Genomic DNA, 282852 nt, shown 5'->3' with positions numbered 1-282852 from the left:
TTTTTAGCCATTGTAATACCATAAATTAATTATTCACACATAGAGAAAGAAACACGTATACAATTATGCCAACATGAACGCTTGTGGTTTATATTTCGTATAAATTACAAATTTGGCTTTATAATATAATGAAACATAACTGGAATTTATATTATTAGACATAATATATAATATTACATTGTACAAAATTATTTGAACATGGAATGTTTCTGTGCACCTTGTTCTAATTAGTTAGTATGTAAAGTTTTAGTCATTGTTATTTTAAATAGAGAAAAACTATATATTAGTGAATAAATCATGCTGCCCTCGTAGGTTTGTCCAATTAGGAGTTTGTATTCTGCACTGTTTTTAACTGAAGTTTTTCTTCTGGTAGTTTTTTATACTTTAGTTCTAGATCCATAATAGTATGTAATGTTCTGTTATATAAAATTATTTGATCAAGGAATACTTTTCATATACATTATTCTAATTGGTATGTGAAATTCAAATAGATTTTATTTTATTCTTGTCATTATATTATTTAAAATAAGAAAAATGACATAGTAAATAACCCATGCAGCTCTCGAAGTAAATAAACCATGCTTCTCATTTTTGTCCAATTAAGAGTTTATATTTTGTATTGTCTATAACTGAAGTTTCTTCCAAGAAATGCAGTTTCTTACTCCAGTCTTTAGATGATTTTATTTTTCTTTCTTATAAATCATCAATTATTAGCTATTTGCTTAATATGCTAATAACTAGTGGCGAATGGCATTGTCTCTTAAGGTGAATTGATCGCAGTTTTCGAACCGGAATCTAAACTGTTCAAAAACTTTATATTATTTTGAATATTTAAATTTTTTCATCAATAAGTTAAAAATCTGGGTACTAAACCCATAGAAATGTAAACAAAATTTGTACTTATTATTAAAATCTCTATAAATATCTTATAATCTGATGTCTATATGTCTAATGATCATTTTTGACCCCAAATGCCATTTTTTTTCAACTTTTCTATTGGTTCTTTAAAACTTGCCATACCCAAAATTTTTCCATTTCTTTACTCCATTAACTCTAGTGAAATATTTTTTGAATTATTCAAATTGGACGCTCCCTTTTTTCAAAAACTGTATTGCTCCATTTTGCATTTAATGCCCCAACCTTCAAAGCGGATGGGCCTGCCTTTGCCAAAAACTAATCAGCACGTCTCCCCATCAATAGAAATTGAAGGCACTTTGAATCATTCAAATCGGTTCATCCGTGCTCCCAAAATCGTGGACAAAAATTTGTATCCGAACATACATACATACATACATACATACATACATACATACATACATACATACATACATACGTACTACACACACAGACATACATCCGTTCTTTCCATAGTAAAAAAATATTTTCGATTTTTTGCGATTACTATAACTTACACTACGGGAAGCTAATATATTACCATGCAGATACATATTATACATGATGTACATGACACGTATATAGACTTAGACTTACCTATCATATAATTAATATGTATACATTGTATAACAAGACAAATGCAAATATCATATCAAAATTAAACTATATATTGGTTTATATCTCAAAGCGTCTTAACCTTTAGAATAATTATCTAATGGCTTGACATTTGAATAGTCTGTTTGATTGTATGAATAGAGCCAATATTACATTTGTTTTTGTGATTATATTAAAATTAGTTCTGTATTTATGACATTGGTAATATTCATTACTGATATTTTGAACTAACAAATATTTACAAGTAGTCGATTATAATGAAGCGTATGCTCATTATGCTTCATGATTTTTCATATGAAAAGGATTTTTTAGAATAAATTGACATCTTAGCATTTCATTTTTTTCATTGTAGTACTTGTATAGAACTTTTTTATTGCTTATTATATATCTAATTTTTAGATATTGTATTACTTCTAGAAAATAAATAAAATTTGTGTAGTCTTGAAATTCAATACTGCTACAAAGTGGCTTGTACATGAATGCATGAGAAAATACATTAGCACTATTTTTCATTTAATTTTATATTACGAAAGGAGGTAATGAACATTAGTTTAATTTTCTGCTTTTTAATCAAAGTACATTGCATTAAATCCACTTCATCTTTCTTTTGAATTACATACATTCGTAATAAAATTTAACTCATGAAATTACTGTAATGTGTAATTAAAAACGTGTTAAAAACTTTATTGTGTTCTACACTTTTATCTTAATTTTTTACATAATTCAGGGACCGATTATGCCGCATAACAGAAAAATGTTATGGCAAGACCATGTTATGAAGAACTTTCCATACAAAATATTGACAAAAGCTATAGGGTTAGTGTGCAGTCGGGCATATTTCTCAGATTGTCACATAGAAAACCTAATCTGGAAACCGCACAAATGTCAAAAAAAAAAAGATCTTATACAAAGGGTGTTTCTGACACAGCTCATAACATACGAGTGACGTTGCAGTTTATGTGTAAAATGCCTGAATACATAGCAAATACATGACATTTTGACAGTATTCAGTATGATTCAGTAGCATTATGTATGGTAGTTGGAGCGTAACATGGTTTTGCCATAACATTTTGCTGTTATGCGGTTGAATGGTCCCTCAATATTACTAGTTTTGTTATTAGTATTTTCCATCGTCAAAGTATACGAGTACACTTAAATAAAAATATTACCATTATCTTGTTACAATATACATTTTTGTGAATTAGAGTAGAAATTTGTTTCCATAAACAACGATACCCTGTATTTATAATTTACCTTGACCCTCAAAAGTATTTCTGCGTTCGTTCTTTCTCTTCGCAACCGTCGAATATCTTTGTCATTGCGCGCCGAACCATAGTACAACAAATAAGGAATTAAGCCCTATACATATCTATTATTAGATGTCATGTAATCGATTCAACGTGTGGCATGTCCCATCATTGCCGCACAAAATAATATTTCGGTTATTGGATATAGATCAATATTATTCATGTATCGAAAAACTCGCGTTCCGAAGCTCCGAGGCTTTGGAGCTCTCAAGTGCGTGAGGCACAACACGTCATTCGGCCTAATTGAGTGGACACAACGCGTACAATTTACCGATACGCCAGAATAATGCCACATGAATTACTGTCATTTATCTGATAACCGATCTATTATAGGTAGACGGGTATTTTTAGAAGTTTGTCCAATGCCTTTAACTAATCACTACTGCGTTCTATTGTTTCAACTGGTAGAAAATGCTACGATCGTAAATATTAAATCTGTGCAATTATTATGTTTTTAAATTTTGTTGCGTAATTTTTTTGAGAAAGTGTTATTTCTTTCTTTCTTTTTGTCACATTTATGGACCGATTCTGCCGCATAACAGACCAATGTTACGGCAAGGTTATGTTATGAAGAACTTTTCATACAAAAAATCGACAAAACCATGTGGTTGATGTGGAATCAGGCGTATTTCTCAGTTTGTCAGATAGAAAATCTAACTTAGAAACCGCACAAATGTCGAAAAAACGATAGTAGATAACAGGGTCTCTCTGACTGAGGTTCATAACATACGGGTGACGTTACAGTTTATGTATGAAACGCCTGAATGCACAACAAATACATGACATTTTGACAGAATTCAGTAGCATATTGTATGAAAGTTGGAGCGTAACATGGCTTTGCCATAATATTTTTCTGTTACGCGGCAGATTCGGTCTCTTAAATTGTATACTATATATTTTAAATACTTGTATTACTTGTATTTTTTGTAAGGTTTGAAATGAAATACTCAAGCCAGCTCAAATATTTAATTTTATTACAAATTATTGTGATATATAAAACATACAAAGCCAGCCTATACAGATTATTCTGATGATGAAAATAAACTTAGTGCAAGAGACATATAGCCTTAAAGCAAATTGTATGAACTTTTCAATATTACACAACTCATCCATAATCGACCAATACGAATTGAGATTTAGCTACTTTTAAAATGAGGATTTTTAATTTTGACTTTGAGAATAATGGAGAATGAACTGATAAATTTTTTTAATAACTTGGTATTGAATACTAATATTTCAGAATGTTTTTATCAACATTGTCAAAACATGTATTAATAATCAATTAGAATCTTTTATTGATTTTTAAAATACGCTAATTAAAACCATTCACAGTTTGAACATGTTTTGAATGTTTAAATTCGGTTCAGGATTTTTGCCTAAACGTGAAACATTTTCTTATTCCTCATCTGCTAATTTTGAAGAAACAGCTCGGCCAATCATAGCAAAAAGCAAGAGTATTTTTATCAATTGACTTTTAAATTTTTGTAATCGCTTAAGCTGTTTTTGAGGAAATGTGGACGAAAGATCAAACTTTATCCTACAAACCCAAGCACACTCGTACTTTTTCAAATGTTGGTTTCAAACGATTCAGAATAACTTGAGTCCTCGCAAAATTAGCAAGTACCATTTCTCAATTAAGTTAAATTTCTCATTCAGAAATTTAGAAAAATACCATCGAAAATTTTAAGACAATTCTCTAAATATTCTTAATTAATCAGTACGACTTTATCTGTAATAAGAAATAGTGTACGCAAGAGATTTTAATTTCATTATTAAAACAAAAATATGCAATATTATTCGACTAAAAGAATAAAAACTATAAATTGCTTTATAAATCTGTTGCGTAGGTTTAACGCTTAATAGGTTTTCAACATTCACTGTCGAGACTTCCGCAAAAAAGTACACGGCGTCTCCACCGTAAACGTTTTTGTAGAGAAACCAATCTTAGAGAATTACAGAAGCTCGTTGTAGATAAAAACATTCTTCTAATAATAATAATTGCTTAAAAATATGTAAAATACTGATGATTTCAAATATAAAATAATAAATACAGGAATTCAATTATCAAACTTTCGATTTCAATATAGCAATAAAAGATTTTCTGAATACTTACGGATTCTTGATTCACTCATTCATAATGATTTTCACCGACCTTAAAATCATCACACTTTGTGCACACAAAACACCGCGTAATACATACAATATAATTTGTGTGAACACAAAATGTGGAGCATTTTATCGTCACGAAGGGTAGATCGGTTGATTGGGTCGCGCTAAATTCGCTTCTCTCATCTTCGGGCTCACGTTTATAGACAAAGAGCGAGATAATAGATAAATTTTGGCGGTCCAGTTGAATTAGTTATAAAATAATAGATAGATAGAGTTGTAAATAAATTTGATAATGTTCTCTGAGGGTTATTGGATGTACATTGGATTCTATCAAAATCTGATTTGAAGCCTTTGTACGAATAGTAACTTCTACGATTTCAAAACGTGTAACTTCCAAACTACAAGAATAAATTTATTATTACTAAGTATTGTTAACACCGCCAATACAATTTATTCTTCATTTACGATCCTTTTTCAAAGGATATATTTTTTAAGGACTTGTCATCTCTCAGCCTATTAATTCACGTCATTGTGAATGGATCTTGCGGAATATGCGTTGCTTTCATTCATAATTTACGTCATTATTTATATGTAGGAGCGGTCTTAGGCGCACGCTATAGAATAAATCATTATATTTTGATATTTATTCAAGATAATGTTATTTAATTGATTTATCAAATGGTTATAACTGAATATATTTGAAAATATATTTGTGTAGAAAATATATCTATATATGTTCTAAAAACAGCATTCTGTAGAATGAAATCTAATTCTATTTCCATCTTATTTATTTTTGTCTTTCACCTTCATGTTTTTATTTGAAGTTCCGATGTCATTTTCAAACCACGTAAAAGTCGAACTGGAATATCCTAGAACTTCAGCTTATATTTTCTATCTTATTTGTCTAGCTTATTACAATTGTCATTTTTTCAAATTAATTTATTATTTCATATTTTAATACAAGAAGCATCATCAAAATTATCAGATTTCAATCAATATTCTCTATTATCAATATTGAATGATTTTTATACTGATTTTCGATAAATCAGTATTTTGAATAATAAGTATCATATAAGGTTTTTAATGAACACTATAAGTTTTATCAAAATTTTGAATAATTTTTGTGCAATTTCAGTAAATACTATCAGATTTTGAACATGTTTGAATTTTTTTTTTGCGGTTTTCAATAAATACTATAAGATGTTCAAAATTTTGAATAATTTTTGTGCATATTCAGTAAATTCTACAAAACATTTGAAATTTTTTTTCATATATGAATTGATACTTGTGAAATTGCCCTAATCACATTGTATAAAATTAATATATATCTTTTTTATATACACAATACTTATTAACGGCAAAACGGAATCAGCTAGGTAACAACAACATAATTATAACGGAATAATCTAAGTATGCTTATTTAATCAGTATTTCTTAGAATTAATGAGTTGTGAAAGGCACGGATATTTTTGTATGATAATAATAAAATGTGTAGTAAAATATAAAGAGTCGATCAATATCACACAATTTTAATTAGAGGTGAATTGATTTTAGGAGAATGCTCTAGAACTGAAAAAAATGAAATATAATAAGACTGGCAAGTAATATTCTTGGCTATAATATTATATTGTTACGTCTAGCATTATTGAAAGAATAATATGGTATAGTATGAGAATTTGTCTGCTCTCCCTCAATAAGTTTGTAATGTAAATATTTTTCGATTCAAACATTATGAAGTTTTTATGGAGTCGTAGATTGTCAACATGCTTTCAGTAGTTTTAATATACTTGAACAGAAAATTCTTATTGTTTTTATGAGATATTTTTAAATTATCTATTTCTGTTCTCTGTGGATCATTTTAGAACTTCAGTCGGGAATTAAATTAAACTTTGCAACATATTTTATTATCTTACCGTAGAGCCAATTACAGTAATCATAAAAAATCTGAAATGATTTTTTCTACATATCTTTACCTCTCAAGGTCTTCTGAACATTTCGACATACCTTAGAAAAAATGTATTGACGATTTCGGGAACACGGCGAACACAGCATCAACCGATTTTAATAAAAGCTTTCGATTCCTATTAATGAGGAGACGTGCTGATTAGATTTTGGTCAAGGCTGGTCCAGCCGTTTTGAAGATATGGGGCAAAAAGCGCCAAAAATGGTAATTCAGTTTTTGACAGACCGGATAGTCCGATTTGAATGATTCATAAAATATTTTGAATAAATAGAAATAAAAATCTAGCAGTTTCGTAAATCCTATGGAAAAAGTTGAAAGAATGTAATTTGCATCAAATTATCATATATTTCATAGAGATTTTTATTTAGTACCAGTTTTGTTTTTCACCAAGATTTATGATGTTTAGACTAAGAAGCGACGCTTACGCGTTCCTGCATTTCGTTTCTAAAACAACTACGCGTCGCGACTGCTTTGATAAATAATTCAAAATTTTGAAAATAACATCAGAATATAGCTAGTAGTGTATGGCATCGTACCTTACGGCAAATTGCTGGAACTTCCCGTACCAAAAATTAATTTTTATAAATAAGTATGAATTTGATTAAGACTTTGAATTAAACTAAGAATTAGATTTTTGGGGACTAAAGATGTTTGAAAAAAAAAAGATTTTTTTTTATATTGTAAAATATTTTAGAAATTTTTAACTTTTTTTTTAAGCAATCGTGCTGCTTTAGCTGCATGGAGATGAAATATGGAAGCGCGTAAGCGCCGCGTCGCAGTCTAACAGAGAAACGATGTTACGGAACCCATAGAAATTTCAACAAAATTTTTACTCATCATTAAAATTACTATAAAATATCTGATAGCTTGATGTGCATATATATAATGATCATTTTTGATCGCCATATACTACTTTTTTTTTCTTACTCGATTTCTAAAACCGCTAGACCTGCCTAAAAATTTGAACGGTACTTTTTTGTCATTACAAATAAAATGTTTTTTGAATTATTCGAATTGAGCGCTCCGTTCTTCCGAAAACTGATTTATCATTTTTGGCTCTTTTTGCCCCGTATCTTTGTAACGGTTGGACATATTTTTTCCAAAAACTAATTAGCACGTTTCCTTATCAGTTTGAATCGAAAGTGTTTTGAATTATTAAAATCGGTTGATCCGTGTTCCCGAAATCGTAAAGATATATAAAAATTTTCATTTTTCATTTTTTGTGATTACTATAACTTATTCTACAGGAAGTTAAAAATCTAATTAATTTAAAATTTTTGAAGCTTTTAGAAATTCCAAATTTTGTTATGAAATATTTTAGCAATTTGCTTTAAGGTATGATGCGTAGCACCGCTCAATAACCACTCAATAACTAATGTGACAAGAATTTAGACAAATGCACTAAAATTAGAACAAAAATAAAAATTTTTCGCAACGAATATGAGAGAGTGTCAAGAAATACTCTTGGCCGCCTTTGAAAATAGAGTCGCGTCGTACGGGGCGCAGAGTAGACACCAAATCGACCTGCGGCCGTGCGGCCGTGCACCGTTCGTGGGTTCCTATGTAATGTCGCCTACCTACTTATGAATAAAGCCGTCGAGCGCAAGAAAAGCGCTTATTGATCGTGTACGTACGGTTTAGTTTTGATGTCGTAATTGACTTTTAATGGTACTATTTATACACCAAATACAATAACATTAGTTGTCGCACGCCCTGAATCCGTCCTTTGATAAAACGAACTTCGACACGTTCTCATACGTATTCACTTCTTGCTAAATGAATCGCTAATGCCATTCTCGATGTTTCATTCATGAAACACTTCAACGAATACATGGAAATTATAGTAATTAAATACGATTTTCTGATTTGTATAATGCCCAGTGGAGTGTGTGCGATTAATGACAATTTGTATGCACGTGTATTTATTTCGATACAGCAATTTGGTTGCAATAAAATATACATATGTAGATTTAATGATTAAAAGAGGAATTGTATAAGGAGTATGAATGTGGAGCTTTGGATTGAGAATTTTCATTATATGATCATATTGATATCTGGTCGTATTGTAACTCGAGCTTCAGATTATAGTATTGAAAAGAAATTCATAAGTGAAAATATTTAAAACAATTTTTTTATTAAATTTATATGTAACAATCAGAATAAAGAAAGTAATTTCATGAGCTACAGTGAGAACAAAATCTAAACAAATTTATAATGTAAAGTAAAGATAAAAACTAACTATAATAATAACAAATAGAAATAATAATTATAAAAATTATAAAAAAAGAAAAACAATGATACCTAATTAGTTAACTAATTAGTTAATTACATAAATTAATATAAATGAAATGGAAATTTCCTGTTAAGTGTTCTTGAACTAGGGATCTCGAGTAGTTTTGTACACAAAACAATTTTAAAGGCATAGCAGTTCTACGAATATCGTTACGTTTGTATCACAAAAATAACAACTATTTTATTTAAATATTGCGAGCACAATTATTGTAATTTTTGTGAAAATTGTGGAGTTGTTATAAAATAATACAAAATTATTAATTCTAATTTCTCTAAATAAAAATTGGTGAAAAATTAAATTTTATGTATATAGTGTAAAATAAACGTTAAACCTTATTATCTAGTGGGCTAATATCTTTTATTTCATTTTCTTATAATTTGTGATTATAAAACACATACTGCCCTAAATTTTCACCATGCTACCATAAACTCTTATTATCTAATAGTCATTTTAGCAATCGAATAAATTTACATCCCTCTTTCTATCAACAAATTCTTTTTTACTGAATTTTGATTAAGTTTACGCAAAAGCTCAAATATAACATTAACGAAACTTACTTTTAATCAAGGGGTGTTCACTCCTAACATTTATTTTTTATTTTTCGAACCAATTTTCTTTATTTTAATTTTTTACGATATATTAACAATCAATTAGCTGTTTTTTATACAATTTTTTTTTCTAGAAGTGTATATGGCTAAACAACGTTTGCGGGGTCAGCTAGTATATATATAATATACTATAATGTAGTTTATATATATATATATATATATATATATATATAAAACAAAAATGTTTGAAAATCGCCTAAGACTTAAAATAAAAACAAACGGTTTGATAAGTAAAAATAAATTAAAACTTACGTCATTCTACAGAACCTACCCTCGGGTAAATTTATAAATATCATATAAATATTTCATTACAAAATAGTCGAGTTTGTGCACAGCAAAATGCTAAATGCAAATGTAAGTTAAAACAGAAACAAATAATAATATTCAGTATAAAGTTTCATTGCTCCATTTTGTGGTAATTTAATTAAAAAATGCAAGACTGAAGAAAAATTTAATTAACTTTATAAAAAGCTGAAGTTCGAAATGAATGATAAAATATATGTCTGTGATAAAAAGGGATTTTTACTTTAATTTAGAATCTATTTGTAAGTTTAATATTATTTCAAGGTTCGCAGATAAATTTAAGTGTATACTTTCTAGGAGAAAATTCAATTAATTACTTCTGCGTGTAACATTTATTTTAGCAGAATTCTTTTCACGTCATAAAAGTGCTTTTCATTTTTTGAAAAATTGGTAAAATTTTAAAATTAAAAGTCATGTTGTAAGTCTGTAATAATTTAGTATGTTTTTTAAGACAATGATATCTTTCGTTACAAAAAGTTTCATTAAAATTGTTCGAAAAAAATGTTAGCAGTTAATAACGGAGAAACGACCTGGCCGATATTCACCAAAAACTAATACGCACGATTTCCATATATTATGATTTAAAATCCATTCAGGATTTTTAGCTTAACCGAAAACAAACAATTTTGCACTTTTTTGCTAATTTAAAAAAAACGGCTTAGCCGATCATGGTCAGAAACCAATTCACGCAAGTTTTTATCGCGGTTTAACTATTTTGCATAACGTTCAAGGTCCAAAAATTCAATTTTTAAACTTTGAAAAAATTTAATTCTTGAGAATTTTGAAATTTAAAAAAGGACATTCTCGAAAAATATGATTTTTTTTGTATTTTCAAATATTTTGAAGATTATGAATTTTTTTCAAAGCTGCTTTAGCTACGTAGAGACGAACTATCGAAGCACGTAAGCGCCGCGTTTAGTCTAACGGATAAACAATGTTAATGAACTCATAGAAATGTAAATCAAATTTATACTTATTATTAAAATGTCTATAAAATATCTGATCATTTGATGTGCATATGTCTAATTATTTTTTTTTACATTTTTACTGGATCTCCGAAACCAGTAGACCTGCCTTTGCGCAAATTTAATCATTTTTTTTATTTTGTCAATAAAAGCAAAATATGTTTTCAACGATTAAAATCGGACTCTACGGAAATACCATTTTTGGCACTTTTTGCCACGCATCTTCGAAACGGCTAGACCTGCCAAAAACTAATCAGCACGTCTCCTTATCAATAGGAATCAAATGTTTTTTAAATTATTTAAATCGGTTGATCCGTGTTCTAAAAATCGTCGACGAAAATTTGTATCCGCACACGCATACACATACTCACACACACATACATCAATTTTTTCTAGAGTATGCCAAAATGTTCAGCATTCTTTGAAACGTAAAGATATATAAGAATTTTCATTTTCGTTTTTTTGGGATTTCTATAACTTACCCTACGGTTAGTTGAATATAAATATAAAATATAAATAATTAATGTAATTTTTTGTATTAAATTTGGTAATATTGGTATTATATTTTTATAATATGCGCAAATAATTTGTTTTTACTGAAGCTTTGTGAATGATCCTAAAATTAACTAAACTCTATCAATTCTGTTCAGTACCAAGTAAACAAGCCTTAGTTTATTTGGCTTTTTAGCATTTTTTTAATTAGAAATTTGGTAATTGATTCAATTCTCGATCACATTTCCACAATAATCAGATCATGAGATCTGAAATGATTAATTTGGAAATATTTTATAAATCTAAGAATTACTAGATGGAAATTTTGTCGTTTCTTCTAAATTTTTTCAATCATTTGCCTTTTGACCCCCAATTTTGACATTAAATTCATGTTCAGCGGTAGGAACTATAATGGAAAACATATGCCGCACACCCAATACAGACAACTTTTTTATTTTGCGGACCTGTGTAAAATAAACAAAAATCTTTGAATACTTCAATATACGAAAATTTGGACTTACATCACTACCACCAAACAACCAGCTCATATCTTAATCGCCTTTCTTAGAAGCTTTTCTTCTTATTCCCGACAACCGTCTCATATCATCTAAATCTTACGTATGAACATAATATATCCTGACATGAACCCTGTTATGTAAATAAAATATCGTGATCAAATGCTTGACATCGCGGCGCTTGTCAAAAAACGCGAACAACGTTTCGGTCGTAATGAGCCCCGCTTGCGGTCGGCCGCAATCTTGTGTTATTACATGGCGCTGCTTGCGAGGAACGACTGTAATTAAATGTCAATTCCATTACGCGTTTCGCGAACGTCTGTCTGAAAAATTCGCCACGAACGGTGGAGCGTTGCATCGGCTCTTTTTGGATCATGGTGAGGGTATTCGACATCAGTCATCGTTTATATTTGAGAGTTTATTGCAGAAACGGATTTATGATAACGTATCAAATTTTTTTTGATACACCTACATAAACGTAAAAAACTGTCTGTACTGAAAACTTATTAGCAGACGTATTATTTTTGAATCTCTGCCAGTCTGCTATTTTTATTCAAGCGTGTTTGATTTGAATATTTATCAGCAAACAAGTGAAATGATCAAATATTTAGCTTTATAAAAAAATGTTTCAATATATATATATATATATATATATATATATATGTATATGTATATATATTATTATATAGGGTAGGTCACAAAAGTCCAATTTGACTTTGAGCAATTATTTTTTCACCACACCAATCATGTCGCAACAAAAAACACATATCAAACAAACAACTATCTGACTATGTTCAGTAAAAATCCCAGCTAATTTATCAATCTAGAAGTGTTTTTTTGTGTTTTCCAAAATGACTGGCTACCAGGTCTTTTTTACCCCATAGGCGGGGTAAATTGGGATGGCCAGGGGCTAACAGTTCTAATGTCCCATTTAATTTTAAACAGATTTTACTTACTAATAGCTACATTGTTTAACCGAAACAAATATAAATTCAGTGGGTGCATTTTTTCTGGGATAATACTGTAAATAACCTTGATCTGATATTTCTTCAAAAATATTTATCAGCAGAGTGTGACTAACTATTTATGTAATTTATCCCTTGTAAAATAGCTTTTACTTAACTTAATTTACGATTTAGCAATGCTTCTTTCAAATAGACTGCATATTTTATTATGTAGGGATTATTGAAATCAAAATTATGGTTCAGGCGTGGTCTACAAGAGTGTTTTTATAATTGCCTATTGCCATTCTACTATGTTGTCGTAATTTTTTTCTAAATTTTGCCAGGTATGACCAATATACGACGATTCACAATTTAAGCAATTAATTTTGTGAACAGTATTTTCCTTTTTATGTTATGAGTGTTTTATCTTTAGAATTAGTGAATAAATTTTGCAAAAGTGTGTAATAAAGACTTTTATTAAATAATTTAGTTTAGTTCATAGCAACATTTTTTGGAATTATAGCGGACCAAATCTCATAAGTGTCCCAGACCTCATATCTTTCGTCGATGATTTCGGGAACACGAGTCAACCGATTTGAATAATTTAAACAAAATGGATTCTTATTGATAAGGGGACGTGCTGTTTAGTTTTTGGTGAAGGCAGGTTGAGCCAATTTGAAGATACGAGGCAAAAAGTGCCAAAAATGGTAATTGATATTGAGAGAACGGGGCATCCCATTTGTATGATTATGAAGAACTGATGAAATGGAAAGGCTGGTGTAGCGGTTTTGGAAATCAAATAAAAATGTGAATAAACCTATTTGGCGGACAAAAATGATCATTAAACATATGCACATCAAATTATCACATATTTTACGAATATTTTAAAAATGATAACAATTTTTGTTCACTTTTTTATGGGTTATATTTATCCGTTATTCTGCGAAGCGGCTTCCACGCGCTTTGATATTTTATTTCTACGCAGCTAACGTATCGCGATTGCTTTGAAAAAAAGTTGAAAATTTCCAAAAAAATTCAAAGTATAAAAAAAATCAAATTTTTCAAAAAGGTTTTTTTACGGATTCCTAAGAGAAAATTGAATGTTTTTCTAAAAAAATTAATTTTGGTATGGAAAGTTCCAGCAATTTGCTTTAAGGCACGATGCCATGCACCACCAGTTTGTATTAATATGAAGCTGAGACTTTTCTTTTAAACTAATGGAGCAAAAATAAACACACATTTTGTTTTAACATGTTTGAATTACAACGGAAGCATCAATTGTTTGTGACTTACCTGTATCATGCGCATTGCAGTTTCATAACTCACAGTGCACAAATGCAGAAGATCAGAGTGTTTTTGTCATCTAAATACGATGTCATCTAAACACGATGCATTTATTATTTAGTATTTTTTGTGGAAAACTGTGTCTGGAACCCTCGGTGTACGATCCTGTGTCTGTGTGTATCCGTAAATCCGTAATTTTCCACGTAGTCCCATCTCCCATATCGTCCCCATATCGTCCGGCCGAAAGTCGTCGCGCTCGGGAACCGCACCTGGGCGAAAGAATCGTATGGCGCTGAGTCGCCGTTTCGGAGTCGCGTTACGACCCCATTAGTAGATTAAACATTGTGTACGTTAACACTGTGCTGACTATGGCCAACGACATTTTTGTATTTAAATTAAAACACATGCAAAAATAAAACACAAATACATAATTATTTATATGAGCTTTCTCATTTCATTACTTCCTCTCTAATCTGGTTTTATCGCTTTTTTCATTACAACCCTTTGCTATGTCACGTTGCTGATTCTTGAAAGCGCTTTGTAATTATCATGCAAGTTTTTCTGGTTAACGTTTTAATGCATAAAAAACGTGATCTCAAAGTGAATTAAATTCATGCGATTGCTTTTTTACTTACAAAGGGTTTGCTACTATTTTTAGTACATCGACGAGCGGTATTGTTGAGCTTGAATTCATGTTAATTGTAGTAGAACTATGACTTATTTTATAGGTAATTCAAATGACACTGTATATTATAATATTTTTACAACTAATAGTATATAGAGGTAGCTAGGAGCTATTTGTAACAGAGGTAACAGACGTTTTTTTAAAAAAAATTAAACGATATTGAAATGTTTTGTCTCGACATGTAAACCGAAAATTTTTGCATGTGGTTTACATTTTGAAGATTTCTGAACATTTTGCAGACCTTAGAAAAAATGGGTATATGTGTATGTATATATGGATACAATTTTTCGTTCACGTTTTTGGGCGCAAGGATTAACCGATTTGAATGGTTTAAAAAACATTCGATTCCTATTGATAGAGAAATGTGCTGATTAGTTTTTAACAAAAGCAGGTCCAGCCGTTTCATAGATACGGAGCAAAGAGTGCAGAAAATAGAAATCGTGTTTTTGAGAGAGCGGAGCATCCAATTTGAAGTGGTGATAAGTTTTTGGCAAAGGCAGGTCGAGCCGTTTCGGAGATATGGAGCTAAATGTGCAAAAATTGACAGTTATTGAGAGAACTGAGCATCAGATTGAATGATTCAAAAAGCTTCCTGATTGTGTAGACAAAACAATTATTTTTGATGGAAAAAAAATTCTTAAAAAAAAATCATAAATTTTTTTTGTATATCGAAAATAATTCGGATTTGAAGTTTAATTCTGGCTAATTCAAAAGCTCACTTATATACTTTATATAAATAATTTTAACTTTGCAATTCAGTTTATATTATTCTTATAATTGTTAGACAATGTTACAGTATTTATAATAATCTATCTGAAAACATTTAGTATTACTCGAATATTTTGTTACGGTGCGGGAAGTTCCAGCAATTTGTCTTAAGGTACGATGCCATACACCACTAGTTTCGTTTCAAATTTATAAATCTTTGATATGTGTAACAATTTTTGTGATTGCTAAATTGTATATATAGTTATATTGATTTATGTGAAAAAACAATCAAACCTGAGGTTGAAACAAAACTTTGGAGCTTGTTGTAACATACAAGAATTATATACAAATTCAAGTAAAAAATATTAGATGGAGTGTATTTTTTGTAAAATGTGGGTATGTGTAAATTGTATTACAGGAGACATACATTACAGAAGATATCTTTTATATGTACTATAATACTTATTGTAGTTTACGTTGATTTATGATAAAATTTAATATTCCAGACGACATTATATATTTTATTCGTATTAATTATAGTTTGCGTTGGTGTATGAAAATAATTTTTTAGCAACAAGTCAATTTTCTTAAAAAACTAGCTAAGAATAAATTGTTTTCTTGTCGTTACTACTTGCTCCGGTAGATATTACAACTAGCCCCAATATTGGGGTAAGTTGTAACGTCGCACTTTTCTAAAAATTGATTAGTTGTGAAGTAATTATCAGTTGTGTAATTATTTTTACTTGGTTCAGGAGAGGAATAGTTGCAGCAACTATCCATCTTTATTTCGTAGAGATATAATCAACGGATCTCAGTATACTTTAATTTAAAAAAAAACTGTTACAAGTATATATATATATATATATATATATATATATATATATACATATTTCAAAAGCGACGTTCCTGTTACTTATTCTTTACCTCATCTCGAAATAATTCCATCAGAATCGATTCTGAATACAAGGATATGCAAACACCCAACTTTTAATTAACTTGCAAAGTAACCTAATTAAAAATGATTTATCCTATTTCTGATATTTCTGTAATTATCGCCGCGTGGCAAGACGAGAAGAATTTTTTTCAAATATTTTCACTCCAATTACAAAGTATCAAAGTGCAAATATGATTGTTAGTCTGCGTTGATTAAAATAGAAATACTTATTGTTGTTACTCGTTATAAATTTTATTTTAGTATGATAAATTTTATTTCAGTTCACCTGTCGGCGTTTGTTATTGCCAATAATAATTTTGCTCTGTTGAGTTGTCCAATTAGCGGAAAATGAATTTATTGTATGCGAACTGATTGAAATATTATTGATTTCATATATTCACGCTTTTGTTGAATTCACGGTTGATGTGTTTTCACTATAAAAGACAATTTTAATAATAACTAATTGATGTGAACTGAAATTATAACAAACTCACCGTATAGAGACTTAATAAAATATATTTTTTTATTTTAATTTTTTTTTTGAATCCGAACTTTATAGCCTTATAACCTGTTGGGCTAATTTGACTAACTATCCAAATGTATCTGAAAATAGGACCGTAATATAGCGTTGCTATAATAACGCTATGTTACATTTTTATTTTATTGAAAAATTTTCCACTTAAATTCTGAACCTTTTCATTTCGTTAATAATTTACAGACGTAGTTATGCATTGAAAAATTGCGTATAAGTTTTATCATTAAATTTTATTTATAAAAGACATGACATATCAGATTTCTATTTATGTTTATAATATATTATTAGATGAATTAGATATCAGGTTACACAGACGAATAAAAAATACCGTCTAGATAAGATTTGGCGTAGGAAGCCCTACTACAGTATTCAGCGCAGTTTTTCAATTTGTACTTAATTTTACGTTTAAATTCGTGATAGCTTTTTGAATGTCTACCTTTTCCAAGAATTACAGGTATGATTTAGGTATATAATATATTAAACTAATGGTTGAAGCGTGTTTCTTTGGAGCCAACAGAGCGAGTCTTCTACGTAAAATAATAATTCCTTCATCTATATGTCGCGCTGCTATGAAAACTTATACGATTATAATCCATTTAATGTAGGTTTATTTATGCTTGAATAATATACAGATATTATAGACAGAGGGATAGTGTATATACGTGACTTTATTTCACCTGAGTATTTAGAAAATGATATACATTCCTTTTTTTCTTAATATAAAACCGCGATCAATACTATTATTGACGATGATAAATACTATTATTAGTCGTTTTTGTCATTCATAAAGTTCACTTAAAGTGTTTTTAATTGTTTTTAGTGAAAAAAGTAAAAAAAAAACATCTGGCGGTCAAAAATGATTATTGGACATATGCACAGCAAATTATCAGATATTTTATAGAAATTTTAACAATAAGTATAAATTTTGTTTACATTCCTATGGGTTCCGTACAAATGCTTATCCGTTAGATGGCGGCGCGGCGCTTACGCGCTTCGATATTTCGTCTCTATGCAGTTAAAGCAGTACGATTGCTTTGAAAAAAAGTTCAGAATTTTCAAAATATTTCAAAATACACTTTTCTTCAAAAAGTGTTTTTTTCAAAAAAGTAAATTTTTGTCAAAAATTTATAGTTTCTCAAAAATCTAATTTTTCAGAGTAATTTATTTCAAAAATGGTAATCTTTAAAAAAAAATCTTTGGTACGGAAAGTTCCAGTAATTTGCCTTAAGTCACGATGCCATGCGCCCCACTAGTTTATTTAAAAATTATGCCTTTATTCGAAGCTAGAACCGCTATATAATAAACATATTGCTGAGATGATTTTCGTGTTTTTTTTATTAAATTGAATTAAATGATTTGATAAATATTTTTACACCGCAAAAAAGCATTTCACGAATATATATATATATATATATATATATATATATCAGCCAGAAATATATTATGAGAGTTATTTATATATTAGTTCACAAACAAACCATTACCAACTATAGTAAATATTTTAAATTTTGCACTATATCATATTATTGACATTTGAAAATCAAATATGCAAGACTTATGTAAATATTAAATATTTATATTACGGCTTGTCGATGACGGTTTATATTTGTTAGTAAATAAAAACAAATCTATTAATGGATGCGAAAATTAATTATGAAGTATTATATGAAACAATAAACATTATCAAATTAATGTTTCTCTTGAATAAATTATTTATACATTTTATTTTAAGTTTTTATCAAATATTTCAATATTTTTACATGATTATTAATTAAATGGTTTTTATGATTTTTCTGACCATTTTGGTATACCTTAAAAAAATTGATGTATGTATGCGTTTAGATACTATTTTTCGTTATCGATTTGCAGAGCACGGATCAACCGATTTGATTGATTCTAAAAACCATTAGCATGGTTTTTTACAGGGAGACTTACTGCTTAGTTTCTAGTAAAGGCAGGTTTAGCGGATTCGGAGATCCTAGACAAAAAGTGCAAAATATGGCAATGTTTGAGAGAACTGAGCGTCCGATTAGAATGGTTCAAAAGAAATATGGCTTGTGTTAAAAAATGATTACCTTTTTCAAGTTTCACATATCTCTACATTTTAAAGAATCCTGATCATTTTGGCGTACCTTAAAAAATAGGTATGTGTGTGTGTGCGTGCGTGTGTGTGTTTGGATACAAATTTTTTCGACGACGATTTTTGTGAACACGAATCAACTGATTTGGATGATTCAAAACACATTCGATTCGTATTGATAAGGAGACGTGCCGATTAGCTTTTAGCAAAGGCAGGACTAACCGTATTGAAGATACGGGGCGAAAAGTGCCAATATTTAGATAATTCAGTTTTTGAGCGAACGGAGCGTCCAATTAGAATAGTTCAAAAAACATGTTATTTGTATTGACTAAACGTAGAACTGTTTGGAAAGGCAGGTCCAGCGGTTATGAACTCTCAATGAAAAAAAAGTTTTAAAAAATGCCAATTGGCGGTCAAAAATAATCATTGGACATATGCACATGAAATTATAGAGATTTTAATAGCAAGTATAAATTTTGTTTACATTTCTATGGGTTTCGTACCAATGTTTATCCGTTGACTGCGATGCGGCGCGTACGCGCTTCGATATTTCTTTTCTAAAATTTTTCTAAAACAGCCACGCAGCACGATTGCTTTGGAAAAAATCAAAATTTTTTAGAAAAATACAAATTCTACAATTTTTTGGAATTATTAAAAAACTAATTTTTTTTTAAAAGGTCAATTTTTTTCAAAAATTTCAAAGTTCTCAAAAATCTCATTATTTTTTAAGTTTTCAAAAAATTTTAAGGCTTTTTTAAGAAATTTAATTTTTGCTAGGGGAAGTTCCAACAATTTGCCTTAAGGCAAAATGCCATGCACAACTAGTTATATGTTTATATACCTATTTATAGAGTTCGATCCTTTACCATGACGCCTAGAAACTTGCTAAAACGTTTTGTCAGTGCGATTGTCTTCGGAGCCAAGAACCGGCCCCATCTCGCGTGTATAGCCAGAGATCCCAAAGGCGTTCGCAATTTGATTTTGCCATGAATATTAACAATACTCCCTACACAAAAGTGAATTATTATCCAACGTCATGTATATTTATAACAGGGCCGATTGTAATCAAAACTTTATAATGGGCATTATTTTGAATGTAATGCGGTGACAGAACTAACTAAATATTCTCCATAGTAATACACAGTTCAGAAATATGATTGGTCGCTGAAACGTGTATTCTGTTCCGTTGCTATTTGTCTTCACGTTTTACCTCAATGTTGAGGAAAGTTAAATGTAGTCTAGTTGATTCAAAATATATATCATTCTGAAACCAGAAATTTAAATTGAATTTGTATAACTGGTGCAATTGCTTTTATTTGTGCAGAACTATTTTGTTTTTATTTAAAATGTGCTTTTTAATTCTTCACAAGTCTCCACATTTTATGAAAGCATTTATTTGAGGTTCCAATTAGGAATATCACAATTAGTGCATTAATTGTATATATTAATTACAATAATTACAACTTACATTCCTTTCTCAATAAATTATACACTGCCTTGTAAAATAGAGGAAATACGGACAAAATGATATATATGGATAAAACTATACATTGCCCTCATTGAAAATTGGCTAGTTTTAATGTTTCCACATTTTTATTTGTGGAAGAAATCCATAATCACAATCCTCTCAGATGTTGAGGGTCTTTGCCACAATATTGTCGCAGCAATTAGTTCAAACTTGTTTTGCTTCTTTAAAAGTTTATTTTGAGGATATTTTTCTCATGCTTTTTGGGCCTTTTTATTGCTATTTACAATTATTTCTATTGAAATTGAGGAACTTATGCCAGTACTAGTTATTTCCATAAAGACATAATCGTAATCCTGTCAGATGTTGAGCGTCATTGCCGTAATATTGTCGCAGTAATCAGTTCAATTTTTTTTCCTTCTCAAAAGTTTATTTTGAGGGATTTGTAATTATTTCTATTAAAGTTATTGATCTTATGTTAGTGCTAGTGATTTCGAACAATTTTACTGCAATCATGTGGTGTTTACTGCAATTATTTGTCGAATATAAACATGATGCAAAAAATTTATATAATAGTTTCATAATCAGGTTTGCATGTTTAATGTTAAATCTTACTCTGATATAAAAAATTATCTACTCGATCATAAAATTGTATAATCAGAAGTTTATGAAAAATATGAATGCAAATGAGAACTTATCTAAAGTCAAATTGCTGGAACTTTTTTTATCTGACTTAAATATTCGAAGAAAAAAAATCAACGATTAATAATAATTGTTTCAAATATTTTCAAAGAGATAATTATAATTCATTCATCACGATGTTATTGCTCAAAGCACTTAAAAATGTTCACATTAAGAAGAGATGCCGAATGAATCCATCTGAGGATATATTTCTCACGATTATAATAACGCATATAAAATATGTATATTTTCTAATAGAATTTTGATTTTAAAAATTTTATTTATACTATACAACTTTGTATATTTTTGAAAAACTTGAAATTTGTTTGATCTGTATAAGTGAACTTTAAAAATTAAAAATCTTGGTACGTAACTCAAAAAAATGTAATAAAATTAGTAGTCGTATTTAAAATTGCTATGAAAGATCTGATAATTTGATGTGCATATGTCTAATGATCATTTTAGACTTTTTAGAAATTTCAGACCAAATATCTTTATTTTTACATTTTGCTCCTCGAAAAGTTAATCACTTCTTCATTTTGTCAATACAAGTAAAATATTATTTGAATCAACAAATCGGGCGCTCCGTTATTTCAAAAATTGAATTACTATGTTTGGCACTTTTTGCTTCATACCTTCGAAACGGCTGGACCTATCTGCGTCAAAAACTAATCAGCATGTATCCTCATCAGTAGGAATCAAATTTTTTTTGAATCGTGATATTCAAAACATACATACATAACGAAAAATTGTATCTGAAGACACGTACACACATATACACATAAATACATCCATTTTTTCTAAGGTATGCCAAACTGTTCAGAAACCGTTGAAATGTAAAAATATGCAAAAATTTTCATTTTAGATTTTTTTGCGATTACTATAACATACTCTACTGGAAGTTGATAAACAATTTTGCCAATATATAATCATGTTAATAAAATTAATTACTACTCTTTCTACTATAATATCTCTATGTGGGTAACCGTGGCATAGCATAGCATTTTGGTAACTATATATATCTCATATTATGAGTGAATATAATCATATGATATTATATATCTATAACTTTATCCGTATCCAGATTTAAAATTTCCCTTACCAACTCATCAGATTGTTCCGTTTAGCGTGGAAAGTCTCGTATGCTTAATGATTTTTGCAAGCGTGTTTTTATATTTGAGGTTAAGGTTATAGTCGTTGGCAGCGAGTCAAAAGAGCGGCACCGCTCGCCAACACAGAGGCGGCGACAGATTCGGGGTCGAGGGCACTCGATCAAATGACCATCCCCGCACACGAGAGCATCCAATGACGATGGATTCAGATGCTTATATCAATACTCAAAAACCTATTGACACATGATATCGACTTGCTCATCCAGCAATCGTACTAAGGTTTTTGTTTCTGACAATATTTTACATACTTCACCTAACGCATTGGTAAAAAAATTACCTAATTGGCGGATTATAATATTGGATTTTGATCCAATATGCGTTATCTTGAATGATATTTAAAAACAAATTTTTTTCAACGTTTGGCGAAATTGGTTATAAAAATGTTCTGTTGTTCATTTCGTACACAATCTCAGAATTAAGGTGACTATACGTCCCAGTTTGGCAGGGAACATTTGTCCCGAATTTAGATGTTTTGCTCCAAACTGTCCCGGGTTTCCAAAAAGTATAGGTATAAATTGAATATTATCAATTACTTCATAATAAAATTACAACAATCCATCAAATACTTGGTATACAATGAGTTCGATCCAATCTTGAATGATATTTAAAAAAAAAAGAAACGTTCGGCAAAATTGTTTATAACATAGTTCTAGATTTCGTATACAACCCCAGAATTAAGGTGACCATGCATCCCAGTTTTGCAGGGACAGTCCCGGGTTTTCACTTGTGTCTAGGGTTTGTATGAAAGCAATATTTGTTTCGGATTTAGAGGTTTGTCCCGGGTTTCCAAAAAGTATAGGTATAATTTGAATATTTACAATTACTTGATAAATAAAATTACAACAATCTATGAAATACTTGGTAATAATATATACAACGAATATGATTATATGAAACAACACGTTATGAATGAGGAAAGTGTTAAATTACCCCGGAATTAAGGTGAGAATACGTTCCAGTTTGGCAGGGACAGTACCGGATTTGCACCTTATGTCCCGGGTTTTTATGAAAGCAGTATTTGTCCGAAATTTAGATGTTTTTAGATGTTTTAGATTGCTTGGGTTTCCAACAAGTATAGGTATAAATTGAATATTACCAATTCCTTCATAATAAAATTACAACAACCCATCAAATACTTGGTAATGATATATACAACGAGTATGGTTATATTAAACAACATGTTATGAATGAGAAAAATGGCAAATTACCCCAGAATTAAGGTGACCAAACGTCCCAGTTTGGCAGAGACAGTCCCGGATTTTCACTCTGTGTTCCGGGTTTTTCCAAAAGCAATACTCGTCCCAGATTTAGATATTTTGCCCCGGTTTGTTTCGGATTTCCAAAAAGTGTAGGTATAAATTAAATATTTCCAATTACTTGATAAAAAAAAATACAACAATCTATCAAATACTTGATAATGATATATACAATAAGTATGCTTATATGAAACAATACGTCATGAATGAGAAAATTGAAGAATGCAAAATTTCAAAACTCGATTAAAATAGCCCCTCACAATAATAATTTTAATAAAGTAATCTATCTGTATACAAATAACAATTATTTAAACAATCGAAAAATAAACTCACTTTGGACGCAATGCGCTTTACAAATAATGTTAATGTAAGGCGCTGACAAAATGCAATAATGGAAACTTGTTCGAACAAACGTACTTCATCTTTCTCCCTTTGAAACTTTCTCAAAATCAGTATTTACTGTATCCTGGCACAACCGTAATCAGTGTTTCCTATGTTATATAAATTTTAATTGATTATAAATAATATCTATACATCTATCAAATTTTAATATTTTTATTACATTTCTTATATATCTATTAAATTTTGCAGTTGTTTATTCTGTCTTTATTTCAATTAGTTGCAAATGAAAACAGTTTGGCATTTTATATCTTATTTCTCCAATACTGTATCCATTTAGTATAGATTTTTTCCATTTACATTTCCACCCACTTGCAGGACATACTCTTGTATTGATAGATGCATGCCCTTTCTAGAAAATCTGCAACATTGTATCAGATAATTGCCATTTAAAAATGTTTACTTAAATTGCAAGTTACGAGGAAACGGAGTTGAATGCAACACATTTTATGGCTCTCGAGTTAATTCCGATTATTTTCTTTTTAATTTGCTTAATTTACTCAATTTGAATTGAAATTGCTTAGAGAAGTATCATGGATACATTTCAGTTATTGGATCAATTATGCAACTCGTATGATAATTTTTATAATTTGATAATTTCTAAAGTTGCGTATTAATATATTTTTGTGCTGATTCTAAAATTTTGATAATTGATCTGTAAAATACGAAAAAAAAAACTGGTTGCATCTAGTTTATTTCTATTTTACTATAATAATTACCACTATCCTAAAATAGTCATGTTGACTCAAAAATTTTGGAAATTTATATATAAAATAAAAAAAAAAAGATTTTGTTTTTGTTTGTTATTTTTTAATTTTTTTTACAATTTACTTAAAAATTACAACATTAACATTTTGGGATTAAAAATACGAACTTTAGGATAAAAAATACCTAAAAAAATATGAAATCATCTGACCATTGACAGTATTCATCATTACAAATGCTAATTTATTCGATAATTGAATAGAAAATAGTTAATGGAGAATAAAAAGTTGTTCAACTATTTAGCAGAAAATAAACTTAAAAACTAACTAGGCGTAAGAGACATTTTGTCTGAAGGCAAGATGCTGAACCTTTCCAATATGTGTAAATAATTGACTTTATTAATTTGAATTGAAATTTAGCAAACTTTTGAAATTGTGATGATATATTGTTGACACAGGTCATTATTCTAAATTTTACTAAACATTTAATAAATATTTCATATTAAAAAATAGTTAATTATTGTTTGTTTGTAAATAATTGTTGAAAAAATTGAACGACTTTGATCAAGTATGGGAGTGCATCTAAATTATTAAAGTTTTTAGGCTTTATTGATTGAATTATAAATAATATTTATAACTCAACTACTTGTAGCCTGTAATCTTTCATGTTGTTTGTCAAGACCGTGACTTTAACTAACATGCACACTTTCATCAAAATCGTCTATTTTCTTCAACAATTAATTACGATCAAACAGTAGGGTTGATCTTTACCAAAAAATAATCAGTACGATTACCAACTGATAGATTCTGAGTTTTGTCAAAATTGGTTGAAAAAATATGACAAAAATGTTTTGCGAAATTCTTGCAACTTTCTGCATGTTTTGAAAAAAAAAAACGGCTCGGAGGACCATCATCATGCATATCTAATAAACGATAGTCCTTAGGGGGGGTCCTTTAATCACGTGATCAGGTTTTTAGGGATTTTTGGACCTCCTTTTGAAGATACGTTGTGATATTTAAAGTTACCCTGCTGCCCCACCAAAAATTACGTGTATTTTTGTTACGTACAATTTTTCGAACAAATTTTTCGAATTTGTAAAAAAATCGTAAAATTTTGGGACTTTTTTTTAAATTATAAAATAAATACACGTTATATCTAACTGGACTCTTTTCTTTCCCACGTAATTTTTTGTGATTTTTTTACCCCCCCTCTTCCTGAAAGTTTCACGTGATTAATGGACGCCCCCATCATCAAGATTCAGAAAATGGTCTCTAAAATATTGAACTGTTTTTGAGAAAACGTCGACAAAAAGGTAAATTTTACCATTTTTAGTGTCAACCGATTCAGAATGACTTAAAACATCATAGAAAAAACATGAAATTAGCAAATCGGATTTTCTGGCGAAAACAATAACATCTCTCTTCTTTGCAAAATAAAAAGACTCTTGAGTAAGTCGATCAATGGGAAAATATGACTTTGCATTATTTGCCTATATGCGCGACGTACGTTCCCGCTTCGTGTGATGAATATGTAATCGGCTGAATCAAAAGTTGCAGACGAAAGTTTGAATATAAATTGCTCCGATTAGGTAACAAGGAAAATTCACCTCAATTTAAATGGTTAGTGCTTTAGTCAAAGACTGACAAATTATGTGCAACTTTAACGAATTTCTGCATAGCTCGGGATCGTTACAATATTAACGCTGGTTATTAGAATAACATACTTGGAGACAATATAAATGATAATAGTAACATTGGTATGAGGTAGATACAGAAGGAAAGATTTGTTAAAATGTATTTCAAAAATAAATTCAACTAAGTGTGTGCTGATGCTGAAACTTTGTGTACCGTAATTTAAATTTTAGAAAACCCTAAATTTAATTAAAAATCTTGAATGAAAATAAAACTTTTTTGAAAGTTTTGGCTTTCTTTCAATCGTTTTGATAATTATGTAATTTTTCTTTTTTTTTAATTTTTTTCAAAACTATTGAGCTGTGTAGCTTTTTTAGAGACGAAACAGTGAAGAGCGTAACATTTTAAATTTTGATGATAATATCTTGCACCGTTTCGAAATTTTTCGAAAAAAATCTATAAAATGGCATCAAAATTACCAGGGTGGGGCCTATTCTGTATGGAAACATGATCAGACCGTTTTGCACATGTTAATATGATTTTTATAAAATATCGGATGTGCATATGTCTTATTTTTGACTACCAAATTGCAGTTTTTCAACATTTGTTTTGAATTTCGGAAACCGCTGGACCTGTCTCACCAAACAATTAAACAGTTCTTCATTCCGTTTATACAAGCAAAATGTTTTTTGAACCATTCAAATCGTACTTTCCCTTCTCTCAAAAACTGATTTGTCATTTTTTTTACTTTTTGCCCCATATCTTGGTTGAGGTTGGACCTGCCTTCGCTAAAAACTAATCAGCATGTCTCCCTATCAATAGGAATCGAATATTTTTTAAATCAATCAAATCGATTGATCCGTGCTCTCGAAATCGCCAAGGACAAATTATATTCGCACACACATATGCACAAACATTCTACAAAATATATGGGCAAATAATATTTGTGATAAAACTGTGATAATGAAATTTAGATAGAAGCGCAAAAAAAAACATTTAAAAAAGCTCAAAATTAACTGAATTTCTCGGTAAAAAACTGAAATGTTTTATTAAATATCATCAGTTATGTTACATGTTTTAAAATGAATATAAAATAAAAATGTATGTTACTTTTATTCAAAAGATATCACCAGAGAAAAGTTTTTTTGTTTTTTTTTAGGTTTACAGTTAACATGATGGTGATTTTATTTTAATGTTTTCAATAGCTAATTTTGTTTTAATTTTTTAATATACGTATAAAATATATTTTTTCTAAAAAAAAGTTCGATTTTTTTTCTATATTACTAATAAAAATAAATCATTAATGAACCAGCAAGTTGCACATGATATAAAATCGATCTTTGCAGTATTTTTAAAAATTTTGTCATTAACTGTTTTCTGAACATATATGTCGTATTGCTTATATTTATTTTTATTCACTTCTCTTTATTTAAAAATGACAATTTATCATTGAAGATATTGATATTATAAAAATTAAGATTTAATTAGCCGGAGCTATTAGGTGCAAATAACGAGTTGTTTGTGAATTTTAGATTTGAGTCTCATAATATTCTCTATTCAGAGCAAAAAATATGGTAAAAAGTATATTTTGCTGGATATGGGCGTAGAAAGTATATAATTGAGTAACAAGTTACATTGTTACAAAATTGGCTAGAAACCGCAGAAAATTTGTTGTTTTATTAATATAAAGGCATTACGGTACAAAATAAAATAATAGCTTTCTCTTTACAAATAAAAAAAACATAAACTAGAAATGAGTTCCTACTTTGTAAACATACACGAGTTTCCATTTTTAAAAAAACTTTTACTATGAAACTATACAAACATTGAGGTTTTGCAAAAAATATGGAACAAGTTGTTTGGAACTGGGTCGTCTATATATACATAGTGGAATTATATGCAATAAATAGATACATCGGATGGAAAGTTGCGAGCGTATTATTCCGAGATTATATCTAATTTTAACTATATAATTATTATTAGCATTAATTATACTACAAAATAATTATCTTATATTCCATGTAGGAGACACCGCAAAACGCGATTCAGATGGCAGAAAATAGTAATGTAAACAAACGTTCATAGATTACGGGATAATTGAGACATTGTGAAATTTCTTTGTAAATTTTAAGTAAAATATTATTAATACGACTTTTTTAAACATTTGTTAACATCAACAATCCATTATAATCAATATACTTCTACTCTCTGGTATAACTATTTGTAAGATTTAGATGCAACTAGCAAAGTATGTCAAGTTTCCTTTAAGTAAATTGCTGGAATTTTCCGTTTATTTTAATTAAATTGATCAATGACTGATTAAATTAAAATCTGATACCACTTCAGAATAAGATAGACCAATCAGAATAAATAATACTTATCTATAACAAAGAAAAAAATATGTGTACTGTTTTAATCTATTTTGTTTAATAATTGATTTTAGTTAGTTATTGTGTTAGTTAATTATTGACAATTTTTTATTTTTTCCAATATTTTTAATAATTTTAAAATGTTTATTAGATTTTCGTATATTATTTCACTTGATAATTATATTTTCTTATGATAATTATATTTTCTTATGAACCAACTTTTCATCTTCATCAGTCTTCATCAATATTTTTAGAATATGCCAAGAACTAAATTTTGATTCTGAAATATCTACTTTTGCATTTTTTTCACCAACTTGAATAAAAAAATTAGTACCCAGTTCAGATATATTATGAAATTTAATTAGAAACACACACACACACACACACACATATATATATATATATATATATATATATATATATATATATATACTAAATGACCCGACAGACGTTGTCCTGTACTCACGTCTACAATTCAAAAGTTCCCAATTTTTTAATATCCTATCCTATACTTTTTATTATCCTATTTAATGTCCTGCCTTTGTACTTCATTTATGGTCTTAGAATAAATGCAGTATAAGAAATTCAGAAAAAAATTAGTATCCGCGGTAAAAGAACAAAATCACACTTGATTTTACCACACAACATAATTGCTTCAATAATTTAGTCTATAATTTTCATGATCTCGTACGATATATTAGTTGTTTTTTGGCAATTATAATTTCTAAAGTACATTTTTTTACTAATAATTTAATAAACATATTGTTTATGTTTAAATCTTTGGTGAATTAATTTGAAAATTCCAGTTAATATGAGCACTCTTCAATCTAGGATCAACTTGCTAAACTTTCCATATCCAACGCAAAACAAATGAATTTTTGACACATGAAACAAAATTCTAAATCATTTTTTTAATAAGTAGAAATATTATTGTATTGTTGAATAATTTAGTAAAGTAAACCAAAATGCGATAAGCATAAGTTTAAAAAAATAATGTATATGCAATTTTGGACTTATTGCGTTACTTATTAAACTGAATTATATAATTTCATTTGCCAAACATATACTGTTGACTGTATGTTATATTATTTTAACTTTTGGCACATCTCAAGTGCTTTTTGGCAATATTAATGTAGACATTATATTTTTCTTGTATATTATATTCTAATATTATCTAGGCTCATGATTTCAGCTAAATTCAAATTTCAAGGGAATTGACATTTTTAGAAGATGACAGTTCAAATGTTATCAATGTCAAACAATGATAAGTGTTTTATTTTGTAATTTTTGCCATTTATTTCTACAATATCACCATAGTTTTATCGTTTATTACATCTCAAATATTTCCTTTGACAAACTCTAAAAAGAATTATCAAAATCTGAAAAACCGTTCAGGAGAAGTATCAAAACATACACCGGTACAGAAGAATTTTATATATAAGATACATAAATATATTAAAAGCAGAAATTGATGTCACTAAGCATTTTTCATAACTTTTTCATCACTCCTTACTCTCGTGTTTTCAATATTGTTGAAAATAAAAAAAATGTCTCTGAAAACTCTTCACCAGCTCCCTGTCTATCCGATCGATGGTTGACATTTATTAATGTCGTTCCTCGGCAGTGTCAATAATACCTATCACCGTTTATATATCAGGTGGCCTAGAGCCTACTTTGTCCAAACTCTTGATACTCGGACGTCGTCTGTTCCTAATACGGTCAGTCTATATATAGAGTGCTTACTTATGACGATTATGGGACGACACGACGAAGAAAAACTTTCTGTTTTATACTTATAAGATATTCTTTGCTGTAACCGTTTTGTAAAGAATTTATTGATATGAATTTATACTTAGTTTTGCTATATATACTATACATATATTTTTGCTATGTACTATGTATTATTTTAGTACTATTTGGCACTACTTAGTACTATATAGTTACTACTAAATTTTACTAAGTCCAGTTCCAGATATCTACTAGTACGTCGTAGATATCAGGAGCTTCAAATTAATTGCTAACATTTATATATTAGTGATTTGATAAATATTAATAAAACTAACGATTTAAAACTATGTTTATAGAATATGTTCACACATCTAAGCATAATACAGATCGTTTAAAATCTAATTCTAGAATTTGATGAATATTGTTTAAAAGACGCTTTACGGAAGCTTGTTTTATACAAGTACATACTGACAAGGCATAATTAAAAGCAAAAGCATTTCATCTTTTTGTGATACAAATAGTTGATTTCCTGTATATATATATATATATATATATATATATTTATATATTTATTAGGGTTGTCCTTAATATGGACATTCCTTGCTCCCAAGGGCTCAAATGGTTCCAAATTGATAAAAAACAATTCTCTGAAAGTTTTAGCTCTTAATATTAACTTTCAGATAGTGCGCATATTTAATATATATATATATATATATATATATATATATATATATATATATATATATATATATATATATATATATATATATATATATATATATTAGGGTGGTCCTTAATATGGACATTTTCAAATTTCCTTGCTTCCCAGGGCTCAAGTGGTTCCAAATTGATAAAAAACAATTCTCTCAATGTTTTAGCTCTTAATATTGTCATTGTTATATATATATTATAGATATATATATATATATATATATATATAACTACATATGTTTGCGTGCCATAAATTTAGCCTGTTAAAGTAGCTAAAAAATATCTTTACTTTAAGAGCCATACTTTTGTGACCATTAATTTTATATGATATTATTTATTACATTTATTAGACAGATAAAAGCTATAAATCGAGCTTGAGTGTCGATCAATAGATCTTCCCTACAAAGTATAACACGCTATGTTTTTATGTACATAAATGATAGATCAGATACATTTTAGTGCAAATTTTAGTAAAAGAAAAGCATCAAAACAAGAATTTTGTTTTGGATATATAATATGAAGAGTGATTAACAATAAACTTATAGATAAATCCATTTTTTAAATAAATAAAATAAATAATAACAAAAAAGTATTGGCAAATTAAGTGTGATTTGAAGCAGTTTTTGTCAGAATTTATTTATTATTCAGTTTTATGGATAGTAAACAAATTTATTTTAATTTTTTTTAGTAAAACAAAAAAATAAAAGTTTATCTGGATTCAATAACTTTGAAAATATTTTTTTGTTAGTCATGGATTTTCACATAAGAGAATGTAAATATTTTTATGATAGTGAAAACAAAGAGTTCGAAAAAATAAAAATGATACATTATTAAATACTAAACTTATCTAATTAAATAAAAAAAATTAAATTAAACACATACACAATCGAACCGATATAATTCCAAGTATCAAAACGCTTGCTTCAATCTGGTATTTTTGTCATTTTCCATTTCTACAATAAAAACCTATTTTTCGATGAAAATTGTTTTTTGAATTTCACAATTATTGTCAGAAAGTCGGTTTTTAAAACTGGTTTTTGAAAACCGACAAGCCCTAGTAAAAACTCAAACCCCAATTTTTTTAGAGAAAATTTTTGGCATAATATTGAATTTTATTAAAAAAATTATCAACACGAAATAAACAGCAGTTCTGTTGCGTCATTTCAAATTTATCATATGCGTCCAATTTATGCCAGAAATAGTTAAAAATAAATTAAAAGTATAACGCCTATCTATTTCAAAATTATTATTTGTCTTGTATACTTAGCACACTTATTTTTAATAAATTTAAAATTATTATTATTATTAAGTAAATTACTACAAATATTTTGTGATAATTGCATAATTATACTATCAAAATTATAAAATAGCTTAAATAAATAAACATTTTAAAAGTACATAAGAATAAGGAATTTTTTGGATGAACGATGAGAATATGATCAAATAATGCTCCGTTATTATAAATTTAGTGACAACATATAAATTACTATTACCTATTTTGCTGATATATCTTAATATAATTGCTATTGGAATTGAAATTTGGTTACATGATATCATGATATATATTTCGACATCAGTCAATGTGACACCTGACGCGCGTGTCAAGTTGAAGTAGTGGTGACAATCTGCACTTCAATTGAGAAATAAACTTATCTAATCGATTATTATTATAACATAGTGCTTTTGGTATATTACTAACTTTTATATATTAGATACAAACGAAAGTACATGAACAATTTTAATAAAAATTGTGAATCAGTAATAAAACATCTGGTGTATGACCAGATGAAGAAATATTTTTGTAGTAGTCTGTCTTGCGAATAAATATCAATATAATATTATATTGATAATTAATATTGATTTTGGTAATAATTTTATAGATTGAAATATTTTTTATACATTATGCGGAATATTACTTCATCAAAATTAAAAGTCGTAGCTTGATACCTTGATTCACAATTTTGTGTAAAAATTATTCAATGTTTATAATAATTAGAAACATTCGTGTTTCTCAGCCCAGTATTGTTGTGGAAAGTATTATTGAGTAATACTTTTAACAATATTATACATTTTTTGTTGTCCTAAAAAATGAATTTAAGACCTAAATCAATAACGAATTGAATTTTATATTGAAATATCTAGAAACTTGTTTTAGCATTTGGGATTTCAAGTTATTAGTCTATAATGACTTAAGAATTATTCAGCTATTATAATACTTTAACTTGATTAAGTATTTAAACGGTTTTTCAAATTTGTTGACTTTCAATTACATTTGTTCAGTTTTAAATTTTATTTCTTTGAGCAATGCAATATTTTTAATATGCACGGCATTTCTAATATAACGATTATGTTATAAGGAAGTTTTAATAGTTATGTTTTTAATACAGAAAAACTCATATATGTACTAAAATATGTAGCTTATATATATATATATATATATATATATATATATATATATATATATATATATATATATATATACATATGAGGGTATATAAATAAATATGTTGAGGGTATAACCCAAAACTTGTTAACGAGTTTTAGTGAAAACTTTCTGAACGAATTAATACACCTCGAGAGTTTTCCTTATCAACTAGGTAATAAAAATAAATTTCGTAGAATATGGGGCTATATATAGTAATTATTAAATACGTACACACCTTTTTATATATACAAATATTACATATGAAATTTTATTATGAGATGGATATATTTATTTACTAAAAGTTTCAAGAGGATTTATAAATATATTTATTCAATATTCAATCAGTTTTTATATGCAACATTTTTTATTTTAGTTCTGTTTATTATACAACAAATGGTAAATATTTTAAATTTGTGATAAAGTTTAATTATTTGCAATATAATGAATCATGAGTAATACTGCCTTAGGGCAGGTCCATGAGCTGAGTTAAACTTCAACTTGATTCAGAGATTAATAGTGCAATAGATTTTCCATTGCCATTTTACACCGCAGTACCCGAAATCGGTTATTTTCAATTGGAAACATATTTTTTATCTATATTTACAAGTTAAAATTGATATCACTACTGCACGATATCAGGTTGTTCAAACAAAGGGATTATTGAACTCGTGACCCTGTCCACACAAGACAGTGCGCTTAACCATTACGCTATGGAACACCCTAAGTTCATGTAATAACGCTTAATAAATTTTTGCTCAAAAAATCGTCATTTGCAATACTTTTATAAGTATAAATAGTGAACAAAATTTTATTAAATTAAATTTATCAAATTCAAGGTGGTTGTTATCTAATACTTCATTTTTGATTACACTATTGACACGGGCAAGCTCACACTAGTCCCAGTTTAGATTCTTACTTCGGCCAGTTCGATATCAAGTAGTATAATATTAAATTGACACTATATAACTAATATAGAAGATCTACATTTTTTAAACACAAATTAGATTAAAATGTGTTATATAAATACAATCAAATTAATAAAAATTCATGCTCTATAAGTTAAAAATATATGAACTGGAAATGTTTTTTTTTAGTGGAAAACAAAAATTGTATTTGCGGAATCAGCAGGTAAAATAATTTCTAAATAGCTAAATCTCATTTTTTTGGTTACGTATGTTATAAACAAATATCAGGAAGTTTAAGCAACTTATATCACTTAAAACTAATTATTTTATACCTCCATAGACTCAAAATATTTCAAGTATTTAAAAATTTGTGTATATATTTTGCTTTACTTAAAATTTGTCAACGTCTACTAAATTATACGCATGACCAGTATACACGTCAATATCACGGACTGCTAGTCGAGCTCAAAATAAGTGTCAAAAGACAGAAAGGGACTGTGACGTCATTTAGTGAACGAGCGTTGCCGACAATCGTGGAACACTTCCGAATGATTAAACGTCATATGCATAATCCTTGTAATATATAAACCAATCTTAACAATAATATCAGAATTCTTACAAAATTATCAGTCCACACAATTGCCATTATATTATTGATATAGAACTATCACAGATAATACTTGAATTACATTAAATATTATGATAAATATTTGAAATATTAATAATATCATTTCTTACAAAAAGGCATATGGCATATGACAGTCGCGAGTGCTCCACGATTGTCGGCCAACGCTCGTTCACTAAGTGACGTCACAGTCTTCTTCTATCTTTAGACACTTTATAAAATGGAAAACGTATAAGAACTAGCAGTTCATGTAGTGTAAGGTTTATAGTTAATACACAAATTTTCTGCTTCTTCTCCATGACGAGTATACTCGTCAACCACAGTTAACTGGTTAATAAAAACACCTACTAATTGGTTCTATTTATTTTATTTTCAATGTACTCATAACTCTTATCATTTCATTATTATTCAGTGAGTTTTCCGCAACCGCGGAGCTCGAAAAATTTCCCCGATACAAATTTCTTTGTCGTCTGCTTGAAAAAACATGCATGACATAATGGATAATAATAGAATCGTAATTCTTATTTAACCGAGAAAAAATGCCAAGCGGCATAATTCAGTCGTGGGGAACTTCTAATCAACATATAAAGTCTATCTAAATTCTTCAACTTTGTAAAACATCTCGGTTCCAGCACGTTAATTTCGCATTTGCATACTTCAAAAATGTTACCTGGAAAACTTCTGAAAGACGTCACTCGCTTACTGCCAACAGATGACTGTAATTCGTGAGTGATTTGCATCTCAAAGATTAATTGCACAAATCAACAGAACTAATTATTATATCATATTTTGTTAAAAGTATTCCTCGCCAATTTTGACTTTAAGAGACTACGTGCTGAAGACCAAGTTTTAAATTATGAAATCTTGGGAATTTTTTGCGTCATGAAATTTATAATAAAAGTTTTGCCATTTAGACGCGGCTTCTTATCTAGAGATGCACTAGGAGTTTATTATAAAAATAAACTCTCATTAATAGTTTTTGTAGTTATATATCACGTGTGATATTTTTATTAACTTGGTATTTAATTGTACAATACGCGAAAAATTATTTTATTTATTTTTACAAAAATCCAATGAAATTATTTGTATTTACTAATACGTGTCACGAAATATCATTGAAATTTATTTAAAAAAATATTGTTATTTCTATACAATTTTAATATATTTTACTTTATATAATCTTACTAATGATATCGCGGTTTGAAATAATATTTTTATAAGTAAGAATATAAATATTTTAAATTTGCTAGTTTATACTTTTTTAAATTTAATCACTTATAACGACTCAAATAACTATCTTCATAATTTATTTTATATAATATAATACATGATTATATTAACTAACAAAATAAATATTTATTTATAATAATGAGTAAGACTTAGACTTACTTAGTTTTTACTCGTAGATCTTGTATCCTACATGTCAGATATTAAAAACAATAATTAGTATTTAAAATATTTTCGAAAAATATTTAAGACATTTTCTCAAAAAAATACTCGAAACATATTTTTAATAATACTGTGCTCCAATTGCTATGGGGTTGATCAGGTATAGTTTGGCATGGCGCGTTTGCCATAGAAAACTATTTATTTATTATCAAAATAATTAATTATTCTTAATAATGAAGAAGAGTTTTAGACTTTTCACCAGTTGGTAATGTGTATCTGTGATAAGTATCTAAAATATGCAGTATATGATATACATATGACAAAAAAAAGTTTGTCATTTTCCCAAAAAAAATTACTTAAAACAATTTTTTAATAATAGTGTGTTCCAATTTTCACTATGGGTTGATCATGATGTAGTTTGGCATGGCTTGTTTAGCATACTAAACTATTTCTTTATTAACAAAATAAATACTTGTTCATAATAATGAATAAGGAAAATATACAGTATATGATATACATGTGACCAAACAAGGTTTGATATTTTTTCAAAAAAATCACTTAAAATAAATTTTCTATGATAGTGTGATCCAATTTTCACTATTTCACAATTTGCACTAAATATGATAAACATATGATAAAAAAAAGATTGACATTTTCTCAAAAAAAAAACACTTAAAGCTAAATTTTAATAATAGTGTGTTTCAATTTTTGTTATGAGTTGGTCAGGATATAGTTTGGCTGAGCGTGATTGCCTTACCAAACTATTTTTCTTGTAAATTGGCTTAGTGTCTGCATGTTAATTTTGTCGTGATCTCTACATTTTAGGTGAAAATTCTCAGTTTGCTTCCATATATTGACATATACTGTCGGTACATCAGTATGTTTGTGAATGTATTATGTAGAATAGTAGTGCCTAGACAGTTGGTCTCTCGATTTGTTTAGTGCTAGTCTTAGTGCCTTGTTTTGTGTTGTCTGTATTATCCGTGAGTTTGTCTTTGTTGTCGCATTCCATATAGGAGCAGCTTATAATAATACTGGTGATAATGTAATTATATAAAATAGATTAATATTTATATAGAATTAGCCTTTGTTGCTGAAACAAAAGAATTACTTCACAAAAATAATGTGGTAAAATTAAAAAAAACTAACATTAAAAAAACAATAGTACAAGAACATATTGATTATAAATATTACATTTATGATTATATTTAGTTATTTAGTGTTTATATATAACCGTTTTATTTTTACTTCATCAATCATCTGTCCACAGTCTCCAATTCAAAACCATGTCCATGTCAAAATGGATAATTGCATGACTACTGAAATAAATTTCTGGTTTCGAAATTGGAATTAAAGTTTGTCACTTCAGCTACATTTAGAATGTACTGAGTTAGTATTTATCTATATATGGATGTGAGGTAAATATGTACTTTGTTCGCGGCCAATTCCCTGACGTCGATCCGAAAACTCCGTGCACGGATAATATTATCTTATTGTAAAATATCGTGAACTTCTGGCACAATAGATATCTATTATCCGTACGTCGGAGTTCGTCGTTGCTAAGTCGTAACAATACGCGTTCTTGACATTATTCGCCTTGTGACTCTGAACTAACGTATGTTTCTCCCTGTTGTCAATAAATGACGTGGATCTAATAATATGTTTACTCAATTCAGTTTCTAGAATTGAAAATGCACTATTTTACTAAGTTTATTTATCTGGATGCGTAATGTGAATATAACATAGACCTTATGATATATGCTAGTCGAGCGCAAAATAAGGGTCAAAAGATAAAAGGGGACTGTGACATCACTGAGAGAACGAGAGTTGCCGACAATCGTGGAACACTCCCGAATGATTGAATGTCATATGCAAAGACCTTATAATAAATATACCGATTTTAACAGGTGCATTCGATTTTATGTACGTTTATTCTACAGAGAGGCAATATTATTAATATCAATAATCTAAAGAAAATATCAGCCGATACAATTTCCATTATAATATTGAAATAAAACTATCACATATATCATTTGAATTACATTAACTATTATGATAACTATTTTTAAATAATATATTATTACTTACAATATAGTATATGACATATGACATTAGATCAATCTGGAGGGCTCCACGATTGTCGGCAACGCTCGTTCACTCAGTGACCTTACAGTCTCTTTCTATCTTTTGACACTTTGTGAAATGGAAAACATATGAGGACTATCAGGTCATGTAGTATAAGGTCTATGAGGTATAAGCACATCTTCAAAGACCTTATATCCAATCTGAATAATTTTTTTGATGTTATTTTCTGCGGCAGATTTTTCCACATGCAGGTTTTTATCACCATCAGTGTATATTAAATATTGAATAGATTTATTATTGATATATATGTGCCACAAAGAGATCTAAAACATCTCCTTTTGTTCTTTAGAATTTCTTAAAGAGAAACTTATGTACATTAGGGTGGTTCTTAATATGGATATTTTCGAATTTTTTTGCTCTTCGAATTTAGTTAAAATTGATGATCCATGATAATGCCAACTATTGAAAAAAAAACTTATTGGAAAAGTACAAAACTCTGACCGTTTTACAAATTCGAAAATGCCATGACACGTATCTTATTTAGTTTTTCTACTCATAGCCAACTTGTGTTGCCACATCACTCTCCCAGTAATTGGCCATGATTAATTAGTTAATTTTTGATAAATGGATTTTTCAACCCAACTAAGATTAAGGGTTATACTTGTAATAGTCCAAATCTACTAATAATGGCATGAAATTTCTGTCGAAATGATTCTCAAAAATTTGTTTATTAAATAAAAATTGTGTTCGATGTATGGCCTATAAATATTTGATTTTCTTACATTCATAAGGGTTTCTATAAATGTTTGATTAGTTTTTATTTTGTATTTTTTTGTAGCTTTTAGGCTAGACTATATGATTTTTTAATTTTTAGATCCTTTGATAAAGATTTAAATTATTGTCGTAACGTTTGCAATATTAAGAATCATTATATTAATTTTTGACATATTTTTAATTTATTGTCTTAAAAGAATTTATTCTTAATACATAATGATAAATATTACTTTCGCAGTAACATAAAACTTTATTTCGAAATAATTTTTTTTTTTTTAATTAATATTGATAGGTTTATTGGAATTTAGAGAAGAGTCTTCAGAAGTTTTCTTCAGTATAAACATTATATAAAGTTGTATCAATATTTAGGCAGATTTCTGAAAATAAATTTTGAAAAACTGAAGTTTATGACCTTTACAATAATTATTAATTTGCTGTGGCTGTTGTTTTCATTACAAATTGCTCTTTATAAATTAATATTCATATGATATGGATGTATAGAAGTATAGAGAGTCTATTTCTCTTTTCTTCGCATTAACAAATTACTAAGTTGTTTTTTAAAAAATATGCAAAATTTTGAAACTAAACTAAAATGAAATAATAAAATTCAAAATTACTGTGCAAAATTCTAATTATAAACGATGTAAAACAGAAATTTCTGATGAAATTTACGTTATGCTATTTACGTATGCTCCATAAATTTATTTCTACTACCTCATTTATTTGTTTATAATCATGAATGCAAAATTACGTGAAAGTTTATTAATATAGATGATTGTGTGACTTTTGAAATGGAATTCCATTGTTCTGAATTTTGCAATAAAGTTTGTCAGTTCTGTCAGTTTTGTCACATCACAGTTGAAATTTATACATTGCGGTAATTTTAGAACTTTACTATATATTTTATTTCATGAATTATTAATATTAATGAATTATGAATTACTTTTGATGCTATTCTCAAACTTGTCAGACAAAAGTTTAATAAATCATGGTGTATTACTAATTAATATAATATTTCACAATTCACTTTAAAACTCTCAGATTTTATGTGGTTATTATAGATATTATTTAGTTTAATAATTTTTATAATTTAATTTAATTATTCGATAAAATTGCATTGAGGTTCTCGTTAGTTTATGTGTGAGCAAAATAATGGATCTCAAGAGACTTTGTAGTAGCTTTTTTGAAATAATTTATTACACACAGATATAAAGTTGACATGGATGAATTTCTAACCCAAATTTACCCAAAAAATACACATATGTTATGAAATTTCAATTCAAAATTTTTATATATATGCAAAAAAGTAGGATTGATTAATTTGCATGAATATATGAATTTAAACATTATTCAAGATTATAAACTTACAAAAATTTAACTAACTAGATAATTACATATAATTTTTTACTGTCAAAAATATATTTTATTAGTAATGATAAGTATTCACAAAAATCTGTTTGCAACCATTTATTCAAAGACCTTAAAAGACCTTTACCCCACCATTACAGTCGACTTTGATTTCAAATATTGACTTTAAAAAAATCAATCAGAAATATATTTGATCAGTTCACAATGTAATACTATACCTTTTTATTCAAATCTGAGTGCAAGATTATATTCAAAGATTTTTCGATTATAATTGATTTTTATTGTAAATATGATTGTATGAATTTATTATGAACAATAAAATTAATACAATTAAATTCAATGAAAAAATGCATTCTAAATCAAAGAATGCCGATATTGAACATTTTTGAATTTTGTAAGATTCATTCAAATCATACACTTCTTTTTCTTTTTGAAACTGCAATATTGTGTTCGCAATAAAAACTGTAATACTGTAATTTTATCAACATCAATATTATTACATATTGTTTTATCTATTATATCATCTATCAATGTGATTTTTCTCAAGTTCAATAAAATCGTTCATTAAATCGACTTTGGAATATAAAATAAATTTTATTTGAATAATGCGTGCAATGAGCTATCACCAATTAATTAAAAAGCTTGCACAAGAGCTTTTTCCGCTTTAAGTTAATTACTTAGCGTTCAACTCGTTCGGAAAATATTGACCTACTATTTTATAGAAAATTATTTATTTATTTAACCTCATTTTGTTCTTCATTTACTCCTGACCCTTGGAGGTCTTTGGATCACATTGACCCGAATAAAAGGAAATAAAAAAATTATAAAAAATATCAAGAACCATAAAATATATTTATTATGGGTGATATATTATTATTTGCAACAAATTTCAGGTCTTGCTTAATATGCTTTTAATTTTTTTTTTAATTACTTTATAACAGTTACCACTGTTATACACAGTCTAATTATTTTAGTTTTAATATTATTGTCTAAACTTTTATCATATTTTCTAAATTCATAAATATTGAGTTAAATGTATTACGTTTTATTAAATAATTGTGAGAATTGTTGAATATTTACATAAAATAAAAAAAAAAATAAATAAATATTAAAGTCTTAGGATCTTTTAAAACTGTTGTGTTAATTTTTGTTACACAGCGTAAAAATATGATAGCGAACTGTATAAGAATTTGAAAAAATCTCGAAAATATAAATAAAGAAAGAAAATATATTGGATATAGTTCGATGTTAAATATTTACTATATTTATTATTAATACCTTAGTAAATAAATATTACATCTTGCATATCTATTCATAAAATATTTTGTCAATTCTAAATCGATGTGTACCGGTATTCAAATATTACCCAAATTATTTGATACACCTCAAATTCCTCTTATGACATTTTCAAGAAATTCTTCAAAGTGTTACTTGAACAAAACTAGATATTTCTGTTATAAATTCAAAAATATTTGTCGCCAAATTCTTACAGTTCAGAATAAAATACAATTTCCAGAATGTCACGTACTTTTCATATTTTCGTCGTATTCTGGTAAAAAAATGTAATGTCAAAAGTTACCATAATTTTATTATAAATAAAATTGTCATCTGTATTTATATAATAATTATTTCTTTTGAGAAATCGATGCTAATTTGATTTTAACAACGAATGATTCAGTAAATATCGTTTATTTTATTCATTTATGCCCAGATTTTTATTCAATCAAATGATATTTTAAATTAAAATGAAAACTAATTATTTTTATTTAATGTCCTATTGCTTGTAACTTTATGATACTGTAATGAGATCGTCATGACATTTATTATTTTTATTAAATGCGTAATGTAGAAAAATGAATGCTATAAATGTAAATAAATTGTGATTTGAATTAATTATTAATATCGTTATAACGAATATATTTATAATTATACAAGTTTTTTGATAGAATGAAAGAATTTTCCATGATTTTCAAATAAATTATACAAGTTCATACCTATAATAATTCCAAACAATTATTAGTTATTTATATATATATATATATATATATATTCGTTCTATTAATTAAATTTCCTGAGTATCTGAATTGCAAGAAGAAATGTATAAGAAACATTTTTCATAAGTTTATCTCATATATGCCTCATTTTTGGCCAAATCTTTACTTTTATTAGAGTGGAATCAGTTTTATTACACTGCAATATTATTTATTTTCTTCCTTATTGCCGAACTTAGAACTGTTTGGCAAAATAATTGCATTTATATTTTATGTCATATTTTTGATTAATAGTAGTCAATCTTTTGTAACACATAAAAATATTTTATTTTAAATTTACTTATATTTTTTATTAATAGTAGTCAATCTTTTATAAATCATATTATAATTTTTTTTTTTAATTATATATTGTATATACAGGGTGTCCCAGATCAAACAAAAAATTAGGACAAAAAATATACCACTTTCTTTGGAAATTATTAGTTTTTAGGTGTCTAGAGCTTTGGTTATTGTGATTAATAGTTGACTAGATATTACGTTCATTTTTTTGGTATTGTGGTTAATTTTTAAGAATTTTGTTAAGTACATTCTCAAAGTAGATAGATTTTGAACTTGGAGCAATTATGTTAATATTTTTTACTGTAATCCTAAGAACATTTATCAAACCGAAAAGTAGTTATAATTCTATAAAAGCTCTAGGTTGCACTTAATTTTTAATAATTTTCAAACAAGTGTGATTTTTTTTTTCTAAATTTTTTTGGGCGGTTTAAGGTCAGTAGTATCACGTCGTTGCTGTTTGACGTTAAATTCTGTACTCCCTGTATATTTTTAACAATATTCAATCTTTAATTTTGACTCTCAATACCCAGTTCTCTTTAATTCTGTTTGTGTGTAAAAGATATGGTGGTTATATAGTACTTTACATTAATGAGATTGAAACTGTATAAAGTTAAGGTTAGTTATTTCTGGAGTTAAATTATATGATACACCACTTTTACGTATTCTAAAAATAGTATATTTCCATCTATCACTTACGGCAGTTGTATACCTCATGTCATTATAAGCTTTGATTGCGCTCTTCTTTGGTCGAGCTAGAAATCTACATAGTGAAACTTCGGCATGATTGTGACGCAAATAATCACTGCGGAAGTTGATAACATAACGCTTTATATATTATATATTTGTAAAATATTTTCTAGAATAATAAAATATTTTAAAAATTAAATAAAAAAAGTTAATAGGATATGTTTGAGTATTAGAAACGTGGCACTTTACATATATGCACAAAGTACAAGATCGCTCCACCGCATTTGATTTATTTTATTGGGTGATCAAAGAAAAATTTATAGGTTCTTGAAAGTTAGTAATTAAGAAGGGCGATACATGTAATCGCCTTAATTTTTACCATTTTTTGAGGACTTTTTAAACTGGGAAGGAATGACTGAATCTTTTTGAACTTTTTTAGGGTTATTTATTATATATTAAAATACACAAAAAAAATTTTTTTTTTTTTTTTTTTTTTAAATGGCTGCCGTAAAAATAAATCTGCCAAGACCCTCTCGGAAAACGCCATCAATTTGCGGGCGTTCTCACTTTTCGTGCGGTGATTTGAAATCAAAAAAATTAGTTTGTACGTGTTCATAAAACATATATCTTCTAGTTAAACCAAGAAAAATTTAAAAAAGTCACAAAATCGCAAATTGGCACACCTCAGAAAAAAAAGTTCGATTTTTCACCTTTTTTTCAATGGTTTTTTTTTGGTAAAAGGGTTAATTTTTGAAAATTTTTTTGGAATGTTTGAGGTTTAACTAGAAGCTATTACTGTAAAGTAGATGTGTGCAAAATTTCATTGGAATCGGTTGAGAACTTTTTGAGTTATCCCGCCCGCAAATTTCAAAAATGTCGTTTTGAGAAAAACGCGTTTAAAGTTTTGACACATAGAACAGATAAGAGTTGAGGCGTGGCACTTAAATGAGTTTTTATTGTATAAATAATGATAATTTTGTTTTGAATATTTACAGGCATATTTTTGAGATGTTATTGTAACGATTTATGAAAAAAAAAAATTCGATTTTTTTTTTCGTGTTACATGTATCGCCCCCCTTAAAAACTAATTTAAAACATAGTGTTGCCAGAATCATTGATTTGCAATATATAATTTATAATAAAAAACACTTCAGATTTTTTTCAATGAAAAATAATTACTGCTAATGTACCAACATGTACTGAATACATTCAACAAGCAATTTTATTTCATGAATATTGAATTCTTTACGCGATATCATCGGAGCTATATATTCATTGTTATCGTATTACAATATAGATGTGTATCCTTTGTCATTGAGTTCAAATTTTTCTAGGCTGTACACGAGCCAATTGTAGTTTGATCTATCAGAACGGCAACAAACAACAGTCAATTCTGTATATTATTTATGATTCAATTCACTTCGTACTTGACTACTCTGACATTTGCTTTTCTCTTGAAAATGATGCCGCTTACCTGTGTATAGACTGCGAATAATAAATGAAATAATCCATAGGTGTCCGCGATAACAGGAAAAGATCAATGTATTTAATGGAAACAAATAAATGTTAAATGTAAATCACAGATTGAAAAACATCAAAATGTTCTCTTTATTCTATTATGTGGATGTATTTTTTGTTTTTTGAAGACTTATTGGTCCTTTTGATCAAAACATTATATTAATTGAAACAACACAAGTTTTTTTTTAATTATTTCCAACTTTATTCTTAATTTTTTCGACTCTCATATTTTATAGTAGCATGCTTTAGTATGTAAGAGAAATCAACTAATATAAAGTTGATTTTTAATTTTGAAGTAATATAAATATATTACAATATTTGCTAAATATTGAATTCGTGATGCTATTGATAAACTACCTTATGTTTTTTATTCTACAAATAAACTACAATACAGAACTTTCATATCATACTGCCATTTGACAAATACAAGTTCAGTATTGCATATTGATGTCACCTGATGATTTAGTTATTCTAATGTCTTAACTATATTATATTGATACCAAATTGTTTGGTATTGCACTGGTCTCGAGCTCTATATCTACCTTATTTAGCTTGATATCAAGCAGTAGTGATATCAGATTTTAAATTAAAGATCTCAAATATATCAAGTGAAACTAGTCTTTTGGTTCTTTTTACTGCGATATATTTTTATATTGTTGTCATATATTTAGTATAGCATGTACTAGATAACATATAACTATAATACATAGCTCTGATTGCTGTACAAACATAAAAAATATCGTGAAATGGAAATAACGAAAAGTGGTAAATCTTTTTACAGGATTAAATGGCAAGTTAGTTCTGTGTCAAGTTAAATAACAAACTAAGGTAATAGAACAACAAAAGAATGTAGTTCCGAAATACGAACAAAGCCAAAGCCCGCAGAAACGTATATCGTTTGTACTTGCGTCAGAGAAGGAATCGAATTATATAATTGGTTTAGCTGGAACTCGCTGGGTGGGCATTATTAGGTATAGAATGTGTTTCCTAGAATTTCCTACATGTACGACCTATAGAAAAGTGTATGCTTTGGAATGCTGAGAGCTTCTATGTACTTCGACTAAAAATAAGCGCATTTTCTCTACGTGTGAATAAAATAGTTCTGTCCGGAATGCAGCTCGTTTGTGCTAAAGTACTGGTTTTATTTTGATATATACAAGTGAACATGATCGTTGTTTTATCGTTTTAGATTTATAGATATTTATTGTTCTAAAATTTTTGTTTACAAATACAATTTATTTTCAGCAGCTTCTAATACTACTGTCTCAGTCAATCTGTTGTTCATTATTTTTATATATTTTTAATTCAAAAAATGATATGAGTAGCAGACTGTGAATATGCTAGGTAATATTGAATTGGCTCTTAGAAGAATTTCGCGTAACTGTAATTTTTATACTCCTTCTTCATTTATTCCTTTGCATACATTTTTTATGATAATCAGATGGTGAATATACTAGGTAATCTTGAGTTGTTTATAAGGAAAATCAAATTCCATTTTCCTTATAATATTTTTCACTAATTGTTCCACTTTGAAACTTATTTTGCTCTCCAGTAGCATTTACTTTTATGTGAATATTACTATGGTTACTCTGACTACTTCATCTCTAAAACTGATTTAGTTTTGCTTTTGTGAAAATCTGTGTATGTTAGTTATACACTGACGTATGTATATATTTCCCTTTTGAAAAGCCGTTTTGTGTTCCTGACCGTAATTTCTGCTTGTGTTCATATCGTCTATTGTATTTGATATTAACTACGATATTAGGTTCCATAATTTCTCGTCGTTCGATAGAGGTAAATTTTCATCTGTTGTTTCTATACAATGGTATAGAATTATATTGAATTTCTATAGGGAAACTTGCATTACGTCTTACGATTTCATGACTTCTTTCTGTAGTTATATATAATATCTCCATTCCTACGTCGAATAATTTTTTTCATATTATTTACTTTTATTAAGATTCTACGCAAAAACTGTATGTCAAGATTTCTTAAATAGACATCTCTACAAGTCATTTACGCATACTAAATGTGAAATTCGTAATATGAGGATTTGTACACAAAAATTTGTATTGGATGTAACAATGAAACACTTTGCAAAAATTGTGATATTATTTAGATTTTTCACAAATTATTTCGTAATTTACTTATAAAAGTATTGTACATTTTTTAGAACTGCCTGGTCAGTGTAAAGTTATGGAGTTACTTCTTATTCAAATGAAATGTAAGCTATTTTAGAAGTTCTATAAAAAACTGTTAAATCTAACTTAAAAAATAAAACATCTTATAAAAATAATTAAATAAAATTTACATAAACTAGTGGTGTATGGCATTGTGCCATGCGGCAAATTGCTGGAACTTTCCATACCAAAAACTAAAATAAAAAAAAAAACGAAATTTTTTGAAAGCTTTGAAAAAATTGTGTTCACGCCAAATTAGACGTGACAACGCTGCACTCATATTTTCTAAGAAAATATTACATTTGCAACGACGCATAGGCAATTCGCATCTCAAGATTTACCTAAAAGGGGTCCTGCGAGATACCTGAAGGCGGCACTAACAATATAGTCTTAACCCGGTCGCCAAGCTATCCACATTCAAATATTCCAATATTATATCAATATTAAAACTTTATCATACAAACAGTGTAAATTATATTCTACAAATAAATAAGTGTAAATCTATTTGTTATTAATCAATATTTACATTTTAAAACGGTTGATAGAGCCACTAATTCTATCTGGTCCTTCAGCTTATACTTCAACAAAAAACATTGGTCCAAAACGAACCGGATGCGTCACCAGTGCGAAGAAAATAATTAAAATCTTAAATCTAAATCAAAAATTAAATAAAGTGAAAGTTCTAAACAAGACAGGAAGTTCTAACTTTGGCGCTACACCTACGAGCGAGCACAGCAAGCAGCGAGTATATCAGGTTAGTCAAGCATTCCTTCCTATCAATCTTTCCTTATTCTAATATTTAGAGTTTTAATTCAATCTGTGTCAAAATGGAATCATTAAATAAACTCAAAATGAAACAGCGAGTTACTAAAACACGTTTAACAAAATACGAAAAAGTGTGCAGGCAAATGTCGGAACTACCTGCTTGCGACTTAAATATTGCAGACATAAAACGCCTTATCGATGATGTGAAGCCTTTGTTTGAAATCTTTGAAAATACCGTAATTAGTATAACAGCATTACTAGAAGACGAAAGTCAAATTAATAATTTAATAGAAATAGAATTAGATGAATTTTTTGAAAAACATAATAATTGTTTATCAACTTTACTTAAACTTAGTCAGGCAGCATCAAGTAAGTCAGATACTAGTTCGAATAGTAATTCCAATGACACCACTATAACAAATAATTCGAACAACATAAAACTACCTCAAATCAATTTACCTCAGTTTGACGGCTCTTACTTAAATTGGCTACAATTTTATGATTCGTTTTCTTCTTTAATTCATAATGATTGTAACATCGGTAATTCTCAAAAATTTTATTATTTAAAATCATGCGTAAAAGGAGAGGCGGCAAGCCTTATAGAGTCTCTACCGGCAACTTCCGATAATTATATAATTGCGTGGGATTTACTAAAAACGCGTTTCGAAAATAAGAAAATAATCGTAAACAATCACATTAAAAAATTATTTGATCACCCGCCAATGCATAAGGAATCAGGTAAAGACCTTCGTCATCTAATAGACGCGTTTAATAAACATTTAAGATGCTTAAAAATGTTACAACAACCCGTCGATCAATGGGACGCGTTATTAAATTATCTTGTAATTTCTAAAATTGATAAGAAAACTCATCAAGAGTGGGAGATGTTAATGAATAAAGGATCTGAACTAGTTACATTTTCCGAACTTAGCAATTTTTTAAATCAACGCTGCACAATATTAGAAGCAATTAATCCGACTGAAACAAGAATCGGAAACTCTAGTAAATTTAAAGATATAAAACCTAATTACGCAAAACATACAAAGTCTTACGCTTCATCCACTAATCACAAAAATATTTGCTTAATTTGCAAAGAGTCATTTCATTCACCGTTCAAATGTCAAGGTTTTCGGACACTATCTCCAGAAGATAGAGTAAGCAAAGTAAATCAATTAAAACTATGCACGAATTGCTTACGTTACAATCACAACAGTGATCAATGTACTTCTTTAAATCGTTGTGCCTTTTGTAATTCAAATCATCACAGTCTTCTGCATATAGACTCAAGCCAATTACCAGCTGTTAATAATGCACCACAAAATGTTTCGTGCCATACCGAAAATGATTCAAGTCAAATCATCTTATCTACCGCAGTAATTAACGTATTAGATAGCAATAATAGATATAGAGCATGTAGAGTATTATTAGATTCGGGATCACAATCCAATTTCATCACGGAGAAATTTGCTAATGAGCTCGGTTTACATAAACAATCAATAAATATGTCAGTCCGGGGAATAAATCAAAATTCAACGGAAATTAAGTCAAAAACAACAATTACTTTAAAATCGTGCATTAATAACTTTTCATTAGATCTATCCTGCTTTATCTTAAATAATATAACAAACTAGTGGGGTGGGTGGCATCGTGCCTTAAGGCAAATTGCTGGAACTTCCCGTACCGTAACGAAATGTTCGAGGAATACTGAATGTTTTCAAATAGATTATTATAAATATTGTAACATTGTCTAATATTTATAAGAATTATATAAACTGAATTGCAAAGTTGAAATTATTTGTATCAACAAAAAACTAAAAAAAAAAAAAAAAAAAAAAAAAAAAAAAAATGGAACAAAATTTTTTTTCCAAAATCAATTATTTTGTTAGGACAAGCACAAAGTTTTTTGAATCATTCAAATCGGACGCTTAGTTCTCTCAAAAACTGCCATTTTTTACATATTCAGCTCCGTATCTTCGAAATGGCTGGGCCTGCCTTTGCCAAAAACTAATAAACACTTCTCCCAATCATTACTAATTGAATGTTTTTTAGATCATTCAAATCGGATACTCCGTTCACTCAAAAATTCGATTTCTATTTTCCGCACTCTTTGCTCCGTATCTCCGAAACGGCTGGACCTGCCTTTGCCAAAAAACTAATCAGCTCTTTTCCCTATCAATAGGAATCGAATGTTTTTTGAACCATTCAAATCGGTTGATCCGTGCGCCCTAAAACGTGACTGGAAATTTGTATCCACACATACATACACACACACACACACATACACACACACACACACACACACACATCCATTTTTTCTGAGGTATGCCAAAATGTTCAGAAACCTTCAAAACGTCGAGAAATGTAAAAATTTTCAATTCCGATTTTCGGCCCATTACATTAACTTACCCTACGGGAAGTTAATAATTTGCCGATGGTGTCATTCAATAAAAATATTTTAAATATCCCAAATTATATAAAGTTAGCGGATCCCACATTTAATAAAAGCAATAAAATCGATATTTTAATAGGTTCGGAAATATTTTGGAATATATTTTGTAAAGGATATATTCATCTAGGAAAAAATAGACCTATTTTGCAAAATACACAGTTCGGGTGGGTTATTGCTGGCAGCGTACCTCTCACAATTCCAGTTCTTTTACGATATGTCATCATACGGCTAATTTAGAAACTCAAGTTCAAAAATTCTGGGAACTGAAAGCGTGTAGCGATATACAATATTTTACCGAATCAGAAAAACAATGCGAACAGCATTTTGTTGCCAATACAACGCGGGCAAACGACGGGAGATTTATAGTTAAAATTCCGTTTACAGACAATATAAAAAAAATAGGGAATAGTAAGCAAATCGCGTTTAAACGTTTTATTTCACTTGAAAACCGTTTACGAACAAACAAAAATCTATTTAACGAATACAAAAATTTCATGAATACTTATATAACACTAGGGCACATGAGCGAAGTCAACGAATCTTCCGAACCCGCGACGTGTTTCTATTTGCCTCACCACGGGGTGATAAAACCAGACAGTTTAACAACGAAATTGCGTGTAGTGTTCGATGCATCTTGCAAAACCGATGCAAGCCTGTCGTTGAATGAACTACAACTTGTTGGACCCACAATTCAAAACAATATTTTCTCTATTATACTAAGATTCAGAAGACATGCGTTTGTACTTACAGCTGATATAGAAAAAATGTACAGACAAGTTTTGGTTCACGAAAACGACAGAAAAATGCAAAGAATATCTGGAGGGACAATCCTAGCAGCAAATTAAAAATTTATCAATTAAATACAGTAACATACGGGACAGCATCTGCGCCGTTTTTAGCCATACGCTGTTTGGAGCAGTTAGCCAAAGAAAACATAACTAACTATACAAAGGAATGCGAAATTCTCAGAAATGATTTCTACGTTGATGATTTATTAACTGGAACTGATAACATATCCGAATTATTCACTATTAGAAATAACCTTTGTAATATTTTACAACAAGCTAAATTCAATCTATATAAATTTAATTCTAATTATTCAAAACTTTTAAATGCAGATAATCCAACTTTAAACATCGGTGAACAAACTATTAAAACTTTAGGTATATCTTGGAATTCGGTAACAGACAGTTTTGAATTTGACTACAAAAATATAAAAATAAATCAAATAGTTAGTAAAAGATCAATTTTATCGGCAACAGCGCAAATGTATGATCCTATGGCTTTTTATCTCCAATTATCGTCATACCAAAACTAATAATTCAAAGCCTATGGCGATTAAACTTATCATGGGACGAGCCCATTCCTTCGGAACTAGAAAATAAATGGAAACAGTTTTGTTTCGAAATAAAATCTATTAAAAACTTGAAAATTGAAAGACATATATTTTGTAATAATCGTATAAACACAGAATTACATGGCTTTGCTGACGCATCAGAGCAAGCTTACGGCGCGTGTATATATGTACGGTCTATTAACAAATATTCTGAAATCAAAATCAAACTAATAGCGGCAAGATCTCGAGTAGCACCATTAAAAAGTATTACGCTCCCCCGTCTCGAGCTTTGTGCGGCACAACTGCTAGCAAATCTTGCGCAAATAACTAAACGTGCATTAAATATCGCGTTTGATAAAGAATTCTATTGGAGCGATTCCACAATCACTCTTTCGTGGATAAGATCTCCATCTTATAAATGGAAAACCTTCGTTGCCAATAGAGTTTCTGATATTCAAACAAAAACCGACGCAAATAACTGGTTACATGTCCGATCGGAAGACAATCCAGCGGACCTCATATCACGCGGGTGCTATACACATGATTTATTGAATTCATCCTTGTGGTGGGCAGGCCCATCTTGGCTACAAAATCCAACTGAAACACAGCGACGTGCAACTGACAATAATTCAATTCCTGAAACTGATGTCGAAAGTCGAATCACAAGTTTGACTTGTACAAAAATTAACAATAATGAACATTTTTTCTTATACTCTTCCCTTATTAAACTCGTGCGCGTAACTGCTTTTTGTTATCGATTTTTACAAAATTTAAAACTAAAGAAGAAAGAAAAGGAACTACTGTATGGCCCACTCACGGTCGATGAATTCAATAATTCACTAAACAAAAGTAAAAAATATCACAATATGAAATATTCAAACAAGACATAGATATAGTCGCGCGTGGGGAAGCATTACACAAATCGTCGAAATTAAAATCCATTAAACACCGTTTTTTAGACAGAAATGGAATATTGCGCGTCGGCGGTAGGATAAAGAATTCAAAATTTACCGTATGATAAATGCCATCCGATAATACTACCAAAAAAATCATCAATTGACTATTCTGATAACTAGGCATGAGCATTTAAAACTGTATCATTGCGGAGCACAGATGTTATTAAATGCGTTGCGCGTAACTTATTGGCCTATCGGAGGCAGAAACCTGACAAGATCGATCGTGAAAAATGCGTAACATGTTTTAAGGTAAAACCTACATTTATTAATCCAATAATGGGCAATTTGCCTAAATATCGCGTTACACCGCAGTCACCTTTCTTTATATGCGGAGTAGATTACGGAGGTCCTATCTTATTAAGAGATCGTCAAACAAGAGGATACAAAAAATTTAAGGCTTACATATGTTTGTTCGTGTGCCTTGTTACAAAAGCAATACATATCGAATTAGTATCTGATTTAACTACGAATAGTTTTTTAGCCACTTTTAAACGATTTATGGCGCGACGCGGAAAACCTCGCGAAATCTATTCCGATAATGGAACAAATTTTATAGGCGCAGCATCAGGATTAAAGGAGCTTTATAAATTTTTACAACAAAAATCAAATCAAAATAAGATTGTTAATGATATGACCAACGAAGGCGTGTCATGGAAGCACATTCCACCAAACTCTCCTCATTTTGGAGGAATTTGGGAGGCGGGCATAAAGTCGTGCAAGGCTCATTTAAAGCGAGTATTGGGTAATGCTATTTTAACTTTTGAAGATTTTTATACGGTTTTGACACAGATCGAAGCAATATTAAACTCGAGACCAATCTCTCCCTTAAGTTCCGATCCCAATGACTATGATCCCTTAACTCCTGGTCACTTTCTTATTGGAAAATCCTTAACATCTACTCCCGATCCATCAGTGCTTGAAACCCTTGATAACAGGCTTTCTCGGTATCAACGACTACAGAAACTTGTGCAACATTTTTGGAAGCGTTGGCACAAAGAATACATATCGGAGCTGCAGACAAGAACAAAATGGCAAGTTCAACCATCGCAACCAGCTGAGGTAGGCGATATGGTAGTGGTCAAAGAAGACAATTTACCTCCACTACACTGGCGATTGGGGCGTATTCTTGACACACATCCAGGAGATGATGGACTTGTGCGTGTTGTGACAATCAAGACACAAAATGGTGTACTCAAACGTGCAATTAATCGAATTTGTGTATTACCAAAATCATAGACAATATAAATCAAACCAATAGACTGTTATTAACTCAAAGTGTTGAACTATAATTTTAATTTTGAAATCATATACCCTATATTATTTCAAGAGGGGGAGAATGTTCACGCCAAATTAGACGTGACAACGCTGCACTCATATTTTCTAAGAAAATATTACATTTGCAACGACGCATAGGCAATTCGCATCTCAAGATTTACCTAAAAGGGGTCCTGCGAGATACCTGAAGGCGGCACTAACAATATAGTCTTAACCCGGTCGCCAAGCTATCCACATTCAAATATTCCAATATTATATCAATATTAAAACTTTATCATACAAACAGTGTAAATTATATTCTACAAATAAATAAGTGTAAATCTATTTGTTATTAATCAATATTTACATTTTAAAACGGTTGATAGAGCCACTAATTCTATCTGGTCCTTCAGCTTATACTTCAACAAAAAACAAATTGTATTATTGAGAATTTTGAAATTTTTGAAAGAAATTGATTTTTTTGGAAAATTAGAATTTTTTTAAAGCAATCGCTATGCAAAGCTGTTTTAGAATCGAAACGTGTAAACATTGGTACCGAACCCATATAAATATATATACAAAAATTGAACTTATTATAATCTTTAGAAAATATCTGATAATATAATGTACATATGTCTAATGATTATTTTACCTTATTTTTCTTTTTTTATTGAATCTCCGGTAACACTAGACTTGCCTTCTCAAAAATTTTCCCAGATATTTATTTTGTTAACACAAGTATAAAATGTTTTTTGAATCATTCAAATCGGACGCTCCGTTTTCTCGAAAACTGAAATACCATTTTTTGCACATTTTGACTCTTATCTTCAAAACAGCTAGACCAGTCATTGGCAAAAGCTAATCAGCGCATCTCCTTATCAATAGGAATCGAATATTTTCTCGAAATCGTCGACGAAAAACTGTATCCGCACATACATACTCACAAACACACACACGCATACACAAGTCATCCATTTTTTAAGGTATGCCAAAATGTTCAGAAACCTCTGGAACGTAAAGTTATGTAAAAATTTTCATCGTTCTCTACTTCAAAATAGTACTGTTAAAAAAAATCCGTTTCTAACTGTTTTTTAGTCATGGTCTTGAACCTTTTCACCCGCGGACCTTTAGGCACCGCTCCGCTTTAAATCAATTAGTTCATCAAATATATTAATTAACTAATTATATGTATGTACGCATATAAACTGTTTGCTAATTTAATAGAACTGATTAAACATTATATTGCCAATCAGGCAATAATTCTCTTCCTCGTCCTCGTCCTCGTCCATTTCGGTAGCGTCTTTCTTGCCCGAGGCGATGCGATGCGCTCGTGTGATCTTGCTCGGAGGTAACAAAATACAACCTGATCGTAATTAGTTGATTAGGATTTTAATTGACAAGTTGTACGTGATATCGGATTGAATTGAATTTTCGACAGAACAGAACGAGCTTTGCATTCATATCAATATAGATTGATTAAATACGAACATGAGTGGGTAAGATCCTTTGGGCACGCCTGAAATTACGAACTAAATATAACGATCAAATTACGCCAACTATTGACAGGGATATTGAGGATGGTGTCACATTGGCTATGGTTTTTTTGCTTTGATAATGGAATATTTGTAAGATCTCGAAGACATTTGGTATAATCTATTATACAAAATATTTAAGGGAGTTGTTCGGTTTTTTTTTTCGATTTTGAGATTTTTTGATATTATGAGAGCTAAAAACCTTAGAATTATTTATTAAAAAAAAATCATCTCAATATCTATTTTTTGACGAAGTTATAGATGTATATATCTCTATATGTATGATCCTCTGAAACCGTTTTTTTCATTATAATACCTCATGCACGTGACCTTTTTAATGTGTCAGCATCTTTGAACACCGTGGTGTATTTAGTACATTGAATTAAATGGTGTATTTAGTACATTGAATTAAATGGTGTATTTAGTACATTATATTAAAAACTGTAAATACGTTTTTCTCAAATTGACTTTTTTCAATGCGGTGCCACAAATTAAAGAAAAACTACAAGTCGGATCGACTTGCATTTTTTTAATTTGTTCACCACTGCAATACCTAGTCTCCCTACCTCAAACAACTTGATAACACTACGCAAAAAAAATTTGCGAAGCTTCTCGCCCCAGAAAAGGCCTTTTTTAACAGTTTTTTTTTAAATAGCTGCAATTTTTTTTCTTCTTGCTTTTTTTCTTTCATTTTGGTGGGGGGACTGGATTTAAACTTCTTCTTCAAAGTGGTTTCTTTTTTTTTGTTTCGGGCGATGCGCAACGGATTTATCTGTGGCACCGCAAAAGAGATCGATTTTGCAAGGCCGACTTTGGCGCCCCCTAGTTAAAAAATGACGGCGAAAAAAAATAGAAGAAAATTTCGTAATATTCTATGATTTTGTAATATTTGTTTTAAAAAAACCTCATGTCTCTATGATAAATACATTTCGAGAAAAACAAAAACATATTCCTTGCATTTTTTGTAAAAAAAAAGAACAACCCCCTTAAGATTTATGTGCTCTTATTAGTGGTATCATAAACTAGTGGGGCGCATGGCATCGTGCTTTAAGGCAATTTGCTGAAACTTCCCGTACCGTAATTAAACATTCGAAGAATAAAAATAATTAGTCAACAAAAATGTCTATGAAATAATATTACAATTTTTTCTGCCTTTTCAAAATCGCCTGCCACCATGTTAATCGCACGATAATCGTCTGCCAATGGTATTTTCCGTTAGTAATAATAATATGTTTTCAAATTTTCAAAACAGCAAGTATTAAAAAAAATATTACAGATGTGGTATTCAAACCCGATTAGTTTTGACTTTCTTATCTACTAACGCAAACAAAAATTGAGGTGACGCGCCAACCAACTGAGCTATAACAACATGCTCACGCACAACGCTATGACCGGATTTCTAGGATCTAATCGGAATTTTAGCATTTTTGCTTTGTATCTTTGAAACGGCTGGACCTGAATATACCAAAAACTAATCAGTACGTTTCCACAACAATACGAATCGAATGTTGTTTTTTGAATCATTCAAATCGGCCGATTTGTACTCTCAGAACCTGCCATTTTTGCACTTTTTGCTCCATATCTTTGACTAGACCTGCCTTTGCAAAAAACTAATCGGTACGTCTACTTATCAATACAAATCAAATGTTTTTTCGAATTATTCAAATCGGTTGATCGGTGTTCCGCACACACACACACACAATATTATTATAACTATTATTATTGTTATTATTTTGGCTGTTTCTGAACAAAGTTTGCTTTCGATGGTGCGTGGTGAATACCTCATTGTTGTGGCAAACTATGAATATTTGGTTTATGAAATCAAGCATCATCGAAGTCAATCACACATTATAATCGAATTGTTGAATATGAACAACATTTCAACCTATTGTAGCATAATAATGGCAAACTGGATTTACAATATTTGGCGATTGGATTGATTTATAATATAAAAGCTCTTTATTGTCATATGCGATGCTATGCCGCAAACCTCATCAAAACAATTTAGGTAAAAAGACGCATTTTGTGAATTCAAAAAATAATTTTGATTATAATAAGGAAGGTATTTCAGTAATAAATTTAAAATATTTCTAATTAGATTATATAAAAAAAGTTCTTAAAACTTACTTATATTTTTGAAAAATTTTGGGCTGTAAACATTTATCAGATACGTTTTTTCTTAAATATGATGTATTATATATATATATATATATATATATATATATATATATATATACAATTAGTAGTTTGGTTATCATTTTTTTTTAATAATTATTATTTATTTTTTTCACAAATAGGACTATTAATCGAGACTTCATTGAGATTTTTGTGTTCTTAAAATGATTTGTGTATTTTATCAACTACAGAAGAGTCAAACTGGGACTCCAAACTTGTGGAAACTTTTTAAACATGTTTTTAAAGGTAATTTATATTTATTTTATTATTTTATTTACACTATCTAATATATATATATATATATATATATATATATATATATGTTATGAAAATGCTGTTAAAAATATTTGAACTATTTCTCTTTACGTGTAATTCTTATGATCACAGTTTTTTGCAACGTTTTATCAAATTATAGGGTGAACCATAGTATGGAATTTTTAATTTCTTTGCTTGCAAGGGCTCAAATGCTTCCAAATTGATAAAAAAAAATCTAAAAGTTTTAGTTCTTAATATTAACTTTTAGATAGTGCGCAATTCAATCAAAGCTTCATATGGAAATAGCATGGAAAAAATTTCTAAAAATTTTAAAAAGATTTTTAAGTATAACTTAGCGCCAAATGAATTAAAAATGACAATTTGTGTCATTTTTTATTAAATATTCGACGCTTTACAAAACAGGTTTTTTAGAATTTGTTTTTTAGAGCGTCGAATTTTGAATAAAACTCATTAATTTGTTCGCTAAGTTATACCTAAAAAAACATTTTAAAAAATTTTGAAAAATTTCCCATGCTATTCCATACAAAACTTTGATTGAATTGCACACTATCTAAAAGACAATATTAAGAGCTAAAACTTATCGAGGTTTTTTATTTATCAATTTGGAAGCATTTGAGCCCCTGGGAGCAAGGAAATACGAAAATGTCCATATTAAGAACCACCTTATTATATATATATATATATATATATATATATATATATATATATATATATATATATATATATATATATATATATATATATTAACTATAAATATCAAAAACCAAATCCAGTATTATCGTCAGATTTCTGATCATATTTGAATTGCTTTCCACGCATTTGATTTGCATTAAAATCAAAACTGAATTTAAACTATAACGTCGAGAAATTAATCGGCTGATTCAGTAAATAAATTGTGATTTTAACATACATTATAATTTAACTGCTGCAAAATACATTTTCTATTAATTCCAATTCGTATATTGATGAAATTAATTGTTAACCTATTATAACCGTTATTTCTCGGTAATTGCATATTAGCTTCCAGCTTTTGATGTGTAAAATGTGTAAATGATTTGAAATTGAATTTGAAAATTTTCGTTGACGGGATTATATTTATAGTAAAATTTTGTTAAAATTTAATCTTATTATTTTCATATCTTATCAATTAATTGCTGAAAAAATATCTTATATTTTTGCTTAGCTAATATTTTTAGATTACTTTGTTCGGACAAACTTTTACCTTATTTTTGAAGAATAAAATTATCTTAAAATCAGATGGCAATTTGAACGTTTTTATGCACAACTTTTCGAAAGAATTTACTGTTTTGTTAGTGATGGACATTCTTTACACTTTCATATTATGTATTTATTCATTTATTCTTGAAAATGTAGAAAAAAATATTATTTGTTTGATTTGCTTTTTATTGGGGATGTATAACAGTATCTCTGCGGTTGTATTGATAGTAAAAATAAAAGTAAGTAGAAGGGTGATATTTTTCCAACCGGATTCATATTTCAATATATTGTAATATTTTTTTACACTTAAATATATTTAACTAAAGTGAAATACATATTATGGGAACATTTTATACAATGTTTTTATTGTATATAACCTTGATCTGGTATTTCGAAAAAAATATCACAGAGGTCGAATAAGTATCAGTTTAATTTATCTTTTGTAAAATTCCGTTTAACTCAATTTACTTTTTTAGTTACTGTTGCTGATTAATTACACTTTTGCCAATATAATGGTTTAGTTGGTCCTTTTTACACCATATTCAGGCTTTCATCGAGTTTATAAAATAATGGTTGAATCTAACATAAAAATAACAATACATCATAAAAAACAATTAAATGACGTATTCTTAAAAACTATATTTAAGTATCATAAACTAAATACAAGAGCTCAAAACCAAAAGAATTACGTACAAAAAAAATATTTTGGTATGTTTATTGTGATGGCTGGTTACATATTTTTTACCTTAATCTTCAAAATAGTATCACTAAAAAAATGTTTACTTGCTTGTTTTTGAGTTAATGATGGTGGACCTTTCTTCCCGCGGATCTTTAAGCCTTGCTTTACTCTATTCAGCGTAAAAGAATTTTCAGAGTTTCACCAACACAATCCATGCTATGTACTTTTTAATATTGATGCTCATAAAACAAGGAAAAATATATTTGAAATTTAGTTAAAAATACGAAAGTAATATCCAAAGTACCTAAAATTTTATCAGTTTATTTTCTAACATCAGTCAAACACAAAAAATATTTTATCCTAGTCGTTCTACCAAAATACGCGAAAGCATAAATATATAAACCTACGCTCTTTGACTATCAAAGTTCTAATGAAGTTTAATTTATTCTTTTAGATTAATTTATTTTATTTCACATTTCGTATGTCCAATGTGCCGTGTACAAAACCCACGTACAACTCGAATTAAAATCATATAAATTATATCGACAAGAATAGCACGTCGTAAAAGTTTCTCCAACGCAGGTAGATGGGACATATGGAAACAGTTGCAAAATGTCACAGAATTTGCATATATGCACTGAATAAATTATATTTGTTCTATGTTATCATAAAACTTTTTATGGGAGTAATTTTAATATTATAAACTATAGAAATATTTTTATATTAGGTACTTCAAATTATTTTTTTAAATAAAAATGTTAAATTAATTTGAACATTTTTCAACGTGGAAATACTAAAATACATTTGAAAACAAATCTGCATTATGACTGAGATAAATTATCTACGCAAAAACTAATTGCTGGTAATATTTCTGATGTGATAATGATGTGTAACCGCGTTATAGGAAGACTATCATAATTTCAACTACTCGTATGGAAAATCATTTGTTGTTGAAGGGTTGACTGTATCCATATTTATGTATGTATTCACATTACAATATAAGATTTTCCAGTCTTTCTGTCAGACTGGTAGAAGCTCATCGCCCGACGTCGGAACTATTTTGGCGGAATCATTTTTTTGTAATCCTTCGACCATAAAGGATTCGATTCGAAAGCGCAAGTTAAATTCATCTCGTCTTTATTCTCTGGATACAAATAAAATATTCAGTTTTGTTGTTAATACCATCGAACTTTATTACGGATGAGTAAATTCAATATTCTTTCTTCTCTCATTCATATATTTTTGGGAAAGTTGTATCTTTCGTTAAATCTATTATTATGTGGTTGAGTAAATTCCTTGATATACGATAAAGACATAACGAGATATTCCGATATATCCATTTCTTGGATTTAGTAATGCGATTTGTTTATGTATTACATATGAAATGAAATCATTTTGTAACTATACGTACATACGCATATATATATATATATATATATATATATATATATATATATATATATGACAAATCTATTCTGAGTGGATAGATAGATATTAATTTAGAAATATAAACAAACAATACTCTTTTTTGCACTTATTTATTAAATAATAATTTCACAAACGTTTCGAGACTAGGTTTGTCTCATCATCAGTGCGTTATAATTTAAAATTTAAAATATGGAAACCTAAATTAGCATTATGTGTTGTTCGAAATACTGTCTTCTGCCCCACCAACGATCGTCGGAGTCCGAATTCTCTATTCAATCTCAAGTGGTCAGTCACGCAATATCAAATAAGACAGGAAGGACATTATATGTACATATATTTTTAATTATAATAATTTAAAACAAATTTTATAAACGACCCGTCTCATTTCATAGAATATTTTTTCTCCTAACGACATCTGTTTTTCAACTGGGCCCTAATTCTTCCTGTCTTAATTGATATATATATATATATATATATATATATATATATATATATATATATATATATATATATTATAGATCGTATATGATAACAGTAAATATTCGAAATTTGAGTCTATAATACTAATACTTTCAGAATTATAAAAAATTACTTAAAATTAGTAAATTAATGCAAAATAGTTTCTCTTATTAACGTAATTAAATATTTTATATCTTGTATCTGATAAAGAAACATTATTAAATTAAAAAATGTGTAAAAAAAATACTTGAAAAATTTACGAATAAGAATAACGTCTTGTTACTATAATCATTAATTGAAATTTCATTATATTTTTATTGTATTTTAATAAAATACAATAAAATAATATTTGTACGAAGAATGTAGCAAAAAAATTTATTAGCAAATGTAGGTGAAGTTTATCATATAACAATGCAGAAAATGTTTAATGTTGTTCATTATAAAAATATCTTTATTCTGAATCGTACTTCTACTTTAACATCTGGTTTATTAATTTTAATGAGATGAGTACTAAACCGAGGAATTGCTACATATATTTTCTGTGTAATAGAAAGTTTACAGGACAACTATATTCAGATAATTTGTTGAAACTTTAGATATATAGCGGTTAGGTAAAATGTTTCAAACAATTTAATACAAACAAGCTTTATATACTAAAAAAACAAGATATTATTGAGTCAATGTTGTGCAAATTAAATGTTCTATCGGATATATATTTTATTTCTAGTCAGAAAAGATCTTTGATCATTTTTTTAATTTCCTGCAATATGAAAAAACTAAATTACGATATGTAAGTTAAGGTGTATTCAAAATGAAATTTCTAAATATATTTACATGCGTCGGCGTCGTAGGAAGGGCTGCATATGAGTTTATCAGAATCTGGTCGATTTTTTCGTAAAGGAAAAACTTTTTTGTCTTTTCGTCAAGATAAACGATTGATACCGACTGAAGTTCTAAAAATATACGCAAAAACAATCATCGCGTGTATGTAAAAAAAATACAAGACTCACAACCTGATCGGGATTGCAAAATGTTTCATGTGGGTTGCTATTTAAAACTTTGACGATATTACATTTTTTTGTCATTTTGTGTAGATTGATCCAAATACTTATTTGAGGTTCAAGTTTAATACATGAAATGATGTGAGATGTGTAATGCATATATGAACGTAGATATTTCAGAATGCGGATAAAGAGTTTGAGATTAAAATAGAATTATTTTTGTAGTATATTTCTCTCGAATTATTTATAAAATTGGATTAAAAAAAGGTAAATCTAATCTTCTTAAATCATTCTAGATTAAATATCCTATGACCTATGAACATCCTATCCTTGATAAAATGAACAGCTGACTTGATTGAGAAGACAGGTATAGCGGTTTTGTAGATCCAATCAAGAAAGTAAGAAAAATATCATTTGGCGGTTAAAAATGATCATTAGACATCATTGCACATTAAATTATCAGATACAATACAAAGATTTTATTAAGTATAGTACATTTTGTTTACACTTGTATAAATTCCGTATAATGTTTAAACATTAGAGTGCAACGCGGCGCGTACGCGCTTCAAAATTTTAGTTTCTAAAACAGCTACGCAGCGCTATTGTTTTGAAAAACCGAACAAAAATACAAACATAAATCAATTTTTTTAAAAAAGTTCAATTTTTCACAAAAATTACAAAAAATCTCAAAAGTTGTTTTCTCTTAAATTTTCAGAAAGTTTATAAACATTTTAAATTATGGTACGGGTTCTAGCAATTTGTTTTTAGGCACGCTGCTATGCACCACTAATTTCATTTAATCATCACAAATACATATTAGTATCCTATATGTTTTAGTGGGGTTTCGCTCTAGACAACCTGACATCGGGCAGCAGCGATGTCCATTTTCGTTTGTAAATATAGATTAAAATATGTTTCCATTTGAAAATAAGCACATCCCGGGCAATGCGGTGTGAAATGGTAATGGAAAATCTCTCACACTATTCTTTGCCAGGTCAATTTAAACCTAAAATCAGGGTAAAGGTTACTATAATTCATAATGGGCTGTAACTTGGCAAAATAGTTTAAAATACAATAATGAAAGAAATCTCAAAAGTCCTCGTCAATCCGATGCGAGCTAAAAAATGGCACAAGGTCAAAGGAAAAATGATCCGTTGGCGATTTTTAGCTAAATGATCAGTTTCACCGCAAAATTACCTGAGACAATATTGTAGGGCATACAATTATCTACAAAAAATGCATCAATACACTTTTTGCTCAGCGACACCCTTTTAAAGATATCACTTTGAAAAGTACGTGGCGTTAAAACACCTACGAGGTTGTGTGCTTAGCTCGTTTTTTACGTGGTTTCCCCAGTAGGCCCTTTTCACGGTTCTGTTGTGATTTTGTTTGATTTGGAACACTTGCAAGCTAATATTTGTGAATTTGGGTTGGTAAAAATAAAGGCGGTAATTATAAAAAAGCAACTAAATTTATTCACTGGAATCATAATTTTCAAATGTTTCGACATCTTTTTCGTATCGGTTTTCTTGATCTTCTTCTTCTTTTTCTTTTTTTTTTCGTCTTCTTCTTCTTCTTTACTTTGAGTATAAATTTGTCCGGGTTTGAAAAAATACATAATTTGTTCAGCTACGGCCCATTATGAATTATAGTAACCTTGAATGCGTAAATTAACCGGGCTATCTTCCATGAATCGAGTTGGGGTTTAACTCAGCTCACGATCTTGCCTTAGGGTAGTACGACGACTCATTATTTTTGTTACTGTAATGTTGTGATGCTGATGATTTGTATGTAGTGTTAAAACGATAGTATCGATTCTGAGTAAGTATCGATACTTTGACTTCGATACTGAGTACTTTTGGAATCGATTCTTCAGTACGATTCTTTTGGCGGTATCGATACTTTGGGCCGATTCTACTCAAAAAGAATCGGCTGTATTTTTTGACCCCACCAAAAGTTCGACCGCATTTTATGAACACCGATCATTCTTTTTTGTCGCGGCAACACCTCTCTTCATAGATATCGAACGAAACAAGCGATAAGTCGAGTGCGATATGGTTTTTGTTAAAGAAAATGTTTATGAATGCCCCTAGTTCGAAGCCAATGATTAACAATAAATAAAAGAATTAGAGTTTAAGATTACGTACGTCGATCATATAATTTCTGTTACCTCCAAGAACATATGTTTATCAACGATAATAAATTTTGTATATTGTATGCAAAAATCTTGTTATCTGCGAAATTGTCACGCAACCAATTTTGGTTAAATAATTTTTTAAGACATTCGATTTGCGATTCTACTTTTTAAAGCCGATACTTTTTTTCTAAAATAAATACTACTTTATAATCACTAAGTATTTCCATTAAAGTTATTATAATTCCGATTCTAATATTTAAAGCCGATACTTGTTTTTTCTAAAATAAATACTACTTTATAATCGTCACAAAACAATACATTTTTTTAATTAATGAGTATTTTTCTTTATGATATAAATTAGCCGATACTTAATTCATAAAAGAATACTTTCGTCACAAAACGATACTATTTTTTAATTTATGAGCATTTTTCTTTTTGATATAAATCGAATTTGAAATTAGTATCGAAAAATTATTGTTTTAAACTTCTCAAAATATTGAAAATGATGCTGATTTAACAGCATAAAATATAGGCGATAGAATTTATCATAATATTGTAATTCGACCTGTAGAGAGTTTTAGATCTTTCTTGCACTTATATTTGATTTTGATTAAAAGTACTCAATATTCGATACTGAGTAGTATCGATACTTTTGCCACGATTCTTTTTTGGTATCGATATTTTGCCTCGATTCTTTTTTCAGTACTCGGTATCGATACTTTGCCTCGATACTTCTAACACTATTTGTATGTGCCGCATTCGAAATTTAACGTTGTCCATCCCTGTTCGGCATTAAATTTTTGTCAATGACGCAATAAAAATGATTCGCGAATATTTCCTGTATGAGCATTGTCGCTGTCGATGTCGATGTCGATGTCGCTGACGTCACAGTTCGCGCGTGGTCCAGCGCCGGAGACGCATAGTCTCATGACTGCGTGACCTTTCGGTCTACAGCGCTCGTTTCGTCGCCCGATACGATTTGCTTTTTATGTCGTACGGAACCAACTCGACTCTCCGCTATTATGGCCTCGCTCGATGGGATTATCATTTCATTGGCGAATTGCAATCGTTCAAAGTGCCAACTGGATGATTTCGACACGATTTTTTCGATGTATGGCCTACAAGGGGATAAATGATTTATGTAGTTGTATAGGGTAGGGCGGGGCACAAATGTCCAATTTGACTTTGAGCAATTATATTGTGAAAACCATACCGATTATGTCACAATAAATAACACATATCAAACAAACTACTATCTGACTATGTTCAGAAGCTCACTGGAAACTTTTACCAAAAATGTAGTGATCACCCCAATAATATCTAAATTTTCAAATAATATACACCAGAAATGATTTGGTATGGCAAACACGCCATGCCAAACTATTGCCTGATCGATCCTTAGCAGCAATTGATACTTGGTTCGTCACACTGATTTTCCTTCAGAGAGAATAAATCTCTCGTATACTTTTTGTGTTTTGTCTAATTATTCATTGTTATAAATATTGTTGCGTGATTTTTGGAAATGTTTATTTGCCACAATTACGCCATAACTTTTATATTCCGAATACATATTATTGTTTTTCGACAACAGATACGATTCTTACGGGTAAATATCCAAACGAACCTGACAAAATCTTATGTACTCATTGAAATGAAATGACCATGTTTAGTAAAACTTCAAACTAATTTATTATTGTAAAAACATGTTTTTTGCTGTTTTTGTTTAATTTATCACCTGATTCTTTTTACCACATATGCAGGATAAAGTGAGTCGAGCAGGTGACAAACAGATCCAATGCCTTCTTTTAATTTTGAAGGGATTTTACATAATTATAATTACATTATTCAACCACTGCAAAAAATAAATTTTTGTATGCATTTTTACAGAAATATTTATTTGGAATAACTATTCATTTAACTTGTTTCAGAAATCATTTTTTTACTTAATTTACTTTTTTATTTTTTATTTTTTATTGTTTAACCTTTGCCAGGGTAAAATCTTAGATGATTCTCAGATGTTCAACCCCAACCAAATGTAAGCTGTTATATAGGTTATATAAAAAAAACTGTTTAATCTAACTGAAAAATAACACATTTAAATAACGTAGATTTAAAAATTATATTAAGGTCTAGTAAATTAAACAACAATGTCAACAAACAAAAATCTGACAACGAAAGAAAATACTTTTGCTATGGATTTTCAAATATTTTCGTTTATCTCCCAATTGCAACGTCGTAATAACTGAATGGTTATACATCTTTTTCACTCTACTTTCTAATATTTTTGCTAAAAAACTTAACTTTACTTGTTTTTGAAATATCGGTGTTAGACTTATTTACTTCCGGACCTTTAAGCCCCGCTCTACCCTATATATAGTGTCTATGTAGAAGACAAGATGTTTCTTATTCACTACAAATTTAGAAGACAACCAATTAAACCAAATTTATATTGTTATAAATTGTCGTTTTTAATTTTTTAATATAACAAATAGGTATATTTGAGAAATTCAATGAAATTAATTAATTTAATCAATTTTTGTTTTTATCATAACAAGTTGCTCTTAGAATCATTCAAGTCGACGCTCCGTTCTCCCAAAAACTGAAAAGCCATTTTTTGCTCTTTGAAATGTGTGAGTCTGCCTTTACCAAAAACTAATCAGCACGTCTCTCCATCAATGTGAATTGAATGTTCTTTGAATCATTCCAATCGGTTGATCTGTGCTCTCGAAATTTGCTCAACAAAATTTTGTATCCGCACATGCATACATACATAATGAACACTTATTATTCAATTTGCTATAATATATGCCAAAAGATTCAGAAGGATTTGGAACGTAAAAATACGCAAATATTTTTTATTTGCAGTTACTACAACTTACCCTATAGGAAGCTAGTTTTTTGTTTTGTGACACAAACTGAATAAGGCAGCTGTGATATAATTTAATATTGTCTCAATTAGTCTCAATAAGTACTCAATTTATCAAAACTATATATGTATTCATTTATATATATATATATATATATATATATATATATATATATATATATATATATATATATATATATGTGTGTGTGTGTGTGTGTGTGTGAGTATCTTTATACAAATGAAACATGTATATGACATTTCTATATATATAGAAAATTTACAATCGCGTGAAGACTTTTATGACCAAGTTGTAAAGCAATAAAAAGTAAAAATTTAAATGTAAAATGCATAGAATAGTTTATTTTTTTTCATGCGAATCTACAATACAAAAGCATTTATTACATTTCCAGAGTAATTGAAATAAATTGAATTATTCATTCAAAAGATTAAAATTTTAATTAAAAATATAAACTTACTCTACCTACATGCTCAGTTGTAATCATGCTGTGATTTGAAATGTAGAAATGTGTGTTGCGGTTTTTATACCGCGGAAAATTCTTGCAAAATTTATTTATATATATACATACATAAATATATATATATATATATATATATATATATATATACAATGTGAAAATACGTGCTTTAGACAAAACTAACTGCAAAAATTTATTTGCATATCTGACTACATCACGAAAGCTTAACACGCTCTGAAAATCTAGAAACCGCATTGTTACGACTTTAAAGTTTTTGTCTAGAAAATTTTGTAACTGTATAGCTCTCATTGAAAAAGAATTGTTTACTCACCTGAGATAAATAGGTTACATATTGTGCTGCTTTATATTCTTATAAGCAGATCTAAAACTAATTTGATGATGTTTTAGGCCACCTAAAATAATTTTTATTGGTATTTTAAATAGCAAACAAAAAATATAGTTAAGCTAATATTAGTTTTTAGAAACATGTAAAGAAATTTTTTCTGTTATTAATTAATTGAGATTTCTTATAGCTGGTACATTAAGAACTGGTCTTATTAACTCTGTAACAACTTCATCTACATAAGGTCTTTTTGAATCATGTTGGCTGGTAAAATCAAGTTGCGTCTGTAATATTTCGTAAAATCTTTGATTGTAATAATATATTGAATTAATATAAATTTGAATATGGTTACACTCAATGGTAATCGAGTATGGTTATACTCAATAGCTAAAACTTTTTCATATAATAACATGAGTTTCATATATTATATGCATATACAGATTTGTTCACATAAGGGCTAACTCTCTGATGTGATGCTACAACTAACCATGTTTTTAGGTAGAAATCAAGCTGACAATGGAAAATGAATTCGATCGTTCTAATTACTGAGAAATTTTGGCGTGTTTGGCGTCTGTTTGAAGAAAGTACGTTCGCTTCAGAGAGAACGTTTGTGTAATCTGCGTTAGTCACTTTGCTCGTGCAGTCATGCACATTAATTACAAATCTCATCATCCATGAATTTGCCCTAACAATAACACATTAACAATCTTGGTTTTGGAACGTCAGAAACAACACATATTCAGATAATTGAAAATTATTGCGGGGGAAAATAGTTACTTGTTGTAATTTTTTGGCGACAAATTCTGGCGGCACTCAATGGCTACTTTTTAACCCTTTCCACTCGCGAATTGCAAGATTAGTATGTATTTGCCGCAGCGGCGCATACGAATGGAAAGGGTTAATTAACTTCCCATAGCGTAAGTTATAGTAATCGCAAGAGAAAATCAAAAATGGTAATTCTTATATATATTTACGTTTCAGAGGTTTCTGAACATTTTGCAATACCTTAAAAAAATGGATGTATCTGTGTGTGTATGTGTGTATCTGTGTGTGTGTGCGGATACAAATTTTTATCGACGATTTCGGGAACACAAATTTACCGAATTGAATAATTTGTAATAAAAATACTGCTTTTTCTTTATTTAACTTCATGTAACACAGACTAGAATTCATATAAAATTAATTTGTATTAAGATGTCTTCACACTCAACTAAATCAAAGTTTGATGATAAAATTTGAAAATTATATCTAAATAGCAAATTCTCAGTTTTTAAGTCGGTTTACATATATTATGCAACTTTCGTTGAAGCAAAATACCACTTACAGCTAGTTAACATCATCATTTCTGGTACTACTTAAATGAATTTTATGTACGATTTACATATTGTACAATTATTTCCACAACTTTCCAGAAGTATAAATTTCAACTGAATTGAGAAATGAGCGTCAGATATTCAACAACTAGCAGCAGATTCATATCGGCGAGAACAGACTTTGAGCGTGTAATTAGGGCCGCGCTCTGTCGCTAATTTTAGACGCATAATTTCAGTAATTATCGTCCGGGCGAGCTTTAAAATTTGTAAAAATAGTATTTGCACGATTACTGTATTTACGTCACTTTGGCCTAATGATAATCATCGACAATTAGTTTCTGTCGAGAGCGAGGCTCGGGCAGAGACATATATTTGAACAGAATAATTTGATATAATAGAAAATAGACAGAGTGTGATGCAGTTTTTTATATCATATTTATTACATAAGATATCAGTAACTGAAACAGGTCTATTTTATATTCAAGTACTACTTGCGATGAAATCTAACAATCCATGTACTATAAATCTATAGTGCGACCTGTTTAAGTAATTTGAATATAATGGATAGTACTGCCCTAGGGTAGGCTTGTGAGCTGAGTTAAATTCCATTTCGATCCAGGGATGAATAGTGTGAGGGATTTGGTTTGCTATTTTACACCCCTGGACTACATTTAATTGGAAACATATTTTTAACTTCCCGTAGTGTAATTTATAGTAATCGCAAAAAAATCGAAAATGGAAATTTTTAAATATCTTTATGTTTCAGACGTTTCTGAACATTTTGGCTTATCTTAAATAAAGTGGATATTTGTGTCTATGTACGTGTGTGTGTATGTATGTGCGGATACAATTTTTCGTCAACCAATCAACCAATTTGGATGATTTAACATTCGATTTCTATTGATAAGGAGATGTGCTGATTACTTTTGGCAAAGGCAAGTCCAGCTGTTGCAAAGATACGGAGCAAAAAGTGCCAAAAATGGTAATTCAATTTTTGAGAGAAAGGAGCGTCCGATTTGAATGATTCAAAGAACATTTTATTTGTTTTGATGCAATGAAGAACTGATTTTTGGGAAGACAGGTTTAGAGGTTTTAGAGATCCAAAAGAAGTAAAAATATGTCATTTTGCAGACAAAAAAGATCATTAGATATACGCACATCATAATTATCACCTATTTTGTAGAGATTTTAATAATAAGATCAAATTTTGTTTACATTTCTATGGGTTCCGTACCAATTTTCATCCGTCATAAAAGCTAAAGTATCGCGATCGCTTTGAAAAATATTCAAAATTTCCAAAATATTTCAAAGTATAAATCATTTTTTTCAAAAACTTCAATTTTATTCAAAAATTTAAAAAATCTCAAATCTTATTTTTTCAAAATTCTAAAAAAAAAAATAATAGGCCAAATCTGCCGCATAACAGACCAATGTTATGGCAAGGCTTTGTCATTAAGACCTTTCCATACAAATTCGTTCCATATATAGACAAAAGCCACGTGGTTGCTGTGCAGTCAGGCGTTTTTCTCAGGTTGTCAGATAGAAAATCTAATTTCAAAACCGCACAAATGTCAAAAAAAATGTGATAGCAGGGTCTTTCTGACACAGCTTCATAACATACAAAAGACGTTGCAGTTTATGTGTAAAACGCCTGAATGCACATCAAATACATGATATTTTGACAGTATTTAGTATGATTGAGTAGCATGATGTATGGAAGTTAGAGTTACATGGCCTTGCCATAACATTTTTTAAAAAAAAAAAATTTTGAACAAAAGTTTCAGCAATTTGCCTTAAGGCACGATGCTATGCACTGGTTGATCTATTCAAGTAAAAATTAATATCACTACTGCATCATAACCTGATATGACGCAGAGCGAGGATTCTAACTTACGAGGCATTGCGCTCAACTGTTACGTCTTAGAACACCTAATTTGAGTATATATGTATACATTTATTTACATGTGCATCGATTCGATTGAAGTTTGTTTTCAGTAATTATTGACAGAATTTCTAATTACTTTTGAAATGATCCTATTAATTATTCACGAGAGCATATCATATCTTAACCGCTAAGATGACAACGCGATTCACCCACTTGTGCTTCATCTCTCTCGATTCTGATATCTTTTGTAGGTATATATTTCCATAAACAGATTCAAGAAATTTGTCTATCTGTACATATACATATGTAGGGGAGGCTGGGTACGATTGTGCCAGGGTACGATAGCCATGACAGCTAAACTATACTAATTTTGACATGGGTCCAAAAAGAGATAGATGAAGTATGTTTGTTCGAACAAGTTTCCATCATTGCATTGAGTCAGCACCTTATATTAATATGATCTGTAGACCGCATAACGACAATGAAAGTTGTTATAAACTATTTGTTTTAATATATTTTTATGAATGTCACAACCGTCCGTGAGGTGTGGACTATCATATTTTTTGCTCTTTTTTGTATGATTTTTTTTATGAATTCATCGTTTTTAGGAACAGTATTTTATTATTTTCACATAGAAAAATGTTCAAATTATTATTTAGTTTTTTTTTATTTTATCAAACTATAAATTTACAAAATAGTTGTTGATAGAAAAAACGTGGCACAACCGTACACAGTCTCCCATACTAATACTTAAAATCAATTTAAATTAAAATATTTATAAGTATTTGTTTGTATATGTTTCGAATTCAAATCCTACGTGAAAAGCAACCCGATATCAAGTAGTTTAATTTTCTACTTCACTTGAAAACATAGAGTATTTGTGAACATGTATATACAATATTGTAAAAACTATAAAGGCTGATGTTCACTGAAACTACATACAACCTTTGTTATGAAATTTGGTCAGAAGAATTTGTTATCAGAATTGGAATAACTATTAACGGAATTACTAAATCTTCTAAAATTATTTTTTTTTAATTATTTTACTTTTTTATTTACAATTTTCTCATTGATTACATACATCTTGCCAGTGTGAAATTTTAGGTTGTCGTTTTTATTCCAACCACATGTTCTTAGCATTCTAGAAGTTATACAAAAACTGTTGAATGTAACTTAAATATAACAAAGCATCCTAAAAATAATTAAATATCATATTATATTCAGGTATCGTAAACTAAACAACAGTGCTCAAAATCTAGAAAACTACTAACCAAAAACATTGATTATTTATCTCGTAAAAGGCTGGTTACACATTTCTTTCTCTACTTTGAAATAGTTTTGTCAAAGAAAACCCTGCTTTAATTGTTTTTGAGACAATAGTGGAACATTTTTTAAGCCCGACTTAACCCTATCTATATTATCTTTTACCATTGCATAAATATTTATCAAGAGTAAAATATTATGTTTCACCATCTTAGTTACGTACTAATATCTAAAATTCAATTTACGTCGTACTAAATTATTTTACAAGATATAAATCTTGATTTATTTTCATTTTAAACATATCTCAGATATTTCAAACATCGTCTGCAAATATCAAGTTTATATTTGATAGAAATACAGGATCAAACGAATTCGTTTCGTTCATATTTATTTATTTGTACATTAATTCACATGATAAGTGATGCATGATTTTTATTTGGAAAAGTTAAATACGTATTTCTAATGACAAGACAGCCCAGAGGAAATGTACTAGCCATAGAGAAAATGATTTTTCAATTAATTAGGTAGTTTTTGATAATGTATTTTATAATACATGGCAAGAGTCTGAAATAATATTTCAGTTTTCAATTAATTACGGCTTATGAATAAATAAAAAAATTAATAGAATAGAGCGGGGTTTAAACATCCGCGGGTAAAAGGATCTACCGCCGATATATTTCAATTACAAGTGAAGTTAAGAATTCTTTAATAACAATATTTGAAAGTAGAGGGAAAAATGTTTAACTAGCCACCACCTTAATTTTTACGCCGTTGCTATCGGGAAATAAACGGCAGTGTTTGAAAATCCATGAAAAAATATTTATTTTATAAAAATAAGTATTTTATTTTCTTGTTATTTTTTTTGTTTGTGAGCAGTGTTGATTAGTTTACTAGGCTTTACTATAATTTTTAAGTGTAAGTTATTCAATTGTTTTATAAGTTGAATTGTTAATTTAAAGTTAGATGCAACAGTTTTTTTTTATATATCCTCTATAAAAGCGATAATGCGGGTGGTGCGAAAAGGACCAACTGAACCTTTACTTTGACAAAGGTAAATAAAAAAGTATGAAGTTAAATAAAAAGCATTTTTGCAAGAGATGAATTAATTTAATAGTTATTCCAACTTTGCTGATAAATATTTGTGAATGAATATCAGATCATGGTCATATACAGTGTTATATCTGTAAAAATGTTCCCATAAAATTTATATTTTATATTGGTTGTTAGTTTTAGCTATTATTTTATAAAATCTCTCTTATATAACTAGGAATAACACTAATTCTGTGGCAATAGTCAATAATTCTAATTGGAAACAGAAATAGATTCACAATTAAATTATAAAAAAATTAACTGTAATAAAATTTTATAAATAGTAATAAAATATTGCAAAACACTGATTATGAGCTTTTTTGTACTAAGTCCACCAAAAGGGTCAACTTGGCTTCTGTGGTATTTTTGAGAACTGATGTCAGTTCTCTGGGCCTCACATGTAAGGTGAGTGAGCCCATTAATATGCCTTTCGAGAAGCGGTGGACACATACGGCCGATCGATTCTATGAAGACCAGCAATTTAGGTCCCCATCAATCAAGAGAATCGCACCGGTCGGCATCTCCTACTTCTTCCCCAAGAAGCTCCAGACCCTTAACCAATTAAATAAAATAATCGGTATATATACTTATAAAAAGACGCTGTACCACGAAACGCGAGGTTAGCCTCCACGATTTGAAGCCATCTATGAAGCCTTCTCAGCTCATAGAGGAGACGCGTTGGTTCTGATCTCTGATAACTTTAGTTGGAAGTATGACAATTTTGTCCTATGACAATTAGCACGAACTTTCTAGAAAATGCCACCTAAGTTTTATAGAAATAAACATTTGAGCATTTAATCTAAATATCTGAATTGCAATTCTTGTTCGTTGTTTATTGTTCGCATAGATAAAAATGAGTAAGGGTGTTTGATTCGTATAGACTTGTATTTTCTCAAAGTATTTGGCTTCGGATTTTTGTTTCCATGACAATGTTTTTTTTAGTAAATATTTCAATTTTTCTACATTAATGTTTTATCATTGTTAATTTGAACACATTTCTAGAACGTTCTACAAGTCTTTCTATATTACATAACTTTATTTAAATCCTTTTTAGTTTATAACATTCTATTTACTTTTTTTCTTTATACATTTTAGCGCTGAATTCCATGTTTTACAATGATGGCATTAACTTTTTATTATTTCTAAAATATCTTGACATTTATTATTTATTAATTCTTGTATTATTTTAATTGTTATATGGAATATTATATTACATATTCTTCAAGTTCTTTGGTGTTTCGTGGTTTGATTACCGCTGACGTCCACGCTTACATAAAATACATTTTAGAAGCAGAAATTGATAAATTGAAATGTGTTAAACAAATTAATTTAAATTATATAATTACATATATCATAAGTATGTTTCAAAGACATCAATTGGAAATCGGATTGATTATTTTTCGGTAAAAGCGAAACATATTTTTTTAGAACGGATGATTATTTTATCTAAATAGTATAGAATCTTAATTGATATTGACTAAGGCGATTATGTATACGTATCAGAAAGAAATGCAACTTGCCTTAAGAAAAAATGCTATCACAACTAGACAATTTAGAGACAAAATATCGAAGCGCGTAAGCGCTGCGTTGTAGTTTAACATCTTATATTTTTGGTACGGAGCCCGTAAAAATGCAAACATGTACTTATTATTAAAATCTTTATATTGCCCTATCCTATATTGTAGAGATGAATTTTGAAATACATGAAGAAAGCAAAATATTGAAATAAATAATAAAGATTTGAAATAAAGTTTCGATCAATAAGAAATAATCGTAAATTTATTATTACCTTACCATCATTCAAGTTCGAAAAAAAGTATCGTTATAATTGACACGCAATTAAAAATGATTCAGCTTCATAATCCTTAGAACTTTGTATCAAATAACGACCTAATGTACAATATAACTTCTCATAGCTTCCTTTTTGCTCTAAATGTTTTATAATAATTATGTAACACATAATAATATTTATAGCAAAGCAGTAAACATGTTATGCCGTCGTAAACCTGAATATAAAATAAGTCTGATCTCGCCTCCTAGTCGTTCTGATATAACGAAACGGCTCTGATGTTGCATTTGGTAATAAGATTGCATGGAATAAAATTTGAGATTATGTAATATTGGCTTTATTGTATTAAAATTCTCATAACCTTAGCATTATACGTATTTTCTGATATTATTTAATTTTAACGCCATTGATCTTTCTCTATACAATTTTTACTCATTATCCGCATTATGTGGGAAAATTTATTTACTTATTCTTTTATTACCTTTCCGTAGGGTAAGTTATTGAAATCGTCCAAAAATCTGAATTGAATTTTTTTGCATATCTTTTTGGGACGATTTTGGGCTTATAAAACAAACGATTTGCATGAATTAAAAAACAATCGATTCCTATTGATGAAAAAACGTGCTGATTAGTTTTTGTCAAAAGTTGGTCCAGCCGTTGCGGAGATACAAAGCAAAGAGTGCAAAAAATAGAAATCGAGTTTTTGAGAGAATGGTGCATCTGATTCGAATGATCCAAAAATATTCAATTTGTAATAGTGGGAAGAAGTAAATAATTTTGCGTAGGTTAAGTTGTTGTAATCGTCCAAAAATCTAAATTAAAAATTTTTACATTTCTTTACGTTTTGAAGGCTTCTGAACATTTAGGCATACCTTTTAGAAAAAATGGATGTGTCTGCATGCATGTGTGGGTACAATTTTTCGTCGATGATTTTGGGCATACGAAACAATCGATTCGCATGAATTAAAAAAACAATCGATTCTAGTTGATAAGGAGATATGCTGATTAGTTTTTGTCAAAAGTTGGTTCAGCCATTTTGGAGATACGAAGCAAAGAGCGCAGAAAATAGAAATCAAGTTTTTGAGAGGGAAGAACATTCGATTTGAATGATCCAAAAAACATTCAATTTCTAATGTTAGGGAGAAGTGGTAATTAGTTTTTGGCAAAGGCAGGTTCAGACGTTTTGTAGATACTGAGCAAAATATGCAAAATATGGCAGTTCTTGAGAAAACTAAGCATCCGATTTGAATGATTCAAACAACTTTCTGCTTGTTTTGACAAAATAGTTGCTTTGAAAAAAAAAATTGTTTCACTTTTTTTCCATTTTTTTTTCAAAAAAAAATTTTATTTTCAGATAATTCAGATAATTCAGATTTTATTTTTAATTCTGGCTAAAGTTCTAAAGCTCACTTATATACTTGAAATGAATAATTGTAACTTTGTAATTCAGTTTATATAATTCTTATAAATATTAGACAATATTACAGTATTTATAATAATCTATTTAAAAACATTGAATATTCCTCGAACATTTCGTAACGCTGCGGAATGTTCCAGCAATTTGCTTTAAGGCACGATGTCATACACCACTAGTTTTTATTTCATTTAAAATTTTAGATATTATAAATAACAATATATACAGATGTGAAAGTATATAAATAATATCGATAAAAAACTGAAAAAATATCTTTATAATATATTAATAATTTTACTAGAAACTATTAGAGGCAGTTACAGTTTTATTCAAAACCATATACATTTGGCACTAGTTCTTGTTTGTGAGTTTATATACAGAAATGCGTAAATTCGTCGCCCTTATTGAACATTTATTATTCATACTGTCTTCGTTTCCCTCAATCAAAATTTATTGTGTATGCAAATTTATTTACATATGTAAAAGATCTTTTCTCATAGCATCGTATTTATCACGTCGTAGGTAATCTATCGAATTATTAATAGGAACTAGAAAGCTCTACGAGATTAATGTTAAAATTTTGTTATTTTTCGTTTAAGGAAAACACTTGTATAAGATCTGATTCTATTGTGAAATAATTCCATAGAAACGAACAATTTTCATGTCTAGAAAAATTCACTGGTGTATTTGAAATGAAAAATTATATAATGAACAATGAAAATACAAAATAATATATTAAACTATTAAAATAAGTTAAATATAAATAAATATATAAATAATAAAAAAAACATTTTATGATGCATTATTTGTAATTATGTATATAATTAAATTATATATTTGTGTTGTTCATTTAATAGGATAACTCAAAACTCATCGTTTTCCTTATTTGTTAATATCGAAATAAGTGGAATATAATTTCACTATTATGTGCTGATGATTTAAATATATAGTTAATTAAATAAAATAATTAAAAAGGTAATTTTTGAATTAAATTTATAATTAATTAAATTAAGGCATGTAATACTATAATCAATCAATGGATAAATAAATAAGTAAATATATAAACTAATAATAAATTAAATAATGAAATGAAAACATACAATTTAGTAAATTAATAATTAAACTCATATCTAAATAATTTCATAATTAAACATAGGTAGTGAGATAATAACATTTATTGTTTTGAAATTTGCTACGGTTACTATTTTTATGAATATTGGTGAACTAAATACGCCAGCAACAAATACAAAAAAATTATGTGTACTCTGAACTATTCTATCAAACTTAAATATTATTATATTTTAAGCGAATAATATACACGTAGATACATATTGTAGATATTTTTTTATTTTATATTTCTAATGATGGAACAAAAAATTCTCATACTTTGCCTTTTTTAGCGACCTTTTTTATTGTTTTGTGAAAAATTTGGAAATGCTACCTAAATAAAAGAGATGTGAGTCGCGTGTTGAGTCCATTTCTTTTATTTATTGTTTTATTGTTATAAATAGTTAAAAAAGATCCTTGTATAATTCTTCGTTTAAATAAATTTTGTTCTAATTATAGTACAGTCGGGTTAGAAAAGTCTATATTGTGTTTTAAAGCATTAATGTGGGTCGCAAGCATAGTTTTAAATTGTCTGGGACTTTTTTAATACATATATATATAATATGGATATTTTTGGATTTCTTTTCTCCCAGAGGCTCAAATGGTTTCAAATTGATAGCAAAAAAAATCCTGAAAGTTTTAAGTTTTAATATTAACTGTAAGATAGTCTGCACTTCGAACCAAAGTTTCTTAAATCTTCTTTCTAAGTAAATACTTATTTTATAAAATATATCAAATTTTTAACTTCCCGAAGGAGAAGTTTGTTTTCATCAAAAAATCCGATTCTCTAATTTCATGTTTTCTCGACGTTTCAAGCCATTCTGAATCGAATGAGACCAAATTTGAAAAAAGTATGTGTGTGTGTATGTGTGTGTGTGTGTGCGTGTGTGCGTGTGTGTGAACATTTTTTTTGATTTCAAAAATTTAAAAGCCATTCGATGTATCTCGACGAGAACTATTGTTTGTCTGTTTTGTGCGACGATCGGCCAAGCCGTTTCTTTGCAATTTGAGAAAAAGTGTTAAACTTTTCGTGCACATTTAAGCTCATCCTACCGAACCCATTTCAAAAAATCAAAAACTGTTCAAAAGATATTAGTTGGGAATGACACTGATTAGTTTTAGGTGAAAATCTACCGAGCCGTTTTCTTGTAATTAACTGTTGAAAAAAAAAATTAAGCCGATTTTCATGGAACTTTTTTTTGGCGATATACATCATGGTCTTATAGAACTTACTGTAATATTACGGCCTTACGACAAGTAGTTTAATTTTGAAAATTCGTCAAACTTTGCTAAAATTATTATCGTTTTTTTAAAAGTAGGATTTATGAAGTATATTATTTACACATTTTTTTTTGATTAAGTCGATTATTTACACATATCGGGAAGTTCATGTAACTTGCCTCAAGGCTAAATACCAAACCAACTAGTTGTTGTAATTTTTTTATTCATGGTAAAAATAAGCAAATACCATGTTATTTTAAGAATTTTGATTCACTTTTTGCTAAGTTATGAAACAAATGGTATTTAACCCATGTTATTTTCATAAGAAACTTTGGTTGGAGTGCGGACTATCTTGAAGTTAATATTAAGAGCTAAAACTTACAAAGATGTTTTTTCTACTAATTTGGAAGCATTTGAGCTCCTGGAAACAATTTTTTTTAAAAATATCCATATTAAGGTGGTCCTCAACATATACATATATCATAAATATATCTATATGAAATTAATGAAAACCTTACATATCTTACAAATTATGTTTAATGGATTTTTCTCTGTTGCTCGGAGTAATGTCGAATTTTCCATTCGACATTGAATGAAAAGCACTTAAATCACCGTTTTATGTTTAATCATTTGTGATGGGATTCATTAATTTCGTGCTGCGCTTTTGATGCGGTTTAGGAGTCTGTAGAGTATACGCAATTTGTGCGTAATGTACCGTCGTCTTCAAATCTTCTTATAGTCGGGAGACAGGATTACGGTGTATTATTTTAATAGAAATTTATATATATATATATATATATATATATATATATTAATTCAGAAATATGAACAAACACTCTTTTTTGCACTAATTTATTAAATAATAATTTTACAAACGTTTTGAGACTAGGTTTGTCCCATCATCAGTGTGTTATAATTTACAATCTAAAATATGGAAATTTAAATTAGCATTCTGTGTTATCCGTTACAAGTCGTTCTTTTTACTGCCATATCAAAGATCGTCGGAGTCTGAATTCTCTATCCAAGGTCAAGTAGGTGAGTCACGAAATATCAAGAAAATAACCTTAAAATTAAACTAAAAATTTTCTTTTGAAAAGAAAATAATTGATTTTTTGGATTAATTTTATATAAAACAAATGTAGTGAATTTTGTAATAAAAGCATCCTATTTTATTTTTTATCATAAAATATTTACCCTAAATAATAATACTTCTGCTTTCTAAATTTTTATTATTCCCCGGTATGAATTATCTCAATTTGCGTGGTTTTGTTGTTATAATAGTTAGTTTCTTCTTTATGAAGTTTTTCAAGACAAAAACGTCGGGTCTAATGATGCGACTAAAATCAGAAAAAACAACCTTGGCGTTCACAGGCCGAAAGTAAATAGAGACACGACTCGCTTTATTAGACCGTTGTCGTGGCGGACACGAATCGTATACGAATAGACTGAACGCCAGTCAACATGTCAAGGAAATACTATTATGTATATATATATATATATATATATATATATATACTAGATGACCCGACAGACTTTGTCCTGTACCCATGTCTACAATTCAAAAGTTCAAAATTTTTTAATATTCTATCTTATACTTTTTAATATCCTATTTGATGTCCTGCCCTTGTGATTCATTCATGGTCTTAGCATAAGCAGTATAAGAAATTCAAAAAAAAATAGTATAGTATCTGCGGTAAAAGAACAATATCACACCTGATTTTACCACACAACATAGTTGCTTCAATAATTTAGTCTATAATTTTCATAATCTTGTATGCTACATTAATTGCTTCCTGGCAATTATAATTTCTAGAGACAATTTTATTACTAATAATTTAATGAAAAATATTGTTTAAGTTCAAATCTTAGGTGGATTAATTTGTAAAATTTAGTTTATATGAGCACTTTTTAATCTAATTGTAAGATCAACTTGCTAAATATTCCATATTCAATGCCAAACAAATGAATTTTTGACACATGAAACAAAATTCTAAATCTTTTTTTTTTAATAAGTAAAAATATTTTTTTGGATTGTTATATAATTTATTAAAGTAAATCAAAATGCAACATGCATAAGTTTAAAAAAATAATATTTGCAATTGTGGACTTATTGCATTATTTATTAAACTGAATTATATAACTTCATCTGCCAAACATATACTGTTGACAATATCTTATAGTATTTTAATTTCTGGCACATCTCAACTGCTTTTCGGCAATAGTAATGTAGACATTACATTATTCTTGTATATTATATTCTAGTATTATCTAGGCTCATAATTTTAGCTAAATTCAAATTTCAATTGAATTGACATTTCTAGCAGATGACAGTTCAAATGTTTTCAATGTCAAACAATGATTAGTGGTTTTCTGTAATTTTTGCCATTTATTTCTACTATAATATTGCTATAGTTTTATCGTTCATCATATCCTAAAAATTTCCTTTGACAAACTCTAAAAATCCGAGTAACCGTTTAGGAGAAGTATCAAACCATACACCCGTACAGAAGAATTTTATATATAAGATATGTATGGAATGTTCCATGGCGTAACGGTTTAGCACGCTGCTTCGTGTGAACATATTTTATTTTGATAAATTGTTTTTTTCGTGTTGGTTCTCAATATGTTTTTAGTCACGAAACTGTCAAAAAGCTACATCTAGGTGCTATATATATTATTAGGTATAATATATAATAAATTGATTATTATAAATACTGTAACTTTCATTCTTCCTATTTTATAGACACAATGTAAGAGCTTATAAATGAATGCAACATTGATCAATGAAGGACATTGTCTAATATTCAAAAGAATTATATAAACTGAATTGCAAAGTTAACATTATTTATTTGAAGGATTTATTCAGAACTTTAGCTATCTTTGATATTAAAAAAAAATGAAAACTAAACAAAAAAATAATAAATCTTCAAAGTCAATCGTTTTGTAACACAAGCAAAAAGGTTTTTGATTTATTCAATTCGGATGCTTAGTTCTCTCAAAAGCTGCCATTTTTTGCACATTTAGTTCCGTATTTCCAAAACGACTCGACCTGCTTTTGCGAAAAACTAATCAACACTTCTCATCATTCCAAATTGAATGTTTTTTCAGATCATTCAAATCAGATGCTCCGTACTCTCAAAAACTAGATTTATATTTTCTGCACTCTTTGCTCCGTATCTCTGAAACGGCTGGACCTGACTTTGCCAGAAACTGATCAGCACATCTCCATATCAATGAAAATCGAATGTTTTTTAACCGTTCAAGTTGATCTGTGCGCTCGAAAATTTGTATCCATGTATGCATACACATACACCCACACACATTCATTTTTTCAAGGTAGCCACAATTTTCAGAAAACTTTAAAACTAAAAATATGCAAAATCATTCAATTTTTATTTATGGACGATTACAATAAGTTATTCTACGGAAAGTTAATGAGTGTGACCTTACTCTAAGATGTGTCTCAACAAAGTGACGGTGAAGTATCAACATTTATCTTCTCCATAATTCTTCGACTTGCTCCAACTAACACTTGAAATTCTAGATGCATCGAATGAATATCGTCTCTAATGTTCGTTCTGTTCCTTGATCTTTCTATTTTATTTTTCCATCTCTGGCTATATCATAATGCCGCGACGGGCTATATAAAAGTGAGCCGCCGTGTGCGTCATGTATTGATTTCCCGCGGGATGTTTCGCGATTAACTAAGAACATGTTTGCATAATATAATATAGGTGCGCCGGTAATATCGGAGTACAAAAACGGTGAAATTTTGGAGGTGAGATGAACACCGAAGATTTTTACGAACCTTATGAACGAACAGTCATTCTGCTGCTTATTGATTATTTTGTTTATGGATTTTGATAAATTATATACAAATTTTAATTACAAACATTTAGTACCTTTATTTTGCTTTACTATAGAATTTGTGTCAAAATTATATTTATAACGATTTTTATATAATTTTTAATTATGTTGACTGATTACATAAAACTATCGTTTTCAAAAAAAAAAAAAAAAATGAAGTAAAATTCCAAAATTTTATTATAGTACTACTTAATTTTCTCACTTTTAGTCTAATATTAATGTTAATAAGTAGTTTATAGATTTTGATAAATGAAATTAAATTTATGATATATTAGAAGACATAGGTTTTATTCTCAGATGGCATATTAAATCATAAGGTGTTTCTTGAGAGCAATGGTGTCTGTATATCATATTTTTCTCTTTCCCTATAGGGTACGTCGGAGCACAAAGGCCTAATTTGACTTTCAGTATTTATTCTGTCTAAAACAAATGAACATATCACAGTATATCACTAATATTCAGTAAATTCGTCAAACGTAATGTTTAGTGAAATTCCCAATTCATTCCTAATTATAGAAATGTGTTTGTTTACTATTTCTTAAAAATTCGTCATCTATTTCTTTGTATCCCATAGGCGTGGTAAAAACTGACAGCCATTAAAAAATCTCTGATCACAAAATGTTGTTCATTCTCTGTGGGCCGAATTATTGTTTTACATAAAAAATTAGGGGAACAAAAAATCAGTGGCTAGCAAATGTCTTTGATTTTAATTTTAAAGAGATTTTACGAAAAATAACTTTGCTCTGGTACTTTAGGAAAAAAAATATTTGTCAGCAGAGTTGGAATAACTATTTATTTATTTTGCCTTTTGTAAAGTTTTATGCGGAACACAAAGGACCAATTTGACTTTAAGTAATTATACTGTCTAAACCAAATGAACTACATGACAACACATAACGCGTATCAGACAAGCAACTATCGAAATGAATTCAGTAAAATTTTCAGTTCACTCATAATTATAGAAATGTGTTTTTTTTACTATTTTTATAAAATGGTCATCTGTCTCTTTTTGTTCCATTGGCAGGGTGAAAAGAAACAGCCAGAAGCAAGCAAATCCATTGTCTTATTTTCAATTTTATAGGAATTTTACAAAATAATAGCTACATTAGTTAACTAATGCAAAATATAAACTCTATTGGTACATTTTAACTAAGATAACACTGTATATAACCTTGATCTGTGTCAGAAATATTCATCAGAAGAATTGGAATAACTATTTATTTGTCTCTTGTAAAGTTGCTTTTTTAACTTAATTTACTTCTTTATTTACTATTTTCAATTGTTTACACTCTGCCCATATAAAAATTTAGTTGGTCGTTTTTCCTTACCCACATGTAAGTTTTTATAGAGATTTTATTGAACAACTGTTGAATCTAGCTTAAAAATAACAATACAACTTACAAAACAATTAAATAAAGTCTAGTTAAAAATTTTATTGAGGTCTCATAAACTAAATACAAGAAATCAAAACCAAAAAAAACTACCTACCAAATAAAAAAAATGGCATGAACATTTTTACTTAAATCCTGATAGTGACGACGTGAGAATTGTGGTGATGGCTATATACACTTCTTTTGCCTTCTATTTTAAAATAGTACCTATCACTAAAACATTTTATACTTAGCTTGTTTTTGAGATAATGATTGTGGACCTTTTTACCCGCGGACCTTTAAGTCCAGCTCTGCTCGATTGTCATTTTTTTTGTTAAAATTTCTTTGTACTTTTCTCCACGCACTGCATCTCAGTTTTCAATTTCCTGTATTATCTCATCTCCAGCAAATCATCGATAATCTGATATTTTTTACCTTCAAGAAGTTTAGACGTGCCAGTGTTTTTTGCACCACTTTTCACTAGACAATTTGATTTATCATCAAATTCACGCATTTTAATAATTTATTTACCTTTAATAACTTCCCAAAGAAGTACTCCAGGTTTTTTTTTCAGATAATCCAATTTGCTAATGTTATGTATCTTTGATGTTGATGAATAATTTGACATCAAAATTGGAAAAAGTATGTGTGCAAGAATTTGACTTTTTGTCGACTTCTCTGTGTCTATAATAAAAATTTAAAAATTTAAAAAATGTCTATAATTATATAATATAATTTAAATTTTGATATTTAAAAAATTTCGACAACGTTTTCACAGAGAAATCTAAACATACCAAAAAATTCGAGTGATATCAATTGGAAATCATGCTGATAAGTTTTTGGAAAATTGGGTAGGACTGTTTTTTTTACAAAAAATATATTTATCTCTTATATTGTGAGCGACAAGGTACCTTCCACCAAAAATTTAAAAGATCAAAAAATTGATACGTTAATTTTGTAAATTTGTGCTATTTCATAACATTTTTTTTTTCATTTTACCATATAATTTACAACTGTCTTCAGTCGACATCTAGTAAATTTAAAGATAATATAATTAGATTACATATGACAAATATATTCACAATAGTAGAAATAGCCAGTATTACTTCCACTTCAAATACAGAATACATTTGTTTGGGTTTTTTTCACAAAGGAAAAGAAAAAATAGAGTAAATAAATATACAATTTATAAATAGATTTTAATTTCATAATATTCTTATTAAACTTATTTTTTTGGGTAACGTAATTTTCACGAAACATATCTTAGCAATAATTTAAAAGTAAATAGATTTTATAACCTTTCCCAATTATTCTATAGTTAGTATCTATCTTACTCTTACTTTATTTATTATTTTGTGTCAAATCTTTACAACATATACGTGTTTGATTTATTGTAAAAGTATGTGCACGTATTTTCTGTATATAAAGGTACTGTTTATAGAATATTATCGACTTATTTATTTATGATATACGATGCGTATCCGGACCATGTTTACGTGTGTTACCATGAGAAAAATTCATAGAGTTTGAAAGCACGGTCTTGCCGAACAAAATAAACTGACATTGCCAAATACAAACATCAAGTAGATGTTAAATTTTGTAAATATATTTTTTAGATGTATAACAGACTGAATTCCCATAAAATATAGTCATATAGCTGCGTATCGAGTCATCAAATTAAAGAAGTTATCATGAATAATCTTAGAAGACAAAGCTTCCCAAAATTGGGAGGTAATAATGAACTTCTTTGAAAAATCTCTGATTACAAAATCTTGTGAAAATTCTATAGACCGAATATTTATTTTACATCCAAAAAATTAGTAATTATAAGCCTATGAAAACGTAGATCAAAAATATGTATCCAATTGAAAATAGCCCATTTCGGGCACTGCGATGTAAAATGGCAATCGTCAAATGAGAAATCTTTCACACTATTCTTCCCTGAGTCCAGTTCAGCTCCAAATTATGTTTTAACAATTTTTCTGGTTTAAATGAATTATGTGACTTTCAAGTCACAGTGGCCAATATAATGCTCACACTTATATATAAAATAAAGTTATTTCAGGTTGAAAAATCTAGCAAAGGTAACACATATTGATATTGGTAATCTCGATAGCATTAAGAAAAAAAGATTTTTGCATAATCTCATGAAAAGTCATGATTATTTGGTAAAATATCGAAAAATTGGGAATGTGACTTGAAAATTACATGGGCTCATAGATGGTTAAAATAGACGTATACCCTGAATTGTCTAATAAATAAAAATTTCATCATTAAAACTACAATTTATTGCATAAAATTTGTACATAATAGTTGAAAATAATAAAGTGTGAAAATTTCTAATAAAAATGCTTTTTTTCTAGCATTATTTATCTCTTCCGCAAAGATCGACGTTTAGCATACGTAATTTTATTATCCAACTATATTTTTATGAAAATTATTCTGATTTATTTTGAATATTAAATTTTAAATTCTTCAGAGCATGTTGCACTTACTAAGAACTAGGTCATTTTTTATAAATTAAATTTTAAATATATATATATATATATATATATATATATATATAAGCTTTTAAATAATCGTTGGATTGTGCTTTTATCATACTACTCAGATTTTATAGTAATTGAATCAATTAACAAACGATATCTATTTTATTTATTTTAACAATTTGAAATAAATATTTTAACTAATACATATATTTTGAATATCGACACTAATCTTATCGATACTAATTTTATCAATTACTAATTAAATCAAATTATTATATAAAATTTAATTACAGACATTTAGTACCTTTATTTTGCTTTGTATTAAAATTATATTTATAACTATAATAATTATATAATAATTATATTTATAACTATAATTTTTAAATAATTTTAAATTCTGTTGATTCATTACGTAAAACCATTATTTTCAGAAAAAATAAAGTTAAATTTGAAAAATTTATTATATTATTACTTAAAATTTTCCCACTTTTACTTACTGTTGAAGTAGATTTTTGCAGAAACATTTTTTTCTTTATGTTGTTATCAAAAGTAATTTTTTCTACATCATATTTGTATATATTTTTTTTAAATTTTCAATTGCAGTAATTGTTTATTTTATGGAGTTATTTTTTTTAAAAAAATATTGATTCAAAAAATCGCATAAAAATTTTGAAAATTTATTATGAACTTCTTTCTCTTTACTTTATTCTTTGTACAAGAGTTATCTTAATGTTTGATTAAATTTCTACGGAAGCAATTTCTTAATTATATAGACTAACAGGAAAAGCATTTACTCGAAATAATTAAATTGTAACACCTGCAATTTCAACCTTGATTTTCTATAAAGTGCAAGATGTTACATAGGTCATCTCTGATATAACATTTAATTATCTGTTAACAAGAGTTCTACAAGGAATAATTGCATTGAACTGTAACAAAGGCTATTTCACAGCATCTGATAGATATCTTTACTTTGAACTTTATCTACTGCTTTGTGTGTTAAATTTAATTTATAACTTGCATTATAAATGCCAACCCTAAAAATAATAATTTCTATTTTATATACGAATGGGAATACAAATTTTAGACATAATTCATATATATGGCATTGTATGTGAATTTTTAATACTATCCTTAATATTTAGTATTTCAAAAAAACGGTATTTACTATTATTAGAGAATGAAACTTTCACATTTTAATATTGTAATGAACCTATACGGAAATACCTTTTGTGAAAATCTCCCATTGTCTTATGATAATTTAATAAAAAACAAAGTAACATTTTACGTTACTTTACTTTTGTTTTTTTTTAATTTTTGATTTTTATTTTCTGGTTCAAAAAAAAAACTTAATTATACAGTTTTTATAAAGATAAATTATTAGTACTGATGTTATATCAAACTTACCATTATGATATTACAATCACTTTGAATTCCCTAAATATAGAATAAAATACTTTTTATTTTTTATACCTTACACATTTAGCTTTCATGTCCACTTTCTTATTAAGGTAGTTGTTAATTTATCTTTTAGGTGTGACATGGATATATGGTGATCATCTTGAAACTATAAAAAGTAATTGTTTGTATTAATTTTATCATTTATTTTATATTCAAAAAGCTTCTAGACTTTATGTAGAATAGAGCGAAGTTTAAAGGTCCACTGGTAAAAAGGTCTACCTCCAATATCTCAAAAACAAGTAAAACTGAGAGTTTTTAACAACAATATTTGAAAGTAGAGGGCAAAAAACTTGTAAATAGCTATTGCATTAAATCAAGCAAAGTCGCTCTCAAGAGAAAAACGGTCATTTTTGAAAATCTATAACAGAAGTTTTTAGAAGTGAGCACTATTATTTAGTTTACGAGACCTTAATATATTTTTTAAATATACGTTATTTATAAAATTGTTTTATAGAATGTATTATTAATTTTAAGTTAGATTCAACAGTTGTTTCTATATAACTTCTAAATAGCTTACATGTGGTTGGCTTAAAAAGGACCAACTGAATCTCTACCTTGGCAAAGGTGTAAGCAATGAAAAATAGTGAATAATCAAGTAAATTAAGTTAAAAAAGCAATTTTGAGATAAATTCAATAAATAGTCATTACAACATTGCTGATGAATATTTCTGATAAAAAATCAGATCAAGGTTATATGCAGTGTTATCTACGTGAAAAAATATGTCCATGAAATTTATATTTTGCATTGGTTAAATAATGTGGCTATTATTTCGTAAAATCTTTTCAAAATTGAAAATAAAACATTGGATATTTTTGCCTTGCTGGTGTCCCATTTTACCCTGTCTGTTGGGTGAAAAAATACAATAATGTAAATTTTAGAAAAATAGAACTACAATTAGCAGTTAACTGGGACTTTTACTGGACATGATACGTGTTATATTTGTTATGTTGTAGTTCATTTGGTTTAGACAGTATAATTAGTTTAAGTCAAATTGGATTTTTGTGCCGCACCATACCCTGCTTGTCGTGACTCACATGCAGGGTTATTGACAAATGTTAAAATGTTAGGAACTTGTAATTTAGCGATAGTATTTTGTACCTAATTTTCATTTTCTTTCACTTATATTATTTTGTCTATCCCAGGTTGAGAATCCTTTCTGTCTTCATATCTTCTCATCGTTGAGACATTTGCTCGTTTTATCGCTAAGCTAATATTTACAATGCGCGTCGACGTCACAGCCGAATCACAACACGAAAATGGAAAGCGGCCTCAGAGCCACTTTCCCTCGATTTTGCCCACCTATAAAACGGATAGCAAATATTCACGTAGACGCAATTAATTCACTAGTCCATAATTTATGAACAGCGAAATGACATCGATCATATAATCTACGCGATTATTAGGTCGTATCATGTGAAAGTGAGTCTGCCTGCTCGAAACAGAATAATTGATTGATTCTAACGAGAGCTCGCATCATTTGATATGAATTTGTATATAAATGATTAAGTTTAATTCGTAATTTAACATAATCGAATTCATATATAGAGATATTATGGATCGTATTTATGTAACTGTAGATAATTATATATAACGTAAATAAGTTGCGTTCAATTACGAGTATGTATATTCTAAGTAATGATATGGCTTTTGCATATTAAAGTAAAATTTTATATTTAAAAGTGAATTCAAGAAAATACAAGATTAACTTACTTCAGGCATCCTAAAATTCAGTATGGTGAAATCTCAAGAAATATGTTGAATGTTAAACAGTATGGTATATGAACTGAGAATAATAAATTACGTAGATAAATGCTCCAGCAAAGACAACCACATATATTAAAATTTCGACTTCTACAGTAGTTATAGTATACTTATAAACTCGATTATTTTGAATTACAGTTTATCCATACTACTTCACTATCCTATCACGACCCTTTGAACTCTAACATTCAATGGCACATAGAAAGAGCACGTACTAGAAATTCAATACCATTTATTTTTCTTTCATTTATCTGTTTGCAGAGATTGCGAACTCATTTAAAGATATATAGACCAGACTTACACCTTACTTTAGATTTCATTGTTAACGAAGTAATCATTATTTTTCCAATTGCGCAGTAATCGTGATCTGTACTGTAAATTATGTTTTCATTAATCATAGTAATAAGGTACAAAGTAAATATCTAATCAGAAATATATATATACATATATATATATATATACATATATATATATATATATATATATATATATATATATATATATATATATATATATATATATAATCGTATCAATCATTTTGTGAAGGTATTTGTGGATGTTCATATACTTGAGTGTATGTTTCTATCTTTTGATCGCGTCCGGAGTATCAAATTATATTTCCATTAAAATTTTGCGTTATCAATCAAGTGCGGATCATCATATCGACAGAACATACAATCCCCTTTGAGTCTGTTGAATCAAGAAATTTAATTATCCCAATCTATAAAGCAAATTCGATAGTTATAATTACGTTTTTTGTATCAAAGAGTATTGAAATTGAATATTACATTTTCTATTGATACATACATAGTATATATATATATATATATATATATATATATATATATATACATATATATATATATATATATATATATATATATATATATATTTATAGAAAATTTTGGAATTAGTACAATTATTATGTTAGCAGAAGGAAATCCTAAAGTTTGAATACGGTGGAGCGATCTTGTACTTTTTGTTCAAATTCGTCACTCCAAAAATGTGTACATTTTTTAATTTCAATACTTCAATACAGAAAATATAATAACAAATATGATTTGGTATTATGTATTTAGCAGTTTAAATGTCATATTTTGAATATTTAACTATAGTCATTACCCGTTTTAATATATGTATATAATTCGATCTATTGCAACTGAATGTTGAATAGTTGCTACAGACTTTTTGTTTATCTGTCATATCTATCTGCTAAAGAGGGTGTGATTGTTCTTTATACACACGTTATTTACACATGTGTTTTTACTTGATATTTATTTAGAAATTTGCATTTTAGCAATATATTTGTTCGACGGTAAAAATTAAAAAATCAATTATTCGTTTCGAACATCAAATGTGTTAATAATCAAATCATACATAAAATTATTATAATTATAGTTATTAGATTGTACATTAATTACATTCTGAATGACAGAATTACTGAATATTTCAACAAAAAAATTAATTGATGAAAAACACATCCTTTTTAAAAATGAATAAAAAACCAATTGTTCAAATTGCTATACAATAATCTATTTAAAATTTAGCCATCATAGTCATTAAGTTGTTACATTTTTTATTTAAAGTTGTTACATTTTTTATCAAGGTTTACATGATTTACATCAAGGTTTCTTCCAAAAAGTGATGTTCGGTGAATATATTTGTTTGATAAATACGAAACATTCTGAACGACTTCTTGTTCGAAATTTAAAAAAAAAATTAATATACGTTTTCAAGTTATTACATTTTATATTTAAAGTTGTTACATTTTTTTATCAAATATATCATGGTTTCTTCAAAAATTTGATGTTCGGTGAATATATGTGTTTGATAAATACGAAACATTCTGAACGACTTCTTATTCGAAATTTAAAAAAAAAAATTAATATACGTTTTTAAGTTATTACATTTTTTATTTAAAGTTGTTACATTTTTTTATCAAATATATCAAGGTTTTTTGCAAACTTTGATGTTCGATGAATATAGGTGTTTGAAACATTCTGAACGACTTCTTGTTCAAAATTTAAAAAAAAATTAATATACGTTTTTGAGTTATTACATTTTTTATTTAAAATTATTACACTTTTTATCAATTATATCCAGATCTCTTCCAAAATTTGTTGTTTGGTGAATATAGGTTTTTGATGAATACGGAACATTCTTGTTCGAAATTTAAAAAAAATAAAAAAAAAGATATTATTTATATGTTTTCGAATAAATCTCCAATAAATACAACTCCATGCATTAATAATAAAAATACCACAACTACAGCAGTTTTTTTGACTATTCATGTTATGAATTGCAAAGGCATCTATATACTTGACAATTGTACTACAATCATTTAAAAAAAAATATCGTATTAGCCGACGGCTGTGAATGACGTTTCAAGTAGAACGAATGTTTGAATGTTAGTTGGTACAAACTAATTGGTTCGATTCCAGTCACGACCAAGACTAGCTTTGATGTCAAATTTTCACTTGAGGTTATTTATCTCAAATATAACCCCAGTCAAAATTGGGTATAGCAGTATATATAATCAAAAAATGCCAACAAATACTTTGAGTATAGTTAATTTGGCACAACTGAATATGAAGAACTACTGGTTGCCATCCATTCAAAAATACATATAATCGTCAAAACAATTACTGAATGTCGTAACATGACAGATTGTAATTAATAGTATAACAAACAAAAAATAATATCAATAATCTATTTCCTAATCGAGTCCAGTGTTTCTGGTACAGTAGTAGTCATTTCGTAGTTTTGTCGCCAACAATGACCGGCTGCGTGTAGTGACTAGTGACTAGTGACGCATGACGTCACCGGGTCCCGGCTTCACGGCCGCGGACGATTTGGCTCGCTGCTAGACGGCGAAGGTCACTGCTGTTCGTCTGCACGACACAAGAATCGTTCTGATGTGAACGATTCGGGACATACTCGAAAAACAGAGCCGGAATTGGTCAGAGTTATAGATAATTACTAATAAGATACCATGGGCTTAGTAACTTAAAGAGCAATGGTTGTAAATGTTATATAAATTAACCCTTTATAGGCCCGTGTGACATTCAGGTCACATTCAAAATTTTCAAAAATTTTACAAAATAATCTTGCTTCTGATGGTTAATGAAAAAAGAAATAAAAAATTGTTTTGATTTTGTTCCACTAAGGGTTAAATTAGTCTTCTGCTCTAAGGGGGGAGATCCATGATGTGAGAGCACCACGTATTATTTATTTCTTTTCCTTCCCTTGTTTATTATTAATATTATTATTATTATTATTAGTAGTAGTAGTAGTAGTAATACTGCTATTCACGTTTTTTTACACTTTTATACATTTTCCTTTACTGCCACGTGCTTGGATTTTTAGTTGCCTGTATTTTCCTTTACTGTCACGTGCTTGGATTTTTAATTACCTGTATTTTCTTTTCTTAAGTCGTCAATAAGGTGCATTCTACTTCTTCCTAATTTTTTCGTTCATTCTATTTTATCTTAGACAACGACATTTAGCAGTAACTCTTCTTGCAATATGGGCCTGATCCAGTTTTCTCTACTAGAATAGATCATGAAAAGAAAACTGGGTCGAACCCATATTGCAAGAGGACTACTGCACGACGATTCTGAAGGTAGAATATACGCGCTATGAAGACTAGAAAGAAGAAAAATATAGATGATTGACGACAAACGAAAGAAAATAAAATGGAGGGCATTCGTAATAAAAGGAAATTATTACATAAATGGTATAAATGATTACATACATAAAATCGCAAATTTAGTGACTCCACAAATATTATTATTATATATAACAAATGCAGAAAAACCATTCAATATTTCCTAGGATTCACACTTTAAGGCTTCCTCATTATTTTGACATACTCTATAATTAGAAAAAAATAAATTATATTTGTTTAACAACTACTATATTTGTTTAATACTAACAAATTTTGTTAGTATCTATGAATATGTATTTTTGAATACAATTTGTCTGTCGTTTTATGAAGACATTTTGCGACAATATTTGTAACAAAATATAATAAAAACATTCACTTTAAATATTTCAGATACTGTAGCAATTTTGGCATTGGTGATTAAATTTTATTAACATAACTTTATATCATAAAATTGGAGAGTGGTTAGTGGAATTTCATCCTGATATTGGTAGAGCTAATGATTATGTGAGTAAAAAAATAATTATTAAGTACCTTATTGCTAGTAGTAAATTCAAATATTTTCAAATAACATAAAATATTAATTCTGCAATTTTAATATAAGCTTTATCTAGATAAAAAAGGCTTCAAGAATAAAAGATGAATGTTTGACTTGGTAATAATCATAATATTTATATATTTTATTTTATTTGTCGTATGTCAGGTTTTGTGCACTTAATAGGCAAGTGTACAAATGTTTTCTAAATACAAGAAAATTGCTGGTGAAAAAAATTCTCAAATTCTATATGGGCGCATGTTTGAGGTGATTGGTGCTAATGAAAAAACATCTAGATATAGTTGTATATTATTCGCTTTTATTATACAAATTCAATAATATTATATAATTTATCATATTAAATCATATAATATTTATTGCCAACAGTTTTTGAGTTAGAATTTTCCTCTAATACGGGCCTGAATATTAGTGTTACACCACATCATCAGGCCAATTAAGTTTCCAAATAAACGAATTTAGGAAAACATATACGACATGAAATATTTGTGGCAACGACAAAAAAGAATTTATGTTTTTTATAAATATATTTTTGACGAACCATTTCTAGTGGGTTTCTGTATCATGGGATTGCTCCCTCTTCTATCCATGTTGTTTTCGTTTGGCTATGCGCCTCTGGGTAAATATTTATTCCGTAGAATTGGAGGGTTTCGGAGAATAACGTTTATATATACAACCTTATACTGACACACACACATATATATATATATATATATATATATATATAATGTGTATAATGAATCTATTAGTCTTCTAGGGTTACGTTTTCGTATCTCCAGAAATAATTATAGCAACATGCTACACTAATCATAATAGTAGCAATAATGATAATATATGGTATGTGTGACAAACTCGAACCACTATTTTGTAATTATTGGTATGAAAGGTTTCTTTGCTTGCATTACCAAACCAATAAATAATATTATTGTTTCCGAGATATCAATTTGAATGCATGTTCTTAGTAATTCAGGGAAGAACAGTGTAAGAGATTTTCCATTGTCATTTTACACCGCAGTGACCAAAATTGAAAACATATGTTTATCTATGTTTCCAAGTGAAAATGTACATCACTGCTAAACGATGTCAGGTTGTACAGAGCAGTTGTACTCCGTCTACACAAGTCCGTGAGCTTAACCATTACACCATGAAACAACCTTAAATGACATTAAATTTTTATCATTTTATTTAAAAGGTGCTCAAAATTATATGATTAATCATATTTTTCTTAATATATAATTATAATTATGCTTAATCCTTTCCACTCGAAAATTTATATAAATCTCGGAATTCGCTAGTGGCAAGGGTCAAAATACTATCACAATATTAAATGGTATTAATTTTTTTGTTTCATCTCTATTACAAAAACAATACATTAATTTCTCTATGTATTTTCTACTAAAAATTAATTCTATTAAGAAAATGTATGACGATTTTATTCATACAGTTAGCATATTCATTCATCTGTGTAAAAAACCTCTGACAAACGAGTTCCATTTGCACTTCAACGAGGGAAAATAATAAAAGAAAGAAAGTGCATGGTGTTTTAATAAAATTCATCCACTTTTTAATGTTCTCTAAAACTACAATAAGATTATGAGGAGTTTTATTAACTGGATTTTATAATACATCAGCCGTGTTCTACGTCGTACAAAAGCGTAGGGAATTTTATTGATGGTCCTGATTTATCGCAGGGCGAGCAGAGTAAAATATCAAGTTATTAGTAAAGGAAATTCAACCATTAATCTGTTTCCTATGTGGGAGAAGACGACCTGACAAGCATTGATGTGAAATTTTTCTCATTATGTAACAAGAATGAAAAGGGATTTTGTAAATGGAAATTATCGTTGGAGCAATTATTTTCTCTTGACCCACATTTTATTTAATGTTACGGTTTTATCTATAGGGTAGGGCGGGGCACAAAGGTCCAGTTTGACTTTGGGGAATTATATTGTGAAAACTAAAACAATTATATTGTAACAAATATTTACATATTTATATATTTTATTTATATTTATGTTTTTGTTCATTGATGTTACTAGACGTTTATTTAGCAGTTGTAACAAATATTGTGATTAAATATATATATATATATATATATATATATATATATATCGTAACAAATAACACGTATCATCATGCTAGAAATGTGTCCTTTTTGCTGTTTTTCAAAAATTTGTTACCTTGTCTCTTTTACCCCATAGGCGGGGTAAATTGGGAATGTTTTATTTTAATTTGAAAGAGTTTTTACATAATAATAGCTGTATTATTTAACCAATGTATAATATAAATAATATGGGTGCATATTTTTACAGAGACAACACTAGAATTAACCTTGATCTGGTATTTCATCAGAAATATTCAACAGCAGAGTTGAAACAATTATTTATTTAATTTTTTTTCTTGTAAAATTGCTTATTTTAACTTGATTCACTTTTTATTTGCTATTTTTTACTTTTTGCACCTTAGTAAGGGTGAAGGTTTAGTTGCAAGTAAAATGCATTAGTAAAAATTTTTGTTTTTATTTTTTTAATATACAAATATTTCAAAATAATTTATAGATATTTCATATACCTAATTCATATATATAAAAAAATTTAGAAACTTACAAACGTAGTAAAAAATTGATATTTTTTTTCAAATAATCACAATTTTGTCAAAAATTAATTTTTTAACTTAATTCTAGTTTACACCATAACGACATGTTTCTAGATTAATAATCTTTTCCTTTTTTTTATTCGGATTATTAGGAGGGTTGCAATCATGGACATGGTCACATGTCAACTTTTTGAGATCCTTAATTTCAACCACTGCTTATTATCAAAGTTATTAACTTTTTTTTTGTTTTAATTTTTGTGTGCTTTTGTAACGTGAATAAATAAATCATAAAAAAACGATAGTAAAAAAATTGATTGCCTTTTTTTACAATTATTTAAAAATGACTTAACATTCATGCCTCTACACCAGAATATTCCCTTAAGCATTGTATAAAATTATGTAAAAATTTCTTCATAATCAATATTGTTTTTAATGTTAGCTAATAACTTTTATAAGTAATAATCAATTTTTATGGTTTAATTATTGTATTGAAAATTAAGAACCTTATCAAATATTTGTGATAATCCGGAAACCCGAAAAAAAATTGTTTTCAAAAAAATTCTGAACGCAAGTTGGATTGCGTTCAGGACTATTCTGGCCAATCCGGCTCACTTTAATTATAGGTAAAATAACAGTCAGATCTTATTTATGAAAAAAATGCATATACATTTACATTTCGTTAACAAAACATCAAAAGTATAAATTTCGTAATATCATTTCCCACGATAGTTTCTAATTACTTAAAACCTTTCAACGACCATCTTCGTTACTTTATACCGACTTTAATTATTTCTACGATGAAAGAAAGCTCGCGAAAGCAAACCCATCTCTTTATGCTCGCAGCACATGCTAATTCGTTTAATCGTAATAAAAGACAGACTATTACAAAGACACGCCCAAACGAAGTTTTTGTACTATTCTTAGATCATTACAACATCTAACAAAGTAAAACAAGATTTCTTGTCTCTATCACAGACATTAGATTAGCGAAAACATTAGAAAAACGTGTACAATGGAACAACGAGACTCATTTCGCATTACGCGATTCGTAGCCCTTTATCGCGGCGATAAAATCACGGCCGGCGGGCGGCGGGAAGACGGGGCGGTGGGGCGGTAGTAGGTGGTAGGGCGGCGGGAGTGGGGAGCGCGGACTCGGTCGAGTGTATAAATAGAAATAGGAAGACACATTAAGTATAAAAGCTCGACATGAAAGCTCGACTTAGAATCCGGTGAAGTGTTCGAGATATTGCCCAGTCAAAAGCACGGATTGATTACTTTTGCTAGATCGTAAAGCACTGATTCACGATGCAATTGCTATGTGCATTTTTATGCACAATACCTGCTATTACTAATTCCTGGTGTTAAATTTAATCTAAAATTCAACTAAAAGAATTAAATAAAATAAATGGAACAAAATGTGAATATTATTTGCAACCTGTTGAATATTGAAAATTGAAGTTATTATTAACTTCCCGTAGGGTAAGTTATAGTAATCGCAAAAATCGAAAATGAAAAATTTATATATCTTTACGTTTCAGAGATTTCTGAACATTTTGGCATACCTTAAAAAAAATGTATATATGTATCTCCGACGATTTTGGGAACACGGTTGAACGGATTTTTAAAAAAAAAATCCTCTAAAAAGGTCTATTCTTTTCAAAAATTTAAAATCTCCTAAAAATCCAACTCTTTCAAAGTTTAAAAAAAAATTAAATTTAAATTTTTGGTATGGAAAGTTCCAGCAATTTGCCTTAAGGCACGATGCCATTTACCACTAGTTTTCATAGAATTCAAAAACACATGAAGAGCGTATATTCACTCCTATAGACAAAAATATGAAAGAAATTCATAAATTAGAGTGTATGCAATTTTTAAATTGCACAATAAGGATTCGGTTGTACTATTTACAAAAATTATGCGAGTAAAAGGTACTACCATCGATATCCAAAAACAAGTAAAGTTAAGAATTTTCACCAACAATATTTGAAAGTAGAGGGAAAAAATTGTATAACCAGTTATCACCTTGTTTCTTACGATGCAGCTATCGGGAGCTAAACGGGAAGGTTTAAAAAACCATAACAAAAATATTTTCTTTCGTTGTTAAACTTTTTCTTTTGGTTGTGAGCTCTGTTGTTTAGTTCACAAGACCCTAATATGAATTCTAAGTATACGTCAGTTAATTGCTTTATACATTTTTTTGTTAATTTTAATTTAGATTCAACAGTTTTTATATAACATCTATAAAAGCTAACACGTGGATGGGGTAAAAACTAAACATTTACCTTGACAACGGTGTAAACAATAAAAAATTGTAAATTAAGTTAAAAATAGCAATTTTACAAGAGGTAAATTCAATCAATAATTATTCCAACTCTGCTGAATAATGTTTGTGACAAAATACCAGATCAAGGTTATTTACAATGTTTAGTCTCTGTAAAATATGCACCCATGATGTTTATATTTTGCATTGATTGAATAATGTAGCTATTATTTTGTAAAATCCATTTAAAATTAAAAATAAGACGTTGGTCCTAATTGCCTCGTCGTTGTCTCAATTTACCCTAAAAAGGACCAGGTTATAAATTTTTGGAAAAACAGCAATAGAACACATTTTTACATTGGTGAATTAGCTGGGTGTTTCACTAAACATAGTCAGATAGTTGTTAGTTTAATATATGTTATTTGTTGTGAAATTATGGGTTAGGTTTTTATAATATAATTGATCAAAGTCAAATTGGATCTTTGTGCTCCGCCCTACTATATCTTAAAAAAATACTTTATACAAATATTATATTATTATTTCTACTCCGATTATTTAGTATTTATCAAGTGAGAGATATTAAAATTATATTTTCCACATTATTAATAAAAATCAAATATTTTGATAGAATTAATTTGAATTTTCATCGATAATCATTATGCAAAAATATTTAAATAGTATTTATAAGCATTAATTAGTTAGTGTGTAATGAACAAATTATTGGAACAAAAAAATTAAATTCAGTAGTAACAAAATTAAACAAAATTTATAATAGACAAATTTAAAATTGTACAGTAACAAATTTAAACTAATTTCATAAATAACAAATTGATAAAAATATTAAATATTGTGGATAAAATATGTTAGCATTATCCCAGTTTTGATGCACAATGTTACCGATAAATTGAAATAATGTCACATACATATTGAAGCGCTAAACTTACTAAACGAAATTTGTTGTATAATTGATAAGCATTTAAAAATAGTTCATTCGGACACCTCATTGTAAAATAATTACATGGAAAGCTCTCATACTAAATTCTCTTGATCCGATTTGGACTTTATAATACAGCTTACAGACCTGTTTCAGGTAGAAACACAATTATTATTATTATGACAACACTTGCTACGGTGCTCATTAGTCGTGAAAATCTAGGTAAATCATCAAAAATATATACAAACCCTATACCAACAAAGTCGACCCATTCGTCCTCAATTCATGCAAGTTATATCTATTAATGTTTCCTTTACAACCGATGTCGACTTTGTAACAAACACATCAAACAATGACAGGAGAGTGATATCGGTCATTATTTCTCAATAAACCCGTGGTGGTGTTTTCGCGTGCGAGTGTCTGTAAAAAATAAGTGGCCGCAAGTCTTATTTGCAGCGCGTTACTTACTGCCTGACCGAGCGGCAAGAGCAAGGAAATCGATAATGTTTACCTGAAGCTATTCGTCGCTTTTGAGCAGAGGGTAAATGACACAAATTTGTTATGTTCAATTTTATATGGAGAACGATCTTGTAATACATGAGTTTTTTTGTCTTTATTAAATTATTTAATATTTAACCTGTTAACCCGTGATTGACGAGTATTGTCGTTATGGAGAAGTGGCAGAAATTTTGTACATTGACGCGTCATGCGTATAAATCGTTAATTAAAGGTTAGTTAAATAGCAATTTTTGAAAAAAAAAACGTATGGGACAATTTTGCCGTAAAATAGACTAATATTTTGACAAGACTATATTACGCTGCGTTTGCCATACAGAATGGTACTAAAAGCTGTAAAAATGCTATGTGGTTATTATACAGTCAGTGCGTTTTTTGATATAAAACCTAATCTAGAATCTTATCATAAGTGCATCTATCTGATGTGTCATAATAATGCATGCGGAAAGTTAGATTCTATATGTCAGGTTGCAAAGCAACATAACATAACATAACATTTTGACAGTTTTTTGTACCATTTTATATGAAAAGCGCAGCGTAACATATCCTTGCCATAACATTGGTCTATTTTGTGGCAGAATTGGCCGGTTATTCCTAAATTCCAAGATATTTGGAATAGTTTGAGTCTATGACGTCATAAAATTAATAGTTGTAAGAAGCATTTCACCTTAAACAAATTTGCGAGAATTGCCCGATTTGTGTAATTCAAACTTAGATTTTTAGTTTACATTTTCTATTGTTTATTTTGAAAATGGTTTTGGCTTCTGATCAGAAACTATTTTTAAATATATAAACTTAATTAAATTTATTCTGTCTTAATTTAACATGTAGAGTAGGTCGGGGCACAAAGATCCAATTTGACTTTAAGTAATTATACTGTTTTAACCAAATGAACTGCATCATAACACATAACACGTATCAAATAAACAACTATCAAAAATTTGTCACCTGTAAAATAGGACAGCTAGCGGACAAACAGATACCATGTCCTACTTTTAATTTTTAGGAGATTTTTCGAAATAATAGCTACAATATTCGACCAATGCAAAATATAAATTTTATGAGCACATTTTTAACAAAAAAAACATTCATCAGCAGAGTTGCAATAACTATTAATTTAATGTATCTTTCTTAAAATTAGGTTTTATTAACTTAATATACATTCTTATTTACAATCATTTATTGTGCACAGCTTTGCCAGGGTAAAAGTTTAGTTGGTCCTTTTTACCCCACCCACATATAAGCTTTTGTAGAGGTTATTTAAAAAATCCGTTGAATCTAACTGAAAAATAACAATACATCTTATAAACAATTAAATAACATATACTGAAAAATTATATTTGGCTCTCGTAAACTAAACAACAGTGCTCATAACCAAAAAAACTAACAATGAAAAAATTACATTTTGTTGTAGATTTTGTAACATGAACTGTAATCTCCTGATAGCGACTTCGTAGGAATCAAGGTAATTATAGATCAAGGTGGTTACAGATCTTTTGCCTTCTACTTTCAAATATTGCTGTTAAAAAAATTATCACTTCACTCGTTTTTGAGATGTTGGTGTGAACCTTATTACACGTCGACCTTTAGCACCGCTCTACCCTATTTGCTTATTGTTTGGTTAACCAAAAGCTTCAAATTCCAAAATCGTGCCTTAAGGCAAATTGCTGGAACTTACCGTACCAAAAAATTTTTTTTTTAAAGATTAACATTTTTGAAAAAAAATTACTTTAAAAAAAATTAGATTTTTGAGAAACTATAAATTTTTGTCAAAAACTTACTTTTTTTTGAAAAAAAAGACTTTTTGAAGAAAAATTTATTTTGAAATATTTTGGAAATTCTGAACTTTTTTTAAAGCAATCGTACTGCATTAACTGCATAGAGACAAAATGTCAAAGCGCGTAAGCGCCGCGTCGCCGTATAACGGATAAACATTGGTACGGAACTCATAGGAATGTAAACAAAATTTATACTTATTGGTAAAATCTCTATAAAATATCTGACAATTTGATGTGCATATGTCTAATGATCATTTTTGACCACCAAATGGCATTTTTTTACTTTTTTTATTAGATCTCCGAAAGCGCTAGACCTGCCGTCATGAAAATTAATCAGTTTTTCACCTTGTCTATAAAAGTAAACTGTTTTTTGGAATATTAAAATCGGACGCTCCGTTCTCATAAAAACTGATTTACCATTTTTGGCACTTTTTGCCCCGTATCTTCGGAACGGCTAGACCTGCCTTTGCCAAAAACTAATCAGCACGTCTCCTTATCAATTCGAATCGAATGTTTTTTGAGTTATTCAAATCGGTTGATCGGTGTTCCCGAAATCGTCGACGAAAATTCGTATCCGCACACACACACATACACACACACGCATACATCCATTTTTTCAGAGTATGCCAAAATGTTCAGAAGGTTTTGAAACGTAAAGATATATAAAAATTTTCATTTTCGATTTTTTTGCGATTACTATAACTTGCCCTACGGGAAGTTAAAAATTCCACGATTGTAAAATAATCCCATATTTTTTATCTGATACTTCTTACCAGCGCTACATGCTCTGTGAAGTATTAGTCGCATTGTTCGATGAGCGCGCCACAGTTAACTGGTTAATTGACACGACATAAAAAGATGCCACTAAAAATATAAGATAAAACCGAGCATTGTCATAAACCGGTTGAAAATATAACTGCTTTTGATATAGCACCGCCGCCATCGGTCAGAGTTGATTCTCGTAAAAGTGCTTTATATCTGTACTTTTCGCCGCGGAACGGACATACCGTCGCGGTCGTGTTTATGACCCACATTCGATGACCATTACACGGCACAGTGATATATGTTGTTTTCACACTCGGAACCGAGGATCGGACTTGTGTAATGTACCCGATTCGATGATTTCAAACAAGATAGAGGTATCTCTTAGTCGGCAAATTAAACTATCGCTCTCCGTTTGCACTATTGTTAACCCACAACTGGGTAATGTAAATCGAGAACCAGGAGGACACCAGGGGGCGGAATGGATGACGGATCGGATAATCATGCAAAGGCCATTTGAATACTATTGCTAAATCCTTTTGTTCAATGAACAAATACTAAATGATATTACTATTTTTTTTTTATCTCTCTTATTTACAACTGTTCAGTAAAGGACATTCAATAAGTTTGATGAATTTACAATAGTCGGCCGAAAAGGGACATTGTTTACTACAAGGGCATGTTGGAAAAAAAACTCAGTAGTTGTTTTTCCATTCGATATGAAATTCACAATATTTTATTGATAATTATATAATTTTTTACTATTTACTTATTGAATAGTTTCTTATGAATAATGATTAAGTTATTTCTATTTTTTATCACGAGAGTTAAGTTAACTAAAGATAATAAAGTTTTTTTAGTTTTTTTCTTTTTTTTCAAAATAAAATTTTAACTTTTCGTATTTTCGGAAGGCAGTTCAGCGGTTTTAGAGAACCATTTAAAAGAAAAAAAAATGCCATTTGGAGGGCAAAAATGATCATTAGACATATGCTCATCAAATTATTAGTTATTTTATAGAGATTTTAATTACAAGTATAAATTTTATTTATCCGTTAGAATGCGACGCGGCGCTTACGCGCTTAGTTATTTTGTCTCTACGCAGCTACTGAAACACGATTGCTATGAGAAAAAAATTATTATTATCAATTAATTGACTTTGATAAGCCGGAATTTTTTCGACTTTCAAATATTTCGAAAAAAGTTTGTGTATATAATTAAAGATGTTTCATCTAGTATTTTATAAATACGTTTGTGCCAGGGTACGGTAGTGACAGTCGTGATCACAGCTAAGCTATACTGATTTTGGCATAGGTTCCAAAGGGAAAAGATGAAATATGTTCGTTCGAACAAGTTCTCATTATTGTAATTAGTCAGGACACTACATTATCATGATCTGTATTTAAGGAAAATTGACGAATGTTCAAATTACCATTTGATTTACCTTTCTTCCACAACAAAATTATTGCTGATAAAAAAAGTAGCACGACCGTACCCGGTCTTTTTTACTGTACCAAATTATTACATATAAAATAATTTATAAGGGCATGTTTTAATATTTGATAGGATTTAATCCAATAAAATTTATAATTATAATTATATTTATTTTTTTGTTGTTATTTAAAATATTTCAATATATTTAGTAAAACTGTAGACGATTGAGAAAAGCCAAAACACATGCATTGACTAAAGTTTCGATAAATCCAAATTTTTGTTCAAAATTATGATTATCCAACCACGCGTTAAATAAGTAATCTGTCTCATATGGATCTGCCTCAGAACTTTTCTTTCGTGTTTTATAATTTCTCGGAAAACATGTTGATGTGAAAATTGATCTCATCATATTTTCTATATTTTCGTATTATTTGTTTACTTGTTTACGTTACCTGTTGTCGATGTTATTTTATTGCACATACTGTGATCTTCAATAACGGCCTTTTGGAATGAATTTCTATGAACAACAATAAAAGAATAAAATTCTTTGTATTGTCTCTAAGATACTATTTGATTATTGGTAATTATTTCTAAGCTTGAAAAATAAGTATAAAATTTCAAATTTGTTTTTATATTATATATTAGTTTACATAAATTATTACATTATTTATATAATGTAACAATTTATGAAATAATTACATTATTTGAATTTAACACGATTTAATTTTGGGCCCACGGATTTCTTTTTTTTTTGAAAATGTTATAAAAAAAACACCGAATATTTTTTTTTTTAAATTAAATTCTTCTGATTTATAATCGAAAATAATGCCATTGCCTCGGCTGGCCATGCAGTAGTTACAAACATGTTAGTCAACAGTAAAAATAAGTTAGATGGCCGACCCTATATTTATAGGAAAGGGTTTGTTAATTTTTGTTTAAATATAAGCCGAATGTTATACATACGGTTTGTGAAAGTGTACATTGACCATTTTCCGTGTGTCAATTAAAATATTATCACATTTCACGAATTACGCCGCTGATTATATTTTCATTCAGCTCCTGAAAAAAATGTACTACGCGGCATAATCCTATGAGCATTAAAAGCTCAGCTAACTCCGCACAACTTCCCGAATTGTACATTTGACAGGTGTGTTTATTTACACGCTCGTTTTAAACTTTGCATAACAAAATTGCCCGAAAGCACAAACGATCGGTTTAATATTTAATTAGCGAGAGCGTTGTCAAAAACTTTTGTTGTAAACAAGTTGTATTTAATACTTAATAGCGTATTTGTTTTAAAAATACGACCGGAGCGTTCAAAGTTCGTAGACTTGAGAGAAAATGACTTGAATAATTTGTCGCTCTCCGGAGCTCTGGCCCTCGGAATGCAAAATATTATGCCGATGCGCAAACACTCTCTCTCCTCTCGCCCTGAAGAAACAACGGCCCGAAGGATCGAGCAGATCGAGCAGATCGAGCACATCGAGCAGATCGAGCCCTAGCCGAATTTCGACAGGCTTTTTCGTACATTTAGAGCCCAGACGATGGCAACTTCATTTTTCCATTTATTTATTTACTCTTCATATAATATTCATTTCGATACGCTCTACCTTATTTGCTTATTTGAGATATACATTTGATATATTTGGTAATGTATCATGTAACATACTTCAATAATGACACAAGTCGTTTCTCATTAATTGGACCATTTTGATATATTGAATAGATATATGCTCCCGAGGAGATATTTATATTTCCTTGACGTTTCAAGTTATTTTTTAACTCCACGTAGGATAAGTTATAGTAATCAAAAAAAATTAATAAATAACAAACGAAAATTTTTGCATATGTTTAAGTCTTTAGAATATTTCTGCATCCCTTAAAAAAACTGTAGCGTGTGTGTATGTGTGTATAGTATGTATGTACGTATCAGCGGATACAATTTTATGTCGACGATTTCGGAAACACGGATTAAACGATTTGAATAATTCAAAAAATATTCTAATCATATTTTCTATTTTATTATTTAATTCTAAGTAGATAGGTCCACCAAACGCAAGTGCGTATTATATATTTTTACATTTCGTTACATTTTGTAATTTTTGTTTAATTGCTTGATCATCTATCTACATAAGTTATAAAATCTATTGAACTAGAAGAATTTCCTTATCGTGAATATTTTTTGAGAAAAAATTTATTGTCCGTTACTATTAAATTCTATAAATGTAACAATATATAGATGTGATTTTGAAATTTAGAGATATAAATGTAGAATGAACTTCGTTTTTATTTTGGTTCTAGAAGTATATCTGTATGTCTTTTGTCAACAGTTTTCCAAATGTTTGCACCGATTAAAAACATTTAAATTCACTGTAAAATAAAATTTTTCGTTAGTAAAAAATCGCGAACCGATTTTAATAATTCATTAACCCATCGAAAGGTATTAACTGAGAATTCTAATTATAAATTTCAGGTAAAGATCCACGTGTTCATTTTTCTGTAATTAAATATTTAAAAAAAAGTTTTTTAAAAATCACAAAACTTTGTTAGATTTTAATTATTCACCGATCTTTGGTAAACATCAACATAGCCGTTTTTTCATAATTGATATTTCAAAACAATTTTATTTATCCACCTTAAAAAATCCTAATTTGATTGAGTGCTGTATAATTGTATGTAAACATGGGTCAGTTACAGTTTTTTTGTAAGAACCTATAAGAGTCATATAAGCTATTGTAATGATTAATTAATTAGTAACAACGTCGGTTTTTTATTGATGGCAATCCAAACAGTTGTTTTATGTTTATCAATTTTATTACTACAATTTCTGTAGTAATAATGCTTTCTATTGATGCATCAATGCCGGTAAAGGCTTTATTCACTCGAAACAAATTGCTATTTATATTTCCAAGTGGCACTACTGCTTGACATCAGGCTGCCCGTGGCGGGTATTGACATCTGATTAAAATTTTATTGCTTCAACCACTAATCCATCGGCAATCCCAATAAAAATAGATAATGACAATTTAAAAAATTTTAAAAAAGAGTATTCTTGTTGATAAACTTTTTTTTCAGATCAATCAAACTGTATTTTGGGAATTTCTTTTGCCTCTTGTTAGTTTAAAAATTATTTATAATAAATAAATAGATAATAGGTATAATTTGAATTTTATGTGAAGTTATAGCTAATATGTAACTCAACGTAAAATTAGCTTATAAAAATATAATATATTTATAGACGTAGGTCACTTTTAAAATAAACGGTGCAATTATTTTATTTTGAATCACAATCTCAAAACAAGCGATAATAATATTACGCAAAATGTTTTGTTTTACCTGTAGTAGAATTTTTGATTAGGCTATTGCATATATCACATATGTTTCGTTTCGTAACACTAATGGAGAACTTGCACGCAATTTTGTTTTAGTTTTACTTATTGATGTTCTGGATAGATAAAATTATTAAAAGAATAATACATGTTATCCACGAATAATAAGAATTTGTCGATTATATAGGATAGTAATAGATTTTGTTATTACAAAAAGAAATTCTAAGAAATTTTATATTTACAAATCTATCTATCTTCTTAATGTACTCTGGTCGGTTCGGGTAGAGACATTTATGAGATTTTTTAAAAGCCGCAAAAAGCAAACAAAATTTTTACTCTTTTTTTATAAATTATTAATTAAAGTTCAAAAAAGTCATAAAGTTTTAACTCTAGAAAGTGACGAACGTGGACAGGAGGTCACAAAAAAATGGTGACATTAAAAAATACAACTTTTTGATATTCTCAATTTTTTTATTAGTTGATTACTATTCTGAATTTAGTTGGTGAGCGCAGTTTATACTTAAGGAAAGTTGATAAAGAAGATTTTGTAAACATTTCAAGTAAATCGTATAAAAAAATACATTTTAGAAAAAAGCTCATTTATGGAGGAGGGTAACAGTGGAGGATTATTGTGGTTAAACAGCTATATCTCCAAAAATAATTTATATTTTGAAAAATCTTTTTGTACATATATTCTTGAATAGTTAAGCATTGAATGTAGAAATAGACAAATCATAACAACAGCCTATGGGACTCTTGAGTTAAAATTGCTGTCCAATTTATAAAAAAAAACTAATGGAGCATGGCATCGTGCCTCATGGCAAATAGATGGTACATCTCGTGCAGTAATTTGAAACTTTTAGAAGTTTTTAAAGACTTTGAACACAGATTTTTAAAACTTAAAAAAAAAAATATTTTTAAAAAAAACAGCCCTGCGTAGCTGTTATAAAGAGGAAGCGCGTATGCGCCGGTTAGCAGTCTAACAGTTAGGCATTATAAATCTTGGTGCGAAACCCATGAAATTGTGAACAAAATTTGCACTTATTATTAAAAGCTCTATAAAATATCAATACATAGAATTCGATGTGCATATGTCTAATTGATCATTTTTGACCGCCAAATGGCATATTTTTTTAATTTTCATTCTTTGACTAGGAAATACAAAAAATAGGGGTATGAAGTGACCGTTAGCACTCATACAGAACAAAATTAAATAATTGGAATAAATTACGTAAATTCTCATAAGAAATGTCAACATATTTACTGTCCGGCGCTAAGGGACGATTTAGTGTCCGGTGCTAAAGGACAGACATTTTTATTCATTTGGTGGCACCTACTAAAATTGGCTGAACGATCTAATAATATTCTACCATTTTACGGATGACAATCAAGTACAAACTTTTATCTTTGCATACCACTCAAATGTAAATACATAAATATGCTAGAATTACTTTCATTGATATTTAGGTGACGCCGTGATTTTTCACCTAAAACAGAAAGGGTTTCTCTCGCCGTGGCCGTGTGCGTCACAGGCGAGGCTTGGCGCGTGATCCTGCACCTGTGTGCCTCCCGTGCCTCTTTCACTTGTATTTTGAAATGAAAAGCTTTATACTCGCTTAAATAATACGTGTTAAATAGAGTGTTATGTGCTTGGTGCCGTCCGGCGTTACCGGACTTCCCCCTATCTCCGAAAATTTAAATTTTGAGAAATAAAAATCCGGACCGCAATTTAAAATCTTTAAAGTTTTATAAAATTTTGAGACCAGACTTTGAACTTAGATTTTTGAAATTTTGAAATTTTGGAGAAACCAGTGGTATTTTTTGTCTCGCCAACCATATTAATTTTTTCACTAATGCACTTTTATACTAATTCCTATATCATCTCTTATAATAGTTCTATGTTGGACGTGTCGGTTACCAACTTTAGCAACCGGCTATCCGTACCGAAATCAAGTGATACTTGTAGGAATGCCTCGTTACGCTCCCTCGGAAAATCTCGCGTCTGACATGCTTACGAGAAACGAGCAACTTAATCCGTTTTATTTAAGAGATTCGTGTTCTTTTTAATTAACGTCGATGTGCGTTTACAAGAAAGACATTCTTGGATGACAGAATTAAACCCACGGTACCCTTCGACAAGAAAATAAATAATTTCAAATTTAGAGCAAGGAAATATTAAAGGATTTCTTTGTATTTTATTTTAGTAGTTTACAACTACATAAATTTCTTGTTTGAAACACAAATGTTAGATTAGTAAAATGAACTAGTGGTGCATGGAATCGTGCCTTAAGGCAAATTGCTGGAACTTTCCGTACTGTAATTTGATATTTTTTGAAATTTTTGAAATTTTTCGAGAGTTTTGATTATTTTCTTCCAAAGATTTACAGTTAGATATTAAATCATGGTACAGAACCCATAGAAATGTGAACAAAATTTGTACATACTTGTAAAATCTTCATAAAATATCTGATCTTTGATGTGCATATTATCATTTATGACGACTATTTTTTCAAATTTTCATTCAATTTTGTTCTGCAATTTGTATATATTATTACATTAAGCAGAGAATGCTGAGAAGTATATGGTAGAATTAAATCGATAACAAATTAGTAGGTCTTTCCAGTGGCGTATCTTCTAGAGCTAATTGAAATATATTAATAAAAAAGCTAAAAACAAAAATAGAGGAAAACAGTAAAAAATAGTAAAATGAAAGTATTATAGTTCATCGTTCATATCGGTTGCTGCGTTCTTTCAAAATTTAAAATTCATTTAATTTTCATTTTATGCAATTACAGTAACTTACCCTATGCAAACTTCATAACTTTAGCTGCATAACTAGATTTTGCAGTATTCAGTTTTCTAATTTTCTATTTTACTAAATTATATATTTATATATATATATATATATATATATATATATATATATATATATACTCATATTTACATGAGTATTCTACTTATGTTATTTTACTATAATATATTACAGTACAATTACGTAACATACAATTTGCGATTATCTGTGATAAAAAATAAGAAGATTACCATTTTCCTAAAAAAAGTCACGATTCTTTATAGTAAATATCACTGAAAGTCTACGTTTTGAAAACTTCATTTTTTACATTTTAGAATATTTGAGATACTAGAATTATTGTAAGATTTCTGTAGTTTCGATCGGGTTAATGTTACTATGCGTTCAAAATTCTTGAAATATATAATTGCAGAATAATATTTAATTGCTTCATTTCACAATTTAAATCCTACTTAAACTGCGGAAAATCAAAATGTTTATTATAACTTATAAGCTTATTATATAATTATTAGTATTTCAATTATACTAATTTACTTATTTCCTCGAAAATCTAATTCACGCTAAATCCTTAAACCTCAAAATTTAATGATCATTAAAGACGGATTAATTCATATAGAGAATATTAATCATTTGCCAACTTCCAAACTTAAACAAGATTTATTATAAATCTTGATGTAAGCTTATTATGTTTCCTTGTTCATTATGAAGCATTATATAATAAATATCACAAATATTTGATATTACATATACATGCATATATATATATATATATATATATATAATATATATAAATTTTTCCTAAATTATTGGCATTATATGATAAGGTTTCTAAAAGATATCATATATCAATATATTGTAATAATGCGTAATTGTAAACCAACGGTGTTTTAAATTTTGGGTTAATATCTAAATATCAGAGCATTTTATAAAAGATACTCTTTCATATGATTGCATTAGGTTTCTAGGGTAATAAATTAACTAATCGATTGTATGATGAATTATTTAGCGTCGATGAGCTAATTTCTGGTATAAATAATGACGACGCTGGTATTATCCGTGTACTTCGTATATATAAAATGATGAACAGATAATTCTATTTTCTAAAAGAAGGTCTGTCTTGCTTCAACTATTGAGTAAAATAAGCAAAAAGATTTTATCAATAAATCATGAATATGATTTTGTAAATTGGCATGTAAATATGCCAATTTGATAATGAACATAATTTAAGAAGAGTACAGGTGAAACAAAACCTATTTCGCAAAACACAAGAAAGTGTTTTGAAAATAATTAACTTTGAAGACAAGTAGAGTTAGGCGGGGCATAAAGGTTCAATTTCACTTTCTGTAAACATAACACGTATCAAAGAAACAACTTTCGAACTGTGTACAGTAAAATTCCCGGTTAATACCTAATTATAGACGAACGAGTATTGCTATTCTTACTATTTTTCTAAAATTTGTCATCATTCTTTCTTTACCCCATGGGCAAGGAAAAATGGGGACACAAAATGTCGTCTTATTTTCAAATTTGAAAATATTTTACGAAATAACTGCTACAGTATTTAGCGAATGTAAAATATAAATTTCATAGGTACATTTTTTACAAAGATAATACTGTATATAACCTTGATCTGATTTTTTGTCAGAAATATTCACCAGCAGAATTGAAATAAATGTTTATTTAATTTTTTGTAAAATTGCTTTTTTTAATTTTAATATACTTTATTATCTATTTTTTTACTGTTTACACCTTTGCCAGGGTAAAGGTTCAATTGGTTTTTTTTGCCCTACATATTATAGAGCTGCTATAGAGATTATGTAATAACATTTGTTGAACCTAACTTAAAATTAATAATGTACCTTATTTTTTGTCAGAAATATTCACCAGCAGAATTGAAATAAATGTTTATTTAATTTTTTGTAAAATTGCTTTTTTTAATTTTAATATACTTTATTATCTATTTTTTTACTGTTTACACCTTTGCCAGGGTAAAGGTTCAATTGGTTTTTTTGCCCTACATATTATAGAGCTGCTATAGAGATTATGTAATAACATTTGTTGAACCTAACTTAAAATTAATAATGTACCTTATAAAACAATTAAATAACGTATTCTTAGAAATCATACCAATTATATTAATGGATTGTTGGACCCCTCTTTCATCTTTCTGATATAAAAAATTAACCCTTATCCCCCAATAAACATAACATGTATTCTTAGTGTCTAGAAAAAATTGTACATTTTTTTTCTTTTTGAAAAATTTTTGATTTTTTTTAAACTTAGGTAAAAAATAAATACAGGTGGTATCTCACTAGACCTCTCCCTCCCCTCCCCTCACGTGATGTGTCGTGATTTTTTGACAAAGTATACCTTTTCCTTTAAGCCTCACGTGTTTGATGGACGCCTCTATAGGTAAACTAAACAACAGTGCTCACAACCAAATAAAACTGGCAACAGAAGAAAATACTTTTGTTATGGATTTTCAATCATTGCCGTTTTTTCTCCTGATATCGTAAGAATCTAGATAATGTCTGGTTATACATCTTTTGCACACTACTATTAAATATTGTTGTTGATAAATTAATACATTTTGCTTGTATTTGAGATATCCGTGTTGGACCTTTTACTCACTGATAATTAAGCCCCGCTCTTACCTATGTAGTTAAGTGAGATATTTGCATTTTACCTCAACTTATTACTCGAATTACCTACTAGTTATGATTGGTTAAAATAATATGTTCGACCAATATTACCATCAAACACTGTCGATAGTTCATATATCTATTACCCGCGACTAAAGGTGTAAATCCTCTCCCCGACAAGTTATCCTCCTAATTTGATGCGAGCAGTAGTGGGCGTGCTACGGCAGTCGATGCACTCGTCGCCGGTCGTCAGCCATTCAGCCAGTCAGCCAGTCAGCCAGTCAGCCAGGTATATCGGTCGCTAGTTCGTGGTCTGTAGCAGTCGCGGAATATATATTTGCCGATACTTGTTTTCGCGCTGCTATCTGCCATCATCGGCGCGCGTCCTGTTTGCGAGAGCGAGCCGGAATCCGCGATCCGCGAGCGGGAGCAGAACCGAATACGCAGAGCTAGCGTATCAATCTGCGGGCGCCGCGCCGTCCAGACATAGGGACACGCTCACCGCCGCCACCCGCTCAAAAAATCACCCGACTGACACCGAAAAGCGAAAAGCGAAAAGATTCGACGCGCCAACTGCCCGAATCACCTGCACGACCAGCTTCGTCCAGCCACGGCCCCACGACACGCCGTATCGACACCGAATGTGTACTCTGATGTACTACACACTGATAACACACTTTCGGATATTACTTGTCTTGTGTTATAGGAGAGACTGGGTACAGTCGTGTCACTTTTTTTATCAGCAATGATTCTGTTAATTTATCAGTTAGTTTCGAGAAAAGTAAATTAAATGCTAATTTGATCATTTGTCTATGAGGAATTATTGTCCTTACATACGTTGGATTAGTCATAAAATCAAATCAAACTAGTTGGACGCATGGCATCGTGCCTTAAAGTAAATTGCTGGAACTTTCCGTACCAAAAGTTATTATTTTTTAAAAGATTAACATTTTTGGAAAAAAAATTACTCTGAAAAATTATATTTTAGAGAAACTATAAATTTTTGACAAAAAAATCCTTTTTTTGAAAAAAAGACTTTTTGAAGAAAAGTGTATTTTGAAATATTTTGGAAATTCTGAACTTTTTTTCAAAGCAATCGTACTGCTTTAACTGCATAGAGACGAAATATCGAAGCGTGTAAGCGCCGCATCGCCGTCTAATGGATAAACATTGGTACGGAACCCATAGGAATGTAAACAAAATTTATACTTATTGTTAAAATCTTTATAAAATATCTGATAATTTGATGTGCATATGTCTAATGATCATTTTTGACCGCCAAATGGCATTTTTTTTACTTGTTTCATTAGATCTCCGAAACCGCTGGACCTGCCTTCATGAAAATTTGATCAGATCTTCATCTTGTTAATACAAGTAAAATGTTTTTTGAATTATTTAAATCGAACGCTCCGTTCTCTTAAAAACTGAGTTACCGTTTTTGACACTTTTTGCCCCATATCTTCGGAACGGCTAGACCTGCCTTCGCAAAAAACTAATCAGCACGTCTCCTTATCAATAAAAATCGAATGTCTTTTGAATTATTCAAATCGCTTCATCCGTGTTCCTGAAATCGTCGATGAAAATTTGTATCCGAACACACATACACACGCACACACATATACGCACACATACACACACACACATACATCCAGTTTTTCTAAGGTATGCCAAAATATTCAGAATCCTCTGAAACGTAAAGATATATAAAAATTTTCATTTTCGATTTTTTTGCGATTACTGTAACTTACCCTACGGAAGTTAACTAATGGTGCATGGCATCGTCCCTTAAGGCAAATTGTTGGAACTTTTCGTACTGTTTTTTTGTAAGTAATAAAGTTTGTTGAAAACTTTGAAAAAATGAGATTTTTTTTTTACAAAAAAAAACATTTTTTTTTTGAATAATTCGATTTTTTAATTTTTGAATTGGTTTAAAAAATTGGAATTTTTAAAGCAAACTGTGCTACGTGGCTGTGTTAGAGAAGAAATATCGAAGCGCGTAAGCGCCGCATCGGAGCCTAACGAATAAACATTGGTACGAAAAGTGAACAAATTTATACATTTATTATTAAAATCTTTATAAAATATCTGATAATTTAATGTGCATATGTCTAATGTTTAATGTGCATATGTCTAATGATCATTTTTGACTCCTATATGGCATTTTCTTTAACTTTTTGTACTCGATCTCCGAATCCGTTACATATGCCTACCCAAAATCTAATCATTTCTTCATTTTCAATACAAGTAAATGCTTTTTGAATTATTGAAATCGGACACTCCGTTCTCTCAAAACTGAATTACCATTTCTCCTGGCACTTTTTGTCGCGTATCTTGGAAATGATTCCTCCTGCCTTGTCGAAAAACAAATCAGAAAATAAAACAAATTATCAAATCCCGCCATGGCGTAATTGATAAAAAAGACAGAAGTTCTGATCATCGTGGAAAAATCTTTTTCTTGATGGTTTTTACTTTGACTATTGTAACTGCATACCCATTATTAGGTAATGATGGTAATAGGATTTTCTTTGTTGTTTTTGACGTATTTTTATATTCGTCGAGAAAAGTGACTTTTAGACGCTGGTAGGTGATGTACGTGTGTGTTTCTGGAATCATCTTTATATTTCCTTTTTATATCAATTGTCGATACTTTGCGTGGTAAATAAAACCTCGGCGTCTGCGATCGCTTCCATCATAATTCAATGGCGGCATTATTTATGAAAAAGTCATGTCGAACTCAGCTAATGTATTTTGTTCCGATAACACGCCGAAAAAGTTATGTAGTTCATCATTTACAGTGATAATAAAACGAGCGTATATAACTTGAGCGCACAACATTTCCAAAGATATTTTCCAGTATGGAAGTTGCAATACGATATCTTGAAACCCGAGCAAACAATTTGAAACGATAGAAATAATTTATAGAAGTATTATGCTAAGTGTAATTACTAAATATTGCTTAAAGATGAATTTTTGGAAGATATATCAACGTATCATCTATCACATGTTATATACCTCCAATTAATTCCTCATATTCCATTGATATAATTAAAGATTAAAAGATAAAAGTAACCCTATATGTAAATAGATTCTACTTTTCAATAAATATTTTATGAGTATACCATTTATAACTATAGTTTTTCAACACGTTACTAGAGTATTTTCCGCAGTAGTGTCACTGCTGCAACCCGTCCAGACATATTTTACACACCATATTTTAAGATTATCATCTTAATCAATGGAAATAAAATTCATTTTTTAGATTGGCTTTACTTAGAGCATTCAGCTATAAACACTACTTTATTTTTGCATTTTATGCTATCTTTTTTTTATAATATGTACTATTTTTATTGCATCATATACTATCCTTATATATCTTATATTATTCAATTTTTTTAAAACTGATTTCTTCATTCTTATTTCTTCTTCTAACCTTGCTTCTACTTCTAACTTCTAATTAACAATTCAAATTCTATTTAACTCGCTTCTTTTACTTCTTTATTCTTCTCTTTCTTCAACTTCTTCATTCTTCTTTTTCTTCCACTTCTTCATTCTTCTCTTTCTTCCACTTCTTCATTCTTCTTTTTCTTCCACTTCTTCATTCTTCTCTTTCTTCCACTTCTTCATTCTTCTCTTTGTTCTAATCTTCTTCATCCTTCTCTCTCTTCTAATCTTTTTTATTCTTCTCTCTCTTCTAATCTTCTTCATTCTTCTTTATCCTCCAGTCTTTTTCATTCTTCCCTCTCCTTCATACTCCTAATTCTATTCATTTACTTCTTCATTCTTCTATTCTTCCTTTACTTCTTCATTATTCTTTTTACCTTCGCATGTTCTAATCTCTATTTCTTACTCATAATCCAACTCATCTATTCGAATTTTGTAATTTTAATTTTAACAATACTAATTCAAAGCTAGGACTCGAACCGTGTATCTATAGTGTGTGAGTTATGCTAATGACAGAGCTACGTCCGCCAGTATTTTAAAATAAATAATTGTACTTCTAAAAACTAAAAATTACAGTAACAAATTGGAATTCTTAATAACTTACCGCAGAGTGATAAATATTGAAACAATGTTTGACAAACTTGATGTCGCCTATAGTTGACACTCGTACACGCAGCTCGCACATTTTATAATTAAGAAGTATACTTCTAACAAAACTTGAAATTACAGTAACAAATTACAATTCTTAATAATTTACCGTGGATTTTATAAGTATTGATGTAATGTTTGACAAACTAAATGTCGTCTATAGTCGACACTCGTACCCGCAGCTTACAATTAGCGAAAAGGTGAATATTGAACAACTTTCAAAAGACTTTCACGTTTTACAAATCTATATTCAATCAATTAACATTTTTCACAAACATTATTATGAATACCAATAGAAATTTCAATTTTAAAAAAATTGTCTTCTCTTAAAATGTATCGCGTGAAACACGAAGCTTTCATTAAGCAATTGCCCATCCTCTTGGCTATTGTATCTTTTCACTCACTTTTGGAATGCTGAAAAATATATTTGGAGTTGATGGAAAGCATTTGTGCCTTTATTCAATTTTCGTTTTAATTTCATGCCGACTTTTCTTTATTACTCGATCCTTTTTCATTTAAATAAAATTTCGATATTTAGAAGACGTAATACGATTAGAGGCATACCTATAGACATGGATGGGTGTAATATATTTGCTTCCCTTAAAAAATTAGGTTATATAATATTTTTATAATGCAGTATAATTGATTTCTAAAATATAAATAAAGTTTACTGATATTTTTAAAAGGATTATCATAAATAATAATTGGCGTATTTTTCAGCACCTTATTCTATTTCACAAACCAAAGAATGACGTACATTTCATACATAAATTATTTGTTACAAATGCGCAATTATTGTTATACCTGCGTCACGGCAATGAATAACTAATAATTGCATATTGTATATAAATAAATAAATTATTATGTATAAAATATACATATGTGTTTGTGTTTATGTGAAAAAAATCAAGTTAAATGTATGTTATAAGCAATATCATAACCGTTTCTTTGAAATTTTATAGCGTCGCTTCTAAAGACTGTGCCAGAATAAGTTATTAAAAAGTTTTCAAAAAGTCGTTGAGAAAACATAGTTCAGCGTCGAGAAGTGAAGTTAAATTCTAAACATTTTTCATGGTAAAAATTAAAATGTAATGTAGTTGAAAAATATGTGTTTAAAGCTCAACCGAGAGGGAAAATAAATATTACAGCATTTAAAAGTAAATATGAGAGGATTTTCATCAATAATAATATAAAAGAAACTGTGTGATTGCATTAGAGGAAATAGTTTTATATTTTTATTATACATCTTCTCATATATACGTACCGATATTTATTTAAAATATATAGCGATTTTTTTCAAATTGCCTTAGATCATTAGATTTTATATTTTTAAAAATGAGCTGCTGGGAGCTTTCGATTCAAATTGTTAGTTTTAAATTATTTTTTTACGGTACCCTAAAATATTTGGAAATTAGCCTTTTTGTAGCACTATCAATTATCTGTTACTACATTTGAATTATCAAATAAATTTTTATCAAAATTTCTAGCTACTATAAAACATTCTAAAAATGCGTTATTTAATATTTTTGTTAACTTTACATTTTATTTGCAAAATTCAATGCTAATTTGCATTTTCTACGTTCTACTTCTCATAAAAAATGCTTGGTATACCCATATCAATGATCAACATGTTTTTTCATGAATAGGAATCGAATCATTTTTTAATCATTCAAGGTTGTGCTTCCGAAATCGTCGACGAAAATTTGTATTCACACATGCGCGCACACACACATTCATTATGTCTAAGGTATTCAAAAATGTTCAGGAGCTCTTGAAACATTTTTTTTGCAAAATTTAAATGCTAATTTGCATTTTCTACGCTCTACTTTTCATAAAAAAAAATACCTGGTATATCAATATCAATAACAAGAACAAAATTTAACATAATATTAGTATTATTCAAATGAATATTACCAAGATTCGTATATTCTAAAATAATCATTTAGAATAATACTAATGATCCTGACATTTATTCTGTTGTAATTCATGACAATGTGAGTATTGTATTTCACGAACAATCAATCTAATATATGTTTTAAATGCCATGATCAATAAATATATTTTACGATGTTGGAAATGGGCTTTCATGATCCAAATTTTCCTTTCGAAAGGTTCACATACGATTAAAATACCACTCAATACGAACTAATTATTTTTACATTATTTTATATATATATATATATATATATATATATATATATATATATATATATATATATTAGATGACCCAACAGGCGTTGTTTTGTACCCACGTATATTTATATTTTAGATAATTTGATGTGTATATGTCTAATAATCACTTTTGACCTCCAAATGACATTCTCTTTAATTTTTTTTGGATCTTCAAAACCGCTGAAAATTCTCCAAAAAAAATTTCATCAATTCTTAACCAATACAAGTGAAATGTTTTTAAATCATTTCAATGGACTCTCAAATATGAAATACTATTTTTGGCACTTTTTGTCCCGTATCTTCAAAACGACTGAAGTTGCCTTTTCCTAAAACAAATCAGCACGATTTCTCATCAAGATGTCTTTTTAATCATTCCAATCTGTGCTCTCAAAATCGTCGAAAAAAAATTGTATCCACCTATACGTCACACACAGATAAACACATACATTTTGTGTGGGGTATGCTAAATTATTCAGTAGATCTAGAAACGTAAAGGTGTACCAAAATTTTTATTTAAGATTTTTTTGCGATTACTATACCTAAACCTAAAAAAGTTAATAATAAAAAAAATCAATTAACTATAACGAGTTTGAGGACCAAGATATAAAACACCTTAGGAACTTCCGTCCCACTAAAGTTCTCTCTAATCTTTGCACAGAGACCCAGTATAATTATCAGTATGTATTTTTGTGTGTACTATACGTGTTCTGGATGCAAATGCATCGTGTTTTAGCGATCGTTTAGATCGTAAATAGAGTCAATGTGTTCATATACCCGTGATCAGAACGTGAACAATTAAAGTTCAGCCTGTTATTAGCAGATAACAAGCCGCAAACTGACATCGGTATTCCGTTCCCGTAATTGCAGGGAACGAGCCTTCGTAGAAGTAGCTCGGTGCGCGCAACGAAACGAAATCAGATCACGGAGAGGGACCGGGAATGCATTTTAGCCCAAGATAAAATTCGAGCTGGTAGTTATGTTATTCAGAATTTAAAGAATTATTAGGTCTACAAGATATTTGTGTTTTATAAGATAATATAGAGTGCGGTGGACAGACGTGGGCCACCCGAATAACTATAAGACTAGTGACATGTATCGCGCACTCGAACCGCGCACATATTTATTATATTTTGATACGTAATCAATTTTGAAAAGCATTTAGGAGATATAAACCTACTTTCGCAGTGTACAGAGAAACGCGCTAAAAATTTCGCCGGGAAGTTTACAACCAAAAATAAAAACGTAACTCACTTCTATCCACAGCACCCTACATTCTAAACACCGAGAATACTTTAGTTGTCGATCCAAATATCCATTTCTACTATATTGTTTAAATTAAAGACTAAACTTAATTCGTCCCTTACTGCCGGACAGTAAACATATTAATATTTTTTGTGAGCATTTACGTAATTTATTCTAATTATTTAATTTTGTTCTGTATAAGTGCTAACGGTCATTACATACCCCATGTTTCCTATTTCCTAGTCAAAGAATGAAAAGCTTATGATGAACCAGCTGAGAGCATCGGTGTGGCCCAGCCAAAAGGGTTCATGAATAGTTACTTTTTGCAATATCTAAGAATATCCGGACAGTAAACATATTAATATTTTTGTGAGCATTTACGTAATTTATTCTAATTATTTAATTTTGTTCTGTATAAGTGCTAACGGTCATTACATACCCCATGTTTCCTATTTCCTAGTCAAAGAATGAAAAGCTTATGATGAACCAGCTGAGAGCATCGGTGTGGCCCAGCCAAAAGGGTTCATGAATAGTTACTTTTTTGCAATATCTAAGAATATTCATCAAAGACACATGTGCAGACATTCGAGAGTGTGAGATGGCTACATATGTGATCAATGCAGGTTATTTTGGAATGTCCGGTACTAGGTGCCACTATTTAAAGTCATATTTTTTTATGCCAAAGTTTGATTGATAGTATTAATTATTTTTTAGCCAAGATTGCGGTTTTGTTAATTCAGTTTGATTTCTAAATTTGTTATCTAACATAAATCATAATTTAATAAACATTTCGTAAAATATTTTTTGATTTATTTATAAATAACCTTGAGTGTCCGCCACTAGGATACTTCCCCCTAGGTAAAAGTTTACTAGATCAAGAAGTATGTACCGCAAGTGCTAAAGAATTCAAGTTCTGCTTCACATGCAACCCGATATTAAGCAGTAGTGATATCCATTTTTCATTGATATAAAATATATTTCCAAAGCGCTGCTGAAATTATTGGATTGACTGTCAATGAAAATATATATCAAAAGTAAAACAGAACAATTATGAGGTTGACTTGTAATAATCATCAGTGAAAATAGTTTGAAAAGCAGCTTATAGAAAATTGTGATCATAAAAAAGAGAAAACTAGGCCAATAATCATAATAATGTAAGGCAAACTTCGGGAACTTCTCCTTTTAATAATTGAGTTAATATTTGGAATTCATTTGCTAATAATACTGTACTTTTAACGAGCAAATATTGCTTGTAAGAAGTTAGTTAATACATAACTTCCCGTAGAGTAAGTTATTAGTATATTTCTTTACGTTTTGAAAATTTTTGAACATTTTGGTACACCATTGAAAAAATTAAAATTTGTAATACAATAATTGTAATATACTATTTATTTAATACTATTGATAATTTGTAATATTATATTCTATGTGATGCAAAGTGTTTGCACTAAATATTTTTGAAAAATAATGGTATACATGAAATTCTGAAACAAATCTACCAAAATTTCCTACTGCTACTCGTCGTTTCATCCGCATTCAGGACAGCTAACTAAAAGTTCATAATATAGAAGTTTCGCGAAGGCCGCTCTGATTAACAACTTTTCGTATGTACAATAGTACAACTATAGTACATTTTCGTTTTTCTTTTCTGAAATTCACGTGCCACAAAATCACGTGCCAGTCTTTGAATATTTACAAAAGCACCAACATGCATGTATAAACAAAATTTTCTGACAGAAAACTTTAAACTTTCGATATGCAGTTGACTTTCAGTAACTTTAGTACATTCCTAGGAATACTTAGTATATGTATTTTATCATTAATTTATATATTTTTATTGTTGATTTAATAGTTCATAGCACACAGCTCTTTATCAAACTAAAAGGCAATTTGTGCTTAAAAGTGTATATTATTCTTATTTGCAAGCTATCTATAACGCGTGCTGTTAAATGCAAACTTTAATTAATTTTCATAATTAAACAGCCTCTAATATTTTACCAGGGTCAGTTTGGGCATAAAATCTACCATTATACCAAATTTCATCAAAATTCGAGACCAGCAACGCGCGGGTTCTCCTTGTTAGTAGATACTCCATTGGATGTATCTACTAATCTCTATTAAAAATTTTTTCCTTGTAGCAGTTTCTGCTTATTGTTTTTGTACAAGAAGATCGTGAAATAAAATTTTATAAAAAATGTATATAATCAATAAACCTATTAAATTCGATTTAGACCAGCGAATGATATCATGGCTCAGACTTGCCATTTAAAAAGTATTCAATCATTCGATATTGACAAATATCTAAGGCCATTTATGTCGTTTTCATTGCTCACATTATTTTTATACTTTATATTTTTTATCAAAATTTTATATAAATTCGGTGAAGACTCAATATTAGACAAATAAAGTAATTATTAAAAAAATAAAAAAATAATTGATGTATATATTAAAATATTAACCAGACCTGTAGCAACGTATTTACTTATTAAAAAATACGTACAATAATTTTTAAATTTTATAAAATTACCGCTTTACATTTTTCTGAATTTTTTTTATTAGAAATATTATTTGGTTAATGCCCTGGAAACTTGGAACAAATTTTGATGTCAAAAAAATTAATCTAATTTTTTAATCTACTAGTGATATTAATGCATTAAATAATAAATTGCAAGACAAATTTTAAGCGTTCCAAAATATGAAATAATTCAGCAAATTCAGTTTGTTACCGGGACAATTCCAGAATAAACAAAAGTGTCTCTTTATTTTCGCGCTCTATATTATTGTTATTTCCCTATATATCAAGACCAATATTCTCAGATGCATATAAATGTATGTCAAATGTCAAACGTCTATGTCATTGCATATAAAATCTTTCTTTCGTTCGAAAACCGAATAATACTCTATCAAATCTAAAAATCGTTTGGAAACTTTTAGAAGGAAATATTTGAATTCAAATGGAAAGTGCACTGATATAAAATAAGGAATCGTATTTTTTTATATTTTCACCAACGTACAATGTGTCTATTTTTTAAAGATATTCAGTAAATGAAATAAAAATTCAGGAAGCTGAAAGCAAAAGCACAGAACCAGGAAACATGGGAGCAGAAGTTTGTTTAACGAAAATGCATGAAAGTGAATTTAAACTGCAATATAAATTACATGTGTATTCTTGTGTAAGGAATTTCAGGATTCATTCCTCCTAGTCAGATTTTTGCTCCTATAAAAATAAACCAACTTTTCCCACGTCTCGCCGAAAAACTTCTCCGGTGATAAGAATATTTCTTTCTCCTCTTACTAATACGTTATCGATGCAGCTGAGTGGTTGCTCCAGGTTCCTATCTACTTTATCTATTTAGGATTTGTGAAAAACTCCAAGAAAAATGAAATGTTGTGTACTTGATGTCGGTTCTCATGCATTTCGAATGTGCTCGCCAGACGAATAAATTTAAATAAATATCCTAGAATACAGAAAGAATACATTTGTTCTGATGCATCTTGAAGGTGTAGGTATGCGTCGTGTTAAAATTTCAAGGATTTTTTTTGTCCTTGGGAAGATGCTGGTATCTTTGATCCTTTGAATGGGTTGTTTCCATATACGCAGTAAAGTTACGAATCATATAGGGAAGTTAGGGGTTTATTGTAACAGGCGTATTGTAACAGGGGTTTCTTAATAGAATCTTAAACGATATTGAAACATTTTTTTGGCTCAATGAGACAGATATTATTGACTTGATTTAAATTCAACGTATATAACAGCCTGTAAAACAAAATTTAATGTACACTCATATTGATATTTCTACATTTGTCAAACTGAATTATATAATTTTATCTGACAAACATATACTATTTTTATATATAAGATGTATTTTATTAACTTCCCGTAGGGTAAGTTATTGTAATGGGCCGAAAATCGAAAATGAAAATTTTTACATTTCTCGACATTTTGAAGGTTTCTGAACATTTTGGCATACCTCAGAAAAAATGGATATGTGTGTTTGTGTGTGTGTATGTATGTATGGATACAAATTTCCAGTCACGTTTTCGGGCGCACGCATCAACCGATTTGAATGGTTCAAAAAACATTCGATTTCTATTGATAGGGAGATGTGTTGATTAGTTTTTGGCAAAGGCAGATCCAGCAGTTACGGAGATGAAGAGCAAAGAGTGCAGAAAATAGAAATCGAGTTTTTGAGAGAACGGAGCATCCGATTTGAATGATCTAAAAAACATTCAATTAGTAATAATTGGGAAAAGTGTTTATTAGTTTTTGGCAAAGACTGACCCAGCCATTTCAAAGATACGGAGTTAAATGTGTAAAAAATGGCAGTTTTTGAAAGAACTAAGCGTCCGATTTAAACGATTCAAGGAACTTTCTGCTTGTCTTAACAAAATAATTGACTTTGGAATAAAAAATTTTTTGTTTCAACTTTATTTTTCAAAAAAAATTTGTTTGTATATCGAAAATAATTCAGATTTTATTTTTAATTCTGACTATAGTTCTAATATATTTTAAACAAATAAATATTAGACAATGTTACAATAATTATTTATAATAATCTATTTGAAAACATTCAAAATCCCTCGAACATTTCGTTACAGTACGGTAGTTCCAGCAATTTGCCTTAAGGCACGATGCCACACTTTTGTATATAGGTTACTCAATCCATTAAAAAATTATCTTTTTATTGTTCATTTCGGTCGTCTCATATTTATTATTATCAATCCTTAGAGGGATTTATTTTAGCTCTTTGTAAAAGCTGAATAACAATCGTATTGAGACTTTATCTCATTATTTCCGGATTGAATTTCGCAATTATTTATTATATTTTTCTCGGGATATAAAAATAATCCTATTTCTAGATCAGTAAACTATATTTAGAGTTGGCTGTCGGTTGATATCAGTTTTGCTTATATAAATAGCGGCGATAAATAAAATTTTACTGATGAAATTATTAAAACTATAAAGCTTTATGGTCGTAAACAAATATAATAGATGACGTCAACGGATTCATAATGCTTTAAATTGAATAATGGTAATAAAATTTCATTTAAATAATTTATGATTTGTGCATTTGACATTGAATTTTTTATGAATATTTACAGCGCTTTAAGTAAATGTTTAGAAAGCGCTGTTTATGGAAATAAAATCCTATTTTTTTCTTAAATCATTATTTATTAAATACCTGTAGGAAAAATTGTAGTAATCGCAAAAAATCGGAATTGAACATTTTTATATATTTTTATTCAAAGCCTTCTTAAAAAAAAAAAATTTTATGTACGGAAAGTTTCAGCAATTTGCCTTAAGGCACAATGCCATACACCATTAGTTTAATTTTTCCATTATATATAAATATTTTCTACGATTTGAGGATACAGTATATCTATTTCGTCGAAAATGATTAGAAACAAACAATAAATTGCTTTCTAATGTACTATTCTAATTATATCAAAATTGTAGCAATTCACTTTTCACCTTGGTAAGGTAACTTTTGAAGATAAAAGGTGTCCGAGAAAAGTGATCAAAAGTAATTTAAAAATATAATGATAATTTATATACATAAATATAATTTTTACTAATTTTTACATTTTTTTCTCATAATTGATTTAACACGAAGAAAGAAAATAAAATTGTTTGGTTTAACTCGATTTGTAATATATTTTATATTCCAATACAACTAAGTTTATACCTATATTTTTTGTAAATATGAATTTCACATCAATCGAATTTCCTACCTGTCTTTCATTTGTTCGGAAAACGCGAACAAGTTGACGTTTTGAGTGATACCTGCGTTTGTTTTATTTTCGATTATGATGAGAGCACGGAAAATGCGCGAATAAAATAGACATAAGGGCTAGTGGCAAAAAATGAAAGAAAAATCAAGTTTATTTGAAAAGTAACTTACCCAAGTGAAAGTTTGTAATTTCAAAAAATTTTTAATAATTTAATATAAAACACTAATAGGGTATGGTGAGGCCACAAAGGTCTAATTTGACTTCAACTAAATTATACTGCCTAAGCCAAATGAACTACATTACACACAACACATAAAAGTATCAAACAAACAACTAACGCACTATGTTCAGTAAAATTTCTATTTAATTCCTAATTACAAAATTGTGTTTTTTACTATTTTTCTAAAATTTTTCAACTGTCTCTTTTTACCCATATGCGGGGTAACATGATACAGCCAAGAAACAAACAGATCCAAAGTCTTTTCTTTAATTTTAAAGGAATTTTATGAAATAATTACAAAATATAAATTGTGTGGCCAATTATTTACAAGAATAACACTGTATATAACCTTGATCTAGTATTTCGCAGAAATATTCATCAGCAGAGTTGGAATAACTATTAATATATTTTCTTATAAAATTGTTTTTTAAACTGAATTTACATTCTTAATAACTAATTTTTATTGTGTATACTTCTGCCAGAGTATAGACTCAATTGGTACTTTTTACCTCACCTACATGTATGCTATTATAATTTGTACTGATATTTTTTTTTAACTAATATGAAAAAATAAAGGAATTAGAGCAGTTATTGATTTGAAATGCCTTAGAATTTAGGCACTAAAATCGGTTTAAAAACTTACAATTTATTTGTTTTCTATTTAATTTAAAAATTCATTATTGTCTATTGATAAAATCTTACGCAATTTCAATTTTATGAACAAATAATTTTATCAAAATATGTTTATTCAAAAAGCTAACAATTTATTCAAAAACAAAAAAGTCAACTTTTTCACATTTTAACATATACTTTAATAATAGATACTTAAAATTATTTTGGAACCTAATAATATTTTAAAATATGACTTTATTTAAATGTGACATTATGCAATAATTCATGGAATACTATTACACTTATTTAATACTGTTTTTTTTTGGCTTAAATATATAAAACAAATAATTACAAAATCGTTTATGAATTTAAATTTAAGATTTTAATTTTTAATGCATAATGTACAAAATATTTTTTATTCAAGTAGCATTTATTGAATTACAAAAAAAAAAAATTAAAATTATTTTATTTTATTTAATAATTGAGTGTATTTAATTATTTAATTTAAATGTTTCAAGCAGCTACGTAATTAGTTAAATATTTAAAAAAAAACATCAGAAATGTCGCTGAAATGGAAAATTTCCAAAGAATTCTATTGGCTGATATTATTTATTCATTCAATAAAAAGTCACCCACCTGACTCCTATTCCTAGAAGTCTCGTCAGCTTCAAAGCAACAATTCTAAAGGAACAATATAATGGTAAGAAATCCCAGGTGAGTCGTCGTGAGGCGCAGATGCACTTTTCTCGTCCGGATGCGCATTACTTGATAAATTCAAACTTCTACGCGAAAACGCGCGAAAAATATTGCTCGTTCCTCTCATATTTACTTTACGGAATAGTCCAGCATATAATAGAAGGTATAATTTATAGGCTAAATGCAGATGCAGTTTACGAGTGCAACGATTGTGCTTTTCACGAAATGAACCAGCCGGATTCTACCTTATTCGAATGTTGATGTTGAGATGGGAATTTTTAATGTTTTATTGTTTCTGATCTATGTAATTCTAAACTAACTCACCTTCTATAAGTATCAATATGACATTATGTTCATTATACTCATAATTCCTGACCCATTACATATTTTTGGAGGTATTTGACCAATCTGTTCCGGACAAACTGGTATCAAACGATTATTTTATTTTATTTTTTTATCAATCGTATTGTTAATGCATTTATAACAAGTTCTAAATTTTTCTTGCCATATGATAATATTTTCACTTATATTTTGCATCAACTAGAACGAAGAAATTAACTGTTATTGACGAATGTACTTGCCAAGTATAAGTGGCAGAGTTTTATTTATGACGAGTATACTCGTCATGAGTAAAAATCTCTGATTGAATATTGTAGTTCTGTATTATTCTGTAAAACTTCTTTAAAATTAAATAAACATAGTAGATCGTTTGAACACTGGCTGTCACTTTTTACACAGCCCATGGGATAAAAACGACTAACAATAAGTGACAAATTAAAAAAAATAGCAAAAAAAACATATTTGTACAATGTTAAATTAGCTGGGATTTTTACTGAACATATAAAGTTAATGTAAAATAATAATGAAATGTGGTATTTGCTGTTATGTTATTGGTTTGGTTTTCACAATGCAACACACACAGACACACATATATATATATACAGTGGCGTCGGAACCAAATTTTTGATGGGCGGGCTGGTTTTTTTTTTTTTTTTAGATAGACAGCCAGTGGTCTCGTTTTTTTTTAGAGATATTAGCCCATATATTTTTTTGAAATTGATGGGTGGGCTGAGCCCCCTCATCAAAAGTCATGGGTGGGCTCAAGCCCACGCAGCCCACGCGGTTCCGACGCCACTGTATATATATATATATATATATATATATATATATATATATCCAATTTGACTTTGAGCAATTATTTTGTAAAAACTATCCCAATTATATCACAACAAATAACACATATAATACAAACAACTATCTGACTATGTTCAGTAAATCTCACAGCTTATTATTGTAGAATTGTGCTTTTGCTGTTTTTAAAAAATTGGTAACTTGGTCCTCTTAACCCCATATATGGGGTAGATTGGAACGCCCAGGGCGCAAACAGGTCCAATGTCATATTTAAATTTTAAAGGGATTTTACAAAATGATAACGATATTATTCAATCAATGCAAAATATAAATTTCTTGGTTGCATTTTTCATAGAGATAACACTGTAAATATCCTGGATCTAGTATTTCGCCAGAAATATTCATCAGCAGAGTTGGAATAACTATTTACTTAAATTATCTCATATAAAATAGCTTTTGCAACTTAATTTACTTTTTCATTTACTATTTTTATTTTTTACACCTTTGCCAAGGTAAAGGTTTAATTGGTCCGTTTTACCCTACCCAGTTGTGAGATTTCATAGAGGTTATATAAAAAACTGTTGAATTTAATTTAAAACTAACAATATATCTAATAAAACAATTAAGTAACGTATACTTAAAAATTATATTAAGGTCTCGTAAACTAAAAAACAGCGCTCACAACCAAAAAATACTAATAACGAAACAAAATGCTTTGAAAAACATAGTTCATCTCCGGAAACACTGTCGTAAGAATTAAGGTAAATTTTTTTAATTTACTCTGCCCTGTATATATATATATATATATATATATATATATTATCATGGATAATTAATTTTGACTCCAGTTAAATATGTTTCGTCCCACGAAACTATCATTTCTATTGTTAAGTTTCGCCATTGTCATCGCCTTGTTTGATGTACTTGCTCGTTCTCCTGTGCCATTGTTGGTCCTGCACACATATTTATATAAATTTTTATTACACATATCAAGGGTTTACGTCAATAGTAAATAGAATGATGTCGACGTCAAAAGGGGGCGATAAATCGGTTTCCCGTTTCGGTCCCGAGTCGGAATGAATCTCCAGGTAATGAATTTCTTTTCGTTAATGACCGCAATAAATAACACTAGGCGCGTATCAGATAAACTGCTCACTCAGCGGTAAAGTCCGCCCGGGTCGCTCTAATGAATAGACCTTTGATTATTGTGACGTCGACGGTCGAATACGCAACGGCACGGATCAAAGTCGCCCCTAGTCCTCCTCGCCCTCGCAGCCAAATAAATAATAAAACTAGCTGCATGTCCTATTGTGACTTCAGATAAATTGCAGGAACTCGGGAGGAAATAATAGATATACAAAATCAATGTGGGATTAATACAAAGCCTTATGATGAAGTAAAAATAAATCACACTGTTTTAATTGAAAATTATAAAATTGCATCACATCTTAGATCAAGTCTTAGGGACCGATTCTGCTGCATAACAGAAAAATGTTATGGCAAGGCCATGTTACGCTCCTTCAACCATACATTATGCTAATGCATCATACTGCATACTGTCAAAATGTCATGTACTCGCTGTGCATTTAGGCGTTTAACACATAAACTGCAACGTCGTATGTTATGGAGTTGTATCAGAAACACACTGTTATCTAACATCTTTTTTTTGACATTTGTGCGGCTTCTAGGTTATGTTTTCATCAGACAACCTGAGAAATGCGCCTGATTGCACACCAACCGCATGGCTTTTGTCAATAGTATGGAAAGTTCTTTATAATTTGATACCAAATTTTCACTTAAAATCATAGATTTCAAAATATCATCTCAAGTGGAAATGGCCTTTCGTGGGCATTGCTGCAGCATACGTATATGCAGCGGGAAGCAATGGCTATAGTAGCAACATGCCTCTTACAAGTAAGAAATACTCGGTTATATCCCTGTACTCCAAGAGAAAAAGTTTGTATTCTGTGAGAAATTAATAAGAAAATTAATAAAATAAACGAAATATAGGTGCCGCATAACAGATCAATGTTATGAAGAACTTTCCATACAAAATCGATCTTAATTTTGACAAAAGCCTTGCGGTTTCTGTGCAGTCAAGCTATTTCCTCAGGTTGTTAGATAGAGAACATAACCTAGAAACCGCTAGAAAACGATGTTAGACAAATGGGTCTTTCTGACTCAGCTTCATAACATACGAGTGACGTTGCAGTTTATGCATAAAACGCCTGAATGCACAGCTAATACATGACATTTTGACAGTATTCAATATAATTCTGTAGTTGGAGCGTAACATGGCCTTGCCATAACATTTATGCGGAAGAATCGGTCCCATAGTTCTAATCGCTCTCGACGGCAAATAAATAATAAAACAAAACGTTTTCACTAAAAATCACACTGCATACAACTTTCGTGTGGAACTTTGTCAGAAGTCATCATGAGTATTGAAATCATATTTAATTTGCCAGTAAGAAGCTAATTCTGCGGTAACACAGTTCATAACATAGCGTTGTTATGGGCCTCTCCTTCGTCACCATGAGAAAACGCGTATAAATCAAAGTATTTCCAATAAGTAAATAAACTCAATTGAAAGTTTCGCCGATGTCTGTCCGAAGTTAGTAATATTTTTGAACGATCGGATGACCCTCTGCTCACAGGTGTATATTATTTGAGTATATTTTATATAAGCTGATTTATTCTCTGATCCGAAAAGAAGGTCAACTGAATCACCCCCGAATATTCCTAAACCAATTCATCTATAGGACCGATTTTGCGTCAGTCCCACACGTCCGCACGACTCGTAATCTTATTTTTAGCACCTTGCGCACTTTTTGATGGGTTGTTTATATTTCGTAAACGATTTTTTCTGGTCGACTATTAGTTTTTTATACGAGGAAAAATAAATGAAAGTTTTCTCCACTTACATCGGTGGAAAATTCAATTTGTAAATTTAACAACGCCTTTGATAGCAGCGCGTGCATATTTTAGTTTTGACATCCTCGTTCATGAAATAAAGCAAAATACAAATTTGGGAAATCAATCGACTTTTTATTCATATAGCTGGAATTGAATCTTATGTTTATTCAGTCGTTATATATTCATTTACATTCATTTCATTTAAATTCAGTACGTAGTACTAATACACATGTACATGACCTCATCATGCGGTATCAAAATAATTTATTAATTGGGTAAAAGCTTTGTAGTTTTTATCAACAATTTCAATTAACTTTATAATTTGTAAATTACATATTTGTAAAGTTTTACACTTAATTATATTTAAAATTGAAATTTCTAATTATTAATAACTAAATAATTAAAATTTAAAAAAAAATTTCAAATTTCAATTTAAATATGCAAATATTTTCAATTTCTATTTTTGGATGATTACAATAACTTACCTTACGGGAAGTTTATAATTAAATCAGTATTTTAAAGTGTAATTTTTGGTAAATGCACAATTTCTCACAATTTTGAGTTTAGAAAAAAATTAAGTTTCTGTGTAATATCTTCTAATTTTTAAATAATTTAAAAAATATATAAATATATATATATATATATATTTTTTTTTTGAATAGTGACTGAAGAAAAGGACAACCCATATCCTAAAACCGCAAAAAATATAAATAAAAAATTAAATAAATATTTTATTATCTATGTTTTTAATTTTCTGAACTATTTTTTTTTATTTCTTCCAGAAAAGATTAAACAAGATTATATAAATATATTACAAAGTTTATATTTAGATATTCACCATATAAATAAATAGCTGCATGTTTCACATATAGGAACCGTTCATAAATTGAATATGTGTCCAATCGATTTCTGTTGTAATATTTTAATATTTTGCTCAAACAAAAAACCAGTATCTAAAAATACTGAATAAATATTTCATTTGTTTTTAATAAAAATAATGACTCGTGTATTTCCAGCATTCGATAAATTGGGACAAACAAATCCAAACAAATAAATTGATATGCGATATTTTGACATTTTAAGTCCTCGTGAGATATGATACTTTGAAAGAATTGATTGATATTGCGTATTTAGGAGAAGTCAAATCAGAAATTTGAAATAGACTTTGTTTAAATAAAATAGTGACTGTTTATTGCTGTAAAATCAATTAATTTTGGTCAATTTAGTTATGATACAAATTTCGTAATATTTTTTTGCGATTACTATAACTTACCCTACGATTAAAAGTAAGACAGTAGATCTGTTTGCCCTGTGCCTGTCTCATTTTACACTACCTATGGGGTAAAACGGGACAGATGACAAATATTAGAAAAATAGTAAAAAAATCAGAAAGGTTTCTGAATTTTGGCCTACCTTAGAAAAAATGAATGCATGTATGTGTGTGTATCTACGTAAGTGTGTGTGTGTGTGCGGATACAAATTTTCATCGACAATTTCGGGAACATGGATCAACCGATTTGAATGATTTAAAAAACATTCGATTCGTATCGATAAGGAGACGTGCTGGTTAGTTTTTGGCATAGGCAGACCTAGCCGTTTCGAAAATACGGTGCCAAAAGAGTCAAACGTGGTAATTCAGTTTTTGAGAGAACAAAGCGTTCTATATGAATAATTCTAAAAACATTTTAATTGTATTGACTGAACAAAGAACTGTTAAAATTTTTGAAAAGACAGGTCTAGCGGTTAGGGTCTACCAATAAAAAAATTAAAAAACGCCATTTGGCGATCAAAAATGATCATTAGACATATGCACATTAAATTATCAGATATTTTATGGAGATTTTAACCATGTGTATAAATTTTGTTTACATTTCTAGGGGTTACATAACATTGCTTGTCTGCAAGACGGTGACGCGGCGCTTACGCGCTTCGATAGTTTGTCTCTATGCAGCTAAAGCAGTGCGTTTGCTTAAAAAAAGTTCAAAACTTCTAAAATATTTCAAAATAAAAAAAACATTTATTACAAATATTTTTCCATAAAATTAATTTTTTTCCAAAAATTTAAAATTTCTCAAATATGTATATTTTTCAAAGTTTAAAACAAAATTTAACCTTTTTTAAAAAAAATAATTTTTTGTACGGGAAGTACCAGCTATTTGTCTTGAGGCACGATGCCATACACCACTAGTTTCAAATGCTATTATTTTGTTCAAATCACCTTTGGGCGATGGACACAAGAATTTCTTCAGAACCTGCGTAACTGTTCTCATTATATATTAAAGAAAATCAATAACTTTCACCTTATCATTAAATATTTCAAAATATCCAAAGTACAACGTCTAATATTATTAGGTGCGCAACTCAATCTATATAATGAGATCTCGTTCTATTTCTGGCAACTGTTGACACAAATTATCAAATCTGTCAAACGAATATAATATTTCGGCAGACGAGAGACGTTATTAAATGAAAAATTGATAAAGTACAAAAATTAATTTTGAGTTACAGACGTAACGAGATTATGACGCTGATGAGAAAACACAAAACAAAATTATATTTAAAAAAATCGTAAAAGTTTGCTGATTAACATGCACGACTTGTAATATGATAAAAAGTAAGAATATCACAAGCGCTAGAGGTATGTACGTCAGAACACAGGAGCGTTGGTTGGCTGGTATTGATCCGCTCTTTTTTGAATATGTATATTATAAGTAACTAAGCATGTATACATATGATTATAGGATTTTTAACGAAGCTAAAAATGCTAAACATTAGCATCCTAATAATATTTCACTCAAGGTCTAATTTGAATTTTAGTAATTATACTGCCTGAACCAAATTAACTACATCTCAACACATACCACGTATCAAATGAACATCAAACTATATTCATTAAAATTCCCAGTTCATTCCTAATAGTAACCAGTGGTGTATGGCATCGTGCCTTAATACAAATTGCTGGAACTTTCCGTACCGCAATCAAAAATTTGAGTGATGAAAATAATCAATAATTGTTTTAAATAATTTCAAATACAGTAGAACCTTGATTATCCGACCTCCGTTATACGGATTCGCGATTATCCGGACTACCAATCGCGGCTAATTTATATGTAATTTATATTTATCGCACGGCAAATAAATAGACTTTTTCATCATTTTCAATACCAAAAATAAGCAGAAAAGAGCGTTGACATGACTACGCTATTTTATGAGCTTTGTTACGGCAGACTTGCCCCCTAAAATAATAAAAATGATAATACATTCATATAATGCAAGAAAGTTATGACCATACGAAATAAATCAGGACAATTTTCTCTTGTGTTCCAATATATTTGTAAAAAGTCAAACTAGAAAAATGGAACAAACTATTACAAAAGTTAGTAGCATTTCTTCATTGACTTGAGACACTGACCTAAACAAATTATAATATATGTACTAAGAGACCTTTCCCTTGGTTTTGTAGTAAGAGATTTTGTCTGGTAACTCGAATTCTGACCATCTAAAAAAGATACACTTTCCTTGAAACTGCTGCATCAAATTTGAAGTTTGAAGTTATCATCGGTATTTGAAAATTCTAAAAATAAAAATAGATTAAATATAGATTGATGAACTGTTGGGTTGCCATCTAAAAAATCCACGTGGAAAGAAAGTATATTTACAAAAGCTCCGAAAAATGTTGAATTCTGACCAAAAGTATATCATTGGTATTAAAATATTATAAAAAATATATATCAAATACAGATTGATGAAACCCTTCTAAAAAGCCACATAACGATCGAGTTCCTTTCTAAAAAAGCCACGTAGTTAGAAAAAACCATAACAAAAGCTCCTAGAAACCTGGATTTCTGACTATTTAGAAAAATATACACTTTTCTTGGAATTGCTGCATCAAATTAAAAGTATATCATCGGCATTAGAAAATTCTAAAAATAAAAACAGATCAAATACAGACTGATGAACTGTTGAGTTGCCATCTAAAAAAGCCACTTAGTTAAAAAGAACCATCACAAAAGCTCATAGAACTCTTGAATTCTGATTGGTGTTTAAAAAATTTTATCAATATATACCAAGTGTTTCTATAAATATGTTTTAATACAAAGACCTTAGTAAATGAGTTCAACTTGCACATTACTACGTTGATAATGATTTTAATTATATAGTAATTTCATCACGATAGTAACTTCAAAGTATTATATTTATCGTCCGATACATTAGATTATATTTTCGATTTCTAAGTATAGGCACTTAATGCGATATCACAAAAAAGTCGTATGTATTTTTAGATATGCTCTTTACGTATACCAGTAATTTTAACAAGCGGAAATATTTGGTTTTCAAATTATAATTAAATCCGTATTAGCTTTAATTAAAAAAATCCTTATTCCGCTTAATAGTAGACGCCCCATAATCGTATTTGATATGATACATATTTCATTCCCTTGTACAAAACTCAAACAAAATCAATTATATCGTTGAATTGAAGACTCTTAACAACTTCTAAACCGACAAATAATAAATAATTAAATTTACTTTTGACCGTTAGGATTTTTGCACAATCATTCGTTGAGTGTTTAATATGGTATTTTTTGTAATTTGTAATTATTTTATCGCTTTGAAAAGCTTTACATAAAATTATGGTCATACAGGTCTTCCAGAATATGAAAAAAATATGAAACAATAATTATTCTTTAGCAAAGAGTGTCAGTTTTTGAGAGATCTTTATAGAGAGATGAAATGATCTAGACAGGTCTAGCGGTTTCGAAAATACAATAAAAAATTAGCGGCCAAAAATGATAATTAGACATATGCACATCAAATTATTAAATATTTTATAGAGATTTTAATAATAAGCACATGTTTGCATTTTTATGGGCTCGTCCGTGCCAAAAATGTAAGATGTTAAGCTGCAGCGCAGCGCATACGCGCTTCGATATTTTGTCTTTAAATTGTCTAGTTGTGATAGCATTTTGCCATAAGGCAAGTTGCTTGAACTTCCTGATACGTATATATAGTCTTAATCGAGATATTCAACTCTTTAGATAAAATATTCAACTGTTCATTTAGAAACTAAAATTTTCGCTTTTACCGGAAAATAATCAATCCGATTTCCAATTGATGTCTTTGGAACATACTTATGATATCTGTAATTATATAAATCAAATTAATTTGTCTAACACATTTCAATTTATCTATTTCTGGTTCTAAAAATATATTTTATGTAAGCGTGGACGTCAACGGTAATCAACCCACAAAACACCACAGAACTTAAAGAATATTCCATATAACAATTTCCTTATAACAATAAAAAATGAATTTTGAAGATATTTTAGAAATTATAAAAAAATAAAGTAAGAATTGTGAAACATGAAATTCAATAGGAAACAAAGTTATAAACCAAAAAGAATTTAAATAAAATTATGGAATATAAAAAGACTTGTGGAACGGTCCAGATCTGTTCAAATTGACCATGATGAAACATTTATGTAGCAAAATTGAAATATTTACTAAAAAACGTTTTCATGGAAACAGAAATCCCAAGCCAAATCGTTTGTGTAAATAAAAGTCTAAACGAATCAAACACACTATCTATGCAAATAATAAACAACTAACAAGAATTGAAATTCAGATATTATATTAAATGTTCAAATGTTTATTTCAAAAAAACTTAGGTGTCATTTTCTAGAAAGTTTATGCAAATTGTGCTACTTCTGGCTACTTCCAACTAGAGTTATCAGAGATCAGAACCAACGTGTCCCATGAGCTGAGAATGCTTCATAGATGGCTTCCATTCGTTGCGGCTAACCTCGCGTTACGTGGTACAGCGTCTTTTTATAAGTATATATACTGATTAATTTTATTAATTGGTAGATGGCTAAAGGGTCTGGCGCTTCTTGGGGAAGAAGTACGAGATGCCGACCGGTGCGTCGCTCTTGATTGATGGGGACCTAAGTTGCTGGTCTTCATAGGGACGATTGGTCAATGGTGTCCAAAGCTTCTCGAAATGCTTGATAGTGGGGTCACTCACATTACATGTGAGGTCCAGTGACTACCCCATTCTCAAGTTCTCTAAAATACCACAGAAGCCGAGTTGACCCTTTTTGGTGGATTGCGTACTAAAAACGCTCATAATCAGTGTTTTACAACATTTTATTACTATTGATAACATTTTATTACAGTTAATTTTTTTATAATTTAATTATGAATCTACTTAGTGACTATTGGCACAGAATTAGTGTAATTCTTAGTTATATAAGCGGGATTTTATGAAATAATAGCTAAAATGAACAACCAATTTAAAATATAAATTTTATGGGAACATTTTTACAGAGATAACACTGTATATGACCATGATCTGGTATACATTCACAAATATTTATCACCAAAGCTGGAATAACTCTTAATTTAATTCATCTCATGCAAAAATGCTTTTTTTAACTTTATTATTTACTATTTTCATTGTTTACACCTTTGCCAGAGAAAAGGTTTAGTTGGTTCTTTTTGAACCACCCACTTTTAAGTTTGTATACATATTACATATGAGAAACTATTAAATCTAACTTAATAATAAAATTTTATTCGAAATTTCATTTTGAAATTTCTACAAATGAAATATCAATGAATAATAATTTAAATATTGATATTACAATTGGTTTTAGGTAAATCTGCTTAATTTTATTGAACTTTAAATAAAATTGAACATTGTAAAATGATTTTTCTATTAGATTTTAAAATATCTCAATATACTCTATAAAAATATAGTTATTATGTAAAGATTTGTCTTTTTTTTTGAAAGACGTATCTTTCGATTTAAAATTTTCTTATTTGTATTGTTGTGATTCAATCAATGTTTAATAAATAGATTTTATTACTGATTATAAATCTTAACATTAAATCTATTGATTTGAATAGATATTTTTTATTTTAGCAATAAGTAAATCGATTTTTATAGAGAGTTTAACTACATTCAATTTTTTTAAGTTAGATTTTGATCATTTCCATATCAATATTGGAATTTATTTTGAAGTAAAATGTAAGATTATTTACTTATTTTGGCTGTTTAGTTTATTATTTAACGTTAGGGTTTGTACTAATATTATTTATAATTTATAACTATGTTTATCAACATTTCGATTATTAATTATTATATTTTTTCCAAAATTTACACATTATTTTGCACTTCTATTTGAAACCTTACAAATTTCAGATAATCGCTTAATCTTTTTATTGTAGCATTTCGTACTAATATAAAAAATATTTTAAAACTATGTTGAAACTACTATTTGAAGTTTTTTATCCACTTTTTTAAATAAATATTTATCGACTCAATTAGAACTTGTCAAAGATGTTTAAATAATTTTCTTGTATAAGACTTCATAAAATAAAGTACTAATAGTTGAAATTTGTTAATAATCGTATGTCGGACTTTTTTATTTTATTTTAATATAATTTTCATCAAACTTCAAGTATAAATAACTAATTAAAAAATTCAATTTTTGAAATTATTTTTTAAAAACAAATAATATTTTTTATTAGTGTATGAAAAACAAAACAAGACAAATTTAATGTTTATTTTAATTTTAAAAGAATAATGATATGGATAATGCATTAGCATGTTTTAATTGTTAAAACACTTTTTACAGCTATTCGAAAATATTTTGTATGTAGATGAAAATTTATAAGCCGCGAAAACAAATTTTACACTTTATTTCTAAAATTTCTATTTTCACTAAAAGATGTGTATTTTACGCTGTCTTTGTTAAAAACTTTAGACTGTTTGAAAACTTTTACTTAACGAATCTTCGACAATCTGAACAGAAAAACTTAGTTATATCATACACGATATATAAATAGAATTTCATTATTTTTAGAGTTCCATATCTACAGAATTTTATAGAAAACTTCTTGGCGTTCTTTTTATCCAGCTGTCTATATCAGTTCTAATGTATTTTTATTCTATACATTTTTGTTGAGTTAAATTATTACATATGTAGTATATACCGTATATTAAGGTAAATTAAAAAAATGTAGTTGATTCAATTAATAGAATAATATAGTTCAGTCATTATAGTAAGTTCACCTCGGAATTCGAGATACCCAACTATAAGTCTGTAAATACTTGTATATTGACACCCTAAAGTTGTCTCAAAATCTGCATATGGTATTGACACCCTGCCATATGTAGGTATTGAGACAACCTTTAGGGTGTCAGTATACAAGTATTTACAGACTTACAGCTGTAATTTCAAAATTCTTACCTAATTTTAGCTAAAATGACTGGACTAATATTTTATGTACCATTTGCATGTGCACTGTCTTCATCATTTGGCATTGTAATATTGCAAATATCAAAGCTCAACAAAAACCATCAAAGACTCGGATTCATACATACATTTTTCCACGAAAAATTATAATATTTCATAAAACAACAAATAACATGAAATTAATTAAAAATGACACAGAAGATTCGCAGAAAATAATAGCTAATGCAAAAGGTCACATCGGACTATATCAAAGCAACAAGTTCTAACAATGCTGCACATGTAAATAGAAACTAATTGGGCCGAGAATAATTACAAAATGAATTCATATCACGCACATTTCATAGAATGACTGGAACAGAGAGTTAGGTATGTCTAATACCATTAATTTTAATTATATTAGGAGATATAAAGATATTCCAACAAGGAATAGATGATGGATGCGAAAGTAATTGATCTTTATTAAATTTAAATTTTTTATTAAATATTATTCTACTATTTTAATGTAAAATTATGCTGAAGACATTTTTAATTTTATTTTATAAAGTAGTTAAAATGAACGAATCTACTTCATAGTGTTCTGAAGCAAACAAAAAACGGTTAGGCATTCTTGGGCATCCATCCAATAATTAAAACGATTTTATTGCAGTGAAATGTTTTTATTGTAATATCATACGTTTTGGTTCTTGATGTGACCCATCTTCAGTACATAAAAATAAATTAAAGAGAAAAACACAAAAAAACACACTAACATATATGAACACAAATATATAAAATAAAAAAGTTAAAAAAAGCATTTTTGCAAGAGCTAAATTAAATTAAAAGTTACTTCAACTTTTCTGATAAATATTTGTGAATGAATACCAGATGGTGATCAAATACAGTGTTATCTCTGTGAAAATGTTCCCATAAAATTTATATTTTATATTGGTTGTTGGTTTTAGCTATTATTTCTTAAAATCTCTTTTATATGACCAAGAATAACACTAATTCTGTGGCAATAGTCAATAATCCTAAAATGAGTTTACAAGAGTAGATTCATAATTGAATTATAAAAAATTTAACTGTAATAAACTGTTATAAATAATAATAAAATATTGTAAAACACTGATTATGAGCTTTTTTAGTACGTAATCCACCAAAAAGGGTCAACTTGGCTTCTGTGGTCATTTTGAGCACTGAAGTCGGACTCTGGGGCTCACATTCAAAGCGAGCCCCTTCCTCAATTGCATTTCGAAAGCGGTGGATAACACCAGCCAATCGTCTCTATGAAGACCTTCAAGGTCCCCATTAATCAGAGAGTCGCATTGGTAGGCATTTCCTTCTTCTGCCCCAAGAAGCACCAGACCCTTTAGCCATCCACCAATTAAATAAAATAATCGGTATATATACTTATAAAAAGACGCTGTACCACGAAACGCGAGGTTAGCCGCAACGATTGGAAGCCATCTATGAAGCATTCTCAGCTCATAGGACGCGTTGGTTCTGATCTGTAATAACTGTAGATGGAAGGAGCACATTTTGTTCTATGACAATCAGCATAAACTTTCTAGAAAATGACACCTAAGTTTTTTCAAAATAAACATTTGAACATTTAATCTACATATCTGAATTTCAATTCTTGTTAGTTGGTTATTGTCTGCTTTGATAAAAATGAATAAGGGTGTTTGATTCGTTTAGACTTTTTTCTGCAATAAAATCATTTTAATTATTGGATGATATATTATATATATATATATATATATATATATATATATATGTATATGTGTGTGTGTCTGTGTAAACCTGCTAAAATTATTCTCTGCATGTACTAATTATCGTTCACCTGATATTATCTCATTCTACTCATGATAGTGTTTAAGAGAATATGTCCAAAGTTTTGCATTCAAACTCGAACATAATTTATGGAACGTTACAATATCTTGCCTGATATACAGATATTTCTATCAAAATTTCAAATTGGTTATATCAGTGGGGTAGAATTGGTGTTTTAGTATAATTAATGCCCAAGAGATCATATTATTTTTTTTTTTTGAAATTAAAATTTAAAACAAATGCCTGATTATAAGATGAATAATAAAACATAATATTCAAACTAAAATTTGTATCCGAACACACACACATACATCCATTTGTTCCATGGTTTACCAAAATGTTCAGAAATCTTGAAAAAGTAAAGATATATGGAACTTTTCAATTTCGATTCTTTTACTACATCGATTACTATAACTTCCACGAGAAGTCAATAAATGTTGTAATGGAATAATTGGAATATTCATTGTTGCATCGACAATTGTTAATTTTTAGAGCATGAGCAAAAAACTTATCATCTAATTAATTCCCATCAGCTCTTTCTCTAATATTGTCTGAGTATTCAGAATATTGCCTCGTGTCTTCTTGTAGGATTCTTCAGTACATTGACCGCGTTTCTCATGATTTATGCATTACTTTTGCAAAGGTGTATTCTCGCGCACCTCACGCCTTCGCAGGACGAAACCACCAGAGATGTATATTGTGGATGTTTCTGTAAATTGTAAAGATACATACCCTCTGTATATTGCGGTTTTGTACACTTTCAAATTCATAGTTTCTACGTGTGAAACATTATTTATAATACACTATGTGCGTCATATCTCACATTTACGTAGACGTACCTTTTGTTCTTGAGAGATCTAACAAGATTACTTTCAGCGATTCGATATGCTGGATTTTTTAGCAATTTATGAGTTTATTTCAGGAGATATACTTTGTTTTATATAATGTTCGTATACTTTTTACATCAATTATTATTAAAGTTTATATGTCATTGTAATTAGCGTTTAGAAATTAACATTCATTAGAGAAATGAAGTAATTGCTGATTAATAACTTCTATAATACTCGTTCACACAGTGAATTAGGTTAAATAACGCCTAAACAAATATTGTTTTCGCAACTTTACTCATCATGTAATTGTGTTTGAAGAACTTTATGTAATTAAAATTAATATACATTCATTGACCGCTTGTATTTTTTTTTATTTGTTCGCTGGCCAGATAATCTCATTCTTTGAACTCAGTGCACATATGAATGAATTTGACAAATGAATTCACTTAAAATATGATCTTAAGTAATAATGTATAATAAGTTATTAGTAAGAAAAATATAATTAAGATGCTATAAAAATCAATTGAAATATGGTACAAGATTGTTAAAATTATAGGCAACGTTGTTGAAGCAATTATTTTGGGCGGAATAATCCAAAGTGATATTGTACTTTTATCGCGGATACTATAATAATATAATTGTTTCTAAATTTGTTATACTATTTGAAAAACAAAACGTATATTTTATGTAAAGACCATAAATGAATCACAAAGGCAGAAAATTAAATAGGATATCATAAAGTACAGGTTTGGGATATTAAAAATTGTTGTAGTTTTTGAATTGTAGACGTGGGTACAGGACAACGTCTGTCGGGCCATCTAGTATATATATATAATATATATATATATATATATATATATATATATATATATATCAAGTTTTTCGCTGCGTTTCAAAGTCGAAAGATTACTATACAATCTATTTCGTTCAATATTTCTGATCTACTTCGCAATCATTTCTCATTTCAACAAGATTAACTGAAGGAAAACCAGAATGTTCTCGCAGCAGATTCTTTGTTGGAGAAAATCCTGCTAAAATATCATCGATTGCAATATATAACACCATTATTGACACCGATAACTGGAAATTATTGAAAACGTTTGGCAGCGCACTGATTCACTTAATCCAAACGGTTTAGATAGATCGGCACGCGCGTGCCGATGGAAATCCATGAATATTTATTTATCTTCCATTTGCAGTAATTGCATTTGAACGATTCTATTTACAAATCTTATGAATACTATTTGATAGTTTGCATAAAACAATTTTATTTAACCATTTCATACTTCATAGCCGGTTTAACGCTTTGCTCTATGCGCATTTTGTAAATGAAAGCTTTTGAAGCAATAATGTAACAAGAACGTTGTGTAAAACAAATAATTTAATAAAACAAAAAAAATTTGTACATCATAGCGGAGTTTAAAAGCCTGTGGGTAAAGAGGTCCATCACCGATATGTTAAAAAAGTAAAGTTAGGATTTTTTTAAAAACAATATTTGAAAATAGAGGGCAAAAATGTATAACTAGCCATTGCTTTAAATCAAGCAATTTTAATATCACGAGATAAGAGATTTAAACATGATATCTTGATATCATGTTCACAAAATCTATAACAAAAGTAAGTTGGTCTTAGTCGTCGCGTTTCATGTTGGAGCAGCATATGTCATTATGAGTCTGATCAGTATGAGGTAAAGTGTCCGCTTGTTCTTCACGCTTAGCGGGCTGTTGTGGTTCAAAAGTGTCGTCAGCAAATGTCAGTAACGTTGTGTCGGCGTCAGTGGGTGTGTCGTGGATGTAAACGTTAAACAGTGGCGGTCTCAGGATCGAGCCCTTCGGTACTCCCGCCGTCACTTGTTTAATCGTCGAAAGTCCGTTGTCTACTTGTACGGTGAAGTTGCGGTCTGAGAGGTATGAGTGTAATGTTCTTGTAATGTGCGGAGGAAAGTTGAGTTGGATGAGTTTATAAATGAGTCCGTTTATTCAGATGGTGGACCTCCTCAATAGCAAGTAATACCAATTCGGTATGGTTTCATCTGTTAAAATTGAGAACTGTGTTTCTATGAGTTGTGTCAGTGGGTGTAGTGTGGAGTGTCGTTTTTTGAAACCGTATTGTGTGTTAGGTATGATTTTATTGTGTCTTATGTGTTTGTTCAATCTTTTGAGTAGTAACTTTTCGGCTATCTTACTTATTGTGAGACTTTTGATTTGTAAGTGCTATAACACGTATCAACCTGTTTTTTTTTTCATTGGAGAAATTCGGGAAAGTCCCTTTAATTACATCCACGAGGTTCATATCGTTGCACTACATTATAGAAATTTTAACTATTTTATCGTCAGAATTTCAAACAGAAAATTTCGTACCGGTATGAATTTTTTATCAAATGTTTCCATATAATTTCAGACTATTATTTCGTCTGTAAATAACATTATAGCGAGACATATAAATACCAATGCCGACTTGAGGAGGGCATCGCCGTTAAGCATTAAACGAAATGCGAATTAAAATCTTGTTTACGTCGTGTTTACAGAATTTACAACTGCGTGGAACAAGAAATTATGATTTCGCCGCCCACTGCCAGAACAAACCGTAATTTCTGATTAGAATTTGTGTGCACAAAGATAAACCAATGTAACAATGTAAATGTTACACACTTATATGGATATATATATATATATATATACATATATATATATATATATATATATATATATATATTTACTTTTATTCAACTTTTCAGGGATAGGGTGGGGCGAGTCACAAAGGTCTAATTTGACATTCAGTAATTCTACTGTCTAAACTAAATGAACTACTAAACGAAAATGACTATTATATAAAAAATAGAGTTCATATCGATTCATTATTATTTTTTTTATTTTTTTGTCAATCGAAACAATATCGATTCATGATGATGTAGAATTTTTTATCTAGAGTAATAGAAGTGTTCCAAAATCTTTACCTTCCCATTGTTTACTTGATGTTATGCCCTCCAAGTTTGTATTCGCATGTATAAGTTAGTTGTATTTAGTTTTAAAAGTCCAATTTATTATTTCTCTTACATTATACTAGTAAATAAAGATCTTCAATCAACCCAGACTTGGCTGCGAACTCTGTCCAGCCGTGACCTTTGCACTTAAGTGATATTTATTGGCTACGAGATGCAATATCTACGTAGCATCGCATTTGCGCATTTTCCTTAATTTTTCTCATTTTAAAATAATAGAAGGATAGTAATATTGTAAATGATTATCAAACTATCTTGTGATGCGTAGCATCGTGCCTTGAGGCAAATTTCCATACTGAAAATTAAATATTGTTAAATGCTTTAACATATTGAAAACTTTTTTATTCTTGACTTTTTAGAAAAAATTGTTTTTTTTTATTTTGAAAATTCTGATTTTTTTCTAAGCAATCATGCCCATAAAATGTAAATAAAATTATTTTTGTCCGCCGAAAGGTATGTTTTCTTACTTTTTTATTGGATTTTCGCTAGACCTGTCTTCAAAAATTGGGTGCTATGGGTTCTGTACTAATGTTTATTCGTTAGTCCGCAACGCGGCGCTTTCGCGCTTCGATATTTCTTTTCTAAAACAGCTACGCAGCACGGTTGCTTTGCAAAATTTTTAAAAAATAAATAAATCCAATTTTTTCAAAAAGTGAAATAATTTCAAATATTTCAGGATTTTTAAAAATCTCATTTTTTCAGTTTTCAAAAAAAATTAATGTTCGGTACTGGAGTTCCAGCACGATGCCATGCACCTCTAGTTCTAAAATATATAATACATTTTTTTAAGTAAAACATAAATTACGTAAATAAGACGCCATTATCATAGTTAATTATTCAATATTTATATTTTTACTCAAATATATAAGATTTGTTAAACAGCTTTATTGATATTTATAAATGTTTAAATCAGATATGTCAATATAAACAACTATAGTCTACCTCATTTTAAAGTAGATTTATTTATCTACTATATTTATTAGACTATTTATTTTGAAATCTGAAAATTTGAACAATATTTTGTGTCACTAAATGGAAAAGTTTTAATTTTTTAGAAACACAATATATTACAATCTATCTTCTATTTTATGCAAGCTATTTTCGCTGAAAATTATAAACATGTTAATAATGCATTTGTGACATTTTGTGGTTTTGTATCGAATAAAGTTCTGACAGTGCACCGTGTTTCTAAATAAACGGATTTACTAGTTTGTTTGCTGTTCTATATTCGTAAATATAGAAATATACTGTATTTTATTCGCAAAATGAAAAATTTATAACAATATTCCAAAAAATTTATAAATTTGGAAACAAAAGAAAATTTTCGATGAATATCTTTAGGCTTCAAATTTGATGCGAATCATCATATAAATTATTTTAAAAAACATGATTTGAGTTTAAATAGAAACGGTAACAAAAATATTATCTGACAGACTCATTTGATACATAATATTACATTAACAAAATTATCAAAAATTATTAATGAGTAAGAAAAAATTTATTGAATTACCATGTTAAAAATAGGAAATATAATCAAGAGTGATCTTTCCACCGACCACAAAATTTTTTCTTACCATGAAGGTGAATCCCCTAAAGATCGTATTTATATATACTCTAGACCAAAATTTTTGCTCGAATGATAAATATGATTTCTCTACCAAATTAGCAAAGTCTATGTTCTGTGGAAATGTGATCAAAATATACGAGTAAAGTTCACGAGAATTCCCTAAAGAGATATTGAAAATAATCTAATTATTTAAAGCTAATTCTAGGAACTCGGTTGATATTCTAATCCGGAGTTGGAAACTGCTTTTAATCTAATGACGCACGACTTCTAACAGCCTTTTTGGATCAATGTCTAGTTAAAATCAAAACTCTGACGATAGTTAAACAATTAATTTGATTAAATTGCATTAATTGAATAAATTGTATTTACTGCACTAAAAAGTTACTGAGCTTAAAATACAATTCACTTGAACATAGAATGATTAAAGGATTTATGGGAAAATGATTCTAATCAATCCAACACTGATCATATATTTTACAAAAATTAGTCCAATTTTGATTTTTTGATAACTGAGCTTATAATATAATTTACTTGAATAAAAAATAATTATGGGATTTATGGGAAAATGATTCTAATCAATCCAACATGGATCATATAGTTTACAAAAATTAGTCCAATTTTGATTTTTTTTTCAATAAAACATTTCATTTTGGAACTACCTTAATTTTTACAATTTTTTTTGTTGAAATCATTAGATGCAAAAATTACACTCTAAATTTTTATTTTATATATTATAATATTAGCAAATTGTTATTTAATTGTTCAATTTTTCCAATTTTCTGTTTGTTTTATTTTTTTAAAATATTTGTTCTCAACATTAAATGTTTTATGTTAGAAATATCACTCACTAGAAAAACAAATTAAAACTAGGCGTGCATGGCATCGTGCCTTAAGGCAAATTGCTGAAACTTTCCGTACCAAAAATTTAAATTTTCAAAAAAGATTCAATTTTTTTTAGAACTTTCAAAAAATTGATGTTTGCGAATTTTACAATTTTTGAAAAAATGACCTTATTAAAAAACTGGAATTTTTTCTATACTTGAAATATTTTAGAAATTTTCTACTTTTTTTTTAAAGCAATCGCGATACGTTAGCTACGTAGAAATGAAATATCGAAGCGCGTGAGCGCCGCGTCGCAGTCTAGCGGATAAACATTGGTATGGAACTCATAGAAATGTAAAGAAAGTTTGTTCTTATGATTAAAATCAGTAAAAAATATCAGATAATTTGATGTGCATATGTCTATTGATAATTTTTGATCACTAAATAAAATTGTTTTTATTGGATCTCCGATACTGCTGGACCTGCTTTCCTAAAAATTTAGTCAATTCTTCATTTTGTCAATACAAGTAAAACGCTTTTTGAATCATTTGAAATCTCTGTTAACTCAAAAATGAATCACCAGGAACTTTTTGCCCCGTATCTTTGAAACGATTATACCTGCTTTTGATAAGCCCAGAACTAATCAGCACATATTATCATCAATACAAATCGAATGTTTTTTTGAATTATTCAAATCGGTTGATCCGTGTTTCCGAAATCGTATCTGAACACACACACACATACATATACATATACACTCACACTCACAGTCACACTCACACTTACACACACATACATCCATATTGTGTAATGTACGAGGCTCGTATGCCAAAATGTTAAGATATGAAACGTAAAGATATATAAGAATTTTTATTTTCGATTTTTTTGCAATTATTTTATCTTACCCTACGGTAACTCAACAATTATTATAAAATTCAGATCAACTATTAATTAAAGTAGCAAGAATCAATTACAACTATGATTATTTTATTTTCTAATTGAATTTTCTTATAAAATTTACAACTGTCTGTAAGCACATTTAGTAAATGTAAGAACATAAAGATAAGGATATATTAAGGCATAAGGATATAATTAATAGTGACCTTTTGTGGGTGTAACCTGTGCTACTTCTATCTTACTAAAATATGTTGAATATTAGTGGTAGCATATTGCATAATTACAAGTATTAATAAATGTATTAAATTAAATACGATTAAAAGTTTCCTCAGAATCCTGCTAATTCGTTTTCAACGAACGTCAGCCGAGCAAGTGCAATGTTAATGTCGTTATTATTCCACCCACTAAAGACCGTTTCGGCAACCTAGTTTCAATTTAGCGACACTTTACGCCCTCAGAAGCTCGAAAATATGTCATATCAACGATGAAAATTAGTGTTACAAGGAAGTTAATGCGATGACAACGATATTAGTTTGTAGAACATACAATGAAAACCTTCACATATGACATTTCCCAGTACTGAAATTAGTTTATAGCATTTTGGCGAATGTTAGGCGAATAGGATATCTTATTCGATTTTCGAACAACTGAATTTTATATTTTGACATATATGTATATATATATAGATATATATATATATATATATATATATATATATATAATATATCTTATATATTAAATTCTTCTGTAATGATGTATGGCTCCTAAACGAATATTTGAATTTTAATAAATTTTTCTGAAGCTTGTGAAGGAAAATTTTGAGGATGTTCATGATCATCCTCAAAATTTTTCTTTACAAGCTCAATATAGTAATATTGTAGAAATAAATGAAAAAAATTGCAAAAAACGACTTGTCATTCTTTGACATAGGAAATATGAGAACTGTCACCTGCCACAAATTTCAATTCACTTATGAGCCTAGACAATTTTAGAATATAACTTATTCATGATTATAAATAAGAAAACTGTAATGTCTACATTATTATTGCCAAAAAGCAGCTGAGATGTGCCAGAAATTAAAATAATATAAGACACTGTATATATTTGGCAGATGAAATTATATGATTCAGTTTGATATAATATTTTTTTAACTCATGCATGTCGTATTTTGCCTTACTTTACTAAGTTATTTCACAATACAAAAAAAAAATACTCATACAAAAACTTATTTAGAAGTTTCATTGTGTTAAAAATTCATTTGTTTGGCATTGGATATGGAATATTTAGTTAGTTGATCGCAGATTGAATAGTGCACGTTGCATTAAATAGTCAAACTGGTCTTGACAGATTCATTCACTTGAAATATGAACTTGAGTAATAACATATTTTAATTTATTAGTAACAAAAATTTAATTTAGATATTATAATTACTAAAAACCAATTAAGATATTAAAACATATATTTTGGGTGTGAAAATCCAAGTTGATATTGCACTTATAACGAGAATACTATATATGAATACTTTTTCAATTTTTTATACTGTTTAAAAGACCTCGATTTTCAATACGTTTATATAATGCTCTATGATCATAAATAAATCACACGATAAATTTTTGTAGGATAAATTTAAAAAATCTAAGTTTTAGTCATGGATGAACAAAAAATCATTTATTTATACATCTACAGATATGATTTAAAATATTGTATAACCCTTGACATTAAAATAAATTGAGATAATGGAAATAAATTTACTTTAAACATTAAATAAGAGATTAAAGTCTTGATTAACAAAATTCAATTATAGCAAAAAACTCTAAACATTGAATTGTTCAATTTTTAATATACAATTTTAATGAACATATTTCGATTATTATTTCACAGTATAACTAAAGAGTTAATTAGTGAGGGAATTGAGACTCATCATTTTATTTAAAGCAGTTCTACATTTAACATCACTCATCTTGATGTATATAAATTTTGGTGTAAATAGTAATTTAAAAAACAATAATTATTATTTTTAACCAAAAAGTAAATACTAAAATATATTTAAAAAATTGGAACTTTTGAATTGTAGACATGCGTACAGGATAACGTCTGTCGGGTCAGCTAGTATATATTATACTCACATATTAGAATTTATCAAAATGGTCATGACCTAATAAATAAGCAAATTTTTACCCAATTTGACTCATCAGGAAGTAAATCATTTTCCATATGTAATTGAAAAGTTGTTTTATAATAAAAGCGAAAGTACTAACCCAACAATTTTAAGTCGGCTCAATTTCAATAGGACTATGCCGAGCAATTTATTTTGCTTTCGGCGCACACAAAGGCACTCGGAAATGAGAATCCCACTAGATTCCGGCAAACCAATGTGTTTATGCCTTATTTTTCGGGAATTCTTTTTCTCTTCACTTCAGTCAGAGCTATTTTTAAAAATCGTATCCGACGTGACCGACCGCTATCTGTTTTTCATTCATTTATTCACCTCGAAACTTCAGGCGTAAAGGAGATGTTTTTAGATTGAAATTAGGCCCATCACGAAGTCTACTTCTTGCTGTTTTTGTCGAGGTTTTAAAATGATAATGCTGCCCTAATTTTCTCTTTCTAAATCTGGTGAGGAAAAGTACATCCTCTTTTGACTTGTACCTACCTTTCACATGACAACAATATTAATACTACGCTCAATAATAAGATGGTTCTAATGTTTCTTCATCCCATTGGACAATTTCCAAATATTCTATTTTTTATATTCGGTAAAGTAATTAGTTTAAAATGTCAATTATAAAAAAGTAAAATTAATTTGAATAACGCGTTTATCGGTTTTTTGCTTCGACTAATTACTTCCGCGTACCTACGGTGAGAGATTTCACAGCGAAAACTTTCGTTTGACAGAAAAGTTTGAACATTTTATTTTTAATGTAATTATGATAGAGATTATATATTTTTGCATGAACATTGACTTTATGGCTAATGGAACGATAAAATTTGATGTTATAATTTTTTTTTTAAAACTGTAATTTAAATCTGAAAAGAGATTCAAAATTGTACTAACGGATCTGGTATTGTGTTGATTTTATTGTTTTTGTGATGCCATGTTTGTTTGTTGTATGCAATTTATGTCATTTGCTAGATTTAACTTAATAGAACAAATATTTTTAGTTTGTTTTTTTTTTGCTAAAAATGTTTATTTTTAAACAGCTTTTTATATTTTATCGAACATTTCCAAGGGTTTTTGTTAAATTATATATTATCTCCAAAAAATAGAGTAAATAAAAGTAATATTTCTCGAAGATACCCTAATATATACTCGAAGTATATTATTCAGTTCATTTAAGTTCATTAGAACAAATATTTTTAGTATAATTTTAGCTTATTAAAACGAAATACTTATTTTTAATCCATTTTTAGATTATTCTTGATATTTTAATTTTTCTAGAGTATTTCAAAAAAATAGAGTAAATGAAAGTACTCTATTTCTCAAAGATACTCTAATATATACTTGAAGTATATATTATTCAGTTCATTTAAGTTCATTAGAACAAATATTTTTAGTATAATTTTACCTTACTAAAACGGAATGCTTATTTTCAGCTTATTTTTAGATTTTTCTAAATATTTTAATATTCATATAAAAATATCATTATCCTAAATATTTTTTTAATAAATGTAACTGTATATTATGTATAAATTGTCTTTAAATATTATCAAGGGTCTTTTTGTCAAAATAGAGTGAGACTTTGGAGAAATAAAGTAAATAGAGTATGTTATAAAGTACATTTAAACTTATTAAAACTAGCATTTTTTTAGTATAAAATATCAATATCCTGATTTGTTAAATGTCGATATATATTTTGTCGATAAATATTACCAAACATTTTGTTTGCAAGATATAGAGTATTTTCGAGAAAATAAAGTAAATTGAGTATGCTATTTAGTACATTTAAACTCAATAGAGCAAATGATTTTTTCAGTATAAATTATCAATATCCAAAATATTATCCTGAATAATATTCTGTTGAATACCGTTGCATATATTGTCGATAAATATTACTAAAAGAACAATGTAGAGTATGTTTGAAATAGTGTAAATAGAGTAAACAGAGTATGTTTTTTAAATTTTCTTTATATAATTATTATATAAATATTCAAAATATCAATACTCTGTTTTTTTGTAATTACAATATTTATTACAACTGTCAAATAATTAACATCTAGCAATATTGATAAATAATAACATAAATTTAAATATATAAGAGTGCAAAGGATAGAATTTACATGAAAATAATATCCATAGTATGATGATTTAATATAAAATAAAAGCAAATAATAATAAAAACAAAATTAATAAATAATATAAATAAAATTTCTGAATAATAAAATAATACTAGAAAAACAATAAAATATTACAAAATAACAATAATAGAAATAGTAAGAAAATAATAATAATAATAATAATAATAATAATAATAATATTAATGTTAGCGTTTACAAATTGCTATTTATGAGATCATTGAAATATATAGTAAATGGAGTAAATAGAGTAAATTGAGTGAATAGAGTAAATAGAGTAAATAAGGAAAATAGAGTAAATAGAGTAAACAGAGTAAATAGTAAATAGAGTAAATAAAGTAAATACAGTAAATCGAGTAAATTGAGTAAATAGAGTAAATATAGTATATAGAGTATATAGAGTATATATAGAGTATATATAGAGTATATAGAGTACATAAATAGAGTAAATAGAGTACATAGAGTACCTAGAGTAAATCGAGTAAATAGAGTAAATAGAGTAAATAAAGATAAATATGTTAGAAGTACATGTAGTATACTTAGGCTTATCAGAGCAAATATGTGATCAATAAAATATAATATTTCTGAAAAATCCTAATTTCCAACCTGTTCTCAGATTTTCCTAGATTTTTTATCATAAAAATATCAACATCGTGAATGATTTTTTGTTGCATATAAGTGTATATGTTGTCGATAAATATTACCAGGGGTTTTTGTCTCAAGAAATCGAGTATCGATGACGAACCTTCGTCTTTTTAAGGTGAAAGTAAGGAGATTATACGTAGGCTCGTTGATCCCAAGAACAAACTTTCGTATATAAACTTCGCCGATATAAACAACGCTTGCGAGCGTACAAACATTACCGTTCATTAAGGGGTAGGCTTTGGAAATTTTTAGGGGAGACCGGAGTAAAATCAAATTTTGATTAAACTTTGGTTTTTTGGAAGCTTATAAATAATTAATTTACTTGGATTTTATGTGTGGAATAAAACATAAACAAAAACATGATTTTTTAATATACACAAGTGACGAATGTAGATTCAATGTATTTATATTAAATTTCCGCAGGATAAGTTATAGTAATCGCAAAAAAATCCAAAATAAAATTTTTCATATATCTTTACGTTTCAAAGATTTCTGAACATTTTGGCATACTTTAGAAAAAATGGATGTGTGTATGTGTGTGTTTGCATACAAAATTTCGTCGACGATTTTGAGAACACGGATCAACCGATTTGAATAATTCAAAAAACATTTGATTTCTATTGATGAGGAGACGTGATGATTAGTTTTTGGACAAAGCAGGTCCAGCTAGTTTGAAGATACGGGACAACAATTGCCAAAAATGGTAATGCAGTTTTCAAGAGGAATGGTGTCCAATTTCAATAATTTAAAGAACATTGTACTTTTATTTTGTCCAATTTTCAAAATATTTCAAGATATTAAATAAAAATCTTTTTTTTCAAAAAGTCTTTTTTTTTCAAGTCTTTTTTTTAAAAAAAGTCATTACTATCAAAAATTTGAAATTTCTCAAATCTATTTTTTTCAAAGTTTAAAAAAAAAATTAATCTTCTGAAAATTTAATATTTGGTACGGGAGTTTCTGCAATTATCCATAAGCCACTAGTTCTTATGCCATACATCACTAGTTTTTACAAAAATTTGAAAAATCTTAAAAATCAAATTTTTTCAAAGTTTAAAAAAAATTGAATTTTTTTTTAAAATAATCATTTTTGATACGAGAAGTTCCAGCAATTTGCCTTAAGGCATGACGCCATACACCACTTATTTTATTTGCAACCTTACACTAAATATTTTTGTTTAACCCATTTACCTCAGTGTACCCTAAGCGTATATTTATATAACGAAAGTTGACGAAAATAGTAGATGTGTAGGGATAATTTCACCCTGGTACGCATTACTTATTCAAGATTCTCCGAGTAACAGAATTACAGAATCATAACATATACGAGTACGACTTCTACATCACCGTACAGTGAACTTTTTGCTGAAAAACCAGACTGCTCTAATTCAACATAGTAGTACATTAACGAAATTGAAGAAATTAGTTGGAAATACTATCATTACAAAATTGGGTTCCGTAAAGTATAATTATTTTTCTCAAAATAGTTCAATGCTTAAAAGACTTTTTGCACCGACTGGAAACTGTTTGGTATCTGTCTCATTTGGTATTCAAAAATTGAAATTGAATTGAAGAAATTAGTTAGAAATACTATCATTACAAAATTGGGTTCCGTAAAGTATTTTCAAAAACAGTTCAATGCCAAAAAGACTTTTTGAACTGACTGGTAACTGTTTGGTATTTGTCTCATTAGGTATTCGTAGCTCCAGAACTACTTTCTTTTAGGTTATATCGAAAGATCTTATAATTTTAATTTTGAAAAGATATTTTTTACGACATTTTTATTTGAGCATAATTATTTTTATTTTTAGACTCATTATTTAAATTGCTCTAATTAAAAATTTGAAAGTACTACTCTATTAATTCCAACTTGAAATGTTATCTTAAAAGGAATCTTTCAAGTTTACTTCTTCTTATTTATTTGTACTAATATTTTTTTTTGTAAATAAAATGCATGAACTGTAACAAAATATCTACAAATTTAAAATAAAAACTAAAACATCAAAATAAACACCACAAAATTTCTAAACTATATTCGATCTATATTACAAATATTAAAACTGTATTCATATTACTTTCCGTAAGATAAGTTATAGTAATCGCAACAAAATCGAAAATGAAAATTTGTAAATATCTTTACGTTTCAAAGGTTTCTGAACGTTTTAGCATACTTTAGAAATAATGGATGTGTGTACAGCATTTTTAATTAAGCATAATATTGTTATTTTTGGACTCATTATTTAAATGCTCTAACTAAAATTTTGAAAGTACTACTCGATTAATTCCAACTTGAAATGTTAGCTTAAAATGAATATTTTTAGTTTTTTTTCTTATTAATTTTTACAAAATTAGTAAGTAGAATGCTTGCACAGTAACAAAATCTCTACAAAAAATCTGTTAATTTAATATGCATATATCAAATATTTTTGAAACAACAGAACCAAAAACCTAAAGGCTATGCAATGTCAATAAAAAATCAATTATGTATTGCAACAATTAAATCGGTTTAGTTGTTTTCCGTAAAACATGACAAATCCAGCATGTAACCATGAATAAATAAATAAATAAATGAATACATATATATACCATATATATATACATGTATATATATATATATACATGTGGCAAGACTAAAGGCAAAACGGCTTGCACGATTTTTATGACATTTTGCAATCACAATCAGTGTGACTGAGAATCGGACAACATATCTTTTTTATACACTTTTTTATACAATAAGTGCTAAGTGTTGGCCACGCCTTTAGTTTTTGGATACAGACCTAAATTATTATATTTTTTAATTTCAATTCTTTATTTCTATAATTAAAAGGCACATACATACCTTAATTTTTATCCTTCTACCAGAACCTCATATTTTGTAATAGTTATTTTAGTTAAAAAAACTAATCATTTTTATAGATGGAATTCCATCCCTAATACTTTTCATTAAATTTTGAACCCAATTTTCTATATAAAATATATTTTTTTATAATGCGGAATTGAAAAATATATACAACTCAGAAGTTTCACCCTTTTACTACAAATTACTATTTCATAATAATCATTTTAGTAGTCTAATTTTTATCTAGCTCGATAATTGAACAACTTATCATCTGTTTTGTGAAATTATCTTACTGAAGTTCGATCAACATTTTTTCAAGATTTGGCATCGTTCCTTAAGGAAAATTGGTTAAATTTCAAGTACCGTAATAAAATATTTGAAATGGTCTAAATGTTTTAGCCTGAATTAAAATTTCAGTCTGAATAATTTTAGATATTTGAAAGAAAAATATTATTTTTTGATTTTGATTTTTTTTTTGCTTTCCCAAACACTTTAATATCATTTACAAATAAAATATTAATAATTTTTTCACAATATTAACACAAGCAAAATGTTTTTAGTTAGATGATCCGTTTTCTTAAAAACTGCTTTTCTGCACTTTTTGCTTCGCAACTGGAACTGACAATATGTACTGAATATTTTTGGAATGACTCTGATTGGATGTCGAGTTCTCGCAAAAACCGAATTTCCATTTTCTGCACTTTTTTGCAGAAACAACTGAACCTATCTGTCAAAAACTAATCAGCACATCTCTCCATCACTAGAAATCGAAAATTTTTGAATCAATCAAAACGATTAATCTGTGCTCTCGAAAACGTGGACGATAATTTGTATCCACACTACACACACACACACATACACACATCCAATTTTTCTAAGGTATGCCAAAATAAAAAACGTCTGAAACGTAAATATATGCATAAGAAAAATATTTTCGATTTTTAGACGATTACTATAACTTACCCTACGAGAAGGTAAATATATCAGATATAGATAGGTAAATTAATCGGATGCCTTTTAAAAAGCGACATTGTTGAAGAGAAGTATCAGTATAGAACTATTAGGTTTGGGTTTATATATATATATATATATATATATATATATATATAACTTTTTGTTTATTCTTTGATTTCTAGTTTTTCCGACTATAATTGCACTTCCACAGACGACACACTTCCACCTTTCAAACTCTCGCAATAATTATAGAACTAAGTGAGCAGTAGCATAATTAATGCTAGTTACGTGAACATAACTAGCATTAGCACAGGTGTTGTATATATTTAATTCCAAAAGCGTGGACCACTTCTAAACTAAATGGTCCATTTGCTCAAATGCATAACGTAAATGCGAGCGTAACACTTGCAGGTACAAATGTGCATACGGTGCGATGTTCAATTATCATTAGCGGGACATGATGATGTTTGCCGTAACGAGGAATTGAAAATCTAATCTGAAGCAGCGGAGCTTATGAGTAGAGAGCTGGTAGATATTTAGGGGGAAGTCCCGCAACGCCGGACAGCACCTAATACCGGACACTTTATTTAACACGTATTATTTAAGCGAGTATAAATCTTTTTATATCAAAATACAAGTGAAAGGGACGCGGGGGGCACACAGGTGCAGGATCATCCGCCAAGACTCACCTGTGACGCACACGGCCACGGCGGGAGCACCCCTTTGCTGTTTTAGGCGCAAAATCACGGCGTCACCTAAATGTCAATGGATATAATTCTACTGTATGTAGGCATTTATTTTTGAGCGGCATTGAATGATAAAAGTAGTACTTGATTGTTATCCGTAAAGTGGTAGAATATTATTAACTATTTTAAACAATAGTAGGCACTACCAAATGAACGAACATGCTTGTCCCTTAGTACCGGACACTTAGTCGTTCTTTAGCGCCGTACAGTAAACATATTGATATTTCTTGTGAGAATTGACGTAATTTATTCTAATTATTTAATTTTGTTCTGTATGAGTGCTAACGGTCACTACATACCCCCATTTTTCTTATTTCCCAGTCAAAGAAGGAAAATCTTATGATAAATGCTCCAGCTGAGAGCATCAGTTTGGCCCAGTCAAAAGGGTGGATAAAGAGTGATTTTTTTTTGCAATATCTGAGAATATTCGTCAAACACACATGTGCAGACACTCCAGAGTATGGAGATGGCTACCTATGTGTTCAATACTGGTTATTTTGAAATGTCCGGTACTAGGTGCCACTTTGTAAAATCATATTTTTTGTTACCAAAGTTTGATTGATAGTATTAATTATTTTTTAGCAAAGACTGCGTTTTTGTTAATTTAGTTTGATTTCTAACTTTGTTTTCTAACAAATGTCATAATTTAATGAACATTTCGTAACATATTTTTTTATTTATTTATAAATAACCTTAGGTGTTTGTCACTCGGGGACTTCACTCTATAATGTTGGAACAAAAATTATAAAATTAAGTATTTTTCCACCGAGTTGCATACACCAACCTCTGATGGTTAACCAAGGATATTCCGGAACTTGAGAGAGCTTAAAAAGCTATCCTAGAGGACGTGCTGGATTTTCTCATAGGGATTTGCGCATTTGCGACGTTACGATGCATCAGTAGTTTTTAAAGAAAAAAAAAAAACTAGTGGTGCATGGCATCGTGCTTCGAGGCAAATTGCTGTAACTTCGCGTATCGAAAACTAAATTTAAAAAAAAAAATTCAATACTTTGAAAAAATTAGATTTTTGAGAAATTTTGAAATTTTTGAAAAAAAAATGACTTTTTGCAAAATTTGATTTTCTTTATATTTCGGTTTTTTTTATTTTGTTTTTTTTTTTGAAAATTTTGAACTTTTTTTTAAAAAAAATTGAAAAATTTTCTAAAGCCATCGCGCCGCATAGCTAATTTGAAGCCGAAATAAGCGCCGCATAGTCGTTTAACGTGTAAACATTGGTACAGAATCCATATAAATGTACATAAAATGTATACTTATTGTTATAATCTTTATAAAATATATGATAATACGATGTACATATGTCTAATGATCATTTTAGACCGCATAATGACATTATTTTTCACTTTTTTATTGGATTTTCGCAGACGCTGGACCTGCCTTTACAAAAATTTCACCAGTTTGTCAATACAAGTAAAATGTTTTTTGAATTATTTAAATCGGACGCTCCGTCATCTCAAATACCATATTTAGCACTTTTTGCCTTCTATCTTCAAAACGGCTAGACTTGCTTTTGCCAAAAACTAATCTACACTTCTCCTTATCAGTAGAAATTGAATGAATAAAGTTCGGTTATTCAAGTCGGTTGATCCGTGTTCGCAAAATCGTCGAGGAAAATTTGTGTCCGGACACACACACACGCACATACACATACACACACACATACATCCTTTTTCAAGGTATGCCAAAATAATTAGAAACCCCTGAAACATAAAGATATATAAAAAAAATATTTTCGATTTTTGTGCGATTACTATAACTTGCCCTACGGGAAGTTAACAAAAACCATTTGCTAGTATTAACAAAACCATTATTTTTGGGAAAAAAACAAATTTTAAGCTTACATTATCTCAAAAAATACAATTTATTTTCATCAAGATTTGTTCAACCCTAAGACTTTCTTTTAAATTTCTTGGTCAATTTTCATACAACCCTATATTTTCACCATTCTATGAAAAAATCCACTTACTAACAATAAGATATTTTAGTAGTCCAATCATTTTTCATAGAGGTCGATAACTGATCAATTATAATATTTTTTGTTAAAGCTTCTCATTGAATTTTGATCAATTATAATATTTTTTTGTTAAAGCTTCTCATTGAATTTTGATCAAGATGTTTCTGAGCTTATTGAAAAGCTTAAATTTATCCGCTCTAAAAAAACATTTCAAAACATTTTCAAAACCATTTTTAGATATTGGCGACGGAAAGGTCACCATCGATAACACTGGATATAGTCAAATTAACTGATTTGCAGGGTTATCGCAGTACATAGTTTATTAATGGCTTGTTGAAGAAAAAAAAAATTAAATTTAAATTATAATCTGAAGATACAACGGTTTTTGAAAGGAAACTAGGGACCAAACTAATCTATGGCATAGCTGTAAATTTTTAACAGAGTTTTTGAAAAATCACTTTATTCACTAGGCATGCATAATTCAAAACTAAATATTTGGATTTAGCTTTATAATCCAAAATTTAATGAATTAATAAAAAGGCCGGTAGTAATATCCAAACACCTTGGATATTTAAAGGTGCCAATTCAATATAATTAAAATCAGTTTTCGATTAGACTGGCATTTGCAATGACTATAATGTCCCAGGAATATTTATATGAGACATGCGTTGCAGTGGGTAAACTATCCATTTAACATGTATCATCTGCCTCTTGCACTTTTACATCTACAATCAGTTAGTAATTTTTTATACTAAACATTTTTCTTCTAAATTTTCATACCAACTTCTCTACTACAATCTCAAAGTCCGTTCTCTGTAGCTGAAAATAGAAACGTATAATGTTGCTTTCATATGCATATTCTAAACCTAAAGGAAACACATTGTTAATTGCATTTATATGTAGATATCACATCTCCTAGTATAATATCGTAGTATTATGTAAGTAAACGACTAAACTCACCATCATAGACAAAATGTATGATACTTCAAATATTTGAAAGATGACATCTTACTCCAGAGATTTGTGATATAGAAAATGTATCTCCAATATAGTACAGATATTTTCTCAAAAAAAAGTGCAGTTTATTATGAGAATGCTACTTTTAGTAATCAAAACCTGATGCAAAAAATATAATTTTTTTTTTAGACTAAGCTCTTACAAGTCAGCTCAAGTCAGTCGCAGTATATCTTTCTATTATTTTAATATTTTTTCATTCTGCAGATTATTACATCACTTAGCAGTATATTACTCATAATCTTCAGGTGTTCTTTTAAAAAATAATGAGAAGTGTTTCTATGTCACATTAATTATTCAGATAGCTACAAGTGCTGCATTTTATGAAAATATTATGTATAGTGGGTATATTAAAATTATTTCATTTTCTAATTGTTTTTATAGGGCGCTTCTTCGTAATAGTTCTGTTAATCATTCAATTATTTTAATACTTATATCAAGAATTAAATTTAAAAAAAAAAGATGAAGGATGATTCAAGCATTCACCCACACGCGTACAAAAGCCCTCTCAGGGATCACGCAAATTTACATTACCAAGTAAAAATACAAATGTTGTAGATAATTTACATCAAATACTGTACAAATTGATAATGCTATTTATTCAAGAGGTATTATTTACTGATTATCTTCTTGATATGTAAAACCAAACGCTTTTTAAGATTTATTGGTTTTATTTTAAATTATAACTGTTCAATAATAATCAGTTTTAACTGAATCTATCCTTATTGTACAAATAAGAGTCGATTTAAAAAGTTTTATATAAATACTGGTTTTAGGCACCAGTCTCTTCGGAGACGTATCTTAATGTAGATGTGATAACGTAAAATATTATAATGAATACATAATATTTCTCAACTTTATATATGGAATAACACGAAGTGTTTCTGTATCACTCAATCCTCAACGTTTAATGTTGCGTTTATTTCAATTATTAAAGCCAGAACTTTATGCTATGATTCAATTTGCTCTAATATATGCAAATATATTAATATTTTAAATAATTCAGATATCACACGTTATGATAGAATTGTGCATTATAATTTATGTATGATATGCTAAAATATCCGTAACTGGATCAGAATTTCACTACATAAAGCAACAACTTGCGAATATGGATAGTGTAATCTGTAAACAAAATCTAATGAACTTGAAACTATTATAATTTATAGTTTATTAACTTCCTGTAGGGTAAGTTGTAGTATTCGCAACAAAATTGAAAATGAACATTTTTATATATATTTGCGTTTCTAAGGTTTCTGAACATTTTAGCATATCTTAGAAAAAATGGATGTATGTGAGTATTTGCTGATACAATTTTTTGTTGACGATTTCGGGAGCACGGATGAACATTTTGTCATACCTTTGACAAAATTGATGTATGTATGAATACAATATTCTGTTGACGATTTCAGGAGCACGGATTAACCTATTTTAATGATTGCACCACTAGTTATTCCAATAATTTACCTCTGCAACAAATTCAATATGCGCAAAAATACCTAAATTCTTATCTTTAATACATCACTGGTAAGAATTGCAGCATTAAAAAACTATATTACATAAGAGAAAATGCATGCAAGAATACAAAAATAAGATTTATTATAAAATGTGTATTTGATACGGGATAAATTTTAATCAGTACGACATATCTTTATCCTTACGAGACCATTAATGTTCGCCGACTTGCGATTGCATAAGACGACATGACTTTTACGATGCAATCGTAAATTCTGAAGCGAAAATAGACATGGATATGAATAATAGAAATAATAAATTGGTATATACAGCCCTATAAAAGCGTATTTAGAACGCAAATAATTTAACTTTATAACTTATATATGAAGCTGCAAAGTTGTAAAACGCGTATTGAACGATCGTCAGATCAACTGCGAGTTGGTAAATGACCGAGTCTTCTGATCCGTTTTTCAAATGCAATTTTTTGAGATTTAGCACAGAACACGTTTAGAAACGCATAGAGCCCTGAATTTTTGCCCTCTTATTTCAAACCTTTATTTTGTGAAAACAATACAATCAATATGATTGTATCAAACAAACAATTGTATCACCATTAGTTCCGTTTTCCGGTTTTTATTAAATTTTAATTAAAAAAAAGCTTCAACTTCACATAAAAATCAATTAAATTGTATCAAAGGTTACCCACCCCTAATACTTATGAATATTTTGGATTCATTTTTTTTTTCATTTTATTTAATTACACATCCAATTGCCGTTAAAATTTGGAAAATTATTAAGTATAATTAAACTGAGTTTTTTATCTTAGTTCTGAGAAATTTGGCCAATATAAGAACAATTCACTTTATAAACTACATCTTTCTTGCCTTGCTGCAGTTTTTTAAAGAAATCATACTTTTTAACTTCCCGTAGGGTATGTTAATGTAACGGGCCGAAAATCATTTTCATCATTTCTCGACGTTTTGAAGGTTTCTGAACATTTTGGCATACCTCAGAAAAAAATGGCTGTGTGTATGTGTGTGTGTGTATATATGTATGGATACAAATTTCCAGTCACGTTTTCGGGCGCACGGATCAACCGATTTGAATGGTTCAAAAAGCATTTGATTCCTATTGATAGGGAGATGACCTGATTAGTTTTAGCAAAGGCAGGTCCAGCCGTTACGGAGATAAAGAGCAAAGAGTGCAGAAAATAGAAATCGAGTTTTTGACATTCAATTAGTAATGATTGGAAGAAGTGTTTATTAGTTTTTGGCAAAGGCAGGCTCAGCCATTTCGGAAATACGGAGCTAAATGTGCAAAAAATGGCAGTTTTTGAGAGAACTAAGCGTCCGATTTAAATGATTCAGAGAACTTTCTGCTTGTCTTAACAAAATAATTGATTTTGGAAAAACAAATTTTTGTTTCGACTCTTTTTTTCAAAAAAAAAAATTTTTTGTATGTCGAAAATAATTCAGATTTTATTTTTAATTCTGACTATAGTTCTAATATACTTTAAACAAATAATTTCAACTTTGTAATTCAGTTTATATAATTCTTATAAATATTAGACAATGTTACAATATTTATAATAATCTATTTGAAAACATTCAGTATTCCTCGAACATTTTGTTACGGTACGGGAAGTTCCAGCAATTTGCCTTAAGGCACGATGCCATACACCTCACTAGTTAAAATTATGGAAAGCATATAAAGTATCGTGGCACACTGGCTGAAAATCATTGAAATGATCCCAAATCACAGTTTTTACAACTGTCTTTTTTCACAAAAAGAAATAACCGCACGTCTATCCATCAGATCCGAGAAATGACCGAATATACAAATTCGATCACATCGTAGACGAATTCACATTTAAAGTTAGGAGAAAGTTTGTGTCAATTCTGACCACATGTGCAAAACCTACTTCATTCGATCCTTATATATTGATATTGTGATATATTGAATAGTTTCTGAAAATGGGTATAGTAAGGCGGTTCAATTAAAAGGGTATTCATGTCGAGAAAAGAACCATTTTAAATAAAACTGAGAAAGTGTTTCAATTTGTTTGAGCTAGAATAATTTTATATCTACATGTACATATAGTGTAAAACGTTGCTTAAAGATTTAAAAAAGTCCACCATCGATATTTCAGAAACAAATAAATATAAAAAAAAATACCAACAATATTTGAAAGTAGAGGACGAAAGATGTATAACCAGTCATTACCTTGAATTTTACGACTTCAATCAAGACATAAACGGCATAACAAAAATATTTTTTTTGTTGTTAGTTTTTGGTTGTGAGCACTGTTTTTTAATTTACAAGACCTCAATATAATTTTTATGTAACGTTATTTAATTGTTCTTTAAGAAGCATTGTTATTATTAAGTTAGATTAAACAGTTTTTTATATAACCTTTATAAAAACTTACATGTCGGTAGGGTAAAAAGAACCAACTGAACCTTTTCTATGGCAAGGTGTAAACAAAAAACAAATAGTAAGTAAAAAACTAAATTAAGTTGATAAAAGCAATTTTGAAAGAAATAAATGAATTAAATCGTTATGTCACTCTGCTTAAGAATATTTTTACAAAATACCAGATCAAAGTTATATACAGTATTATCTTTGTAAAAAATCTACCTATTAGGGTGGCCTTTAGTATAGATATTTTCGAATTTTTTTGCTCCCTGGGGCTAAACTGCTTCCAAAATGATAAAAGAAAATTGTCTGAAAGATCTGAATAGTTACTTTAAGGTAGTCTGCACACCAACCAAAGTTTCTTATGGAAATAACATAGGTAAATTTTCTTTTTTTACAAATTTATAACTTAACGACAAGTGAATCAAAATTTTGAGAATAACATAAATATACATTCTTATTTTGATCTAAATAAAAATTTTACTACAAAATTTTGATATATTTTATAAAATAAGTATTTACTTAGGAAGAAGAACCAAAAAACTTTGGTTTGAGTGCGGACTATCTTAAGAGCTAAAACGTTCAGAGATTTTTTTTAAATAAATCTTTTTTAGGCGCGACTAAGGTGCAAATCCGTACAAATGCAACGGAAGTGCGTTACGGCAGATAAAATAAGATAAGAGTCGAGTGCCAATGATTTGTCATTCGCTCTCGATTATATCATTTCTATACGGGTCTATTGTAATTAGTCGTCGTGTATGTGAATAGAGATCTGTCGTTGTATGCGTTCCGGCATCAACGTTGTATGCGTACCGATACCAACATGGAAATCGGCATAGATAAATAAACATTTTAAAGATACATCGTAGTACAAATCTTGATTTAATTTAATGTCATCCGTAAATAATTAGAATGAAAATAATAAAACAAATGCAGCATTTGCGTCGTGTATGAAACATAAGTTTATTGAAATAATTTCTATATTATTCGTAGTTTCTATAAATCTTCGAAGTTATTGAAATGGAAAATATTTTTTAGACAAAACAGATATTACAGCTGTTCAAAGAATGAGATTATATCGCCTGAGAAAAAGTAAAAAAAAGTTATCAGTCAATAAATGTATGTTAATTTTAATTACTTGAAAATCTTGAAACACAATTACATGATGAGTGAAGTTGCAAAAACAATATTTGTTTAGGCGTTGTTTAACATAATCCACTGTGTGAATATTCTAGAATTTATTAATCAGCAATTACTTTATTTCTCTAATGAAGGTTCATTTCTAAATGCTAATTACAATGACAAACCGATCATGTCATATTTGAGGTATGACTTTAATTACATTATTGTTTTTACATATTATACATATTTTTAATGCTATTATAAATATATAATTTTTAATTTACCATTATATAAATGTGTATAATGGTTGACACTAATACATGTGTGCATTACGAGTGTTACCATATTACTAATAAACATTATTCAAAATGTTTATATGGTGTATCTATTTTTACTTAAATGCCATCTTGTACAGTAGCAAATAAGTTTTACTTCAATCGCGCGTGAACCTTACGCGCACTCTTTTTTATCAATTTGGAAGTATTTGAGCTTCTGGGAGCAAATAAATTCGAAATCACCCTAATATATATTTAATTATTACATATATTTACCTTATATATAATTTTCTATTTAAGTACATTAATGATAACCAATAAAGTTTCCAGAACGAAATTAAATTCGAAACTATTCGTTACATCTATATATCCCAATTAGCGGTGCCCAAAAAAAACGTAGAGGTTAGGTTTGGTTTGGTTAGGCGGTGTCTCGGTCTCGTTCCGGAATGTAGGTCAATGTGAGCTGTTTTGTGTTGCAGTACTCCTCTCAGTCATCCCTTAAGTAGGTCACCGCATCCTTATATAGGTTACAGGCGAGTCCCTAAGGCCTTCAACACGCGGGAGGAGTTCCCAGACCTAGCGCCGGGGCCGCCAATTCTTTTGTTCATATTCGGAAACGTTGCGTAGGTAACTGAAAAATTAATTTTTTCATGAATCAGGGAAAAAGAACGGTTTTATGGGTTTTTAAATATTTACTATTCATTTTTTGGTGAGTTTTATTTTATTTATTTGCTGGGCTGTCTACAATGCTTGTGTCCTTGGGGTAAAATCGGCTGGAAACTTTTTTGTTGTAAAAGAATAAAATATTAAGAAACTTTAAGGGGCACAACTAGTGTAACCGCCTGAAAAAAGGTGATTTTTGGGAATTTATATTAAAAACTACTTTATCAATCATTTCAAAATTTTAGGAATATATTTATACATGTTCTAGGAATACATAGTAAAATTTTTGAAGAAAAAAATTAAATATTTTTTAAGTTATCGTCGATCTCCAACGGCGCGACAAAAAAAGGCCCTTTACTGCTGCAGTGATTCCGGCCTTCTACGTGGATGAAATTTAATTAAAAAAATCTAGTTGAACTAGATAATATTGTCTGTAAAATGACCTACGATAAAAAAATCAAAAATTGACAAAATGGCGGCGTTTTTTGACTGCCAAAATTCGATTATTGATCAGATCAAAAAATCGATAGTTTATTTATTTTACGGAGAACTATATATAGAACATGTAAAAAAAATTTGATAGTGATCGGATCATTTGTTTTTAAGTAATCACTGCAGCAAATTCGGAAAATGCTGTTTCGAGAAAAACGCGTTTAAAGATTAAATGATCGTTATATTATATACTATAAATAAACTCTTTAAATGGCTGTGACACAAAAACTATTTAAGATGTCGATTAAATTTTGGTATGTATTTTTTAAAGGTATGACCTATCGAAATATGGAAAAAATAAAAAAAAAATCGTTTTTTGAAAATTTTACACTAGTTGTGCCTTTTAAGTGAAAAATGAGTGTAGTTGTAAAGAAATTTTTACATAATAAACTTTATGTATAAATTTTAAAATGGTATAAAAATTTGCTGTAAAAAGTTTTTCAATTAAAATGAACTTTTGTAAAGAAATTTATAAATTGAAATTGAAATCTTTAAATAACGTTTGCGTTGAAATAGATAACTTTTCTCAATTATAATAATTATTATATGCAGAAATTCCAAAACTTATATTTTATATAAAACCTAGGATAGAAAATATCACTATCCAGAACTTTATATTATGTGCTGTAATCTAGTGAAAACAGATTTCTAAAAATGTTGTTCGTCATGCTTTTATATATAATTTTTATCAGAATCATATTTCATCTCTCTATTTATGAAGAATACATTGACATACTATAGAAACAGAAAAAAAGTAATAACATTAGAAGCAAATTAATTAATTATTGGAATTTTTATATTCTTTGCAGCAAATTAAACAAGTGAACATTGTGATTTATTTTGCCATAATTTTATTATTATCGATAAAAATCTGATATTATTACTGCTTGATATCAAACTAGCAGAGATAGATTTATATCCGAAATCATTGATTACTATATGCTGAAGTTTTGTTATTTAAAGATATTTTAATATATTAATTATTGTCACTTTTTGAACTTATTACTCAATTCACTAATGTCTAATGATTTGAACTTAATATAATAATGTCTTTCATATCTTAAAACTGGACCCAACAAATTTGGATTGATAAATTTAATAATGCATTTTATTAATGCAAATTTGGTATTTTTTTATTAAATTTTTAGATAATACTATAATAATTAATTATAATTAATCAATAATAATTATTATTGTACTAGATTTTGTGACACACTCACTTTGGAACGAGTGCAAAGGGTTACAATTTTTCAAAAAGCTTCCGGTATTCAGTCGTTACAGCTATGGGATTTTAATACTAGAGGCTAGGTTAGATATTCGTTTTGGGCAGTCTGATGTCAAGTAGTAGTGACTTGGTTTGTTTTTGAAAATATAGCTTACATTATGTTTTTTAGTAAAAATAGCTTTTATCGATTACTGGGTCAATAAAAAAAATCTTTGTATTTACAAAAATTGTAATAATAAATTCATCACATCGAAAGAGTCGACTGTTTGGGTTGCTATCTATAAAAACCGACATAGTTAGTCAAGTTGATTCATCATAACAGCTTATAAGACCCCTAAATTCTGATTGCTATTCAAACATGTACACATAAAAATATCAGATAGTATATCTCCTAGCTCTCCTACTACTATTAGTAACCACACCCCGTCGAAAATATTAAGAGCGATAAACGCAAAGACTATTCTGTTGTGTTGTTCTTCATTACAACTTTCACGTGTGTAATATGTTCTATTTATTGCAATACCCGAGGGAGAACCAGCCTCAGACATCATGTCCATTTTACTCGTTTCCGACTCTGACAGGATTTTTTTGATAAGACAAGCTTGCCGGAAATTAGACATATTTGCTCGGTCAATTCGACAGGTGGATTTAGAATGATCATATTATTGACAAAGAAATAAACTAGACTTGTTAATACAATTATACCGTTGTCATTGTAAAAATATAAAGACAAAATTCTATAATAAACTAAATAAATCAATAAATTAATTCACGTTAATCAAGAAAACTATTAAATCAATAAATTAATAGTAAGTCATATTTTTGTAGTGAAACCAAATCGATTTACTAATTTTTCAATGAGCATCTGTAATACATGAATAATAAAAAGAGTGCTTGTAAGGTTTACACGCGATTGAAGTAAGACTTATTTGCTATTGTACAAGATGGCATTTAAGTAAAATAAAAACATCATATAACAACTTTGAATAAGGTTAATTAGTAATATGGTAACACTCGTGATGCACATATTCATTAGTGTCAACCATCATACACATTTATATAATGATAAATTATAAATTATTTATTTAAGCGTTAAAATATCTATAATATTAAAAACAATAATGTAATTAAAGTCATACTTCAAATATGACATGATCGGTTTGTCATTGTAATAGCATTTAGAAATCATATTTATTCACACAGTGTATTATGTTAAACAACGCCTAAACTAATATTGTTTTTGCAACTTCACTCATCATGTAATTGTGTTTGAAGAACTTCATGTAATTAAAATTAACATATATTCATTGACTGATGGTACTTTTTTTACTTTTTCGCTGGCGATATAATCTCATTCTTTGAACAGTTATAATATCTATCTTGCCTAAAAAATATTTTTCATTTTTATAACTTTGAAGATCTATAGAAACTACGAATAATATAGAAATTATTTCAATAAACTTATGTTACATACACGGCGCAAATGCTGCATTTGTTTTATTATTTTCATTATAATTATTTACGGGAGACAGGGTAAAATATTCTTCTGATTCAGGCATGTTTCATTAAATCAACGTTTGCACTACGATGTAACTTTAAAATGTTTATTTATCTATGCCGATTTCCTTGTTGATATCGGTACGCATACAACGTTGACGCCGGTACGCTTACAACGACTGATCTCTATTCACATACGCGACGACTAATCACAATCGACCCATATAGAAATGATATTATCGATAGCGAATGACGAATCATTGGCATTCGACTATCTTATTTCATTGCAGTAGTAACGCACTTCCGTTGCATTTGTACAGATTTACACCCTAGTCGCGCCTAAAGAAGTTTTACTTCAAAAATGACTTTATGGGTCGTTTATTAATTACCTGATACATTTTTGAGGATTTTAAAATCCATTCTTTTCTCATGGTGCTATTTAAAAATTTTCTATTCAACGAATATCACGAGTATTTTTAGTATCTAGAAAAAATCGTAAGGTTTTGGAAATGTTTTGAAAAATTTTGGGTTTTTTTTTTTTAATACAGGTAAAAAAATAAATACACGTGATATCTTACTAGACTCCCCACGCTCCCTTGTGATATTTCGTGATTTTTTGTCCAACCCCCCCCTTCCTCATTTTAGGCATCATATGATTAGTTTTTGAAAACTTTTTAAAAAGTTTAGGATTTTTTTTAAATTCAGGTAAAAAAATAAAGACACCTGATATCTTACTAGACTCCCCACGCTTCTTGTGATATTTCGTGATTTTTTGTCAAACCCCCCCTCCCTCATTTGAGGCATCATATGATTAGTTTTTGAAAAATTTTGGTTTTTTTTTTAAAATTCAGGTGAAAAAATAAATACACGTGATATCTTACTAGACTTCCCACGCTCCCTTGTGATATTTTGTGATTTTTTGTCGAACCCCCTCCCCCTTTAGGCATCATATGATTAATGGACGGTCTTAATAAGGTATGACCGTTAATTACCCTTTCAGATCATGCCTTATTACAAATGCATGATCTCACAAACAATACAAATAAATTATTTCCCCCCACGACTACTATTTTTTTAATTCATTTTTTTGCCATTCCTCGATTGACTCGATTCCAAACCGCGCGCGAGTTGCAATTTGCGTGCCGCGTAACAGACGTCACAGAGTCCTGGCGAACAGAATTGAAATGGGGCGATGGAATATTTTCCTTTTTTCGCCACAACCGACGACTGTCCTCCTATGTGAATAGAATTTTATCACTGAGGTATAGCTTCTGAATGGCCATGGTAGTGGTTTGCTTTGTTAAGATAAATTATGCAATGGAGTATAGAAAGTGGCGCTACAAAAAGTAAAAATAGAGTCACGCAGCGGAATTGTGCACGTATTCGAACGGAAAACGCATGCAGTCATGTTACATGATACTATGATTCTTCTTATGATACTATGATTTCTATGGGTTACATGACAAGAAACACAATACTATTGTACAGATGGATAGATTTACAGTTCTGCAGGAAACTCTATATTATATCATTAACTTCCCGTAGGGTAAGTTATAGTAATCGCAAAAGAATGGAAAATGAAAATTTTTATATATCTTTACGTTTCAAAGGTTTCTGAACAATTTGGCATACCTTAAAAAATTATGTATGTGTGTATACAAATTCTTGTCGAAGATTTTGGGAAACACGGATCAATCAATTTGAATGATTAAAAAACAATCAATTCCTTATAATAAGGAGACTTTCTGTTTAGTTTTTGGCAAAGGCAGGTCTAGTCGTTTCGAAGATACGGCGCAAAAAGTGCCAAATTTGGTAGTTCAGTTTGTGAGCGAGCGGAGTGTTCAATTTGAATGATTCAAAAATTATATTACTTGTATTGACAAAATAAAGAATTTGTTTTTTTGATTTATTTATCATAGCAAAACTATACAAAGTACATTCAGCTATTTTTACACGTAGGAAACTTAATTGGTTAATGGGCTGAGAATCACAAGTCACAATAGAAAATAAACTCCTAATATACAAGACAATTATTGAAACAATATGGTTCTACGGCCTACAACTATGGGGTGCGGCCAGTAAATCGAACATAACTATTCTACGAAGGTTCCAAAATAAAATTTTGAAAGAAATCGTGAACGCTCCAAAACACGTTCCCAATTGGTTGATACATCAATATCTCAGAATGCGTACTATAGAAGAAGAAATTAGTCTTTACTGCTCCAGATACAAAGCTCGTCTATGTCGTCATCCAAACGAATTAGCGTGTGATCTGCTCAAGCCTTTACCAGCAAAGCGTTTCAAAAAAAGAATCTGCGATGATTTACTACAAAAATCACATAACACCTAAGAAGGTGCTATCGCTGGATAGCGATCCTTCTCACGCAATCAATTAATATATACCTATAATAAATAAAGAAATGATAATATTTTTGGGGGGGCAGGTCTAGCGTTTCCGGAAAATAAAAAAATAATGCCATTTGGCGGTCAAAAAAGATCATTATACATATGCACATTTTCTCAATCAAAATACAAGTTTTCAAAAAAGCCAATTTTTGTCAAAAATTTCAAAACTTCTTAAAAATCTAATTTTTTCAAAGTTTTTTTTAATAAGTTAGTTTTCGGTAAAGGAAGTTCTAGCAATTAAGGCACGATTCCATACACCACTAGTTTTTTCATATATTTCGTCGTGGTGTAATGGTTAAGAACGTGGGCTATACCACGATTCAAACCTAACCTCGGCCAGCTCGATATTAAGTAGTATGAATATAATTATGAAGATACTGATATAAGTATTATATATGAATATATAATTTGTGAGATGGGAACATGAAAATTGTGTTACAGTAGACACTATATCTTTTGTTTGTATTAATTGTAGTTTACGTTGATTCATGAAAAGAATTACTTAGCAACTTAAAAACACTAGCCCCAAACACGTGATAAGTAATTTTAAAAATATTGATTTTGGTGTGATTAGTGAGTACTAAATCAAAATTTACATAATGTTACTCCTTGATGATGCAGATTTGTTTGAGAAAATCATGAAATATAGATATTTCATTTATATTCAATATTGCTAAAAGAAGTATGTTTCATTAAACTACATTACAACCAATAATAGAATACGGCAACAAAATATATTCCTTTTCCTACAAGCAACTGTCACGTATTTGAATGGATCTTTTTCCCCTGAAGACCTTTCTACATCTTCGGCAGAAGATTGCTTTGTTAACGCAAACGTACAATACGACATCCAACTTGAAAGATATCCGATACGATGCAATCAGCATCTCCAGATATCTTTTTTAATCGTGAAATCTTTAGCAGATAGCCTCGACACGGAACATAATGACACGTAGAACGATATTGGAGCTACTTCGGTTACGAATGGGGATTTGGAGCAGGTTTCTCTTGGGGTTTTTCTCTAGCTTTATGCGACGTCACAGTTTTGGGGAAGGAGATGTACGACGTGGTTGTGGTTGGTTTTAGGATAACGTAATCCCTAAAAAAAATTTTTTTAGGAATATTAACAAACCTGTGATGAATCTAAGATGTATTATTTTTGCAGCAATCAACGAGTAGAATAGACGTTATTATGTTAATTATATGTTTTTTAACTTCCCGTAGGGTAAGTGCCCAAAGTGGTACGGAGCGTCCGATTTGAATAATTCAAAAAACATTTTACTTGTATTGACAAAATGAATGAATAAATTGTTTGGATAGGCAGGTCTGGCGGTTTCGGAGATGCAATGTAAAAAGTGAAAAAATATGCCATTCGGCGGTCAAAAATGATTATTAGACATATGTACATCAAAATGTCAGATATTTTATAGAGATTATTAATAATGAGCACAAATTTTGTTTACATTTGTAGCAATGTTTATCAGTTACTCCGCGATGCGGCGCGATTACGCGCTTTGATAATTTTTCTAACACAACCACGCAGCACGATTGCTTTGAATAAAGTTAAAAAATTTCAAAAAGCTTTAATTATAAAAAAAAACTAATTATGCAAAAAAAAGTTTGTTTTTCAAAAATTTCAAAACTCTCAAAAAGCCTTAAAACATTTTTAAAAATTTTAGTTTTTGGTACGAGAAGTTTCAGCAATTTGCCTTAAGGTACAATGCCACGCACCACTAGTTTTTAACTTCCCGTAGGGCAAGTTATAGTAATCGCAAAAAAATCGAAAATGAAAATTATATATATCTTTACGTTTCAGAGGTTTCTGAATATTTTGGCATACCTTAAAAAATTGATGTATGTGTTGGTGTGTGCTGTGTGTGCGGTGGTGTTTGTCGTCGAGATTTCGGGAACACCGATCAACCGATTTGAATAATTCAAAAAAATTCGATTCGTATTGATAAGGAGACGTGCTGATTAGTTTTTCTCGAAGGCAGGGTCAGCCGTTCCGAAGATACGGGGCAAAAAGTGCCAAAAATGGTAACTCAGTTTTTACGAGAACAAAGAGTCCGATTTTAATAATTTAAAAAAACATTTACTTGTATTGACAAGATGAAGAATTGATCAAATTTTCATGAAGGCAGGTTTAGCGGTTTCGGAGACCTAACAAAAAAGTAAAAAAATGCTATTTGGCGGTCAAAAATGATCATTAGACATATGCACGTCATTATCAGATATTTTATAGAGATTTTAACAATAAGTATAATTTTTTTACGTTTCTATGGTTCCGTACCAATGCTTATCGTTAGACGGCGCGCGGCAATTACGCGCTTTGACATTCGTCTCTATGTAGTTCAAGCAGTACGATTGCTTTGAAAAAAAAAGTTCAGAATTTCCAAAAATATCAATATGAAGAAAACATTTTTTATTCAAAAAAATTTTATGTCTTCAAAAAAAAAAATATTTAAAAAAAGTAATTTTTTGTCAAATTTATAGTTTCTCAAAAATCTAATTTTTTTAAGTAAAATTTCTTCAAAAACGTTAATCGTTTTAAAAAAAATAATATTTTTTGGTACGGGAAGTTCCAGCAATTTGCCTTAAAGCACGATGCCCTAATTGCCTTAAGACAGAATTTCACTTACAGCTAGCTTTTTTTTTTCAATCTAAACATAAAATCATGATAATATTAGATCTCCGCTCTCGAACACTCTCTTTATCTACCGTGCTAGTTTTTTGCTACCGAGTTTATAAAATCGAAGTCTAGATTCCCCAGCTCGTATTCAGTAAGCGACCGATGAATAATGTAAAACAAAACAAATGTGTTAAGTCTAAGATAAAATATGAGCAATCGTGTAGGAGCGAAATGTTCGCATCTGCGGCAAAAATAAGACGCGGGCGATTACGGCGGCCGCGAACGCGATCGATATAGCTACAAGCAACCTAAAACACGGCACCGTCTTCGGTTATCGGTTCGTGTGGCGCGTGCAAGATGAGCTTGCCTTGCAGATTAAGAGATTGCGAACGTTTCACTTCAAGTCGCTCCGAATCGATTCATGATTTTGGTTTATTCACTTTCACAATACAACGTGATCAACCGGATTATGTTAGAAAAATGATATTTTTTATAATTTTTTAATATCAGAACACGACTTAAAGATTCGCCGGTAAAAAGGTCGACCAGTGTTATCTCAAAAACAAGCAAAGTATAGAATTTTTTATTGATACTATTTCAAATTAGAAGACAAAATATGTGTGACTAGCTATCACCTTAATTCTAACTACGTCGCGATAAGGAGATAAACAGAAATGTATCAATATTTATATCAAATTTTTTTCTTATAATTTTAACACTTTCGGGACGGCATCAATTTCAAAACAATCTACTTTACCGGCTGTAAACTTATTTTCATTGTGTATGTTATGCAATTTGTTTGATAAAAATGTCATTGAAGGACATACATTTTTAATATTAATTTATTTTTGATCATTTTATAAAGAATGGTGACGTTCAAAACAATTTCCAAAATGCATAGCTGGTTGATTTTGACATGGTTTACAATAAAATGTTGTTCGCCGCCTTCCTCCTGGTGCTTTTCTGTCAGAACAGACAATACAATCCCTTTTTCTTTTAGAATTTAGAATATGCCACTGATTAGTAAGTATATTTGGTCATTTTTTTGCTGCCATAATGGTTTATTTTTTCTATTATATTGTCTAATAATTTATTTATAAAATATAAAGTAAAATAATCTATTGTATGTCTTATATTGCTTGGTATTTGTAGTCTGGGTGTTTGTTGATGTATGTCAAACTCGATTTTTGAAGGAGAATCGGCACATTCGCTAATGACTTCCCGCTCTTCATTTATTTTGTCGAACTTCTTCTACTTTTTGTTGGTTGGATAATATCATCATCACATTCATCACTATCTTCGGTGCGAATAGTGATTTCGTAAAATTTGTCTGTATGAATGTCTATTTGAAACTCATCTTCACTACTGCTTAATTCACAAAATTTACTAGTCGTTTTGCCATATTTAAAAGCGCTCGGTAAATATTAAAAAAAGACCATATAGCAAAGAAAAAGGCTAAAAATACTACTGAAATAATTCAAAATTATTTTCAAAATACAATACTGTTTATCACTGCTATATGTAATTTATTCAACTTTTCGATGCAAACTGAGTCATTGTTTATAAAATAGCCTGTGCCTCACAGAGTATGTTTGTCCACTAGGTGAACAGCCGTCCCCAAAAAGTTAATCTTTTGCCATTAATCTATAATAAAAATATTGAGAATCTCAAGTTAAATATGTTGATTAGTTTTAATTATATTTTTGAACAATTTTTGTGATTTTTAAATAGGTGAATTTAATTATTTTAATTTCAACATTAGTTAATTCATTCATATATTTCACTTTTAATTATACTTTTACTTTAGCACTATAGAGATAAAACAAACAATCCATTATGATTATGACTAAACGTTTTTGATCCCAAGCATTTGTGTGATTTATGACTAAAAATCAAAACAATATTTTATATTTGGCTACTTTCCTACATTATTCTTTTCAATATAGATTATGCTATATAGTCTATTATACGTGAGGATGTATGGTACGTGCAAGAAATTTATAAACTTTATGAAGTTCAGATCAAGTATATCTTATTTTGTGAAAAATTTTATATTTGTTCGGGGATTGTTTTCAACGAAAGTCTTAAACAATCCTCGACTCTCTAAAATCAATAATCAGAAAGTTTAAAGTAGAGGTAATATGTTATAGTAAAAATAGACACAAACACCCATCTTGTATACATGTGTACAGGGTGTCCCAGAACTCAACGTCAAACCTGCTATCAAACGGGGTGATAGTGAAAATAATCTCACGTTGTTAATTATGAGTTTTAAGTGCAACCTAGAGCTTTGGTGAAATTGTGATCATTTTCGGTTATTTTGGTTAATTTTTAGTATTTATATTCATTTAAACTTTGAATTGTTAATCGTAAGTAACATTTCTAGGGCAGAGTCAAAATAATGACGCATTTGCCCTATGCCTTCAAAAATTAAGATTTTCTGTTAAACAATGAATTCAAAATTTTTAAAATTGGTCAAATCCAAGAGGCGCTTCTTTAACAAAATATATACTAAAGTGTGTTGTCAAGTTTTATCAAAAGTTGGCGCGTTTAATGAGTATTGTGAAATGGTAAAATATTTAATAGTTTCAAAATAAACATATTCGAGGGAAAAATAAAAACCTAAAAAAACCTAAAAATGATTTTTGCTATTGTATTTAGCCCAAATTTAGTTCAGCCGGCGTCCATCCTGATAATAGAAAAAAGAGTGCGCGTAAGGTTCACACGCGATTGAAGTAAAACTTATTTGCTACTGTTCAGCATGGCATTCAGGTAAAAATAAATACATCATATAACAATTTTGAATGATGTTTATTAATAATATGGTAACACTCGTGATGCACATATTTATTAGTGTCAACTATTATACACATTTATATAATGGTAAATTATAAATTATATATTTATATTAGCATTAAAAATCTGTATGATATTTCAAAACAATAATGTAATTTTAAAAAAAATGTCATGACTATTTGACAGATTTGTCATTGTAATAAGCATTTAGGACTTGAACCTTTATTAGAGAAATTAAGTAATTGCTGATTAATAAATTCTATAATATTCGTTCACACAGTGGATTATGTTCAACAACTCCTAAAAAAATATTGTTTTCACAATTTCACTCATCATGTAATTGTGTTTGTAGAACTTCATGTAATTAAAATTAACATACATTCTTTGATTGCTTGTATTTTTTTACTTTTTCGCTGGTGATATAATCTCATTCTTTGATCAGCTGTAATATCTGTCTTGCCTAAAAAATATTTTCTATTTTAATAACTTTAAAGATTTATGGAAACTACAAATAATATAGAAATTATTTCTAATTAATAAACTTAGGTTTAGTACACGGCACAAATGCTTAATTTGTTTTATTATTTTCAAGGAACAGGGTGAATTATTTTTCTGATTCAGGCATACCACGATGTAACTTAAAAATGTTTATTTATCTATGCCGATTTGCTTATTGATATCGGAACGCATACAACGTTGATGCCGGTACGGATACAACGACAGATCTCTATTCACACACACGACGACTATTCACAATCTACTTATATAGAAATGATTTCAACAAAAGCGAATGACGTACAGTTCTGCCGTAACGCTTTTCCGTTGCATTTGTACGGATTTACAACCTAGTCGCGCCTAAAGAAGTTTTACTTCAAAAACAAAATTTTGTTTATAAAAACTTTAACAGACTTTCATACGTTTCGAAAAAAATCATGAGAAGTATTTAATTTGAAAAAAAAATACGATAATGCTAATTATGTTCAAAATAAAATAAAACATGATCGTCTTACTTGGTTTCTATTTATAGTGAAACGCCAATATCTAATTCCACTATAGATAAGTAAAAGGGTTACACAAACCCACAAATTGAATCTATAGTTACTCCATAGCGTATGAAATCATTCTAGAATTCAGCAAAAGGAATAAATACTATGGGTTGCGATACTTTGTAAACACAAGAACCACGCGAGAGTCTGTAACATCATTCGCCCACGCCTAAAATTATGGAATGCTGCCAAGAAAATCGGGTAAGGAAAACTGATAGACCTCGTCATCTTGAATGGTCGAAAAAGATAGAGTTTGGGAAAAATGTGAGGCCACCTCTCACCCCGAACAGTTCTTATGCTAAATGTTAACTGAGTCGATTCGCGTTGGCGTAAAAACGTACTATTTCGCGTCAAGGATAAACGCCGTTCGGGAGCAACTATTTCTCCTTATTTCAGACAGTCATTGGATGCTACAAATTGTACGAGCATGAGATTTCGGATCGTCGCGCATTAATGTCAGAAGTCATCATGACTTAAAGTATACGTGGGATATTTTTATGGGCGTAAAGCCGTCATGATTTTATAGGTACCTCCGCAAAGTGCAATAAAATATACATTATGCGGTAATAAGCGTTAGCATACATATTACGCAACTACATGAATATGATATACATATGGTAGAGCTTGAAGGTCCGCGGGTAAAAAAGCCCATCGCCTTTATCTCATAAAACAAATGACTTTGCTTTGTAATATGCGATTATAGTTTATGTAATTAATTTATTAACTTCCTGAAGATGTTTATGTTTCATAAAAAATCCGATTTGATAATTACATATTTTCTCGATGTTTCAAGTAATTCTGAATCATTTGACTCCAAATTTAAAAGTAGTATGTACAATGACACCCCGCATAACGTACGTCTCGCACAATGGACGATGCGCATAACCAACATTTTTTTATGGTTTCGATCGTTTCACACAACGAACTTTACATCACATAACGTACTAAAACGTTATCACATGTAGTCAGAAAACATATGTTGTGAAAATATACTTGTTGGAAAAAACTATCGTCAGTTTTAAAAATTCAAAAGCTAAAAGGGCACAAAAGGAAGCAGTACGACTCTGATAATAACTTATTTCGTAAATCAGTAATATTTTTTCAAATGACTTAATTATATATAAAAAATATCTTATTTTATATGACTACATTTCAGACTACAGAACGAATTAATTTTATTTTTATGTATTTGTATGGAAAAACGCGTTTCGCATAGCGAACTTTTCACACAAAAAACTTTCTCCCGGAACGAATTAAGTACGTAATGCGGGGTATCACTGTATGAGTATTTTTGAATATTTTTTTATTTTAGATTTTTTAAATACGTTTACGCATCCCAGACTGGGTCTTTTGTCTGGATATGTCAGGCACAATACCGACTAAACTATTCACTCATCTCTTGCCTCTTGTTCTAACGGAAACCGCCGTTAGGCATTACTTAATGGGGGCAGGATCTAGAATACTATGGTTTTTTCTCTGAATTATACTTTTCTCTTGATTAGCGTCATGTGTATGAGTGCGTGTATATGTGAGTCAATTTCTAAACTTAGATATAATCTTTTTATATCTCAGTCAGATAGTACATTAATAAGCCGTATATTTAAAATATCTCTATAATCTCTTTCGCCTTCAATTCCTTTCTAATATTTCTTTTGTTTTCTTTTGAAGTTATTGTCATCGCTGGTCATTGGCAAATACTGAGAAATAATTCCAAATTCTAAACATAACATTTCTAGAATTGTAAAATTTTATAATATAGTTTGTATATATTTGTTACGTATAGGCGATTTACGCTATGTATGAAAAAGCCCATAAAATTTTGATGCGGCTAATTATTCTTATCCATTGCGTAGAATTGAATTTTACCATTCAACACAATTCATTATTAACAATCGTCCACGTTTTAAATTCTATATTTGGTGCTTTACAACAAATACTACAAATCTATTCCTCCTACAATCCGCTTAAATTTAATTCCATCCCTTGCTGGACAAATATGATAACCCAGAATAAAAACTTTTTCATTTGTTTGAAGTTGAAATTTCTTTGATAGAAAGTATTATTGCGACACCGACGGGACTGAAATTGAAAAATAAAAGTCCAGTGACTATATTTGTACCAGGCCAGATACCGTCTTTATTGCAATTGCTGCCGCAGCAAATATTGAGTATTTTAAACGCAAATGGATTCTGAGCGTTGAATCGCTTATAAAAACAAAGAATTCCAATCTATTGTCCTGGAATGAGCTTTCATTGCAAAGATAGCAGATTTGAAAATGATTCAATTTTATAATATAGAGGTTTATCATTCGATGGTAATATGTTCTATTTTATATTATATATATATATATATATATATATATATATATATATATTTACGTTCTCTATATTAAAAAAGATCAGAGAGGAAGAAAGAGTTTTTCTATTTACTAGAATTTAAAATAGAATTTTCTATATTGAAAAAGACCAGAGAAAAAGCGAGGGTCTTTCTATTTATTGGAATTTAAAATAGAAGCAAGCAAGAAACTATAAATTAGATTTCTAAATAACTATAACTTTGATTCTATTTAAGTAACTTTATTTTTATTATAATATTAATTTAGAACACCATAAATTTACCAATAAGGCCAAATATTATTTACTAATAATTTTTCTAGTAGTTAATGAATATTAAAAAAAAACTAAAATAAGAAAATAATTCTGATTATATAAGTTTTAAATTTAGGATGATTGAAACGAAGTTGTTAAGATATTTCTTTTTGAAAAAATAGGGATATTGAAAAAATGGAACTGAAAAACTTATTTGGATTTATTGCCAACACTAGTAGTATGATGATTATTTGTAACCTGTATTTATTTTGTACCAATATAACAATTTTTTTATTAATTATTTGCACTAATATAAGACCTGTTTTGTAGTAAATATTTTTCTTTCATTTTTCCCAATACTATAGGAGCATTATAGTTATTAATCCATATTTATCTCCGTTGAACATCTACTTTTTGTAGTTCTAACAGAAAAATTTGCTTTTTCGTAAAAATCCAACTTTCTAATTTTGTGCTTTTTCAATGTTTTAGATCATTCTGGATTGTTTAATAGGTTTCAAGTTTTTGAGATCTATTTGATAGAACTCGATAAGGTCTTGCGTTGATTAGCTTTTACAGAGGATTGGTCTAGCCTTTTTTTACTATTATATACTAAAATATAAGTGCTGAAAATTTTCTCTGCGTTCTAGATAGAAATCCCAAACCTAATTGAGAAGTTTTAAAACTGTTCGAAAGATATTAGTTGACAATCATATTCAATTGTTTTTGGTATTATCCGGTCGAGTCGTTTCATTATTAAGAGGGAGTCTGCTTTAGAGGCTTAAAAAATCTATTTTTTAATTGCAAAAATGTCTTCCAAAACTAGCCAAGATTGTATCCCTAAAAGTTTCAGAAACAAATTCAAATTAGTTTCAGAATTACAGAAGAAATAGTGAGCAAGCGTCGAGCATGTATACGAGCGGTATGAAAACTTCGACTCGCGATTTCTCGGTTTTTAATTTTTTCGATTCTAATTGATAGGAAAGATAGGAAAAAAACTAAATGTCCTATCGAAACAAGACAAAATTCATTGTATTCAGAAATAAATTCTATTCTAGTTGAACCTAAAAAAAATTTGAAAAGTTTTATAATTAAACCACTTTTTAAACAATCTAAAAAGTGGAATTTTGTATCAAAAAACTTTTTTTTTTTTAAGTTGCGAAAAATTTGTGAATTTCTCATTTTTTCTAGATTTTTTAGGTTCAACTAGAATCTATACTATTGAAAATATATATTTGTTTTGATATTTTTGTTTCGTTATTCGGAAAAATGCTGATACCCGGCATATTATGTCATATATTTTAATGAAAAAAATTGAGAAGAATGTTGAAATATATAACTATAAAACCTCAAAGTTTCGTTAATTAAATATTTAATTCATTCCGTAAAAGTTTCTAAATAAGATATTTTTTAAAGTCTTAATGAAGCCTCTCTCCTTAATGAATTGTTGAATAAAAATGTTGACGATTTCGATGAAACTTTTCTTCGTCTCAAAGTCCCTGTCCCTGAAGTCTTTAGTCTTAAAGTACATACCAAAATGTTATGGTCCTACGACATGTGGTTTAATTATAAAAATTCACTAAAGATAGGTATAATAAGCTTTTTGAAAATAATTCGTGTATGAATTAGGTGCGCGTTTGTTTTTTATTCAATAAAGTATATTATTTAAACTATTTTTCAAAAAATATTACCAACATTTTTGGCACAATTGCACATAATTGAATAGTTTGAAATAGTTTATCATACTGCCAAAAAACAATAACTTGGATACTTAAAAAACCTTTGTAAAATAATGTATTTGTCTTTTGTTGATTAGGTCGATTATTTAAGCCAAAATGCCACCTACACCTAGTTGGTAATAGTTTTGTCAAAAAATATTCCTATGTTGCCTTTAATAAGTGAATGCCAGTGATAAATCGCATGTCACTTCTGTTTCAACATCGGGGTGTGCTGCTCCTCCATGTCACAGTATGATGTTTCAGGGTTTATGAGCGCTGGTTTATTCTTAATAAAGTACCAGGCCGCGTTTATGCGTAACTTATGACGCACCTATAAAAAGTGCGGTTATTTCGGAAAAATACTTCCGCAGGTGATGACACACCTCACAAAATGATATTTTTTATTTACTAGCTTCCAGGAATACATTGACGTAGGTTGGATTCTGTTTGAGTCGCTGGTGGTATTAGAATTTGAAATTCTGCGAATATTACTTTGTGTGTATTTTCATAATTTATTTAGCTTTGAAGTTTCATGATATTAAAAATGCCATACAGTTTTTGTTTATTGTTCTTGAATTTAAATTTTAAATTAAAAATAATTCCAAGAGCTCAAAATTGCATTGCTTTTGAGCCTGCAAAATTTTAAAAAAATTAGCTATGTCCACAGAAATAATATTATGTGGAGGAGCCAGGAGCTTTATTATTGTAACAAGAATAAGTAGTAACTGGGCTTTTCATTACAAATTTAACAATAATAAAACAAATAACATGTAAATTGTCCTGCATGATATTGTCATAGCTACTATTCCGCAGGCTGATGCAGTAAACAGAATTGTACAGGTGCGTCATTTTTGACATGTTATATTAAATTGTATCTGCTGTCATAAAAATTCAGTTATTGTTATTATTATCGACTAATTTTAAATTTTAAATATTTTATTCTGTTTTAAATTTAGCTACACGTGGTAAGTTGTAACACCGCACTTTTTGCACAAAATAATCAATTTTATAATTTTGAACAATAATTATTAAATTATTGGAGTAAGTTATTATAATCCTCCAAAAATCAAAATTGAATATTTTTGCATATCTTTACGTTTTAGAGGTTTCTAAACATTTTGGCATACCTCAGAAAAAATGGACGTGTGAGTATGTATGTGTGTATGTGTGTGTGCGTGTGCTTATGTATGGATACAATTTTTTGTCAACGATTTTGAGCGTACGGAACAACCGATTTGAATTATTTAAAAAACTTTTGATTACTATTGATAGAAAGATGTGCTTATTAGTTTTTGGCAAAGGCAGGCCCAGCCGTTTTAGAGATACGGAGCAAAAAGTGCAGAAAAAAAATCGAGTTTTTGAAAGAACGAAGCATCCGATGTGAATGATTTAAAACGCTATCAGTTTGTAATGATGGGGAAAATGATTAGTTTTTGGCAGAAAAAATGGCAGTTTTGCAAGAACTAAGCATCCAATTTGAATGATTCAAAAAAGTTTTTGCTTGTATTGACAAAACAATTTCTTTTGAATAAAGAAATTTTTTTTTATTTTTTTTTTTAATTTTCAAAAAAAAATTTTTTTGAATATCGGTACGAGAAAAGTTTTTGAATTCGAATATACGGTACGAGAAAAGTTCCAGCAATTTTCCTTAAAGCACGTTGCCGTACACCACTAGTTTTTACTTAGTTTCATAGAAGACTAGTTACAGCATCTATTCAGCTTTATTTTATAAAATCAGTCGATTTCAAGATAAACTAATTTAAAAAAAAGCTGTTACAACAACTCCCTATAATTTAATGCGCAATAAATTTTTAGTACACTTGCACTAACATTTATTAAAAGTACAATATTCAATTCCATATGACATTTTATACCAAGAAATTTCTATATATATTTGAGCAAAAGATCTATTGTAAAAGCATAATTTAAAGTATGTTTCTCTATAATTTTCTAGGAATTCATTCTCATGAATGCATTTTTACAAACAAATGCACACTTTGATGGTGATCAATTGAACTGGTAGTTTATTTATCATTTTTATAAATCAAAGAACCATATAGATTTCACAGAAACGAATATATTTTTTTTGTTTGTTCTTGGAATACCTATTTTATGTTTTATATTAAACGAATCACATCAAAGAATATAAAAATATTGTATAATGAGATGGCTAGTTTTGTGTTTCGCATTTTATATATTATTTAAGCATAAATTAATACATCCAAGAAAGTAAAATTATTATATTTTTTTCAAATATTGCGATTTGTCTTATTTTTTTTCATCGGTATTAGAACCGGCAAACCTTTGACAAAATTTATAAAAAAAATGATAGATTTTGTTAAATTACTTTATGAATTTCATTTATTTTAATTTTTAATCGCTCATTCAAAATATGAAAATACTGTAATTATAAATTACATGGAAGCTCTGTTTTACCTTACTAAAATTAATGAGCGATTGATGGATTCATTGATGTTTGCATTATGATTACGGGCATTTATGAAAAACATATTTAAATATTTATAATTCAATAATTGAAAACTAATATATTTAATCACAATTCAATTGAATTTGAAATGAAAATGGGATTGGCTTAATATAATCCAGTTGTAATCGTTATACATATTCTGTTAGCCATTGTGCTTGGAAAACATAAAAGCTGTTCAAATATTTATAAATCAACCATTGTAAAGCTCTAGCCGAAGCTTATTGTATTTGGAGATAAATTTTATATTTGTTTCGATTAGTGTAAAAAGTTTTATTGGTGTTTGGATTATTAAGAAGAAACATAATACTCCAAATATAATAAATAATAGAATTGCTGTCTGAAATAATACAAATGCTCAGCTAAATACATTTAGGTTTTATACAAAATATTGTCTCTTGAAAACCGAGTTACCGTTTTTGGCACTTTTTGTCGCGTATCTTCAGAACGGCTAGACCTGCCTTCACCAAAAACTAATCAGCACGTCTCCTCCTCAATACGAATCGAATGTTTTTCGAATTATTCAATTCAGTATTCGCAAGATCGTCGACCGCACATACATACACGCACACATACATCAATTTTTTCTAAAGTATGCTAAAATGTTCAGAAACCTTTGAAATGTAAAGATATATAAAAAATTATTTTCGATTTTTTTGCGATTACTATAAGTTACCTTAGGGGAAATTAAAAAAAGAGTGCGCGTAAGGTTCACACGCGATTGAAGTAAAATTTATTTGCTACTGTACAAGATGACACTTTTAAGTAAAAATAAATGCATCATATAACAATTTTGAATAATGTTTATTAGTAATTTGGTAACACTCGTGATGCGCACATTTATTAGTGTCAACCATTATACACATTTATATAATGATAAATTATAAATTATATATTTATAATAGCATGAAAAATATGTATAATATTTAAAAACAATAATGTAATTAAAGTCATACTTTAAATATGACTTGATCGGTTTGTCATTGTAATTAACATTTAGAAATGAACGTTCATTAGAGAAATGAATTAATTGCTGATTAAAAAATTCTATAATATTTGTTGACACAGTGGATTATGTTAAACAACGCCTGAACAAATATTGTTCTCGCAACTTCACTTATCATGTAATTGTGTTTGAAGAACTTCATGTAATTAAAATTAACATACATTTATTGACTGCTTGTATTTTTTTTACTTTTTCGATATAATCTCATTTTTCGAACAGCTATAATATCTGTCTTGCCTAAAAAATATTTTCTATTTTAATAACTTCAAAGATTTATAGAAACTACGGATAATATAGAAATAATTTCTAATCAATAAACTTACGTTTAGTACACGGCCCAAATGTTTAATTTGTTTTATTATTTTCAAAGAACAGGGTAAAATATTCTTTTGATTCAGACATTTTTCATTAAATCAAGATTTGTACTACGATTAACTTTAAAATGTTTATTTATCTATGCCGATTTTTTTATTGATATCGGTACGCATACAACGTTGATGTCGGTACACATACAACGACAAATCTCTATTCACATACACGACAACTAATCACAATCGACCCGTATAGAAATCTGTCATCGAGAGCGAATGACAAACAGTTCGGGCGTAACGGACTTCCGTTGCATTTGTACGGATTTTCACCCTAGTCGCGCCTAGAGAAGTTTTACTTCAATAAAAAATTGTTTTTTTTTTAAATAAACGAAATACAGCAAATGTGTGTAGAGTACGAATAAATTCCATTATATCTCTAAAACCTTACGTATTATTTAACAAATCTTGTAAATCCTGCAGAATTGTTTCGAAACTACCTCCGAACTGTAAAGTGAATATAAACCGCTCGTTTCATGTGAATCGTATGCATTTTCTTGCATGATGCATATGCGTTAGTGGCTGTTTCGACCGCAGAAGGATTTTCTCAGGACCGTAAAATATGAATAAGTCCCTCGTGTCGTATAAACGACATTATTGTAACATTCTCGCATTTTCATGCGATATGAGTACGCGCGTTCGTGTTTAAAACTGTGAGAACTGGGTAAAGATAACATTTGCTATTCCATATTGCAGTTTTGTGGACAATATATTTTTATTTTTATCAATTATTAACTTTAATTGTGACTAGTGGTGTTTAGCATCGTGCCTTAAAACAAATTGCTGGAACTTCCCGAACCGTAACGAAATGTTCGAAGAATAAATACTAACATTGTCTAATATTTATAAAAATTATATAAAGTGAATTGCAAAGTTAAAATTATTTATTTAAAGTATAAGTGAACTTTAGAACTTCAGCCAGAATTAAAATTGAAATCTGAATTATTTTTGATAAAAAAAAAATTATTAAAATAAAAATTTGAAATATTTTTTTCTTCCAAAAGCAATTGTGTTGTCAACACAAGCAGAAAGTTTTTTGAATCATTCAAATCTAATGCTTATTTCTCTGAAAACCTACTAATTTTTGTTGAAGTGTCATTTAGCTCTGTATCTTCGAAATGCCTGGACCTGTCTTTGCCAAAAACTAATCAGCACATCTCTCTAATAATAGGAATCGATTGTTTTTTTAACCATTCAAATCGGTTGATACGTAAGCCCGAAAACGTGGACGAAAAATTGTATCCATTCATACAAACACACACACACATCAAATTTTTCTGAGGTATGCCAAAATGTTCAGAAACCTTCAAAACGTAAAGAAATTTTCAATTTCGATTTTTGGACGATTACAATAGCTTACACTACTTGAAGTTAAAAACAAATCATAATAAAATAAAATCTCTCTAGAAATCTTATTTATAATACATGGTCTACTAGTGTTCATATGTTTTTCCTGTTAAAAAGTGTCAAAACATGGAAGGCGACAGCGATGTCACCGGATGAACGAGTGTTGCCGAGAACTGTCAAATACTCTCGATTACTTTTGTCGAAAACTGTAGTTTGATTAAATGTCATAACAGTTACCATGGTTACGTGGAGTGTTATAAGGGCTATGGTTTATAGTCATGTTATGTTTTGTAATCTGATGTATTAAAGTTTGTGTGTCAATAAGTGCAATTAGTTTCAATTAACAACTTTTAGATGGAGATGAAAATTTTTAAAAATAAAAAAATACTTATTAGTCATTGTTCACTTTCTACTTTTATTGAAGTTTTAAGATTTATTGATGTCAAGCTACTAGTTGATTTGTGATAATTAATAGACCAGTGCTAAAACTGGTTTACAAATTATCAATATGGAAAATTTTATGTTGGATCTGTAAAACGTAATGGAAATCCAGGTAAATCTCATGTTACAATAGTGTTCTATTGTCACCTGCAATAAAAATTTATTTGCATTAAAGCTTTACCCAAATTTTAACGTTAATATGAACTCAGAATCCAGGTTTACCATTTTCGTCTCAATAATAGAAAAGTTTCCGAAAATCTGCATATTTTTCTGAATTTCGAATTAAATAAATATATATCTCCATCCAAGTATAAAAGTAATAAATCAGCGTCGTTTTACTCTGGCGATCTTTTTCTACAACATTGTAGGATCCATTTCGCGTATTATTCGCTTGTACAACGTAACTTTCTTAGTATTTTAAGACCAATATTGAATGTTATTTATAGGACTGGATGTTTGCGTAATCTTATCTAGTGTTTACCGAGACCAAATGTTTTTATCTCTTGCTGACATCCATTGTAAAGTTCAGAAAAACCTTTTTCCGCATGAAAAAAATCGAAGCTGAATTATGGGCACTTTCACTTTCTATGAATCCCATTAGTATCAATAAAATAATAGAACGGGGCATTAAGGTCTAATTTTAATTTCAGTAATTTTAGTGTTTAAACTAAATGAACTAGGGTAGAGGGGGGCTTAAAGATTTGCGGGTTAAAAGGTCTACCACAGATATCTTAAAAACAAGTAAAGTTAAAAAAAATTTCAACAACAATATTTGAAAGTAGAGGAAAGAAGATGTATAACTCACCATCATCTTAATTCTACGACGTTGCTATCAGGAGATAAACGACAATATTTGAAAATCCATAACAGAAGTATTTTCATTCGTTGTTAGTTTTTTCGCTTGTGAGCACTGTTGTTTAGTTTACGAGAACTTAATATAATTGTTATGTATATATTATTTAATTGTTTTATAAATATTTTTAATTTAAGGTTGGTAGGGTTAAATTTAATTAGTTAAATTTACACGTTGGTAGGGTAAAAAGTATCAACTGAACCTTTATCCTGGTAAAGGTGTAAGCAATAAGAAATAATAAATAAAAAAGTAAATTAAGGTAAAAATGCCATTTTATAAGACGTGAATTAAATAAATAGTTATTCCAACTCTGCTTTTGAATATGTCTGACAAAAATTCAGATCAAAGTTATATACAGTGTTATCTCTGTAAAAAATGTATCCATGAAATTTGTTGGTTGAATAATGTAGCTATTATTTCGTAAAATCCCTTTAAGATTAAAAATAAAAGATTGGACCTGTTGGCCCCCTGGCCGTCCCATAGTGTAAAAAGGACCAGGTGAGGCAAAAAAAACACATTTCTACAATGATGAATTAGTTGGGACTTTTACTAAACACAGTCAGATAGTTGTTGGTGTGGTATGTGTTATTTGTTGTGATATAATTGGTTTGGTTTTCTTAATATAATTGCTCAAAGTCCAATTCGACCTTGACCATACTTGAATAACACTTTAAACAATTAAAATTGATAAATGTAGCTAAATGTGTACTAGATTGATGAAAACACTGTTGCAAATTGATATCGATAATAATAATAAATGGTAGTCTGTCCGAAGGCAGGTCCATGGTGCAAAAGCCACCACAATACATGATTTCCTTGTTCTTTGTCGTTTGAAAAATAGAAACCAGTTAAAACCGTTTTTTTGGAAAAATACTATCTAAAAACTTTGGGTTTTCCAAATGTCGGGTAGTGTATAATCAACAATCCTGGGATATCAATCCCAGTATTTTGTACATGTTCAATATCCAGCGCTTAATTGTATCGCATCTTTCAATATTTCTAGTTGATTAAAATTTAATAACCTTTCCTCCAATGTATGCAAAAACAGGCTGTAAATAATAAAAGGCAATATTTCGAATGAGTCGTTGTATTCGTGGTGTCTGTAAATCATTTGACCTTTTCTTAAGGGATTTCGGGTCAGATGTTCTCTCATATATGCGTGGTCTAGCTTTAGATAATAAGCTTGATTAAATATTCATGGCTCGAGTCCATATTGATATTCCTTTGTTGGGTGCTGCCTGAGAGAATGGCAACTACATGGGATGGATATAAACGGCCTGACATGCCCCGTCGTAGAAGTGAATAAAAGTGTCGTAAAATGTATGGAAAAGTATATAAAAAATACACGTTTTACGATCAAATTATAGTCAGTAGAGTATTTTGCATTGTTGACATTTTCGTTACTTTTTTATATTGCGGTTTAATGCTTTTTGCTGTTACATTTTTTTTGACATCGTTTTAATTGGATTTTTGCACACTTCCAGAGGTTTGAAGCGAGCTTTAATATGCGTGGTACTTTGTCACTGCATATATTTATATAAGTAGTGGTGCATGGCATCGTGCCTTAAAGCAAATTGCTGGAATTTTCCGTACCAAAAATTGAAAATTTTAAAAAAGATTTAAACTTTTTTTAGAACTTTCAAAAAATTGATTTTTGAGAAATTTGAAATTATTGAAAAAATTGACCTGTATTTTTTTTATACTTTGAAATATTTTGAATTTTTTTTTCAAAACAATCGCGATACGTTGCTGAGAAGCGTATAAACGAAATATCGAAGTCGCAATCTAATGGATAGACATTGGTACGGAACTCATAGAAATATAAACAAAATTTATTCTTGTCATAAAAATATCTATAAAATATCTGATAATTTTTGTCTGCCAAATGGCACATTTCTTTAAGTAAGTATCGCGGATACAATTTTTCATCGACGATTTCGAATGCACGGATCAACCAATTTGAATAATTCAAAAAACATTTGATTTCTATTGACGGCAATATGTGCTGATTAGTTTGATTAAAAATTTCAGTTTCATTTATCAGCAGTTTAAAAAACTTAATATTTCTTTATTACAATTTTATAACGTTGTTTTGAAATTATTATGTTAGTAACTTTTGTGCACCCTTATCAAAATACTGCGTAATAATTATATAAACATATTTTTTTATTTCAATTTTTGAAATAAGAAATATTATTATTTATTAGAAATAAAAAATAATAAATTAAATAAATGAAAAAGCTTGAAATAAGCGTTATTGCAAATAAATCTCTGCGCCACTGGGTGTATCTATTAATTTATAATCAATATTATTTTCTTATATATATATATTGTTAGCAGTATCTGCTTTGTTCCTGAAATAACAGATCTCAAAATAAAGATAAATAAATGAAAAAATGCAATGAAAAACCTAGTCTATCGACAATAAACAAAAAAAACTTTTAAAACTCTTGCTTGAGGCCGAATCAAATTACATTAAGTTGTCTATGAAACTACAAATAATAATATTAAAGTTTTAGTTTCTGAATATCTTATCATGTGGTCATTTGTTCCAGCATAATGTCAAAGTTTACACTACAAAATTCAAAAATAAAAAATTCAACTAGCTAAACTAAATGACTAAAGTAGCATTTATAATAAAACAATATTAAATATTTTAAATTCATGCTTTGTTATAATAACGTGTTAATTCAAAAATGAAATAGATAGTGTAAAAGGAAAAATTGCCATGCCAAACTATAGCCTGATCGACTCATAGCAGTTGCTGGAACTCTATTCATTTTGCTAAATATTGTTATGTAATGTTTTGTAAGAAAAATAAAGCAATATTAAATATTTTAAATGCATTCATTGCTATGATGGCGTGTTAATACAAAAATAAAATAAACAGAGCAAAAGCATAAATTGCTATGCCAAACTATAGCCTGATGGACCCGTAGCTGTAACTGGAACTTTATTTATTTGGCTGAATATTGTCATGCGATTTTTTTAAAAATTGTCAAACTTATTATTTTTCTACATATCCAATGTAATACATGCCATTGTATATAAAATCAATTGTAACAATATATCTAATTTATGAAAGAGTACAATACATGAGGGTAAAAAACTCAACAAAACAAAACAAAAAATATGTACATATTTTTGATTGAAAAAGAAATTAAAATTAATGACACATGACACATAAAATGAATAAATAATGACACAAAATGAACCAAGTAAAACTAATTGTATGTTCTATTTCAAAGATGTAAACTCTCGATATTCGCCTTTGTCATTTAATTCTTCCAATAAAGTGATGGTTCAACGCCCTCAGAATCCTTTCTATAAGTTTTTCCATCTATTTATTTAACTAACTATAATATATACCTACTTTTTATTGAAGCTTTTGCTCTACAAGATCAAAACTTTTCGGACTGCCCAAAACTACTAAAGAAAATCGCTCTTTCTCGAAATCTCTCGCCTCGAGGAGAACTGAGGCTGATGTCATATATAATAGTTCAGAGGATAAAATATCTTGATACTTATCTTAAATAGAATAAACACCGTTTTTACTTTACGATGAACAATGAAAACGTTTTCTTACTTAAATAAGGTTCAAAACCAAAAATAAGTTGTAAAAAAATGGCATTTAGTGGCTAAATCAGATCATGTTTACGCACACCCTTGATCAAATATTTGGTGAGATTTTATCGTTGATATATATACAACTTTTCAATATTTTTTCAGATTTTGTAACAGCATATAAAATAATATTTTTTGTTATTTACAAAAGTATTGAATGTTATTTTGACATTTTATAATTTTTTTTTTTGAGGGTTATCTTCCAACAAAATATTTTCTTCATACTAGGTTCCTCCAGTTTACAATTTCGTCATCTCTATAATTCCTAATCAAAATAAAACAAAATTACCAACTAGATGAATAATATGAATAAATAACAAAAAAATATGGGCTAGGGTCATGTTAGGGTTTATGTGAATTTCTCCTCCCTCAAAGAGAATAAATCAAAAGTATTGCCTATCAAGAGAAGATGTAAAAAGATATACATCACCAACAGAAATATATGTTTTCATCATAAAAAATATATGCGGCTTCAATGAATACATTTTCAAAACTTTGCATATTATAATAAAAATGAAATTAATTGAAAAAAATGGTATGATTTCAGCCATAACAATAAATAGTGTTAATATCTTCACGCATTTACTCAACATAATATATCAAATTAAATATAATGTTATAAAGCCATTAATGGTAATGGTTGTTTGAAAAGTTTGACTAATACTTTCAGCCTAATTGAACTTTTCCAAATTATTTCTTTCTTTTGCTGTCTTAGGATGATGTCACACGAGAAACTTTGATAGGGCAACCTCAGTTTGAATTCTCAGTATTTTATAATATATATTTTATTTATATATAGGCAAAATTCCATTAATAAAATATGGCAATATAATCAAAATAAAAATAATAAAAACAAATGAGAGGATTATATAACGAAATATTAGAAATATCTTATATATAAAATTCTTCTGTACGGGTGTATGTTTTGATACTTCTCCTAAAGGGTTATTCGGATTTTGATTATTCTTTCTAGAGTTTGTCAAAGAAATTTTTTAAGAATTATTGAACGATGAAACTACACTAATATAGTAGAAATAAATGGCAAAAATTACAAAAATACAAGTATCATTGTTTGACATTGTAAACATTTGATCTGTCATCTGCTAGAAATGTAAATTCCCTTGAAATTTTAATTTAGCTGATATCATGAGCCTAAATAATACTAGAATATAATATACAAAAAAAATGCAATGTCTACATTATTATTGCCGAAAAGCAGCTGAGATGCGACAGAAATTAAAATAATATATGATTCAGTCAATAGTATATGTTTGGCAGATAAATTATATAATTCAGTTTAATAAACAAGGCAATAAGTCCAAAGTTGCATATACATTATTTTTTAAACTCATGAATGTTGCATTTTGGTTTACTTTACTAAATTATTTAACAAAACAAAAAAAAAATTCTACTTTAATAAGTAGAAATTTTTTTTTGTTTTGTTAAATAATTTAGTAAAGTAAACCAAAATGCAACATTCATGAGTTTAAAAAATAATGCATATGCAACTTTGGACTTATTGCCTTGTTTATTATAAATAATGATTTAGAGTTTTGTTTCATGTGTCAAAAATTCATTTGTTTGGCATTAAATATGAAATATTTAGTAAGTTGATCTTACATTGAAGAGTGCTCATTTGAACTAGATTTCACAAATTAATTTACCTAAGTTTGAACATAAACAATGTTTATTAAATTATTAGCAAGAAAAATGTACTTTAGAAATTATAATAGCCAAAAAGCAACTAATATAACGTATGAGATTATGAAAATTATAGACTAAATTATTAAAGCAATTATGTTGTGTGGTAAAATCAAGTGTGATATTGTTCTTTTACCGCAGATACTATATTATATTTTTCTAAATTTCTTATACTGCTTATACTAAGACCATAAATGAATCAGAAAACAGGACATCGAATAGGATATTAAAAATTATAGGATAGGATATCAAAAAAATTGGAACTTTTGAATTGTAGACGTGGATACAGGACAATGTTGTCGGGTCACCTAGTATATATATATATATATATATATATATATATACGTCTACACCATTTGATATACATATCTCATATATGTATTCCAAACAGAAAAAAGAATAGTGGTTGACCACTGGGTTGTTCTCTCGAGTTAGATACTAGGTTAGGATATATAAATCTATTTCAATTACTATCTAAGAATACTACATTAGTACGATTATCTAAGTCATTTATCTTTTTTCAGAGTGTCCGCCTGCCATGGATGGAATGGAAAGGTTTGCCTGCCCTAAACCTGACCGACAAGGTCGGTACCACTGCATAGACGACCACGTTCTTTGCGATGGATTTATAGACTGTCCAGCTGGTGAAGACGAAGACCGACAGGCCTGCATGTTCTACAAAACGGTAAGTTTTGTATAAAAACATTTTTTAAACTTTTTGGCTAAAATCTATCTATGATAGATCTAATTTAGGCTAGAATGTCTGGACCTGAATCATAGGCCCCAGATTCGATTCTGCTTCGAGTCTGTTGTCAAGCAGTAGTGACAATGGTTTTTACTTGGTAAAATAGATTGCAATATTTTTCCAAGTGAAAATAGTCCTGATTCTGTATCAATAAATATTTGCTCTATTACAGAAATTGTAATAATAAAAATTATCACCTAGAAATAGGACAACTGTTTGAGTTGCCATCTGTAGAACCAACTAGTGTTAAGTCAAATTAGCACAACAACTTATAGGACTCTTAAGTTCTGATTGCTGTTCAAAATGAAATTAAAAGAATAGTAGATTTCAGTTAAATAAATCTTGATTTAATCTAGGTGTCACTCGCGTTTTTATTCAAGGCAAGTTTCGTGAACTTTTCAGTAAAATTAGGGCGTTGTGACGATCAAATTTTTAACAATTTTGTATTTATCTTACGTAGTTATCAAATTTGTTAAAACTATCCTTCGATAATTTAGGTTGTTGGATTACAATTTAACCCCTGTAGCTGTGGACTATGTTGAACACTTATTTGTTTGTATGTTATGCATTTGTTGCAGTTCTTATTACAATCACTTATTTGTTACTAAGTTATAATGACAGAAGATATATTTATTGGTTATTTATTAGAAATGAACAATTAGTCCTATTAAACTCTCCGCTACCCCGTGTAAAACTCAATGCCTTGAAGATTGACACCTTCATGGCCAATATAATAAAACGAAAATAGATCCGAACAAATTTTAAAATACAGTTTGTTATTCCTATAGGCCTGTAATATTTCAGCATGATCGTTTATACCATGATTTCTATAGCAATACAAAGTTTCGTCAAAATCGTCGAAAAAAAGTAATTACAAAAAAAGGCTTCGATTTTTATCAAAGCAGCACAATTTATAACTGATATTTTTTGAAGGGTTTTTAAATCACCCAAATCGATTCGGAACTTTTGGTGAAAAAGCGTACTATGTATTTTTCACTTTTTGCTGATTCTAAAAAAGAGGCTCAGCCTAACATCATGCAAAACTCTATAGTCCTCATTGAGTTTCATCCAATGGGTTTGAATTTTAAAAATTGTTGCAGCAGTTTTGGAGATACCTTCTAAAAAAAGTCAAATTTTTACACACATTTACTTTTTATAATTTTGCTCAGAATGTCTTGAAACGTTGGAAAAACATGAAAGTAGCAAGCTGGATTTTTTTGGCGTAAACATATTTTTTTCTAAATACGTGATCATCATTCGAATAACAATGTTTATAAAGGCAACAAATTACGTTTATATAGCAGTTTATAAACCATAAAGCAATTTAAATATTATCAAAACCATAAATGCTAAATGCAAAATGACTCATAATTTACTTTATTAAATTAGAAAATTTAGTCATAATGGAATCAAAAATCTGAAAATTATGATTTTCACCTACCACAATTGGCAATTTTGTTTTGATGATAGTAATAATTGTAATAATTTTTAGTGTTTTTAAACCAATACCAAAAATATTTACTGAAAATTATTATTAAGAGCAAAAAATAAAGAACTGTACCTACTTAATTTACTTCTAATGTTTGCTAATGTATAACACTGAAAATTGTGTCGATTTAGTATTTCTTATTATATTGATGAAACTAGATTTGGAATAAAACTTTTATGTGAAATCGCAAAACAGAATATTTTTGGAAGATATTATTATTGGCTTAAAACAGAATGGATACACGGATTTTCTTATATCCCCAGCATGATATTTCATTAATGATACGACAGAAAATCCAATTTTACGGGTCTTTTCCTATCCCATTCTAAAATATTTCATGTTTTCAGGGAAATATTTCAAAATATTTCATCTCTGATTATTATTTGAGTCTACCTTTATAAAAATCAATGCGGTAGGAACAAAATGAATAAATTGAATTTTGCACGCGGGCGCGGTAATGTAATCGACGAAATTCTGTAATTTGAACTTTTTTATTGTATTATTTATCATTTTATTATTTTTGCTTTTATGTTATGTATATATAGCATAATGTGAGGTACATAATGAATGTTTAATTTGTAAATGTTAAATTAGACATTAAAGTTAATCTAAAAAAATTGTACAATAGGTCATCAGAAGAAAACTCGTTAGTATTTGCATATTCGGAAATTAATTTCGCTTCGACATAATTCTGTCACCAATAATTTTGGACCCTATCACAGAATCAGAATATTTTAGTCTCTCTTATTATTATATACATTAGGGTGGTCCTTAAGATGGACATTTGTCAAATGGTTCCAAATTGATAAAAAAAAAACAATTCTCTGAAAGTTTTAGCTTTAAATATTAACTTTTAGATAGTGCGCAAATCAATCATACTTCGTATGGAAATAGCATGGGAAAAAAATTAGGTATAACTTAGCGACAAATGAAAATTTGTGCCAATTTTTATTGAAAATTCAACGCTTCGCAAAATTTTTGAAAAAAAAAATGCTATTTCCATACAAAACTTTGATTGAATTGCGCTTTATCTAAAAGACAATATTAAGAGCTAAAACTTTAGAAAATTATTTATTACCCTAATATACATATTATAATAACTGTACAATTATTAAGAGAAGTTTTAAATATTTGTACGAGTATATAAGAAATATGATGAAACTCTCATTAACAACAGATATCTTAAGATTCGAAAATAATCAATTATTATAAAATTATTATATTGTGTTGAGTATGAAATGGGAAATTTAACTTCACGAATACCAGGATGTTTTATTAACCTGTTCCAAACTAATTAATATATTCAATAAAACAGGAATTACATTGACCCGCCTACGGGTTCTGATTATAATGATGTTTTAATAAACTTTACAAAAAAATTAATATTCTATAAAAACATACCTTCGTTTTTGAATTTTTAATCAAACGACATGCCGATGTCGGGATGAATGGACGACTATGAAAATTATTTTGATCCAATAAAAATGTTTGTGGAAAAGCATAGTGGAGCTAATTAATTTAATAATTTATACTATATTAATTATATATTCAATAATAACGAAGGTTCTGTATCGATAATAATGTACATTTATAAAGGTACTGAGTATTTAAGTTCGGAATTGTGCTGAATTAGTTTTCATATAACTTAATTTATCAATTATTGAAAAAAAAAAAACTATAATAAATATATAATTGTAAAAAATTATTAATATAATGTAATAAAATACTATTATAAGTTATACAATAATAATTTGACAACAGATGGAAAATTATGAAATATATATTCATACATACATTCTGAATTTTTGGAGTCAATTTTTGGAGTGGAATAAAATTAGCAAAGTAGCTAACGAATTAATTAAACAACGTATCTAGAAATATTTAAATTGCAATAAATAACTATAAAACATAGTTATATTCAAGTGCACTATTATTGCCAATAAGTTAACTAATAATAGCAATAGTCTTTGAATAAAAAATATATAGCATTTTGTTAACACTCCAAATCATAATTGATTATTTTTTCGTTCAAATAATTATAATTAAAAATAAACATAATTGATTTTTTGCATGATTTGATTTTATGTTTATATTACCATTTAATTTACTTTTCTCCCAGCTAATTGAAAAGTAACAAAATTATTGCTGATCAAAAAAAGTGTCACAACCGTACCCAATCTCACCTACCATATATTCTGATTGTCTAATTAAATACAATAACTAGTGGTGCATGGCATTGTGCCTTAAGACAAATTGCTGGAACTTCCCGGAACGAAAACTAAATAATTAAAAAAGCTTTGCAAAATTTTGAAAAAATTAGATGACAGACTTTTTTGAAAAGTTAGTTTTTTTATTTTGTTTTTTTTTGTATTTTGATTTTTTTTGAAACTTCTGAAATTTTTTTTTAAAGAATTGCACTACATAGCTGATTTGGTGTGAAAATATCAAAGCGCGTAAGCGCCGCGTAGTCGTCTAACATGTTAACATTGGTACAAAACTCATATTAATGTACACAAAATTTGTACTTAATGTTATAATCTTTACAAAATATCTGATAATACGATGTATATATGTTTAATGCTCATTTTTGACCGCCAAATGGCATCATTTTTTACTTTTTTTATTGCATATACAGAGACGCTGGACCTGCCTTCACAAAAATTCTACCAGTTGTTTATTTCGTCAATACAAGTAAAATGTTTTTGAATTATTAAAATCGCTCCGTTATCTCAAAAACTGAATTACCATTTCTGGCATTTTTTGTCCCGTATCTCCGTAACGGCTAGACCTGCCTTTGCCAAAAACTAATCAACACATTATTTAAATCGGTTAAACTATAATATATTTAATGACTAATCGGTTAGTGTTCGCGAAATCGTCGTCGAAAATTGGTATCTGCGCACACATACACATACACACACACATACATCCATTTGTTCTAAGCTATGCCAAAATGTTCAGAAACCTCTGAAACGTAAAAATATATAAAAAATCGATTTTTTTGCGATTACTAAAACTTACTAAAAATGAGTTTCCTTTGTAATTCTATTTAATAGAATAGCATCTGTATTATCAATTTTATAGCTATATTACAGAAACATATAAATACTGGCATCTATTATATGCATTATACACAGTTTAAAAATAAATTACAGGATTAAATTTAAAGTAGACATTTATCAACGTAATTTTTTGTCATCATCAGACTTCATTATAATAAGTCTGCAGTCGTTCCATTGAAAGCGAAATAGAAAAACAAGAATATTTTTCGTCTGCTCGCTTGGAAGATTTTCTCAACAAATCCTATGTTTTATGTGAAGCATGTTATGATTTCTCAGAGTCCATTTTGATCGCAGCGATATAAATATTAAGATAAAACGCTCGAGACGTATCATAAAAGCGGTATAATCATATTGTAGGATAACTTATACTCTTTGATGATGGAAATATGAGTTGAATTTTCAGTATGCGGAAAATAAAAAGCATTAAAGCGAGCCGCTCCGCTCGGGGATTTTATTACATCATTTTCGAGTGCTCGCGCGGAGTGTCGGGCTCTGATTGCCACCGAAGGACGTTCGCTCGATGATAACCTTAAGGCTTAAGCACTTTTTTTACACCAAGAGGTGAGAACTGATATTTTTTTCAGGCTATTTCTGAAAATTCTTCGTTATTTGTTTATTTTTAAAATTAACTATGGGCCAATTATAAAGTAGAACAATGTTACGTAAGGGCAATGTAACCAGTGTCGGTCCTTCCTTGAATGCGATGCATGCAAAAAATGTGGGCGCACGCCTTAGGGGGCGCCAACATGAGATTCGGATATAAAATTTATAATATAGTTTTTTCAATATATTTTATTTGTATCTTATACTAATCTTAGTACTTTATTTTTAAAATTCGTTAAAAATTTAACATTAAAACAACAATTTCATACACGATGTACAATAAAGATGAATACATACAATTCGGCCCTTGCGCTGTCAATTAGTAGAAGTTTACGATGCAATTTTGAATATTTTAAATAATAAAAAATTATATTAAAAAAAATTCAACATGAAGTACGAGTATAACACTCTACTTTAAATAGAGATAAATGTCTACTTTAAATTTAATCCTGTAATTTAATTATTAAACTGAGTATAATGCATATAATAGGTACTATTATCTATATGTTTTTATAAAATGGCTATAAAATTGATAATATAGATATTATTTCATTGAATTATAAAAGATGTCATTTTTTTGTTTTGTTTAAATGGACAATCAAAATATATAGTAGGAAAGATTGGGCACGGTTCTGCCACTTTTTTTAATAATAAAAAACTAGTTTTTTTGCGCTTTTAGCATGATTTGCTCAACAAAATAAATAGCTTAATATTCCCAAAATAAATAAGTAAAATATTTCAAATATTAATATTACACATGCAAAGACAATTGAAAATTTAAAAATATTTTTGCAAACAATATATGTTGTTACTATATATTAAGTTCAATATATAATGAACTTGTTGCAATTTTTGGATGTCCTGAAAAGTTTGAATAGAAAATAAATTTTCTAAATAAATTTAAATCGATGTATTTTATACGCTTTTTTTAAAAGAATAGAATTGATTTTGCATTTCAATTAAGTTATAACTGTTAATTTTTTTAAATTTTATTTGGCCTCGCTTACTCTGAGCATTTTAGCCACCTACAACATTTTTATTTATTTATATTCTAATTTTTATATCATATTTAATTTATATATATAAAATTATATTAAAATAAACGTAAATGTTTAAATAATTATAATGATAATATATTAAAATATTTAAAATAATAGGGACTAGAAAATTTTAATTAGATAGTGAAAAATAAATGATAAATCATAAATTATGATACGTATTTCCTTGCAAATCTAGACCGCCTTAACTAATTGTAAATAATATTGTTATTAATTCGCACTATCTAATAAAAGAAGATTCCAAAAGGTTGCATAAATAAATAGCAATGGAATTATGCATATTATTTCACAAAATTGGACCCACTTTAATTATTTTCAATTAGCACGTTAATCGCCACAATAATGCCTAAAACTTTTAATATGGGTCGTGGTTATATTAAAATAATTTAGTTAAAAATGTATAAAAAAATTGACACAATTTCTGGAGAAAACAATATTGATGCATTGCTTTGTGAAATTGGATTTAACCTTATTAATTTCAATAAATATTATTATTGATTTAAATTTTTAGTATCCAATAGAATAAAGTCACTAGCAAAATTGTTCTAATTTTATATTTATAAATAAAAAAATAATTCATAGTTTTGAGTACTCTCATGATAAAAATGATTTTTCGGGCATATTAGAATTCTTGTTTAGATTCGGTCACGTTGTGTAATCAGTTTTATATATCCATATTAATTTTTCAACTTCTTTATTTACATGCAAATTATTGTTAAGAATATTAACAAGATTTTGCATTTGTATACCTCGTTCTGATTAGAACTCCCAAATTGTATTTATTACGATTAATGTATTAATTTCAATGAATATATTTTAAGTATCTAGTCATTGAAATATATTTTTAATATACTTATAATATATATATATATATATATATATATATATATATATATATATATTCTACAAATGAATAATTAGTACGAACTAACGTAGCATTTCGAATTTTTATTTTGGTTTATACAAGTATTGGACCTGCTCTTAATCAATTTATTTTTTAATATTAAATGTAGTTGATTTGCAGAAATACCTAATTATTTGATTAAAAAATGAGATTATTTAATAATAATCTATTACAATTTTTTGTGAATTAACAAAAGTAACGTTTTCAACATCAAAATCTTTTTTCTAAAAGATACGCCTTAAAATTTGTATTATTTTATGGTGTATCTTTTAAATAAAAGATTTTGATGTTAAATGTATATCACTTCTATTTTTAACAAAAATGTGTTAAATTTTAAAAATTTAGAGCTGTAAAAGAGATTACATTAAATCTATATAAAATCGGATAATTAAAGACATGTAAATATCTAAATGCGACAAATTTATTAAAAACATAATACAATATATACGACAATTACAAAAATAACATAAGGTGCCTGGTTTTATTCAATTCGTCCACACTTGATAGTTCAAATACGGTCTGAAATATGAAGAAAACAATTGAAATAAATTATCGAAAAAAATAAAACGAAATATTGAGAATCATTTTGATATAAATTATTCACCATAATCCAAAATTAGATCTCTCAGGTAAAACTTGTTGGAATTGCCTTGCAGGTGTTTTCGCCTTGGCGACGCGTCGTCCATAACGTTAAAATAACAAAATAATCCTAAGTTTTGTAATAGTCAGGGGTTAAAATATAATTTATTTTTAAATTTTCCGTCCAGTTGCACTATAATATGATCATCAAGACCATTGCAACGAAGGCGACAATTCCAAACAAGTGCATTTCTACACACATCTTGAATAAATAAAATATTTCGTATCTAAAAATTTAAAACATAAATTAATACTGATAAAATTTGGTTTTGCAAATGTCGCACTTACCTTAATAACTATGGCTTTGCTCCAATAAAATCGAAATTATTCGGTTAAAATCCAAATTAATTGAAGCAATAATAGCATAGAGGACTTTCTTCGATTAATTGTTTGATACTACAAATAATTATGACATTTTCAATGATCATTGAGTAATGTATAGCTTATATTGTGATCAATTATTACATACGCTAAAATAATAAAATAACAATCCTAATAGTTCTAAAATGGTCAGGTAAAATGACAATTTATTTCTAAATTTTCCGTCCAGTTGCACTACAATATAATCATCAAGATCATTGCAACAAAGGCAACAATTCCAAACAAGTGAATTTCTGCGCACATTTTGTATTAATGGGAAATATATGTATCTAAAAATTTGAAACATGAGTTAATACTGGAAATATTGTCTTAAGAAAATATTTTTTCCACTTACCTTAATAACTATATCTGTAATAATAATATCAGGTTTGTTCAAAGAAGAATCATCAGAACGAATGCTACTAAAACTATAAATCCATAACAGTGAGCTTCAAAACACATGTCCATTATTTTTGTGACATTTAAAATTGCATTATTAAAACTAAACTTTTTCAAGATTTTTAAAATTAAAACCGGAATAAATATTTTCTATCGTCGTCTTTGCGATGCCAACACCTACTTGTGAACTGATTTCAACAGGTATACAGGAAATGTTTCAAAATTTTTTGTTGCTAAAACAGGTATCTGTAATATTTGCTTTTATACAGCGACAGCTATTATTGATATTATGTCTTTGGTTTTTGGGATCATTACCTGTGGTAAATCGTAGACAAATATTAAACCAAGCTTTTAAAATTCCTGGTAACAAACCTTTATCGTGCTGATATATTTATGGTAATAAAAGTGTGTTGCTGTTTTTGGTTAGTGTAAATGGATGTTTTGTTCTATAATTAAACATCAGTATTTGATCACTGGACTGTCCATAAAAATAATTGTTGTTTGCTATAGTCTACTGTATCCAAAAATTTCCATCAGAACACTTTCACTTTTACTGCGTATATTTTACAAGTTGAGAATAGAATCCTCATATATTTTTTGCTTAATTGTGTAAAAATAGTGTGAAGAAATTTATTTCATTTTTTTAACACAGTCGGGATATAAAAGGATGAAATGTCGAAAATATATGTGTGTTTCACCAAATATTATTTTAGGCACAGTTTTGTAGGTAAATGACTATTTATATACTATATGTTATTTGATGCTGTATTTTTAATTTTTTTTTATTTACGTTTCAATTATAGTACTAACTAGCTGTAAGTGGAATTCTGTCTTAAGGCAATTAGGGCATCGTGCCTTAAGGCAAATTGCTGGAACTTCCCGTACCAAAAATTATTATTTTTTTAAAAACGATTAACATTTTTGAAAAAATTTACTTCGAAAAAATAAGATTTTTGACAAACAATCAGACAAAAAATTACTTTTTTAAAAAAAAAATTTTTTTTTTAATTTTTTTTTTTGAAAAAAAATATTTTCTTCATTTTGACATATTTTGAAAATCTAAATTTTTTTTCAAAGCAATCGTACTACTTTAACTGCATAAAGACGAAATATCAAACCGCGTAAGCGCCGCGTCGACGTCTAACGCGTAAACATTGGTACGGAACCCATAGGAATGTAAACCAAAATTATACTTATTGTTAAAATCTCTATAAAATATCTGATAATTTGATGTGCATATGTCTAATGATCATTTTTGACCGCCAAATGGCATTTTTTTTTACTTTTTTCATTAGATCTCCGAAACCGCTAGACCTGCCTTTATGAAAATTTGATCGGTTCTTCACCTTGTCAATACAAGTAAAATGTTTTTTGAATTATTAAAATCGGACGCTCCGTTCTCTTAAAAACCAAGTTATCGTTTTCGGCACTTTTTGCCCCGTATCTTCGGAACGGCTGGACCTGACTTTGCCAAAAACTAATCAGCACGTCTCCTTATCAATACGAATCGAACGTTTTTTGAATTATTCAAATCGGTTGATCGGTGTTCCCGAAATCGTCGACGAAAATTTGTATCCGCACATACATACACACACGCACACACACACACACACACACACATACATCCATTTTTTCTAAGGTCTAAGGTTCTAACCTTTGAAACGTCGAGAAATGCAAAAATTTTTATTTTCGATTTTTTTGCGATTACTATACCTGCCCTACGGGAAGTTAAAAATTGACTTAAACTTGATATGTTTTGATAGTTTTTATGGCAAAGCTTGTAGGTGTAACAGAACAATTAATTCTTTGCTTTTGTTTTCAATTATGTAAGTAATAAACTGCATCGTCATATTTTACTTTTTTATTTTCACAATCTTTATTTGTTTATTATAAGTGTATACAAAAATATAATAATAACTAATTGGACACCTATCCAATTGATATCAATACAATCATTCAAATTACATAATAAAATATGTTATGCTGGAATTAACAAATATGTGATATTGATAATCTACAAAAAAACATAAACATATTATCAAAAACCATAAACAATCACATTTCACTTACAAACTATAAAAATATTTTTTGGATCTTTTATTTGAGGTACGATTTGTATATTATTAAGACTGTAATTGTTTCGTTATGTTTAGAAAATGACGATTTTGGAGGGCACCTCATTAGTTGTGATGTGACATATTTTTTTAAATATCTACCATAAATACTATCTTTTGTTTTTTGAATAAATAAAATATTTGTACTAAGCACAGTACATGTATACAAGCTTAGAATATAGGCGGCTTATTTTACAAAATATATTGGAATGTTAGTTTAGTAGACCATGAACTCTTATCAATACACAAAGTTTAATCAAAATCGTCAAAAATAATTTTTATCTGATCCAATCTATACTGAAAACTAATCCGCACGATTTCCATCTAATATTTTTCGTATTTTTTTTTTTGCATATAAATTATAATCTGTCAATAGATACACATTGAGTAATTGATTTGAGAATTAGCAGTAGTGTTTTAAAAAGAAAACCCAATTTACTTTTTTATTTTTGTACTGCACATATAATTTTTATTTTATTTTACAAAAAAAATATAAAATGCACATACAATTATAAACACAAGTACACTACACGTGCACATTCGTAGTATGGTGACATAACATAATCTAAACTATATATGACATAATCATGAGTTAATATAATAAGTTGTATTATCGCCTATTGTGTTAATTTAATTAAATGAGGTCTCTTCAGTCCTATTGTTAAATTATACGTGGTATTGTACAGATTTGCTATAAGTTCATTTTGCTGTTTTCAAAGCTGTGTCTTTGTACTTAAGAGCACTGTAAGGGAGTATTCTACTGTCTACACGTGCACATTCGTAGTATGGTGACATAACATAATCTAAACTATATATGACATAATCATGAGTTAATATAATAAGTTGTATTATCGCCTATTGTGTTAATTTAATTAAATGAGGTCTCTTCAGTCCTATTGTTAAATTATACGTGGTATTGTACAGATTTGCTATAAGTTCATTTTGCTGTTGGTCAAAGCTGTGTCTTTGTACTTAAGAGCACTTTTTTCATTTTCTCCTCTGTATTGTTGTGCCGAAATGAAATAAATGCCAGAACATATCTTGGTGCGAAATTTTCAAAATTGGATCGGAATTTTTACTTTCCTTTTTTGCGTAAAATTTCACTTTTCTGCTAATTTTGATACGTCCTCCTTATCAAGTTTAGAGTCGGTTCAGCCCTTTCCAAAAAAAAAAACCTCGACAAAATGTCAAATATTAGCCCACGTACACATACCGATTATTATGTGGGAAAATTACAAGATCGGAGATTTTGAATTTTTTTTTAAATTCCAGTTTTTTGCCACTTGACCCCCAATTGTGCCTTTAGATTTGTGTTTAGTGGTAAAAACTATATTGGAAAACATATGTCACACATCCAATACAGACAACTTTTTTATTTTGTGGACCTGTGAAATTCATAATAAAACTAGTGGGGCGCATGGCATCGAAATTGGTGGAACTTCCCGTACCAAAAATTATTTTTTTTTTAAAAGATTAACATTTTTGAAAAAAATTACTAAAAATTTACTTTTTTAAAAAAAGACTTTTTGAAGAAAAGTGTATTTTGAAATAATTTGGAAATTCTGAACTTTTTTTCAAAGCAAACGCACTGCTTTGACTGCATAAAGACGAAATATCGAAGCGCGTAAGCGCCGCGTCGCCGCCTTACGCATAAACATTGGTACGGAACTCATAGAAATATAAACAAAATTTATACTTATTGTTAAAATCTCTATAAAATATCTGATAATTTGATGTGCATATGTCTAATGATCATTTTTGACCGCCAAATAGCTTTTTTTTTTACTTTTTTTTACTAGATCTCCGAAACCGCTAGGCTTGCCTTCATGAAAATTTGGTCAGTTTTTCATCTCAATACAAGTAAAATGTTTTTTGAATTATTCAAATCGGACGCTCCGTTCTCTTAAAAACTGAGTTACGGTTTTTGGCACTTTTTGCTCCGTATCTTTGGAACGGCTAGACCTACCTTCGCCAAAAACTAATCAGTTCGTCTCCTCATCAATACCAATCGAATGTTTTTTGAATTATTCAAATCGGTTGATCCCGAAATCGTCGACAAAAATTTGTATCCGCACACACACACATACACACACGAACACATACACACAAACACACACACACACATACATCCATTTTTTCTAAGTATACCAAAATCAGAAGCCTTTGAAACGTAAAGATATATAAAAATTATATCATTTTTTATTTTTTTGCGATTACTATAACTTGCCCTACGGGAAGTTAATAATATGTCAATATTTAGTATGGAAACTTCATCATAACATAGCCTTCACCATAACATTGTTCTGTTATGCGGCAAAATCGGTCCATTAATTTCTATTAGCTGTACAAAAAAAATCTTCGAATAATTGTCAAACTATTGAAAACTGCACATACACATTCAAACATTTGCTAATTATTGTGTGCATAATGACTTGTAACGTCGAGAAAGCATAAAATTAGCAATTCAGTTTTTCTAACAAAAACACAAACTCCTCTTTCGAGATGCTAAAAATACACTTTTGTCTCGATACAAAAATGCTTGTACCGAACAGCCGCTAATCGAATTGGAGCTGACATTTCCTGTATTCTTTCCTGTATCTATTGCCATTGTCGCGGCGGCTTAGCAGCCACGCGCCCGCAGCACCGCGGGCGTCAGCCGCCGCACGTGTGCAGCATCTATTGTGTCGCATTCAAAGCGCTAAATCGCTTGCGCCGCGTGACATATCTGATTTGCATATTGCAAACAATGTCGAATGTCGAATGCCGTGCGTGAGCCGATACACGAATACCAGATTTTCGAGATTTGCTGACATCGTATACACTGATTCTGAAGTTCATTTGAGGATTTAGTGCACCTCATCACTGCTCGATAATGAGTGATAGAATTTCTTCGATAAATTTCAATTTGAGCAGCTTGTTTCCATTAGAAATATACTAGATTTTAGAATTTGCTTTTGGGGATTTAGACAACATTTTAAAAAAAATAATTTATAAAAGATAAATATCATAAAAATTTGAAACTACATTTACTTACTAGCTATTCTTGCAAAAATGTATGGTAATAAGTAATGTCAATATAAAATCTATCCATTATCTCGATTCTGCCGTAAATAGACCAATGTAATGCCAAGGCTATATTACGAAGCTTTTTGCATATAAAATGGTACTAAAGACTGTCAAAATGCTATGTATTTGCTGAGCAGTCATAGTCCAGTCATTATAGTAAGTTCACCTCAGAATTTGAGATACCTAGCTGTAAATCTGTAAATACTTGTATATTGATACCCTAAAGTTGTCTCAAAACCTACATATGGTAGGGTGTCAATACCATGTGTAGGTTTGAGATTACTTTAGGGTGTCAATATACAAGTATTTACTGACTTATAGTTGGGTATTTTGAATTCCGAGATTCTTACCTAATTTAAGCTAAAATTACTGGACTAGTCGGGCATTTCAGATAGAAAACCTTACCTAGAATCTGCATTTGATGTGACATAATAACATATGAGTGAAGTTATATTTCATTAGGACCAAGAAAAACGTCACTAATTTTGTAAACTTTGACAATTTTTTAAAATTAAACGATTTTTGCATGATCTAGAACAGGGCTTTTTAAACTATGGGTTGCGACCCCAAATGGGGTCGCGTAAAAAAATCCTGATTGCGATAGACTTTAATGTCAAATATTTATATCATTTTATAACATCATGTTTTGATTTTATGTTTTCAAACGAATTCTTAAACATATATATTTTCATATGTATATGTTACCAAATAAGTAAATCATTTAAATTTTTTTTGCGTGTAGGTTTTGAGATTACTTTAGGGTGTCAATATACAAGTATTTACTGACTTATAGTTGGGTATTTTGAATTCCGAGATTCTTACCTAATTTAAGCTAAAATTACTGGACTAGTCGGGCATTTCAGATAGAAAACCTTACCTAGAATCTGCATTTGATGTGACATAATAACATATGAGTGAAGTTATATTTCATTAGGACCAAGAAAAACGTCACTAATTTTTGTAAACTTTGACAATTTTTTAAAATTAAACGATTTTGCATGATCTAGAACAGGGCTTTTTAAACTATGGGTTGCGACCCCAAATGGGGTCGCGTAAAAAAATCCTGATTGCGATAGACTTTAATGTCAAATATTTATATCATTTTATAACATCATGTTTTGATTTCTTATGTTTTCAACGAATTCTTAAACATATATATTTTCATATGTATATTGTTACCAAATAAGTAAATCATTTAAATTTTTTTTTGCAATAGTAAATGGTTTTGCCAAGAAATTAGCAATCGTAAATGGGGTCGTGAAGGAACAACAGTTTAAGAAACCTGGTGCTGAAAGACCATGATATTCATCGCCAAAAAAAATCATAAAAATTGTCACCAAAAACCTGCTACACTTTTTAAAAATTGCTTTGAATTTTACCATACAGCAAAAAATAAATTTATATAATATTGTAATTTATGTTCTTTAATGTCAACAAACTCATATCAAACAAATTGCATAACATACAAAACAATATCAAGATTACAACAGGTACGTTTTCGTTAGAATGCGGCGTCGAATTAGTAGTACCAGCTGGTACTGGTACGAATCGGTAAAAAATCTATACCAAAATATTTTTTTTGTCCTTAGTGGCCTTCTAGTGAATCAAAACGTCACAATAATTAATTTATTTACTTTCATATGGCTGTGCTCTTTGGTGTGTAACTAGCCATTTAAATATTATAAAAACTGCAGATTTTTAAAAATAATATAATACGAATGGTTCTTCAGGAAAAAAAAAACTCAGTAAACCATTATTTCAAACAAAATAATTTATAAAAAGGCAAATTTCATGAAACTGCTTTATGAAATCACTCAGCTAATTCTTGCAAAAATATATGGAAATAAGTAATGACAATATAAAATCTATCCATTATCTAATTAATAATGGAACTAGAATTTTATGTACTTCAGAAAAAATAGAACCATACGAGTTCATAAAAGTAGCCCTTGGGTACAGCTGTGCGAAAAAGTATGTTAAGTTAATAGAATATGAAATGATAGGAAAATAATGGATGTGAAAATTCAATATTATTAAATTTTACTGAAGGCCTTCTAGTGAATCAAAACGTCACAATAAAATTTATTTACTTTCATATGGCTGTGCTCTTTGGTGTGTAACTAGCCATTTAAATATTATAAAAACTGCAGATTTTTAAAAATAATATAATACGAATGGTTCTTCAGGAAAAAAAAAACTCAGTAAACCATTATTTCAAACAAAAATAATAAAAAGGCAAATTTCATGAAACTGCTTTATGAAATCACTCAGCTAATTCTTGCAAAAATATATGGAAATAAGTAATGACAATATAAAATCTATCCATTATCTAATTAATAATGGAACTAGAATTTTATGTACTTCAGAAAAAATAGAACCATACGAGTTCATAAAAGTAGCCCTTGGGTACAGCTGTGCGAAAAAGTATGTTAAAGTTTAATAGAATATGATATGATAGGAAAATAATGGATGTGAAAATTCAATATTATTAAATTTTACTGAATATGTAGAACGTCGAATAGTATCGGATGCAAAAATAATGTACAAGGCTAATTGCTGTAGCAAGGCCAATGAAAAATAAACTACAAAAAACATGATATAATAGAGGTAAAACCTCGCTAAATGCAACTTTTTTCTTGTATTGCTTTTGATACTCTAGGCATGTTTTATTATAAACTATCAATATTTATTCTTAGCCATTTATGATTGGGCTTTCTCGTGGCATAGTGGTTAGAGCATAATCTTCCAATCAGAAGATTTCAGTTCCGAGACTCCCCTCGTAAATCCCAATTTCAAGCGGAAGTAATATCGGATTTTACCTAAAAATATAGATTGTAATATGTTTCCACGTGGAATTTGACTTTCTCTGACACTAAAAATTATCAGTTTTACTACAAATATTAACAGTTAACAAATAAGCATACATTATTATATAATCAATTATTTCTAAATTTACATAAACCGATTTTTTTGAAGTTCATTCAGTTTTTGAACAGAGTTTTAATTTTCCGTTTGTCGATCATCTGTAAAAGCCATTTTCTTTGACTGATGTAGATTGAATGTTGAAACATTTATGAGTATATTAGTCGGTGATTCTAAATCTAAATACGCATTTAAAATATGTATGATATCTGTAGACGAAAAAAACTATTTATATTTCCTATATTTGAAAATGCGATAAAAATACACATAATATGCAATTAGGTGAAGTATGATTAGGGCAAAGGTAGTCAGATTGTAGGACCAATTCTCTGATAAAATAGAAATGTTACAGTAACGCTATGTTACGGACCTATCTTCATATAAAATGGTGTAAAAACTGTCAAAATGCTATGTATTTGCTGCACGATCAGGCTTTTTACACATAAAACCTAACTTCACGTATGTGCTATGAAGGGCACATTGGAAAGATGCACTTATGATAACATTATTCGTTGACGTTTGTGCTTTTTTTAGGTTAGATTTTATATGTAAAACACCTAACTGAGCAGCAAATAAATAGCTTTTTGACAGTTTTTACTACCAATTCATATGAAGATTGGACCGTAATAACGCCATAAGTTAGATTTCTATCTATTTTAAGGGGAAAATGGCTCCTATATTAACTAAATCGTAACTTTTATTATAGATAATGGTATTTTGCAACTTTATATAATAAATTTATAGATACTAATTTAGTTATAGTCATTTAGTTATTGCATTTCAATCTAATATTACAAAAGGCCGTCCATTAGTCAGGTGAGGTTTAAAGGGTGGAGGAAATGGACAAAAAATTGCAAAATATTATATTGTAATTTAAAATCAAAATAACATTTTTCAAAAAAATCCAAAAAAAATCTAATATATTAACGATTATCTTGGCACCAAAATACACACGTGACTTTGAGTGGGGGGGAGGTCTTGTAGTTTTGAATATCACCACATATCAAAAAATCATTTAAAATTGATCACGTGATTAGTGATTTAGCCTCCAACTTGATAGTAAGACCACGTTATATATTAAAGATGTACGTTTTTTATGAAATATTTTTTTATATCAAGTTTTCCTTCAAAGCGAATAATTGAATAATCTATGACGTCATGTGCAACCCGCGCGAAGCGGAAAAATTGTCCAAGGTCGGAAAAGTTTCAGAACGTTCTAATTGCGTTGGCATTCTTTGTAATTAAAATAGACCGTTTATTAAATATAAATGTTATAAATTATATAATTATAGTAAATATAATCATTCACCTTTAATCGGCTAAATGATTTTTTTACAATTAGTTTTTATTTAAATAAATGACTTTATTAATTTTAAACATTGTGCAGATCCAATCATCAAAGCTGATTACATGCATAATATTTTAATTATAGAAAGTTTTGGAAGCGTACTTAATTATTATGTTTGGGTATACTTTTTGGAATTCATGTTAAAACGTTGTTTTCAAGTAATACTTAATTTCTTTAGATTTTTATTTAATATTTAATTAACAAAGGCACATTTGCTTGTGATCGTATTTTTTTATTTAAACTTATGTGGATATTCTTCTTTATATTGAATCCTTCGACGTGTTAATTTTTTTTTTTGAAAGTTTGAAAGTTTTGAAAGCGTACTCAATTATTATGTTTGTGTATATTTTTTTGGAACTCATGTAAAAACTTTGTTTTCAAGACATTTTTTTTAGATTTTTATTTAATATTTAGCAAGGGCACATATTGCTTGATAATATTTTTTTTTTAAACTTATATAATATTGAATCCTTCGACGTATTATTCTTTTTTATTTCGACGTATTTTACTGCTTGAATTTATTTTAAATTAGGTTTTTTGTTTTTATTATATTTATTTTTATATTACTGGCAATAGGTATTAGTTCTTATCTGTAATTTAATATTTAATACTATTGAAAAATTTACCATTACTTGTATCAACTTCTACATTGGGCAAAGATTGTACATTCAGTTACATTTAAGTAGTGAGTGTGTTAAAATATTTCCGAATTCATATAAAATTAGATTTTAAAATTAGATTTGATGATATATTACATAAATAATGAACTATAATGATTAAATAAATAAATTGCCATACTACATCATATACTAGTCATAAATTATCTGAGTGTTGTAAAAATTTATTTATTACTAGTATTTTATTTTGAATAAGGTTATACAACCTTCTTATTGAATCATAAAAACAATAGTGATCTACTAATAAAGAAATAGAAAGTGAATTAATTATTCAGTGAATTGTGAAGTAATTATTAAGTGAAGTGATTGGTCGTGGAAAATTTGATTTATAAATATTTCGATATTAGTTTGTGATAAAACGATCTAACAATCAACGTTTATAACTATTTTCTTTCTCGAGCAATATGGACATAATATATCTTAAGGTGAGATTGAATAATATTCATATTTATTTCTAGGCTTTTCTAAAAGTATTTTTTCTAAATATTGTTACTTAAATAAATGTAATTAAATTTTATGTTCTGTGAATGATTTTTTGTATAATTTATAATATTGTTATATAAGTAATTAAGAATTATTGAAGTAAAACTTTTTTAGGCGCGACTAGGGTGTAAATCCGTACAAATGCAACGGAAGTGCGTTACGGCAGATAAGAGTCGATAAGATAAGAGTCGAGTGCCAATGATTCGTCATTCGCTCTCGATGATATCATTTCTATACGGGTCGATTGTGATTAGTCGTCGCGTATGTGAATAGAGATCTGTCGTTGTATGCGTACCGGCGTTAATGCTTATTACAATGACAAATTGATCATTTAATATTTGAAGTATGACTTTAATAACATTATTAATTTTAAATACCATACATATTTTTAATGCTATTATAAATATATAATTTATAATTTATCATTATATAATTGTGTATAATGGATGACATTGAAAAATGCGTGCATCATGCGTGTTACCATATTACTAATAAACATTATTCAAAATTGTTATATGATGTATTTATTTTAACTCAAATGCCATCTTGTACAGTAGCAAATAAGTTTTACTTCAATCGCCTGTGAACCTTACGCGCACTCTTTTTTTGCATTAACAGTCTACATGTTAAATAAATGTTAGGTAAACTCATAAAAATTGTTCATAATTATGTAACTTTCAAAATATCATATTGTTCTATCACATTCTTAGTAATCAAATATTTTTAAAAATTTCTTATATATCTTTTTTTGGATTACATTCATAGCGATAATTTTTTTTAGGTGAAATTTTTCCAAATATGATGTATTGCATTTTTAACAATGAAAATTTTTCACGTTAATGCTTTTTCCAAATATGACTTTTTTCTCACATTCCCTTTAATAAAATATTTTTTGGGTGTAACTGTCTCAAATGACGATTTTTTGCTAATATATTTTTGATTTTTTACTACTAATTATAATTTTTTTTCATAAAATTTTTCTAAATAGGATTTTTTTCTATTATATTCACTGTAATTTTTCAGGTGATATTTTTCAATTTGTGATTTTTTATCTCATTTTTGCTAATTAGCTATTTTTTCGTAAAAAAATCCTAATTGTTTTTTTTTTGTAAAATCTTATTGTTAATAATACAATTTTTCACTTAATATTTTTCTAAATATCATTTTTTTCTATCATAATCATTTATAACAATAAAAACTCTTTCGATGAAATTTTCTCAAATTTTGCTTGATTATATTCTTTACCTTGAACGTATTTCTAATTTATTAACACAATAGTAACTAAAATCTAATATAACTACTTGTAAGAATTTTTATATTATAAAATTATGAAAAAAGTTAAATATAATTATAAAGGGTCATTGTGTCTACAAATTGTCGAGTGCTTCAGAGGAATCAGCCCAGTGATATGCTGGACTTATGTTGTCCCATCAGGAAGACAACCGAGTGGAAAGGTTAAAAATATCTATATATAGCTTGTATATAATGTTATTTTTATTAGTTGTGGATAACAACAAATGTGCTGAGTTATACGCAAATAAATAAACTACAACAATGTGTCTTCCTTCGGACACTTTGCATACGGAACTCAAAGAAAGCTATAAAATTTTATACTTCTCTTCGATCATGGATACAAGGCTTCATCAAAATCATTCTGAAATATCACATCGCACGTGCAAGTGCTCGCAAGAAACGTTTTGTATTCTTCGGATTACATAAAATATTGACGCGGCAAACCCGTCGCCTAAACAAAAGCATTTCAAAAATCGAAAACATCAAAATAAATAATGTAGACCGGCATTTCGTTCCTTTTGGGGCATGAAAGCGAAAGTTCGTTCTTACACTTGCTTTCTTCCTGTCAGAAAAAAGAATAATTCTTTATTCATAAACAGTTGTAGATTTGCGGTTGCGACGCGGTCTAACTATTTTGTTTCGTATTTTTAGATTCGGCAAAAACGCATTTGGGAAATGTGTTTTCCCTCGAGGGGTTTTCGCACTCTCCGCGGTCGTGTGTGACGCGAGTTTTTTGTGCTTTTTGCAGGAGACACCTCGACTCATTTTATTTTATTCCAGGTATATTAATACACACACGAACACATACAGAGACACACACATTTTTAAATTTGCTAAGGTAAAATTCGTGTACCAAGAATTTCTAGTGCAGGGTTTGATACCAACACCTGCCAACTCGGTGCCAAGCAGTGTGATACCAGGTGTTTACTTGAAATAATAGAATTCAAATATGATCTCAATTGAAATCAACAATTTGGCGGCATTGCTGCATAAAAAATATAAAATAAAAAAATAATGTATAGCCATAATGTCAATACTAATATAGGACAACTACTGGAATGCTTTCCATACAAACCACGTTAAAATATTAAAACAATTACTGAATGCCGGAAAGATTTCGAAGAGACGAATCTTTTGATTTGAATAATCAAAAAGCATTCGATTCCTATTGATAAGAAGACGTGCTGATTAGTCTTGTCAAAGGCAGGTCTAGTCGTTTCGAAAATACGGAGCAAAAAGTGCCAAAATTGATAATTCAGTTTTTCAGAGAACGGAGCGTCCGATTTCAATAATTCTAAAAACATTTTACTTGTATTGACAAAATGAACTACTGATTGAATTTTTGGGAAGGTAGGTCTAGCGATTTCAGAGATCAAGTAAATAAAGTAAGAAAAATGCCATTTTGCGGTCAAAAATGATTATTAGACATATGCACATCAAATGATCAGATTGAAGTATAGAAGAAGTATAAATTTTGTGTACATTTCTATGGGTTTCATACTAATGTTTATCCGTTAGACTGCGACGCGGCGCTTACGCGCTTCGATATTTCTTCTCTAAAACAGCCACGCAGCACGATTATTTTTAAAAAAAGTTCAAAATTTTCAAAAAAGTACAAAATATAAAAACAATTTCATTTTTTTTAAAAAAACTCAAATTTTGTCAAAAATTTCAAAATTCTCAAAAACTCATTTTTTTCAAAATTTTCAAAAAATTTTGAAGCTTTGTTAAAAATTTTAATTTTTCATACGGGAAGTTTCCAATTTGCCATAAGGCACGGTGCCATGCACCACTAGTTTTTAATTTTGTTTATAACATATGAATATGTCACTATATGAACATTTATTTGTTAACGAGATTGCAAAAATGCAAGGCGACATATTTTTAAAACTTTTTAGTATAGTTGAGAAAGATTGTAAGCTCCAAAATTTCTTTAAAATAAGAATTTATTATTATCAAATTCAATTTAAATCAATATATTCATGAATAACAATCTGCAAAATAGTTTGGATATACGTAAAATAAATCAAGTTATACTCGTGAATTAACTGTATTTTAAAAAATGTAATAATATTTTCACAAAAGACAATGTATAAATTATGGTAATAATGGTTATACAAAATGTTAGCAGTTCTGTTTGACTTTTGTTATAGTTCGAAAGAACTAACACTTAAAGTTTTAATCGGATAGAAAATTTTACCCAAACTTTTATAGAAAGACAAAGAATTTAAATTCTTAAATAGTTAAGGTTTACAATGTTATTCTTGGAAGAATAGCCACATGTGTTAGTGTTTTTTTAACGAGGATTGTATGTATGAAACCTGTGAAAACTGTACGTGGGACGTTTTCCCTTCGTTTCCGAGGATAAAACGTGGAAAAAATAAAATAGCTCAAAGCTCTATTGTTGTGCTTTTGCTCATTGTACTCGGCGAAGCTTTATACTGCATCCACTACTTGCTAGTGAAAAATAGTACTGAGATCCAAGCAATTTACAAATTTTTATTAAATTTTATGATATATCAGTACAAGTAACAGTTAATATTAAAAGAAATCGAACATAAAAACTTAACGAGAAAACTCGTGACCGGTCACCAAAGTATTAAAATAGCTTGTGGAAATATATTAATTTGTTATTAATAATTTCCAATTTAAAAAAACCATATATATTATGACACGTCAGTAGATATTTTCTTGTTTGGCTACTTTGATCCCACATCACTTCGCGCTCACTGTTGACGTCGAACCTATTTGCAGGTGATCGGAAACTCGTTGTTCTTACTTGTTTGTGATCTGAATATAGGGGAGTTATAGATATGGTGTAAATTGTATTGGATATGTATTTGAGCGACTGTTTACTCTCGAATACTTTTGGTTCTTGTCCTTAGTAATGATAAGACACTTCTTGTTAATATTTTCTTTATTGAATAATAGTTACAGGAACTTCAGTCGGCGACTGTTCCAAGAATGCTGATTGATGCGCATTGCACAGATTTTATAGTGGTTCAAGTAACGCTACCCATCAGGGTTTCACAACCTTCTGCAATGCGCCAGGGGTATGAAACCACAATATTATTATAAAGAGGTGTCAACGTCTTTTGGTGCAAATGGTACTATTGATGCCAATTAGCTTGCTGTGACCCGAACTACCAGTGAAAGATTGGTAGTCAGAGATAGTTCTTGGCCTGCGATGACCAGAGGTCTGGATATTCTGGATAGGTATGCAGATGGAAGTTCTAGTCAGGGCTATATAATGTGATAGAAAACTGTGACAAAAACTGGGCGTACTAGATAAGTAAACCAATATAAGATCAGAGTTAGACAAAAAATGCTAGTAAATACCATGGATATCTGAAGTCGCAATAACTTATCCATTTGAAGTTTGGCTGGAGTTAATTCTCCCACCGTTGTACTATTGTTCATATATTTTTGAATTCTTGATCCGCGCTTATTTGTAATCTTTAAGTTCACCAATGGTGAAATGTGTTAAATTGTAATTAATAGTTTCCAACTTTATATGAATGTATTATAAAATATTTGTTAACAAAAATATAAATTACGACATGTCATTCTATTTTGTTCTGGCCGAATCTCAAGGCTACTTTGTTCTCACAAGCTTATATATGGAAAATTCTGATTTCTGTTAAAAAAATAATATACTAGCTAAACATTGCAAATGTAGTCATTATATCCTAACTCCATTGCAATTTTGGGTTCTTGTTCCTGCAATCGAGCGTATCCCACGATAAATACTAAGCCTAGCAGAGCCTACAGATCGTGCTTAAACCTAAAGTATTTTTTCCGTTTCGGTAAACAGAAGCATTATTATGTATATATGTAAAATATCAAAGAAAGCTCCACATAAATATATTTGCGGTGGCGTTACTCCTGATTTACGAATGCGTGAACAGCCCAAACACGTGTGCACAAGTGCGTCCTTATTTTAACCTTTCGTTATCAGGAAAATATACAAATAGATTTTAAACATATTACATAAAAAAAAATTAAGAAATTAGTGAATTTTAAAGAACGACGAAAACATTTGCTTAGTGTCCGACTAGTGATTTCAAGCAATTTTTAACCCTTTTGCTAGGAGTGTTGTCCATGGACGGCATGCTCTGTGGCAGTCTTACCTTTACCTATAACTATGAGTTAACGTAATTCTAAATTTTATTGTGATTTTTAGTTTATTAGAATTTCCAAAAATTCTTATTCTATTTAATTGTATAAAAAAAAATTAAGTTCTGTAATAACAGTATCATTACATCTGTGCGACAATGTCCGCAAAATAAGCAAAAATAAAACAGCGTGACCGTATAAAAAATGTTAATGACATTTATGGTAATTTCATTGTAACCGAGTAAATGTTGACATTAAAATGCACATTATGAAATCTATTATATGCGTTGTTGATTCCCATTGTGTCAAAAAATTTGCATATTTTGTTAGATATAAAATATGATAAAGTACTCGTAGTAATACTGTTTTTTTGTCATTTGTAAAGAAATATTCAAAAAAAAATTGCTCATTATTAAAATTTCTATAAAATATCTAATAATTTGATATGCATATGTCTAATGATCATTTTTGACCGCCAAATGGCATTTTTTTTTGAACTTTTTTATTGGATCTTAGAAACCGTTAGACCCACGTTCCAGAAATTTATTGCATTTTTTATCATTCAAATCGGACGGCTTAGTTCTCTCAAATACTGAATTGCCATTTTTGAAACTTTTTGCCTAGTATCTCCAAAACGGCTGAACCTTTCTTTGCGAAAATCTAATCAGAACGTCTTCTCATCAATAGAAATCGAATGCTATTTGAATCAAAAAATTGTATCCAAACAAACACACACAACACACATCACACATACGTCAATTTTTTCTAAGGTATGCCAAAATGTTCAGAAGATCTCACAACACACACAACCTAAGGTTTTGCGCAAAAATTTTCATTTGCGATTTTGGTAAGTTAAATATTTCTGAAGTAATAAGCCTGTTACAAATTACAGTGGTACCCCGTCTTACGAGCGACTCGTCATACGTGTTGTTCGAGATACGAGCCGCCAAAGTCGCGGCTCGTTTGCTTCCTTATACGAGCAAAATTCGTGATACGAGCGGCCTTATACGAGCAAAATTCGTGATACGAGTAAAATATTTTGAAGTTTAAAAAATCAATTCATTAATTTTAATGTTATGCATTTGTTTGTGCAATGTGGGACAAAGTTGAAACGTTTGTGGATAAAAATTACCTCAAAAAAGGTGCAGCTGGTCACTATCATCACTATAATGAGTTGAAGAAAAAAATAATACTCATTCGATAGTTTTTATTAACTCAAAAACTAGTATAATAATAATTTAGTCATTTTTTTTAGAAAATTGCTGTGTTTTTCTAGAATATGTATTTGATCTTAGCAATAAATATTTCATGTATTTTTAATATTTATAAAAACACTGTGCTAAAACGAATTAATAGCATTTCAATGTATTGCTTTGAGATACGAACAATTCGACATGCGAGCGTGCTTACAGAACGAATTAAGCTTGTAAGGCGGGGTCCCACTGTGTTACTGAAATTTTGTAGAGCCACTATTTGAATGAAAGTGATACATCAGACGTAAACATATCATTTTCCTTGAAAATGAAAAACACGAAGAAAATGCTACCTAGGAAGTAGGCGTAGGAATATATATATTTAAATTTCCTGTCGGAAAAATACATTTAATTAAATATTGAATACCTGTTCTTCTATTCTGTAACACATTTAAAATGTGGAAAAATGTAGAATATGATGGGTCGAATAAATAAATTATGATATACATTAAAAACTTTCTAATTATCATCGCTCAAGAAAATTCTATATAGGTACTTGTATTTTAACTTCCATTTACGTAAATAACCTATGCCCTTTACGATCTGCGCATTAAGACAACTTTTATATTTATTTGCTGACGTTATGAATATAATTTACTTTCCTCGTTCCATCATGTTAATTCCCTTGATGCTTACAATAGAGCGACCGCCGCATCTCAAGGAAATAGTTTTGATTAAACAAGAACGAAATAATATTAGTTATACTTTAAATCTTATATATAAAAATGGACCGCAAAATGTGTTGGTAAGCGCATAACTCAACAACGCCTGGACCAATTTGGCCAATTCTTTTTTTAAAATGTTCGTTGAAGTCCAAGGATGGTTGTTACGGCGAGAAAAAAACGAATAATTGCCGGGAAAACTCTAAAAACAGCCCTTTTCTTCTTTAATCGAGTAGGCAACGCAATTTGTAAAAAAAAAACAATGATCTATGTCATGACATTTTGTGTAGTTTTTGATAATCTAATTTTGAATATATTTATATAAACATAGAAATATCTTTCTATTAATCAAGCTATATTGGCAGCCAAAAACATTGATGTAAATTAATTAAATTTCAAAATTCAAGAACAAATTACAGGCGAATCAGTTGATTCGGCAACTAACCAAGACGATCCACCGAAGGTTTTAACTCGCTGGATTTGCTAGAATTGTCACCTCACAATCTTCAATTAAAGGTTGGATCGGCAATTATAATGTTTCGAAATATCGACCAACTATATTCAAAGGATAGTATAAAGCAGAAGATGTTCTCGCACCATGCATCCCAATGCGTTTCCAGTGCGTTTATGGTATCATTAAGTGTTTGTGGTATTAATTTAGAAAACCCATGTTTCTCACATGGAAAATTGTATGTTGTTTGTTCCCGTATTGGAAAACCATCAGATTTGTTTATCTATGCGCCAGGTAATCAAACAAAAAACATCGTTTATCACAAAGCTCTACAATGAAAATTGAACTGATTTTTAAATTATGATTTACATTATTAAAATTACTTACTTTTAAATGCTTATAGTGTTTTATTTAATTATTTTTAATTTACACCGAATTATTACCAGGGTAACGGTTCTGTTCAGGATAATTTTTTGCAAAGAATAGAAAAAAGGTAGGCACAAAACACCGCCACATTACAATTTTTTTTGACAGGACGAAGTCTGTCGGGCCGGCTAGTTATATTATATATTATGATACTGGAACATCTGAAATAAAATTAAAAACTAGCAGTGGATTGCATTTTGCATTATGACTAACAATTGAGTTACGAAGACTTCAACGAAATGTAATTACCAAGTGAATTTTGAATATCAACGAGAGACATTTAAATATTTTCAAAGTTTGGTATCAATTTTCAAACATTTGTTGTCTTTATAAATTTTATATTGTACATTATACTGTTAACTTACAACAAATGCCTGTTATTTCTTCGGGCTGGAATGATAAAATATAAAAAAAAAATCTACCGTAAAATTTTTACTCCAAAAACTATATTTTTTTATTTTATATAGATTTGTATTAACATGCCACGCTGTTTTGCAATCAATACAAATCAAATACTTTTTTAATTATTCAAATCGGTTAATCTGTGTTCCCGAAATCGTCGACAAAAATTTGTATCCGCACGTGCATAGCCATACACATTTTGATAAACTTAGTAATCATGTCCAGAAATCCGAGGAGTTACAATGATCAACGGGTAAAAACATCAATCTACTAGTGGTGCATGGCATCGTGCTTTGAGGCAAATTGCTGGAACTTCCTATACCGTAATTTTTTTCTTTCCACTCGGATGCCGCCGCTCCGATAACAAAATAAGTATTATTTTTGCAATTTGCGAGTGAAAACGGTTAACATTTTGAAAGACATTTCAAAACTTCATAAAATATCTAATAATTTGATGTGCATTTGTTTAATGATTATTTTTGACCGCCAAATGGCATTTTTTTAACGTTTTTTTATGGAACTCCAAAACTTCTGGATCTGTCTTTCTCAAAATTTACTTAGCACTCTCCATTTTTTTTTCAAAAATCGACTTGCCATTTTTTGCAGTCGAAATGGCTGGACCTGCTTTTGACAAAAACTAATCAGTACCCTCATCAATAGGAATTGAATGCTTTTTGAGTCATTCAAATCGGCCGATCTGTGCTCTCCAAATCGTTGACGTAAAATTGTATCCGCACACACACACACACTCATACACTCACTATTTGTAAGGTATGCCAAATGTTGTAAATATATGCAAAATCAATTATTTTCGAGTTCAGCTTTTTTCAGTTTTGAAATTTTTATTGCATATTGTGTTTCATATATACAATATATATATACAATATATATATAATTATGTACATGTTTTTCTACCCTGAGAGTATTTTCCATTTTTATTTTAGATTTTTTGCAATTGCTATAACTTACCCTAATAAATAAAGCTAATGAATAGTACTATTCTAAATTTTATTAATTTAATTTCAATAAGAAATTCCAAGTTTGATACATGTCTCAAACAGCTTGATGTCAAGCAGTAGTGACATCAGTTTTCACTTGAAAATAAAATAAAATAAAAAATCACATATCTTGAAATAATAATAAAGCCTAATGATACTAAATTATTGCGATTTTTAAAAATAGGTGTAAGGAAATATTATTGTGATTGAATTATCTACATATAAAGTGCAGTGTATATTCCACATAATGTTGGAATTCTTATAGGTATCCTCAATGAATTTTTTGCCTTCATCAATTTCTTTTTTTCTTTATCAATTATGTATCTCAAGACTTCAAATTAAAAATGGAATCCATTACTGATCTGAATTTACTAAAAGTGTATAAATATTTTAGCATAGCCCCAAAAGCATCTGCTCAATGCAATGAACGTTTTCGTGTTCGATAAAAGCAATTTGTACGAAATTAAACAAGAATTGGCTGTCTTGTTTCATTGGGATCGAGGAGACAACTCAATTAATTTTACAACATTCTCCAAAATAAATTGTTTTTGAAAGAGGTCGCGTTCTCAGACTTTTTTGGGCGTGAAATGTCATTACAGAGACGAGTATTACTAATTTTCCTAACATTGTCATAGCTGAATTAACGACGTAGCTTAAAATAATTACGCAGTCTGCATGAAATTATCATGGACCACATTTTCTTGTAATATCGTCATTAATTGCTCTGTTAGCGGATTAGGACGACTTGGGAGGTGTCTTAGGTCTTAAGGCAGAGAATTCCAAACTCTCTATTCTGTTCCATTCTATAGAAATGAAGATGATATACAATAAACGATTTTGTATCGAAATAAATATGATTTTATTTGTTTCAAGTGGCTGGAGCAAATAGACCTGAATTAGAGGTCTCGGGTTCGATCCCGCTTCGAAGAGCCTGGTGGCAAGCAGTAGTGACATCGGTTTTCACTTGCAAATATAGATAGCAATATGTTTCCTAATAAAAATAACCCTTATCCGGTATTGCTGCATCAATAAATGTTCTCCCTATTACAGAAATTGTAATAATAAAATTGATCACAGAAATGAGACAACTGTTTGGGTTGCCACATGTAAAAATGACGTATTAAAGTCGAATTTGCCCAACAATTTTGCTTATAGGACTCTTAAGTTCTGATTGCTGTCCAAAACAATAAAATAAAAGATTATATACTAATTTTATTTTAACAATTTCTATAAGCTGTTGTGCTGACTTCTTGTTAATAACTTGGCTTTATAGTTGGCAACCCAAACGGTTGTCCTATCTCTATACAATAAATTAATTATTACCATTTCTATTGGTTTCTATTGGTGCAGGAATACCGGGTAAAGAATTATTTTTGTTTGAAAACTAATTTTCATCTATATTTTCAAGTAAAAACTGATGTCGCTACTGTTGACGACAGACTGTCCGAAGCAAATAACAAAAATAGAACCTCTATTTAAATCCCATTTAAAAACTGAAAAAGGTTGGGAACCACTGATTTACTATGAGAGTATTTTCTGCAGGAGTAAACACTGCTGTACGAGTTGGCATCCGCTCAAGTATTATTAATACAAAATATAAAATTATTCAATTATTATTAAAAATATGCCTGAATATTCAAATAAACTTCACTTCTATTAAACTAGAAGCCATAATATCAAATTAGAATCCTTAACAATTAAACTCATTATTAGTATATTATATCTTGAAGCTAAAGTGTCCATACACTGGATGTCGCCTACACAGATCGTCTAGCGGATGTCGCCCATAGACGACGCTTTTAGCGAACGTTTAATATTTTTTTCATTTGAATCTTATGCTCAGTTATTTATAGCTAGTTATTTTTAAAATTATTTTTGCATGAAGCAATAATTTCTTTTTTTCAGTATCATAAACAGTACACACAGATCGTCAAGCGGATATATGGTTAATATATATATGGTTAATATTGTTTATTTGTGAAACTTCGCATTCCTATCGGATTATGGGAATTTAATTTGCGTTTAAGAGATATGTCTTTACGATTTGCTCACAATTCGTTTTATTCCCAACTAATGATCGATTGCTCAATAGGCCATTAAATAATTCCTACAGTATAAAAGTATTTTATTACATTGTGAACACTCAGAGGTATACCTACATGGGGCGGTGTTTTACATGAGTAGGCAACCTGATAATGTATCACAATTAGAAATATAATTTTATAAACACACACCCAAATACACATGTGTATACATAATACTATAATACTATAATACATAATACATATGTATTATATTACGGCTGATGATTCGATTACGCGCTCCGGACAACCTGATATCATTCAGTAGTGATGTTTATTTTTACCTGAGAATATAGATCAAATGTTTGATTCTAATTGCAAATAGCGCATTCGAGCACATTGGTGTGGAACGATGGAAAATCTCTCCCACTAAACTTTGATGATACCAGTTGGAGTTTGTCATTGATCACAAATCTCACTTTGGATAAAACTAGATAATCTTTTCTGTAAATAGCACTAATTTGTAATCAAACGTGATACAAAATTTAAGTATTAACAGTTTTGGTATTTCTAAAATGCAATTACACTGTAAGTAAAATTCGTTTGGTTACCTTTTTAAATTTTATATATCATTCTGTAAAGAACTGCATCACTGGATGTAGATCCTAGATTTTTCTTTCTTTGTTCAATTCTAAGCCATGCAATTGATTTTATATCTCCTGTAGATAGATGATCAAATAAAATTATTAAAAAAAAAAAACTTTAAATTTTGCAAATACGTTCTACCAGAAACATGTCAAAATGATCAAAGGACTTTGCAACTTTAAAATATTGGAACAGAAAGTTTTTCGATGTTTGATTGCTTTGTATCGTAAAATCAATCATTTCAATATATTGCATGGCTGAATTCATGTATGTGAACAAAGCAATATATTATTATTATACCGGGTTTTTCATCATGAAAATTTAATTAGAATTTTATTGCGTTCAAAAATCAAAAGTACTAATGAATAAAGACTAAACAAAAACTAACGCAATATATTTGTAAAAAATATATTGAAATGATGCCGGTCTGTTGCGCGGCAGAATCGGCCATAAAACTTTTTTGTATCTGATATGTAAATTGAGAGTATATTATACTGTCTCTAGGTTATTGTTATTTAATATTTTAAGAAGCAAAATTAGTTTTTTCACGTTTTCCCAAAAATTCTTATCTAATATTTCACATATTAGATGAAAATTTATCTGCGTTCTTAAGATTCTCTGTTGCTTTGTGGTAAGAGTTTTGGCTTTGCAAGTAAAAATAGCTTATTGAATTAATTACTATTGAAAATATCTAATAATAATCTCATCGCAAAGGTAATGGACAAATACCGCTACCGTTACCTTTTAATGACTCTAGGTAGGACTTACTAAATTGATTTGACTTACTTATTAAGAACTATCTGTAGCCTTCAGATTCTGCGTTGTTTTGTGTTAAAAGTTTTGGTTTTGAAACTACAATTTCTAGGTTCTATTCGCGCCTATATATTGATATCAGGAAGTATATAATATCAATTCACAATTATAAATTATGATACGACGGCAGCTCATAGAATACATATCGAAAAATTATAAACAAAAATTTGTTCTTTATTTGAACAGAAATTTTGGTCTCTAAAAACTGGCATTTTTATATGAAATCAAGGATTGATACTATTTTAAACTATAAGAACAAGTATTTCTTAATGGACGCTATATCCAATATGTAAATCAAATGTTCACTTTCTCTAGATCTATTCAAGTGACAAAATTTGTATTTATCTAATATATCAAATTATTACTATCACTCTATAATACCAATTTACATATGTATTTGTACAATTTGACATATTTGTTACATATGACTATTAGTTTTGTCTTGTTAATTTAACCCTTTCGCTACGAGAGTGACACTGCTGTACATGCCAGCAAGCCGCACAAGTACACAAAACATGATTTTTATCTAATATTTCATATTATCTAATAACTTAAAATGCTAATTAAAGTTAGTTTTATCAAAAAAATTATATCTGATATGATTGAACTTATTAAACTAATTTATCTTCACTTTATTGAGGACAATATGAACAAGTATTTTGATCATGATTTTTTTTGTCAAATTTGGCAATTTTTGTTGTTGTTTTGACTTTATATCATAATTTTTGAATATTAATATGTCATTTAAAAACAAAAAAACCTGCTTATGTTTTGATCTCACTTCACAAAAAATCCTAGCATTAAGTGGTTAACGTAAAGAGATAGTTTGTTCGTAAACGCTATATCCAAAATGAGTATTAAAGGTTTGCAACCCCTGGCCTATTTGGCCGGATATCTGATGTGACCAATTAAGCTGAACTAATCTATTTTCACTCTATTGAGAACAATATGAACAAGTATTTTGTTTATGAATTTTTTTTTATTATCCAATTATTATCCAATATTTTAACGCAAAGGGTTGCTTGTTTGTGAACGCTATATCAAAATCCGTATCAAAGGTTTGCCACCCCTGGCCCGTTCGACCGGCAGACAGCGTATTAGTATGATAACGTATCATTGTTTGTATCCGCACACGTCGGGTACAACATGCTCAGCCCGTCAGCCCGCCAGGCCGCCAGTCATTGTAATTTGCCCAATCAGTCGCAATTAGCAGAGTGATTTAGCACTCGCCGATAATGATAATGAACGCACAGAAATCTATCTCGATTTCCACGGGTCAGACGAAATTTGCTGTTTCGACGAGATTTATTATTTCCAAAGGTTATTTGTTGTCTCGCAATTAACAGATTCTCGATTAAATGGAAATTAAAGACTAGCCTGTTTGGCCTTGTCCGTAAAGGTAGATTTAGATTTTAAGTTTTGTGAACAAAATATCAGATTATTGACATTGATTGGGATTAGATTTTTTAGTATGTGTGAAAATGGTACAGAACTTGAAACTTTTTGTTACAATAATTAGATAGCAATCAGAAAATTAAAAAAAATTTAGAACTCCAGTACTACTGGAGTTCTACATATAAGACATGATGGTCACACCAGTTGGCTGCTCCAATTTATTGCATTAGATCGAAGGAATGCTTTTTCCTAAATCTTCTAATATGTGATGGTTCTAATACAGGAATTAATGTGGGGTTATTGTGGTTGATGATCTTGTCGTGACAAATTCCGCTTCTGTTTTTCACTGCCTCCTGGACAGTATCGATTCTCAAATCGTTATGTAGTATTTGGTTGCTGACATACCAAAGTGTATTTGCAATATACTGTTGTCCCATAATTGCAGATTTAAAGTTTTGAATATAAATGAAACAGCTCACACTTTTATAACTAATATATTTATTCACTAATTAAAAATGGTACATAGATGCGAAAGGATTATCGGTTGAAATTGGAATGGGGATGATTGAGGCCTTTTAGGCATAGAGGGCGGAAAGGGTTGTATTTCCAGGTTTCAATGTTCTACGACCTAATTACCTGATGCGAAACAGGCATATTTAGTTATGATCCGCGAGATGGCATAACAACACCTTAAATTTTTTTTATTGTTTTCTTTGGGTAGATGAATTTCTTGATCTACTGTCGCAGCCCACAACTCTGCGCCGTAAGTCCAAATCGGTTTTATTAGAACTTGAAACTTAAAAACGGTAAAAATATTTCGAGCAGTTAAAATTGATAGTTTCTAGAGTAACTGGGTTGATCTCCATCACCTCATGTATATAGAACTCCAGTCGTTACAAATAATTTTGGTGTTTATTCCTATTGTTTTTAATCTTTTTCATGCCTGTCACAACCGTCCTCGAAGAACTTTTTATTTTTTTTCAACTAACTGGTAAATTAACAAAATTATTGCTTATCGAAAAAAAGGTGGCACAACCGTACCCAGTCTCCCTTAATAATACTGGTGTTCTCAAAATCAGCACAATAGCTTATAAAACAATTTTTTTTTTGATTGCTATTTAATTATTGTTAAAAAACGAAGAAGTTTAGAAGAACGTAGATACTCACTAAAAGTACACATATCCATTTTTCCTAATTAGGGATCAAAAAGTCTTGAAGTTCAAAACATAAAAACATAACCTTACTTCAAGAGTACTTTCAATTTTTCATTAAAAAATAAAAAGAATACAAATCAATAATTAAATTTCAAATTTGAAAAAAAAAATGAACTTGGAGTATTGTCAATTTTTGATAATGTCAATGAGCTGAATTTATTTCACAGATTCAAATAAAATAATTTATAATAGTCACAATTTTATCATAAGTGCAACTTATCTATAACTTTCTGATGTATTTTGGAAAACACATATGTGAAGTTAGGTTTTATGTGTTACGCCTGATTACACAGCAAATACATAGCTAACAGTTCATTACTTCCAGCTCATACGAACATAGACCCGTAACATAGTGTTGCCATAATATTTCTATTTTATTCTAGAATTTTGAGCCTTTGGGTTATACATTACAAAATTAAAATTTACTTGAAATTTAATTTGAACTATGAATTCGCGTTTAGCACATAAAAATTCATATGATAGTATCAAATTTTTACAACTATATTCAAATTTTTGTAATAAATGTAATTTAGTATCTTAATTTTGATTTTTTTAAATATAACCACATCTTATTCTTTTAATTAAAATATTTTATTTAAAGAAAAACGACGTTATAAAGATACAGTGTACATTTTAAGTAATTTATGAAGAACGATACAAATCTCATCTCCGGTTTGTTGAACAAAAACTTTTCCATAAATATTGGAAAAACATAGCTTTTAGAACGGAAATTAATTTCAAATAATCAATGCATAAATGTTATAAACAATTTAGTATTAATCGAAAATCTATTTAAGCAAGTATTACATGGCATTATCATTCTATTTGATGGATAATCTTCAGAAAAATATTCAGCGTTAGAGCTTTTATTTTATTTTAATTTTTTTTTTTCAAATTTTTTGGAAAAGTGTACTCCATTTTTTTATTTTTTATTAATTCAAAATAGATTTTATGAAACATAGATTTCATGAAACATCGGTTTTTAGATTTGTCTTTTATACAAATGTTTTTACTTTTTGGTGCGTATGAAAACGCATGCTCTCGCAAACGCCTAAGGAAGTTCTTGGAATAAGAACTTTATACTTTTCTTGTTATAAAAGTTAATTCAAAACTCATTAACACTCGGCACTATATAATTATTTATTTAAGTGCGTCCTTTTCCTCATTTGAAAGCAATATCAAGTAAAGTTCACACCAAAGAGCTTTTGAAACAAGGATAAACTTAATCGTCTTGTATCTGAGTGCTTTAAAGTTGATTTGTCGATGCATCTACGGAAAATAAACTTTGCTGTTTATATTGTTTCCTAGAAAGTTAAGGTTTCTTAGTTATTACATGATACTACTTTATAAAAATTCACAAACTTTTCCAAATGTATCAGTTGAGAATCGTGCTGATTAAATTTTGACAAATGATAAAAAAAACCTGTTCACGTTTTAAATCAAACTAAAGAAGGTCATTGTAAGATCATTGTAATTTTGCGTTTCAATTTATTTTTTTTTAATTTCAATATTTTTTAAAATATGTAAGTTTTTAGAATTGCTTAAAAATTGTAACTGTTATTTCTAACATAAAACTTTCGCTTTTATTAAAAAATGATAATTATTACGATTTCCAATTGGATATCTTTTACAAATATTTACAATATATATGTAAATGTATAAATTAATTTGTCTACCGCATTTTTTCATCTATTTTGTGTTCTAAAAGTGTATTTTATCTAAGTCAACTTCAATCAGTAGCTAATTTTATGCACAGATTCAGATCTAATCATAGATTCTGATTAAAATCGCTTGCACGCTGCGAAATTATAAACTTTGATGAAATTTTAAAATTCAACTGTTTATCGTAAGCCTAATGATATGTTAGTTTATCAAAGTTTCATCAAAATTTCCCGAATTTTTTTTTAACATTCAATTACGAAGAAACAATCCTGCTAATTTTTATCCAAAACTAATCAACGCAATTCTCAATCAATATCTTTTGACCAGTTTTTATAAAATCGATTAAAAGTTGAACGGAAAATTTTAGGGGAGAGGGAGTTTGACAAAAAATCACAAAATGTCACATAGGGTAGAGACGGGTATCTTACAATATCTAGCAAACTAAATCAAATTACATTCAAATATCTAGCAAGCAAAAACAAATCTCACTAAATATTTAGCAAGCTAAATCAAATATCTAACAAGACAAAACAAAACACGATCAAAAATCAAGCAAGCTAAAACAAATTTCACTTAAATAACTAGCAAGCTAAAGCAAATCACACTCAAAAATCAAGCAAGCTAAAATAAATCTCATTCAAATGCCTAGCAAGCTAAAGCGAATCTCACTCAAATATCTAGCAAGCTAAAGCAAATCTCATTCAAATATCTAGCAAGCTAAAGCAAATCTCACTTAAATATCTAGCAAGCTAAAGCAGATCTCACTTAAATATCTAGCAAGCTAAAACAAATCTCACTCGAAAATCAATCAAGCTAAAACAAATCTCACTCAAATATCGAGCAAGCTAAAACAAATCTCACTTAAATATCTAGCAAGCTAAAGCAAATCTCACTCAAAAAACTAACAAACCAAAACAAATTACACTTCAAAATCAAGCATGCTATCAAAATTTCTCTTCCTGGAAACAAATGGAGATTGATACGACGTCATTTTGCCTACTTGACAATCAGCATGCCAGCCAGCCGACCAAAAAAGCAACAAAACAAGCGTCGTGTAAAGGATATAAAATTCAGTTTTAGAACAAAAGTTATTGTTTATCTCGCTCTTTGAAAACTCATTTCGTATTTTTGCCCTCTGCCTGACTGTTATATGAGCTTAATAATAATTTAGTACTGTTTGCTTGAGCTGATCCAGAAAATTAACGAAGAGTAAAACACGACCCTTCATGTTACACCGTCCTTGTACTGTAAATTGTGCGAGGGCCGTACGAACATTCATGATGTTTCCGAAACACATATATGCTCGGAGCTATGACACGGATACAATCGGAATCGCACGCCAACATTTGATATTTACAAACTAATATGTAATACACTTCCAAAACATTTATTGAGTATCTTATAAACTATTTTAGTATCTCTAATTCTAGCTTTCTTTCAGTACAATGACCGATTGTCATGAACCTTGTCCTTAAAAAAACAACGCTTTTTTAGAAGACAATCAGGTAATCTATCTATGGATCCAATTCTCGGTCAACATACAAATTTTATGTAATGGATCTATAATCACTTGTGTTGACAATCATGATCTGTCCTAGAGATGGGCTTATCATATCCGAAGCCGGATCAGTTAGGATTTGACTCCACTTCAGAGAGGAGTTATATCCACTTAACAACTCCACAACTCCGACATCTTTGAAACACAATACTTAACACAAATGTGTTCTCTAGTGTGTTGTTAACATATCTAAGGATTTATTAAGACTTTGGAAATAGTTTATAAATAGTTCAAACACTTTTTTTTCATTTTATTATAATAATTACTATTTTATGCATTTCAATATGCATACAAATCTCAAAATGGCAAAAAAACTTCGGTATCAAAATCAATTTTGCAATTAGTTTTGAAGAGAAAATATAGAATTCTTTGAATATGTTTATTTCAATATGAAAATCATGCAGTGAACCTTATATATGAAATAAGTTTAATTATTTGTGTATAATATTTTTCACAAAATAATAATACCTCGCATTCTTTTATTACATTAGGTAGTTTGATTAGCATACTATTACTTCTACACAATTATAAAATCATAATTGTGTAAAAGTTATAATATAGTACTAAATATTTTTTAGCTGGTTATACGATTGAAAGAGCTCATTTACGGACAAACATTATCGTATACAGAATATAGAATTATTTTGAGACATTATATACCTCGAAAGTCCTAAAACTGCCTGTGAGACGAGAAAAAAAACACTACTTTCGACCCAAATCTTTGTATTAGTAAAAAATCTCAAGCAAATTTCTGCACATGTTAACAGATTTAGTATCAGTTTAGGGAAGTCGGATATGACAAATCCTGTGAGACAACTCCACTCGGATTCACTCCGAGGGAGGAGTTGTATCGGAGTGATAACTCCGGAGTGAGTTACCCATCTCTTGTCCAAAAGCTATATTTTTGCTGTCCGTCGAACATTTTTAACTTCCCGTAGAGTAAGTTATAGTAATCGCAAAAAAATCGAAAATGAAAATTTTTATATATCTTTACGTTTCATCGGCTTCTAAACATTTTGGCATACCTTAGGAAAAATGGTTGTATGTGTGTGTGTATGTATGTGTGTGCAGAGACAAATTGTCGACGATTTCGCGATTTTTTTTCTAATGTTTTTTAAGATGGTTACAATCAATACTATTACCCCGTTTCAACTTGGCGTTGAGTTCTGGGACACCTTGTATATATATATATATATACATGGTCTGTTCAAAAAGTACCCGGAATTACTAATAATTAAATTTCGCGGGTCTGGAGTGTCTGATTGTCAAAATTTTTTTTTATTGTGTTGGTATACATGCCCCTAAAGTATGATGAAATTTTCAGCTATATTCACTGTTTACTTTGTCTGTGGTAGTCGCTAAGGTTCGACGTGTTTTTCTGAGCTCGGCGATTTTTACAATGGAAGAATTGAAAAAGTCAAAGAATTTGTATTAAATTTTGCGTAAAAAATGAAATAAAATGTTGCAAAGTGCAAAAATTTACCAGATATGGCTCCGTGTGACTTTTTCCTATTCCCAAAGTTGAAGAGACCCATGAAAGGACGGCGGTTTTCCTCGATTGAAGAAAATCGCCGAGAGTGCTCAAGGACATATCAAAAAGTGAATATCAAGGGTGCTTCGAAAATTGGAAAAAACGCTGGCATAAGTGTATTATATCTGGGGGGGACTACTTTGAAGGGGACCACATTAATGTAGACGAATAAATAAATATTTTTTTGAAAAAACGAAAATTACGAAAACTTTTTGAACAGACCTCGTATATATATTATGTATTTTTACTCCACCGTGTTGCATTAAACCAGGAAACCTTGAAAGCCACTCACCGAGATATTTTTCCTAAAATATTTTCTTTTAGAATCAATTAAATGTAAAGTGTATACTTCATGCTTCACTTCGATTTCATGGAATATTGGATACCTTATTAGCTTCTATACGCGGAATTTGCATTTTATTATAATAATATTATAGTGCCCTTTTAACAAGCATCTATTAAAACCTCCGCTATTGCATAAATTGACTGAATAAAAAAAATTCAGTATTATATTGCTTCTTATTTACTGATATAAAAATAACTTGAAGCTAAAGAATATTTTGTTTTTCTGTATATATACACATATACATCATATAATTTTGTCACGTTGTTTGCAAATTATGAGCTTTTAAGTGAAACCTATGGCTTTGGTAAAATATAACTATATTTCGGTTATTTTGATCAAGTTTTATTATTTTGTTCATTTAGGCTTTGGTAATTTTATCATTGAAAAATTTTGTTCAAATGTTTGTTATACACGCGAGCATCAATGAGAATAGAAAACTTCATCAAATAGCTTTTAAATTTTTGTAATCGGTTCAGTCGTTTTTAAGAAAACTTTGACGAAAGGTCAAAAATTGGCTTTCATTCTCACAGTTATATACACACATACACTGTTTTCGAATTTGGAGTCAAATGAATCAGAATCACTTGATAAGTTGAGAAAATATATAATTAAGTCTTATGCACAATACGCCAGTATTTCTTGTAACATATTTTCTGTCAAGGTTTTGTTGTAATGTGAGAGCAAGTAAGGAACTATTTTATTGGAATGTAAACATATAACATATTTATTAGCATAAATTATTAGCATAATTATTAGCATAGAATACCAATAATGAAAAATAATAAAATGCTAAAGTCATATTTTACGTTTAAATACGCTCACCTTACGATGAAAGCTTGACAGAAAATATGTTACAAGAAATACTGGCGTCGTGCCCACCGGGCTTTAGATAATCGGTTTTTCTGGTGAAAATATGGACTTTTCCCTCAGGAATTGAATAATTTTATATACTATTTTTATACATTGGATGTTAAATAACTATTTTGTTTAAAATTTTGTATAAATACACATATTCATATGTATTCAAACTTTTTAAATTTATAACATTATAATAAATCTATCCGATCCTGTTAACAAATTCAAATCTATATAATTGCCTTTGTTTTCAAGTGTAAAAATATATTTATATCAAATGGCTAATTTACTACTGAGAGTAATCAGCAACATAGCTAATCCTAAATTTTACTTACTACTGCTTTATGAATCTTTAGCACCCAAAATCAAAATTCCATCTCAATATTTCGATGTCTTATTAATATATTCAACCTAATTAAGTGTTTCTCGAAAATGTTTTAATTATTGCGACTTTACCGTAGGCGTCCCGTAAAATCCGATACTTGGCACCCCGACCCCTCGAATTAGGCGAACGGGCTGTCGTCGTGCATAACTTTTATTCGGCACGTAGTCAGTTATATGTTAACAGTTAACTCTAAGAAACTTTTTCGTTGATTGGCTCGACGAAGACAATAAACGCCCACGTAAGATTTTTGGACTTTATCCGAATGTGTTGTTGCCTTTGTCATGAAATTAATCTGACCCCATTGGAAATGATCAGTAAGTAAGTTGTCAAGAGCAGTTGAAATTGGAAAATTTAATGTCTCTTCGATTTGCCTTGCATCTTTTTAATGAAGAAAATTGTCGAACGAGTTACTAATATATCACTGACTAATAGATTAATTAATTTATTTTCTAGTTCTTTAAATAAATAAATAAAAATTAGTGTTCTTTGGAAGCATGGAATGAAATCATGGACGTGCGTCAGTAATTGAAACATAAAAATATTTCAACGGCCTAAAATATTACGATGTATTTTGGATGTACAGTGGTATGTTACCAACTGCAAATAAAAACAATTAGCTTATCACAGAAAGAGGCAATAAATTAAGTGAGAAGATACCAGGTTATCCAAATCATTACATCCAAGGATTTAGTCCAGGTGTGCTGGTTTGAAGACTTCAGTAAAAATGGCCTTCTAATTTGATGGATAATTGAAGAAACCTTTTCGAGACCATGAAAAAACAGCCATGGTCTGATATAATCTGATTTACATTCTCATTAATCATTGCTAAAATATATAATGAAAAAAATTTGTATCCTTATGATGTAAACTTTGTATCAACTATATTAAGAATGAGGTTGGAATATGCATTGAGCAAAACCCATCTCTGGAGAATAGAATGTGATAATATTTCTGGAATTGCAAAAAATATGAGAGACAATGGCAAACAAGGGCGAGGTACAAAGGTCCAATTTGACTTTGAACAATTATATTGTGGAAACCCAATCAAATATATCACAATTAATAACATATATCAAACAAACAACTGTCTGACTTTGTTCAGTAAAATTCACAGCTAATTCATAATTTTTTAAATATTTTTTTTTGCTGTTTTTCAAAAATTTGTCACCTGGTGCAAACAGATCCAATGTCTTACTTTTAATTTCACAAGGATTTTGCAAAATAATAGCTAAATTATTCAACTAATGCCAAAATATAAATTTCCTTAACTTAATTTACTTTCTTATTTACTATTTTTTATTATTTACTTCTCTGCTAGGGTAAAGGTTCAGTTGATCCTTTCAACCCCATCTACGTATAAGCTCTTATATAAAAAAAACGGTTAAATCTGACTTGAAATTAACAATACTTCTTATAAAAGAATTCAATAACGTATACTTACTTATAGTATTAAGGTTTCGTAAACTAAACACCAGTGCTCACAAGCAAAAAAACTAACAACGAAGGAAAATATTTTTGTTATAGATTTTTAAACAACGCCGTCTCTATAGCAACATCGTAAGAATAAAGGTGATGGCTGGGTGTACATAATTTTTCCTCTACTTCCAAATATTATTATAAAAATTCTTAACTTTACTAGATCACAATATAATTTCTAGTGGAAATCGTCCTTCGTGGACATAGCTGCATCGTTCAATCATATGATAACTATTAGACGTAAGAGCTAATATAAACCACACACATAAAAGAATGGTAAGCCGATGGGTTGCCTCACATAAAAATCCGTTAGGTCATAAGTCTTCAACAAATCAGCTTATAGAATATGAAACAATAAAATAAAAAAAATAAAAACTTTACTAATTTTGGAGAAATCGGTGGTAGACCTTTATACCCACGCTCTACCTTATATTTATTTTGCCATTAGTGGGCGACAATTAACTGTTTAATTAAGACGTATGTGTACAGAATCTTTGGTGAACTTGGAGTTTACTTGATTTTTTTAACTGCTGTGCGAACTTGTCTTCTATAATAAGCCCGGTGCAGGTTGAAAACTTTACGTTCACTTACTATCGTGGGTGTATAGACCATGTCTGACCCCGGAGCAGTATTGAATACCTTTGCACTAGTGGATGGCGGTGGCTGGCGGTGGATGGTGGCGGACGGCGGTGGACGGCGGTGGACGGCGGTTGTCCCTTCTCCGATTGTAGGGAATCTCCGCACCGCCTCACTCGCTTTAATAATGTTCGTCGTTAATTGTATCGCCCGGTTCTTGGAACAATACCTCGTTTTATTCGATTACGTCATTGGGTTTATATTAGGTGAACGGTTTAAACCAACTTTATGAGTCTGGTTAAATTTTTATTCATTAGTATGTTCCCTAACTAAACTTATTGAGGTAGTACAATAACTTGTTAAGTTTACGTTTGACTAGTGGTGCAAGGCATCGTGCCTTAAATCTTTATAAAATATCTGATAATACGATGTACATTTGTCTAATGTTTATTGTTGACCGCCAAATGGCATTATTTTTTACTTTTTTTATTGGATCTCTGCTTTTACAACAATTTCACCAGTTGTTCATTTCGTCAATACAAGAAAAATGTTTTGAATTATTTAAGTCTGAGGCTCCGTTATCTTAATAACTGAAATACCATTTTTGGCACATTTTGCTCCATATCTCCGATAGGGCTAGACCTACCTTTTTCAAAAACTAATCCGTATCAGTAGGAATCGAATGCTTTTAACGCGAAGTTAATAATAATATAGTTAAGGCAGATCGGGGCTTAAAGGTCCACGGATATAAAGGTATACCACCGATATCTAAGAAACCTGTAAAGTCAAGAATTTCTCTTACAACAATATTTGAAAGTAAAGGGAAAAAGATAGATAACCAGACACCACCTTGATTCTTACGACGTTGCTATCGAAAGAAAAACGTTCATGTTTAAAAATCTATAACAAAAGTATTTTCTTGCGTGGTTATTTGTTTTGATTGTGAGCACTATTGCTTAGTTTTCCAGACCTTAATATAATTTTTATGTATACGTTATTTAATTATTTTATAAGATGTATTGTTAATTTTAAATTAGATTCAACATTTTTTTCATATAATCTCTATAACAGCGTACACCTGTTTGGGGTAAAATGGACCAACTAATCCTTCATTCTGGCAAAGATAGCAAATAAAAATAAATTGAGTAAAAATAAGCAATTTTACAATAAAAAAAAAATTAATAAATAGTTATTCCAACTCTGCTGATGAATATTTCTGATAAAATACTAGATCAAGGTTGTTTACAGTGTTATCCCTGTATAAAATGCACCCATAAAATTTTTCTTTTGCATTGATTGAATATTAGCTATTATTTTGTAAAAACCCTTTAAAATTAAAATATAAGATTGGATCTGTTTGCCTCTAATTTACTCCGCCCATGGGATAAAAAGAACCAGGATACAAATTTTTGAAAAACAGCAAAAATAACAATTCTAAAATGAAATAAAAAACAATTTTGCTACTTCTATTTTTGGGATCAAAAACGATATTCCTGTATGCTTTAATTATATTTTTTTAAAGAGGTTAGTCTCTTCTCTGATGTGTTTGAAACTTCATATACAGGCTTTGGCAACCCGACGTAGGATTATGAACGTATGCAATTTAATTCAACGGCAGATTGCCTTGTGTTAGTTAATCTATTTACAGATTTTATCAGTATACAGGTATTTCGATGAGGTGTATGGAGATGCATTCAAGATTAATGGAAATTAATTTAGTTTCTAAGCGATGTAACAATGTGGTTCATATAGTTACCATAAAAATTATTTGATTCCTATTGTTGATTAGTTTTTGGCAAAGGCAGGTCTAGCTGTTTTGAAGATAAGGAGCAAAGAGTGCAAAAAATGTAAATTTTAAGAGAACGGAGCGTCCGATTTGAATGATTCAAAAAACATTTTACTTGTATTGACGGAATGAAGAATTGATAAAATTTTTGGGAAGGCAGGTTCAGCGATTTCGGAGGCATAGCCAAAGAGATTAAAAAATGCCGTCCAGATGTCAAAAATGATCATTAGACATATGCATATTGAATTATTAGATATTTAATATAGGTTTTAATAAGTTTATAATTTGTTTTTATTTCCATACCAAGATTAATTACTTTGAATTATTAAAAGCTTCAATTGTTTTTGAAAATCTTGATAACATTAGTTCTTTTGAGATACTTGAAATTTTTGAAAAATTTATAATTTTTCGATCTTTTTTGAAAATGTTGAAATGTTTTGAACTTTTTGAAAATTTTGAAACGCATTCAAGTCAGTTGGTTCATACTGAGCGTTCGTTTGAGTTACTATATAAAAGAACTTTAAACATTTTGAATGATTATTCTAATAATGTTTAAAGTTTTCTTATATTTACTATAAACAATCATACGAATGTTCTCGACATTTTCGACAGTATAGATAAGTCGACTTGAATGCGTTTCAAAATTTTCAAAAAATTTCAAAAGATTATCAAAAAAAAAAAACTAAAGTTATCAAGATTTTCAAAAAAAAAATTAAAGCTTTTAATAATTTCAAATTGCGGCATAAAAAGTTTCACCAATTTGCCTAAAGACACGTTACCTTGCACTATACTAGTCTTCTGCTAAAATTTCTAAAGTTGAATTTACGTTTTCTGTTCCGCTAATGATTGAACAAAACTATCAATTTAAACCATGTGCTGAATGCTTACGTAGAAAAAGTCGAGCCGTAACTTTTTTAAGCAAAATTTATGTATTCTGTTTGTTATGTAAGATATTTGAGATAAGAGCAATTACCAGCGCACGTGCCCCGAATAAAATCCTTTATATAGAATGTTTATTTATATTTAACTCTATTATCTGTATCGTCTATCTCAGCTTCAAGCCTCTTTCGCCGCATTTCTTTAGCCATGTTCGCGGTGAAATATTTTATTCGAGATCTCAATCTTCATTAGTTTCTGTTATGATTTTAAAGCGCCGAGCAATAATATTTTGGAACAGACAATTACCCTTTACCATTGGGCCGAGGTAATAAATTTCCAAGACATGCCTTATAGAAAATTTATCGTATCTGCGGTGCGAGTGAATTTAAATGCGTATTCAAATGATGAAATATAGCTCGGCGAACTTAGCGCGAAATTTGTAACGGCAATCGCAACTTACTCTAGAAATCTGCGTGTGGGCGTTCCGCAGATTTTGCGACTCGCCCGAATTTATCGTTTTAGTTTATGACGTTTACGATGTTATTTTTATGTGACTGCCCGAGGCGCCGAATCGGATGACCGCAATGTCATCCCAACTGCGAAAACTTAATGGCGAGAATTAGAAGAATTGCGAGGACATATCACTTCTCGCAGATCGTTGAGAAAAATTCGAACCTAAATTTTTGGTGAAGGACACGCACATTCCTTCAATGTTCCTCGTATACTGGCAGCGATGAGGCATGTAACGACCGAAACTATAAATTTCAATGAGTCCCGTGAAGAAAACTGCCATAAACAAGAGCGTTAAAGGCGGCCGGGAACTGGGCGGCAGCGGGAACGGGCGGTCACCGCATCCTGAAGAACACACGACGGGCATGCTACGAAGCCCGTAGGCTACACGGAAAGAGTATTCTAGTCCTAAGAAAAACTACAGTGTATTTCTTATTGAATTTCGTTTATTTTTGTTTACTCCGTATTATAACCCATCAGTATTATATCTTTATTTCTCTTATTTATCGGAGAAAAACAGTTGGAAACAATATCCACGTATTTTCCAGGTATTATTGATAATATCTATCTTTATATATACCTACATTTTCTAAGAAAATCCGCGTTGCAGAGAATCTTCTTGAAATGCAATTCGATACAATTTATATTATTTTCAAATCTCAGTATCTTATGTTATTAAACAAGAAAATAATAAAATAAAGTTAAAAATCACAATGTAATGTTATATAAGCGGTATTGATCTTCAATTCTATGTACAACTCAAAAACGGGATTCTGGATTCAGAAAACATAATTTGGATTTGTTGCCGAACCATCCCGCTTTGCATTCACAAAGTTCCGGTTTCAAATCTGCCTTTTTAACAACCTTACAGTAGTTTATTTATTCACTTTCATTTTTACTTGAAAATATAGATTAATCCTCCGTCGGTCGGCGTGGTCTGGCCAGACTTTTTTCGATTTCATTTTAAAAAAAAATACTTCTAGTAATCCTATCGACTTGAAATTTCTTGACTTTTCCTAAAATTTTATTAGCTATCGATCAATGAAAAAATCAGGACGAAAAAATGTATAGAAGGATAATTATAAGGATATTAACTTTTTTATACTTCGAACGGTCGGAAAGGTCTGTCTAGACCACCCATACATTTTATATGAAATATACGCTTTTTGATATATGTAAACCAGTATTCTGTCTTTTTTCATGGTATTTTCTATTCAAACTGCGTTGTATATATTCTTTGCTATGTGTTGTAACATGGATGCTAGTATTTTCATGACGAGAGTTACTTGAAAACCTACCAAACTTATTGGTAATCGCAAACACTGAAAATCGGATGAGTAATGCACACATTATCAACAATTTTTTTACCCGTTCGAATTTTTTTTTTGGCTAACCTGTAGTGAAATTATATTTTTACTTTGAGTTTTACAGCTCATTTCAAAGGCGATGCATCTCATTTCGTTTTCATTTGAATTTCACATTCATTTCGAAGGCGCCGAAAAAGAATAAATATTGCTTTTCATTGATATAAAACAGAAAAATTAACAAAAAAGCTGAATAAAATATATTTTTATTATAAGTAAGCTCAACACATGCAAAAGACGGTAAGAAAAAAAAAATCAAAACTATAAATATTTACTACTAATAATCGTTAATATATAAGACACCAAAAACTCATTTATCCCATATAAATTCATGTAAAATGAATGGTAGTCTAGCCAGACCTTTCCGACCGTTCGAAGGTGAAAAAATATCCGACCGACGGAGGGTTAAAATAAATTTTCAAGTGAAAATAGCCATTTTTGGCACTACGTCAGTAGGTTATTTTAAGCTCAAATAAATGAATGAATAAATTCACTAAATAAAGTGTTCACGTTGTAAGAACGTGGATTAGCAATCACTAGTAGTTATCAGATTATCACATCACGTTGTAGCCGAATATTTTAAATCGGTTTTAAAAACTCATAATAAAGTATTGATAAAAAAATCAAATTATAATATAAATTATAATATTATAATTTTAAAAAATAGCAGTTTTCGAGAGAACGGAGCATCTATATTTAGATAAGAATGATCCAAAAAAAAATATTGCTTGTGTTGACGGTGTGAAGAAATTTAAATTTAAAATTAAAAGAAATAGTTTTTTATTTAATAATATTTTTTTCAATTTTCGAAATTAAAACAACCCATCAAATATATGAACATGATTTATACAACAAAAAAATTGCTGACCGCCAAATTCCATCAAAGGCAGGTTAAAATAGCCACTCACAATTAGCAAAAACTACCAAAAAACAAAACGAATACCCGGCACTTATTAGATGCTAATTTTTTTAAGTTAATTTGATCAAAAAAATTTAACGATTTTATAGAACGTTCAAAAGCAAAAAAAACAAGTAACAGATCAAAAAGCGAATAAGATATAACATATTTTTTTTTATTATTTATGGCATTTGACCGTGTAGTCATTTAGCCTCTTATTACATAAATATGATTTTACAAATTTATAAATTCCAGAGAAATACATGTTTTACAAATTGTTTACTACATAAGATTGTGACTTAATTTATAAAACCCTAATAACTAATACTTATTTTAGTTCTATATTTTAATTTTACATTTTCGTAAAAAATATACAAAAAATTTATATATATTTTCATCATTAGTGGAAAAGGCTATTGTGATGTTAATAGGAAAAATCTATAACATAATTGAATATTATATTTCTTACTAAAACTCAAAAAATTTCTATATTCTAAAAATTGCCGGTCCCCGTTTTGACTTATTTTAGTGCAGAGACATGAATTTTAAGTCATTTTTAAATTATCGCAAAAAAAGCAATACGTGTTTTTACAATTTTTTTCTTATAATTTATGTATCAACGTTACAAGAGTACCTGAAAAAGGTAAAAATAAAAAAATATATATAATTTTAAAAATTAGCAGTTGTTGAAGTCACGATTGCAACCCTTTTAGTAATACGAAATGAAAAAATAAAAAAGATTATTACTTTAGGATGATGCCTGGTATGCCCTCTAACATTTTTCATTTTCATTTTTTTTCAACGGTCAGCCGAGGCTTTTTTTCATTTTTGAATGAATATATTATAATCATTATTAACTGAATTAATTTCATCATTAACTGAAAGTACAATGTACCTTTTCGGCGGACTATTGTAAATCCATTAAATTTACAGAATGTCCTATACTGGACAGTTGTAAATAAAAGAGTTAATAAAAAAAAACAATTAACTGAAAGTATTGTACTTTCAAATAAAAAAGAAATTTGAGAAAATATACATTAGTTTTCCGAAAAAAAAATTATTTGGCGGACCCTATATTATATATAATTCTGTTGGCAACAAAATGACAACTGTAACTAGTAGTACTTGATTCCACGATTTCTATATGTTGACTTTCTTCATTATAATTTTAATTTTCTTATTAGGTATTAACTCATTACTATTTACTGTTGATCATTACAATATCGGGTAGTTAAAATAGAACCTAATTTTGTACCAGTGACATTACAACATCACCTGATCTTATTTATTACGATAGTTTAGGGAACATGTGACATTACCACAGTAACTAATAATTAACATACGCGTCCAATTAGGCAGCACATTTTATATCACCAAGAAATATACGCAAACAAGCGAAAACCGCCAACTGGCGGGGGGGCGGGAGGGTGAGGCACCACGATTCTCTCAGAGACGCTAACGAAGTGTCGTGACCATAATACGATATTCAATCTTAATTATCATCAACCCTGATACACAAACGGCCAAAGACCAAAGAGACATGTCGGACGGAACGAGGCGGGTCTACCGGGGATACCGCGCTGGAATTATTTAAATCGTGACCGGATACGGTGACGCAATTCGGAATTGAGTAGGTAGAGTTCTTGCACCTGCTGCGAATTATTTTCTCAACTAGAATCACAGATCGAGCTGGGCAACTGATGGTGCATAGCATTGTGTCTTAAGTCAAATTGCTGCAACTTCCCGGGCGAAAAATTAAAATTTTCAAAAAAGCTTTAAAATTTTCTGAAAACTTTGAACAAAACTAGATTTTTGAAAATTTTGATAAAAGCGTTTTTTTTTTGAGAAATTTGATTTTTTTTATATTTTGAATTTTTTAGAAAACTTTGATCTTTTTTTTTTAAGCAATCGTGCTACGTGGTGGTTTAAGAGAAGAAGTATCAAAGCGCAAAACCGCTGCGTTGCAGACTAAATCTCTATAAAATATGTCTGTTTAGATGTCTAATAATCATTTTTACCCCCAAATGGAATTTTGATTACTTTTTTTACTCACCTTCTAAACTGCTAGACCTGCCTTTCCAAAAATTTATTATTTGTTCACTTTGTCAATACAAGTAAAATATTTTTTGAATTATTGAATTCGGACGCTCCGTTCTTTCAAAATCAATTTCCATTTTTGGTACTTTTTGCCCCGTATCTTCGAAACGATTTGTCCTGCCTTGTCCAAAAACTGATCAACGCGACTCTCTATCAATAGGAATCGAATATTTTTGAAGCATTCAAATCGGTTGATTCGTGCGCCCGAAAGCGTGGACAAAAATTGTATACATACATATTGTATACAAAAAATCTATACATACATACACACACACATCAATTTTTCTTAAGGTATGCCAAAATTTTCAGAAAACCTTCAAAACGTGCAGGAAAGTTAATTATCTAACAAAGTTATCATGACTCTTGTTTTTTTTATTATATTATATTAAAGCGCTCTATTATTTTTATGTAATTAGCAGTGATCATAACGTAATATTATTATATGAGGACTTTCTTAATAACGTGACGTTAAAAGGCAACCCAACGGTTGGCCTGTCTTTTTTTGATGTTATTGATCAATAGAATAATCTTAATACCGATGAGTTTTTTTATTGAATGCATCTATGAGGAGCAAAAGCTGTTTTTAGTTAGGAACATTGATATCTGTAATTTTAAATAAAAACTGATGTCACTACTGCTTGACATCAGACTGTCCAAGCGTCGTATTAAAAACGGTATAAATAGCATTGTAATAAGAAATCAATAAAAAATATAACATTGACCAATAACAAATCAATAAAAAATATAACATTGACCAATAAAATTTAAATTAAAAAATAGTATGAAGTTATTTTGAAACCATTTTTTTTTTAATTTAACATTGACAAAGTATAAAATTTGCTATATTATTGATCAATAAAATTTAAATTAAAAAATACTATGAAGTTATTTGGAAACTATTTTTTTTACTTTTCACTTATCCCACGCCTGATCATGTGATGCATGTTTTTATCAGCTGATGTATATTTGGAAGCAAATATACATAAGCTGATAAAAACATATATGGCTTAGTGGTAAGAGTTATGGACTTCAATTCTGAAGTGTCAAGTTTGATGCCCGCTACATACTGCTTGATGTAAAGCACTAGTGACAACAGTTTTTACTTGAATATATATAGATATAGATGGCAATTTTGCCAATTTCCAAATGTAAATAGCCTTAGCCGGAATTGATGCATCCATTAAAAAAGTCATCAGTATTGAAATTTCAAATAAACTTATAAAATACAGATAGAACAAATGTTTGGTTATCATTTATAAAGCCATGTCCTTCACGAGCCATCACAATAGCTCGTAGGACTCGATAAGTTCTGATCGCTAATGTATGGGTCTATGAATAAATTTTTTTATCATTTTCAACCAGCCTGCTATTTTCAGCACCAAAGCTCAAATTACAAACCAGTTTTGGAACTATCGTCACATCAGCACATCTTTTTCATTGATATAGCAATCGCCTACGTTGGCTGCCCGCCTCTCATTGGAATGCGAACGAGGGAGCGGTTTGCACCTAGATGATCATGGCGCTGTATCTAATAACTGTCTCTCAACGTAATTAAGAAACTGTGCTACTGTCTGAAACTAGATCCTATCACAAAGGAACAAAGGGAGAAGGGATTGATATCCTAATATTCAAGCCCGAATATTAAGTTTTTGTTTAATCCAGAACCGAAATTAAGCTTTGCAATTACGAACTTTGGATATTACATGGACGATGTACTGTTATACTGTTTAGCTGATGAGCTTCTATGCTTCTTAAACTCGTGCAATTAAATTGCTTTATAAGCTAACGATAGGTACTACAGCTCTTTGGTTGCGATTTTCGTACTAATGTCTATTTAATGAAATAAATACGTAAAACGTCGAAAGCTCGGGAAATATGTGCCTCGACTAGCAAACGATTTTTTATGTCTTACTATTATTATTTGAACATTAGATCAGATTAGGACTTCTAAGGGAGCGTGCATTAATCACTTGATTGATTTTTTTAAGGATTTTTGGACCTTTTCTCCCTCTTGGTGATACGTGGTGATATTCAAAATTACCCTCCTCCCCCACCAAACATCACGTGTATTTTTAGTTACGAGAAAAGTGTAAAATTTTTGATTTTTCTGAAAATGTTTCGATTTTTTTCAAAAAATTCAAATAAAAAATGATATACCGGTCTCTCCGCCACCCAATATTTCGTGATTTTTTTGTCAAACCCCCTTCCCCCTAAAAACCTCACGTGATTAATTGACGCCCCGTTGGGAGTCCAATAAGTTGTTGTGATGATTTGACTCAACTAACAATATATGTTAGAGTCCTATCTCTATGTGATGAATTTTTATTATTACAATTCTTACAATCCTAATGATTTTTTTATTGATGCAGCAATGCCGCGTGAGAGCTATTTTCACTTATGAAACATATTAGTATCTATATCTATATTTCTAAGTCCAAACCAATATCATTACTGCTTGACATCAAGCTGCTCAAGGGGGGTGTCTAACCATGAAACCCTGATTGCAATCTCATAACTTGCTCTAACCACTAATCCACGAAGAACTCTACAAGAAAAAGATATTGAAAAAACTTGTGTTTTTGCGTATTGTATGGCGGGGCACATAGGTCCAATTTGATTTTAAGTAATTATACTTTCTAAACTTAGAAATTAAAATTTTCAATTAATTTTTAATTATAAAAATGTGATTTTTTTATTGTTTTGACACACTTTGTTATCTGTGCCTTTTCACCTCATATCTGTGTAAAAAGGGGCAGCCAGGGGTCAAACAGATCCAATATCTTAATTTTAAATTTAAAGAGATCCAACTACATGTAAGCATGTATGGAGGTAATATAAAAAAAATTATGAATCTTTATTAAAAATAACAATACTTATAAAATATAAATTATAAATCTTATAAAACAATTAAATCAAGTATAGTTACTTAAAAATTGTATTCAGGTATCGTAAACTAAACAACAGTGCTTACAACCAAAAAAATTTCAAGCATGGCCGTTCATATTTTGATAGCGAGGTTGCTTGATTTGGAAAGGCAATGGGCGGTTGCAAATACTTTGGCCTTTACTTTCAAATATTGTTGTTAAAAATATAATACATTACTTATTTTTGAGATATGGGTGGTGGACGTTTTTGCCCACGGATCTTTGAGCCTTAATTTTAGATAAAAAGTAAATTAAATAAAAATTCACAATATACGAGTACAAAATTTGAATATTTGCATTTAAATATATTACTTCATGCACTCTGCCGAATAAAGTAGATTTTGCTAGTACAATGCACTTCGTTTGTTTTATATTCAGATGTACAAAAATATTCGAAGCTTTTGATTACGCAGTTGAAAAACGTAGGTAAAAATTTCAACGGTTTTTCGATGTACATTTCCAGCGTTTGATAAATAATTCTTTTGTGTTCACACTCAGAGAAAAATCTAAATAAATGGACAGTTGCACAAAGAATATTTTAGGTCATGTAACGCGTTGATTTGATATTTATAATTGCGAATGCGTTCCGAAAAGCTCTGTCCAAAAGCACAATATTGCAATTATATCGCACGTACGTTTGCAGAATATGGGCTGCACGTGGGACACGTTGGACTCTGCGCCTTTTTGCAATTCGAGGCACGCGTTCGTTTTAGCGCCGATATAGTTATAATGTATAATATACACGAATGAATCAACGGCAACGTGCCATCACAACCCCAAAAGCTACAAATCAAGCAAAACGCACGTCATCACGATATCAATATGCGTTTCGTTCCTCGACGTTCCATGGAAAGCTTCAGTAATAGAATAGTACCAGCGCCTATAGTGCATTTTTGTAAGATTGACTCAATCAACAAGTTTTTTTTGGTATAGATATTTTAAAAAGTTTATCTCCAATGAGATACCTCCTTTTTTACCTGCAGTTATTGTAATCGTCCAAAAATGTAAAGTGAAAATTTTTGCATATCTTCGCGTTTTAGAGGTTTCTGAACATTTTGGCAAACCTCAGGAAAAATTGATGTGTGTATGTGTGGATACAATTTTTTGTCGATGTTTTTGGGAGTACCGCTTAACCGATTTTAATGATTGAAAAAGCAATCGATTCCTACTTACGGGGAGATAATAACTCAGAGCCAAGGAACTAAAAGTGTAAAAAATGCTAGCTTTTGATAGAACAAAGCATATGATGCAAATGATTCAAGAAACTTTTTGCTTATAAAGTAATAGATTTTAGGAAAGTAAAAAAAATATTTTTTTTAAAATAAATGACTCACTCACTAATAAATAACTTCAAGTTTTCAGTTCAGTTTATATAATTCTTAGAAAAATGAGAGGTCTCCTTCATTCTAACGTCGCTATGTTATGTTTGGTATGGATCAAGTTATGTTCATTCACATTTCATATAAAAATATATGGAAATCATTGTCCTATCTATAACCTCTTATATTTTGTCTATGAAATACGAATAATGAATGATACAGTATTTATAATGCAAACTACACCCTAGATTCAAATAAAGCACATCTATCATTTCTACTGCGACAAAATTTCTAGTGGTTATACGGATCTGTCGATGTCTATTAAATAATACGAAACCTTATCGTAATATTCGCGTTAACTTTTTCAATAATAGTATTATTTGTATATTATAATTGTAGTTAATTTTTATCAACCTTTTAGCTACGATCGTCGTCTATGGACGACATTCGCTTGACACCCTGTGTGTATGAATATCTCCTATAGACGACATCCAGTGTGATTTATTATTATTGAGAATTTTAATTTGATCTGGTGATTTTTAGTTCTGTAGAAGTGTTATTTTTCATTTCTACAATTTACAATTTCATAACTTTATTGATGATAAATTTTAATATTATCTAGCAAAAACTTGAGCGGCTTTGTTGGATCGTAAAGCAGTGTCTTTTCTGCAGAAAACACACTCGTAGAGAAAATGTTGATTGAGATATTTTTTTAATTTAGATAAATCTTATCAAAAATAAGATGGCAAATATTAGCAATATCTATAAATTAGATCTGTTACCACGCAATATGATTATGACTGAATTGCATTTTGCTCTTATTTATTTTATTTTTGATGCATAAGTTTTTTCTGAAAATGATTATTTTAATTATTAGTCACAGGGATTAGAACTACGAGTTCTATGATACGTTATTCTGACTTACATCTTAACCTAGATATTTTCTTGAGATGGGTATTCAGCGGTCAACTACTTTCTATATATTAGATATGTATACCTATCAGTGTTGGCGTACATATGCAGCTATGTCCATTAAGGGGATATTCTAATGTAGAAATTCAAAAACATCGAATTTTTTTTATTTCATATTTTCAAAGTTTAACTATCTACAAATATGGGTACAAGAAGGTTTTTGAATATATTCGGAGATATAGGCATTTTACTGACTCGGTCTCCATACTGGTTTGGCTTCACGCAAAACTTCAAATGCGTTTTTTTCAGAACAGATTTCTTCAGTACTGTTGACACGATTTCTCGAGTTTTAATCGACCGATTCACTTAAAATGTTCAGAGAGTCTTGTTTATAGACCTATCTATAGCCCGAACTAGGATTATCTCCAAATTCCAATTTTTACTATTTTTAAAAAATTCGGGAAACTCAAAAAAAAAACAGTAAAAAAACACTTTTTTTTCAGCAGTCGCCAATTAGTAAAAAAAATTTTTTTCACTCATTGCTAGTTCGGGCGATTGCGGCATCATTGTAGATTAATAATCTTTTTAGTTTTTGCATTTCCGATAGCTAGGAGGGCTGAAATCATGTCAAGACTGAGGTGCCATTTTTTTGAGACCACCCACTTCATCAGCTGCCAGTTTTTACATTTTCAACTTTTTAATTTTTTAATTTTTGTTTTGTATTTTAATAATATTAATAAACAAGTGGTAAAGAAATGGATAGTAAAAACATTCATTGTTTTCTTTTACGACACTTTAAAAATGACCTAAAATTCATCTCTCTACACTAGAATACCGCCTTAAGGGTATATTACTTGAGATTATATTTTAGATTTGATTATTTGGAAATCATGCTGCCTGATATCGATTTGGACAAAATTAGGATCTAATCCAGAACTTGCTAGCGCACGTCCTTAAAAGTTGTTTAAGCCACGGTGGGCACAATTATGGTCAAGAAAATTTAAACGTCTTATCATGTTTAAAATAATTGATAAAAGAGGCATAGCATTGGTATTATGGGATCGATTCTGTCGCATAACAGACAAATGTTATGGAAAAGCCATGTTACGCTTTAACTTCCTCACATTAAGCTACTGAATCATACTGAATACTGTCAAAATATTATGTATTTGCTGTGCAATTAGGCGTTTTACTAAGGTGACCATATTTTTTGCATGAAATCTGGGACGGATAGGAAGGAAGTGTTTGTGAGCTAAAAACTTATATGCACAGGGTTCAAATGTTGAAATATATCAAATATTGCTTTTAGAAAAAGCCGGTCACTTTAGTTTTACACATAAACTGCAACGTCACTCTTATGTTATGAAGCCCAGTCAGGAAGACCCTGCTATCTAACATATATATCTATCGTTTTTTTAACATTTGTGCGATCATGCAACCTGATATCGATTTGGACAAGATTCGGATCGAACCCGGAACTTACTATCCCACGTCCTTAAAAGTTGTTCACATCACGGCAGGCACAAATAATGATCAAAGAAATTTAAATGTCACTTGATCATATATAAAATAGCTGATGATATTCAACCTAACCTAGATAAATTACAAATATTACCTCGTTTTATTATTATGAGGTTGCACCATTAGCTATTAACACAACCGCACAATAGCCCTATCACAATATCACATCGTACGCCGTTGGATGCGTAACCTTTGCCAGCGTTCACCTATCGGCCGTGAGCTGGGCCTCTGTATATATCGCCCGTCGGTACCGAGGTGTGAGCTTTTCGCTCGCGTTCAACTTTATGACCCCCCATGGGAGCAGTAAATATCCATGAAACATCAAAATAAATAAGAACAAAGGTGGTGCTTCCACTTTCCACTTTCCGCGTCGCTCGGGCAGCGCAGCCCGAGCGTGAAGACTCATGACAGACGTTGGACGCGCGTCTAACGCCGAGCGACGCGCTCAACAAACCTTGTCAATGTTATGCCGCAGAGGGAAAGGCCGTTTGTCTATATAACTTATATTAGAGATGATGGAAAATGTGTTACATATTTCTTCTTAGGTATTTTGTAAGCTCGTGTGGAGAGCATGATAATAAACATCCTGGTCGTAATATAAGGAAAATACTAGGGGCGCATGGCATTGTACTTAAGGAAAATTGCTGGAACTTCCAGTACCAAAAATTATTGTTTTTTTAAAAGATTAACATTTTTGAAAAAAAAAATTACTCTAAAAAATCAGATTTTTGAGAAACTATAAATTTTTGACAAAAATTTACTTTTTTTTGAAAAAAGACTTTTTAAAGGTAAATGTATTTTGAAATATTTTGGAAATTCTGAACTTTTTTTTAAAGCTGCTTTAACTGCATAGAGACGAAATATCGAATCGGGTAAGCGCCGCGCCGCCGTCTAACGTATAAGCATTGGTACGGATCCCATAGGAATGTAAACAAAATTTATACTTATTGTCTGTAAAATCTCTATAAAATATCTGATAATTTGATGTGCATATGTCTAATAATCATTTGTGACCATCAGATGGCATTTTTTTTACTGTTTTTTACTAGATCTCCGAAACTGCTAGACCTGCCTTCATGAAAATTTGATCAGTTTTTCATCTTGTCAATACAAGTAAAATGTTTTTTAAAGTATTAAAATCGGACGCTCCGTTCTCTTAAAAACTGAGTTACCGTTTTTGGCACTTTTTGCCCCGTATCTTCGGAACGGCGAGACCTGCCTTTGCCAAAAACCAATCAGCATGTCTCCTTATCAATACAGATCGAATGTTTTTTGAATTATTTAAATCGGTGTTCTCGGAATCGTCGACGAAAATTTGTATCCGCACACACATACACACACACGCACACACACACACACACACACACATACACACATACACACACACATACATCCATTTTTTCTAAGGTATGCCAAAATATTCAGAAACCTTTGAAACGTAAAGATATATAAAAATTTTCAATTTCAATTTTTTTGCGATTACTATAACTTGCCTCGTACTTAAGGCAAATTGCTGAAACTTCCCGTATTGAAAATTATAATTTCTAAAAAAAACTTGGAAATTTTTTGAAAATTTTGAAAATATGATATTTTTGAACATTTTGGAATTTTTGAAAAAAAAATTACATTTTTGAAAATTAGACCATCTTGGTCGTAATATTAGTAAAATAGTAGTGGTGCATGGCATCGTATTGGAGGCAAAGTACCAAAAATTAAAATTTCTAAATTTTAAACATGTTAAAATTTTTGGAAAAAATTGCCTTCTTTAGAGATTTCAATTTTTTTTCAAAGCAATCGTGCTGCGTAGCTGTTTTAGTGATGAAATATTGAAGCGCATCAGCGCCGCGTCGAAGTTTAACGGATAAACATTAGAACGGAACCCATAGAAATGTAAACAAAATTAATACTCATTATTAAAATCTTTATAAAATATCTGATGATTTGATGTGCATATCTCTAGTGATCATTTTTGTCCGTCAAATGGCTTTTTTTTACTATTTTTATTGTATTTCCGAAACCTCTAAAACTGCCTTCCCAAAACCTCTAAAACTGCATTCCCAAAAATGATTAGTTTTTTATATCGTCAATACAAATACAGCGTTTTATGAATTGTTCAAATTATTCAACGCTGTTTTCTCTCAAAAATTGACTCGCCATTTTTTGCACTTTTTCTTCCGTATCTTCAGTACGGCTAGACCTGCCTTTGCCAAAAACTAATCAGCACGTTTTTTTATCAATAGTAAATTGAATGGTTTTTGAATCATTCAAATCGGTTAATACGTGTTCTCGAAATCGTGGATGAAAATTGTATTCAAACATACACACATACATTAGGGCGGTTCAAATGTTTCAAATTTTAGCCCTTATTCTTAGGTCAATTCACGGGACATCAAAAGTTATTTTACAGGTATGGTTTCCTTGGCAAATTATCTTATTTTGATCCCTAGTATCCGAAAATCATAAGCCTATGCGACTTTTTTGACCCATACAAATCGATACGCTCTAACATACGTACTACATACACACATAAGTTTATTCTTTCTGAGGTATGCCAAAATATTCAGAAGACTTTGAAACGTAAAGATACGCCAAAATTATCGATTTTTTTACCTTTGCAATTGATATTTGCGAAGCTATTTTTTTATATATGTTGAGTATTTTTTGCAGCTTCAAGCAGTAGTTTACAAATATATTTACTCCTCATTGTCCAAGCATAATGATGCACAAATAAAAAAAAAAAATGTACAAACCTATTGGTAGTTCCTTCAAATTATGTTTGCAAATTACTGCTGGAAACTGCTAAAAGCTAATCATCAGAGATGAAAAAATCGTTGCGCAAGTTATTTGAGGAGAAAAAGGCGACGAAACAGATATTAGAAGATACTAAATATCATGCAGAAAAAATACTAGGTCGGAAATTTGAACATTTTTTTTTTGCAGTTTGACCCCCAATTTTGACCTCAAATTTAGCGGTAAAAATACACAGAAAAAGATATGTCGCACACCCAATACAGACAACCTTTTAATATAAAAAATAATATTAATTACGGTATGTTATCATATTTATCAATTTATCACTTTCCTGACTATATATTTAGCAAAATCACTTCAATCATGTAATTCCTCCTCCTCCATTAATTAATATAATTTATAAATAATTTATATGATACTGTTTGTAAGAAAAGGCTCGTTCCTAAAATAAATATAAAACACGCGGTTAATTAACGGGGCGCTGATGACTATCCACCGAACATGAAATACAATTTTCAGTATAAATCCGAGTAAACACAAAAGTAGAGAGGCAATTATTAATGAAAGCAAACAGAGAGTCCGATGTGTAAATCAAAGCTGCTATGCAGCGATAACGCCTTTCGATAGAAATACATACACCTATTTCCACGGGCAATAAATGAATTGAATGGCCAGTTGGTCGGCGTCAGTACTTAAAACATTGTTTGCACGGATGACTGATTGGGATTGATTTATTTATTTATATGAAATCAATCAAACCGATAGATTATATCTAGAATAATGTAAAGATTGGGAAAAATAGATTGCTGTATAATAATAGCTAGTGGTGTATGGCATCGTGCCTTAAGGCTATTGATAATTATCAATTTTAAAAAAGATTAAATTTTTATAGATGGAAATTTTGGACTTTTTTTTAAAGAAATCGCGCTGCTTTAGCTGCATAGAGATGAAATATCGAAGCGCGTAAGCGCCGCGTCCAGTCTAACGGACAATGTTACGGAACCCATAGAAATGTAAACAAAATATATACGTATTTTTAAAATCTCTATGAAATATCTGATAAATTGATATTTAATAATCATTTTTGACCGCCAAATGGCATTTTTGAAGTAAAACTTCTTTAGGCGTGACTAGGGTGTAACGGTGCAACGGAAGTGCGTTACGGCAGATAAGATAAGAGTCGAGTGCCAGAGATTCGTCATTCGCTCTCGATGATATCATTTCTATACGGGTCGATTGTGATTAGTCGTCGCGTATGTAAATAGAGATCTGTCGTTGTACGCGTGCCGATATCAACAAGGAAATCAGTATAGATAAATAAACATTTTAAAGTTACATCGTAGTACAAATCATGATTTAATGAAAAATGAGAGAATCAAAAGAATATTTTACCCTGTCCCCCGCAAATAATTATAATGAAAATGATAAAACAAATGCAGCATTTGCGCCGTGTATGAAACATGAGTTTATTGAAATAATTTTTATATTATTCGTAGTTTCTATAAATCTTTTTTAGGTACGACAGATTTTACAGTTGTTCAAAGAATGAGATTATATCGCCAGCGAAAAAGTTAAAAAAATACAAGCAGACAATGAATGTATTTTAATTTTAATTACATGAAGTTTTTGAAACACAATTACATGATGAGTGAAGTTGCAAAAACAATATTTGTTTAGGCGTTGTTCAACATAATCTACTGTGTGAACGAATATTATAGAATTAATTAATCAGCAATTACTTCATTTCTCTAATGAAGGTTCATTTTTAAATGCTAATTACAATGACAAACCGATCATGTCATATTTGAAGTATGACTTTAATTACATTATTGTTTTTAAATATTATACATATTTTTAAAGCTTTTATAAATATATAATTTATAATTTATCATTATATAAATGTGTACAATGGTTGACACTAATAAATGTGTGCATCACGAGTGTTACAATATTACTAATAAACATTATTCAAAATTGTTATGTATTTATTTTTACCTAAATGCCATCTTGTACAGTAGCAAAGTTTTACTTCAATTGTGTGTGAACCTTACGCGCACTCTTTTTTTTACCTTTTTTTTACTGGATTCCCGAAACCGCTAGACCTGCCTTCACAAAAATTTAATCAGTTTCTTTATGTCAATTCAATTATTTTGATAATGATTTGATAACTAATAACCAAAATTTTAACGTATGACAAGTATCATCAATACAGAAAATTCTGCTATTTGTCCATTAAGAGTACACTCGTCAATCAGTGGTTAAAACAAGTAAGTTTTTAGATAGAAAAATCAAGAACTACATGTTTTTCTCAGAAACCACTAGATACTCTATATCTATAAATTTAAAAAAACGAGGGTGTGAAGATAGATCGAACGTTGTCAACGGCAATGAACGATAAAGGAGTCTATGTTTCTGACGCGTCTCGCCGTGAATCGTTTCGACCGGTGTACGACGGTATCGTTTCAGTTTCACCTGTTGCTGAATTTTATAAATAAACCGACTAGAGCTGCCTTACTCTACGGGTGTAACTTAGCGGGGAGTCGCCTAATGGCACTCGTAAGATTCGAGGGATTTAGAGCGCATAAAAACGCTCGACGCTCGACGGTCGACGTCCTGCCTCGGGGGATTGCCGCGAGCCACTGGAACACCAGATCTTCTTGCCTTAACTCCACCGAGTTCATTCCATGGCATTTTAAACTTGTATATATATATATAACATATGTAGGTTTTGAGACACCTTTTAGGGTGTCGATATACAGTATTTACAGACTTACTATAATGACTGGACTATTTTAATTTCTAATCGATTTTACGTTGTAGTTCTGGTGCACTGTCAACACTTTTTTATTCTGTATATAGAACTGTCCTTTGAACAGCGTTTTTACAATTTTTGAAGTAAAACTTCTTTAGGCGCAACTAGGGTGTAAATTTGTACAAATGCAACGGAAGTGCGTTACGGCCAAGTCGAGTGCCAATGATTCGTCATTCGCTCCCGATATCATTTCAATACGGGTCGATTCTGATTAGACGTCGTGTATGTGAATAGAGAATGTAGATTTGTTCCGTGAACTAAACGTAAGTTTATTGATTAGAAATTATTTCTATATTATTCGTAGTTTCTAAAAATTTTTGGAGTTTGAATTAAAATTGAAAATATTTTTTAGGCAAGACAGATATTACAGCTGTTCAAAGAATATCGAAAAAGTAAAAAAAATTACAAGCTGTGAATGAATGTATGTTAAATTTAATTACATGAAGTTCTTTAAACACAATTACATGATGAGTGAAGTTGCAAAAACAATATTTGTTTAGGCGTTGTTTAACATAATCCACTGTGTGAACCAATATTATAGAATTTATTAATCAGCAATTACTTCATTTCTCTAATGAAGGTTTATTTCTAAATACTAATTTCAATGACAAACATTTCATGACTTTAATTACATTATTGTTTTTAAATATTATACATATTTTTAATGCTATCATAAATATGTAAATTATAATCTATCATTATATAAATGTGTATAATGGTTGACACAAATAAATGTGTGCATCACGAATGTTACCATAATACTAATAAACATTATTCAAAATTGTTATATGATGTATTTATTTTTACTTAAATGCCATCTTGTACAGTAGCAATCGCGTGTGAACCTTACGCGCACTCTTTTTTTAAATAAAATTGGATTCCTGCATAGATTAGTGGTTAGAGCTTCAAACACTAGATAACACCTATTTGCCGATATGAGGTGATTTATACATGATTTATTAAATGTATTTACTACAGCTAGAATTCCTAAAAAAATTAAAATACATTTAAACTCAATTTTAATAGATGTATATTGCAAATTGCTCTCACACGTGCCTTCCGGGATACCACCATTTATTATTATTATATTAAAATTATTATTATTATATTAAAATACAATACCGCCTTGGTATATATTGTTAGACTTACGTGCCTCATTCGTAATTATTATTATTGTTATTAATTTTAACGGTCAATATATAAGCTGCGTAATATATTTGATTATTCATTCCACATCATTGTAGTTTATCCTTTTACATAAGGCACGTTTGTCTTACAATATATAACTTGGATTTTGCTGGAGTAAAAAACTACAAATAATTGTTCTATACATTTTTTCTTAAATAAAATTATCATTCCATTCAAAAAACGTTTTAAATGAAATTTGTCCCCTTTTTTTTCTTTGGAAAAACAATAAAAGTAAATCAAATAAATCATTCTAAATGGACTTCAGGAAGCAAATGTCATCCGGCCGACGGCGACGTAAAAATAAAAAAACAACTCAGATTCGAGTGAGAGAAACTTTGCTTGTAGAAATCGAAGTGTCGAGATAATGCGATTAAAATGGCAATTTATCACCAATAAGTGATTGGAAAACGAGATTTTACAAGATCATTTGTCTTTGCTCAATTTCGCATTTGGAAAGAAAATTTAAGTACACTTTGAAGAAACGTTCATTCACCCACCTTTAATGCTCATTGAGAAAATAAGGAAATACTTTTTTAGAATTGGCCTATCAAATATATATATATATATATATATATATATATATATATATTCTACAGTTCTAACAGAACAAACAGTCTACAATTCAAAAGTTCTAAAATTTTTAATATCTCATCATATTATTTATTCAACTGAAATATATGATCTTATATTATTTTAATTTTTGGTACATAAGCTGCTCTCCGGTAATAATAATGTAGGCTTTACACTTTATTGTATATTATATTCTAATATTATATATGCTCATAATTTCAGCTAAACTCAAATTTTAAGTGAATCGACATTTCTAGCAGATGACAGTTCAAATGTTTTCAATGTCAAACAACGATGAGTGTTTTTTTAATTTTTGCCATTTATTTCTATAATATAACTATAGTTTTATGGTTCATTAAATCTTAAAAACTTCCTTTGACAAACTCTAAAATGAATTATCAAAATCCGAATAACCGTTTAGGAGAAATATAGAATCATACACAAAGTGAAGAAATTTATATAATCTTTTTTATTTCCATAACTTTCGACATAAATTTTACTCAAGTGTTCTTAATTACCTAACGATAATTCACAATAAAACAATTGAAATAGCTCTTCATATGTATTTATTCAAATATTAGTAAAAAGCTATTAGATTGGCAAATAATTTTGATGTTAACCCCCTGGAGGTTAAACAAATGGTTCATGTGATTGTACTTTATAAATTTAATCAAACTTCTCTCTGACTCGTTGTTAGTCGCCGGTTTGCAATATTAATTATTTTATCATGGTCGTTGTCAATTTCAAACCAAATTCAAAATGTGGTTGATGTGTATCACATCAATATTGCTGAATCGAAATTTCGTCGTCACTTTTGTGACACAATTGTAGGGTTAACATATTTTCTCTATATACTTTAGGTACTCTATACACTTTTAGGTCTTTATATACTTTTTCTGGGTTGATCAACATTTTTTTATATTGAAATAGTAGAATATGTTGACAATTACAACATCTCTTTATTTAAAAAAACATAGAGAATTTACTTCTAACATAAATTAATGTATGTTACGCACTTCATATAATTATAAGGCTTTTATCTGAAATAGATCAGTATCTAATTTTTATTATTAAATACTCACTACAAATTATAATTGAAAATACCTAGAATTTTATATGTTTACTATAGGCTGAATTTTTAACTTCCCGTAGAGCAAGTTATAGTAATCGCAAAAAAATCGAAAATGAAAATTTTTATATATCTTTACGTTTCAGAGGTTTCTGAATATTTTGGCATACCTTAGAGAAAATGGATGTATGTGTGTGTGTGTATGTGTGTGCGTGTATGTATGTGTGAGCGGATACAAATTTTTGTCGACGATTTCGGGAACACGGATGAAGCAATTTGAATAATTCAAAAAACATTTGATTTGTATTAATAAGGAGACGTGCTGATTAGTTTTTGGCGGAGGCAGGTCTAGCCGTTCCGAAGATATGGGGCAAAAAGTTCCAAAAACGGTACCTCAGTTTTTAAGAAAACGGAGCGTCCGATTTTAATAATTCAAAAAACATTTTACTTGTATTGACAAGATGAAGCATTGATCAAATTTTCATAATGGCAGGTCTAGCGGTTTCGGAGATCTAACGAAAAAAGTAAAAAAATGCCATTTGGCGATCAAAAATGATCATTAGACATATGCACATCAAATTATCAGATATTTTATAGAAATTTTAACAATAAGTATATATTTTGTTTACATTCCAATGGGTTCCGTACCAATGTTTATCCGTTAGACAGCGACGCGGCGCTTACGCGCTTTATATTTTGTCTCTATGCAGTTAAAGCAGTACGTTCAGAGTTAAGTTCAGATCTTCCAAAATATGTCAAAATAAAGAAAACATTTTTTTTCAAAACAAATTTTTTTTTAAATTTTTTTTCGTTTTTTCAAAAAAAAGTAATTTTTTGTCCAATTTATAGTTTCTCAAAAATCTTATTTTTTCGAAGTAAAATTTTTTCAAAAATGTTAATCGTTTTTAAAAAATAATAATTTTTGGTACGGAAAGTTCCAGCAATTTGCCTTAAGGCACGATGCCTTAATTGCTTTAAGACAGAATTCTACTTACAGCTAGTTACCTAAGAGGAAAACCAATTTGATTTCTTTAGTGTGTTTAACAGCCCCCAGTTGCCCTCCAAGTATGTGAGTTTGATAAAAAGAGTTATCAACTTCTTTTCCGGTCTTGTTGGCAGACTGAGAGGCGTTCACGCCCGAATTTCGACGCACGGGCAATAATTGCTTATATCGTTTATATCGCCTTTGTAGATTTATTTTATTAGAATCGCTTTCTCCTCGTTCACAGTTGCGTTCACTTCTTAACAATCACTCGGATGATTTTACAGACCATTGGGTCGCATAGCGTAAAAGTGGAGAAAGCCGGCAAGAACAAGATTTGAACGATTCGGATTTGGCAACTACCGTAGGCCCTTCGTTCTGCCGGACGATTGCATCCACATGGAGAAAAATCGCAACATTAGGGATTAGCTCTTAAAGGGATCGAGATTATTTTTATAGGCTTTTTGGTAACATTGCTTACTATTAGATAGTTTATGGACGAAATTTCCATTACGTAAAATTTATTACATATTTTAAATATATATATATATATATATATATATATATATATTGTTGTGCACCCCTGGGTTAACAACAATTTATGTTGAGGCCGTCACCAACAGTTATGTTGCGTCCAATCGATGCCAACAATTAAAATTTAGGTTCTTCTGCTGCTTTTCATAAACTTTACCACTGTGAAATATTTAATTAAACACCTGAAGACATTTATAAATTTTATTTAATTCATTACTTGGTTACACTTAATACACAATTGATATTTTGAATAAGAGTGATGTGAACTGTTTGGCTTTTAGTCAACAAAATGCGCACTGACTTGTTCTCTTCAGGCTTTTATAATCTCTGATGGTGACGTAATTATTCTTCTAGAAATATACGTTAAAATGATTCATACTTGTTTACTTTAGGCGTAGTTGCGGTTACAGATCGGTACACGTGCATGCTTACAATGTTGCTTATCTCTAATACAATCTATGAGCTGTGAGTCAGCAACGAATGCGTCTTTCATATTGACTGTTACATCGATTTACAATATTATTTATAACTATTGTAAAGGGTGAATACCACTACAATATATATATATATATATATATATATATATATATATATATATATATTAGAAATGAGCAACTCACTCCGGAGTGAATCCGAGTGGAGTTGTCTCACCGGATTTGTCATATCTGACTTCCCTAAACTGTTACTAAATCTGTTACTGCGTTTTTGCTTTGGGAAAGAAACTGTCGCTTTCTCGTCTTACAGGCGGTTTTATGACCTTTTAGGTATACGTTTTTTTTTAGAAAATACAAAAATATTACTTCAAAGATACAGAACAATGAAATTGTGTTCAAGTGTGAATAGCTCCAATGTATAATTTATTGGATAGTAAGGGGTCATATTTCTAACTACGACAATCTTTGGCCGTGAATGACGGCAATCAGGAATATACATACCGAAAAATACACGAAACAAAATACATACAATACAATCTAGTTTTTCCATAGCCTGAAATAACAATACTCTAGAGTGCAAAATATATCAGTGACCTCAATAGTATTCAAGCAGCAACAAATATATCGTATTAAATTTTTACTTTTACACAATTATATAATTGTGTAAAAGTAATAATATGCTAATAGAATTACCCGATATAATATTATTTCTCGAATGGAAATAGCAGAAAAAAAAATTAGAAAGCAGAAGTATTATTATTTGGTGAAAATATTTTATGATAAATGTTTTGCTTTTATTACAAAGTTTACTACATTATTTTTATATAAAATTAATCCAAAAAATCAATTATTTTTTCATCAAAAGAAAATAATTAAATTGAATTTGATTCTCAAGTTTTGCGTTTTTACTTTGGTCAACACTATTAAAATTACGAGTCATTGAGTCGATCATGTGGTCGACCGAGAAATTTTACAACTCGTCATTTATTTGTGAATTTTTTAGAAAAATTATTTTATTGATATTTTTTTATTTTATTTTATTTATAAATTTTTATTTCAAAAAATTAAATGGTATTTGACAAATCCTTAGATGCATAAACAACGCACTATAGAACACATTTGTGTCGTGTATTTCGGTTTCAAAGTTGTCGGGGTCATGGAGTTGTTAAGCGGATATAACTCCTCCCTAAAGCGGAGTCAAATCCGAGTCGATCCGGCTTCGGATATGATAAGCCCATCTCTATTATGTACTCGTATATATAAATATATATAAATTCAAATATTAAGGAAAACCAATAATTTGTTATATTTACATTATGGACTCAAGATTTTAAAGATTTATATAATATATATATATGTAGAAAGTATATCAAATATTTTCAAAATTACTATGTATGTATTTATTTGCATATTTTATTCTAAAGGTATTTCAACGCTACTAATACCATTCATGAAATTGTTATATGCGTTTCATTCATAATTTTCGGCAATAAGTTTTATGCATAAGAAATAATTTACAAATAGCTAAATCTAATTATTTTTAAATTTTATTATTATTATAATTTAATTTTTTTTAATCTAATACGATTTTTTTCTATTTCAGACGAAAGCGCACCTGGACGTTCTCGCCGACGCGTTGCTTCGGTGGGCGAGGGGTCGTTAAGCAAGTCCTTCACAAGAATCTCCCAGAAGATTTCAACTCATCCAAAAATATAAAAAAATCAAATAATGACTAAGGCATAGAAAAACCATTAATATATGTATACATATATATGTCCAATTGCCTGTCCTATATCTATACATATACATTAAAAATATTTAATGAAGGAAATTAATTGTAAATACACAAACTCATACATCCACATGATGAATCATATGCATAGGTATATTAATACACAGAACTACGGCGCCTTTTAGTATCGACTAGATACATTCTCTATTTTATAAAAAAAAATATGTAAAAGAAATATATGACATTCACGAAGTCCAGATGACAGCTCTCTCATGCCTGACGTTTGATTCCGGCAGCTAGTGCATTGGCACAGCGCAAAATCCGGTATGAGAATTATAACTAACCACCAGAAAAGCATTTTTTCTCTTCCTAGCAGACTGACAAGCGCATTTATCTAACAAGCTGAAATTCTTAATACAAATCAATATAAAACGTGCAACGACGATTCGCTTTCTCATCGGACCCGCGAATCAAATCCGTACCCCCGCAACCCTTGGGGGTGCACGCGAGAGAGTTCGAGAAAGAACAGAACGTACATAAAACAGTATATATTTTTTCAAAAATATATTTTTGTGGATATTTAATAGTAGTATTTATACAAATCAAACCCAAATAAAACCCCGTAAGGCCGAAACAACAAAACTAATAAAAACCGGGTCCGATGCGATAATCGCGTTCGGCGTCGTCATTTGCAAGTGATTCCGACGCGATAAAATCATCTTCGCCCGAGACAACGCTCCTACAGCAATGTATTCTACAGATACTTAAGGTTCCGAAGGATATGAAGTCGCGAGACCATCAGACATTGAATCGCCGACGGCACCGCAAATAAATCAGCGAGTGTCGCGTACGAAACAAATTATGGAAAAAATGGAAAAAATGGAAAGCTAATCCTCAGCATTTACATACAAATTCCCCAGATACATTATATTATCAGTGTTGTCATTAAAAATAAATTATCTTCTAGATAAAGCTCAAAATATCGATTATATTATGGCTAATATTATATTTATCTTTGTCGTTATATTTATTCAACTCAGATAAGTATGAATACAAGAAAATTCTTTAGATGATTAGATATACTTCTTTGTGTATGCATTAATGGTAATAATTCACACCAGATATGTGTATTTGTAAAAGCGAAGGCACGCGATGAATGATGTCCGGTGCTCGAGTTATGTATATATAATAGTTATATTATGTACACAACATCAAGCTGAATGTCAGTTAATCAGAAGAGAAACAAATGAAGATATCGATTTTGGCCTTCATTTTGTTCAAAAGCAGTCGTCACCGGTCATGGGTTCACGACGCGTAACGCATTTTTTCCGCCTTGTAATATATGTGCGCTGTGTGTAGTGTTCGGAACTATCATTCAAGATCATCTAGCACGCGTTAGCTTTGTATTTTATTATATTATTTCGCGACCAGGGAATTAAGTAAAGCGATCGATCAAAATCTATTTCACACCGGCGGCCCGCAGCGCTTAGCGGCGCGGACAATATTTCATACATATCAGGAATTTATAAGGTAAATAAGTAACGTGTACTTTTGCGCAATCAAACACGACTCCACCGCATCGGCGACCGTTGCAGAGCCAAAGGCCAACGGGCAACGGGCACCGATCGGCGGGCGGCTGAGCGAGCCCAGGTGACGCCGGTGAAAAATTTTGGTTGTGAACGGACAAATTTTTCACTACGACCTGGCGGTCTTAGGAAATTTGCGATCGGCGAGCGTTGCAGGGCGTCGGCCGGGAGAAAATTGGTCGGGGGGCGTCGGTATCATTCCTAACGCGCGGTGCAACCGAATCGTATGTAAAAATTGCGGACCGGCGACGACGTGCCATCTCTCTGTACAGCGCGGAATTCAGACAGTCGTTTGGTTTGATTTGGTTAGATCATCGTCATTATTATATAATTAAAGTTTATCAATGGAGAAATCTAGAATTGGATGTGTCCTTACTTAGTCGTCGATGTCTTCTCGTATGTGCGATGCGTCGAACAGTATGAACGCGCGTCGTTACCAACAAAAGAGCCCGCGCTGTGGCAATAGGATTGGACGATCGGAGGACATGCCGTGGACATGATGATGACCAGGTCCGTATCGGGCATCGTGTCCGTTCGTCCGTTCACTATGCGATGGGAAGGATACTGCGAATACCTCCCATACTCCCGGCAGCAATCACCGAACGCCACTCGACAGCGGGTCAACGCTTCTAGTCACTCTTACTTGTTTACCCTAAATACATATATACTCATTATGCGACGTTTCTTGTGATAATATTTGTATATTGCGCGCAATTGATGCGAGACTAAATGTAATTAGTTATTTTGAGATATTTTATAAATATTATTATAATTATTACCATTATTATCATTATTACTATTATTATCTATAGTTAACATTATTATCATTACTGCAATATATGACTATGTATCGACTATGTTCATGATCACTTCCCGTGTGTTCACACGTCCAAAGGACTGACACGGTCATCCATTGTTCCATCATCTATCATTCGTATGGTAATTGTAATATGTCACTGTATATCAATCAGAATAAATAAATTATTATTTATATACATATATATCTGTAAACGAAAATCAACCCAGGCCTATGATTTATTCTGTTATGATATTTAATAAAATATAACATTTGAAAAGTTTTCAATGTGCGTGTATCATTTCAAGTTTGAGTTGTTTTTGTTAATTCTAAACAAACGTAAGTCAATCAAATCCCTGTTATTATTAAAAATTGAATTTCCACATAATGTGCTACCTATATCCTCTACGGTAGTCCTTAATATGGATATTATTGAATTTCTTTGTTTGAATTTTTTTCACGTTATTTCCATAAAAAACTTTTGTTGGATTGCGGACTATCTTAAAATAAATATCAGGAGCTAAAACTTTCAGATTTTTTTATCAATTTGGAAGCATTTGAGCCCTAATACTACCCTAATACGAATACCCGAAATATTCACTTTTATATGGTTAAAATCCGTGATAGACAAAAATCGCTATAAAAAAGCTCTGTCAGTTTTCAATCGAATAAATAACAAACACATTGAACAAAAAATAAATATTAATATATTTAACATCAAGCAATTTCAATATAATGTTAATAATAAAATAAACATAAAAAAACTATTTTACGCTATCAAGTATTTATAAACACTAATCAAATCCGTGATAGATGAAGCTTAACTAGTGGTGTATGACATCGTGCCTTAAGGCAAATTGCTAGAACTTAAATATGAAATGTTTTCAATTAGATTATCATAAATAATGTAACTTTTATTATTCATATTTTATAGACAAAATATAAGAACCTATAAATTGGACGACGACCTTTATATATGTTTACATAGAAAATAAATAAATAAAACTGAATCGAACAGATTTAAAATGAAGAACATTGTCTAATATTTATAAGAATTATATAAACTGAATTGCAACGTTAAAATTATTTATTTGAAGTATATACGAGTAGTAAGTGAGCTTTAGAACTTTAGCTAGAATTAATATATATATATATATATATATATATATATATATATATATATATATATATATATGGTATACACATATCAATTTTTTCTACGATATGTCAAAATTTTCAGAAACCTTTAAAACGTGAAGATATGCAAAAATGTTCAATTTCGATTTTTGGGAGATAACAATAACAATCTTTACGGAAAGTTAATAACAATGATGCTCTTTGCTTCGGTATTTCAAACAAACAAACTTATAAGCACAAAAAAATAGTTTTGATCATGAAACTAGAAGTTTTTATTTTATCTACATGTTTCCATCATAGGCATAGACTACTAGAAAATCGTAACTGTATATTTTATAGAGTTGTATTATGACAGTAAAACAATGCAAATGTTATTGAAGATAAAAGAAACTAGTAGTTTAAAGTTTTTAATTTTGTGTCAATGCAAAATCAATAAATTTCGTAAAAAAAGTTTTTGTTTCAAAAACCATGTAAGATCGAAAACGTGTAAAACGAGTTTGGTGTAAATCGGGGTATAGGTATTATTACCTCTTTCAGGTTTTAAATGATACCAAATTAGCATAGATCATGCCTGTGTTACACCACATTACTTCCTGATGTCGAGTAAAGCTTATTTGCATGAATTATAAACGCACGATGTAAACACTTGCAGAATAATGAATATAATTACATGCTTTAATTTGGGCAAGCTTACGTTTTCCTGTTAATACGACATGGTAATACTCATATCTGCTGACACGATGTAATGTTAAAATATCTAGAATTTTATTCAAATTGCTTTGACAACAATTATAAAATGGAACATAGAAAATATTGTTTTTATGATCAATCAGTATGCATTTCCTCTTACTTTTTCTTTTTCTCTAATAATAATTAGCAATCAGAATATATAAATTCTATGAGCTAATGTGTGACGTCAATAGAAAAAAATAATAATAATTAAAATACAAACAATGAACAACAAAGATACAAAACAAAAGTTATAAATAAATACAAAGAATAATAATTATAATCAAATAAAGAAAATAATTATGTTAGGATCCCTCCATTGAGTAACTATCCTAATTATAAGCGAAGAATGTGCCAGTATGCATATTATATATAATTTTTCAGTTGTGTATTTTTCTATACTTGATGTTGGCATATGTACTGATCAAGTCTAATAACCTGACATATGTAACATCAATAAAAAACGTTATTAATGTTATGCCAAATTAGTGGACTTTGTTAACTTTCGTAGGATAAGTTATAGTAAGCGCAAAAAATCGAAAATCAAAGTTTTATATATCTTCGCGTTTTAGAGGTTTCTAAACATTAATAATATATGTTCAGACACAATTTTTGTCCACGATATCGGGCGCACCGATCAACCAACTTGAATGATTCAAAAAACATTCGATTCTCATTGATAGGAAGTCGTGATTAGTTTTTGGTGAAGACAGGTCCAACCGGTTTGAAGATACAGGGCAAAAAGTGCAAAGAATGGTGATTCTGTTTTCAAGAATTGATTAAATTTTTTTGGAAGTCAGGCCCAGCGGTTTTAGAGATGCAGAGAAAAAGGTAAAAAAAATATTTGGCGGTCAAAAATGATCATTGGACATATGCACATCATATTATCAGATATTTTATAGAGATTTTAAAAATAAGCACTACTTTTAACACTTTTTTTGTGTTCTGTACTAAAAATTTTAATTTTTCAAAGTTCACTTTTGTGGTTCAAATTTCAAATTTTTTTAGTTTTATACTTTAAATATGAATTTTGAATTTATACTTCAGTTTAAAAATGTATATATTTTATATGCGTTATTCTAATCGTAAGAAATATGTCCTCTGATAGATTCATTCGGCATCTTCTTCTAAGGGGGCGCCCATTAATGACGTGAGCAAGTTTTTAAGGATTTTTGGAAAAATGTCGTGTATTTGCTATGCATTCAGACGTTTTACACATGAACTGCAACGTCACTTGTATTTTATGAAGCTGTGTCAGAAAGACCCTGTTATCTAAGATCGTTTTTTTTTGACATTTGTGCGGTTTCTAGGTTAGGTTTACTATCTGACAACCTGAGAAATACGCCTGACTGCACAGCAACCACGTGGCTTTGTCAATATTTAGTATGGAAAGTTCTTCATAACATGGCCTTGCCATAACATTTTTCTGTTATGCGGCAGAATCGATCCCTAAGCGATAATATCGTTGCTATATGATATACGAGCGATAAATAATATGGTATTTATAATAATATTTTTAAAAATATTTAAAACAATTGTTATTAATCATTGATCAATATTTATTGATATATACGATTATTAGAATATACAATTTTGGTACGGAAAGTACCTACCAGCTTTAAGGCGCGATGCCACGCACCACTAATTCTCTCCTGATGCAATAATAATCCTTTTACAATTGATTTTACGTTATCTAGGATCACTTCGTGTATATGCTTGGGGTGAATATTAACTGTAAAAACAAATTCTTAAATCACATTTAATAGTTTAAGAATTCCGTAGAATTTGCAGACCGAGCTTTGGTGGCGTGATACGAGCTTAAAAGCTCCGCTTGGAAGCTTTTGCATCGATTAACGGTGCTGTTTACAGCCCCTCAGCCGTTCGCATTTATTTCAGTGGCCGTTTCGCGTGCATTCGAGGAAATTGCCCACTGCCGGCACGAACTCGGAATTATTCAGTGTTTCATTATAATTTAAGCACTTCTGCTTTGTGTAATTTTTCAATTTAACAACGCCAATAAGCTAGCCTTTTATGATCTGTGAGAATTTATGGCACGCGTATTACGTAAACTACACTATAAAATATTTTTTCACCTGCGATGTTTCAATTAAACAGAAACATGTTTTAAACGTGGCAGTAAGTACGTCGTTAAAATAAAACTAGTGGTGTGTGGCATCGTGCTTTAAGGCAAATTGCTGGAACTTGCCGTACCGTAATAAAATATTCGAGGAATATTAATTTCGAGTTTACAAGTCGATAATTATAAGCACTGTAACTTTTCTCATTATTCGTATTTTATAGACAAAACATAAGGGCTTATAAATTAGACGACGACGTTTATATATGTATTACAGAAGAATAAATCGGATCTTAATCAATCGGAAAGTAAAGGACATTGTCTAATATTTATAAAAAGTATATAAATTAAATTGTAAAGTTAAAATTATTTAATTAGCTAGCTTTTTATGATCTGTGAGAATTTATGGCACGCGTATTACGTAGACTACACTATAAAATATTTTTTTACCTGCGATGTTTCAATTAAACAGAAATACATTTTTAAAGTGGCAAATAGTACGCCGTTAAAATGAAACTAGTGGTATATGGCATCGTGTCTTAAGGCAAATTGCTAGAACTTCCCGTACCGTAATGAAATATTCGAGAAATACTAATTTCGAGTTCTCAAATCGATAATTATAAGTACTGTAACTTTGCTCATTATTCGTATTTTATAGACAAAATATAAGAGCTTATGAATTTGACGACGACGTTTATATGTGTATCACAGAAGAGTAAATAGGATCTTAATCAATCAGATTTAAAGTAAAGGACATTGTCTAATATTTATAACAAGTATATAAACTGAATTGTAAAGTTAAAATTATTTAATTAGCTAGCCTATTTGATCTGGGAGAATTTATGGCACGCGTATTACATAAAATATTTTTTCACCTGCGATGTTTCAATTAAACAGAAACATATTTTTAACGTGGCAGTTAGTACTCCGTAAGAAATAAAACTAGTGATGTATGGCATCGTGCCTTAAAGCAAATTGCTGGAACTTTCCGTAGCGTACTGAAATATTCGAGGAATATTAATTTCGAGTTTTTAAATCGATTATTATAAGTACTGTAACTTCGCTCATTATTTGCATTTTATAGACAAAATATAAGAGCTTATAAATTGGACGACGTTTATATATGTATTACAGAAGAGTAAATCGGATCTTAATCAATCGGATTTAAAGTAAAGGACATTGTCTACAATTTATAACAAGTATATAAACTGAATTGCAAAGTTAAAATCATATATTTAGCTAACCTTTTAAGGTATGTGAGAATTTATGAACTACACTATAAAATATTTTTTAACCTGCGATGTTTCAATTAAACAGAAACATGTTTTTAACGTGGCATTTAGTACGCCGTTAGAAATAAAACTAGTGGTGTAAAGCATCGTGTCTTAGGGCAAATTGCTGGAACTTTCCGTACCATAATGAAATATTCGAGAAATATTAATTTCGAGTTTTCAAATCGATAATTATAAGTACTGTAACTTTGCTCATTATTCGTATTTTATAGACAAAATATAAGGGCTTATAAATTAGACGACGACGTTTATATATGTATTACAGAAGAGTAAATCGGATCTTAATCAATCGAAAAGTAAAGGACATTGTCTAATATTTATAACAAGTATTAGGTTGTCAAATATCTCCCTTCCGCATTTTTGCTATTGGTTTATAATACAAAAAGGCAGAAGGGAGATATTTGACAACCTAATATATAAACTGAATTGCAAAGTTAAAATTATTTAATCAGCTAGCCTTTTATGATCTGTGAGAATTTATGGCACGCGTATTACATAAAATATTTTTTCACCTGCGATGTTTCAATTAAACGTTTCTGTTTAATATTTTTAACGTCGCCGTTAAAATAAAACTAGTGGTGTATGGCATCGTGTCTTAAGGCAAATTGCTGTAACTTTCCTCACCGTAATGAAATATTCAAGAAATAATAAATGTTTTCAAATAGATTATTATTAAAGTGACCATATTTTTTTAGATCAACACCGGGACGGGGAAAGCGGTGCTAAATAACTTAAATATGACTTGTAGTTTTTTTTTTTGTTTATCTTATTTTATTTTCATCAAACTACAACTGCCTGAGAAAGCATTCAGTAATTGTTGTGACTAAGATAATAAATAAAATTTTAAAATACTACCGTTGGTAGTATTTCAAGTTTGTATAATATGTACAGAAAATAATTACAAGCACTATAATAAATATATTACTAAACTAAATCTAATGGATCTAATCTTCTTAGTCTCCTGATAGTGTTAGCAGGGAGTAGGTTGTTTGCGAGTTCATTTGGATGGTTTTCCAATCTTGACTTGTATTTTGCAGCGAATCTACTATTTTTTTCCGCTATTCTTTGTATGTTAAAATATGACATGAAGTAACAAATACTATTCAAGGATGCAATAGAATTTTTTTAAATAAATATTTTTTAAACCAAAATTACTGACTTTTAGTAAGAACTTTATTACTCGATTATGTTTATATTTAGGCTATATTGAGTCGCCTTTGAAATTTTGAATTTAGCTATATATTGTTTGATATGAGCATATTCGTTATATACATATCGTTTCTAGATATTTTATGGGTAATTGTTATTTTATTATCAACTAATTTCGATTCAATTTGAACCAAAACCCGGGACAATCCGGGACAAAAAAAATCTAAATCTGGGACAATTATTGCTCTGGGTATAAATCCGGAACTGTTCCTGCCAAACCGGGACGTATGTCACCTTATCATTATAAATACAGTATTTTTATTCTTACTTTATAGATAAAATATAAAAGCTTATGAACTGGACGACGACGTTTATATATGTATTAGAGAAGAGTAAATCGGATCTTAATCAATCAGATTTATAGTAAAGGACATTGTCTAATATTTATAAGAATTATATAAACTGAATTGCAAAGTTGTAATTATTTATTTGAAGTATATAAGTGAGCTTTAGAACTTTAGCTAGAATTAGAAATGAAATCCGAAAAAATTTTCGACATTCAAAAAAAAAATTTTTTTAAATTAAAAATGAAATTTGCAATAAAAAAATCTTTCCCCAAAGCAATCGTTTCGCCAACACAAGCAAAAAAGTTTTTTGAATCATTCAAATCGGATGCTTAGTTCTCTCAAAAACTAACATTTTTGCACATTTAGCTCCGTATCTCTAAAACGGCTAGACCTGCCTTCGCCAAACACTAATCACCACTTCCCCCCATCATTACGAATTGAATGTTTTTCTGGATCATTCAAATCGGAAGCTTCGCTCTCTCAAAAACTTGATTTCTATTTTCTGCACTCCTTGCTTTGTATCTCCGTAACGGCTGGACCAACTTTTGTCAAAATCTAATCAGCATGTCTCCTTATCAATAGGAACCGATTGTTTTTTGAATCATTCAAGTCGGTTGTTCCGCACGCCCAAAATCGTTGACAAAATATTGTATCAACACACACACACATTATTTTTTTCTAAGGTAAGCCAAAATGTTCAGAAGCGTCTGAAACGTAAAGATATGCAAAAAAATTCAATTTCGTTGTTCGACGATTACAATAACGTACCCTGCAGGAAGTTAAAATCATTTTTTGTAGAGTTGTGTGTTTGTTATTCTGCCCGCTGATTTAATAATTATCTTGTCTAATTTAATTACAATCATGTTTAATTACAATTTGGTAACTACATGTTGGATGAAATCAAATGCATATATTTTCTCTATTATAATCATTATATTGGCATAATAAGGTCAGCTAATTAACAGTATTTTGTATTTGTGATTGATTTACACTATTGTTTTACTACTCACTCCAGTCAATAGAGCGTTTTGGGTCTGAATTTTTTTACTGTGCTCCGATTTGCATGGAACTTTGGAAATAATTTCATCTTACCCTCAAGTTCAAAAGTGAAAACAATTTGGACTCCGCCACGACCCCCTGGGGAGATGATACCCCTTTTCATTGTTGTTCATACACTTAACTAAATAACTAAAATAACTAAATGGAAATAGAAACAATTGATTTTTATTGATTTATATTAATTAATATTGTTTGATATCGATTTATATTGATCGATTTGTTTTATTATTACAATAATATATCAAATTATCTATTAAATTAGATATGAACTTTAATAGGAATTTTATTTTGTGAAATTCCTCGCTTTGGTTTTAATTTTCACAAATATCATTTTTCCATTTTTTTTTTTAATTTTAATTTTTGGTTCAGGAAGTTGCAGCAATTTGCCTTAAGGCACGATGCCATGCGCCACTAGTTACAAATAAATTTTATGAAAGAATAAAATAATATTATTATTATAAATAATAGCATAAATGAATAAATAAATATATTCCGCAAAGCAAAAACTTCCACGACATTTGGAATGAACTTTACACATAGAAGATACACAAAGGGAACTAAAATAGAACTTCAAGGGATTTTTGCTTATAATCTCTACAAATTGTAGCACGTGTACAATTTAATAACGTTACAAAGCCCTCTGAATTCTTTTATAATGATCATAAAAACGTTTTGATTATTAAAAAATCATCAAGCACTGATAATAAATGAGAATCACGTGCAACTGAAGGTCGTATGAATTGTTTCAAATGCACAAAAGCTGCATCAAAGCAAAGGTGATTAAATATGCCATGAAAAAGGCGCCGATGGCGACAGCAATTTGTATATTATGAATTCTATTCGACATTTTAGCGATTTTTTTATATGTCCATTGAATCAGTTTCTTTTCATCTTAAAGAATTTTTAATATTATTTACCTGAATTTATAGTTGAGCTTTTGTATATAAATGCTGTACTTGAAATCACAATGCAATATGAGAACTACTAAAGCAAAACTCAGTGGTTTCCAAACTTTTTTGCATCGCATTCCTCCTCCCCCTTTCTAATAAAAAAATGGTTGCGTACCCCGTAATTTTTTCAACAGTTTTGTTTCATAAATACTCAACTGATATTATCAGATCCTAAATTAATATGCAATGTTTATTTATAACTTCAAGTAGGGTAAGTTATAGTAATCGTTCGAAAATCAAAAATAAATATTTTTGCATATCATTACATTTCAGAGATTTCTGAACATTTTGCCATACCTTAAAAATAATGGATATGTGTGTATGTGTGTTTTGGTTGTCCCCAATTTTTCGTCCACAATTTTGGGCGCACGGATCAATCGATTTAAAATATTCAAAAAGCATTCGATTCCTACTGATGGAAAGGCGTGCTTAGTTTTTGGCAGTTCCAGCTGTTTTGGAGATACAGAGCTTAGAGTGAAAAATATAAAAAATGAGTTATTGAGATAACAGACCATCCGATTTGAATGATTCAACAGAAACATTCAAATCGTAATGATAGGGAGAAGTTGTAATTAAATATTGGCAAATATTTCCAATTTGATTGATTCAAAAAACTTTCTGTTTGTGTAGATAAAACAATTGTTTTTAGGAAAAGAAAAAAAAATATTTCAAAATTTCGAAAAAAATTTTTTTAATTAACAAATTTTTTTTTTTGAATTTGTAAAATAATTTGGATTTTAATTGTAATCCTAGCTAATATGTTTGAAATAAATATTTTTAACTTCTTAGTTTATATAATTCTTAGAATTATGAGACAAGACTTCCTTCATTAAGTTTTATTTATTTACTTTTTATGTAATCTTATATGAATATCATCTATAAATACTAATAATGAAAGTTACAGTATTTATAATAGTATATTTGAAAACGTGTTATATTTTTCAAATATTTTACTACAATACGGAAAGTTCCAGCAATTTTCGTTTAGTCACGATGACATACACCACTAGTTATTGTTCATTTTTTCATAGCATTTCAATTTTTTTTGTTTATTTCCAAAAATTATATTTGGAAACAGCTATACGCCCTCTTTGCAACAGCCCCACAGATTAGAAACCACTGGCATTACTTGTGCATTCATTAGTCCAATTCATTTTATGCAATAAAACACTTTATTTTTTATTTGATTATTTCATTTTTTTTTAATTTCTAGAAATAAGCATCAACTTTGTCATATTTTACTATTCTACTTTAGGTAAAAGAAAAGGTATTGTTCATTCCTGAAGCAAATTAAACTAACAAACTTTAATTATCTTTTATAATTAAACCACTTTTCATAGGCCTATAATATTTTAAGAGATTTGTTCTGACTATCAACAATATCACCATGCAAAGTTTCATCAAAATCCCAGATGGATAAACCTGAGGTTGTCCTGGTAAGTCCCAAAAACACACCAGCTAAGGTATGTAATCAATTAGGTAATGTAATCAACTAAGATGATAAATAAATAGATAAATAAATGAATAAATGTATATATATATATATATATATATATATATATATATGTGTGTGTGTATGTATGTATATTTGTATATGTAGTACTACATATATTTGCATTAAGCAAGTTACGTAATACATATATCGATTCCCCGTTGTCCATCGGTGTGCATATGTTTTGTATAAACAAGTGCATTTTACTTTTGAATTTATGGAAATTAGAAATTATCGTGCGGAATTAATTTATATTAATGAAATACAAATATTTGCAGCGACGCAGACGCACCTGTAAAAATATCTTATCAGGCGCATTATTCACGACAAACGTCATACATTACATGTTCTCAGAATTAACAGAAATAATAGATGGCAGATAATGGATAATTGCTCTTTTTATTTCTAGCTCGTTTTATTTACGATTAGAAGGATAATGGATAGTTTTGCCACAATTTGTTTTACAATTTCCCCAGTCATATTTAGCATTTCTCAATGAAACAAACTTTATCTTCAATTGATGCTGCCAATTAAGATTTAGGAAGCTCATAAAGCAATTAATGGACCGATTCTGCCGCATAACACACAAATGTTATGGCAAGACTATGTTATGAAAAACTTTCCATATTAATTTGTTCTAAATATTGACGAAAGCCATGTGGTTGCTATGCACTCAGGCGTTTTTCTTAGGTTGTGAGATAGAAAACCTAACGTAAAAACCGCAAAAATGTCAAAAAAACGATCTTAGATAACAGGGTCTTTCTGACACAGCTTCATAACATACGAGTGACGTTGCAGTTTAGGTGTAAAACGCCTAAATGCACAGCAAATACATGACATTTTAACAGTATTCAGTATAATTCAGTAGCATAATGTATGCAAGTTGGAGCTTAACATGGCCTTGCCATAACATTGGTCTGTTGTGAGGCAGAATCGGCCCATAAGGATTAATTGGTAACTAAAGTCTTTTTTAAGACACATTTGTAACTCAGCTTCATACTTTATTTGATCAGCAGTCAGAACTAAGCATAGATTTTATTATCTGTTATGATGTACTCCTCATCACCAGGTATTATTAGAAAGCAATCCTCTGCCTGACTATTCTCTCTCTGATAAGATTTTTGTCATTTTTTCTTTGTCTGCCACTGAGAAGATATATATTGCATCAACATCCACCTGTAAGTCTATTTTCACTTGTGTATAATCTTAAGTGAGAAATTACTACTGCTAGATATCAAGTTGATCAATACCGGTATCAGATTAGAAGCAGTGATTGCCAAACCACATTTTTATCGCGCAGCCACGGTCGGCTTCTACTATTATTTTTATTATTAAAATAAACCTTTTATAAAATACATCGATTAAGATAGGACAACCATTGAGTATATCGCAACAGCTTAGGGGTCGTTCATTAATCACGTGTTCTATTTTTAAAGATTTTGTGACACTACCTCGCCCTTGGCGATATGAGGTAATATTTAAAATTGCACTCCCCTCTTTACCCACCCAACATTAGGTGTATTTTCAGTACCTGAAAAAAATTGTAAAATTAAAAAAAGTAGATTTTTTAAATTCAGGTAACAAATACATTATACGTTATACATTACAAGTAATATTGCGTGATTTTTTGTCATTCCCTAAGTCCATCACGTGATTCATCAATAGGATGAATATTTATTGATGCAGCAATGAAGAATGAGGGCCAGTTTTACTTGGAAACATATTGCTATATATATATATATATATATATATATATATTCCAAGTAAAAACCAATGACACGACTGCTTGACATCAGGCTGCTCGAAGCAGGGTGGAATACGGGACCTATGATTCAGGTTCAGTAGTTCTAGCCTCTTATCTTCAAGCGAGCACAACAAAATATGTAGATAAACTAGTGGTGCATAACAACGTGCCTTGAAGCAAATGTAACTTCCCGTACAAAAGATTAACATTTTTAGAAAAGGTTCAATTTTTTTAGAGCAAAATATCGAAGCGCGTGGACGTTGCAGTACATCGGATAAACATTGGTACGGAACCCATAGAAATGTAAACAAAATCTGTTCTTATTATTAAAATATCTATAAAATATGTAATAATTTTATGTGCATATGTCCACCAATTGTTTTTTTTTACTTTTCTTTATTGAATCTCCGAAACGGCCGGACCTGCCTTTACAAGAAAGTAATCACTCCTTCTTCTTATCATAACGAATTAAATGTTTTTCTGAATCATTCGAATCGGATGCTCTGTTCTCTCCAAAACTCAATTTCTATTTTCTTCACTCTTTGCTTCGTATCTCCGAAACAGCTGGACCACCTTTGCCAAAAACTAATCAGCACATCTCCCTATCATTGGGAATTAATTATTTTTCAAATCATTCAAAGTGGTTAATCAGTGTTCTCGAAATCGTCGACAAAAAATTGTATCCGCACATACACACACACATCCATTTTTACTAGCAAGGTATTATAAGGTATGCTAACAACTCTAACAAAGTAACTTGTAAGGTATGCCAAAATGTTCAGAAACCTTTGAAGTGTAAAGATATATAAAAATTTTATTTTCTATTTTTTGCGATTACTATAACTTACCCTACGGGAAGTTAATAAAATAATAATTTTAAAATTCGCGGTTTTGCAATCTTTATTCCTGTAAGTTGTCACAGTGTCTTGAATGCATTCGTTCTGGTCAGTGCAAGTTTTGATTCTGTGGGGCAAAGGTCAAGTATTTATTTTGGTCTTTTCATTTTGTGAAAGTGCAAATCAGGTGTTTTTATGTGATAATGGATAAAGGTAAGATATTATTATATCATAATTAATATGTTGAATCATTACCTACTTGTTATTAGTTCTATGTACGCAAAATTATATAACCAAAATTATAATATTCTTAATTGATGCAACACTTGTCACTGATTGTCACTTTGCTCTTTTGACAGTTATGGGACACATGTATTTAATTAATCTTTGACTTTTTTTTAATTACACAATAATGTTATTTAACGTCCTCTAGGGTAATTATAGTAATGGGCCGAAAATCGAAAATGAAAATTTTTGCATATCTTCACGTTTCAGAGGTTTTGAACATTTTGGCATATCTCAGAAAAAA

General features: G+C 29.3%; 2 protein-coding genes and 1 long non-coding RNA gene across 3 annotated transcripts; 2 read left to right on the top strand and 1 right to left on the bottom strand.

Moving 5' to 3' along the window:
- Positions 1-53419: 53419 nt before the first annotated feature.
- Positions 53420-54379, top strand: LOC113376229. The gene has a single exon (XM_026616140.1). The coding sequence runs from the start codon at positions 53420-53422 to the stop codon at positions 54377-54379; it is 960 nt and encodes a 319-aa protein (XP_026471925.1).
- A 40694-nt stretch (positions 54380-95073) lies between these two features.
- On the top strand, positions 95074-267298 carry LOC113376906. The gene is made up of 3 exons (XM_026616996.1): positions 95074-95188; positions 197425-197585; positions 267001-267298. Exons 2-3 carry the CDS (start codon positions 197439-197441, stop codon positions 267058-267060), a joined length of 207 nt encoding a protein of 68 aa, XP_026472781.1. The 5' UTR covers positions 95074-95188; positions 197425-197438; the 3' UTR covers positions 267061-267298.
- Positions 205173-206346, bottom strand: LOC113376907. Its single transcript, XR_003367070.1, has 5 exons — positions 206116-206346; positions 205870-206050; positions 205689-205796; positions 205366-205627; positions 205173-205280 (listed from the first exon to the last, which is right to left on the bottom strand). It is a non-coding gene; the product is annotated as an uncharacterized LOC113376907 (long non-coding RNA).
- Positions 267299-282852: the final 15554 nt, after the last annotated feature.

The sequence above is a fragment of the Ctenocephalides felis genome, unplaced genomic scaffold (genome assembly GCF_003426905.1).
Source record: "Ctenocephalides felis isolate EL2017-DRISC unplaced genomic scaffold, ASM342690v1 CF-g0.4_SCAFFOLD_01886, whole genome shotgun sequence".
Classification (NCBI taxonomy): Eukaryota; Metazoa; Arthropoda; class Insecta; order Siphonaptera; family Pulicidae; genus Ctenocephalides; species Ctenocephalides felis.
This window is presented reverse-complemented; position numbering and strand designations above follow the sequence as displayed.

Bases quoted from the DNA above. Each gene is read 5' to 3' on its own strand.
- LOC113376229 (XM_026616140.1), top strand. From the start codon at position 53,420: ATGGGCAATTTGCCTAAATATCGCGTTACACCGCAGTCACCTTTCTTT.
- LOC113376906 (XM_026616996.1), top strand. From the start codon at position 197,439: ATGGATGGAATGGAAAGGTTTGCCTGCCCTAAACCTGACCGACAAGGT. The intron at 197,586-267,000 runs GTAAGTTTTGTA...TTTCTATTTCAG, and splicing joins CCTGCATGTTCTACAAAACG to ACGAAAGCGCACCTGGACGT.